The sequence below is a fragment of the Ursus arctos genome, unplaced genomic scaffold, assembly GCF_023065955.2.
Source record: "Ursus arctos isolate Adak ecotype North America unplaced genomic scaffold, UrsArc2.0 scaffold_12, whole genome shotgun sequence".
NCBI classification, from domain to species: Eukaryota; Metazoa; Chordata; class Mammalia; order Carnivora; family Ursidae; genus Ursus; species Ursus arctos.
This window is the reverse complement of record NW_026622786.1, coordinates 52,474,324-52,762,681: the sequence shown is the minus strand read 5'-3', so window position 1 is coordinate 52,762,681 and position 288,358 is coordinate 52,474,324. Positions and strand designations below refer to the sequence as shown.

The following is a 288,358-nucleotide window of genomic DNA, read 5'->3' as shown; positions in this document are numbered from 1 at the left end:
AAAGTGGGATGGGCAGGTTGGTTCAAGGTACAAAAGAAATTGATGTAAAAATTTAGTAGAAGAGTTTGTTCATATAATTTTCTTTTTTTTTGTTGTTTTTTTTTTGTTGTTGTTCATGTAATTTTCAAGAATGATGGTGGTTATTGATTTGCTATAGTATTTAAATTCCAGTGTGTTTCAAAGAGTGATATGTTTTATTTTAAAATTTCAGTCTTATAATATGGCTGGATATAACACCCCTCACCACTTTTGCATTTATGATGTACAATTTTAACTGTCGATGTAAAAATGTGTTAGGATTACACATTTCAAATTTATTTTAGGAGATACTGGGGCACAAAGGTTCAAAGGCCCTTGCTGTGATGTATGTGAAAAGAATCCCTCACCCCTCACCCCTTCCTCCTCCTCCTCCTCCTGTGTTTCCTGGCCTGGTGAGGGGGTGCCACTTTCCCTTTAGTCATAAAGCCAGGAACCTGAGTAACATCCTTACTTTTCTCCCCTCCCCTATTCTGAACAATTTATGCTATTTCTTGGATAATTCTCAGAGTCCTCTCTTCTCTCTCCCTTGCCACTGTCTCCCCTAGAATATTGTTAACATCTTCTTAATTAGTTTGCCTGACATTAGACTCAATCCATTCTACTGGGGTGTCTGCAAGCAGGACAAATTTATCTTACTAAAATTCAAAATCAGTTATGTCACTCTTGTATAACTCAGTGGTTTTCCATTCCCTTAAAATAAAATCTAACTCCTTAGGACTGTATAGAAATCTTCTGTGACCTGACTCCTGCCACCTCTCTTGCCTTTTCTATCCTTCCTCTTTTTTCCCCTAACCTCTAGCAATTCTGGGTCTTCTTCTCCCTCTGTATCTCATATCCTTGATGTCATTCCCGTTGCCTGGGATACACTTTTGTGCTTTTGTCCCCTTAGCTGATGCATCTTCCAAACCTAACCTCAAAAATTATTAGCCTCAGGGCACCTGGGTGGCTCAGTTGGCTAAGCATCTGACTTCGCTCAGGTCATGATCTCAGGGTCCTGGGGTCAAGCCCCACCTCAGTCTCCTTGCTCAGTCAGTGGGGAGTCTGCTTGTCCCTCTGCCCCCCCCATGCTCTCTCTCTCTCAAATACATAAATAAAAATCTTTAATAAAAAAAAAGGAATGATTAATCTTTCTGGATAGCTTCCCTTGTCTCTCTTAGACAGACTTAATGATTTCCCCTTTTCTTTTCTTTTATGAATTTGGCCCGTGTTTACCACACGCCTGGCAGAGCTGTTGGTTCCTCCCCCATAGCCCCGTAACCCTTCCATGAGTTCACTTGCAGACAATTTCTATGTGTGCAGGTGGCTTCCTGGGTCTTTCTGCTTGAGGGATGCCTCCAGAGCAACCTTCTACCAATGAAAAACAAGTTGGGGGACTCATGTTCCAGGACAATTCTGAGGTGTGTTCCACGTAGTCATTCAGAATGAGCTCCATTTGCCCACAGAGGTGACCCGCTCATCCATATATACTCTGTTGGCTTTCCATCCTTTCCTTTTTCACTTTTCCTCTCCCTCACCATGCTCTCGAGGATCACCTCTCAAAGAAATGACTTGCATCCAATTCCTTTTCTCAGGATCAGGGAGAATCCCAAGCTTAGAAAGCCAGATTCCAGGAATACAATGGTGAGCTTTCATGCACTCCTTCATTCACTATTTTGCATGAAAATTATGTAAGCTGTACAAGGACAGAGATTTTTATCCCTGATGTATCACAGATTTTATTCACTGATGTATCACAAACATCGAGAATAGTGCTTAAATTATAGTGTTGAATGAATAGTAGTGATAACTAGTATTTATTGAGTGCTTACTATGTGCTCGATAAATGATTTTTTTCAGAAACCAGTCACCAACGAACCTTATGAAATAGGTAGGCATTATTATTATTATTATTATTATTATTATTATTATTATTATATTATTCCCTCTTGTAGCTATGAGAGAATTAAAGTTAACCAATGGATGCAAATCAATCAGCTTGTAAATGGTGGACCCCAGTTCCTAATTAAGGTCCCTTTGACACTAGAGCTCATTGTTTCAAATTTTTTTGTTTTGTTTTGTTTTGTTTTTGTTGTTATGTGTCCAACTTCTTCATTAAGCTTAAAGTTTTTTAAAAGCAGGGACCCTATTCAGTTCTGTATCCCTAACATATAGCTTAGAACGTGGAATATAGTAGGAACTCAGTAATGTTTGTTGAATGAATAAAACGAAATCTGGCTTATTTATAAATACTTATGTTAAGGATGAAAAGACAATGATGTTTTCTGGAGGCAGTTAAAGACAAGCCTTGACTATAGCATGAGACAAGTCGTTCTTAGGATGCTTCCAATTAAAATTCCTTTGAGATTTTGGCTCTACAACCAACTCAACTTGGACTCCATTGGACTAGTTTTTGGAGATGCCAAAACTTTAATAAAAAAAATTCTCCTGTTGAATTCTTCATCCGAGAATAAAACCCATGTCTCTTTCTTTCATTTAAATGGTTCCTGACAGGGCACCCAGGTGGCTCAGTCTGTTAAGCGTCTACCTTTGGCTCAGGTCATGATCCCGGGGTTCTGGGATTGAGTCCCGCATGGGGCTCCTTGCTCAGCGGGGAGCCTGCTTCTCCCTCTGCCTGCCGCTCCCCCTGCTTGTGCTCTTTCTCTGACAAATAAATAAATAAAATCTTAAAAAAAAATAATGAATTCTCCTCTGACTCTCCCCTCTCTCCAGCCTAGGAGACTTTTCTTTTTTAAGATTTTATTTATTTATTTATTAGAGAGAGAGAGAGAGAGAGAGCATGACAGCGTGAGCACAGGAGTGGGGCTGGGGAGGAGGGGAAAATAGGGAGGGAGAGAAAGAGGGAACGAATTCCAAGCAGACTCTGCTCTGAGCATGGGGCTCAATCCCATGACCCTGAGATCGTGACCGGAGCTGAAACCAAGAGTCAGACCCTTAACTGACTGAGCCACCCAGGTGCACCCCTGGGAGATTTTTCCTAGTCCAGGGTAGAGGGAGTAGGAAATCTTCAACCATTTGCAGACTCCCAAATCAATTGTATTATACAAGCATAAGCATTTTTTCCACTTCTGGGGGCTCAGCCCGAAACTCAAAGCCAAGAAAAGACTCTTGGTTTCTCTCTTCTGCTGCATTATTTCTTTCTAAGTTGATGGGCATAAAATTCCTCACCTATTATGTGAAGAGGGAGAGGGATCATGGGTTGAAATGCAGGAAAATATTATCTTGCTCTATTAACTAACACTGCCGTGTATTATATTTGAAAGTTGTCAAGCCAATAGATTCTAAAAGTTCTTGTCACAAGGAAAAATACTTTTTTTGCACCTATATGAAATGATAGATGTTAATTAAACTTATTGTGGTAATCATTTTACAATATATGCAAGTCAATTCACTATGCTCTATACCTTACACTTACATAGTGCTGTATGTCTGTTATGTCTCAATAAAGCTGAAAGAAAAAAAAATAAAAGTATACTATCCTGTTACAGAAGAAATAGTGTCCAGAACAAGAGACTACTTATCAGACTACATCCAGAATGCTTTATGCGTTGTTGTGTATGTCCCCTTAGAAGAAACACATTCATCCAAAGTATACCCAGTGTGTGAAGGGATTCTGAATCATATTATATGAACATAATCAGTAAGACTTCGTACAACATTCAGCATCCAAGGCTGAGGACGTAAGAATCAAGGTAGGCCAACTTATGCTGGGATAATAACTGACCTCAAAAATCTTGGTGGCTTACAACAATGAAAATTTATTTTTTGCTTATGTTACATGTCCATCATGATTTAGTCTTTTGTAGAGAGGTGAGGTCATCTTTACCGTGGGACCTAAGCCATTTGCTGGCCATTGTGCAAAGGAAAAAGGGACAATGGGAACCCTAGCTCTTAAAGTTTCTGCTTTCATTTGCCAAAGTAAGTCATGGGACCACTCCTGAGATAACGGGATGGAGGGGGGGGCTGTTTCATGAAGGGAAATCACAATATTTCACAGACAGAAATATAATCTACTATGTGGAAAGTCCCATGTCATCCTGTTTGGGGATCCTCTGTGGATGGTCTGAACTCCCAGAAATTTGCATAGTGCAAAATGAGATCTAATGGATGGCATAGTAATATTCAATACATATTAGCTATTATTATTATTATATTCCATTAAGAAGGGAAAATTCTTTCCATATGTTACCTATCTGTAAATCTTTTGAGGCTGAACAGGAGAACTTTCCAGTATTTCTTACTTAAGCAGCAAAAGACACACTAGTGTGCTAGTTTCTAGCAGGATACCATATTAGTTAAGGAATGGCCAAGTAATTCAGAATATTTAGCATAAAGAAGAAAAGCTTTATGGTACCTGGCTGGCTCAGCCGGTAGAGCGTGTGGTTCTTGAACTCAGGATCATGAGTTTGAGTCCCACGTTGAGTGTAGAGATTGCTTAAATGAATAAACTTTAAAAAATTCTTTAAAAAAAGAGAGAAGCTTCAGATGGGACAAGACAGCTGTTTTTTATTTTTATTTTTAAAAAATATTTTATTTACTCATTTGAGAGAGAAAAAGAGAGAGAGTGTGCGAGCAGGGGGGAGGGGCAGAGGGAGAAGCAGACTCCCTGCCGAGCTGGGAGCCCAAAATGGGGCTGGATCCCAGGACCCGAAGATCATGACCTGAGCTGAAGGCAGATGCTTAACCATCTGGGCCACCCAGGTGCCCCAAGACAGCTGTTTTTTAATATATAAAAGTCTATGTGAAAACAAGCAACATGAGGGTAGCCCTGGTAGTAGAATAAATTTGTCTGGCAAGGCTTAATTCTTCCAAGAACCTGTCTCTAATGCCATGAAGCACATTGCACTTCGTGGGCGTTGAAGAACCAGTAAGAACGAAACTTACACTTACATAATGTTTACCACATGCCAAGCGCTGTTCCGAGCCTTTGCATATACTAACTCATGTAGACACAACAACCCTATGAGACTGCAACTGCTCCTATTCCTGTTTTTCAGGTGGAAAAAACGAAACACAGATCAAGGAACTGCTACAGTCGTGTATCGGATAAGCGGTTGAGCAAAAGACTGAACTTGTCAATCTGCCTCTAGAGGCCACCCTCTTGACCTTTGTGCTAAGTTGCCTTTCCATGCTTAGAATTCACTGGGAAACCCTTATTGAATCAGTCTATCTTACAATTGGTAAGTGCACTTCTGACCTTTGTTTCTCCTCTGGGTCTTCTGTGCAGCTCTCCAACAAGACACACCTTTTTTAAAAAAAAAATTTTTTTAAAGATTTTATTTATTTATTCGACAGAGATAGAGACAGCCAGCGAGAGAGGGAACACAGGCAGGGGGAGTGGGAGAGGAAGAAGCAGGCTCATAGCAGAGGAGCCTGATGTGGGGCTCGATACCATAACGCCGGGATCACGCCCTGAGCCGAAGGCAGACACTTAACCGCTGTGCCACCTAGGCACCCCAAGACACACCTTTTAAATGATAGTTTCTTTCTACCTTTTTGGTTTGTCTCTCAGAATGACTTGCCCCTAGTGACCTCTCAGACAAGTGGGGTCTATGATCTGGGTTGGGGATCTGGGAGCCACGTTTGGGACTGGTATGGTAGAGAGGTGGTAGTGGTGGCAGGCGAGGACAGTTGGAACTTGACCCTAGAGTTGGCAGGCTGGCCTGTGGCCATGGTGAAGAACAGAGTGGAATGCCATTTGAGAGCCAGATCAACAGTGAGCCAAGTGTCAGATCAAACAGGTGTGGCAGCAAGACCCAAACCTGGGACATAGCAATGATTTGGCAATAGGATGGCAGCAGGATGCTGACAGATGAACTGGCAGGTTCAGGAGGGGAAGCTGTAAGTTAAAACCGGTGGAGATTCCTGAGAGGGAAGTCCTAGTGGGAAGAGCCTTTCATAGGTTATCTGGCTGTTGAGGGAACCAACCTGTCTGGACACGAGTGACTCTCTCTTTGTTAGTATTTCTCTATAGACCAGCAATCCGGTGCAGAACCCTCCTGACACTCTTTGGATCCTCTTCACTCAAGTGCTAGGGAGACTGAGTAGGGTCTAGTGGCTATGTGGTTTGACCCAGAGACCTGGGTTCAAATCCCAGCTCTGCCACTTATTGGCTTATGACACTGAGGGATAAATTACCCAACCTTATAGTGTCTTAATTTCTTTATCTATAAAATAAAAAGATAACAATATTACTCCAAAGTAATACTATCTGACTCCAAAGGTCTCTGAATCAGCAAAGCACAGCGATTAATGAGCACTGGCTCTGGAGTCAGGATGCTTGACGTATGCCCTCATCTTCCACTTACGGCTGTAGGACTTCAGGCAAGTTACCAGATGCCTTGCCTCAGTTTTAAGGTCTCTGAAATGGACACACAATTAACAGGCCTCCTATGACATAGGACTGTTGTAAGAATTAGTATTATATATAATGTATAATATATATATTCTTTACTGCCCTTATCAGAAAATCAAACTTAAAAGGCTCCCACAAGTGGCATCCCCTTTGCCCACCCTGCCTTGGCAGAATAAACTCAGTACTCAATTCTAGTCCCCTCATCCAGTTGGAACAGGGAGAACACGCATTCCCTCTGGCAGTTAATTTAGCACAGAGGAAAGACACACCCAAAGGCATTTCATCTCCAGACACACCTACTAACCCCAAGGCAACTTCTAGAAGGAACTCTTCCTATTGATTGTGGTTAGGAAGGTGGAGGGAAGAGAGGAATGACAAAGGCTTATCCATTCATGCCCGTTACCAAATGTATCAGAGAGCAAAGTTCTGAACAAGGCATCATGGCTTTATCATTATATATGGAGAGTAGAGCATAGCTGATTGTTACTTTGATTTCCAGGATTTCACAGTGAAAAGACCAAAGGTGGTAGTTTGACATCTTTATCTCTTGAGAGAGGCCCTCTATGATAGACTGTTATTCCAGCAGCGATTTGTAAATAGTTTGTTGCTCATGAAGAATACGGGGTCCTGCCAGTCAGATAGGAAGGATGTTGATTCCATTCATCCCGGCTCCTTTTGTAACTCCTTGGCCTGGGAACGCGTGCGTCCGAGAGAGCAGGCTTGTCAAACACATGCCGCCTGTTCTCAGCAGCTGGTCAAACACTACAGGTTAATAACCCCATGAGCTCGTAAAATGGGGGTGATTCTCTCACTTGTAAGAATGCACTGTTGTCACAAACAATGCCGTGTTAGTATTTTGTTCACCATTTCTTCTCTCAGTGCAACCTCTGGCTTCTTCAGTCTTGAATGTGTTCCTGCAAGGAGAAGGCAGCAGGCACACGGGGCTGGATATCTTCTCCCTTCTTCCCATCATTCTCCAGCTTTCTTTTCTGAATCTTGATGTGTCCAAGTAACCAGCCTTCCTTCTGTCCGTTCAGAGAAGCTTCACAGAAGGCAAAGAGAAGTCACTTTGTCCATTCATTCATTCATTCAGCGGTGAGTGAGCTGAGCAGTAATATTTGCTCTTCATGTCTGGTCTCTATACCTAGCTGTGGCGAGGCCACAAGGAAAGGACGAAGCCGCTATGTTCAAGGAGCCTAGAGTCTCCAACAAATATAATGGAAGCCAGCCTGAAATGATTTTAGAAAGATAGTGATGAAGAATTGATAACTGGAAGAACAGCAGGGGAGTGGGGTGCTTAATTTTTGAAGTGGGATCAGTATCCTATCTGTGAACTGTGGTTGGGGTGATGGCATCCTTTAAAAAATCCTGGTGAGTTATATTTCAAAGGTACACTTATAAGTACATTAGAGTATGTGACATGCATCCTTGATGATGCAAAAGATAATTTCATGTGGGACTAGAGATGATTCTGGGTGGCACATGGATCTGGCTTTAGATACTATTAAATTGAATATTAAGAAAGTATTCCCTTTCTATTTTGAGCTATGTGATTACAGATAAACAGCACAGTTCATTTAGAGTCTGTATGTCTTAAATACCTCTCTATGACTTGGTAAACACCCAGTCCTCCCCCCCCCCCCGCTTTTTTAAAATAAAGATTAAGTTCAGAAACTCAACAGGCAGATACTTAGTAGATTCCAGCTAGAATTTGGTAGCTTTATTTTATTTTTCTCATATTTATTTTAGTGTATCCTTTTATTTATGGTTAGTGAGTTACATTCAGTTTTTTAAAATAAATTATTTAAACAAATTGAGTCGATATTTAAAGAAACATGATAAGTGGTAAGAATCAAGGTGGTACAAGGTTATGGCAAAATTGTGAAAGTAATATGGAAATGAAAATATTTACCAAACAGGAACACTGCAGTCCAGATAAGAGAACCTGATGAAGGGATGTGTAAAGTGAGAGCAAACGTGGACTTCGTATTATCATCCAGTGAAGCCGCAGAGAGGTGCCAGGGCTTGATGTCCAGTGTGTTAGGAGGGGGAGGGAGATTTGCCGACATTAACAGAGCACTTATTACCAGCAAAGTGCTGTGTATTTTTTTTTTAAAGATTTTATTTATTTGGCAGAGCGAGACAGCCAGCGAGAGAGGGAACACAAGCAGGGGGAGTGGGAGAGGAAGAAGCAGGCTCCCAGTGGAGGAGCCTGATGTGGGGCTCGATCCCAGAACACCGGGATCACGCCCTGAGCCCAAGGCAGACGCTTAACGACTGCGCCACCCAGGCGCCCCAAAGTGCTGTGTATTTTTGAGAATAGAAAGATGAATGAAATTTGGCCCCTCTTCTCGGAGTGAGTGTACAGTTTGTCTCTAGGGGAGACAAGCATGTAGATGTATACTACTTTGTACACTGTGATAAATATTATAAACAGATTTAAAACCCCAGGCAAAGGAAATAGGAAGAAGTTGACAGTGTATGTGTGATAAAATTAGCTACCATTTATGGAGTAGCTTCCAAGGGCCAGGGAGTCTGCTAAATACTTTGTCACATTCACTCATTTATTCCTCATAATTAGGGAACTGAGATCCGAGAAGCTAACTAATGGTCCCATGGTTGATGATAGTGGTGATGTTCACCACTAAGCACTTATTATATGCCCAGCACTGTGTTACGTCCTGTAGGTACCTTAGCTCACTGAAGCCTCCCTACTAGCCTACAAAATAAGTATTCTCTCTTTTACAGATCAGCAAACCGAGGCTCCCAGAGATCGAAAGACTTGCAGAGTTAGTGAATGGTGCTGTTGCAATTTCATCCCAGGGGTGTTTGACTCCAAAATCCATTTCTTCCAGTTCTACCACTTCCAATCAGCCGCTGGACTGTAGGAGCCTGGTTTGGCCGTGCGTGGGGAAGGTTCATGGAGGGCTCTAGTTTCCAATCTTGGCTGGGTTTCTTCATTGAGTTTACCTATGTCACAACTGTTTGTTTCATAATATAAGCTCCTAAACTCCTAAAGCACTAAGTCCTAGGACGGCGTGAGTGGCTAATGCTGCTCCATGAAATTATAAGGTGATATTGGCAAACACATTTCAAAAGTAGGCAAAAGAACTGGGTGATAGGGAAGGTGGGATATCGTTCATCTGGTTTGCGAGGGCTAGAAACTACCCTCCGCGGGAGCTCACAGAACCAATGCTTGATAGATACAGAGGGACCTTTGGGAGTACTAAATCCAATGTTCTCATTTTAGAGAAAGAAGAGGTTAAGGGCCAGAGTTCCCACAGCAGGTGGAGGAAGCACAGGCCACACATCTCCATGTCTCAACGCTCGTGCAGAACAGTTTCAAGTGCTGATTTCCAGATTGGCATCCTCAGCGTTACCTGGAAACGTCTTAGAAATGCCCACCTCAGACTCAAAGATTGAGAAACTGTTCCGGAGGGGCTCAGCAGATCTGTTTTAACAAGCCCTCTGAGTGATTCTGACGCATGCTCAGGTCTGAGGAGGACTGCGAAGTATCTACTATACATTATACAGCACATGGAGGGAAAGGGAGGGGAGATTTAAGTCATCCCCACATCCCCGGAAGGTCTTCTCTTTGTTCCCAGGCGAAGAGCTGAAGGGGCTCAGTGTAACAACCTCCTGATGTCTACAGCAAACTCGGAGATATTTTAGACAAGGGGATGAGCCTATTGAACAAATGCTGGGCTGAGGCTGGTGGCCTGGGTGTGCTCTCAGGTAGATGGAGACTAGGTGTACTCTGGCCGGCTGTCTATGGAGGAGGTACTGGAGGAGAGGGGCTGGGGGTGCCAAGGGACAGAGAGAAAGAAACACTCTGCCAGGCTCTTACTTACTCAGCTGCCCCCCCCCCCCACAGTGCAGCCAGGACTCTGGGGGAGGCTCTTCTCCATGCTATCCTCCCCATTTGTGGTTGCACTAGAAATCCGGCAATGCATTTCCCCAAAGGTAGGAGCCCTGCAGGAGGGGATGGGGGAGGTCGCAAAGATGTATGGGAAGCTGAAGATTTTTTATCCTGAAGGGACTATTATCTGAGGTGGGGAAATAATAGAAATTGATTTGCACTTCAGCAATGTCTCTGGCTGCTGCGCCGAGGATGGCCCAGTGAAAGCTAGAGACTTATGGGCTGGCAGTTATTACACTAGCGAGGGGGAAATGAAGGCTGTGGGGAGTGGCTGGGGTAGGAACAGATTTAAGAGAATATGGAGTGGGATACGCAAGGTAGGGGAGGGCGGAGATAGCACCCTTTGGACTTGGTGAGTTTTAACTGCAGTGCCAACATCCCAGACCCGGAAGTCCTGGAATTAAGAACCTGAGCAGAGGTGAGCGATCATCCCATCCTTCCTTCTTCTCTAAGGATCCTGGGCCTTGGAGTCAGGCAGGTGAGGGTTCAAATCTCCCTCCGCACTTTATGTTCCACAAGGGCAAGACTCCACCTCTTTGGTTCACAGCTATATACCAAGCGCCTAAAACAGTGTCTGGGACGTGGTGGGAGCTCAATAAACATTTGTTGAATGAATGGCGATACGCCAAGCCTCCTTTCCTCATCTGTGAATACTCTATCTGGAACGGCTGCCGCATAAGGAAATCACCTAGCCCTGAACTTGACGCACAGGAGGCGATCAACAAGTTGTATTTTTCCTTCCCCTCAACAGCAGACGGGGTCCCCAGGCTACTGCAACATAAGGGTCTGGGTCCCTGCGCCCACGCAGCCCCGCTGGGTGGTGGGGAGCACGTGGGCCGGGAGGGCGGGGTGGGAGCGGAGCAGCGCGAGGGGAGGGGGCGCCGGCCGGCGACTCGCGCGGAGCCGGTCTCCCCGGCTTACGTAAGGCGCGAGTCCCGCGCGGCCGGCTGGGGCTCGGAGTGGGGGCGGGCGGAGGCGGCGCCGCCCAGCGGGATCCGGGCTGGAAGCCTCGCGGAGCGCCGCGTCCCAGCCGAGGTGTGTGTTTATCTCCTTGGGGTGGAGAGGCTCAGGACTCGGGCTCCTCGCGGCGGGGAACGCAACGGTCCACTCTCGGCGGAGGTGGGCGCTGGGCGGTCCGCGCGGGCAGCGGCCGCGGCGGCTACTCCGGGGGATTGACAGCCGCTGGGGAGGGGCCGCGGCGCAGACGCAGCGCTGCCCACGTGCGAGGGCCGGGGCCGGGGCTGAGCCCCCAGGCCGCCCGGTGCGTGGGGCGACGGGGCGCGCGCGTGGAGTCACCGCCCCTCCCGGCTTCCCCCTCGGTGGAGCCGGCGCGGGGATGCCAGGCCGCCTGGCCCCTTCCTCGGACGCCGCGTGGGGAGCGAAAGAGGAAGGGATCGAGGTGGGCCTGGCCGGGCGGCCCTCTGAGCCCCCGAGGTCGACCCCGCTGGGGGCGGGGACTCGGGACTTGTACTGAATCGCGGCGTGGGGGCGAGGAGGGCGGGGATGGGTAGCGTGGCGCCTTTCTCCGCCTTCGAGCCGGCCCCGGAGCGGCGCTGAAGGGAGGGGTTGTCTCAAAAGTCACTCCTTTCCCTGCAGGGGCGCCCGGAGAGTCCCCGCGCGAGCGGAGAGTGTCAGAGGCTGAAGCAGCAGCAACAAAGTTCCCGGGGCTTCTCCGAGGCTGCTGTCCGGGTTGCCTGTTTGGCCGCCCCCTCCCTGCCTGGCGAAGGCAATGGCTTCCAAACTCCTGCGCGCGGTCATCCTTGGGCCGCCGGGCTCGGGCAAGGGCACCGTGTGCCAGAGGATCGCTCAGAGCTTTGGCCTCCAGCATCTCTCCAGCGGCCACTTCTTGCGGGAGAACATCAAAGCCAACACCGGTGAGGGGTGCAGGGGTGCGGGGGCGAGGGGCGGGGGTGAGCCGTAGCGGGATCGGGTTGGGTCGGGTCTCCTCGGTCCCCGACCGCCCTTCCCCCGCCCGCGTGCGGTCGTGCAGGCTCCTACGTGCCTGGGAGCATGCAAACGGTGGCCCGCGGCCGTGCGGCTTAACCGCGCCCCTGGAGGAGGCCGAGGCTTGCAGGGAGGAGGGTGGGAGGTGCACGGGGCTCCTCACTCCTACCGGGCTCCTCCTGTCTTGGGGGAGAGCTGGTAACTACCCAGATGAGGGTAACCACCCAGACAGCCCCGAAAGCCCCGAGCGTCCCTCTCGCCCTATTTCTTTAAGGCAAAGCCCTCTCTGCCCACACCTCCCCCGCGGCCCGGAACTGAGGCGCCCTCTGCTCTCGCCGCCCACCTGTGGGAGTCGGGTCCGGCTGCGCGCTGGGGAACCTGTGGCGCCGCGGGGCTCGCAGCCGCGCGCTGTTACTGCCCCTCCGCGCCGCCCGGGGCCTCCGAGCAGATCTCTGGTGGCTTTGAAAGGCCTGTCTGTCGGTGTCCGCCTTCTAAGGTAAACTCTCACCACGAACTCCCCGTTCTTCCCAAGCCCTCCTTCCCGAGCCGGGGCCTGGGCGTTAGGAGACTACGTAGTAGGAGACTCGATCTGATAAATTATATTTTAAATCCAGCTTCCCTGGAAATGGCTCCTTGAGAAAGCCTCCCTTGGCTGGCGTCGTGGATTTGGGGATGTAGATCGCCTGATCGCTTAGGGTTTCAGTAGGGCCCTTCACCCCTCTCCGTCCACCTCACGTCCAGCCCAGTTCTGATGAATTGGCGTTGAAAGGTGCGAGGTGGCTGTTGCGCTGCTGGTACGTAACCCTTCTGGGATGCATATGCTCATAATTAGCAACTGCTTTATGCAAACTTGTTACTGCAAACGGCGTGCTGTACCTTCGCTGCTGTCCTCAGCGGTGCCCCGGGTGGTTATTGCCCATCGGTGGGCTGATTGATCCAGAGATCTTCATTACAGAAGCACAGATTAGTTTGAAGAGGTGGGCGGAGGACTGTGCTGGAAAACAGCGTAAAAGCTAGGAATTAAGAAATATCTACAAGGCAGAGTTTTATTCATTATCTCTTAAGCTGTTGCAAAAGCAAGCTTTTACTTGGATTCTCAGAAAGACTCGACCTCCCCCCTCCCCCCCAGTCTCTCAGAAGGAAAAGTTCTGTGTACCAGGCTGCACCTAGAATCTTCTGTTAGCTCACTTGGGTCTGTTTTAATTTTAATACCACATTTAGCTGCGTTTTATTCTTTTTGTTTTGGAATGCAGTTTGGGGGAAGAGTAGTGTGAGAGGGAAGGCTGGCTCTCAGCCGGAGGGTTTTGTGATTGGCTCCGGTTTCTCGGTGGTAGGGAGCCAGAGGCACGGCGAGGGGAGGAAACGGTGCAATGGCCTTGAGCCCATTTCTTCGCATTCTCCATACCTGACTTGGGTCTGGTTTTCTTCTGGCACGAGGGACGGCACCCTGTCCATCCCACACTGGATTAGTGCCCTTTCCATTTTTAAAGAGAATGTAATGGGAAGTGACTTACTTCTGAACTTTTCGTAGAGGTTTTGAAAACTTTCCGGTTGCTGTTTTCCTTTATTCTCACTTTTTTTTTTTAATTTTAAACTTTTCTTGATTTTTGGATTTTAGTTTCTGTTGTTTCACATGCCTTCATTTTCTCCCCCTGCTGTACGACTGTGACTATGAAATGTTTGTTTTTTTTTTTTCTCTTGGGAATCAAGTAGTTTTTACATAAGCCATTTTAAAAACCGTTTGTCAGCGAAAGAGAAGAAAAACGGAGGGCCGAAATTTGTTCTCAAAGTGGCTTGTTTCTGGTGGACTTGTTCTCATTATTTTTCTCACAGAAGGCTTTAAGAGTCTTACAGACTCAGGGCCTGGTAAATAAGAAAACATTCCACAGTATTTATTTTTCTGTTACCTGCTGTTGGCTTTTAGCTAATTTTCTGGTAGAGAAACACAACAGCCCCTCTGTATATGTACCCCTTTATTAAAGTTGAAGGTTTGAAGGAGTTGATGAAGCACGACAGAACCCCAGGAGATAAAACGTTGGTGGGAATTTGAGTTGGAAAGTATCTCAGGCCATCTGCTCCAGCCTCGTTTCCAGCATACTCCTGTCCATACGGCTTTCCTGCAGCCTCTGCCTGCTGAAAAGCTGCTCGTCCAGGGAAGGGCTACTCACTGCTTCTAGGAAGCCTTCCCTCATCTGCCCTAGCAGAATTCATTTTGTACTCTGCACGTAGCTTGTTGATGCTGTCACATGCAGTGCAGCAAATGTCTGTCCGATTCATCCAGTAGGTATTTACCGAGTACCTGTTATGTGTCGGACAGTGTTCAAGGTATTGGGGGCTGTAGCCCCATGTGCCCCTTGTCCCTTCTACCTTCACCGTGTTCCAGTTCCCACTGAAGAGATTTCAAGGTCAGGGATATGGATGGCTATGTACCTCGTGCTTAAAAAGGATTCAAGCCTATGTTGAAGGCGTGGGTCCCAAATTCTGTCTGCTACTCAAAAGTCAGATAACCTCCAGTAACTGAGTCCATTCTGTTTAATTAGCCTCGATTTATGGTAAAAGTCTGTGTTTACTATGGATCTAAGATAACCTCAAGATAGCTGTCACCCATTGGCTCTGCCTCATCTGGCTGGAGCAGTGCAGGCTGAGACTTGATCAGAGACTTTATACGCCTGGGTGGTTTAGTGGGTTAATTAAGCCTCTGCCTTTGGCTCAGGGCATGATCCTGGGATGGAGCCCCACATCGGGCTCCCTGCTCAGCGGGGAGTCTGCTTCTCCCTCTCACACTCCATCCGTGCGGTGGTCTCCCAAATAAATAAATAAAATCCCCCGCCCCCCCCAAAATGAAGACCCACACCCAGATCTTTGGTTCTCTTTGGTTTTCTTCAGTATTTTGCATGCGTAAGTGGAAGGGAGAGTTCTCATAGATTGCCAGGAGGGGGTCCTGCACTCTGCCATAAGGAATATTAGCTTTTCTGTGTGTGTGTGCGCGCGCGTGCGCACGGCTGGCACTTAGTAGTGAGTCCTATTAAAACTCCTGTCTCTTCTGATAAGTGATGGTGACTGAAACCTCGCTCTGAAAGGATGTGAGAATCCTGCTTTAAGGGTTGGACAAACAGTGGCATTTAAAAAATATCACATTATTCTGTACTGGATCTCCTATCTCAAGTGCAGGAAGATTGGCAGATTTCCATTTGGAAGCATCCTGGACTTGATTGGGAGAAACGATGTTCGAGAACAAACCTGTTTCTCCTCTTAATTAATATTAACTGCAGCTCTTGCTGGGGTTTGCTGATGGGACCAGCATTTCAAATTAAGACTACGGCCTGAGCCTCTTTTCTCTGAAAAGATGACCTAGTTCAGAGGGCTCAGGTTTTTGTTTTTGGGTTTTTTGTGGTTTTTTTTTGTATTCATTAAGTATAAATGTGTCTTTTCTTACATAAGGGTGAAAACTTCTGAATGTTGGAGGATAGAACGGTTGTATTCAGGAGACTTGACGGAGTTGAACAAGGTATCTAAAACAACTTTAAATAGTTAACCTTTGCGTAGATCATAGAGTGTCTTGGCTTATTATAAGATTTCTAGAATATTCTGTGTTCCATTTTTTTCCCCCTAGCTTGGTATAGCCCAGGTCAAGGCATTGAGGGAGCAGAAGACTAGCTGAAGACAAAGCATAAGCTGACACCCTGCAACCTCCTCCCCCCACTCCTGGGTGGGACATGTGTGATATTCTTTCAGGAAGCTCCCAGCTGTCATAATGTTAATACCTTGCTAGAGGGGAAAACAACCTTAACTTGACAATGGCAAGGCCTGTGGTATCTTGTAGGTGGGTCCTCTTTAGCATGCGAGAGTTCTTTTGAAACCTCCCATTTCCTTACTCCCCCGACTCCCAGTATATAATCACCACTCTTCAAAATCCTGGTGCAGGCGCACCTTCTGCCTGTACGTGCTGTCCCTGTGCTTTAATAAAACCACCATTTGGCACCAAAGACGTCTCAAGAATTCTTTCTTGGTCGTTGTCTCTGGACCTCACCCCACTGAACCTCACCTATATTCCAAAACCACATCAAAGGGTCTGACCAGTTTGGGGTGTCTCTCGATTCCACAGGCCACTCTACAACATCTTATTTTTTTCTGATCTCTTTGAGGGTTTTCATGGGTGTTGGAAGAGAACTATTTGTGACTTTTTTTTTTAAAAGATTTTATGTGTTTGAGAGAGGGCGTGAACAGGTGGTAAGGGCAGAGGAAGAAGCAGACTCCCCACTGAGCGGGGAGCCGTACTGGCCTGGGGGGGGGGCTCCATCCCAGGACCCTGGGATCAGGACCTGAGCTGAAGGCAGCCGCTTAACTTGACTGAGCCATCCAGGCGCCCTAAGAATTATTTGTGACTTGAATAAGGTGGCCCCTGGCAGTACGTCTGTGTTGGCCATGTGCACAGCTGCATCTGAGCATCTTCCAGTGTGGTCATTTTTTTTTTTTTTAAGATTATTTATTTATTAGAGACAAGGTGAGCACAAGCAGGGGAGGGGGCAGAGGGAGAGGGAGAAGCAGACTCCCTGTTGAGCAGGGAGCCGGGGCTTGATCCCAGGACCCTGAGATCATGACCTCAGCTGAAGGCAGACCGGCTTAACCAGCTGAGCCACCCAGGTTCCCCCGCCCCCGTGTGGTCATTTTTTAAAAGGAGCTTTTTCTAGCCTAGATTGAAGTCCTGCCTTGTAGAAAATGTGAATTGGATTGGATTTTATCCTAAGGGTACACTGGAAAGCTATTGAAGATTTTAAATAGGATACTAACATGAATGGATTACTTTCCAGAAGTTGACCTTTGGGATGTCCTGTGCAGTGCTTTTGTTAAGCAAGCGTGGTAGCACTAAGACGGTATAGGTGAGAGAGGACCATGGCTTGGGTTGGGCAGTAGTGGCGACGGCGGAGAGAAACGAAGGGCTTTAGGATGCGTGTGAAGGCTGAGCCGACTGGACAGAATGAGTTGGTTGTGAGGGGTGATGGAGAGAAAGCAGTCCACAGTCAGTCCTAGGATTTTGGCCTGAGCCAAAATGTGCCTTAGGGTTGGAGTTACTTGCTGTTTACTAATGCTCTTGTGAACGTCACTGTATGTGAATCATTGGGCAAATATACTTTCCATGGCATAGGTTACTAGAAGGAAAATGACGGGAGCAGAGTCGTTGTTAAACTGTAGAAGAAGGGAATTTTAAACTTAGCTTACGAATATCCAGTCAAGGTCTTGGTATAAAAGTTGATAATAGATTCTAATTTGTTTATGTACTTTTTTGCTTAATATTTTATGTAAGTATAGGCTTAGATAGGCATACAGAGTATTTAAAACTCTTCCTTGTTTTTCTGATTATAAAAATAGTATATGTAAGTTATCAAAGAATTAGAAAACCAAGAAAGGTAAGACAAACACTTGTAATCCCACTAACTGAAAGGAAAGAATACTGTTAATGCTTGTAAATACAGTATGTCCTCCCAGGCTGATTTTCAGGTCATGATCTCAGGGTCATGAGATTGAGCCCCACATTGGGTGTGCAGCCATCTTAAGATTTTCTCTCTTCCTCTCCCCCTCTATACCCTCCCCCTCTCTACCCTCTCCCTCTCTATCCTCTCCCTCTCTCTCAAAGAAAAAGAATACACTATGCATTAATGTTTTGAAAATTGCTTGCTTTACTTTACAACATACCATTTAATATTTTCCAGTGCTGTTACAGTCTGTTCTTTAATGTGAGTTTAATGCCCGTGTGCTATTTCAGTATAATTTTTAGCCCATTTTTGATTTTTCAAGAAGGTAATACGTGCAGATGGTAAAATTTTCTTTTTTTTAAAGATTCATGTATTTATTTATTTGAGAGTGCGTGAACACAGGCTGGGTGGGGGAAGGAGTAGAGGGGGAGGGAGAGAATCCTCAAGCAGACACCCTGCTGAGCCTCGAGCCCCGCTTGGGGCTGAATGCTAGGACCCTGAGAACATAACCTGAGCTGAGATCAAAAGTAGGATGCTTAAGGAACTGAGCCATCCAGGCGCCCTGAGGGTAAAATTCTCAAATTAATACACTAGGAATGGTGTGGAAAATCTCTTTCCCGTCCTTGACCCTTCCTTCCCCAGTTACTCTCTGCAGGGTTACCTACTAGTTGCTTTCCTTGGATGTTCGTCCGGAGAATTTGCATACATATGTAGAGCATATATTGTATAGCAGTAGCGTCTTTTTTTAAAAGGTACAAATTTAGGGGCGCCTGGGTGGCACAGCGGTTAAGCGTCTGTCTTCGGCTCAGGGCGTGATCCCGGCGTTCTGGGATCGAGCCCCACATCAGGCTCCTCCGCTGTGAGCCTGCTGCTTCCTCTCCCACTCCCCCTGCTTGTGTTCCTTCTCTTGCTGGCTGTCTCTTTCTATCAAATAAAGAAATAAAATCTTTAAAAAAATAAAAATAAAAGGTACAAATTTATGCTTTGTTTTTCATGTCTTTGTTTAAACTTCGCAGTATAGCTTAGATGTTGGTTTCTGCTAGCAGGTATCAGTTTTACCTCATTCGTTTTGAAAAATGGCCACATAGTCTTACTGTACGCTGTACATAGTTTTTCTAACGAGCTATTCTCAGACATTTTCATCTCACATTTAAAATTTACTGAGAACTCCATAGAGCCTTTGATATGGGTTATACTTATAGATACTAACTGTATGAGAAGTTAAAACAGAAATTTAAAAAATATTTATAGATTCATTAACAAGAATACACCCATCACATATTAACATATTTCTGTGAAAAGTAGCTATTTTCTAAAACAAAATCTGAGAGGAGTAGTGTTTTCCCGTATTCACAAATCTTTTTAATGTCTTGCTTTGTAAAAGAAAGCTGGATTCTTTTTTTTTTCTTTAAGCTTTGAGAACAAGAGAGCATGAGGGAGAAGGAGAGAATGTCAAGCAGACTCCCCGTTGAGCATGAGCCCCACATGGGGCTCGATCTCACAACCCTGAGATCATGACCCGAGCTGAAACCAGAGTTAGACGCTCAAGTAACTGAGCCACCCAGGTGTTCCAAAAGCTGGATTCTTAATCTGCTTCTTAATTCAGTTCGTATGCTGTGTTCTTTTGGTTAAAGTACTGAAAGAATACTTGGCTTCACACAGATGTGTAGTTAGAGAAAGAGGGAGCTCACCCCTGAAAGGGTGTTCGTGGACCCTTGGGGTCCTTGGACCACACTTGGAGAACTGCTGATTTAACTAGTCTTCTGTTGATAGAATTTACATTATGTACAGCTTTTGGTATACAAAGCATGCTTCCCTGAATGTCCTAGTAGATAGGTCTTTTCAACAAATGTGTAAGTTCCAAGCAGCGTTGGCTTGTGGGATACAAAGAAGTGAGACAAGGTCTGTTTCCTGAAGGAGCTTTTGAGTTGATAGGTAGAAGCAGGCAAACCAGGAGAAAGTAACAGAAGCTGAAAGATGTACATGTGTAGGTCCCGGAGTGCATTGGGCAGTGTGGCTGACCCAGCACTGAAGAGGTGGTGGGATAAGGGAAGGCTTCCTAGAGCTGACTCCTGAACTGAGTTTTGACAGATGAGTCTCGCTACCAGGCCAAGAGATGGGATGGTCTTTGCTGCCGTATAACTGAACTCCTTCTAGAGTGAGTTTATGGTCCACGAGAGATCATTGCTTTTGTGGCTTGATCACATCTTGTATGTTACCATTTTAGTCCGTACTCACCTCTGCTTATGCTATCAGAGGAAAGGGTTGTTACACCTGCTCCGTATCACCTTTTCCAGCTTTTATTACTTGGGCTTACCTTTAAGATAGACATGCGTATAGCCACGTCATGGCTTATGACGCTTTTAAACTTCTGGTTCAAACTTCCTAGAGCTCAAGTGATGGCACCTGATCATGAAACTAGTAAATTGGGTACCCCACTATTAGCTACAAATCTGCCCATTATTAGGACATACCGAATTGCCTAGTTCCCTTAAAATCTACCAAGTAAATTATTGGACAGTGTTACATTAGGCTAGTGTGTGCTTTAACACTCTGTGTAATCCATGTATAAGAAGATTTAAGGACTTGGAAATTGTTTTTCTTAGCATTCTTTTACAATGGGTCAGGTGGCTCGAGCATGTATTGTCTTTCAGCAAACTAGATTGTTTTTTAAAGCCTGAGCAGGTAGTAGAGGCTTTGAATTACTCTCTGCCCCCCCCCCCCCAACTTTAGTGTTTAGTTCTCAAGTTGGCCTTTAAGACCTGGTACAAAAGGTCTCATCTTACAGTTTCACGAAGTGCAGTTAGGTGGCTGATGTTATATTTTAACAGTCTTATGTCCAAGTTCCAGGAGTTCTTGTACTAGTTAAACGACAGGCCTGGCAGCAAGCATCCCCTATTTAGCCAGAGAGGCTGATAGTATTGAAATAATGCAAAGTCACACCTGCTCATCAAATTCCCAAAGTGCAAGGAATCAGTTATTTTCTGTTCCTCAGCACTTTCTTATTGACCAGCAACCTGTGACTTTGGCACTTTGTAATTCTTGTGACTTGGTCATCGTAGCTAACGTTTGCAGAGGGTCAGGCATGCGCTAGGCCCCGCACTGGCTAATGTGTGTATATTGTCCTCTAGTTCATGCACAGATCAACAGAGAGGTTGTTACTCCATCATTTAACAAATGAAGATGGCTTCAGAGAGGTGGTGATACTTGCCATAGGTCGAATAGCTAGTTAAATAGAGAAGTAGTATTCAAACTTGGGACTCCATAGGTAGGGTTAAACTTCCCATTAGGTTCTGCGGGTACTCCAGTACCTAGTGAAACAACCCCTTCCTGCCTTATAAACAGCACACTGGGACAGCGGATTGCGGCTCAGCTGCCCGCAACACACTGAGATTCAGAAGGTTCTTTAAGGGTAGGCTAGAGGTATGTGGTTTGTTGTTCCGTTCCTAAAACATTTTTATTTAAAATCTAAATAAGGAAACACTGACTTCCTCCCTCCCCCAAAAAGAACTCCAAAAGGTCTAAAATAGCAACTTGACGCAGTTGTGAGGAGGTAGAAATTGCCTTTCCTTGTAATTGTTAAGACTTCTGGAATAATACCTGAACCTGCTATTTCCTTAGTCATTTGGCCAATGTTTCTATGCCTGCATTAGCTATGAGGAGGCAGGCAGAAGTACCCCTGAGGCTCTTACTGACTCGGGTTCAAGTTCTAGGTTTCACATGATGTTGCCATGAGTCATGGTGGGATGTGTGTGTGGGTGAAGTGTTGAGGTCATGGACAAGGTGGGGAGGGCATCATTGTTCAGGTGTGCCTTTCTCCTGGAATTCCCTTCACACTCTGTTAATCTTTCAGTTTTCAATCTCATCGTTTCCATGAAGATTTTCCACAGCTCTTGCTGCTACACACCGTTTTCTTCCCTGGAATTTCTCTTATACCCACCTGTATCTCTAACACGGCATTCATTATCACCTCCCTGTCAGGTGATCTGTTTTGTAACATCAGTTATAGTCGCTCAGCACCTAAAGAGTAAACTCTTCATGTCAGTTCAGCTCAACCAATGTTTTGATAGCCCATTAAGGCGGGAGGGGGGATGTGCTATAAACAAGGGGAAAATAATCAAGATAACCTTGTGTATGTTATGCATTACATCCTGTCTAAGTACTACCAAAAAAATATGATAGTACAGTGATGGAGAGTGACTGGGAAGACCACGTTAGCCTGTGAGGTTGGAGAAGGCCCCTCTGAGGAGATGGTGTTTAAGCCGAGCCCTGAGAACGGGTAGGAGCCAGGTGTGTGAAGATTCGGGGGCATGTGGAGAGACCTCATGGAGGAGAGGAGACAGGTGTTTCTGGAGCACCGTGAGGGAGGAGATGGTGGAAGGGAGGCTGAGAGGGTTGGCATAGGGCCTTGAGGCACGATCAGGAGCTTGGGCTTCCGGGGCAACTGGATGAGAAGTGACTGGGGTTTGGTTATTGTTACTAGTGTTGATGTGTAACGGCTCTACTGAGATAACTTGTGTACGGGAATATTCGTCCCTATAAAGCGTATAAACCATTGGTTTTTAGCAACCATCACATCACCACTGTCTAGTTGGAGAACATTTTCATTACCCCAGGAAGAAACCCCACACCCATTAGTAGTCGTTCCCCATTTCCCTCTCCCTCCAGCCCCTGGTAATCACTAACGTGCTTTCTCTTTGTATGAATTCGCCTACTCTGGGTATTTCATGTAAATGGACTCATACAAGCGGTGACTTTGTGTCTGGCTTCTTTCACTAAACGTGTTTTCAGGGTTCAGCTGTGTTCAGTGGTGTAGTTACGTATCAGTACTTCATTCCTTTCTATCACCAGGTAGTATCCTGTTACATGGATATGCCGCGTTTTGTTTCTTCATTCGTTAGTTGATGGACACTTGGGTTGTTAACTGCTCCGAACATTAGTAAACAGGGTTTTGTGTGCATACGTGTTGTCATCTCTCTCGAGTATATATACCTAGGAGTGGAGTTGCTGAATCGTATGGTAACACCGTGTTTAACATCTTGAGGAACTGCCCCTGTTTTCCAAAGCCGCTCAACCATGTTGTATTCCCACCAACAATGAATGAGGGTTCCTACAGTCTTGCCAACACTTGTTAATGTATGTCTTTTTGACTTTCACCACCCCAGTGGGTGTGAAGTGGTATCTTATTGTGATTTTGATTTACATTTCCCTAAGGACTAATGATACTGAACTTCGTCTCATGTGCTGTTGGCCATTTGTATTTCTTCTTTGGAGACGGCCTCTTCAGATCTTTTGCCCATTTGCAGATAGGCTCATTTGTTCCTTCAGTGTTGAGTTCTTTATATATTCTGGATACAGGTCCTTTAATTAGATATATGATTTGCAGATATTTTCTTCCATTCTCTGGGTTGTCTTTTTACCTTTCTTGATGTTGTCCTTAGAAACACACAAGTTTTTAAATCTGATGAAGTTGAGTTTATCCGTTTTTGTTTTTGTTTTCCTTTGTTGCTTGGGGTTTTGGTGTCATTGCCTAATCCCAGATAAAGCCCTTGTTTGTAAAATATGGGACTGATAATCTGATTCACATTTAAATAGATCACTCAGGCTAGCTGGAAACTGGATTGGAAGGTTCTAGAGAGAAAGTAGGGAGAACAGTTAGACTTTTAACATCAGTTAACTACTTGTTAAATCAGTGTATTCCAGTAGCATCCTGTTTGTTAATAGGAATGAAAAGTGGTCTCAAACCTTTAAGGAATTGATAAGGTAAAACATACACCCAATTAATTGTTGTATAAGGCAGATTATACTGAGTGCTATTTAAAAAAAGAATGAAGGGATACCTGGTTAAGCGTCTGCCTTTGGCTCAGGCCATGATGCCAGGATCCTGGGATGGAGTCCCCCATCGGGCTCCTTGCTCAGTTGGGAGCCTGCTTCTCCCTCTGCCTGCTGTTCCCCCTGCTTATGCTCTCTCTCTGTGACAAATAAATAAATAATATCTTTTAAAAAAAGTGAATTTTTAAAAAATAGGAACACTGAGGTTACTTGCATAAACTTACTGAGTTCTTTTTGTATCTCCAATGTCTAACATACAGTTAGTGCTTAATAGTTGTTTGATATACTTCTGGACAAGCAAGTTCGTGAAAACTGAGGGAGAGATGGCATTAGAACTGAGCCTTGAAGGATGGGGAAGGTACTGGCAAGTAGAAAAGTGGGAGCAGGGTGTTATTCTTGGAGGGATCCTATCTGAGAGGACGTGATTAAAATTAAGGGTATTTCAACTGAAACCTAGAGGTGGAAGAATTATATAGGCGTGGGAATTAGGATTGTCCTTTGGGGTTACATATTATTCCAGATTGAGTTTATAAACAAATAGGAAGGTGGTGGGGAGTCATTGCCTTCCTCAAACTCCTTTAGTGGCACAATTGTTTTTCTTAGTGAAGTATGGTGTGAACTGTAGTGGAGAGAAAGTGGAGCATACCTAAGATGGTGTCACAGCAGTTTAGATCAGGTATAGGGTAAAAGTAATGGAAACAAGGGGATTTGGGAGAAGCTGAGGTAGTGACAGTAGCACCCAATAGGATTGACTGTACGTGGGAATGGTGGGAAGGGCAAAGCCAAATGCAGCCCTTGGAAGGGTTGAGTTTCAGTGATGGTGGGGAAAAGTGGTCCCATTTAATGAAGGGGGGCAGTCCAGGGTTGGGGATGATGGCAAGTGGAGCATACCTGCAGGAAATTCCAGGTGGAAGTTCTCTAGTGGCTTTTGGCATAGCAAGTAATGGGCACAGGCAGTTGGCTGTGAGGCGTAGAGGAAATAAGGTTGGGCTTTGGTCAGTCATACCTCTGGCTCAGCCTCTTACTGGCTTGGTAAACTTTGGGGGAAGTTAATTAACTTGATTTCCTCCTTTGTAAGAACCCCCACTTCACAGGGCTCTTGGGAGGATCAGATGGGTTCATCTGTATAATTTTATACATATGCATACATATACATATACATACATACATATAATTTTATACTTCCTGGCAAGTAGGAAGGTTCTCTCTGTGGTTTGTTTCCTTCTTCATTGGAGTCCTAATACTTTAATTTCGTTGAAAATCTTCCTCAGTAAATATGGTGCTTTGAATGGAATCCTTGGCATAATCCAGTGGGATTTAGGCAACATGCAGGGTGTGTGTGTGTGTGTGTGTGTGTGTGTGTGTGTGTGTGTACTATGTGTGCCTGCACGTACCCACCACTTAACCACACAGCAGAAGCTACAAGCACTCACTGTTTTTAAACTATTACTTGTGTCGTCTTATTTATTTATTTATTTATTTATTTATTTATTTATTTATTTATTTTTAATTTGTCATGTTTCCATTCTTGTCCAGACAGAAATACTTATCCTAAAGTTATGTGTGTACCTCTTTTGGGAGACTTTGTGGACCCAAAGTTGCTTTTTAAAAATTATGTCATCATTAAGATGAGCATTTCTCTACCTTTACCTGTTTGTCTGATTGGATAGATTTTTCTCAAGGTCTTTTAATGTTCTGGGTTGCTGATATATCTTATTCAACTTTTGGTTTGCCTTGTTTTCCTAAATTCTTAACGGCTTCTGTATTGTTTCTTCTGCAGGACTTTTGTAGGTCTTGGTAAGAATAGCCAATGTAGTTTGTGGGAGAACTATAAAAACTGATTGCATGTGTGAGTACAGCTTCCTAATTTTCTTAAATGGTAACTATAGATACTGTCTCAGGGCACAATTTAGTTTTTCCATGAGGGAGACTGATTTTTTAACTTGCATTATTTCGGTGGCTTAGTTTAAAAAAAAAAATCAATCTAGCTTGGAATACAATGAAAGTGCAAGACCTCCTTCCTCTTGAGCTCAGAGTTTTGTTTTAGTTTTCTAGGGTTTTAGGAACTAAACACGATGCATAACAATGTGTTAAGTTTAATTATTTGTTCCATTTCTTAATGTTTTAGAATTGGAAGGGATTTGAGTCCTTCTGTCCAAGTGGCCATTCTGTGCTGGGTCCCTTCGGTAGCAGCTGACAGCCAACTCTCCCCCTCTGGAGGCAGGCTTTTTCACTGCTGGACAGGTCTAATTGTTGGAAGATTGTTGTCTTTATACTGAGATGAAAGCCAGTCCTTGAAACTGTCATCCATAAACTGTTGTCCACTTGTCCAACTTCAGCCCTTTGATGTCACACATTCAGTCCACCAACTCTGCAGATAATTGAAAATAGTTGCTAGGCGCCACTTCCCTGATTTAAGTTGTCTTTTTCACCACCCCCAGAAGAGTAGCCCTCGTTCCCTCAATCATTCCAATAACTTTTCTGGATTCTTTTCAGCCTGGTTTCACTGTGACCCTCTTAAACTGTGATGGCCACCATCACTAACAACTAGCCAGATATGGTAGGACCATTGTAGCTGTCATGGCTTTACTTCTAAATTCTACTCTCTTACTAAATGAACACATTATTTGGGGGTATTACTGAACATCGTCCTACGATGTGCGCTGAGCCTCAGTTAGCCTCGTAGAGCCCACAGTATGTGAGGCTATCTCCAAACCTAAGCACAGACACCAGCTCCTCTAAGCTCCTCAAATCTGTAGTCCTGTCCTTTGAAGGGTCCTTTCTTCCGTCTCCCCCTTGGTTCATTCAGAGGATTAGGATGGCTTCAAGTATGAGGGACAAATTAGAAACATTCTGGGAGCTTGGTGGAATGACCAGTTAGCCTAAATATTGTAGGACATTGAGCAATGTGATGAACAAATCATGACTAAGTTTGCCCAGGTTGTCATTAATTACAGTTTATTTGAATAATTTTCACATATTATTTATTTCCTAAAATCCAGGACTGTATGATTTTATGCCAGATGCCTTTGTTGATGCAAAACCCTGAGAGGTGGCGTTTGTCTTTAAGAGTGTGGGCTCTGAGCTGCCGAGCTGCCTGGGTTGGAATCTGGCTCGGCGACCCTTGCTCCACAGTCTTGGGCAAAGTAGCTAACTTTTTGTGTTTACTCATTTATAAATGAGAGTAATGGTGGGGCTGCCTCACAGGATTTCCTCGTGAATATTGAGTTAATACGTGTTGGCAGGGCTGAGGCTATGGGGAGGTGAGTGAAGCACTGTGCTTGAGTGAAAAATTTAAGGGGCTGCCCAAAATCTCAGTAAGTAAGAGAAGTGGTAGTTTAATTCAGTAAAAGGAACAAAATACAAAATTTTTAAATAAAGACCAGACCTGATTGAGGCAGGATCGAAATGGGTGAGTGTGAGTTGTATAAATGAGTTGGATTGATTTTCATTGTGGATTTTTTTGCACTAATTTTGATACTTTAAAATATGGCACTAAAAATTAGTTATATTCATTACTGGAGTTTGGTTTTTTTTGCCCTCCTCAGTGGTTTTCCCGAAGGTTAGTGCCTCACCCGTCTGATCCTAGTTGCAGGCCAGTGTGTGGTGTTTGTTGTTAGTGTTGATTGCAGTGGCGGTAGTTTTGTAGAGGAAATGCATTTAAGAGCCTTATGGAAGGACCCCCCCCCCCCCAGATATTCTGTGAGGTTGTTTCAGAATGCCAGTCCAAATCTCCTAGTCAAGGTCAGTTTTAGGTTTTGAATGTCATGTTACAAACACTGCTGGAGCTCAAAACCTGGAGAATAAAAAATGCGTGCACTTAGCTTATGTCTAGAGGAATCTAGCCAAGCCAAACAGCACTGAAACATTGCATTTCCTTAATGGCCAGGATTGTGAAAGACAGCCACAGATGGTTGGCTGAGCCGTAGCTGGAACTACTGTTAGGTGGCGTGAGATGTTCTAAGTGGCAGAAGCCAGGAACCCATTGTGGGGTGGGAAGTGGTGTTTCTAGAAGTTAGATTAAGGTGATAGAATCTTTCTGTAATTCTGGTTCTGCTCTAATTTGCCTTTGGTTAGAGAGACCTGATTATAAACATGTTTTGGAAATCTGTTTCATAGTTACTGGCCAGTGAAAGGCAAAAAAAAAAAAAAAAAAAAAAAAAAAAAGTTGCAGGATCAATTTTTAAAGCTTTGTTCTTGACAGTTGAAGTGTTACACAAGGCAAGGCAGCTGTTAGGACATGATCCCTATTAAAGTGCCTGCCTGCTTGCTTGCTTTTCTGCTTCCTGCCTTCCTTCCTTCCTTCCTTCCTTCCTTCCATCCTTTTGCCTTTTTTCTTTTTGATACAGATTCATCCAGTGTTGCTTTCTACACAAAGAATTAGTTGCTCTTAACAGGTCACATAAACTGGATCTTGTTGATATTTTGCATAAAATATGTGGAGCTAGATAAGCTAATAATCACTGTAGCTTTGATTAGGTTTAAATTGGCTTTGCTCAGGTTTAAATTTGCCTGAAGATTTTATCACTTTGTTTTGAGATTGCAAAGAAGTAGAAACCAATGATATACTTGAGAAGTGGAATGAGTTTAAAACATCACTATTTTGTTGGCTGCTGCCGGACCTTGCTGCGGCGAAGACACTCTGCCGCGTGAGTTAAAAAAAAAAAAAAAAAAAAAAAAGACTAGGAAAATCCTTGTCTCAAAAGAATGTATGTCACCTTTGTACCAATTTTCAGAGAACAGCTGTGGCAGCTGCTTTGTTGTCCTCCTTTCATTTGGCAGGTGGAGAAAGTGGGAAAGTTTTAAAGTGAGTTCTAAAATTAGTGTGTCTGGTGGAGCATTCAGTTTCCTGCATATGCTGCTCTGAATGCCGTTGTGTAGCAGAAGAAGCTGTAGAGACTTGACAGTAAACTTAGGGGTTGAAACTGAGCGGCCAGTACATTGGTGGCCGTTTGATTTATGAGGCGAACGTCCTCCGATGTCTAGGAACTTAAACTTGGAATAGAGGCAACCGTGGGAGTCAGTCATCCTATGCTGACAGTGATCCTTGGTTGAACGGGCAGAGTTTAATGTTTCCTGTTGGGTAATTGACTGATGCAGGCTGGCAGGGTCTGAGGGTCCTTGGCTTTGCGCAGGATGGAAATCTAAAAGAGCCAAGAGGAAGTGAGAACAGAGTTTATCGAAGATAGAGAGGGCAGATACAGACAGAGCGTCTGGGAGACTCGGAAAGGAGAGTCGGTCTTATCTTTGGTAGGCTGGGGGTTTTATTGAGGACAGAGATCTGGGGTAGGTGCCCTCTCAGGCATGCAGGAACTGGTCTCCATAAGTCACTTATGCCCTGGAGCTAGGGGTCTTGGTGTCAAAGTGTCTGGAGTCAGTGGTCTTAGAGAACCTTCATGACAGCCCCTTCGATGTTATCTGTTGTGCTGGAAGATTCCAAAGAAATCATTAACTTCTTGACCTTTACAAAGAGGACATACATTATCAGTACCATAAGCCATGTGTGGGGAGCGGGTGCAGGGCCTAGCAAGAAGAGAAGCAGGAAAATGAGCAGATTTTTTCATGAGGTCCCTTCAGGTTCTGTGTCTCATTAGCAGCTCATATTGGGATTAGTTAGGGCCAGATGAAATGCAATGCTTTCTTCTCTTCCTCCTCACTGTTTCTTTTCTGCTTCTGGGCCAGCTTGCCCTGAGTTTTAAAGTGATTTGTCAACCACAAATCTTGGTTGTTGGTGTTGAGTCATGATGTGCGGCTTGAGAGTGACTGTGCACATGGGCCAGGCGTTCTCTCACTGTGGGGGTGATCAGTAACATCGGGGAGTAGTCTGTGGCGCTTGGCTGGTCCTCCAGCATTATCCATTGAATGGGAAAGACCTGGGCCCTCACCACCTACTTGGTGGGCACACAGCTGTACTCCACCATTTACAGTGCCCTGCATTCCCTAATTATCTCTTAGGTTTCATGCTTCTCTAGGGGCCTACATGTCTGCTTTTCAGTCTTGGAAGGGCCGCCCTTTTCTGCATTCCTTCGTCCCCTGTTGGGCACTACCTGTATTTTCCTCTCCCAAAGGACCCCTAATATGAGGTGGTTGTGTTGAAGTTTTGGGCATGATGATTGGAGTTGGGCACAAGCAACATGTTGACAGGCAAGGCGTGTTAGACGCCACCGTCCTGAAACCCGTCAGCCATGCTTCGCACACCCTCTGCTCTGCCTGCCCATCCCCTAGTTTACAGTTAATTTGTTACTTTCTTGCTCTTTTCCTTTCGGGAGAATTTGCTCTGTCTCTATCTATCTATCTATCTACCTATCTACCTATCTATCTACCTATCTATCTATCTCCCAGCTTTCAGTCCTCCAGTACCTGTTTCTTTCTTACCCAGAACAGTGTACCTCTTCATCAACTCCCAAAATCAATCCTAGTCCCACCTTTGTTGAGCTAAAAACTCATTAAATTGTTTTCCCTGAACAGAGAACCTGGAACAAAGCATGCTTTAAAACTTTAGTGTTATGTTTTTAAAAATCTGATTTAAGTTTTAGATAACGTTTCTTACTCCTCCTGTAGTAGCTCTAAGAAGGCGAGTAGTGTTACCAGGACTTTAGTTTCCCTTTGCCTGGGTCAGGCCCCCAAGAGTCAGGGTTTATTATTTTTTCTTGCTACATTTTATTTTGCTTTTTTTTTCCTCCTTTTTAAAAAAAAAATCCCATCTTTATGTATTTATTCAACTTAAAACTGTTGAAGGAATCCTTTGCTCCCTGAGGCTTAGTTGAAGTCATTCAGCTGAATAAGACCTGTTCTTGAGGTGTTCTCCTTCAGAAGGGGAGGGTAGATGGTTGAACAGAGGATTCTAGGGTGGGAGGGATTGGAATAGACCAGTTGCTTGAGGAAGTGGAAGTAGGCTTTGGAGGCGGGCATGGGAAGCTGTGCATTTATTGGACCTGGGTTGAGTGTGGGCTCTGATCCCACTTCCTGGGAAGCCAGCCCGCAAGTGGCTCAGTTACTTTGTAGCTCCATTTCTTCAGCTGCAAAGCAAGAATAATACTTGTACCGCCTCCGCGTATTTTAAGAATTAAACGAGATAATGCATATATGGGATTAGAATAAGGGTTGGTCCAATATTTAATTTTTTAAAAATGTGCCACTTAGGGGCCTGGGTGGCTCAGTCAGTTAAGCATCTGCCTTTGGCTCAGGTCATGATTGGGATGGAATCCTGTTCGGGCTCTCTGCTCAGCGGGGTGCCTGCTTCTCCCTCTCCCTCTCCCTGCCTCTCCCCCCTGCTTGTGCACTCTCTCTGTCAAATAAAATCTTAAAAAAAAAAAAATGTGCCCCATAATAGTGTTGACGTAAGTTTTGAGGCCCAAGATGGAACCGTTCTTGCCCAGTGTGCTATGTCAGCAAACTGAAACTTAGACAACTTTTGTGCCCCTTTGATGCTCCATGTGACCGGAAAAGCAGTGTATCCAGTAAGCCAGTCCCCAGAAAGGCCAGGCCAGCAGCTCTGGGCCTTCTCACCGGAAAGAAGGTTGACTCTGTGGCCCCACCCACTCAGATATTTTCCATGTTTTCTTGTCCTTTGTCCTTTATTCTATAAAACCTTCCTACCTTCTGCCTCATTTTGTGGATCTCTGAAAGGAGACTGTCCACTTCGCGTAGTGTTAAATAAAGTTTGTTTGTATAACCTAACTTGTCTTGATTATTTTTTTTAACAGTAGGAATTCATTTAAGCTTGCATTTGAGTATATACATACAAATACATAAAATGACACCCATCCGAAAATTTACAATATTCTCCTTTTTTGTGTACAGAACACTTTTGTGCACAAAGTACTTTTTTAGTTTCAAGAAAACAAAACAGTGATCCTGACAGCAGTTCGGCAGCCACTGTTCCGGCACTTCATAGGTGTTTAACGACTGATGCTTCTGGTATTATTTTCCTGTTACACTGTATTTATTCAGTCAGTCATTGGTTTTATTCAAATTCCAGTTAGCTAACATACAGTGGTTTCAGGTGTACAATATAGTGATTCAGCACTTCCATACACGTGCACTCCTTAATCCCCGTCACCTATTTCTCGCATCCTCTGCCTGCCTCCCCTCTGGCAACCATCAGTTTGTTCTCTGTAGTGAAGAGTCTGTTTCTCGGGTTGTCGCTCTTTTTTCCCTTTTGCTTGTTTGTTTTTTAAATTCCATATATGAGTGAAATCATACGGTGTTTGTTTTTCTCTGACTGACTTATTTCACTTAGCATAATACTAGCTCCATCCAAGTTGTTGTAAATGGCAAGATTTCATTCTTTTTTTATGGCTGAGTAACATTCCATTGTGTGTAGACCATTGTGTGTGTGTGTGTGTGTGTGTATAGACACCATATATTTTTTTTTATTTTAATACGATATGTTCTTTATCCCTTCATCCATTGCTGGACTCTTAGATTGTTTCCATATTTTGACTATCGTAGATAATGCTGCAATGAACGTGGGGGTGCAGATATCTTCTTAAGTGTTTCCATTTTCTTCGGATGAATACCCAGAAGCGACATTGCTGGATTATGTGGTAATTCTACTTTTATTGAGGCCCCTGCATGCTGTCTTCTGTAGCAGCTTCCCTCTGGTATTACCGGTGCTATTCGTCCTGCTGGGTGTCAAAGGATGATTGCCAGTCTGCCTGCTCAGTGGACCTTAGGACCCCTCCGGGAGCCCGGTCATAATAGAGTGTTAGCATCAGTTGTTCCCCCACTCCCCGTTCTCTTGGTAGGGCTGTCTGCTGTCAGCCTTAGGAGGCTGGTGAGCATGGCACATCTTTGGGATTTTGCAGTAGTTCTCCACCAGAGCATTGCCAGAAAGCTATGAGGTTGGGGGGGAGGTGGAGGATGGAGGGTGGGGGAGAGGGAAGGAGGGAAGAACCCTCACGGGCAGCAATAGCCACGCACCCTGTTGGAGCAGATGGCGCTGGAGGAAACGGCAGCTTCCCTTAGCTGATCTGCACAGAGAGGCCCCGACAAGGGGCCTGGCACGGGCAGATCCACACCCCGGGCCTTCTGCAAGATGAAGGAATTCCTTTGTATGTTGCTTTAAAAGTGAAATTCCTCCCTGTCCTCTGAATGCGCTAGTGATGGAGTTGTGGTAAGGTCCTAGGGGAGGCAGGGAAAACCTAGCGGGCTCCTGAGATTTGAAGTGCGGTCCCGCTCCGCGGGGCTGCGGGTGCCTGGTTTGCTGGCGCCCGAGGCCCACCTGCGGAACGTGAGCTTGACGAGGTGCTGAAACGCTGTGGGTCTAAAACTCATTTATGATTTTGGCAAACCTTTCAGATTACTTGCCTTTTCCCATTTGTTCCATTGCCCAGCTTCTGTTGCTTCCAGCCCAGTCTGCTTTGTCTGCTCTGCTGCTTATATCAGGCAGCATGTGGTACTGGGCCAGATGTTCATGGTATGTTTATAATGCATGTGTTCCCATTCGGGGCCAAAAAAATGCTCCTGACGTAGGACATCCAAAATTTTTTGGCTTCTAAGACTCCAATATCTTTTTCTTTCATGATCTATTTAAATTCTTAAAATGAGGTTACTGCACTGTTTCATTCTTTGAATCCGTATGGAGTGTCAAATAATAATTGATCGGCTGGTGTGGGCAGAAAGCTTAAGGATAAAGAATCTGCTGGATTTCCCTTGTACTTAGATATTGGATCACCTTCTCTCTCGGTAATGCGAGCCCCTCTCCTACCCAGAGTCATGGCTTTTGTCCATACGTATTTGTAATCTTGGCCATTATAGAAACACACCCCCTGGACCCAGGGTACAAAATTAGACTAAGGGAGTGTACATATGCAGCCGCCTGGTTAGAGAGAGAAGAGCAGAGAGGCCAAACAGAGCACTGGCCCTCATCTGCAGGAGGGCTTGCAGGCAAGGTGTGCCGGAGCACTGAGACGGTGCAGGCCTGCGGTCTGGTCGGGATCGCGCTCCTCATATCGGGAGTGGGTGTGAGGGCCCATACCGGGGCTGCCCCTCAAAGCAGGGAGATGCTCCTTAGTCTCAGAGGTCCGTCTCCTCAGCTCCCCTGGAATCTTGGTGATTGGAAGCACACTGGTGTGGTTCGACACATACTGGGGAAGCTGGTCCTCCTGCCCGCACACGGGGCCACAAAACCAGGTAAAGGAAATCGCACCTTCGTATCCAAGGTGGTAACTGTGTCTGGTGACAGATGTTCATTAGACATATTGTGGTCATGATTCTGTAATACCTACAGATACCAAGTTATTATGTTGTACTTCTGAAACTAATATGTTATATGTCAATTTTACCTCAGTAAAAAAAATCACATTAGAGATCTTTTCATTTCTAATCTCACAATTAGTGGTAGAGAGGTGCCCATTTGTACTTTACCTAAATTTGAGTTCAAATCTAGGTTAAAAGAAAGATCTTTTTACTAGTAACCTTCTTTTGACTTAGGGAATGATTGTTATATAGATCACAGATTCAAATAATTTTAGCTATAATTCGTTATGGTTAAAACACCAATAATAATTGTCCTTGCAATGAGCTAGACATTGTACCCTAAGATTAAATGACAGAGGGCAGGTTTTGAACATCTGTGCTCCATGTAAAGTCACTCAGAAGAGACATGTCATCTTGGTCCAAAGGAACAAAGTGCAAATAGGATGAAAGTCTTACTTTATAGTTTCAAAGTTTTCTATTATATTATATAAAATGGAGCTATCTTTTGTTACCTTCTTTAGAAATAGTTTACAATCCTTAATGTCTTGTGATTTATCAAGAAGCTTTTTAAATAAAACTTATCTTTGTCACACAGACGCCCAGAAGAAGATTCAGCTCAAAAAGAGGTAGCAGATTTTTGGAAGTGTAGCCTAGTATAACCTCTCACTTTGGGGGGATTTCCATGTACATACCTGTTAGTGTGAAAATAAGTTGTTTTTTTCATGTCAAACTTTCTGCCTCTTCTGTTAGCGAATATTTTGGAGTCTTAATCTCAGAAATCTGTAAGAGTTGACTCATACACATTTTGTGGGTGTTTAAGAATGTCAGATAGCTTTAGGAGGAGCAAACATTCACTTGTAGGGACAGATCCTTTCTTGTTGAGAGGTCAGGCTTGGGATCCAAGTGCAGCCTGTGGTAAGGATCTTTCTTCACCAGCTTGAAGAGACTGAAGCAATAGGTGTGAGAACCACTGACAAAAGGGATGAAATGTCCATTTATGCAGTTAAATCAGATAACAGTGTTTTGCTTAATTTAGTAATTTATTTTATGCAGTTATTCAGTGCCAAAGAATTAAGATAACATTTAAAGGAAACATTGCTGCCTGTAATTCTCACTTTGTGATTGAGAAGGTTTTTCTGAGTCTTAATGCCTTGAAGTCATGACTATGGTTGCTGGGATTGTTGTACAATATAATACATAACAAGATAAGGCAGGGGGTGTAGTGAGATGGAAGTTCATCTAGTAATCTGTAGACCTTGGAGACAGGAGGATGCAGAGTTTAAAGATAGGATAGTTTTTCATCTCAAGTAAAGCGGTACTTACTGATTGTTACAATGAGGTGGTCTCTAGCCTCAAAGGCTTACTGATCGGGTGTGGAGGATTTGTAAACAACCCCACTTAACCAGAAGAGTGAAATGTAGATAGAAGTAGCAACCACATCTGGTCGTGCAGACTGTGAGGTGCGTGGGGCGTGGAGCACGGACACACAATGTGACCGGTCTTAGAGCCTGAAAGTGGCCGTGCCAGGATTTGAACCTAGGCAGTCTGGCTCAGAAGTGTAAGCTCTTGACCATTACACGAGGTTCAGACGTTTCTTCATAGCTACCAATAACAAGTGTCAGAGAGTGATTAAAAACCATGTCTTTTTGTTGTGAAAGAAAAGAAAGCCTGGCTTTGAACAAGGCCAGTTGAAGGGTGGATACCGGACTTCTGAAATGAGTCATTTGAGTGAGGTGCCAAAATGCCTTTCTTCCATAATTTCTGCCTTTAAAGGAATTTGATATCTGTTAACAATGATTTTTTGTAAAGCTTATTGTTTTACCAAAAGATTCATCAAAGTGATATCGACGATAAACAGTTCATAGAATGAAGATTTTCTTCATTTTGTAACAACTTTAGTGCCAAAATGTTCTTATGAGTGGGTGGGTGGGTGGGTGGGGGGATAAAGAACTTGTAGTTTGCAGTCACAGAACTGCAGTTCCTTTCTGACCGTGCCTTTGGGTGTGTTGTGTTGTGTGTGTGTGTGTGTGTGTGTGTGTGGTCATTCTCAGTGACAGAAGGTTTGGAGACGGGATGATACTGGAAGTGGGCAGTGGAAATCAAGCTCTTTTACAGGGGCCTTTCACTCCGCATTTTCTAGCTTGAACAATGAGAAGGCATTTTGGGAATTTGCTGCTTTGTGGACATTTGTCCAGCTCTGTCTTCTGTATCCAGTTTGCCCTCACTTTATAGGCAATCAGAACAGAAAGAGGGTATGTAGGGTCTATGTGTTTCAAAGGATAGCTATCGTGTATCTGCCACTCAGCCTGAGGGATAAGAACACCCCCCATAGGCCCTTTATCCATTATTCCCAACTGCTCTCCTGCATCTTAAGGTTGTTATTCTCTTGCTTTACCATATATATTTTGCCATATATGCGTGTATCCCTCAGCAGTACTTTGAGGAATATACAAGTTTAATTTTGCGAGTCTTAGATTTTTGTAAAAATGGGCAGATTCTTTAGGCAAGAAAACATAAAATTAAACTTTATTTCTGGTTGTGCCGGTAAAAGATAGGACACCGTATATTCCTAGAGCTTGACTTTGTTTTGAAGTAAGCCAGTTTGCCAACTATCTGATGCCTGGCCAAGCCATCGGAAGCATACAAGAGAAACTTCTGATGGTCCATTGTTTCCCTGACATGTAGGGAAACGTGCTATAACATGGCCCAGAGTATAGTTGCCTCGTAAGTATTTTTGAGTGAATGGCGGACTTAGAATAGCAAGATCAGTGAACTTCACTTATGATAACTTCCATGTAGTTGTTTTTGATACCTCTTTGTGCAACTGAACTGAACGTGTAAGTCCTCACTAGAAAAGAGGTATTCCAGTGTAAATTCTTAATCTCGAGTGCGGATAGGTAGTTTAAGTATTTGTATCTAGATCTGATTGTTCGGTCATGAGTAGCTTCCTCTGTTCTAAGAGATTCAGTTAGCCCTGGCCCTCTGGGGGATGAATGGAGTCGGAAGGACGAGTCAGTCTTCAAGTGCATATTGAATGTCTGCTTTGAATCAGTGCGTCAGAGACAGTGGTATACCAGACAGACACGATCCCCTGTTGTATGGTGGGGAAGACTGGCATGAGAAATGAAATGCAAACCTGATGAGTGCTGCGGAGTGGGAGGACAGGAGATATATATATATGTATGATGAGGGGGGGTACCTAACCTTTTTTTGGGAAGTTGAAGAGGGAAGAGAGACCTGGGCTGGAGAGTAGAGATGGAGAGGGGTGGAGCACGTGGGTGAAGGGAGAAAAGCCACCAGGCTACAGAGGTGGGCACGGGCCAGGTCTTGGGAGGACTTAGAAGCCGCTGAATGGGCAGTAGCTAGAACCCCACTGATGCCTGTTGAGAAGGGATGCACCATGATCAGATGTGCAGGTTGGTCCGCTCTGGCTGCAGGGTGGAAAACGCTGGCATGAGGTCTTGGGATACGGGGGGAAAGTGCTCTTAGAAGGAAGCTACTGATTATTAAATCCTATCTTTTGATCAAAGCCTAGCCTTAAAGGGGAGGTAAGATCAGTTTGAGATTTATACCAGAGGCACAGTGACATTTTAGAATTTCAGTGGCCTAATTATGAGCCCTCTCTTTGCAGCTGTTTATTTTCCAAAGTTAAATACGGAGTCCTTTAACTTCTTCCTTCCCTCTCCAGATCCATCAGGAATTGCTAAGAACTGAGCACTCTGGCTGTTGCAGAATGGTTCCTTTCCCCCTCCCGCTGTGGACACTTGAGGGGATTTTTCTCCAGTATTTATTACTGTGGGAACCTGGTCGAGCTCCTGGAAGTAAATCTCACAGTATTGTGGGGCTCCCCCTATGCCTGGGTCCCCTGAAGTAATGACAGTTCAGCTTTTCCCGCCTGGCCCTGGTTCCTGGGGTGGTTTCCACTTGTGCGTCTCTGCTCAGGGAATGTGGGACTCCTGTATTTGCCTGTCTGTCCCTCTCTTCTGGGGGCAGTGCTTTGCCCTGTGTCCTCCCCTTTCCACATCGAGCCAAGAAGAGTGGTTTTTCAGTCTGGTCAACTTTTCTGCCTCTGAGGACAGAGTGGCTGTTTCCCAGTTGCTTACATGCACACCAGAGCTCACACTTTTTAAATAAAAAAGACTTGTCCATGACTCTGTTCCACTTCTCTCCTAATCCTAAGCTTCTTGAGGTTATTCTTAGGTCTGTATCTGTCGTGGCTCACATGGTGCCTGGTGTGTAGTAGATGCACAGATAATTTTGGTTGGTAGGTGGTGTGTTCCCGAGGAAGAGAATCTTGCTTGTGGTTCTGAGTGAGGGGCGTGACTGGGGCGGACGTGGGGTAACATGGGAGGTCTCTCATAGGATGCCGGCAGGCTCATTGCACAACTGATTGGATGTCTTTGCCACCAAACATGTGACATAGTTGTCCTTATGCTGGCACTTTCGAGGTTGGTTATTGGAAAAAGTATATGCTAAAGAGAGAGAAGACATAGTCAAATGAAATAAAAAAACCTTGTTTGTTTTTGCTTAAAGTATTAATAGTAATGGAGGTTTGGTCCCATACAACTTCCATCCAGGCTGGTGGTGGATTTTATTGGACTAAAGTTGATTATCTTGCAATTTTAATCCTTGCCTTTGTTAAAACAAATCTTTTTGTCTCCAGTGTCCAGAACTAGGGGAATCTGGTTGGCTTTCTGCAGTTCTGGACTAGTATTTTCAGGGATAACTTTTCAGTGGTCAGCGGTGAATTAGCTGGCAGATTCAGTGTTTGAACAGATTCATTAGTTTGTGACCAATCACCTATTTCTGTTTCATAATATATTTATATGGAAGTTTACTGGCAACATAAGAGGCTGTATAACTTAATTGTGGTAACTGTTGTTTAATTTTTCTACCCGACAGAGTTCGCACTCAATCCCAGTGTTCAGGCTCAAGGCTCTAAGCTCCTATCAGGTTGGTACGGGGCCTCCCACGTAGTAGACACTTAATCAGCATCAGCTGAATGAATGTATGGTGGATTCAGAGAGTATGTGAACTGCAAAACCAACCAGACCTCATGTTCTCCAGTTAACCCCCTCAGTGGACAGTGGGCCATTTTTCCTCCTCTTTCATGATAGTGATCTGTTTTCCCCATGTTGAATTTGCGTTTGGAGGTCATTCAGTTTCCGGAATGTTTAAGCTGGCTGTACTGAGTATTTAAGGGGTTAATGAATGGATCGCATACAATCTAAATATCCGTGTGTTCTTGTGGATTTTCTGAAGAAATGTCATTTGCCAAACTGGCTCTCTTAGTTATTTAGAAAAAAGATAATTTCTTTTTAACCAGTCTTAATTCATAATATGAGTCTAACATCCTCCCCATTGAGCAGCTGACAGTGTTTTGTCGTGTTTACTGCCCTGAATACAATAATCTGTGTCAGTCAATTAATACGAAAGTGGTAAACTTTAATGTGAAAGAAATGAGGCCAATAAAAATAACTTCTCTGTATCCTGGAAGCATTAATTTTAGAGAGATGGCCAGCTTAACAGGTAGTCTTAAGTTCTGTATTATCATAAACTTTTAAGCTTTGGTATTATCTTAAATACACAACTTACCAGTTGGCCTTAAATTCTGACGATTTGTATATTATCTGATATAGTTAGAAATTGAAAATATAGGGGCACCCGGGAGGCTCAGTCAGTTAAGCATCTGCCTTCTGCTCAGGTCCTGATCTCCAGCTCCTGGGAGTGAGCCCCGCATCAGGCTTCCCACGCAACAGAGAGTCTGCTTGTCCCGCTGCCTCTGGCCCTGCCCGTGCTGTCTCTCTTTCTCAATACAGAAATAAAAATCTTAAAAAAAAAAAAAAAGAAATTGAAAGTATGTATTTCTCAAGGTTACCAAGATTATCTTAATTTATATTTAGTAGTAATTGAATGAAACAGGTTAAGATGCGCAGAATTTGTATTGTTGTAAAATAGATGGAATATTGGTTTTTTTCTAATATATTTAACGTAGAAGATGATAATATATATCTGTACATATATACACATAATTTTGTAATATATATCATTTTGTAATCTAACACTTCGTCTTTTCCTTTTGAGGAAAGTTTTTCCAAATGTGGCCTTAATTATTCGTGTTCTGTTCAGTCTTATAAACACATGATGGATTTTCTTTTTCATTGTTATGAAGCTTAAAAAATGCAAAGCTGTTGGCCTATTTTTGGCACTCCAAATGTATTGTTTATTTTTGAAAACTTTCTGGTGGTTTATGACTTACTCGTGTGTGTGCGCGTGTGCACACGCATGTGTGTGTACACACTAAGGATTCAGAAGCTCTGTATGGCTCTGTGTGTCCACAGCCTTTCTTTGGGGTGTGTTTTCCAAGCATGCTAGCATTAGCATTTAATGGTACTACTTTCTCTTCCAAGCAAACTGACAAGGGCAGATGAAGGTCCTGGTGTTTGGACCGGGAGGGTCTTCTGAGAGTGTTTTATCTCAGTTTGTTGTTATAGCAAGGTCTTCCTTCAGATGCAGATACACCATTAAGTCTGTTTTGCTCTGGCTTTTGACCTTTCCAGGTTTTCATTCAGATGGGGATTAAAAGGTGCAGTAGGTAGCAATTTGATTTTGTATCAGATTAGATGAAGTGTTGTCTGTCCTGCTCCAGAGAAGATGCAAGGTTGCCAAAAATAGTTGGAAAAGTATTTTGCAGTTAGATCTTTCTCTTAGTAAATTGGATAACATGATTAACAGAGTTATTTTAAACTTGTCTGTGTGGGTTAACTCAAGGTAATGTAGGTAGGCTGGGTCTGAGGACCCAGAAGGGTCCTGCAGGAAGAGCCAAGAGGTCTTTGGCTTTGTGCAGGATAGAAATCAAAGGAGAGCTGGTAGGAAGTGAGAGCAGAGTTCATGGAGGATACAGAGAGTGCAGATACAGGCAGAGTGTCTGGGAGACCCAGAAAGGAAAAGGAGAGTGAGTCTCATCGTTGCTTGGGGTCTAGGGTTTTTATTGAGGATTGTGGTCTTATGTACATGTCCTCTCACGCATCCAGGAACTGGATAAAACAAGTGCTTAGCTGTCCTCTAGAAGTCACTTAACACCCTGGAGTCAGTGATCTTGGAAAACCTTCATGACAGTCCTGCCCGGTCACTCCTTGGATGTTACGTTAACTGTTGTGCTGGACGACTCCACAGAAATAATTAACTCCTTGACCTTTACAAGGAGGACATACCTTAAGACATGTGTAAGGCAGGGGTCTCTGGAGGTCCTAGGAAGAATAGAGGTAGCAAAAATGCCCTTTTTTCTGGGGTTCCTTCAGTTTCCCCATCTCAGAGGTGCTCTCTCAAGGGGCAGAATGACTCCGAACACCACTTCTGCTTTAGTGCAGTCCCTTGTCTCCTATTTGGATTATTGTCACAGGCTCCTTTGCTTTCCCCATGCCAACCCAATCCAAACGTCACACCGCCATGGGCATGTGACCTGTGTACTGACATAAGGACTCGCACTTAGTTTAATGCTCTGCTGTTGCCATTTACAGATTTTAAATGCTTTAACAGGGAGGCTCCGTATTTTCGTTTTGCACTGGGCCCTGTAAATGAAGTAGCTGGTATTGGCTGTGGGAATGGCATTCCTAAAACTATGTACTAAAAAGATCTTTCAAAGTCCATACTCCTTATCCTACCTGTCTAGCTCTCTTTCTCATGGTACGTTTCAGTTCCTCTAGGTATGCCAAGCAGCTTCTACATCATTGGCTCATGGTGTTTCCTTCTCCTCATTTCCCCTACTCGACCTGGTTCACCTCTGTACATGGTTTAAAATAACTTGATGAAATAAGACTGAACTGTGAAACCTGACAGGGCCATCTCAAGTAGTACTGAATCATACTGTGTCTCCTAACTCCCTTGAAAAAGTTGATAACCTGGCAAGGCAGAGCCTATTGGATCTTGGGATCATGGTTCCATAATAGATACACAGAAAGATAAGATTGATTGTGTGTGTGTGTGTGTGTGTGTGTGTGTGTGTGTGTGTGTGTAGGGGGGTATCCATCGTCTTCAAAGTGTTCATTTGTTCGTTCGTTCATTCATTCATTCATTCATACAAATTGTTATGAAGTATCTCACATATGCCAGATTACTAAGTATTGAGGATAATGGCATTGAACAAAGTATTTCATTTTTTTTTCTGAATGAGCTAATAATATTCTGGTTGGGGGAGATAGAAAGTGAATTAAAAAATACATCAATATATAATATGTAAGATCTGAAGTTCTAGAAAACGGTGCGAAGTAGGATAAGAGACTAGAGGATGATGTGTTTGTCCTTGTGCTATTTAGATGGGGTCCAGGACTGTTTGAGATGATACTTAATCAGAGATCTGAATGAAGTGAGGGCTTGATTGATGATTCGGGGGGAAAGAGTGCTCTTGGCAGAGGGAGCAAGAAATGAAAAGTCCCCGAAGCGAGCACCTGCTTGTGATCATCTGAAAGCTACAAGGAGGCTGGTGTGGCTGGAGTAGAGTGGGCAATGGAGAGGAAAGTAGGAGGTGGGGTCAGAGAAGGAGGGCCTGATTACACAGGGCCTTGCAGACCAAGGCGAGGACTTTGGCTTGTACTCTGAGAGGGGAGGCCCCTGGAGGATTGCAGCTGGCTTGCATTTTAAAAGGCGCACTCGAGGGGGTACCTGGCTGACTCAGTCGGTGGGGCATCCAGGTCTTGATCTCGGAATTGTGAGTTCCAGCCCCATATTGGGTGTAGCGATTACTATAAAGTAATAATTTTAAAAAATGTTTACAGGATCACTCTAGCTGTCATATTTATGCAGAGGAGCCATTTCAGATGCTACTGAGAAGTGAAGTAAGCTAAGAATTGAGAATTGACTGTTTAAGTAATATAATGATTCTTTTGTTAGACCTACATGCAAAAGACCACAAAAGCAATCTTTTGATTTTGTAGCAGGTGGAGCATTGCTATAAGCAAAGGACCTACTTTGATCTTAGCTGTGAGATCCTTTGTCTATTGATTCTTTGGCCAGTTGTCTGTTCTTCACTATGTAAAGATTTGTAACTGGTTTTGGAGTGTAACTCACTGCTTCATTCTTTGAGCTCTGATTTTTATTTTTATTTTTTAATTTAAAAAATTTATTTATTTATTTATTTTTAGATTTTATGTATTTATTTGACGGAGAGAGAGAGTACAAGTAGAGGGAAGAGGAGAAGCAGACCTTCCCCTGAACAGGGAGCCTGACGTGGGGCTCGATCCCAGGACTCTGGGAACATGACCTGAGCTGAAGGCAGATGCTTAACCAACTGAGCCACCCAGGTGCCCCTTTGTTATTTTATTTTGTTTTGTTTTGTTTTGTTTTATTTTATTTTATTTATTTATTTATTTATCTATCTATCTATTTATTTATTTATTTTTAAGATTTTATTTATTTATTTATTTGAAAGAGAGAGACAGCCAGCGAGAGCGGGAACACAAGCAGGGGGCGTGGGAGAGGAAGAAGCAGGCTCCCAGCGGAGGAGCCTGATGTGGGGCTCTATCCCAGACGCCGGGATCACGCCCTGAGCTGAAGGCAGACGCTTAACGACTGCACCACCCAGGCGCCCCAATTTTATTTTATTTTTTAAAGATTTTATTTATTTACTTGAGAGAGTGAGTAAGAGGGAGAGAGAATCTGAAGCAGATTCTGCACCGAGCACAGAGATCGATGCAGGGCTTGATCCCACAGCCGTGAGATCATGACCTGAGCCGAAACCAAGAGTCAGACACTTAACCAACTGAGCCACCCAGACGCCCCTGAGCTCTGATTTTTAATAAGCTGTGCTCTCCTGTCAACTACCATGGTCATCTGGGGCATTATTGTGCTTTCTCTCCTCACGGGGACCTCACCCTGCAGCCATCCTCAGAGTTTACTCATTTGTTCACGACAGTGACTGTTGCACTTGTGTGTTTTGATCATTTGTCTTGGATCTGACAGATGCTGTAGAACTGTAATGGCGGGAACTTCCCGTTCAGTTAGAAGGGAGAAGTCAAGAAAACCAAGACAACTGGTGCTTGCTCTGAGGTGACATCTGAGGAGAGTAATGTTACTGACTGAGGCAAGAAACACCAGGGCAAGAGCATGGTGGGAAGGCAAAGTATGATTTTGGCCATGATAAGTTTGAGGTGTCCGAGGGAGTACGTATGGAATCATCTAGCAGGTGCTTAGAGGCACCGTTGGGATACTGTTCTGCATTAGACTCCTGAGTCCAAATGTATCCCAGTATCATAAATCTTCATCTGAAGGGATCTTAAACAATGGAGCCTAATCCCCAACCAGTTTTCAGAATCCCTCCACAATATCCCCTCCTAGGCAGTCTCTGAATCTCCATTCAGACATTTCTTAGGCAACTTTTTCTATCCATTTGTAATTCCCATAACTAGGCCTAATCTTAAACCCTGGGGATTGAGTAAAGTAATGCCTTTTCCATGTGTCAAGTGTCAGGATATGGTCAAATTATTACATCCTTCTGAGTCTTCTCTTTTCCAAATAAGATGTTTCCTACTCTTTCATGGTCTGCTCATGGGATGTTTGGAGCCAGTTCACATCTTGGTCTCTCACCTTGGAAGATGTATGTTTTTTGTTTCAATCTATCTTAAAGTTTGGCAGATAGGAGTAAGAGGAGGGCTCTGGGGCTGGCCTGCCCATTGCAGAGTAGGACAGCACCAAACTTGCCAGCTTCTCCAGGCCTACTGTCTGACAGTGGCTTTTTTCAGATGTACAATATACATACCACACAGGTATAACCAAGAGAGCTGAAAGCATACGTTCGCACAAAAACCTGCATGTGAACATTCGTGGTAGCGTTATTCCTATTAGCCAAAAAGTGGGAATAGTGCAAATGCCCATTCAACAAAATATGGTATTATCCACACAACGGAAGAATAATATCCTAGAAAACATTATGTTAAGTGAAGAAAACCAGACACAAAATAACCACATATTATTTGATTCCATTTATGTGAAATGTGCAGAACCGGCAAATCAGTAAAGGCAGAAAGGGGATTAGTAGCTGCCAGGGGCTAGACAGAGGGAGCGGGGTGGGGAGTGACTGCTCATGGGTACAGGGTTTCTTTCTGGGGTGATAAAAATGTTCTGAAATTGGGTAGTGGTGATGGTTGCACACTGAGAATGTATTACAAATCGTTGAGTTGTACACTTTAAGATGGTGAGTGTTATGGTGTGTGACTCGTATCTCAGTAAAGCTGTCGTAAAAAATATGGGTGTTACTTCCTGTCTGAAGGTGAGGATCTTATGAGGATTCAGGGCAATAACACGTATAAAGTGCTTAAAGCACAGTGCCCGTATAGCACATTATATAGTACGCTAACACAGCACGTTACTTTGTTAACGGTTGTTACTGTTACCCTTCATGAAAGTAACCCTGCCTAAATATCGGTAAGCTGCAACTTTTGTTCACTCCTTTTGTGCCTTATTACCTGTTACCTAGTACAGAGTCAGTAAATACTTGCCGAATGGATGTATTTTGTTCATATGCCCGTTTAGCCACATTTGCCCACATGGTGTCTCTTGCTGTGGATTCCTTCAGCATGTTAGTGAATCAGCCTCATCAGATCTGACTTTGAGCTTCTTGTCCAGTAGTCATCGTCAAGTGCTGGAGCTCTTCACAGCCCATGTTTCAGCATCGAGGTCGAGTTAGGAGTGTAGACTCAGCCTGGGGAGGGAAAGATTCTATCGTAAATTCAAGGTGAAGGTGGGGACAAAGTAATTCTGGGCTTTTTTCTGGTAACACAATTCCGTTTAGTGTTTTTATAAGAATGTAATTGGCCTGTCAAGAATGTGGTTCTTAGTGGTTCGTTCTCCTCTTCAGTTCTCTGAAGAGGAGAGGACTTCATCTTGTTTAAAAAAAAAAAAAAAATTAAGTTCCTAGAAATTTCACAGATTTAAACTGATAGTTTGTTCTGCTGAACCAACTCACGATTTCCACATATAAGAAATGGTTATTTTAAAATAAGATAGAAACATTTTTTTCTCTAACTTTAAAAATTCATATCCTTTTATGAACTTGGCATTCCACTAATAACACTGAGTTGCTTTTACAACCATGTCAGCAGGTGCCATTTACTTACATTGAGGTGCATGAAAAGAAGTAAACCTGTTGGTGTTTTCCAGCATTCTTTCTAGAAGACCAGCAGAAATGTTTTCCTTTGGTCCCTAAGGAATGGTTGTGTTTCCCATCTTCCTTTAGTCTTCTGTAAACATGAACCATGACACTGATCGCATTTCCTTCTTGTCAGAAACTGTTGGGAGGCTCAGTGTCCGCTTTGCGGCTCTCCTAGGAAGTTCCAGGACTTCTCTCCCAGCCCTTTCGTGCTCCCCCCCCCTTGCTGGACTCCAACTTTGTTTTTGTTTTTATCTTCTCTGCCTCATTTATACGCTTTTTATTTCTGTGTATCTTCAAAAGCTGCTTTTATAATTCCTTAGGAGACAAATGGGAGACGGGGCCACTATTATTGAAACCAGTGTTTTAAAAATTACCCCCCGAACATCTACCTATAACTTTCCCCGCATTCCAACAGGGAGGAATGAGAGAGAAGACAAAACCATCAGAAAGGAGTTTGTAAGCTTTTTTTTTTTTTTCTTTTTTTTTTTTTTTTTTGAAGATATTTGAGTGTTTCTTTTTCCTGTTTGTTTTTTTACTAGAAGTTGGTGATATGGCAAAGCAGTACATAGAGAAAGGTCTTTTGGTTCCGGATCATGTCATCACACGCGTCATGATGTCGGAGCTGGAGAATAGGCGCGGCCAGCACTGGCTACTAGATGGTGAGTTGAACCCACGGGTAAGCTGAACTTCTCTGAATAGCTGGTTATGCACACTCCCTTAATTTCTTACACGTTGCAAAATACTTTTTCTTCTCAACTTTCAGTCATTGACTTAAGCATATTCCAATTTGGCAACATGATAGAAACCCACCGTGGCGAAGCCATTTCATTTCCCTGTCTCCAAACTGCCATCCCTAGAGCCAATGACTTGAAGCCAACCTTACTGAATTCCCATTACTGTTTCAGTTTCGATGGTGCTGATTGTTTCCATGACTAAGTTGTCATAAATATAACTCATCTTAAATCTGAGGTTCCTTCATTCATAATAAGCCACATAAATTAAAACCACGAGTTACCATTTTCACTCATCAGGTGAACAAAGATAGAAAATTTGAAAGTCTTTTGTTGAGGTGTGTAGGAAATAAATACTGTTGAGAGTATAAAATGGGCAACCTTGGAGGGCAGTTGAGCAATCTTTGTACTTCTTGACTCAGCAGTTCCCCGCCGGCTTTCTTCCTAAAGAGGTATCATCAGGGTTGTCTGTTTTCAGCATTATTTGTAAATAGCAAGACACTGATAACAACCTACATATCTATCATAGTGATGGCTTAAATATTGGTATGTCTGTTAACCAGATAATGTGTTTCTCTGTGTTGGCATGGATAGAGCTCTAAGATACTCTGTCACAGGAAGAAAGCTAGCTGCAGGAGAGTATGTACCATATACTCTTGCTTACATAAACACGGAAGGATGGTATGGTGTTACTGTACACACGTAGAAGGACGTGCATAAGCTACCTATGAAAGGATATAAAAAAACCTGATATACCCTTTGATATGGTTTTATTTTAATTTAATTTTTATTTTTTTAAAAGATTTTACTTATTTATTTGACAGAGACAGCCAGCGAGAGAGGGAACACAAGCAGGGGGAGTGGGAGAGGAAGAAGCAGGCTCCCAGCGGAGGAGCCTGATGTGGGGCTCGATCCCAGAACACCGGGATCACGCCCTGAGCTGAAGGCAGACGCTTAACGACTGTGCCACCCAGGCGCCCCATGATTTTTTAAATACGTATTTAAGTAATACCTGGACCTGATTTAAAGACTCAGTTAGTGGTTCCTAATTGGGTGTGGGCTCCTTGATGGCGCTGTGGTATTTCACCTAGGAAATTCATGCAGGTGCTCACAGATAACATACTGCACAGTGTTATTCTCCATGAAGCCAAAATTAAGAATCTTCTACTGAAGTTTGCCCAGTATTAAAGAGGGAAAAATGGACTGGGTGGATTATTTGTCTTATTCTTAAATAGCAAGATTCCTTAATGTAATGAAAATAGAAACTTGACAAACATGCTACTTTCTAGGAACACAAAATGGCAGCTAATGAGATTTATCTGTAAGAACCTTCTTTCCATTGCAGAGCAGTTGTTTTCAGTTCACACAAGGCACTCAATCCTGTCTTAATTTGGTGAAACTGAAGCTTCAGCAAGTTGTGACAGGTGAAACCTTGATGTGTGCCAGCCACGGAGAAGCTAGAGGCATTGTCCTACATGTAAACTGTCTGATCGCCTCTAGTTCTCTTAAAGTCTGGGGCCATGAATGTCCAAAATGACTGGTATGGTGGGGTCTTTCTTCTGTATCGGTGTTTCTCAAAGTATGTAGTGTGCAGTGTTAGTAATTGCTGGACAAGAAAACAGACCTTGTGTTAAGTTAAATATTAAAAACGGCTAGCATTTATTGTGTACTTCAAGTGTACAGGCATTGTTCCAAACACCTGATAGTTACTGTTTCAGTCAGTTCCTGCAATAACCATATGGAGTATATACATTATCCCCATTTCATAGATGGGAAAACAGAGGCTTTAGGTAAGTGCCCGCAGGTAGTAAGTGTCAAAGTTAAACAAGTTTTCTTTACTTAGTTTTAATAGGAGAACGCAGTTTAGCTCTTGACAGTACAGTTTAAGTCTTTACAGAAGGAGATGTCATGAGACGTCTTCTGCATTTACTGGATCTTAGAATCCCCCACCTTATTCCCAACACCCACCGAGACCCTGCAGGATTTGTTCTGTGGAACATTCTTCATGAACTATTCTTTAACATCTGTTCCTGACTTTGTAGGTATTCTGAAAAGTTAACTATAAAGTGGGTCATATCTTTCTAGAATTTGGAGTTAGAAATTTGGAACTTTGTTCTCATGGGACTAGAGGGAACTGGAAGAGAAAGGCTATCATGGCCTGTGGAGGGCATGCTCTTAGTCATTAGGCAATAATGAATAAAGCTCCTGTGATGTGTCGGAAGCTGTTAGGTGTTGTTGATAAAATGCTGGGACGCTGTCTCTATTCCTTAAGGGGTTATATCAGGTGTGTAAAATATTAGATACGGATAGCATAATAGAAGTGTATATATGGACCCTGTAGACACAGAGAAGAAAATTATATTCTGGCAGTGGGGGGAGGGATTGGAACAACTTTATGGAAGAGAATGAATAGAGGTTCTGCAGGCTGATGAATGGGGGTTGGAATGCAGATATTCTCCGCCGAGGGGCAGATGGACTGGGTAAGAGAAGGGTGACATAGCTTAGTATTTTCCTGGGCCTGCAAGCGGAGACCCGCAGGGGAAGTGGTGGAGTGGATGGTGTTTGATTCGGTACAAAGATGGTAGAATTGCAAACTGTTGGCTAAAGGGACCATTGAAAAGTTGTTGAGGGTTGATGAGATTCGTGTTTCAGGTTCTTTTAGCAGCAGAGGAGGGAGTAGGTGCTGGGGCCGGGAGGAGCTGGAGGCTAGAAGCCAAAATAAGAGACTGTTGGAATATTTGGACCACGGGAGGTTGAAAGCCTGAATTTGAGCAATGGCAGGGGGATGGAAAGGAGAGAATGGATTGAAAGAGAACTGACAGGAGTTCTAATGACTGAGGTTAGCTGCTGCAGCCCTGGTGTTTTCTTTACTGCCTTCCCAGCTTTGAGCTTTTTGTGTCTTGGCTGTCATCACCTCCCCTGCACTTTTCTAGGCCACATTAATTTCTCTAGGCGCTACACACCTACTCACACAAGGTAGTCCTGTAGTACTCGTTGTGTTGGCATTTGCCATGATCGGTAAGCTTTGACGTTGCCTCCACTTGACTGGTTTAAATTCTTTCATTGTAAAGCTTGTCACCTTGTAAAGCAAACTTTGTGTAGTTTTAGTAAACTTAAAAATCTGTTTTAAAAAAGGATCATTTAGGTTAAACTCCTTTTGAAAGGCGGTTAGTGTAGTAGCCACGAAGCTCGGTTGGGTGCCAGACTTGAATCCCAGCTTGAATCCCAGCTCTGCTGTTTACTGCCAGTCTGTGACCTTGGGCAAATTATCTTAACCTCTGTGGGCATTTCTTTCCTCATTTTCTAATGGGGGTTAGAAAAGGGTTTGTAAAGATGAAGTAAGTGAATATAATGTAATGTCCTTAGAAGAAGGCTTGCCATGTGGTAAGAGCTATGTGGATAGGATATTTTGTTATTATTATTTGTTTTATATGATATACAGGACCCGAATATTTTTTTTGGTGACTACATGAAGTGTTAAGTTCAGAAATAGTTTTAAAAATATTTAGCCATGTGAAGTTGGAAGTCAGTTTCGGTTATGGAACACTTCCTGTGCTGTGCTTTGGCCATAACTTTCTCTCTCGGGGGGAATGAGCGAAGTTCCTTTACATCACGGTCCTGTTTTTAGTGAAGTGCGTCAGTATCCTTGCTGATTTCGTTTGTATCTTTCTCCTTGAAGACCCATCTGGTCACTTTTTCAGTTGTGATTTTCCTTTAAAGCTCTGGAATAAATCCACTTGGCAAAGTGAGGAGTGTTAGGAATGCCTCGTTCTGTGTTCAGCCTTAAACTCCTTATGTTACAGGCCACATGCTCTGCGGAGGACGTGCCTGTTGAGTGTGCTAAAGGTGATTGAATGTGAAAAGGTCAAGAAAAGAATTCTGGATGACAGATGACTCATCATCTTGGTCCATATGTCGGTAGAGAGGCATCTGCACATGGTGGGTGGGAACAAATAGAGGAGATGCAAGCCAAGTGAAGGCCAAGGGGGGCTGGCGGGTGGGGTGGCTGAGTGCTCTGTGGCCCGGTCAGCTATGTCCTTGCTCAGAACAGTTCCGCACCACCGTACCTTTGCAGTGTACTTTCCAGGTGGGTAAGAAACACTGTTTTATGTGTCCATACGTGTGTGTGTGTATGTACATAATATGATTTTTTTCTCCTTTCTTCCCTCTTTCTGTCCCTGTTTCTTTAATTTCCTTGGAAGTTTAATGTGTGAGAACAGTTTTAAAAAATAGTTTTCTTTAATTTTAAAGACAAATATTCTACCAGAGGAATGGAATGTGCTGTAAGCCTTCTAATTTTATTATACCATGGTTTTTTGGGTTTTTCTTTCTTTTTTTTTAGTTTCATATAAAGGGAGTATTTACTGCTTACTAGGTGATCTTGAGGTGAAATTGTAAGTAGAGAACAGTAACCATCTCTTTAAAACAAATATTCACTTTTTAAAAAAAGGGCTGGCGGCTGTGTGGGGCCAGTGGCGAGAGGTGTTAGTAATAGAGCTTTTCATTTCTAAATTTGACTGCCAACCTGTGTATTTAAATAATAAACCTGCAAGTTCTCAAGCTCAGTCCTAATTTATCTCCAGGTAACAAGATGTAACAGAGTTGTCTACCATATGATTTTAGGTGAGGTATCAAAATATTTCGAATTTGCTGTCCCAGTTTGGTTTCATTAAAAGAAGCATTCAATGTTGGCATTGAGAGCGGACTATAATTTAAACCTTTCATTGGAATAAAGGTCCCTTTGCAACGAGAGTCATCCTTTGATGTGTGGTAGTGTGTTCCATTTGTGGCTCGGCGCAGCGTTGAGCACTGACTGCTGCTTTCTGTAGATAATTCCGGGATTTTTAAATGTTATTTATTTATTTATCTATCTATCTATCTATATATAGAGAGAGGTATATAGCAGAAGTCAGAGCTGCTTGAATACGTGTAGTGCGTGCGTGTGTGTGTGTTGTGTGTTGTGTGTGTGTGTGTGTGTGTGTGTGTGTTTTCCCTGAGAGTTAAATGATCTCAGGCCTGCGCTATTTCCAAGGTCCGTCCTTACTCAGAGCCTGGGGTAAGCCTGTAAAAGGTGGCTGCTAGGAAACCGAACCGCGTGTGGTAGCCACGTAGCTGTAATAATCTCCAAAATGGGCATCCGTATGGTTCCGTTTTAAAACAAACTTGACTTTTTTTTTTTTTATCATCTTCTTGGAAGAAGGAATACCTGAGACCTATGTTTGCTGATACTTTCTAACATGCTTATTAAATATTCAGATATTCTTAAATGAAAGGATTTGTAGTCCTACCATTAATTTCAGGTTGAATCATGTACCAGGGGAGAGCCCAGGACTTCATCAGGGGAAGGTGGGCAAAAAGAAGAAACGGTGTCCGTATCTACTTTAAATAAAATTAAACAGAGTAATAACATTGGTTGAGTTACACAGGAACAGACCATTACCCAGCAGGGTTAGGTGATGAAGAGTCACGTTGGTGGCCCCTGACTTGACACTGAGCGCGCCGTCACCTCGCGGTATGCCTCATCCAGAGTGCAGAGCCGGTTCAGACTAGATGTCTAGCTATTGATTCCATTAAAGCTACTGCAGCCTCTTTGTTAATGGTCCCGGGCGATTGTGCAAATTGCTTTTGGTTCTAAGTATTCGTAATTTTTCTGCAGCTGAGCATTTGTTGAGCACCATCTCTGTGCTGGGCACTCCCAGACACCACAGCAGAGCAGCACAGTGGGCGGGACCTGGCCCTCGTGGCATTGAGGATCTAGTGGTGATTCAGCTTCTCGGCTTCCCTAGGCAGCAAGGATTGTCTTTGATTTCTGTGATTTAAACCCAGACTGTAAGAACTTCGTTTTTAATCCCATGACTGCCCCACATCCCGTGTGCTTTGGTGTCTGTATGAGCTCAGAGGATCTGGCTGAAGAACACGGTGTAAAGCCTTGGGTTTCTTCTCTTGTTCACTTGGTTGGATTCTTTCTGAGACCCTGTCCCCATGTCCATTTCTGGCAGCTTTCTTCTGATTGATCTGACAGCTGCTTTGGGATGAGGAACAATTTTAATATAGTAGGCAACCCTATCTTTGTTTATTCGCTCTGTGATTTTGGAGAATGACTAGATTTTAACAAGCAAAGCATTAAGGGCCATATGGAAAACATATGTATACAGATATTTGAACGTACCCTGGGAAAACTTGGTTCAGAGATCAAAACACAAATTGAGTATACATTTTTTGTGTGTCCCAAGGAGCTTGGCGTTGGTCTGTCTGAGGCAGGAATAACATACTTTCTGAGCTCAGTTCAGGAGAAGCAAATGCTGCATAAACACTTGGAGTCTAGGACCCTGGGAGCCCCAGTAGAGGGGGTGAAAGGTGAGAGGTAGCACCGAGGAGAAAGGAACTGACCCAGTCTTAGGGGTGAGGGAGGCAGCTGTTAGGAAGACTTCCTGGAGAAGGTGACAACCAAGAGCAACATTTTGAAAATGAGAATAAAAGTACCTTCTAGATGGAGGGAACATCATATGCAAAAGATATAGAGGCTTTAAACAATGCGGTGTGTTCTGGAAACCACGGGTAATTGGATAGTTCTAGAGCTTGAAAATGTGAGCATACAAGGTCAGAAAAGTGGGTGAGGGGAAAAGTTAAACACTTCACGAAATTCAAAAGCAGGGAGGGCATTGAATAAACATCAAAGTTAATATTAGAGATGAGTTAGAAGGAAGTTTAAAATTTAAAACTTTGAGTTTGAAAAAATAACTTATTTTTTTAACTTTCTAACCAACTTTTTAAAATTAACTAGATTTTTGTGTGTTTTTTGTTTGTTTTGCTTTGTTTTGAAGTGGACTCTACGCCCAGTGCGGGGCTTGAACTCGTGACCCTGAAATCAGGAGTCAATGCTCTACTGACTGAGCCACCCAGGCATCCATAAAATTAACTCAATTTTTAACATCTTAAATTTAGATCTACTTTAGATATTAAACTAGGATTTCTCTCTACTTGGGCATGTCTCATACACTCTGAGATATACTTAGCCCATTTGCTATTGCCACTTAATTAGAAGTCTATAAAGTAAGGCACAGGGATGAAACAGTCTCCTAATTTTAAATGGTAGGTGGTAGGATGTTTGCTTCCCTAATTTATGAAACAGGTATCTCGAGAATTGGATGAATTGCGAATATTCATTGCAAAGCTTCAACCAAAGCGTCTGAGGCATACTTTGCTAGTTTAATAGTGAAGCAGTTACCGGGCGTTTACTATACACAAAGCACCATACTGAGAAAACAATGTGGTGGAAAAAGCATGGACTGAAACTCCTACCTGAATATCATTATGTAATTTATTTACTGTGCAGTCTTGAGCAAGCAAACTTACCTTTTTTGGATTCTTTCTCCTCATCCATAAAATAGTAGGAGTACGGATGGGTAGGTTTGGGAGGTTTGGCCAACGAATGTAAAACTCTTAGTTGGATCCTGAAACATAGTAGGTAGTCACATGGTAGTCGTGTGTTATTTGCGATGTTGTATACGTACAAACAGATAACTGACACTGACATACATGTTAGAACTTAGAATTTCAGTAATAAATGGCTGAGGAACTTAAAAATGTGATTTTAATAATATCATCCTATTCATCCCTCATTAAGTGCACCTGGGGAAAGTATATCTAAACAAAATTCCTCATCCTCCATTAAACCTTACCTAATAATAGAAAACAAAACCATCTAAAACTCTGTGAATTGTCTTATCACTAATGAGAGAAATCCAGATTTTGGAAAGATGAAAAAGTTGAATAGGGTAAAAAGGAGAATAAGATGTGGAAAAAATGCAGGGAATTTTATCTTTTTACACTGTCTTTGTAAAATGATACATGATTACTGTACAGCATTCAAGCCATATGGAAAAACACAAGGAGCAGCAGCTGGTCACCCAAAGCCCCTCTGGCCGGAAGTAATGAGGGTTAGCAGTCAGAAACTGCCACTCCGGACACCACCTCATGCACATACGCACCTAGACGTGTGTCAGAGTGGCACCAGACTTTACGTACTTTTCAAAAGTATTTAATTTTACTCAAAATTGAACAATAGCAAAGCTGAAGTGAACCTGAAGGAACTATTACTGAATTTCAGATAAATCTTCTTGCATCACCAGGGATATTAATTCTTGCCGGGGCTCTTTAAGATTGTGAAAGCCATTAAAAGATTGACATATTTGTTTTTTTTTTTATTTCACATTTCAGATTGAGACAGAGAGATATTGTCTTTCTGCAGTGAACAGTAAGAGGATTAATGTACTTACCCTTCCTCCCACCTCTTCTCCCCTCCCTCCGTCTCAATTTTCATCGGTTTTTGTTGCGAAAATCTTATTATAAATTTTCTTCTGTACCTTGAATTTCCTAGGTCCTTTTTTTTTTTTTTTTTTGGTCATACATCTTAAAGATATAAATGGACTCTGGGCTCTGATTTTCTTACCCATTGCCACGTCTCTGTTCCTTTTATTTTGATTAGTCTTTTGGTTATATCTCTGAATAGACTAGAGACCCTCAAATTATACACCTTAAATGAGTGAATTGTTCCGCATGCGAATTTTATCTGAATAAAACTGCGCCACTTTTAACCACGGTGTTTCCCTTCATCATTCCCTCGGCTGGATTTTGTTGGATATTTTCCTCCCTCTTTTCTCTCCCTCCTGCCTTCCCTCCCTCATAGCAGAGCGCGCACGAGGTGCTGTGTTCCCTGAGTTGTCACGTTTGAGAAGGTCTCCCCAGCGGTCAGCAGGTCAACGGGCCGTGGTACTCCCGGGCCATCCTCGTGTCCTTCGGAACTTTGTACCATTGTTCCATCTTCTCCCGGCCGGGTACTGCTCTGGAAAGCCCTAGGCCAGTCTGGCTTCTCACCTTTTTTGAAGATGATTTCTTTTCCCCCTGCTTAGACTTCCTGAGAAATTGTTCCTTCATACTTGAAGTAAATAGAGCACCTCCTCCGTGTTGTCCGGCCCCCCTCCTGTCTGTACTGTGTCCTTTTGATCTCCTGTCTCACCTTCGAGGGAGGTGCTCCCCTACTACATCCTTGTTGTCCTTTCGTTCCATTTTTCTATTTCAAGAATGCCGCTTATTATCGGATATTATATTGAATATTCCTTGTCTTTGTCATATGTTGTTTAAAATTTTCGTGCCTTTATGTCTCCTTTTGTCTTCATATACGTTCAGACCTCTTTTCTTGAGGGCAGGGAGAGCAAAACTGGGATTCTGTTCCATAACCACTTCAGAATCTTTACAGGTGCTGTGTGTGCTAATGATGCCGGGCCTTTGCGCTTACCTGTTTCCTCCTCCTGCAGTGCTACGCCTCTGGATTGTCATGGGATTGCTTCATTCAGATCTCTACTGAGATCTGATCCCTTGCTGAGTCCATGCTGGACCGTCCTCTCTACCCATTTCTTTCATTCTTCTTACCTTATAATCATGTGACTTAGGGATTTCTCTGCATATTTGATATTTTGTACCTTCCTGTACCTATAATTGTGTTTGACACATAGAAAAAGCTTATAAATACATGTCTGAGGCTAGAGAGGTCTCACGTGCAGCCAGTAGCTGAGCCATGTAGGGGAGACGGCCTCTGGTGCAATCATTTACAAATTCCTTTTGTCTCGGCTGAGATACAGTGGGACCTGTTTTCCCCTAATTTGTTTATATAGAGACTTCAGTTCAAAGAACAAGTAAACAGAATTCTTAAATAGAAGGGCCTTTAAGGAAAGAATTTACAGTGAACTGCTCCTTCCTCGATGTAGTAGGCATCTTCCTTTACTGGAAAAAGGGCTCCATGGTTCTAGTATAACTTGTTTAAGAACAAAGGTTGTAAGCTGTGAGTTTCATCTGTATCCTTAAACAGGAACAATCATTACACTGACGCAGCACCATTTGGCGATTTCCCCAAGAATCCCTGCCTAATAGGAATTCATCTTTTATTTCACTAAGCCGCTTTGAAGATCCCAGTTTATGGTCTAAAACCCAGACTTTTCTGTAGTATCTATCTTCTATCAGCGGATCCCTGAGTAGTGATTATAGCATATTTAGGTTTTTGAATCATTTACTCCTCCTTGAGAGCAGGAACGACTTCCTACAAATCTAGGATAGACTCTAGGATATATAATAGAAGAGTTCCAAGTGCCCCTGGAAGATTCCGGTGAGCAGGAAGTAGGTCCTGAGCTCTCAGCTCAGTGGGAAATGTGGAACTCACAGAGTGATACGGTGTAGCTGAAGCTCTGTTGGCAACATCTGGAGCACAGCTGTGTCTTATTCTTTTCACCATCTGTTAATAAAAACTGGATGAAGCAGAATATGGAGGTCTTGGATACACGTACAAATAAATATTGTGCAAACAGATAAGGGAATTAGAAGATAGAAGGCAGAAAAGGCCTTCATAAAACAGGTATTGACGGTGATTGATTTTAAGTTGCTGCTGGGGCTTCTGGTTGGTGGTGTGAATAGTTCGAATGCCCCTGGGTTAGGGAAGACTATGGAAGAATAACTGCCTGTTTTCAACTTTAATCATTCAGTGATTAATTGGGATGGACAATAGCTTGCATAGTTGCAGCTTGGTTCTTGCTTTCCCAACAACGAGGAAGAGATGGGTGAGCAGAAGCAACCATGTTGGCCCTCGATCTTAATGGACATAGGAGGGGGGCCTGGTGTTCTGTGGCCTTTTCACAAGCTGCCAGTCCCTGGCGGATGTTGGAAGTTGCCCTTCAAAACTGCTGTTTTATTTTCATCACGCGGAGAGGGCTTGCTTTTCTGCCTGAGAATGTGGTGGTGGACTCTGGCTCTGCGCCCTTCCTTTGGAGTAAAGGCACTCTGAATTAGAAAAACAGAAGTGTCCTAGTTCCCTCTTCCCTTGTTGCTGGGGCACCTCCTGCTTCGGCTGCCCTCCCTCAGGCTCTTGGCATGGCTCAGAGGAGCAGGTGCCAAGGCCCAGTGGCCAGCTCTGCTGGGAACATACCATGTCAGGGATTTAGTGACATCTTGCTGCACATGGTGAATCTTTTTTTGGGGGGAGGGTGTCTAAAAAATAACGTGTAGGCACCAAAATTAGTGATACATAACATGATGAATTTGGGGAGAAATTTACATAGAATTTCAGCTTTCACCATGGATTGGTTCTTTGATTCAATAGGACATAGCAGCTTTTCTAGGCTGGGTTAAGGCTGAGGGAGAGGGGTAGCTTAGTATGGTAGCATGAGGTAGGTTTTCTGTACTCCTGGTGAGAAGCGTGTGATGAGCAGTCTCGTGTAGTTAAAGGGGGGAAGGAAAACTGTGCTTAAGGGGGTTCTTTATTTTACTTTACTGATTGGGTTTTCTGGTTTCCTCAGCAAGTAGTGGGATCTCGTCACTTGGATTGGGTTATCTAAGGGAGCTGGAATTCTGCTTTAGTCATTTAGAAAACATGTCTTTGAGGATTAATTTTAGTAAAAATAAAAGCATACCAAAAATTTATTGCAGCTCTCTCTCAGTTGAAGAATTATTCTTGCTGCCACCTGTTGACAGAATTGGAGTGTGCAGCTGGTCCTCTCGTTCAGTGATCCCTGCCCACCAGGAATACCACATCCACATGGAATCTGACTGTTTCCGGGGCACTTCAGGAATAAACACAGCTCCAGCCCTCAGAAGGCTCGTAATTTTTAATAGGGGCCACAAGCAAGCACATTCAAAGATGAACACGGACCCACAGCTAGAGGGGCAAATTCTCTTGGGCCCACCAATTGTAACCGTAGCTTGCCCAGTCTAACTCACTTAGAAGGAATGTACCCAAATACGTTATATATGCCGTCTAAGTGTATCATGGTGAGAATGGCTAGTCTTACTTACATGCAGATTTTCGGGGCGCCTGGGTGGCTCAGTTGGTTAAGCATCTGACTCTTGATTTCTGCTCAGGTCGTGACCTCAGGGTTGTGAAATTGAGCCCCGCATTCAATCTCTCTCTCCTCTATCTGCTCCCTACCCCCTGCCCACGTGCTTTTTCTCTTAAAAAAAAAAAAAAAAAAGATGCAGATTTTTCCATTACAAGATTTCCATGGATCATGCTTTAAGTTCCATACATCTGCTGGTTGTTTCCTTTCAGATCCCAGTATCCTCGCAATTTGAGGTATCACGGAGTTGAATCTCATATCATGAGTAGATCTTTAGAAGAGAGGGCGAATCAGTGGGTATCAGATGTTAACTAAATGTATTACAGAGCAAAATACCCACATTTTCCCTCACCAAAGTCAAAATGAACATCTCATGCCCTGGTACATTTTTGGTTGATAATCAGTTTCCACTAGTCTTCATATTGTGCTCCTCTGACAATGTGTTCATTTAAAAACTATGTGTGGCTGGATAATGACACTCTGCTGAAAATGGTTTAATGTGCTGGTCAGACTGCACCTTATCTGACAGTCTATTCTTGGCAGCTGATGGATGTGAGAATTACATCTGAATTACTTTGATTTGCTCGGCCTAACTTGAGACACTGATGTAAATCACTTTGAAGGATGCTGCCGTTTAGGACGCCATTTCATACTGTGTGCCCCGAAGCCCTAAGTTAGGATCTGTAGGCGGAAGCGTACTTGTATTTTGAGAGTCTTGTGGACAGATCACCACTGCTCCTCTCTTCCTGGAGCCGTTGCCTTATGCCTGACCAGGGTGACAGAGCCCCTCTCCAAGACCTGTGAACCCCCAGGCCTGTGACTCTGCACCCCAAACTTCAGTGAGGGCCCCAGCCCATGGCCAGGGACTTCGTGTGGCCTTTGTGACACCTTCAGAGACGAAGACAGCACACCTGCCCTGGAAATTACACTATTTGAAGCTTGTCACTTCCAACCGTACCTTTCAGTCTGTGATGCTTGGTTATTAAGGGAAAGGTAAGTCATCCCTCAGTGTCCTTTTTTTCTTCTTTATCCTCTTTTCTTTCTCTCTCACTGAATTTCCCTCTTCCTTCCCCCTAGTTCTTCACTTTTCCACGGCACCCTCCGGGATCCTTTTTGCTTATAATCCTCCCCACCTTCCTCTGTATACTTTCTCTGACTCCTTGCAGAATACTCTCTGTACCTTATGCCTTGAAGAAAACCTGGGTCTCCCCTTGGGATGCGACCTTCTTGTCTCTCCTTTTATGGAGGAGACTTGTTCTCCCATGGGAACGGAGTGTGTTGGGTGATGGTGGTGGTACCAGTCTGTCTCCCCACTGCTACTTCCATCCTTGTATAAAAGCTCAAACTTGTCTTTATCCTTTGTGTCTTTCTTGTTATCAAACTTGCTCTCTGTCCTTTCACCTCCAGTCCCACATCACATTTTCCCCCAGTGTTGGCTTTTGGCCCCCTTTGCCACTCCTCCCCCCAGCTGTTTATACCGCGTGCCAGCCACTGTGCTGGGATTTACATACACTAATTGCTTATTCCTACAACTTTCTGAGTTGGACATTACCATGCTCATTTTATAGGTGCAGAGAGGTGGGTCACCAGGGTGAGTAGGTGGCGTAACTGCAGGGCAGACCCAGGTTGTTTGTCTCTGGAGCTTATATTCCTCTCTGCTAAGCTGTTTTTTCCCTAGTGGGCTTCAAGTCATGTGCAGCTTAGATGCCCAGCAGTGGGCAGTCGCTTACATGATGGTGCATCCAAACCCTGGAGTAGTCTGCAGTCCTCAGGGAGAGTGCGAGAGCGGTATGTACTGTATGGGAAGAAACCTCCCAGATACAGTAAAAGAAAAAAGCCAGGAGCCACACATTTGTTTCGTGTATGTGTGGTGAGAATCCGGTGTGGCCGCGCCCTCGGCACCGGGCCAAGCCGTGCCCCTGACGCCGCGCAGGGTTTTGATTTCTCGAGCCGTCTCGTACACGACCTGCTGCAGTCATCACGAGCAGGCATTTCTCCTAGACTGCGGTGTTCTGCGTGGAAGGAAGACAGCATCGAGGGGCACGTGGAGTGCGATTCTGGGAGTCGGCACATGGCTCCAGTCCAGGTTCCTTGGTTCTTCCAGGTGTGGTTTTGGGCAAGTCACTTCACTTCTCTGAACCTCAGTTTTTATAACTTTAAAATGGGAATGATACCCACCTGGTGGGATTCTTGGGACGTTTCAGGTGATATTTATTTACTCGTTCAACAGGTATTTATTCAGCATCTCTAAGTGGCAGGCACTGTTCAAGGCACTAAGGATATAGCAGGAAACGACTATAAAGGGTCTGCCCTCATTTAGCTAACGTTCTGGTGGGAATAGAAACACAAAGAAAATCATGTACAGGAAATGACGTTGACATCTACGAAGAGGAAAAGAACAGAAGGCAGGGTAAGGAGGGGTGCCCGGGTGGGCTGGAGGGAAGGCGCGTTTGAACAGGACGGTTAGAGAAGCGCTCACCGACGGGGCGCACTGTGAGCCAGACTTGGAGGAGCCGCGGGCACAGACATCCCGGAGGCAAGAGTGGGTCAGGCCGAGGGACCGTGAACTAAGTGTTCAAGGTGGGAACGGACCCGCCGGTACGAGAACAGCGAGGACGTCAGCGTGGCCGGCGCACAGCGATGGACAGGGACGTGCGGCGAGCGAGGTGACAGGAGCAAGAGTGGGTCTTTCAGGTCCCTGCGGAGTTTGGCTTTCCTTCGGAGTAAATGGACCTGGCCCACCGGGCTGTGGTGTTGAGGGTGCTGCCAGGACGCGCCGCTCTTTTGGTTGAAGCGAGGTGGATGGAGTGACGTTGAGGATTCTTGTGTAATGCTCTTTTGTACCCGTGGAAGGCCGCAGGGTGGAGTGAGCCCTTGGAGACCGGACGCCCGAGTCCTGTGCCCGCTCCCCGTCTGTTACGCCGCGCGTGCTTCTCCCTGCGCCGCACACCTCGCGGGGTGGGTGGAAGAGTAAGAGATCCAGAAGTGTCTGTAATGCGTTGTAAACAGTAGACGAACGGTAGCTGTGTTTGGGGAGTGACCGTTGGGACGTGGACTGAGAAGCCGTCGCGTCCAGCTTCTCCCCAGGCACAGTTGCCTCGTCTGGGACCGTTTCCCAGAAGGAGGTGCCCGCCTGATGGGAAAGACTGCACGGCTGTCCCCTCTCTTGCCTTAGGTTCTGTGGTACAGGTAGCAGCCTGTGTGCGGGTAGGTGCTCAGACCTTACCTCTGGCTGCTGCCTCCAGCTGCACCTGCACCGTCAGCGGCCTAAGGCTGAGCCTCCGTGCTGAATTGACCAGTCCGTGTAACTCCGAGTAAAGCTCATCGTGGTAAGCGTTGAACTGGATCAGGAAAGTCGACTTCCGGAGCTTTGCTGTTGAACACGAGGCAGGCGATGACGGGGGCAAACGGGGGCAAAGAGGAGAGTGGGAGGCTTGTGGCAGAAGCTTGCCTGGGTCGAGCTTCCTTTTGAGTGGTGGGGACCAGAATGTGCAGTCTGTGTGGCTAATCCCTGGAAGGGCTGAGCTGCTGCCGTTGTGGCAGAGAGCAGAGCACCAGGGACTCCCCAAACAAGCAAATCTCAGAAAGGAATTAAACGGAGGCAAGTTGGGGGGTGGGGACCTTTCCTTCATGCTGCCTTGTGACTGCGTGGGGAACCAGCTGGGCTCCGAGGAGAGCTCTACGAAGAGCAGCAGCTGCCATTTACAGAGTGCTCACTGCGTGCCTAACGCTTCACATCTTAAACATTTTACAAAGATTGCCTCTTAATCCTCAAAATGGTCCCATGCAGTAGGCATTACCTTTCATTATGGGCTGAGTTGTGTCCCCCTTAAATTCCTCTCTTCCAGTCCTAGCCCCTAGTACACCTCACAGTTTGGCTCTTTTTTGGAGATAAGGTCACTGAAGAGGTAATTAAGTTAAATGAGGTCTTGAGGGTGGGCCCTAATGTAATGTGGGTACTGTAGTGTCTTTACAAGAAGAGAATTTGCATACAGACACCACAGGGGAAGAGCCTGTGGAAGACACAGGGAAGAGGCAGCCATCTGCAAGCCAAGGAGAGAGGCCTCAGAAGAGACCAGCCGTCCTGACACCTCGATCTCAGACTTCCAGCCTCCGGGACTATGAGAAACTCAATTTCTGTTGTTTAAGCCCCCTGTTCTGTGGTACCTTGTTGTGGCAGCCCTAGCAGATCAGTTCACTCTCGTTTTATGTCTGGGAAAGCTAAGGGCCAGAGAGATTACAAAGCTAGTGGAAGTTCTTGCATTTAAGGCTGGGTAGAGCAGGGATTGAAATCCGGTTGTGTCTGGTTCCAGAGCCTGTGCCCATAACTAACATGTTCCCCTGAGCCCTGAGGTTCCCGGCTTGCCGCTGCTTCTCCTCACTTTTGAAAACACCCGATTTTTTGACTGGGCCACTCTTCTCCCTGTCCTCCTGCACCTTCTCACCTGCCACAGCACCTTCTGTAGGTAAGACCCTGGCCAGGATGGCAGAAACAGGTGGCTTGAGACAGGGGCTTAGTGAATCTGGAAAGATGAGCCTCTGTTTGGGAATTCCCTTCCCAGTTCTCTTGCCGTGAAACTGAGGTAAAGAAGACTCTCTTCAAAGTGGTTTGTACCTGCTTGGAAGTGGGTTAAACCTTCCCCCAGTGGAATAGATACATAGTTCATACTGCACTTGCAGGATTGCTGTCGCTGAGAAGTTTGGTGGTTCTTAACCAGCCAGAGTCACCTGGATAGCTTTAAAAACCTAAGCCCTTCTCCTGCTCCTAGATGTTCCCTTCTAGGAAGAATGGTATGGAATCTGGGCAGCAGTGAGCTCTTTTCTCCCTCCCCGCCCCTTTCAAGTCTTCCCTGACAATGTTGATACGTCTCATCAGGTGGAGAACCTTGAAGTTGTGGAATGACTTATTTCTCTTGTTGGTACTTCTTCTAAACCATTAAAATGGTTGCATTCCAACAACATTAATATCTTAAAACATAACTCTTCCATTTTAGTTTTCATTGTAGGCTTCTGTATTTTCCTTGGTTCTTTTAACTTTAACCTGTTTTGAGGATGGGAGGATATGACGAGAGCCACTGTCTTAACAGACGACCTCTAAGCCACCAGAATTAATGATTCTCTGGTCATTAGCCGGTCTGAATGTGAGAGCCCCAAAGGTAGACACTACCCAACACTTGTGAAATCTGTTCCGGAGTTCAGCTGTTTTTGTACACAGTTGCATTTCCACCCATTCCTCCAGAGGGCTCCAGAGTTCAGAAACATTCGTGGGGTTGTCGAGTAGACTGGCTTTTACCCGTTGGACTAGAAAACGAGCCAGTAAGATTTGAGCATTTATTTGTTGGAGGAACTGTTACATTCTCGTTCAGAGCTTCCTGTTCTTTCCTAGTGCTTTATTCACCTTTCAGCCTCTATCCAAAGGATCAAGAATGTGTTTTCTTGTCAGGGCAGTGGCTAGTGATGCTAGAACCCAAGGCCATGGCCTGAGGCTGGGAACTTGGGCCTTTGGAAGAGCGAACCCTTAAATTCTTTGCGCACACTTACTAGTAAAAGTGTTGACTACATCTTCAAAATATGGATATGTGTGAATTATGTGCACATACGATTTTGTTACTATATACCTTATAAAATGTACCCTCCAAAATAGAAGCTAAAAAGAATGAACAAAACAATGCAACAGAGGTTCTGTTTTCTTTCTGTACTCCAGTGAGGGTTTCTTTGGAAGCCACTGCTTTAGAAAATGGTTTCTCTTTAGAATAGCTTTTCTTTAGAAAGGGATTTAGGGGAAGAGCATAGAGATTGATCTTGGGGTTGTTTTGGCTGCAGGCATCTAACTCCAGTTGTCAATTTGAAGCCTTCGAGAAGAGTAGGTTATAGAGGCAAAAGGCAGGAGCTGGCAGTCTGAGAGAGTGCCTTTCTGTGGAAGGCTCACTGCCCTCACTTTGTTGGAATGTCAGCGTAGAATGTGCCAGGCACGGTATCGGAGGATAACAGAGGGAGTAAGGTGTGTTTTACTGTTTCAGGGAGCTCGTCTTCTAAAGCGGACTGTGGTGCACAGTGTAAGGGAAGTTAGGCTGAAGTTGATAATAGACTTAGCATAGGTCCCGGACTTGCCACCAACCTTCTCCACAGCGTCCCCAGTCTGACCTACAGTGAGCTGTTGGTGGGGAGGCGGGGGGAGGTGGAGAAAAGGACCTGGTTGAGGGTGTGTCTAGTATTCAATAAGGAATTTGGTGGAAAAAATAAAGGAGGCATGGTTTTATCTGGACTCTTTGAAAACTCCTTGCCCATCGCCCAGCCTGTGCTGCGGTAGATTGAATTGAGTCTTCACCTGGGGCCAAATCTTGCTCCTTGGTGACCCAGGTAGTCACTTTATTATCTACCTGGTAGTTACCGTGTATTTGAAGCTCCAGGATACACCCAGCAGCTGTGAAGCCCCAATTCTAAAATTAAGTTTGTTTTTGAACTTAATCAAAAAAGAAGTTGCTTAATAAATTAATATGCAGGCAGTCAAGCCATTCCATAGTAGAAAGAAAAGGTGACATACTGAGTTTACAGGGCTTGACAGAGTCCTATAATTTCACAGAATTAGATTTGGAGTTTAAAGTAAGGCAACTGGTCAAATAAGTATGGCCACTGAATGGAAGACGGAAGACGATTACCCTAGTATTACACGTAAATGTTTGCTCACCGTGTGCCAGGCATTGCTGTCTTCCAAAGCTAAGGTCAGGTGTCCATAGTGTACTTGATCTTAGGCAGATAAAGTTTGACCTTTCACTTCCCTAAATGTCAAATAGTCGGAACTTGATCTAACAAATTATGTTGAGATTTGAAAAACATCTAGTTAGTCAGAGTTCTTTGTTGAAGGGCAGTATTTTTTTTTCTTCATTCTGAAAGTACTATATGCTCAGTTTAAAAAAAAAAATGAGGAATTAGAAGAGTATAAAGGAATCACGCATCTTCCCACCACAAAGAAAACCACCATGAATATACTTCCTGCGTAATTTCCCAGCATGTGGGGGCCTTTTTTGTGAAGAGGGTGCTTAGCCAGAGAGTCACTATGGGAGGAAGGGGACAGTACAAATGGGTGACTGGGTACAAGAGGCAGCACCTGGGCTGCGAGATTAGAAGTACCTCTTTTTCTGTTGAAGCCAGTCCCAGTGTGATGACCCCTAGCTGAAGACAGAGCATAAGCTGACCTGTAGCCTCCTAACCTGCAGCCTCTCCCATCCCCCCACTCCTGGGTGCGACACGGGTGACATTCTTCCAGGGGTCTCCCAACTGTCTTAGTGTTAATACCTTGCTAGAGGGGAAACAACCTGAACTTGACAACGGCAAGGCCTGTGGTATCTTGTAGGTGGGTCCTCTTCAGCATATGAGAGTTCTTTTGAAACCTCCCATTTCCTTACTCCCCCAACTCCCAGTGTATAATCACCACTCGCCCAGTGCAGCAGTTCTGCCTGCCCACGGGTCTGGTTCCCGTGCTTTAATAAACCACCATTTTGCACGAAAGACGTCTCAAGAATTCTTTCTTGGTCGTCGGCTCTGGACCTCACTCCACTGAATGTCACCTATATTCCAAAACCACATCAAATGCATGATGGGTCACGAGAGGACAGCATATAAGAATGTGAAAGCAGTTTTGTAGAGAGCAAAATGGAGTCTCTCACGTCAAGCAGAGGCCTGTGTCAAGTTAATGACGCAAGCAGGTAAGGTCCTGCAGCTAGGAGATGTCATGGAACCAATGTCAGCTGACGCCCCAGAACTGATAATAAGTAGAAGCAGAGGAGGTCTGCAGAGACCCCAAACCAACTAAATCCCTTTAAAGAGGGAAGGATTTGGGCAGCAAACTGTCAGACTCTGCAGACCTGAGCCCTCTGTCTGACCACTTACACTTAACAAAGGCAACTGCTGCGGAAGGCTCTGCCTGATGGATCTCCGAACAGAACTGAGATCCTTCCCTGCTTGAACATAAGCAGCAGTCAGTGCTGAGAGCTGACCCAGACCAGACTGAGGCCTTGTCTCAACTGCGCGCCCCCAGGCTGACTGTGTGTGTGGTCCCGTTAACTTTCTACACCCTTCTGTTAGCTTGTTTGTTGTATGGCTCGTCTTCTGTCCTGCTTTGTGCTGTGGAAGAAGCCAGGCTTCAGCACAGGGTGAATTGTCGTTGAGTTTGGGATCCTGAACCTGCTTCATTGTGATGTCATTTTGCTCTGTGACTGAATAAAGCTGGCATCATGGAAAGACACAGCTCGTGTGTGCGCCCTCATAGCGTGCTCGTGACCAGTTTCTTCTGGTGTTACCTGTAATGTTGGAGTGACCCTTTTGCCCATTGGGAACATGTGAGTACCTTGGGTTAAGCACATGGTAGCCACTGAACCGAGGTCTACCCTGCAAGATAAGCTTTTCTTCCTCTGCTTAAACTTGCGTTTTCTTTTCCTGTCATAACAGTAGCATTGAAACATGCCCCAGGTTTGATTCTCTCCATTCTTGGGTCTTCTTGGAAATAGATGTAACTTAATCTATATCCTTTCTGTAATAAACAGCATCACAAGTTAGATACTGTGGGGGCCATTGGATAATTTCCCTTCTTGGAGAAATTAGAAAATAAACTCCAAGGGAAACCTAGAACAAACTATGCTGAAAGCTGAGTCCCCTCCCCAATCCACTGCAGAGCAGTCCTTTTATCAAATACAATAAGAGCAAATTACTAGAAAAATTAAAAGAAAAACACAAATTCAAGCATAAATTTTAGATTCACTAGGCTTAAAATTACTGTGAAATTGCTATAAAATTCCTAAATGCATTTCCTCATTTCTGTAGTTACTGTGCTAGATTGCAGACCACATGTTGAGTTTTGTAAGATGTAGGGAATGGATAAAAATATAATCTGGGGGGTAGCCTAAGAATAATATACTCATCAGCTGTTAGCGCTATAAAAGAACACAAATGTGATTTTATCCCTTTGCTTCTTTAACAGAAGAGGAAATGAGGGTGGTATAGCTTGCCTAAGGTTGCCTGAGTAGTTAAGAGCAAAGCGAGGACTAGTCTAGTGATTTTTAGTTGAGCGCATGCTCTGCTTGGGTTATATGACTCCTTAATCTTTGAGTATCCTAGATGTTAAAGCTGGGTTATAAAGTAGCCTATTTTCTTCTAATTATAAATTTTTGGAGGTAGGCATAAATTCCTGATAAAAGCTGCTTTCTGGGTAGTAGATGTATAGATTTGATTATTCTGTCGATTGAAAATATTTCATTGACTTGTGGGAACTGGAAAGTGCTTGCATTTGATATGTTTTGTTTTTGGCATTTAGGTTTTCCTAGGACATTAGTTCAAGCTGAAGCCCTGGACAAAATCTGTGAGCTGGATCTAGTGATCACTTTGAATATCCCATTTGAAACACTCAAAGATCGTCTCAGCCGACGTTGGATTCACCCTCCTAGTGGAAGAGTATATAACCTGGACTTCAACCCACCTCATGTACATGTAAGAATATACCGAAGCATTTTTACAGGCTGATTCCAAGAAAGAGGCTAAACATTCAGTTGTAAAGTGTTGGAAGGATATGAATAGACTATTTAAAAAAGAGCAAATCTACATGGCCAAAGGTATTTGGAATTCACTGGTGGTCAAGGAATGCAAATTAAAGTTTATCTGTTGCTGGTGGGGATCTGGAAAAAATGGTACTCTCATCTTTATTAGGCATATAAAGTATTAATAGTGTTTTTAAAAAGCAACATAGCAATGTACATTAACATTTTTAAATATGTGTATTTTATTCAACCCACCACTGGGAGTATAAGTTACGGAAATGAAAGCACTAGCAGGTAAGGTCATGTACCCGATGATGCTTATTTCAGTGTTGATTTTAGAGAAAAACAAAACAAAATCCGAAAACAAACGAGTGTTCATTTACAGGGGATGACTAAATGAGCTAGAGCAATATTATGTACTCAGTAGAAAGAATGACTTCGTGCTATCCCCTTTGGCCTGAAGCAGTATTTCCTCTAGGTATTGTTGAATATCAAAAGCAAATAGCACAATGATTCCATTTTTGTAAAACAGTGACCCTCCTCCTTTACATATTATCTGTTTGTGTGTATATGTGCTCTCCAGCTTCCTAAGAGCAGGGATAACTAACTGGTTAGGGCTGGGACTGAATAAAGACCTGGGGTCACAGTGGGTGGGGTCATGGGAGTGAAGGCAGTGCCGGTGTAAAGGGACTGGGAGGACTAGAGGAATAAACAGGTCCAAAAATAACATGTGTCTACATGAAGTAAACATATGTAAAGGTATATGTTTAAAGAACATTTTTGAATTAACAAATTCATTTAAAGAATTATTGTTCTTTCTGGTAAAGACAGGAATTAGTTCAATGTGATTCTTTTTTTTTTTTTTTTTAAGATTTATTTATTCATTTGACAGAAGATAGAGACAGCCAGCGAGAGAGGGAACACAAGCAGGGGGAGTGGGAGAGGAAGAAGCAGGCTTCCAGCGGAGGAGCCTGATGGTGGGGCTCGATCCCAGAACGCGGGGATCACGCCCTGAGCCGAAGGCAGACGCTTAACGACTGAGCCACCCAGGCGCCCCTAGTTCAATGTGATTCTTATCTCCAGTTATTGGGTGTTAGATAGAATTACTTGTAATCATCCGAATGTGGAAGGGGTGACAGTTGCATCTTACTGATTAATGTGCATGGAGTAGGTAGATCTGACTGTAGACAGAGTCAATGATGACTACAGAAAACCAATTTCAAGAGGGTAAGGATGCCTTTCCAGCTCCTGAGTGCCATAGATTCGGTAAAGTTCCAGTGAGTCTTTTTCACTTGGGCAAAGCCGTAGTCACCTGTTGAAGTCTCCTTTTTCAAATGTAATAAATACTTCTGGAATTCCTTTATTAGGTCCCTTCCTCCTTTCCCTCTCAAGAAGCTGGTATAGGGGAAAAAAACGGATGGAGAGGAAAAGAGGTTTCTGAATATGCACTAAAGTTCAACACAGACACTTCACATTTCAGCTGTGCCCAGACCTGCTGAAGCAAAGATTCTCATAAAGTTTGAGAACCTTTAACACTCAACTGCCTTCCAAAGACTGGGTATCCTAAAAGAACACCCACAGTTACAGTGCTGCCTCCAGAGACAGCAGCGAGAGTGCCACTGTGGCCAGGCTCTCCCCGAAGGAGGGATGCTGTCACCCTGGCATCATTCTGCTCTTTGTAGAAGCAGTTGTTGTATTTCCTGGTGCTCTGAGGTCCTGGAAATGACTTCTGAGTGGTGCAGCTCTAAGTAAAAGAAAGACGCGAGTAAAGGTGATGTACAGCCCTCTCCCACCCCCATCTCACCTGTTGTGTCAGGGTAACAACCATGGAATACACATGTGATGATTATGGGGCTTACCAATAAATCATAAGTGCAGATTATGTACCCAAGGCCCTGAGCTGTAATGGAATTTTAGTGTGTTTCAGATTTATAGCTGGTTTCCGATTATCCAGTTGAATTGCCTGAGCCTTTTGGTTCTGCTGTAGCCTGCCTTTTGACAGATTTACTCCTTGCGACTATCTCCCCTGGTGGGTAATAGCTGTGGACATGGGACGCAAGATCCTCCTGTGTCCATGTTGCTATTTGTAAGTAGGTATGTTTCCCAAGCAGGTTAAAAAAATCAGGTTTTCTAAATTGCGGGTTTTTTTAGTTCTCAGAATGTTTGTTCTGATTGTCATAGGTATATAATCCACGCCTATTTTAATCTACCTTTAAGTAAGTCATACGATCTAATAAAATAACCTGAGTAAGATTAATCTCAGGAAAGAATGTGCAGGCTAGCAGAGGCAGGACTGAGGTACCTTCTCCTAGATCAGTGTCCTCCTAAGTAAACCAGTTGGTTCTTTGAGACATTTTCTTTTCTTTCTTTCTCTTTTCTTTTTTTTAAAAAGATTTTGTTTATTTTAGAGAAAGAGAGAAAACATGCAAGCGGGGGGAGGGGCAGAGGGAGAGAGAGGATCTCAAGCAGACTCCCTGTCCAGCACAGACAGTGACCTGGGGCTTGATCTCAGGACCCTAAGACCATGACCTGAGCCGAAATCAGGAGTCTGATGCTTGACCGACTGAGCCACTCAGGCGCCCCTAGACATTTTATTTTCCATATTAACTATTCAAACTTCAGAAAGCAAGGCAGTTTTAAAAATGTTTAGCGGGCCAGAGTGACATTGTCTAGAGGTAGGTTGTTTTTGGGGGAGGCAGCATGGAGTTCTAAACTGTAAATTGAAAGTATCATTTCTCAATAGCACTGAAACATGTATGGAAAGGTCTGAGAAGTTAATAAAGATTCCATGTCGGCTCTCACGAAATAAGGTTAACATGACTGTTAAAGAGTGTTATTTCTTTTTCATTTACTTTCACTGTTACCATTGTCACTCAGGCCTAATTCATCATGCGATGGGAGTCCAAGGTGAATACACGGATTTTGCACAGGAAAGTTTTTAATCTTTGGAATGGCCCAGGTGTTGGCCCTATTCACTGGTTTCTCTGGTATTTGTAGGGGTTTGATGACATCACGGGTGAACCATTAGTCCAGCAGGAGGATGATAAACCCGAAGCCGTGGCTGCCAGGCTAAGACAGTACAAGGATGTGGCAAAGCCCGTCATTGAATTATACAAGTGAGTGTGCGTCAACATTTTCATGGCAGACGGTCAGTTAGCACTGTGTGGTGCCCAGCGGGAAGGACACTGGGCTGAGGTGGGGTTTCTTTAAGCTAGACAAACCCTCAAGGCCCAGGACCTCCCTGGGAGTCAGGTGAAATGCTGGGGCTGTTACGTGGGAGATACGGTTCAGTTCTTTTACGTTGAAATTCTTGTAATACAAGGACCGAAACCCGATCATCTCTTTCTGGTTGTAAAATTATGTCTAGGATCATTTTCATCTTTCTTTTCAAGGAGCTGAAATAATGGTTTATATTTTGACACTCCAGAAATGTCTCATTTGGATAGAAGATTAGAAGGGACCTCTTGCTTAGATAGGTGTAGAGGGAATTTAACCAAAAAAAGCGAAAACTGTAAGCTGCAGATGGCAAACTCACATGGCTGCGGGGTCCAGGCAGGTACTGGGCATGAGTGTCACACCTGGAGGGGATGTGTTCATCTGGGCAGTGGAGGGACAGCTCCTGTGCTTCTCCAGCCAGTTATCCCCCCAGGGACAGTCGGGCCCAAAGTGGCCAGTAACCCCTGTTTTTCAAGAGAAGCAGATATCTGGCTGGCTGTGTGGGGGGGGAAGAATCACAGTTTTTATGTTGGCAACAAATAACGTTCTTAACAGTATGCACACTGGACAAGACCCATTTGCAAACTGCATTCAGGACAGCTGTCTACAGCCACTGCTGGAATCAGTTTCTGACCTTATAGCTCCCAAATAACTTAGCAAGCCTTGAGATCCGAAGTTCCTGATCATGTCGTCATGATACATTCTGTGTTTCATGATCTGTCATAAGTTATAAGGGTTTTTACAGTACCAAAGTGTGTCAGTGATTTGTTTTTTGAAAGTATATACTGAGGCAGATTTGGGATTGTCCAGATAGTGTTATTCTTTGATATGTTTTATTTTTTTAAAGATTTTTATTTGAGACAGCATAAGCAGAGGGAGCAGCACAGAGAGAGGGAGAAGCAGGCTCCTCGCTGAGCAGGGAGCCCAATGCGGGGCTTGATCCCAGGACCCTGGATCATGACCTGAGCCAAAGGCAGACGCTTAACCAACCGAGCCACCCAGGCGCCCCTCTTTGATACGTTTTAAATAGGAGAAGAAGAGGTGGCATCACGGCAAGCATGCCGGAATTGTAAAAGCTGTGGTCTTACGTAGGTACGCCCAGTGCGGGTGTTGATAGATTGGAGGGGCTGCTTGGGCAGTTAGTGTGTGTGATAGGCCGTAAGCCGTGCTTGCTTTATACCCAGGATCTTCACCTGCCCTCGTAGCATGTTAAAAGGAAGCCTAAAATGCCTTCGCGTGTTGGATTTTGTTTTTCAGGAGCCGAGGAGTGCTTCACCAGTTTTCTGGGACGGAGACTAACAAAATCTGGCCCTATGTTTACACGCTTTTCTCGAACAAGATCACGCCTATTCAGTCCAAAGAAGCATACTGAGCCCGCCCAGTGGAAGAACCAGGAAAATGTTGTTCATTCAGTTGTATGTGTAGTATTTGGGTGCCGTGTCCAAGTTAGAAGCTAGTGGGGATAGCTTGCAGCATCTTTTCTAGTTTAAGTGGTGAACCGAAATGAAAACGAATGAGTAGAAAGCATCCCTGAAGAGGCTCCTCTCTGTCTTTCACGAGAAGGGTCACCTACACACGTCTAAGATGCCTGTGCACGTCTCAAGCCCTTCACGAGAAAGCAAGTACCGGCTGCACTTCCAGCGGCGTCTAACCTAAACTCTAGCTGATTTCTGACCGTCCTGTTTTTGCCGTAGTAGCCTTTTCACACATGATGGTGTTGGCCTCGGGTTCCCTCCGTCCCCCGAAGGCTGTTGAACCACAGCACCAGGAGGCCTTGTCCCAAGTTCTCTGGTATGTGCCCTTCCTGGTGACCATGCAATGAAGCCAGTTGCTCTTTGTGGTTGCTTCCCTGGGCTTGAGTAACTGTCCACAATTTATTTTTTCTGTTTTTCTGCATCCATGCTCCATAGAATCTCTCCTTTGCAGACATCCTGGAATGAACGGATTTGGCTTCTACTATTTTTATTAGACTGTATTTTTTTACATCTGTTTTCTCCCTGCCGTAGGCTATGAAGTAATACAGATAGTTACTGCTTTGATCCCTCTCAGATCCCTTTCTAAGAGCTGAGAGCAAGGGGAGGGTGTCCATTCGCTTCCTGCACTGGGAACTGAGCTCTGCAGAGGGTCTCCTTAATGCTGCTGGGCTGCTGGGCTGACTCTCGTGGGTTGACACTGCCCTTTTCTTTTGTGAAAAAATAAAATCCTCAAAGTCTTTGGGAGTCTTCAAAAAAATGGGAGATACCTACATAAAATGTTAAAGGATCATATCTTGTGTATAGCAGTCATACAGCCATATGAAAGTACTGCACTAAAAGAATAGTTTAGCTTTTTATTCAAGACAAAAAAATGTATTTTGAAATGCTGCTAAATGTTGATGCTGACAGTGTTGTTCTCCTGTGAGTGACCCAAGCATATTATAAATAGTTGGTAAAGGGAATGGAGCCTGTGGGTTGAGGAAAATGTTGCACTTGTTGTGCCCAGGCTGTCTGGCAGCTTTATGATTATGGGAAAACAGATTCTTAAAACTTTTTTTCTATTCCAAAGATGCTTTCTGTGGGGTGGCCACTAAGTCTAGAAATATAGACAATACAATTTTGTCATTCTTTGTAATGTAATATCAATAAACCATTTATTAAAAGATTTTCCTGGTTTCCAGACTTGGTGGCCACCTAATGTCATTTTTGATCTCCTCTGGGAAGGACAATGAAATTTATTCCTGTTGCCTTAAAAATAATACCCCTCTTCATGCATCGTGATTGTCCCTAAAGAAGGTCCTTTGCTATTCCTGGGAGTGACGTCTGTCTAACTCTTCATACTGGAGAAGGGGGGGGGAGCCTTTTTCAGCATGCCACTTGTGTTGCAACGTGTTAATTTATTTTCTGAAGATGTCCCAGCCAATCTCCAGTCAGTTCCCTGGCACGCGTGTTCTGTATGGTAATGATTGCATCTTCCTTACAAATACTGCCCCACTCTTGCCAGTTCCTCTCCCTCTGTTCCTTCATGTGAATGTTCTTGGACTCTCTTAGTGGAAACATAGACTGGTCTCCTCATTCTCTGAATCACCTCACTGTGTTACTTTTTAGGTTTATGCAATGGAAACGCCCAGTTCAGGTCTGTGAAACAGCAGTGCGTGATACAGACTTCTGAGTGCTTCAGAAGAGCTGTGTGTGCATGCCAGGTGGTGGGATCGGGGTGAAAAGACGTGTGGGTAAGGCTCGGTTACCCTTGGGAACCAGGTATAGAGAAAACAAGTCTGAAATGAGGAAAATGGCACAGTTTAGACTAGTACTGCCATGGAGACCATTTCCACAGATTAGGAAGAGTAGAGAGTTAAGGGTGTTAACGTGGATTGTCCAAGTAAGGAAAGTAAGTGTGTGCCCTTCGAGAGGCAGACAGATCTTCACAGCTCTTCCTTTAGTTCCCTTTTGTTTAACAGACTCCCTTTGGAGTTTTCCAGAGAGGTATGGGCAGTGGGTGGTCCCCGATGCCATGCTCTAGTCCTCCATCCTTCCCTCCTCTCTTCCAGCAGAATAGACAGTTCTAGTCAGCGTTGGAGCCTCTCGGTGTCTCAGTGGCATTTGCTGTTTCTGAGGCAGCCCAGCAAGCGAGGGTCCCGTGCTTGGTGAGACCAAAAAAAGATAAACACCTTTTCCGTGGTCTTTGAAAGGTGATCCTGATTTCATGCTTAGTGGCCTAAAAAGTCTATTTCTGATTTTCTTCAACAAGCCTCTCTAGTTTTTCCTCCAGTAATTTTGTAAAAAATCTCTTGCAAATATTTTGACAAAAGTGAAAGGGACATCTTTTCTTGTTTTTCCTTTTACTGCCGCACATACGGTTCCTTCAGAGTTATGTAAGGAAAGTAGTTTGGGTGTCGGTAAGATTCCTACCTGGCCTCATATCCTGTGATTCTAGTCAGCTGTGAATTCATTTTGCTGTCCCTTATCTGAACAGGCTGCGCACTTACTTAGAACTTGGAAACGTTGCCGTGTGCAATATTCTCTTAACACTAAAGGCAGACGTAAAGTAAGTACCATTCATTGACGGCCTTTTGGGTGATAGATGCAGTTTAGGACCTTTGCAAACATCTCATTTCATCTTTCAAGCATCCTTTGAGGTAGGTGTGATGCCATGTTCATAAACAAAGAAGGCGGGGGTCAGAGATGTGAAGCATCTTGCGCAGGGGCTTGCCGAGAACCAGGGCAGCCGGGACTCACACGCAGGCGTCCCTGACTCTGCAGCCCGAGTTGGCTCCTGGATGTTTACTGTAGCCTATCCCAGCCAACCCAGGGTGTTAAACCTGCTTGATTTTGCTAGTATTTCCAAGTGGCCTCACATCAAAAGTAACAAAAGTGACATTCAGCTCTGTATGGGACTGTTCCTTTTTTTCCCCTTTGCTGAAGCAAGGGGAGCTGCTAGAGGAAGGTCTGAGCCCCTGATCTGTTATAACTACTTGTTTATAAAATGAACGGCTGTTGAAGTAGGCTGGGCTTGGGTCCAGGCTAATCTGTGGAGGAGTCAGGTTCATGTTCCTCGCCTACCCTTTTGGTGTCTGTGGTGTTGTAACCCAGAAGGGACCTTTACCCTTGAGCCACCCCCAGCTGTCATGCTCACTGTAGACCTGGGCTGCTGGGAGCGCTGCCGACGCTCCTCATTTTCTTCCCTGATACCAGAACAAATCACTCCCTCACTCTCACCCCCAAATAAGGCCCTCATAATAAACTGATCCTTCCTGAAGTGCTGGCAGGTCAGCAGAAGGTGATCGAGCCCCTGACATAGGGGAACCCTCGATTTTTGTACCATCTTCCCTGTATCACATTCCACGTCGACCTGATGCTGAATGCCAGATCACACCTTTGCCTGCCGGTCTGCTGTGGTGGCTCTGCTCGGCGTGCACGATTCTGACGGTAACCAGGGGAGAGTGGCTTCCTGGCTTCCCCAGGGGCCCTCCCTGCCACCCTCCAGCAGCCACGCTCACATGAGCTCCAGCTTTACCCAGGCTCTACCCTCTCTTTGGTAGGGAAGGAAAAAGAAGAGCCATGGCTGAGGGGGATTCTGGGAAAGAGGTACTGTCGTGGCTTCTCCCACCACTTAAAATGTAGTTGAGACAAGCTAGTTGGAGATAGAAGGGTCCCTGTGCGCGATCATAAATAGGACTTTTATAAAATTCAGTTCACTGTCCACTGATTTCAGTATTTGACTTCAGCTGTTTAAGTGAACAGCTTACCAGCCTCTGCTGGAGGTCTGGTTTAAGTCATACAGACCACAGATGTCCAGATGTGTGAAGACATAGGCATTCTTAGTAATTACTGTCGACTGGTACTTCATGCTAAGCACATTGTATGCATTGTCTAATTAAATCCTCGACACTTAACTGTACATAACAGATATTTCAGTTACCCTGCCTCTTTGTGTGAAAATGGAAGTCATCCTGTTTAAAGTTGCGTTTTCAAGTACCTGTAGGGATGAATCCGGAAATTCAAAAGGGCCTTCTGTGTACCTTTTTCTCCTTTGAGCTCTCCATTCTCATTAATAGGTAAAACAGTGTTATTTGTACCTGGAGTCTTTGCTTTTGGCACCCTGGTGCTGAGGCAAGAAGGGCACTCAGTGGGTCCTGGTGGTAGTTGCACACTGTATATGCAGAGGGCATGCATCTCACCCGCACTCTGCTGGGTTGCAGGATCTCGGGAGACGTTCATATCTACCTGATGAATTTCATTTATTACCTTTTATTTAAAAGACAGTATCTTTTCTTGCCGCAGTGAATTTTGCCAGAGATGCAATTTGGAAGGCCAAGTCGTGTTCTTAGTATGAATTGCTTTCTTTTCAATTCCCCTGCATTTTTAGTAACTTCCTTGTCTTATTTAGTGTCTCAAAAGAAGAACCTAGCAATGGACACTTTTTTTTTTTTTTAAACGGGAGTGTGGTTTGGTCATAAGTTATCATTCCTTTCCACCTATAACTGATCCAGTCTGGTTTCTAGATGAAAAATGTGCAAGACCCAGATGTCGGGAAACCATGAAGCCGTATTTCAACCATGAAGAAAAATCTGCTTCCTGCATCTGTTGAAACATACTCTAATTACAGTTGTTCATACATGCCATACCTTAGCTTTCTTTTAACAAATTGCACAAATCTTGCCAAAATAAATGCCATTATCTGTGTGCTTCAGGGAATCCCCCCAATTTGATCAGTGTGTGTGTGTATGTGTGGGTCTGTTTGGGGGGGTGGGGGAGGTAGGGAGAGAGGGAGATGGAGAGATGGTAAACCCCTCCCAAAGGATGAGAACCCTTGGATGGTGTGGGTATGCATTCCTTCCTGGTAATCATTAGGCTATTCCAGGAAACAGCATCATTCTGGAAATAAAAGGTTTCCTGTTTAAAACTTTGCCAAGGAGCAGTGCACCTTGAGATTCTCCCTGGGGTTGGTGTGTCTCATTCCATTTCATAAAACCTTTCTTTGTTTTGAAGCTTTGGCTGTAAAGTCAGAAATGTACTAAATAAAAACAAACTGTTTTGTGTTTAATTTAGAGAAGAGTAAAGGGGAGAAAAAACCTCAGTGTTGATGTAAGCTTCAAGGTGTTAGGGCTCAGAGGGCTTTTCTAGTTTTATGAGAATTTGTACTACTGATTTTTATATATTCCTGTTTTTGAGATGAACAGATCTCTGGGGAAATTGTTGCATTACAATGGCGTTTCACTGTGACTCCTCTCGAGCTCAAATCTGTTCTCCAAGCCAATGACAATTTGTTGCTTCGGTTTACTGTCCTGTGAAAAGTCAGCTCCAGTTTCCCAGAAGTTGTGTGTTTACGATGAGTCATTGCTTCTCCTCAGTGCGAAAGTTGTCAGCCCTCTTGATTTGGGTGTCTGTGCTTAATTCAAAGTATCTAGACCTGTAGTCTAATCTGTACATACGCTCCTCACTGTTAATTGTGTTATTGACTATTTTGATTATCTTGCTTGAAGATTGATTCCTACTTTTTAATTTGATAGAAATAAAGGTTTTTTTTCTGCTTATAACTAGTGAATTACTTTAACACTTGTATAGCTTTTTACACTTGATCTTCATAGATCTTCTCATTTATGCCATCCGGCAACCACTTCATTATCAACAGTGTTATCTCCAGTTTGCAGATGAGGAGAACAGAGAACACTATGGCCTGGCTGAGGTGACAGTTGGTGGCAGAGCAAGATCATGAATGTAAGCGTTATGATCCCCAGTCTTGTTTTCTTTTCTGCAACACCGTGTTGCCTCATTTTGTATACACTCAGGCACCTTATTTGTCTAGCACTTGATTCTTTACGTACTTTCATAAACATCCTTTAGTTTTGTTCTTGAAATGACTGAATGGTGTCCGTCGATAACTCCCCCTGTTTTTGCAGATCAGGAGACCAGAGTGTGAGAGTCCAAGGTCATAGTGTCCAGAGCCACTGAGCAGAAACAGAAAAGTCAGCAGGCCTGGCTAGTGGAAGCTGGAGTCATGGAGGAAATAGAGCCTCTGCAGAATCCACCCTGCAGTTGGGGGAGGGGGTGTGGAGGACGCCCTGGCTTCTCCCCACCTCACATTCTCCTGTGTCCTGCAGAGGCTTCCCATTAGCTGGGTTCAAAAACCGCCTGACATAGCCTGAGGAACGTGTTCCACAGGCTTCCATCCTCCTGGAAGGTGCGCTGGATATGATGGCAGTGTGGTAGCTTGTATTAATTAAAGCCATTCACCCTTTAGGAGAATTGTACATTTCTGCCCCATTGGCTTTAATGCTTGGCCATACTGTTTGCTTTAGCCGATGGAATGTGAGCAAAGCTGAAGTGTGCCGCTTCTGAGCAGAAGCCTTAGGAGCCGAAGCACAGTCCAGTCTTTCCCTCTTCAGTGAGACTGTCAGCCTCCTAGGGCTCTTTCAACTGGAATCCTACAATGGATGTGGAGCAGAATTAATCCATGATGGATTAGTAGTGTGCATGAAAAATAAACCTTTGTTTTTATCATCCGCTGGGATTTGGGTGGAGTTTGGTACACCATAACAGCATAACTTAGTCCAAGCTGATTGACAGAAAATGGGCCTAAGGCTAGTACATCATGTCATCTAGTTATACCTTTGATTCTCTTATCAAGCACTATTAGGCTCTGGGGATGCAAAGATGAGTAAGACCCAGTTTTTCCCCTTGACTTCCTCAGTCTCCTGGAGGAGATGAAATACATTTAGATAACTACACATTAAGTGTTGGAATTAATCACTGGATTATAATTGAGAGAATACAGAGGTAGTGACTTTCCTGGCTGGCCAACTAGACCAAGAGCTAATATTTGAGCTGAATGATGCAGGAGAGAGGAAACCCAAGCTGAGGGAATGGTATGTGGGCAGAAGGATGAGCCCCTATGCCAAGTGGAGGCCAGAAAGGTATGAGGCAGCACTGGGGAGATAAAGATAAGATTGAGTCGTATTGGGAAGTTGTACTGACCTGGTCTTAACTTTGTTTGCAGTAGTCAGTAGACTATGCCAGAAAGTGACTCATCACATTTACATGATAAAATTACACTACAGGTCTGAACTAAGATGCGGTAGAGCTCAACAAAAAGGGAAGCTAGATTATAACAGGAGTAAAGAGTTAAATGTCTCCAGGGGAGGGGTTGGGCCTACCTAGGGGAATGGAGGGGAGTATAAGGCAGTGGGGAGTGGCAGAGCCGTGAAGACTGCAGTGCACTGCTTTTTCTCAAAGGGGAGTCTGCTGCTGCTCAGCTCTGACCTATTGTCACCACCTTGGGCTTGCTGACCCAACGCTGCCCAATCATTCAGTTTGTTAAGAAAAGCCAGAAACGATGCTTTCATGTGAAATCTTTTAATTGTTTACAATTTAAAAAGTATATTCCACAAACAAAAAAAATATTTACAATTAAAAAATTAAGTCAATTTGGGACTTCTGGTTTAGAGAGAGAGACATAGGAGGTTAGGAATGATGATCTTAGTGGTTGGAGAGCTGACTATGAAGTAAGGAGGTACGATATGTAAAGGCAAAAGAGTGTGAAGGTGAGGATTTTCTACCCCTGATTAACAAATTGTGTAGATTTACAGAATTCTGCTTTGTCAGAGGACACCTATTCCAATGAATCACTTGAGTTTTTATACCCCTAGAGTTCCACTGAATGTGATTTTTCCCTTATTCTTTTCAGCCAGTGAATATGTAAGCATCCAGTAATCAAATGTGTATGTGTGTGTGTATGTATACATATAATACATGTGTGTAATAGAATCATATATGTGTATATATATGCTTATGTAATAGAAGGTGCTAAAATTTGTTGAGGGTTTGCTCTGTGGTGCCAGGCAATAGGCCACGCATTGTATAATGAAGCTGAGGTTCAGAGAAATGAAGTTATTTGCTCAAGACCACTCACCCAGTAAGGGGTAGGATGAAGACTTCCAACTCCACTTTACTTACAATTATTCAGCTGTTCTTCCTCATTCTGACTTGCACTGCCCAAAGACAGTGAGGGACCACAGTGAAGGGATCTGCAACCAAGGCACATTTGGCTTCGGGCAGGAATTCCAGGAGCTGGGTTGGAGAGCCCTGCCACTTGGAGGCACTAGGACTTGAGCTGTGTTGAGTCACCAGCAGCCAGCTTTTCTCCTAGCCAGAATCCTATGGCCACTCCCTTTAACAAGCCTAGAAGGCCTCCCATGGAAAAATAGATCTCATAGTCTATCAGGAGCTGACACTTTGCATTCCGCCATCTCAGAGCCATGCGCCCTAAGAAAAGAAAAAGATTTCCCGACAAGGAAAAATCAGTGATACGAAAATGAATGGTCCATCTCTTAAATCAGGACAGATCAGCCACTCTTGTCACAGGAATAGCCCACAAACACTGACCACTCTTGATCCGCTGTGTCATAAACACCAACCATCCTGGGTGCACTAACCATATCAGACTACTCTGGACATATTGGCCACCAGACATACCAACAACCCTGGACACTGATCATATGCACCCACCACACTATGGAAACCTTTTATCAGTGTGACAGCGTCAGAAAGAAGGAGGTGCAGGCTAAAGTTGCTTGAATGAACCAGCTTCTATGTGTTACCTGTATAAAAACTTCGTTGCATTTCTCCCATTTGAAGCCAAAAAAAACCCCTAGCCCAATTATCTAATGTGCTCATATAAAAGTCTCACCTAAAAAACTATAAACGTTGGCATTTATCAATTGAGGTTAGATAGCTAAACTCTTTGGATATAAATGGCAGATGTCTAAACTTTAATCTTTCTACACATCTTACAAAAACCACAGAGACCAAGGACAGCAAATTAAATCACAATTAACTCACCACACAACACAATTAAATCTGCCACATAGCCAGGAAATAGAAGACTGCAAACTCCTATTTCATTTGAGTGGGAAAATACTTATCTGAAATCAGTAGCCCCGGCTGTGGAACCCATCTGGAAGTGGAGAGGTAGGCAGGAAATATTTGGGAAAAGTATTGAGAGGGCACAGCTTCTGGGAGACAAAAAAGGAACTTGAAAGGAGGAGGCACCTCTTAGAGATCTGGTGCTGAAGAGGGAAGAATAAAGAAGTTGGTGGAAATTCAGGGTTCTACAGAAATAAGAGTTTCAAGAAAGCCGACATACTAAACTCGTTCTTAACACTCCTCCCCCACCCCCAAAAGATGCTCATTAAAGAAATTGCATTTCACTGTAGCAACTGAAGAGGGCACTCCTGAACTAAGAACACTCGTAAGCCACTCAAATCCTTCAACCCCTTCTGTGGAAACGCCTGATGCAGGAAAATCTGAAGTCTAAAAATGAAAAGGCAAACAACATCCACACAAAGTTACTTTTAAAAGGAATAAGTTAAAATCAAAATTCTTCAGTTGATGAAAATACTCAAGACCCAAACTTGAGGCAGAAGAAACTGTATCACAACTCACCAATATGAGTCAAATATGGTTAGACGATAACATGGGAAAAAAACACCACAAATCAGAAATTCACAAATGCAGGGGCACCTGGGTGCCTCAGTCAGTTAAGCGTCTGCCTTCGGCTCAGGTCATGATCCTGGGGTCCTGGGATCGAGTCCCACATAGGGCTCCCTGCTCCACAGGCACCCTGCTTCTCCCTCTCCCTCTGCCTACCACTCCCCCTGTTTGTGGTCACGTACTCTCTCTCTGTGTCAAATAAATAAGTAAAATCTTAAAAAAAAAAAAAAAAAAAAGGAAATTCACAAATGCAGAAGAAAGTGGGCACCAAACAAAAACTTGTGAAATAAGAATTGCCTGAACACAGAAGAGTGAAGGAAAAGACAATGACCTCCCCCCCCCCAAATTAAGACTAGACTACAAGGTACACAAAGAAGAAAAGATTCAACAAAACATAAAAGGAGACATAGGAACATGAACATTTCCAAGAGAATTAAAATAAGAAAAAGTGAAAGCTCAGAAAGAAAAGAATAGCTATAGAAGACAAGAAGATACAACACACCTATAATTAAATTATCTAAGAAAAACAGACCAATGTTTAAAATTATAATCTAATGTAAACTTACCAAAAGATAAGGAAATGAAAGAAAGCCTAAATCTGCATATTAAAAAGGTACATTGTGGAACTGTAAGAACTGATTTGGATTAGTGAACTTTAAGACATTTTCCTATATTTAGGAAAATACCTCTGGGCAAAAAGACCAAGCGATTCAAATACAAAGCAAAACAACAATGGAGTCACATCGCCCAAGGAAAGAAAGTGTGAACTAAGAATATTATATCCAGCCAATCTTACTTTCAATTTATCAATCAAATTATCAAAAAATGTTTGTAGTCGCTGACTCTGGGTGAAGGGGACCAAGGGTAGTATTCTTTTATGTAGGTAGAAACTTTTTTTTCTTTTAAAGACTTCATTTATTTATTTGTCAGAGAGAGAGAGACAGCCAGCAAGAGAGGGAACACAAGCAGGGGGAGTGGGAGAGGAAGAAGCTGGCGCTCAACGGACCAGGGAGCCCGATGTGGGGCTTGATCCCAGGACCCTGGGATCACACCCTGAGCTGAAGGCAGATGCTTAACAACTGAGCCACCCAGGTGCCCCATGTAGAAACTTTTCTAAATACAAAGTTGGGGGAAATTTCTCAAGTTCAAGAAAAGTATTGGCTATTTATTGATCTCTTAATTCCTTTCCCCAGTGTCTGGCAACCACTAATATACATTCTATCCATGGATTTGCCAATTCTGGACATTTCGTATAAATGGAATCATGTAAGTGGCTTTTTGTGATTGGCTTTTCCACTTAGTATCATTTCAAGGCTCATCCATTCTGTAGCATAGATCAATACTTCATTCCTTTTTATAGCTGAGTAATATTCTGTTGTGTGGTTATACAACATTTTGTTTTTTCATTCACCAACTGATGAACACTTGGTGTGTTTTCCACTTTTTGGCCATTATGAATAATGCTGCTATGAACATTTGTGTACAAGTTTTTGTGTGCATATATGTTCTTAATTCTCTTGAGTATATAGCTAAGAGTCAACTTACTGGGTCATATGGTAACCCTATATTTAACTTTTTGAGGAACAGCCAAACCATTTTCCAAAGTGGTTGCACTATTTTACATTCCCACCAGCAATGAATGTGAGTTCCAGTTTTTTCACGTCCTTGTCAACACTTGCTTTTGGGTCCTTTTGATTATAGCCATCCTTGTGGATGTGAAGTGGTATCCCATTGTGATTTTGATATATATTTTCCTAGTGATGTCAAGCATCTTTTCATATTTCATTATTGACCATTTGTGTATCTTTTTTTGAAAAATATCTATTTAAATCCTTTGTCCATTTTTAAACTGGATTATCTTTTTATTGTTGTGTTTTAAGAGTTCTTTATACTGTATACTAGACTCTTTTCAGATCTAAGATTTGCAATATTTTCCCCATTATGTGGTTTGTCACTGCTGTGATAGTGTCCTTTGAAACGCAAAAGTTTTTAATTTCTTTAAAAGATTTTACTTATTTGAGAGAGAGAGAGAATAAGCAGGGGGAGGGGCAGAGGGAGAGGAAAAGCAGACTTCCTGCTGAGCAGGGAGCCCAACACAGAGTTCAATCCCAGGACCCCAAGACCATTACCTGAGCTGAAATCAGGCGCTTAACTGACTGATCCATCCAAGTACCCCCAAATTTTTTGATTTTGATGAAGTCCAATTTACCTACTTTTTTTGTTTGTTGTATTTCTGGTGTCATATTTAAGAAATTACTTAATCCATAGTCACAAAGATTTACATCTATACTGTCTTACAAGTATTTTATAGTTCTTACATTTAGGTCTTTAACCTAATTTGAGTTAATTTTCGTATATGGTGTGAGGCAGGAGGTCCAATAATTCTTTTGCATGATATACAGATGTCCCAGCACCATTAGTTGGAATGACTATTCTTATTCTATTGAATTGTCTTCATAATATGGTTGAAAATCAACTGGCCATACATATATGGTTTTATTTCTGGATTCTTAATTCTATACCATTGATCTGTACATCTATCCTAATACTAGTACTACACAGTCTTGATTATTGTAGCTTTGTCGTAACTTTTGAAATAGAAAATGTGAGTTCTCCAAATTTGTTCTCTTTCAAGAATGTTTTCGCTCTTCTGGGTCCCTTGCATTTCGGTATGTATTTTGTATTATATTTTATTTTATTATTTTATTTTTAAAGATTTATTTGAGAGAGACAGAGCGGGGTGCTGGTGGGGGGGAAAGACAATCTCAAGCAGGCTCCACGCCCAGCATGGAGCCTGACCTAGGGCTCTATCCCAGGACTCTGAGATCATGACCTGAGCCAAAATCAAGAGTCAGAAGCTCAACCGACTGAGCCACCCAGGCACCCCTCCATATGTATTTTAGAATCAGCTTGTCCTTGTCAATTTCTGCAAAAAATACAGGTGGGATTTTGATAGGGTTTGTGGTTTAATGTGTAGATACATTTGGGGAATATTGCCATCTTATCAATATATATTCTTCCAATCCATGAACAGGTGATATGTTTCTATTTATTTAATTCTTCTTCAATTTCTTTTAGTGATATTTTGTGATTTTTAAAAAAGATTATTTATTTATTTTGAGAGAGAAGCCAGAGAGAGAGCATGAGTGGGGGAGGGGTAGAGGGAGAGAGAGAATCTCTAGCAGACTGTGCTGAGTGAGGAGCCTGATGCAGGGCTCAATCTCGTGACCCTGAGATCATGACCTGAGCTGAAATCAAGAGTGGGATGCTCAACCGACCAAGACACCCAGGCACCCTGATATTTTGTGATTTTTACTGTGTAAGTCTTGTACACTTTTAACATTTTTATTCCTCAGTATTTTGTTCTTTTGATGCAATTGTAAATGGAATTATTTCCTTAATATTTTCAGATTGTTCATTGCTAGTGTATAGACATACAGTTGGTTTTTGTATATTGATTTTGTACCCTGACACCTTGCTGAAATTATTTTTTAGCCCTAATAGTTATTCTTTCTCATTCTCAAATTGTCCCAGATTTGGCAAGTAGGATCATCTTCAAGTTGTCCTTGTTTCTTTTTGATATGGCTCCATCAGCGTTTGAACACTTACTTGATTTTTAGCATAAGATCTCAGAGACATCTTGAAATTTCCCTTCTAAGACCTGGTATTAGCCATTTCTCTGCAGAGCTCTAGTTTCTTTTGGCAGGGTATGATGAAACCACAGAGATCTTGGTACCAGGTGTGCTCATTGTTATTTTAGTGACATTAGACAGAATCAAGAAGTATATATATTTTTTTCTGCTTTTTATTTTTTGTTTTTTTATATTGAAGTATAATTAATATACAGACTTTATTAGTGTAGGTGTACAATGATTCAACAGTTCTGTACATTACTCAGTGCTCATAATAATAAGTGTACTCTTAATCCCCTTTATCAACTTCACCCATGCCTCCAGCCACCTCCCCTCTGGCAACCGCCAGTTCGTTCTCTGTATTTAAGAGTGTGGGGTTGTGTTTTTTGTTTTTTGTTTTTTGTCTCTTTTTTCTTTGTTCATTTGTTTGTTTCTTAAGTTCCACATATGAGTGAAATCATACGGTATCAGTCTCTCTCTGTCTGACTTATTTCACTTAGCATTATACCCTCTAGGAAATGGTAAGATCTATTCTTTTTTATGGCTGAGTAATATTCCTGTGTGTGTGTGTGTGTGTGTGTGTGTGTGTGTGTGTGTGTGTATCAATAATCTACCGATGGACATTTCCATATCTTGGCTAATATAAATAATGCTGCAATAAACATAGGGGTTCACATATCTTTTCAAATTAACATTTTTGTTTTCTTCAGGTAAATATCCAGTAGTGGAATTACTGGATCATATGGTAATTTCATTTTTAATTTTTTGAGGAACCTCCGTTTCCACAGTGGCTGCACCAATTTGCATTCCCACCATCAGTGCATGAGGATTCCTTTTTCTCCACATCCTCTCCAACACTTGTTACTTCTTGTGTTTTTTTTTTTTTTAATATTTTATTTATTTATTTGACAGAGAGAGACAGCCAGCGAGAGAGGGAACACAAGCAGGGGGAGTGGGAGAGGAAGAAGCAGGCTCCCAGCGGAGGAGCCTGATGTGGGGCTTGATCCCAGAACGCCAGGATCACGCCCTGAGCCGAAGGCAGACGCTTAACAACTGAGCCACCCAGACGCCCCTTGTGTTTTTGATTTTAGCCTTTCTGACAGGTGTGAGGTGATACCTCACTGTGGTTTTGATTTGCATTTCCCTGATGATGAGTGATGTTGAGCATCTTTTCATGTGTGTGCTGGCCAAATCTGTTTTCTTTGGAAAAATGTCTATCCAGGACCTCTGCCTCTTTTTAATTGGATTATTTGGGGTTTTTTGGTGTTAATTTGTGTAAGTTCTTTATATATTTTGGATATTAACTCCTCATTAGATATATCATTTGCAAATAATCTTCTCCCATTCGGCCTTTTTGTTTTGTTGATGGGTTTCTTCACTGTTCAAAAGATTTTTACTTTGATGTAGTCCCAAGAGTTTGATTTTGCTTTTGTTTCCCTCACCTCAGGAGACCTATCTAGAAAAATGTTTCTTCTTCTTCTTCTTTTTTTTTTTAAATATTTTTTATTTACTTATTTGACAGAGAGAGCACAAGCAGGGGGAGTGGCAGAGGGAGAGGGAGAAGCAAGTTCCCTAAAGGGAGCCTGATGAGGGGCTTGATCCCAAGACTCTGAGATCATGACCTGAGCCAAAGGCAGATGCTTAACTGACTGAGCCACCCAGGTGCCCTAGAAAATGTTTCTATAGAAAAAAAAAAAAAAGAAAAATGTTTCTATGGCCAATGAAAAGAAATTACTGCCTGTGTTTTCTTCTAGGAGTTTTATGGTTTTAGGTCTCACTTTAGATCTTTAATCCATTATGAGTGTATTTATTGTTTATGGTACTAAAAAGTCCATAATCCATTATGAGTGTATTTATTGTTTATGGTACTAAAAAGTCATTCAGTTTCATTCTTTTGCAAAAATTACTAAGATAGCACCAGGTGTGCTCCTTGTTATTGTGATGACATGTTAAGAAACATATATGTTTAAATTATGTTTTAACATTTAACATTTATTACATTTTATATCTATTTATATAACATTTATTATATATAACATTTAACATATATTAAAATGTTTAAATTAATATAAATTACATATATATTAAGTATATATTTAAGTTATAAGTTCATACTGCTAGTTCTAATTCAAACTTGAGCATTACAAAATTTTTCCATACTCTTTTTTATTTTATATCTTTCTTCTTACACTGAAAATCTGGGTGTTTATTAATAATATATTTACTTATTTGCTTTATCCAGGTGCTACTCCTAATGTCTTGTAAATCAACTCATTGTGTTCTTCAGAAGCTAGGACATTTTTCTTTTTAAACAACTGCCAGTTAAATAGTGTGTTTGGTGATCTAGTTGATTTACATTCTAGTGCTAGCTCCTTATTTTCTTGACCATGGGTACCAGTTGGCTGACTGGCAGTTGGCTATTAATTTTTGTATGCCAGTTTTATATTCTATGTTAAGGAATTTTTTTTTACTTGTGTTATAGAGCTATTTATTTATTTATTAATAGTGTAGTATTTTTATTGCCACTTTTTCCCCTTTTTTTAAATATAATTTTTATTTTGTTATATTAGTCACCATACAGTACATCCCCAGTTTTTGGTGCAATGTTCCATGTTTCATTATTTGCATATAACACCCAGCACCATGCAGTATGTGCCCTCCTTAATACCTATCCAGCCTATCCCATGTTAAGGAATTTTTAAATTATTTCTTTGTTATAGCATTGATTCTCATGGGCCTTATGCATATAATATCTGCACATAGTTTTACTCATTTTCCACTTCTTAATTCTAATTGTTTTCTCTTGCCTGACCGAATTGGCTAATATTTTCAACACACTGTTGAATAGTAGTGGAGACAGTGGCACCCTTACCTTGTTCCTGACCTTAGAAGGAATGCCTCTCATGTTTCTCCATTAAATAGAAATTCTTAAATTCCCTGTTTCAGAAGTTCAGTACGTCTCTTCCATTGATTTTTTCCTAAGACGTTTTAATTACATGACTATATTATATTCCATTGATTTCTGTTTTTATCTTTATTATTTGCTTCCTTGTGCTTTCTTTTGGGTCAGCTTGGCTTTTTCTAGCCTTTTCATTTATATTCATTGTATCATTTTTATGTGAATTAAAGGCTCTGAATTTTCATGCGATTATTGTATATCACAAATTCTCAAATGTAACATTTTTCTTTATAACAGCCTTAGAAATTCTTCAGTTTCATTTTGTGTAGTTCTTTTACACAAAGGCTGTTTCATAGTTCTTCTTTTAGTTATTTATTTATTTATTTATTTATTTATTTTTAAGATTTTATTTATTTATGTGACAGAGAGACAGCCAGCGAGAGAGGGAACACAGCAGGCGAGAGAGGAAGAAGCAGGCTCCCAGCGGAGGAGCCCAATGTGGGACTCGATCCTGGAACGCCGGAATCACGCCCTGGGCCGAAGGCAGACGCTTTAACGACTGCGCTACCCAGGCGCCCCCATAGTTCTTCTTTTAAATTTCTATGTGAAAGCACTTTTGATTTAAAAATTTTTGATATTTCTGGCATTTCACTGTGGTAAAAATGTTTTTTTGTATTCTACTTTTTGGAACTTTTGAACTTTTTTGTCAAGTTTTGGGACTCTCCATGAATACGTGAAAAGGAGGTGTGTTTTCTGCTATTGCACATCTGCATTTAAGTTATGGACAACTATAAAAGAGTTCAATTATATTTATTAAGTATTATGTCTGAGAAAAATGAGACTGTTAATCAGGATTACATTGTAATATATTAACATAAGATTATCTAATAACTTTTTAGATTTGTCTGTTAGAAGTCTGTACTTCTCAAATGCCTAAAAGGGGATATGCCAGTTAGCCAAAACTGGAAAAAGGAAGAAAATTTCTTATTTTACAGTTATCCTGAAGTGTTTTTCTTTTTTAATGCTCTGCCGCTTATTCCTTGGTTACATTTTTTCTGGAGCCAAAAAGACAGTTCAAAGAGCGATGTGAGGTTTTGTTTTTGCTTTTGATTTTACATTTTAAAAAATTATAGAAGAGATATGTGCTTAGTAAAGAAAAATGGGGTGGGGTATAAACTAATAATAGTCCCATTGCCCAAGTATAGCCATTGTTGATAGTTTGGTAATGTCATTCGAATTTCTTTTCACCTGTGTATGCATTTTCCTTACATAGAGTTGTAATGATAATTATTATGGATTTATATCCCTTTTTCTTGTTGGCGTTATAGGGAAAGAATTTCCATATATTAACATATTTTCTTCCTAAATACTGTTTTTAGTAGCTTCACACGTGGACATATCTATTCTTCTATAATTGGATGTTTAACTTTTTTGCTAAGTGGAAATCTGTTCTTCTAATTTATGAACAAGACAAATTGATATATAACATTCACATAATATGGAAAAATAAAAAATAGTGCCCATAATTCTTTAACCTAGAGGGTGAACTCTACTAATATCTTGGTTCCCAGTTTTCTGAGTATCTCTCTACTTACCATAAATGCAATCATAGTTTACTAATCTATAACCTTGGTTTTTTTTTAAACTCAGCAATGCTGTTAACAATGACAATGACAACAAAAACCCTCCAATCTTATTTTACACCAAATAATGATCTTGTGTAAGATGACAATTTTTTTTGTTTCAAATTTGTATTATGAAAATTTCCAAACATATGTATTGGTAGAGAGAGAGAATGGTTCAATGCATCCCATGTAACCACCATCCATCTTCAACACTTATCAACTCTTGGCCAATCTTATTTCATTATATCCTCACCCATTCCCAACTCTCAGATTATCCGTGGTAGTTCATTGAACCCCGGGCTCAATGATGACTCAGAACTTCATGAAGTAGTGCACATTTTTCAAGGCCCTTTGCAATCTGGTCCTAACTTTCCAGCTACATCTCTTGCCACATCCCAATGAGCCCTATACTCAAGCTATTGTAAACTAAGATATGGCCGCATCATTCTTCAAACATGCCTTGCTCTTTTGGGCCTCTGTGTCTTTGTGTATGCTATTCCATTTTCCTGAAGTGTTTCTTCTTCTCTTCTCTGCGTGTCAAACCTTCCTTTACCTTTCGTCCAGCTCACATCACCTTGTCCATGCAGGCTTCTCTAAACTCCTCCTCTGAATATTCCCGTACTGCTTTGTACTGCTTCTACTTTTGCCCTTATCACACTGCACATTCTGAGCAAGCACTCAAGCAGGGTGGGGGCCAGCCTGCCACAGGGCCTGATATGAGGGAAAAACTTGGTAAACAGAGTCCATTGGAAATTTTGAAAAGTATGGTTTAAGTTGACCTAACTATTAAAATCTATAATAGTATTAAAAGAAAATATAAAGTTTAGTTTTATAATACTGAAGTGTAAAGGCATTCATAAAATAAGATTAAGAGCCTTGGCTATAATAAAGACTTAAATTTTATGTACAGGAAGATACTCTAAAGAATTAAAAGAAGGGACTCCGGGTGGCACAGTCACTTAAGCATCTGACTCTTGGTTTTGGCTCAGGTCGTGATCTCAGAGCCGTGAGACTGAGCCCCATGTTGGGCTCCACACTCAGCGTGAAGTCTGCTTAGGATTCTCTCTCTTTCTCCCTCTGCCCCTCCCACTCATGTGCTCTCTCTCTCTAAAGTAAGTTAAAAAAATCTGAAAGAATTAAAAGAAAAGTGACTAATGTGGAGGAAAATTTTACAGTATATATAATAGGGAGAATATTGATATCCTAATGGATAAAGGATCCTATAAATCAGTAAGAGAGAAACTCAATAGAAAAATGGGTGAAAGATATGAACAGATAATACACAAAAGAAACACAAATGGTAAATAAACATGTGAAAGCTGTTTAAACCTCTCATTTAGAGAAATAAAGAGAACAATGTAAACCATTTTTAACTATCAAACTCTCAAAATTAAAAATACTAATAAAATTCAGGATTGTGAGGTTGTAACGTAAAGGTAAACTCATATGCTGTCACAAGATATATAAATTGATAGAGTTATTTTGTAAGGCAAATTGCCAGGATGTATCAAATTAAAAATTCATATTCCTTTGACCCTCTTATCTCATTTCAAGGAATAAGGAATCTATTCTATAGAAATACATATGTGCACATGTTATATATATGAAGGATAGCCACTGAAGTCTTGATTGGAAGAGCAAAAACTGGAAACAACCTACATATCTTATAGTAAGGATATGGTTAAGTAATAAATAATAGATCATAATCTATACTTTTATGGATTACTAGGCATTGGAAAATCTTTCATATATATTGTTAATGAAAAATATGAACAATATGTAAATTATGATGCCATTTATGTAAAAAATACTGTGTGTGCATGTGGTGGATAGTAAGTCCATAACTCAGGTGTATAAGAAATAGAAGTTCTCGGGGTGCCTGGGTGGCTCCGTCTGTTAAGCTTCTGTCTGCCTTTGGCTCAGGTCAGGATCCTGGAATCCTGGGCTTGAGCCCTGAGCCAGGCTCCTCCTGGGATCAAGCCCTGTGTCAGGCTCCTCGCTCAGCGGGGAACCTGCTTCTCCCTCTCCCTCTGCCCTCCCCCTTCCTCCCCCACTCATGCTCTCTCTCTCTAGAATAAATAAATAAAATCTTAAAAAAAGAGAGAGAGAACTTTTATTATTATTATATAGTTTAGTCTAATTTCTGTTTTGAATCCCCACCTTATCAACTTTGTAGATACATTGTCAGTGAATTTGGAGTTTTCTGCAGGTCTGCATCTGAATTCCAAGGATACAGTCAAGGAGACAGCAGTCAGTCCACATCTAGTACTTCAGGTCATATGTCAACACAGGCATCTGATGAGATATTCATCTTCCTGTCTGATGCTTGGTCATCCAGTTTGCACAGGTGTTCCTGTCCTGTCAGTGCCAGAGGTTCTCCCTTCTACTTCACCCTGCCCATGGGCACAGAAATCATTCTTCAGGCCCAGGACTCATTTTGCTGCTTTTGCTCCCTACCAGAGCACTAGAGTGTCTGAGAAACTGTCTAAAGGCAACTTCTCAGGATATTGCCTCAGAGACAGGTCACTGAGCCCTTCATTTCACAACCCTCCAATACCTATAGTCACCATTTTCTTTCAGTCTCCCAGAGGAATAATACCCAAGGTGGGAGAGTGACTCGTGGGACATTCCTCTGTCCTCAAATCTACTTTTCTTATTATGTTTTTCCAAAGGCTTTGTATATGCTGGGATTCATCCTCATTCCAAGGGTTCAAGACTTTTGAAAAGCAAAGCCAGGGAAAGACCCTCACAATCCATATACTTGTTTTTTGTCTTCCTTCTCTCACCATGGCAGTGAGCACAAAGAGCCAAGATGTTGGAATTGGAGAGTTATGGCAAGGCAGGAATTTGGCTAATATTTCTAGATATTTTCTTGTGATATTTTTTACTTGTATTTATTCATATGTGGAAATGTAGAAGAAAGGTCTGGAAAGGTATATGTTAAATAGTTAACAGTGGCTGCCTCTGGAAAAGTCTGTGGAATGTGGGGAGCTTCAACCCTGCCCCGTGCCTGGAAGGAGACAGAGCTTGACCTTTGTGAACCCCATTAATGATTCTACACACCTCCAAACTAGAGGTTTGGAAAAGTGGCATGTACAAGACAGACTCCTCCTGGGGTGCCTGGGTGGCTCAGTTGGTTGAGCATCCAACTCTTGATTTTAGCTCAGGTCTTGGTCTCGGGGTCATGAGCTTAAGCCGTGTGTTGGGCTCCACTCTGGGTGTAGAGCCTACTTAAAAAACAAACCAACCTAAAAATCCAACAGAGACTGTTCCTTTTCTTCCTTCAGCAAGCACTGATTCTTTATAAAGAGTGGGTGTCACTTCTCTTTCATCTCCAGACCAGGGATATGATTAATAAGTGATATATTCATCAAATGAGTTTCTGATCTAGATTTAATTTTCAATTGGATTCTTCAGTGGACCCAAGCCCTATTTTACCTCTATCATTTCAGACTCCTCCTGTATTGAATTTTGTTTTGTCACCAAAGCTGTTAGGGAGTAAAGTACACTGATACATTCTCTCTTACCGTGCTTGACTGTCTTTTGGTTCCAGCCTAAATGGGGAGACCTAAAATGAAAGAAGAGGGAAAGCAAAGAAAGGGTCGGATCCCATAGAACATGTGGTTCCAGAACAAGACTCTTGGCAAAAATCAGTGGAAGGGGAAACAGATTCATGTATGTGGAGCAAGGTCACACTTTTTTCATCATAGACAGGCCTGTCTTCTTGGCCTTGGATGCTTCTGTGACTTAGATGGAAGTAAAATCATATTTACTTTACAGCTGGGAGTGATCACTGTCTGGATAAAAGAATCAAGATTTCAAAAGACCTTGAGTCTAGATCAAAACAATAAATGCAATTTAATGGAAATGAATGCCAAGTCCCACATTTAAGTTTTAAAAAAAATCATTTGCAGAAGTATAGAATGGGAGGAACTTGGCTCAGTCACAATTGTTATGGAAAAAAATTTGAGATTTTAGATGACTCTACTCTAGACTCTACCCTAGCCTAATGTTAAAAAATCTCCCACTCCCTCAAAAACAACTGAAATAATCTTAGCTCCTATAATAGAAATGTAGTATTTATTGTGTTCAGATTAATGGAGGTCATTATATCATTGTACTCAGCCCTGGAAATATTTCCAGATACAACATTAGTGAAAAATATGAACATATGTAGATTATAATGGCATTTATGTTAAAAATGTGCATATGTGTAGTAGATATGAACTTAGTCTTACATTTACATTTCAAAATTTAGCTGAGGAAGTAAAACCTTTGTAAGTTTTTTAATGCACTTTTTAATATTTTTAAAAATGTTTAATGAATCCCTTCTTATAGCCATGTATCTTTGTAGACATTGAATATCCAGTATTTGGGCAGTATCTGAAATACTTGGGAAAATTCTGGGCTCTGCTTTTTATAAAGATGTTGTGAAAGAAGAAAATATTTAGAGAGTGAAAAGGGCATAGAAGGAGAAGGAGGGTGTGAAGGTGAAGGACCTGGTGAAGGGTGTGAAGGGCTGGGTGTGGGGAAGGGACAAGAGTGCAGATTTTTCAGATATCAAAGAGCTGTGATGAACGGCCCAAGGCAGAATTAAGGCATGTGACCAAATGCTATAAAAGAAGAGAAATCTAAACAAGGAAGGCCTATAACAGTTACAAGTATCCCATTATGGGTAGAGCTGAGTTCCCACTGTGTTCCCTGCCAACTGGGATGATGATGATGATAATGTGAACAATAATGGTTACTATTTGTTATTTACTAAGTGTTTTTCACACATGATCTCATTTAATCTTCACAACAGTGGGATGAGGCTCAGAGAGGTTAGGTAAATTGCCTGGGGTTTTCGTGACCACCCACGAGTCCACAAAAGAAGGGATAGTCCAGTATGTTTATATTTCAAACACTTTTTGCTCTCATCATTAAAATTTCTTAGCAAAATAATAGTTCTGCTTATTTGAATATCCAGCATAGAGTTTAACAACAGTAAATGTTCAGTGTACATTAGTTGAATGAGAAAGAATCATCATAAATGGGCATGAAACACAGTGTGATAGGAATAGGTACTGAAAAGAAAAGGAAAAAAAAAATAGGCTTCAGAATAAAACACACGCAGCGTCCGTCATGGTTAGAGATCTTGAGATGAGCCCAATGGGCATGAAGCATGTTTCTGGAGTAGTGCTATCCAATAGAACTTTCTTCAATGACAGAAACATTCTGTAACTCTGCTGTCCAATACAGTAGCCACTAGCCACATGTGGCTATTGAGCCCTTGAAATATGGCCAGTTCAACAGAGAAGTGGATTTTTAAGTTATTTAATTGCATTAATTAAATGTAAATAGTCACACATATCTAGTGGATACGTGATTGGACAGTGTAGCTCAAGAAGCTTTGATTTCCCTTGCATCTCCGCCCATGCCTGCAAGACAGGTGCAAGCCTTGTCAACTGTGAGGGGACACACAAGGGTACAGTTGTGCTGGCAGATGCAGGCTGCTCACCCTGGACTCACCTGGGGGGTGTATCAGGCTCTTTGAGGGATCAGAGGCAGCATCAGCAAAACTTACTTCTCAGAGCAGCAGGAACTTCGATCACATTGGTAGGATGCCCAGGTGTCCCCAAGCAGATCAGCCAGAGGGCAGCTCCTTAGGGAAGAAGTCATGGCTGGAAGGCTGTGTGAGCTGCTAACGAGACGGGACTGCCTCCCCAGTCACTCAGTTATGATGACTCCCAAAGTTCACGGTCACCAAGTTCCTGTGGAAAAAACAAAGACCAGGAAGGCTTATGGAATTTTAGGATACTTTAATGACCCTTTAGTGCATGCCATAGCTTCCCCCAACCCGGTCCATAAAAGGAGTCCCAAATCCATACCCCTCCTACTTCACCTTGTGCCACCCTCCGCATCTCTCACCAAGCTTTAGGCATCCAGGTCTTCTCTGTTCCCACCTACAATGCACGAAGTCCCAGTAACCACTGTGATTAAGAGTACAAACTCTATGGCCAGATCGCTGGAGTTCAGAGTCTTCCTTTGCCACTCATTAGCAAGGAATTAACATTTCTGTGTCCCAGTTTCTTCATTTGTAAAGTGAAAATAATAATTGTACTTACCTCATAAGGTTGCCAGAAGAATTAAATGCACGAATATGCAAAGTGTTTAGCTCACTACCTGACACATAAAATGATGCAGTGTTGGTTCTTATGAGTAGTAACTGTCCCCTTCCTACGTTAGTGTTTGTTTCCTATATCTTGAATATTTTCCCCTGGGACAACTGGTCATTCTGTGGGTCCCAAAGTTAATGTCATTTTCTTAGGGAGACTTTACCTCTTGTTGAGTTTTAATTATCACTCTCCCCACCCCAATTATATGTTCTAGCAGTGCTAGTATGCTGGGCTTTTCTTTCCCAGCACGTGTTCCACTCACATGATTATCTGTTTGGGTGATGGAGTGTTAAATGTCTTTCTCCTCTTTTGGACTGCAAGGTCCTTCAGTAAAAGAACCATACTTGTTCAGTTGTTTAGAGTTGTGTCCAGGGGGCTAGTGCAGTATGTGTTCAAGGTAGTTGTTTAAAGAAAGGAAGAATTTATGGAGGCGTGTCAGTATCGTAGAAGGCAACCCAACATTTTAAGTCAAGCTCATAGAATAAGCTCTCTCGAATATTCATATTGTCAAGACCCTTCTCCACTTTGCAAGACCTTTCACTCTATTCGCCCAGTTCAGTTTCTCTATTATCATTAACAACCCACAGGTGATAATAAGAAGCAGAGGTAGTTATTCATAAAAGAGGGAAACATTAACCACGAATGTATATCAGGGTAATTTGTTCTTAGAGGTTACATCAAATAATCTTATTTGTTTTTCTGTGGCCCCTTGGGAGATGTTGATATACAGCTCCAGCTCATCTTCCCTTGGAGTGTCCATCTGGCATCATGTTGCCAGGGATAGCCCTTGGAGTCCAATATTTCTCTGTGTGCAGCCTCTGTAGGTGCATTAATAAGGATTCTAACTGCTCTAACAAACATCTGCAGGTCTCAGTGGCTGGACATGGCAAAGGTGCTTCTTGCTCACATTGCAGGCCAATGTGATGGATGGAGAAGGGGAGTGATTGGTTTCATGCACTCATTCAGGAGTCCAGACTGCCTCCAAATGGAAGCTCTACCATCATGCAGGACTTCAAAGTCAGCTACGGGATCCTCTGACTCCAGCCAGCCTATGCTTGAAGGAAGAGAGCTTGAAAAGGTTTCAGAGGCCAGGCCTCAACGTGGTGGATATCATTTCTCCCCCATTCCCTTGGCCAGACTCTTCACATGGCCACAATCAACTGCAAGTTAGGCTGGGAAAGTAGTTTACCTGCTTGCCCAGGAAGGAGCGAAGTGTGGGCATTGGTGAGCACCAGCTATCTCTGTCACAAAAGTGATTTAATATGATAACAACAACACACAGCCAATAGAGTGGTGTTAAGAACTCTGATTTTAACTTTAACCAAACAAGGGGAGCATGTACACATTTTAAGCTTCAAAAGCATACAGGCTTTTCCTGAAGGAATCACACCAAGATCCTAACTTGCAAAGGCACGCTCCAGCAGAAGAGGTGAGGATTGTAAACCCACCGGATGAGGCTGCTATCCCATGAGTGGCAGCTGAGTCCTTAGTGAAGCCCACCTTATTCCCATTCACCTTTCACCACCCATTTTTAAAAACATATCTATTTTAGAGAAAGAGAGAGAGCAAGTGAGTGCCTGAGCAAGGTGAGGAGCAGAAGGGGGAGGAGAGGGACAAGCAGACTCTGTGCTGAGGGTGGGACTTGGCGTGGGTCTCTGCATGGTGCTCAGCCCCACAACCCCAAGATCATGACCTGAGTTGAAGTCAAGATTCGGATGCTCAATCGACTGAGCCACCCAGGCGCCCCTATCACCACCCATTTTAAAGCTGCCCTAACAAAGTCTTCTTTTTGCAATGGGCCCAACACTTGATACTATTTTTTTCTTCCTTATTATACAAGTTAAGATTCATCCAAAGAAAGCTTGAAAAAAAATAAAAAGAAATAGACATGAAGAAAAAAATCATTTATAATCACACAACTGGGTTGTCATTTTCAAAAAGGCTTCTGACAAGGAAATTGAAGAAAGAAGGGAGGAACCCCCAAATCACCCTCCCTCAGGCCCTGTCCATGATTCCCATGGCCCTGTCCTTTCTCTACCTTGAAAGCTTCCCAACTACAAGTCTATAGGTAACCACTCACCCCATACTTCATTTCCCGTCCACTAAGGTATACATTTAAACTCTGAGCTATGGAGCAAAAATTTTCAGAACGTTCCTTTGCCCTTTGATAGATTTTCCAGTCTCCACACAAAAGCTCTTCTCTAACAGAAAAGAGTTGAGTACAAAAACCTTTTGTTACAGCATGTTTGTGTCCCTCAAAAGAGGAAGGTGAGGATTAGTATAGTCTGAGACATGCTTTATGTCAGACAAGTCTAGATGCTTTATAAAGGTGATTTCATATTTTATCTTCAAAGTATCCCCCTGAGACAGATATTATTTTCCCAATTTTACAGAAGAGAAAACCAAGGCACAGAGAAGCTAGTAAATCACCCGGGGTTACTCAGAAGTGATCCGTTCTGTTCCTTTGATCACTCTTCTCCACTGCCCTTAAGTTCCAGACATGATGGAAAAGATAGGGAAGGAGGATTTCTGGAAAAGCTCCTTGGAAATGGGGGGTTTTCTGGATGGAAATGGGGGGTTTTCTGGACTAGGTTGGGCTGCATATTAAGTTATAGGTTAAAAACATTTCTTGAGGGGCGCCTGGGTAGCGCAGTCGTTAAAGCGTCTGCCTTCGGCTCAGGGCGTGATCCCGGCGTACCGGGATCGAGTCCCACATCGGGCTCCTCCGCTATGAGCCTGCTTCTTCCTCTCCCACTCCCCCTGCTGTGTTCCCTCTTTCGCTGGCTGTCTCTCTGTCACATAAATAAATAAAAATCTTTAAAAAAAAAAAAACATTTCTTGATCATCTCTGGCAGAGGATGTTTCTTCTCCAAGGCATCACCTCAATTCTGGCTTCTGCCTGGTAAGCCCAGCCCCTGGATACGTGTAATGTCTGTCCTGCCCTTCCAGCCTTGAGTGGTAGTGACTTTGTACGGCTGCTATTCTCAGCACTACGTCATGTTCACCACTCTCCTGTAGTAACATCCCTTTGTTCTGATGTAAAATTAAACCAGAATTAATATATCTTTATTGAGAACCACCTCCTTTCCAAGTCTGGTGCTGAGGGCAGAGAATCCCATGAATAATAAGCTGTGTGTCAGATGCAAAAATGGGGAGCTTAGTCTACGGAGGAAAGACAGATCTTCAAGCACATTTTTTCAATACAATACGGAAAGAGCCATGACAGAGCTATGCGTGAGGTCTTGTGGGTACACAAGATTAGGGTCAATTGGCCAAGCAAGAATAATGGCTGTCACACCTATGTCTCCTGTGACTTTTAGTCCATCTGTTCTCTGGAGGCCAATGAAAAATAAACCATTGTGTTTAGACTTTCAAGATCATTGATTCAATCCCTTCATTTTACAGAGAAGGATATGCAAGCCATGATTTCCTCAGTGTTTAATTTCCCTGCCCCATTTGTATCATCCTTCTATGCCCCAGAGAAAGAATAAGAATCTGTAGGATAAGAATCCCAACTATTCATTTCCTAGTTGCATAACTGTGTGGTTAGTTAAGCTTTCTCTGCCCCAGTTTCTTCATTAATGAACACAATAGTAATCATTCCCGTCATTGGCCATTGACTCCATTTTACTCAAGAGGAAAAGTGATAGCCTAGTAGCAACCAGACTCTACCTGATTCCTCACCCCTGCCAGCTCCCAACCTCCTCTTCTCCAACAGCAGCCTTCCTTGCTCTCTCCACTCCATCCGCTCTTGTCTCCTGCTGTTCCTCAAACCTACCAGACTCAGACCCAATGCAAGGCCTTTACTCCTCTGTTCCTTCTACCTGGAATGCTCTTCCTCAGGTACCTGCTTAGTTGACTTCTTTCTCTTCCTTCACGTCTTTGCTCAAACTTTCTCTCTCAATCAGGTCTACTGTGATTACCCTATTTAAAACAGCAACCTGGGGTGCCTGGGTGGCTCAAGTCAGAATTTTGATTTCAGCTCAGGTCTTGATCTCAGAATCGTGAGTTCAGACCCCACTTTGGGCTCCATGCTGGGTGTGGTGCCTATTTAAAAAAGAAACAAAACTCCCCCAAACCGCAACCTACTCCTGCTCCTCCTTCCTGGACCAACATTCCTAGTCCCCCCATCCTGATCTATTTTTTCTTTTACCCATACACTTATATCTTTGGTCAAACTTCAGAGCTTACCTACTTATTTTGCCTATTGTTTATTATCTGTCTCTCCCATCCCCCAATAGAATGTAAGCTCCATAGAACAGGAATCATTATCTGATTCATTCCTCATGAATCCTAGGAGCATTGAATAGTATCTGACATACAGTAGGTGATTAGCTGATGCTTATAGAGTGCTATAAATAGATAAGTCACGTTTGTAAAGCCCTTAGCACTGTGCCCAGCATGGAGTATTAACAAAAATAATAGCTCACACGTATTTATTGCTAGGTGCAGTTCTGAGTCTTTATATATAATGACTCGTTCAGTCCTCACAACAGACCTAGGAGGTGAGCCCTATTATCTCCATTTACAGATGAGAAAATGATGTGCAGAGATGTTAATGCAACTTGCTAACATTACTCTTCAGTAAACTGTAGAGGCAGGACAGGGTGGCACCAGAGTCATTGCTTTTAATAGCCATGCCATATACCTCTCTCAACAGACATCATTTATATTTTTAGGTCAATTTAAAAATGAATCAGCATTTTTGAGGGGCTGAATTAGTACTCTAACAAGGCACATTATAGTAACATTCTATTGCATGAGGTAGGCACACAAACTCCACTCTGGACTTTCTACTTCTTTTCAATTTCCCACCTCACCCCATCTTTGCGCCCGCCATTTGCCGTGACAAGTCTGCATCTTAGGCAATGGATTCAATCCACCCTCATCCAGGCACAGATTTTGCAGAAAGTGAAGTCCAGAGGTTTTTTTCCCTTTAAAGTTCTGAGATATTGAAAGTCAGTGCACCGTTTGTTAATAAAACACTTGCTAAGTAACTTATTAGATTTTTATAGACAGAGTACATTCACACGTGCTTTCATGGAATCTCTACGTTCCAGGATAATTGGAATTACCCTATTGTGAACAGGGTAAAGCAAATATTATCCTCAATTTACAGATGAGGAAAGTGAGGCTCAGAGGAATTATGTGACTTTTTCAAGAGCACTAAAATGACAAGTAAACTAGATTCAGCCCAGGTCTTTGAGGCCAAGCCTGGTGCTCTTTTACTCAGTGGGAGAGAAAATCAGAAGATTTAGTTTGAGCACCGAAGGTGCTCAAAAAAGGTTTCTTATGGTTTTAATCTATGATATTATAGTTTTGCCCTTGAATGATTACCCCTATCTGTGCCCATTTCCCCATTTCATGGGCCTCTTGCAAAACCCCAATTTCCTGAGGGTAAGCTGATCGCTAATTAGGAGACCCTGGGCATTCACCTGCTGGTTGGGGTTATTCTTTGGCAGGTGGGGGCCCAGGCTAGCTTGTCCCTGAAGATGACCTCAAATAATTCTGCCCTCCTTGTACAGGCCTGCCAGGTCCTCCCATTAAGAGGTAGAGCTTATGACTTCTCTCTAGAACAGTTGAGCCTGTGACTGATTTGACTAATAGAATGTGCAGGAAGCACTTTTTGGGAACATTTGTGCCAAGGCATCTGGGAACTTTTCTCACAAGTCTTTGTGAGAAGCCCAGCAGTTTCAGCTTCCTCCCTTTTGGAACTCAGCCACTGTCTTGTGAGGAAGTCCAAGCAACCATGTGGAGAAGAATTGAGACTCTTGGCTGAGCACTCAGCTGACAGCCAGCACCATCTTGGTAGCTATGTAGGTGAGCCACCTGAGAAGCTGACCTTCAAGCCCTGAACAACCCCAGATGACATCCTGTCGAGCAGAAATGAGCTGTCGCCTTTGAGCTCTGCCCAAATGGCAAAATAAATGATTCTTGTTGTTTTAAGCCATTAAGTTTTGGGGTGATTTGTTATGCAGCAAAAGATAATTGAAACTAATTTCTTGGAAGCCCTGAAAACATTTCACACAAGCAGTTTCTCCTCCTCTTACACAAGGTCCCACTGCTGAAAATGTCATGGCTGGGATCCTTTAGGTATCACTCCTTAAATCTTGACTATACCATAATGCTGTACACTTGGAGAACTTTAGATTGAAAAATAAGTTTAAGTGGAGACTGCCCTTAATTGTTTCCTACACTAATAATAGCACTGCCACTAGGGTAATGAGAAACACCACCATTAATTCTAATGGTTCCAAAGACAACCCGAGATGTCTTTAGGGTAGACAGTTTCATTCATATTCTGGAGCTTTCTGTAAGGGAGGATGGGCAACAAGACCTTTTTATTTCTTTCTCCATAGATACATACACACACATTTATTCATTGCAAAAAAAAAAAAGATGCCATTCTTTTAAAATCCATCATTGACTCTCTAAATGGACACAGTATTATAATAAACTACCACTTATTTTGCCTGTTGGGTCCATCATGTAATAATAAAACATTGCAACCCTCTGAGGTAGGAGCTGTTTACTGTCTCCATCTTACAGAAGGGGAAACTGAGACTTAGATAAGCTGGGCAAGTTGGTAAGTGGCAGAGCTAGGATTCACACAGCTCTGCCTATCTGGAGAACCTAGGTTCTTTCTACCAGCCCCTTCTCCCCTTCACACACACACACACACACACACACACACACACACACGAGAATCTTGCATCCCATTGACTTTGAGGACTGTCATTCATATTTCTGGACTTAGCTCTGTAAACACAATGACAGGAATGGAATTCAAGGTTTCTTTCCTTTTTGTTTTTTGTTTTGTTTTGTTTTTTTTCCTATGCCCAGTGATCCAGATGTACAAATAAGTGGGCTTGTTTTACATTTTTGACATTTGAAAAAAAATTCCATGTTGCTAGTGCTCATGAATGTGCCTTAGGGCACTTGGGGGTTTCTACTCAGAAGATCTTCTTTCAGGCTGCATTCTTTTCCCATGGACCCCAGGGACTGTGGAGAAGGCTCCCCACTGGATCTGCCTGGAGCAAGCTGTGACTGTGGGAGCCAGAGGCTTTTGGACTGATTTCAGCTCTGAGCTGGAGGAGTGCCATGAAATCACATGATGTTTGGACTAAAAGGGCAAGCCAAAGAATGTCTCTCTCATCCTGCCCTGGCCTGTGAAATCCAAGTAGTGAGCAAGTAGGCCCCTCCAAGTTGCTGCTTCAGTCCACTGGACATGCGAGGGCAATGGAAGAAAAAGACGAGTCTCTAAGCCAGGCCTACTGGGGCTGCTATCACTTAGCAAAATCCCAAAACCAGTTAGTGAGAGTCAGGACATACAGGGAAAGGTGGTGGCAGATCCCAGAAGGAAAGTTTTAGATCCTCTGGTTAGATCCCCTACACTAAAGAGAATGAGGGTGGTGGTGGTGATGAAAATAGTAAGCTAAGAGGAGAAGGGACATAACAAATATTTTATAGACCATTTGGGTAACCAGGACTAGATTCCAGGTGTCCTAACCCCAAGGCCAGGTAGGAAGACCCAGGAGCAGAGGGCAACCCTAGTCTAGGGTATTAGTTGGTGGCACGTGGCCACTATTTCTGAGCAGTGTTATTAATTACATCACTTGTTCTAGGGCCTATGTCTTCAGACTTTAGTCTGGATGCCATGGAGAATAAAGGTTGGTAGAGAAGAAAAGTCAGCTTATTGCTGATAGAGAGAGAGAGGATACTCTCAATTTCTACTCTCTTCCCAGTCTCTTCCACTTTCCTTCCTTATTTCATATCTTACGATTCTTCTGGATTAGAGAAAGAATAAAATAGGGCTTCCCTATAATTAGAGTGTCATTTATCTAGACCACTAAGGGCCTCATACCAAACATTTAGCCTTCACTGACCTACCTGGGTCTCTGTGCTTCTGTCACCTTTGAAGTCCTCCCCAACACCTACAGATGATCCTTGGCTTCCTATTGTGATCCAGGAGTCATGACATGGTTGAGTGTAGCCATGAAGGCATGGATCTATATTGAATCCTGGCCCAACTTTCTTTTAGATATTGGAACGAATGATATCAAATTGTAGATATGGAACTTTTTTTAAAAATTAAACTTATTAAAAAAATGATTATAGGTTTACATGCAGTTGTAAAAAATAAAACAGATCCCACAATCACTTTTACCCATTTTTACATAATGGGAACATTGTGTGAAACTATAGTCTAATATCAAAACCAGTATGTTGACATCAGTACAGTCAAGGTACAGAACAGTTCCATCACCACAGCGTTCTTTGTGTTGCTCTTTTATAGGCACAACTTTCTCCCTCTTTCCTGGCAACCTGTTCTCAATTTCTATAACTTTGCCATTTCAAGGAAGTTATATAAATGGAATCATACAGTATGAAACCTTTTGGGATTGGCTTTTTTTAGTCAACACAATTCCGTGGAGATTTCTGTAGTTGCCTATATCGATAGTTTGTTACTTTTCATTGCTCAGTATTATTGTGTGGTGTGGAGGTACCACAGCTTGTTCAATCATTCACCCATTAAAGGACATCTGGGTTGTTTCCATTTTTGGCCATTAGGAATAGAACTGTTATGAACATTCGTGTATACAGTTTTGTGTGAACATAAGTTTTCCTTATTTCTGGGATATTTACCCAAGAGTGCAATTCCTGGTCTTATAGTAGTTGTTTGTTGAGTTTAATAAGAAACTGCTAACCTGTTTTCCAGAGTATCTGTACCATTTTGCATTCCTACTAGCAATGTATGACTGATCTAGTTTCTTCTTGTACATCCTTTCCAGCATTTGGTGTTGCCACTATATTTCATTTTAGCCTTCTGATAAGGTGTGTAGTGATATCTCATTGTGGTTTGAATCTGTATTTTCTTAATGGTTAATGATGCTGCATATCTTTTCATGTGCTTATTTGACATCTGTATATCCTCCTTAGTAAAACATCTGTTCATGCCTTTTGCATATTTTCTAATTGGATTTTTTAAATGTTGAATTTTGAGAATTCTTTATTTATGATAAATACTAGTCCTTTGTTAGATATGTGGTTTGCAAGTAGTTTTGCCCAGTCTGTATGTAGCCTATCTTTTCATCCTCTTAACAAGGTCTTTCACAGACCAAAAGTACTTAATTTTGATAAGGTTCGATTTACCAATTTTTCCTCTTATAGATCATGCTTTTAGCAACATGTCTAAGAACTCTTTGCATAGCTGCAGATTCTAGAAGATTTTATCCTATTTTTCTAAAACTTTTATAGTTTTATATTTTATACTTAAGTTTGCAATCTATTTGACTTGATTTTTGTATAAAGTATGAGGTTTAGGTTAAGGTTCAATTTTTGGCCAATGGACATCCAATTGTTCTCATATCACTTGTTGAAAAAGCTATCTTTCCTCCATTGGATTGCTTTCACACCATTGTCAGAAATCACTTGGGCACATTTATGTGGGTCTATTTCTGGGTTCTTTATTCTGTTTCATTGACCTATGTGTCTATCCCTCTGTCAACATCACACTGTTTTGATAACTATAGAGTAATATCAAGTAGAGTGATTCTTGCCATTTTATTTTCTTTTTCTATGGACTTAGAACTTACGTTTTTTACCATTTTACTTGGGAATAAATTTCAAACTTATAGAAAGTTGCAAAAATAACAATAGTACGAAATATACCCATGTACTCATTATCCAGATTCACCAATTATTTACATTTTGCTGCATTTGCTTTATCACTTGCCCCACCCCAATACTTTTATCAACCATTTAAAGCTAAGTTGAATGCATCATGGCCCTTTATTCCTAAATACCTTAATGTGTATTTCCTTAAAATAGGGTTATTTTCTTACATAACCACAGTACAAGCAGGGGAGGGGGAGAGGCAGGCAGAGGGAGAAGCAGGCTCCCCACTGAGCAGGGAGCCTGATGGGGAATGGAGGGCCTCTATGGGTGGGTGGGTGGGGAGGCGGCTGGACTCATGCTCTATCCCAGGACTCTGGAATCACGACCTGAGCTGAATGCAGATGCTTAACCGACTGAGCCACCCAGGTGCCCCTCTTTAGCCTTCTTTAATCTAGAATATCTCCACAGCCTTTCTTCATCTTTATGACATTGACACTTTTGAAGAATACTGAACCAGCCCCACTTTTAAAGTGCAGTCCTTACTTGGGGTTTATCTTAGATTTCCTTATGATTAGATTCAGGTTGTTGTGCATTTGTGGCTAAACTATTACAAAGCTGATGTGTCTTTCTCTAGTGTAACACGTCTGGAGGCACTCACATTTCATCTGCCTCCATTTTAATTTTGATCACCAAGTGAAGCTCTTGTGTGATATTTGTTTGGGCCTTAAAAAATGGCAATTTCATGATCCCACTCGACATATAACCTTTATTAAGGTTTTATATGTATAACCTGCCCTCCCTGGTTTTTTTTTACCTGTCAAGTGTGGATTAATAATTTCTCTCCCATGAGTATCATTGGGAGGGTTAAATAAGGTAATGTATGTACAATCTGACACATAAAAAGCACCCCATAAATACTGGCTACACTTATTGCAGCCAGCAAGTGTTAAAGGATCTTGGTTTGGATCTTCCTCTCAGACACTCCAAATTACAAGCAAAATCACGACAGAGACAACATGGTGGGGGCAGCGGCAGCCTCAGCTCTGCCATTTCGGGTTCCTCAACGAGAAGCCGGGAAAATGCCTCCCACCCCACGGGTGGGTGCTGTGAGGTTTAATGGCACGTAGGTAAAAGTGCCTGGACATAGACTGGGTTCTCAAATAATTATTAGTGATTCATAAGCTGTTGTATGAGCAAGGTAGGAATATCTGTCAGACTTAACAATTTAAAAATATATATATAATGTGGGATTCTGAGGCAATAGCAAGGTATTAAAAAATATGGTTAGCCCAGAACTTGGGAACTGTCACCATTTAGCCCCTATGGGCAGATGACTTCACCTCTCGGAGCTTCAATTTTACCATTTGTAATTTGGGGCGCCTCCCCGGGGATCCCGGTGTTAATTACTGATGCTCAGCAGTACCTGGCACTCCACCGCCGTCTTCTGAATGAAGGACGGGGACGGAAGCGTTCACCTGCACAGCTGCCTGGCGCTCGCGAGCTTCCTTGAGGGGCGCCTCACGGCAGCGTCCACGCCTCGGCCGCCCGCACCCGCGCGCTGGGCGCGAGCAGACGCCCCCCCCCCGCCCCGCGCCAGCCCCCGGCCGCAAGCTCCTCCCCCGGCGGCCGCGTCCACCCCGGCGACCGCCCGGCACCTGCAGACGCGCGGCGGCCGGGGAAGCGCGAGGCCACCCTCGGGCGGCGGCGGCGGCAGCGGGGGAGGGGCGCGGGCGCACAGATGGGAGCAACTGAGAAGGGCGGCAAGAAGAGCCGGAGGCTGTTTTCTTCTCTGCGGCCGTGGAAGGCGACCCGGCGGCTGTGGAGGACGCGCTCGGCTCCCAAGGCGGCGCAGGGTGAGTGTGGTCGCGGCCGGGGGACCTGTTACCGCGCGCGGCGGGCGCGGACCCGACTGCAGGGGTCCGCGGTGGCTCCCGCAGCCAGAGGCGGCATCTGGAGCCCACCTCTCGGCCCCGGGGACCTGAGGGCGGGGGCGGCGCGGCCTGGATGTCCAGCCTGGCCCGGGCGACCCTCCATCCTGACCCTCGGCCCCTGTGACAAGACCAGTCCCTCAAGCTCTCGCGCGGCTGCTCACCAAACTACGGGGGCCGGTCTCGGTGGCACTGTCCCCTTTCTCCTAATACCCCTTGGCCCCTTAAGCATCTCTCGTTGGGCCAGGTGGTTGCAGCTTGTTTTCTGCAAAAGCCCCTGTCTGTACGTTTGACTCTGGGCACAAGGAATTCAGGCTGCCTCCGGGACACAGTCTACTCAGGTTTGCGTCCCGCCCAACACCTGGCCGGTTGCCTGCAATGCAGTAGCCATTGGGGGGAATGAATCTGGACCCAAGTCTACCTTCAGGGTCTTCCCCATGTGGACCCATCCCCTTTCCAACCTGTTTGCGGTGATTCCCTGTTATCTCTTAAGGTCTAGTCACAATAAACTACTTCCCAAACACAGTACACCCTGTCCCTGCCATGGCCTTAACTCACGTTTATTCAACCACTGATTCACTCCATTCACTCCTTCCACAATTTGTATTGAGCTCTTCCCGTGTGCCAGGGCCTGGAGTGAACAAGATAGGCAAGGCCCAGCTCATGGCACTTCTTCTAGAGGGGGAAATAGACATTACACACATAAGACAGGTAAACATCCCTGTTACAGATTGTTGTGTGTGCTGGGAAGGAATCACAGTGTGCTGGGAGAGGAAAAAAGGCAGAGGCACCCTGGCTTACACGGCAGATGGGCAGGGAAGACTTCTCTGAGGCAATGTGGTTTAAAGCAAGACCGGAAGACTGAGTAGGAGTTACTCCAGCATGGAGTCTGGGGAGGGCATTCCTGCCAGAGACAGAAACAAGTGGAAAAGGCTCCCCGTGTGCCTGAGCTTAGCAAGGGGAAAGTGAGGGAGGCAGGGCCTGGATCAAGGTCCGGGTAGGACATGACGAGGGGGAGTTTGGATTTTATTTCTCAAGTGAGCTGGAAAGCTACTGAAGTGTTCTCAGCAAGGATGTGACATGATCTGCGAGCTCACTGCCTTGTGTGTATTTGCAATGGCCATGCTTTCGTCTCTTAGCTTACCCCTCCATCAGAGATGCACGAATGCCATTTCCTCGGTGAAGGCTTTCCTGGGGTTTCTGCCACCTGTAACCTCTTTTTCTGTAGGGCGTCTGTCACTGCTCATCTGGTATTATAGATTCCATGTGGGCAGGTTCTCATCTATTTCATCTTTGCATCCCCTACTAGGCTATGTCCAGGCTTGGTACTTTCTAGATACCTGTTTGCTAGAAAGAGAGAGAGAGAGAGAGAGAGCATGTGTGTGTGTGTGTGTGTGTGTGTGTGTGTGTTTCCTGTCTTGTCCTTTCCATCTGTTTCTATCATCTGAGGATTCTTTTTCTGAGAAGCTGACATGCCTTGATTTCTAAAATGGCCGACCTGATCCGGGGCAGAAGCTACACTGCACCAGGCAGGGCCCTGTCACCGATATAGTCCTCACCGACCACCCCCCCCAACCTCCGCCACAGGATTGTTTTGAAGATTAAATGAATTGATGAGTTAAATGAGTTAATAATTGTAAAGTGCTGTCACATAGTAAACATTCTAAAACTAAATTTGACCAAAAGCAAGAATGATCTTTTAAATATTTATTTATTGAGTTAGAAACAAGCTTTTCTATTGTTGGTAGTTAGACGAAGGCTTGGTATTGTCATCTCGCTGGCTTTCAAAGAATGTGTTATTACTTTTAGTCAATGAACAATTAAATTCCTTCCCCACTGCCGTTGAACTGTTGCTGAACCTTAGTAGGTCCGAAAGCTAACCACCCTCTTACTTTAGCTTGCCTGGGGAGTTGACTAGAAGGCTCACTGCAACAAGTATTCCTTGAGTGATAATTACATGCAGAATGTAATTCCAGGTATTGTGTGAATGTTTACAAAAGAGGACTAAGTAGATATTTCTACTGTAATAAAATGGGTTAGAATAAGTCTCTAGTTCTATAGTTTTTAAAGGAGTTCTCTATTCTGTATACAGTTGTCCTCTCTTCTCTTTTTCTGTCCTAGAGGTCACCCATGGTTTCTTGGAACCCACTGCCACACCACACCTCTTTCTTTTTATTTTTTAAGATTTTATTTATTTATTTGTCAGAGAGAGAGAGACAAGCAGGGGGAATAGCAGGCAGAGGGAGAAGCAGGCTCCTGCTGAGCAAGGAGCCCGAGGCAGGACTTGATCCCAGGACCCTGGGATCATGACCTGAACCAAAGACCCACGCTTAACCAACTGAGCCACCCAGGCATCCCCACACCTCTTTTTTCTTTTTTCTTTTCTTTTTTTTTTTTTATAAAGATTTTATTTTTTGACAGAGAGAGAGACAGCCAGCGAGAGAGGGAACACAAGCAGGGGGAGTGGGAGAGGAAGAAGCAGGCCCATAGCGGAGGAGCCTGATGTGGGGCTTGATCGCATAACACCAGGATCACGCCCTGAGCCGAAGGCAGATACCTAACGACTGTGCCACCCAGGCACCCCTCACACCTCTTTTTTCTTAAGTAGAGTCATGGTTGCTCACTATTTCTGTACTTCTTCTCTCGTACAACCTGGGAATAAGGCCATTACAATGTCTTATGTAAATGGTACCTTACAGTTTGTAGAATAGGTCAACTACAAGATCTTGTTTCAATCATGACAGCACCCTGGAAGGAAGGAGGGCAGATGGTGTTTATTTCTCCCATTTTATAGATGAGGAAGGTGAATTAAGAGACAGAGTAACTTGCAGGAGGTCATATGACTGGTGAGTGGCAGACTCAGGCCTGATTGCCCATACAGCATTCTTTCTGCCACATCTCCCTGCACAAAATAAACATGTTCCAAAATCTATACTCATGGAAAGAAGTAAAATTAATAAATATTATACAATGAAAGAAATCCATATCCCTATTTTGTTTTTCTTTTTAAAGGTGGCCTGATTTTCACATAATGATGGGACATCATCTTGTAAGTGATAGACACCAATTTGGGCATCTAGAATCATGTGCTTTGGTGCCAGACTCTGATTTGAATCTGCCTTTAGTAAGTGGCACAGTAATAAGCTGTGTGATCTTGGGCAAGGTGCTAAATCTTTTTAAAACTCAGTTATATGTCATATATAAAATAGAGATGATAATTCCTATGTCACAATGTTACCATGATGATTAAGTGAGTTAATGTATATAAAGTGCCTGGTACACAGTAGCTTACAAGGTGGTAGTTATTATTTTTTTAATATTAGTCCAGATAGTGTACCATATGATCACATCCCAACAGTGGTTAGTCCCAGGGCTGGAAGGCTCAGTAACCTATGGGAATTAAACATGGTTGGGAAGCTCCTTAGGGGCAGCTGTTCCTTCTGTACTAACCAGAAGGTTTTTCACATCATCCTTTTTGTTCCCACCTTTTTTTTTCCCACCAGGAGTCTGCAAGTAAGAAATAATTTAGCTTTTGGGGACTCTTGGCATCCTTTCAGCCTAACACTGTGTCCTGAATACAGCAGACGCTCAATAACTATGTTTGTAATGAAAAGATCCTTTAGGAAATCCTATCTATCTACCTATCTATCTATCTATCTATCTATCTAGAGCCAAAAGATATATATATTTCAGAATGTATCTGAAATTTACTATATGATCACTTGTGACTGTAGGTAGGATAAATACTTAGAAGGACAATTACTGGGTTAAAAGGAAATGCTTTTTTATTATTTATTTATTTTTAAAGATTTTATTTATTTATTCGACAGAGATAGAGACAGCCAGCGAGAGAGGGAACACAAGCAGGGGGAGTGGGAGAGGAAGAAGCAGGCTCATAGTGGATCCCGCAACGCCGGGATCACGCCCTGAGCCGAAGGCAGACGCTTAACCGCTGTGCCACCCAGGCGCCCCAGGAAATGCTTTTTTAATCTGGAAAAATAGCTGACCTCCATACATTTGTGCTAATCTAGTTCCTACCTGTCGTGTGTGCGATTCTTGATTCCTTACATCCTTGCCAATACTGAGTACTGTCAGACTTTGTAATGCTTGCCAATTTCATGGGTGTGAAATGGTACTGCATGGTTGTTTTATATTGACTTTCCTTAACGCATAATGAAGTGAAGATCTTTGTACATGAATATTGGCCATGTGTGGATAAGGCCTATGCATGTCTTTCCCCATTTTTTGTTTTAACTTGATGGTTTGTCTTTTTCTTATCCACTTACAGTTCTTTCAATACTCTGGATACTAATAATTTGTTGGCTTATATGTCCAAACAACTTTAAAAATATACCTGAGCATGTCAGCTCTTCCAAATGGGAATGTGAATAAGCTGAGCCCAGTGGAAATTAATGCCCTCAAAACTTCCAACCTTTCTAGATAACTATATTTTAGACAAATATCAAAGCTTTTAGGTTATGGAGAAGGGAGTGAACAGTTGGTGGAAGTATTTTGGAAGAAGTAGATCTTGAAACAACAGTAGAAACCTGGCCCCAAGTTTCTCCCACCAGAAATTACCTCCCCCAAATCCTGGTGGGCAACAAGCCCTTTCCCGAGCTGCAGTATTCCCTGGAAAGACAGAGATTGGAACTTGATCCAGTCTCCATCGGCAGATGGTGCTTTCCAGGACAAGTTACTTGGAGAGGAGGACAGGTGATCTGTGGTTTAATCTTTCACTGCCAGTTTCTAACCGTATACCCCTAAAAATAAATTACATTGAGTGGAAATAATGATTACTAATGAGGGATATTGAAAAGATCAAATGAGATCATAAATATGAAAGACCTTTGTATATACAAGGATATTTGCTAGGCTCTGTGAAGTGACCAACACTGTGCCAGAGTGGGAAGAACTCATCTTTAGGGCCTATTCCTTATTATTATTCCCATCTGTTCTGCGTACAGGTGCATGATTGTTAAACAGTAGTTCTCCAAGTGTGGTCTCCAGACTAGCAGCATCGACCTCTCCTGGAACTTGTTAGAAATGCAAAGTTTGGCCCCCACCTCAGAGCTACCAAATCAGAAACTCTGGAGTTAGGGTCCAGCAATCTGTCCTCAAAAGCCTTGCAGTAATTCTGTTGTATGCTAACGTTTGAGAACCACTGGCCTAGTGGGACGTGCAAAGGCTTTAAAGTCAGCAAATGTGGGTTCTAAAAGTTTAACTCTCTCATTTGCCAGCTTATGGCATGAGCAACTTACTAGGCCCCCTTGGGCTTACAAGCTCTCATCTATAAAAGGAAGATGGTATCACCTCCCTCACAATGTTGTTTTGAGAACAAAGTATCCTAGCTCTGCTACTTTTTAGCTGTGTATCCTTTGGCAAGTCACTTCTCCTTTCTGCCTCATTTTTCTCATCTAAAAAAGATGGAACGGCAAGAGTTATCTCATATGCACTGTTTACTCTGTGCCAGCCATTGTCCAAAACCTATGCATATTTTTATTTTATTCTGACAGTAACCTTGTTTTGCCATCTGTTTTACCAATGACAAAATTGAAGCACAGAGAGGTTAAGTAACATTTCCAAAGTTATACAACTGGTAAACTGGGATTCAAACCCAGGGAGGGTGCTGTGAAAGTCTTTGCTTTCAACAGAATGCTTGGCAAATAAGTTCTCAATAAACATCTGAAGATGATGATAAGAAGAGTGCCTGGCACAGAGTACGTACTCCATGTATCAGTTCCCTTCCCTTTGCCTTGTAGCGCGGCTTCATGGGAGCCTCTGCAGCTTTTCTTATACTCATGCTGCCCTGCTGTGTGGTGACCCGCCTCACAAAACTTCCTCCACCCCCAGGCAGCAATTTTTCTGTATTCATCTCCTTTATGGCCCCTCGGATGCTCTGAGCAAACCATACAGAAGCTCGGTGGGATGGAGGAAGATGAAGAGAAGCCACCCTGCTGTCACTACCTCAGCATGTTTTGGGAATAACCAGCTCAGCTAGAAGAGGGTCAAGGCCAGTCACTGAAAGGTCATTAGGTCTGCCTAATTTGGGACATAGCCTTCAAACCTCTTTTGCTCTCAAATTTCCAAGAGAATGTGAAAGCTCTTTTTTGCTCGGTTCTTCTTCAGTGTAAAATTTACAGCTGGGAAGTTGAACCCACAATATTAACAGCAGCATTTTTTCTTTCGTTTTTGTTTTACAAGGACAATACAAAGACTTATTCTTTTTCAGTTCAGGGTTTCACTCATTGTTCTTGAAAATTCTGTTTGGTTTTGCTCTCAAGATGGCCTCCTTTCTGGGCATGACTCACTGGTCTAGTGACTCAGAAGTGGCATCAAACAAGACAAGGACTGTGCAGAGCTATGAAAGGACTTGGTGGCCAGTGGAGCCTGTTTGAGCTTTCGCTAAACCCAGCTATTGACATAGGGCATCATTTCCCTTAATGGGTGTTTACAGAGGTCCTTGATACCAGTTTCTTTGAAGTGTGGGGTCTGTCGGAGACACTGCTTAATTTCGGAACACTCCAAGGCTTGAGCCCATTGTGGTCCCTTGACTGGGTGGGGCCTTGAGGTTTACTGTGGGGCAAGACAAGGCTTCCGAGAATCCACCTGACCCTGCTTGGAATGGCCCCAGAAGCAGAGGTCTAAGGCTTTTGTAAATATTGTAGCAGGAGGGAAAGAAAAGGCTCTTTTTTTTGAAGACGACTTCAGACTTCTTTCCACTTAATTAAAAACAACAACAGCCAGTCAATTAAGGATGAATAGAGATGAATAGATATGTGATAACACAAATATATCAAAACATGGTCAAAGATGTTCGCCGTGCAATGCTTCCAACTTTCTGTATGTGTGAAACTTTTCACAGTACAATGTTGGGTAAAATGTAGGTACCCCTAGAAATGACCACACTCTTGAAAACAATTGGCTTCCTTTTTAACATAAATGGCAGCCCATTTCCCACTTCCTCTCTCCTCCCAGACTTAGTCTTTTTTCCTGGGAAGCCTACTTGATTAAAGCTCACCTCCTGGAGTGAGGCTGGCAGGGGGGGGAGCTACTCCTAATGCCAAGGCCTGTACATTCTTTCTAATGTGTTAACTCTCACAGCAGCCCTACAAGCTAGTTATTATTTTCTGTAGAAGGTGCAGAGGGGTAAATTTGACCCAGGTCACAAGGTAGCAATATTAGTCTTAGAGCATTTATGGAGCCCTCACTTTATGTGTCAGGCTTTGTGCCATGTACTTTACATGTATTAACTCATTTGAGCCTCACCCAACCCTAGGAGGTAGGTTCCATTATTGTCTTCATCTTACAGATCAGGAAATATAGACATAGAGAGGTGTAGAACAGGGTCCCAGATTACTTTAGGGGCCAGGACATAGCAGAGCCCATACTTGAATCATCTCTCCTACTATATGGCCCCTGCCCTACTATTCAAACCTAGGCCTTGGCATTCCTCCAGCTAATCTGTAAATCAGCATCCCTTGTAGGAACCTCTTGCCCTGAAGCCACAGACTTCTTGAAGACAGAATGCTTACTTCAGCGCTGTGTCATTCTTGGAGTCCAGAGCCGTGCCTGGCACAATGAATATTTATTGAATGAAAGAGTGCACAAATGGTGGCTTCTTACCACCTACTTCTTCTCTGCGCTCTCTACACCCAAAGGTGCTCCTAACTGGGCACATTTTGGCCGTCCTGGACTTGCTCCTTGGAGATGGAGATGCCTGTTTCTTTGATGTGGTCTATGAACCAACATGGTGGTGCATTTGGTGGCCAGCAAGGAGTTCCAACAAAGGCAGATTTTTCTCACCAGTCTTAAGTTGTCAAAGAGAAGCATAAAGGTATTACCCACTGGCAAGGAAAGATGGGAACAAAAAACAAATACTTGAAATTTCCCAAAACTTTCAGGGAGTCTTTGAATTGTGGAAGCTAGAAATCAACTCTAGGACCCATAGTGGCCACGGCAAGCTTTTGCTCTACAGCTATATTTGACTCTTGGGCATAGTAATGACCAGGTGAACACTAGCTATTAGTTCTCGTAAATGTGCCCAAGTATGTTGATAATTATACCTTACATTTATATAGGGCTTAGTTTGCCAAGTACCACATCTATTCTCCCTTTTGATCTTCTGAAAGGCCTGACACATACACAGGGCAGATATGATTAACCCCACTTTATAGATGAGGGAACTGGTGCCAGAGAGGTTGTCACCTACCCTACACTACTTAGTTAATAGTGATAGAGATAGGTCTTCGACCCTCTTATCTCAACTCCTACTCCAGCAGATTTTCCATGTCAGTTTTGCATTTAACCCAGCAATTTCTGGGGATGAGAGCCACAGGTAGGTGTATTTTGTGTTGTTGCTCTTCTTACAACTTAGTGAGGTCCTGAATTGGGTCAGTTAATCTTTTTGGATATCAGTTTACCCACATATAATGGGGAATAAACACCCCCCATCACCTAGAGTGCACCTAGAGCAGAGGAGGTCGCGAGGAGTCAGCACTTAAAAAAAACAACATCTGAGTGAAGATATTTGGAAGGGACTATGATGACCCTGACCCATTTTTCATAAAATAAATTAAATGTCACTTCCTCTGGCCACCCTGTCTAAAATGGCACATCTGTTACTTCATTCCCATGCTTCATTTTTCCTCGTGGCATGTATTGCCATTTACTATATGTTTACATTTGATTGTTTATTGTCTGTATGAATACTCTCACCAAAATGTAATAGCCACAAAACCAGGATGCGGTCTGTTTTCTGCACTCTGAATCCCTAACAGATGGAATTCTACCTGGCATAAATAAACATTTGCTCAATGAAGGAATGAAGGAATGAATCTGAGCTATGTAGTGATTGAAAGTAAGCTGGAATTGGATGATTGAAAGATTTGCTTGAATTTTCCTTGCCCTCTAAGAGAGGGCTCTCGTGGTCTGGCTTCCTTGTGCCCATTTCCGGCTCAGCCTTGAGAATTAACTTATGCCTGGATGAAATGGGTTCAATAATCCGTGTCCATGCAGCAGACATGGGTCACTATATGCCTCTGTGTTGTAACAGCCTGTGAGCAGCTTGAGGAGTGGGACTGGTCCTCTTCGCTGTTGTATCCCCACTACTTAGCATGGAGCCTGGGCCACAGAGAGGTAAAAGAAATATTTATTGAATGGATGAATATGAAAAAGAAAACAAAGCACAGATCTCTTAATTCCCTCCAAAATTAAGGTCTCCATTTGAGAATAAGCTTGGCACATGGCACAGACATTCCCCTTTCAACCTGAACCAAGTCTCTACAGAGACGAGGAGGTACTAAACAGTTGGTTCCCTAATCTAAGAAAAGGAAAGGCAAGCCTAGACTCCAGATCCAGTTCCATGCCATGTTTTGGGATTTGTGTTTACGTCGGCCTTCATCCCCATCCTTTCTGCTCCAGCATAAGCAAAATTATCACCCCGCACACTGACTTGCATGCAATTATCAGAGCTCGGGTGCTCCTCCGTTGAGGGACTTCGCCCCTGAGACCGCTGACTTTCTGTGAATGACAAATCAAAAGTCAGGTTTGCAGAATCAGCCGGACTTTCCTGCTCATTTGCAGCAGAGGGAGGAAAGGGAGAATGAAAGATTCTGAAAATAAAGGTAAGGAGCCAACTGCAGAGGGGAGGCTAAAAGATGCTAGGGATGAAATGTCACTCCACAGATATGGTTAGTTTGAATTAATGGCTGATTTTAAATTACTGTGTATATATATATTTAAAATTCTAGTTATGTAATAAACATGACTCTTTTTTTTAATGACTAGCTTCTGGTTTCCAAACATTGTGTCATTCAATTTTCCATATCTGTGCTACCAAATAGAACAATATTTTTGTATTCTTCCTTTAGTGTTGGCAGAATAACACATATTTCCATTTCACAGATATTCTTATAAGAGCTCCCAGGATTTTGATAATTTTATTTTGGGAGAGTTCACGATAGTTAATTAATACATAGGTTTTCAGTGCATTATTACAATTAGAATATCTGAAATACTTCGGACTTTTACAGTTTGGGTTCACAAGAAAAATGTTGAGGGAGAATTCCTTAATGAATGTTAATCCTTCCAGGAGGACCCAATGGAGAGCCATCACTGACCTTCAGAACTGTTTATCTTGCAGAGATGTTCGCATGCAAACTACCTTCACCCCTCCAGCCTCCAGACCCTCGATCCCTGGTACATTATCACCACCCCCCACCCCATTACTCGATTTCTGTTTGAGGCAAGGGGGAAGAGAAAAATGGATTTAAATGAAAACTCAGGAAAGCACAGGGCTCACTAAAATGAGCCAACCAAATTCTTAGTTCAGCAACAGGGATTCTGAAGGATTCTGGTGTTTTAAATTCCGAGGCTCCTTAAATTTTCTGCCGCAGTTGGGGGAGGAGCGATAGACCCCAAGGTTTCAGGAGGCTACACGTGTTCCCCGACCCTGTTACCGGAAGGAGCCCTTCCTGCTGGGTTGCTCTTGCTCCTGGTCGGAGTGGCGGCGGAAGGCGCATAGGGACCAGGCTCCCGGGGAAGCCCCCCTACCCGCCTCCAGGATTGCTCCAGGGCAGCCGCCGCAGCAGAAGACGCCATCTCCGCGCCGCCGTGCCCAGTCCCCTGCTTCCCGAGCGCTAATTTTAGGGTTTGCCCTCCCCCTTTACCCCTCGGGCTTTCTCTGTTCTCGCACCCGTGCCGCTGCGCAGCAGTTTGCACCCCACCCTTTCCTCCCTGTGAGCTCTGCGTTAAGGAAGCCCCAGCGCTTTGCCCTTGGACACCGGGGCTGGGGGGCGCAGGTGGAGGCTGGCACGCAGTGCCCCGGGTAGGTTAATTTGCGCCCACCGAGCCTCTCCCCCACCGAGTTAAGTTGTTTGGGTGACCGGGGAGACGACACAGGCCCCAAGCTTTTTCCTCCCTGTCCGCCCTGGGGCCCCCAGGCTTGGCCTTCCCCAGACCAGTACCCAGCCACTCTCGGGCTTGTTATAAGATTCTCACCTTGTGATGGTCAGTGATGTTTATTCCACATTAAAAAAGGAAAACCACCCTCCCCTGACCAGACAACAACAACAACAACAACAACAACAACAACAAAACACCCAAAAAACCAAAACACAAAAATCAAAACCCCAAAGCCACAAACAGCCTGATGCCAGTGAGGAGGCTGGTATTTTAATCTACTAAACTGTTTGTAATGAAGTCTCCCAAACAATGCCACTTTCTGTAAGTGAGGCTTTAAAAGGGGCAGGGGTAGTTGGTATTGGTAGTATTAACATCTAATAGGCTCTGAAGCATTCACATCCACGTATTGATCTGTGTGGTTTTGATGTTTAAATTTTAATTAAGCAGCCTTAGGTGGGGGGGAAAGAGCTTTGTATGCATGGGCCTGGCAAGTCGAAAGAGGGCCTCTCCACTGCTAAGCCAGCCTCTGGTGAACAATTAAAGCCCGTGCCTGTGTAATCCAAAGTATTTAAACGAAGTTGAGAGTGTTGGCTTTCCCCCTGTTGTTTTCAGTGGCCAGAGAAAGGGTTTTTGGAAAGAAAAAAAAAAAAATTGCTTATGTGCCATGTCATGCTAGGCCAAGCTCCTGTTTTAGAAAAAGCTAGGACTGCCTCCATGGGAGGCTCAGGATGAGGCTAATATTCACTCTTGTTTGGAACGTCAAAACTCAGTTTCTCAGTGTGTCAGCGTGTTTTAAGCTTCAAATCCCTAGCTGCTTTTCGAGGGGAGCTGGTATTTAGAATTTTTGTTTCACTTTGCTTTGGAAAGAGCCTTTGGTTGGGAGTCAGGTTAGGTTCTGGCTCGTTTCACCTAATTTATTAGTGACTAAGGACAAGACCCTTTATTCCTTTGGATCTTAGTTTACTTATTTGTTTTTTTGTTTTTGTTTTTGTTTTTTTAATTTTTTTTAAGATTTTTTATTTATTCGACAGAGATAGAGACAGCCAGCGAGAGAGGGAACACAAGCAGGGGGAGTGGGAGAGGAAGAAGCAGGCTCCTAGCGGAAGAGCCTGATGTGGGGCTCGATCCCAGAATGCTGGGATCACGCCCTGAGCCGAAGGCAGACGCTTAACCGCTGTGCCACCCAGGCGCCCCTAGTTTACTTATTTGTAAAATGAAGAGATGTTAGACTAGATCACTGCCCTGCAGACTGTGGGTGGTAAGAAAGTAATGTGGTGAGTCTTGAGCAACGTTCTAGAAAGATGACATAGAATCAAAAATGCCAGACACCACTGCACCTGGTAAGGGTAAACATTGTTTACTGAAACTTCCGCTTTGAGTATTTATGCTTGTTTATGCCTGTAGGTATAGGCTGTCTTGATGTCAGATCTGTTTCTTACTGTGAACCCCAGTCAGGAGTTTGAGAAACACTGAAATACAGCACGGCTTCCTAATTTGGTTTTCACGGAGTCTGTGAAGTGCAGTTTTATATGCATGTCCATTTTGTTTATGTATGAGGAGAACATCAAGAGTTTTTCTTGGATTTTCAGAAAGGTCTAAGATCCCCAAAATGTTCTGAATGGTTGTTTTTCTAAGGTCTCCCAAGACCCTTCCAAGCTGATTTATTAGTGATCAAAGAATCTTTTCAGGGCCAGGAGATGTATATGTGTTGACAGAGAGTAGCTTAGTATACAATGGGAGGTGGTGTGTGTGTGTGTGTGTGTGTGTGTGTGTTTAACCTGTGCCCAGTACTGAAGAGAAGGTGTGACCATGGTAACCAGACCATGAGAGCTATTTGTAGGTTCCAGAGTACCAGTTGGTGACCTGAATATGAAACATAAATATCTAAAAATTTGATTCTTTATGCTGAAAACTACCACAGAAAAACTGTTAAAATGTTGTAAATTGTCCGGAAGTCAACTCTCCTTGCAAAGACTGAAAATGAGAATCAGATAAAATATGAGGAGGTTGACAGGGGCAAATAAATCATCAGGATATTGGTAGGCAGAAACCGAATTTTTATAAGCTACCATCACATGACTAATGTTAGTAAATGTTGAGTTGTGGTTTAACAAATGCCTTTCTTTTTCTTCCTTCTGGTACCTCTTGTCTTAACAGTTCAGTGAAGATTTTATTTATTTTTGATTTTTAATTTTTAAAGATTTTATTTATTTATTAGAGAGAGAGAGAGACAGCACAAGCAGGGGGAGGGGCAGAGGGAGAGGAAGAGGGAGAAGCAAGCTCCCGCTGAGCAGGGAGCCTGTCCTGGGGCTCCACTCAACTCCGGGCTTGATCCCAGGACCCTGGGATCATGACCTGACACCAAGGCAGACGTTTAACTGACTGAGCCACCCAGGCACCCCTCAGCGAAGCTTTTAAATACAAAAGCTTTTAAATACAAAATGCTTTGCGAGCCAGAAAAAAAAATTATATACGAGGCAACTAAGAAGAAAATCATTGAATGAATGAATAAATAAGTAGATATTGGCAAACATGACAGCTAATTATTATAATAATAACCATAACTTCTATTTAATGAGCAACTAGTATGTGAAAAGCTCTCTGTGAGGTGCTGTATTGTCACAACATTGTAGGGTAGGGGGTATTGTGCATATAAAGAAAAGACTTTTGTTTAGGTACACATGGCTAGTCAGTAGCAGAGTCAGGATTCAAACCCACGTCATTTTACCTCCAAAACTATTCACATGGTAGGCAAGGGTTTGAGAATAAGTAGCATGGTGAAATTGCATAGTTATTAATAAAATTTTCAACATCATTTATTATTAGAAATGATTTACTTAGTGTAAAAAGGGAAATGAGAACCATAGAAATGATGGCTTTTGACTAATTCTCTGGATTGTATTTGGAAAATAGGCGTTCCAACTCAACTTAAAATTTTCCTTTTATTTAGAAAGTTTTCTGAGTATTTTGTGCAGCAAGGTTTTAAAAGCAGTGATATGGGGGTGCCTGGGTGGCACAGCGGTTAAGCATCTGCCTTCAGCTCAGGGTGTGATCCCGGCGTTACGGGATCGAGCCCCACATCAGGCTCCTCCGCTATGAGCCTGCTTCTTCCTCTCACAGTCCGCCTGCTTGTGTTCCCTCTCTCGCTGGCTGTCTCTATCTCTGTCGAATAAATAAAATCTTTAAAAAAAAAAAAAGCAGTGATATGAAAGAATTGGAGTGGAGAATTTGAAAATTTGGTTGGAAATTTTTTTCCTACTAGAGTGTAGGGCAAAAAGTTCTCTTTTAAACGTTGTTATTTTTCTATATCTCTGAAAAACAAGCATGGCCTTTTTTGAACACATGGAGGTTATATATAACATTTTAATATGGTAAAACTAGGTGTGGAACATTGTCTATGTCAGCAGTTCTCGAAAGAATTTCATTTTTCACTGAAAGTTATTACAAAATCTGATTGGGGGTTTGAATATGGACAGATCCAGGCTTTTAGGTAATAAATATTAAAAAGATTATGGTGTACATCCCCCAATCTATAACCCAAATACAGTAAGTAGAAGGAAATTAAAAGATTTTGTGATTTTTCTTAACCACTATGACTGTGTTGATACTTTTAGAGAAGACGCAAATTCTTTCAAGGATTTTTGTCATTTGCTGCTTGTGACTGGGTAGGTTGGAGAAATGATATGTTGACTGGGGTGATCTGTAAATGGCTGACTGATTTCTCAGTTTTCAGGGCTAGCATGTGATAAAACTGGGTTTTTAGTCTGGCCTATTCCAGTGGTTCTCAAATGGGCAAGGTACTGCTTTTGGGCTGGGGGAGGGGGGCCACTGGAAGTATGTAAAGGGCTCTAGAAGCATTCACTGGGCAGGAACCAGAAATGCTGTAGATACCCTGCAATGTTCTGGACTGTTACATTCAGTGACAAATTATCTCGTGTCCAGTGCAACTTTCAAATGTTTTGCTGAAGAGGTAAGTGAAAACCCTCTATACTTTTCTGAGCCTAGAACATAGATTGGTTTTACACTGAAATATATATAGACTGAAATTTCCAGGATTAAAAATGCTGTGCAAATTGAGGAGAGATCATACTTAATTTTGTTCAAAAAAACCACTTACCCAAAGCAACGGTGCTTGAATTTGAGAAACCAATAAAACACACCTGTCTCATTCACTCTACATAGAGGTACATGTACCTGACTACTTTATTACGTTCTCTAATATAGTATTGCTTGAGCGTTTGCATATTGCGTATTTTTAATATGACTTTTTTTTACTTCTTTTACATTATAGTTGGTATATTATATGTATTTTTGTTTAATTTTGTGTGAAGTAGGCCATTTTACCTTTCAGTTTCATTTTGAGATACTAAACAGGGAAATACAAAGTATTTTTACATTATATATGTTTGTGATACTCAGAGTATACAAAATGACCTCCTTAATGATTTTTAAAGAATTTGAGCCAACATTACAACTTTTGGAGATTGTATACTCAATTCTATATTTCAGGTTCATTTAAAAAATTAGAACGATTTACAAACAATGAAATTGAGCTGAGCATAAACTGCCCTCTTTCAGGCAGAAATACTTGGATATAGGTGTTACAAATCTTCTAAAAAATGATGTCACTGGTAATTGATTTTTATTTATGCCACTGTAACTGGCAACTTGAAATTTCACTTTCTAATTGCTTGTTGTTAAGATATATAGAAATATAGCTGATTTTTATTTGCCGACCTTATTTCAGGGGCGTTGCCTAATTCACTTATTAATTTTAATAGTTTTAGATTTTTATAGGTGGTTAGATTTCTGTGAATAATGACAGCTTTATTTCTTCCTTTCCAATCCTTAGACTTTTTATCTCTTGCATTATTGCAGTAGCTAGGATCTCTCTCACAATGTTGACTGGAAGTCGTGATGGTGAGTATCCTTATCTTGTTCCTTATCTCAAAGGAAAAGCTATCAGTCTTTGACCATTAAGTACAATATTTGATGTAGGATTTACATAGGTGCTTTTAAAAATCAGATTAAGAAAGTTACCTTCTATTCTTAGTGTGCTGATAAGTTTTTATCATGAATTTTATCAAAAGTTTTTTTGGATCATGATATCATGATTGTACTGTTTTATTTTGTTAATATAAATTACCTTGATTTTTTTTTCAGTGTTAACTTTGCTCAACTTAGTTGTGATATGTTATCCTTTGTATATGTTACTAGATTTGATTTGCTAATATTTTGTTGAGGAATATTTTTGTTCACAAGAGAGATTAACCTATAATTTTCTATTGCTGTGGTCCCCTTGCTAGGTTTGCACATCAGGGTTTTGCTGACCTTATAAAACAAGTTAGGAGATATTTCCTCTTTATTCTGTTCTTTGGAATGGTTTTGTAAGATTGGAATTATTCTTTAAATGTCTGGAAGATTTACTGGTGAAACCGTTTGGGCCTGGAAATTTTGTTGTAGGAAGGTTTTAAAAGGTGGATTCATTTATTTTATTAGGTACAGGTTTATTCAGATTTTCTATTTCTTTTGGTGTTAGTAAGTTGTGTTTTCTAGGAATTTATCCATTTTATCTGAATTTTCAAATTATTACTAAAAGGTTTTCTTTTTATCCTTTTAAGATCTTAATATTTGTAGGTTGTATGGTCTTGTCCCCATTTTTTTTGTTAATATCGATATTTCTTTCTATTTTTTATACTGGTAATTCTCATTTTTTTGATGCATATTGCCAAAGTTTTATGAATTTTATTAATCTTTGCAATGAGCTAATAGTTTTGATTTGGTTGTTTTTTATATTATAAATTTGTTTTCTATCTCGTGAGTTCTTCTATCATTATTATTTACTTTACATTCTTTGATTCCAGTTTTCTGAAATTTTTTCTAGTTTCTTAAAATAGAAGCTTATATCTCTGATTATCAGTTTTCTTCCAAAAATTATTTTCATTTAAGGGTATCAGTTTTCCTCTAAGCATAGCTTTAGCTGCATCTTGTTCGTTTTGTTATGTCATATTTTTATTGTCATTTGTGTTCAAACTATTTTATAATTTCCATTGTGATTTTTTTTTTTTGGACACATAGGGTCATGTAGAAAAGTACTTCTTTTTAAAAAAATGTATTTATTTTCATTCCAGTTAGTTAACATACAGCGTTACCTTAGTTTCAAGAGTATAATATAGTGCTTCAGCAGTTCCATACATCACCTGGTGCTCATCACAAGTGCCCACCTTACTCCCTACCACCTATTTCACCCATGCCCCACCCACCTAGAAATGTACTTCTTCATTACTAAGCAGTTGGGAGTTTCTAGTTTTTTGGGTTTTTTCCCCCTGCTGTTTGTTTCTACCTTACTTTTTCTGTGGTCAGAGAACATACTTTGGATGATTTAGTTCTTTTAAATTTGTTGCAACTTGCTTTGAGGTCCTGCATATTGTCAGTTTTTATGTATGTATCTTACGTGTCTATTTTTTTTTTTTTTTGAGACTGATTGGGCCTTTATTTTTATGTATTTATTTTTTTTAAGTACGTCCCACACCCAATGTGGGGCTTGAACTCACAACCCTGAGATCAAGAGTTCCATGCTCTACCAACTGAGCCAGCCAGATGCCTGCCCCTTACATGTCTACTTTAAAAGAATGTGCATACTGAGGTCATTTGGTTCCATGTTCTATATATGTCAATTATATCACTTTTTAAAATCTTGTAGCACAGATCTTATATATCCTTACTGTCCCAGTATGATTTTGGATTTGCCTCTTTCTCTTTTTATATTTGCTAACTTTTGCTTTATTTCACTTTGAGGCTATGATTTTAGGTGCATACCATATACATTTAGAATCGTTATGTCTTTATTGTGAAATGTCTCTCATATCTAGTAATGCTTCCTATCTTAAAGTCTGCCTTTCTAGTATTAATGGAGCCATGCCAGCTTTCTTTGGGCTAATACAATACATGGTATATCTTTTTCCATCTTTGTACTTCAAATTAATTTTGCTTTTATGTTTAATCTGTATCCTTTGCAAGTAGCATGTAAAAGAATTTTAAAAAATCCAGTCTAACAGTTTAGTCTTTAGTTCAAGTATGTAAAGCATTTGATGTAATTATTGATATATTAAGGTCTACAGCTACCATGTTACTATTTGTTTCCTATTTGTGTTCCACCTGTTCTATGTACCATTTTTTTTTCTTCTTTGGTTTTTTTTTTTGGATTAATCAAGCATTATTTTTAACTTTCCCTTTTTCCTCTTGACTAGCATGTTACACATTTGTTTCCATTTTACTTTTTGGGTGTATGTGATTGATCCAATGCTACTTTTAATTAATCACATTCCAGACAAAGTTAGGCTCTGAGAATATGTTAATTCTATTTACCCTGCCTTCCCTTTGCAATTCCCCCTCCCCTTCTCCCTTTTGTGTCATTATAATTCATTTTAATTATATATTTAATTCCCCATGAGACACTGATATTATTGTTTTTTTACAATCAATCTCCACTTAGATTTACTCACATATTTCCCCTAGCCATTGCTTTTCATTACTTCCATGCGTTCCTTCTGGGATCTTTTCCTACTGCATAAAAAACAAAATGACAACAACAACAACAGCAAAAGAACTTCTTTTAGTATTTCTTGTAATGCATATCTGGTATAAAAGAAATTCTTAGTATTTTGGTATGGAAATGATTAGTTTTGCCTTTGTTTTTGAAGATAATTTCATTGGATTTATAGAATTCTGGGGAAGAAGATCCCCTCCCTCACCCCCAGCACTTTAAGGATGCCATTCCATTGTTGCTGGCTTTCTTCCTTTCTTGGAACGTTGGCTCTTAGTTTTATTGTTGCTGTTTGATGTTGCATCTTTTTTCTTTGGCAATTTTTAATGACTTTTCTTGGGGCGCCTAGGTGGCTCACTCAGTTAAGCATCTGCCATCCACTCAAGTCATGATCCCAGGGTGCTGGGATCAAGCCCATGTGGGGTTCCCTGCTCAGTGGGGAGTCTGCTTCTCCCCCTGCCCATGCTCACTCCCTCGCTCTCTCTCAAATAAATAAAATAAAAAAAAAAAAAGACTTTTCTTTATATATTTGGTTTTTAGCAGTTTTTCTACGTGTGATTTTCCTTGTGTTTATCCTGCTTGGGGCTTTCAGACCTTCTTAAATCTGTATAACTTAATGTTTTTTGTAGTTCTCATAATTCTTTGCCATTATTTTTTCAAATATTGTTTTTGCTTTGTTCTCTTCTCTCTTTTTGGGATTCTAATTACTTTTATGTTAGAATTTTTTCTCTGTTCCATGCATGTCCGATTTTATTATCTATATTCTTAGTCTTCATTTCTCTTTTCCATTTTGATTATATTTTGCTATCTTAGGGCTTACTAGCTCTTTGCTGTGTCTAATTTATCATTACACAATCTGTTAACTTATTTTGTATTCAGCTTTCAAATTTTTATTAGATTATTTTAAATAATAGATTCTCCAAAAATAAAGAGAAAAACCCAGGGATGCCTGGGTGGCTCAGTTGGTTGAGTGACCGGCTTTTGGTTGTGATCTCAGGGTCATGGGATCGAGCCCCGTGTTGGGCTCCGTGCTTTAGCATGGAATCTGCTTGGGACTCTCTCTTCCTCTAACTCTGCCCCTCCCCCCTGCTCTCTCTCTCTCTCAAATAAGTAAATAAATCTTTAAAACAATATATTTTCCATTTTACCTATTTCTTCAAATATATTAATCACAGTCATTTTAAAGACCATACTTGTTAATTCCTATGTATGGATTGTTTGTGAATCTGTTTATATTTTCTGTTTTTTCTCCTTGGTTCTCTTCATATGCCTGGCAGTTTTTATTAAATGTCCAATATCGTGTATGAAGATGCTCTGGATGATGTCATCTCCTTTATGAGAGTATTTACCCTATTCTTTGCCCACAGTAGAAAGGAGATAACCTCAATCTAATCAGGCTCTCAGTCTAATTAAGTGTGTTTTGTAGACGTCTAAGATTTGTCTGTTTCTGGGTTTTCCCAATCCTAGGTTTCCAGGAGTACTGACTGAGAGCCTTAGATGTTTCCCTCAGCAGGTCCTAAACCTCAAATTTTTGTCTTCCTAATACTGTGAGTCCACAGAATACTCTGAAAAAATGCTCGTTCTGCCTTTCATCTCCTTGGCTTCTGAGCCTCTTACCCTGTGCAGTTCACTTAGCCATACTTCAAGGAGAAAGCTCAGGTCAGGTTCACTTCTTTGAGCCTCTTGACGATATGACTTTCAGTCCTAAACTTCATTTTTGTCACTGCAGCCCCAGAAGGATGTCTAAAGTTCTGCAGGCTTCCCTGCCTCTTAGCAGCTGCCCTCTGCCTGGCTGCTCAACTTCTTGTCCCATGCCAGGAACTGGCAAATACCCTACTGAGAAAAATGGGCTTTCAGAAAGCTGGGCTTACCTCAGTGAGTCTCATGTCTCCCCAGGATCTGGATCCTCAAATCTTGACTGATCAGTAGCTTTGCTGTTGCTTCAAACAGGTGTTTTTGGATTTTATCTGGCTTTCTGATTGCCCGCAGGAGAGCTGTTGGTCTGCTACATTCCACTCTGTTACAGCTGAAAGTTGAAGCAGACCATGTTTGTTTTGTTTCATTTTAATATGGGCTCTGTTAAAAAAATGAGAACAACAGAGCAAAAAAACCCTGCAAAATATCAATGACATTATAAACATCTTACATAAATAATAAAGGGTGTGTGCAGTTGATTTCTAGTTATTGTTTCTTGTGTTTAAAAAACATGTATCTTCTTTCCCTATATGTTCTCTGAAATATGTACACATTTGTGTTGCCTTGTTCCAGAGAATATGTATACTAAAAGACGTTTTCATTTTCCTGAATCTGGTGCTCCATCCACATGTTTAATAATTTTGTGATTTTATGATTTGGAATTTTCAACTCTCACCTCCCAAGTTTCCTATGATTCTAAAATTCACAAAATAATTTGAGTGATTGCATTATCATAAGTTTTACAAAACTTGATTCAAAACTTTTACTGTAGCTGAGCAGGTGTTTTTTTCAATGTCCTTGTCAGGATGCAGGGTTACGTATTGTGCTGGTTGCACCCATGAGCTTCATCTCACTACCTGTGTCCTTGGTTTCTCAAATTCAAGTTCAGTTCGTTCATGTGTTCATCTCATATTTTTTGAGCACTTGTGCCCTAGACTCTCCTTTCTTCTCAAATACACATTTTTATAGTTCTAGGAATTAGGTCAGGGCAATAAATAGCTCTCCTTAAATGTGGCATAAAACTGAAGGGTGACTGAGTGATTGGTGCATTACCCATTTTTTGAAGTGTTTTTCATGTTTCCCCAAATTTCCTATCAAAATCAGACTAGTCAGGGCTCCTGGGTGGCTCAGTTGGTTAAGCGTCCGACTTTTGATTTTGGCTCAGGTCATGATCTCAGGGTTGTGAGATTGAGTCCTGCTTTGGGCTCTGTGCTGGGTGTGGAGCCTGTTTAAGATTCTCTCTCTCCCTCTGCCCCTTCCCCTGCCTTAAAAAAATCAAACAAGCTAGCATTCATTTTTCAGTCTTCAGAATTGTTTTGCTACTCCAGTGCTGGTAATGTTCTATTACTTGATTTAGCTGCTGTATTTTTAGGTCCATTCAGTTTGTGAAAATTCATTAAGTTGAACATATGATGGGATCACTTTTCAGTATGTCTGCTACACTCACATAAAATTTTTTCATAGAACTAACATTTTCATGTTAAATTTAAAAAAAGCATCAAGGACAAAAGAGCTTAAGAATCACTGATCAAGGTCAGCTGCCAATCCCTAAAATGATTTAGGAAGGAGGAGGCTGAAGCTTGGAAAGGAGAAATTGCTTGGGGGTGGGCAGTGACTGGCAGCCAGGCTTCTCATTCCCGGTCTGTCTTGCTTTTCTAACCAGATTCGTGTATGTATATATATATTTTAAGAAATCTCTGCACCCAACGTGGGGCTCAAACTCACGATCCAGAGATCAAGAGTCACGTGCTCTACTGGCTGAACCAATCAGGCACCCCTCTAACCAGTTGATTCAGACAGGGGACGAGGAAAGATCCAGCATGCACTAACACTGGAGCTGGATGTCATTCTCAGAACCCCACATGGGTCTTATACGACTCTGCACTTAACTCCCCACTCTGTTTCTGCCCTCTTCAACCTCTTCCCTGGTCATTAAAAAACAAACACTTTTACCTCTTGCGAACTTGGAGATGGTTATTTTATTACCTAAGAATCATTTGACTACATCTGCTTAGAAAAAAGGGTAATTTGTGCCTGTGAAATCTAACAAGAGCCTAGCACAAGGTACTTTGTTCCCCTTTTAAGCCATTTTTAGTTTGGTGCTGTGTAGTTTAAATTTAGAATACTTCTTCCAAACTGGGGATGGGGGTGGGGGGTGCAGAGATTGAACCCAGCTGTGACTCCTGCTGCTGTGAAATAAATTGGGAAATCTGGGAACCAGTGTTAGAAGAGGCCCTCAAGAGAGGGGCCTGCAGGGGAGGGGACTTGCCCTTACTGGGGTAGGGGAGCAGAAAGGAGAAAGAAACAGTGGTTGGTATGTCCTCTTTTCCTCATGCTCTTGCAAGATGTGGCCTACTGAGAATGTGGTGAGGGCATTCTATTTACGCACACGTAAGTACATGACCAGGCACACGCACAGACACAGACATATACCCCCTGGGATTGGCAGTGAGTACTATATCATCTTGGATTCATTTTACTTTCTCAAAGGCTAGATTTTGAGTTCCCAGCATGCTGTTCCTTGTACCTAGAATGTACTTACCGTCCTCTTCCCTGGCTTAGCTGGACTCCTCTTTCAAAGAGTAGCTTCCTCTGGGAGGCTTTCTCTGACTCCACATCCCCTCCCCACGCCCTGCCTTATAACATATTCCCAGAGCATCCTGCATTTCCCCTTTCATGTCATTTCTCATACTTTTAGTTACTAGATTAAGTTCTGACACACCACAGGCCCTCAATACATACTGTAAAATGGGGGGAGGGGGAGGGGGGAAAAAGGGAAAGAAGAAAAGGGGGAGGGAGAGAGGAAAAAAAAAAAAAGAAAAAAGAAAGCCATGTTTCGATCCCTGCTCTTAGACTAACAAGGTGGACAAGTTCCTTAACGTCTGAGCCTCAGTTTCTTCATTTTCAAAACTGAAATAGTAATACCCAACTTATAGGGTTGTTGTGAGATTAGAAATAATATATATGAAAAGGACCTAGGACTGCGCCTGGTATGTACTGTGACACAGGCCTGACTCAGTTCGACGTCATTAAGAAGTGCATATGTTCTTGGGCGGCTGGGTGGCTCAGTCGTTAAGGGTCTGCCTTCGGCTCAGGGCGTGATCCTGGCATTATGGAATTGAGCCCCACATCAGGCTCCTCCACTGGAAGCCTGCTTCTTCCTCTCCCACTCCCCCTGCTTGTGTTCCCTCTCTCACTGGCTGTCTCTCTCTGTCAAATAAATAAATAAAATCTTTAAAAAAAAAAAAAAAGAAGTGCATATGTTCTTAGGCGGCTCGGCGGCTGGGTGGCTGGGTGGCTTAAGCGTCTGCCTTCAGCTTGGTCATGATCCCACCGGGAAGCCTGCTTCTCCCTCTGCTCCCCATTTGTGCTCTCTCTCGCTATCTCTGTCTCTCTCTCTCAAATAAATAAATAAAATCTTAAAAAAAAAGAAGTACATATGTTCTCAAAAGAAAGTATGAAAATTCAGAAAAGCTCAGAGATAAGCTGTAAAACCATCTATTAATCCATACCTTTGAGATCACTGTTAAAATTTGAATGCCTCCCCTTTCTGTGTATATCTTTGTATTTTCATATAAAATGGGAAAATTATGAAAAATTTTCATATATTTTCATTTACAGGGCACCTGGGTGGCTCAGTTGATTAAGTGCCTGACTCCTGGTTTTGGCTCAGGTCATGATCTCAGGGTGGGGAGACTGAGCCCCATGTCAGGCTCTGTGCTCAGTGCAGAGTCTGCTTGAGAATCTCTCTCCCTCTGCCCCTCCCCTGCTCTGACGTGCGCACTCACGCTCTCTCTCTCAAATAAATAAATAAATAAATAAATAAATAAATAAATCTTAAAAAAATATATATGTGCTTTACCTTGTTGAGAGCATATTTTGTTTTTTTTTCCGCATGATGGTCCAAATACCTCCAACTTCCTAGTATTGCAAAATACTGCTATATTCAAAATATTGCATAATAGTACATAGGCCTTCAGTTACTAAAAGAAGATTTAGAAACTGGCACTTTAACTGTTCAGACTCTCTTTTCAACAGAACCGTGTTTTATGATTTAGGAGACTAATCCCAACTGCAGGGTAAACAAATAATACAGAAGATAGGGTACAAATTGATGTTTTGTTTTTGTTTTTTTGTTTATATGAACTTTATTTTGATAAATTGGAGGATTATTTGAGATGTTTAAGGAAATGGGGAGGCCAGGGGGAATGAAAACTCCATTAGCCTGGAGGTTCAGAGGCCTGAAATTTTCTTACTTACAGTCCAGTCCCCAGTGCAGCTTGACTCAGTGACTTCACATTTGGGTCTCGTTTTCCCGACCTATGTAAATAAGAGAGTGGGTTTTGTTATAGAGATTTTCAAACTGGGCTTTCCCGAGTGCTAGAGTCCTGTGGAGATGTTTTCTTTTTTCATATGGGGTAAGATTTCCTCTGAGGAAAGAATTACAAGGCTTAAAACAAACCAACAAACACCAAAAAAATTAAGTGGAACATTTCTAATAAAATTCCAATGTGCTTCTTTCTTTTTTTTTTCTTCCTGAGATAGAATTCACATACCATAAAACTAGCCCTTTTAAAGTAGTTTACAATAAAGAGGTTTTTAGTGTATTCACAAGATTGTGCAACCAATTGCTGCTATCTAATTCTGTAACATTTTCATTGCCCAGAAAGAAACCTGGTACTCATTAATGCTCTCCTCTTTCCCCCTTTTCCCCAGACCCTGGCCACTACAAGTCCACTTACTGTCTCAATGGATTTGCCTTTTTTTGACTTCTCATGTAAATGGAATAATACAATACGTGGTCTTTTGTGTCTGGCTTCTTTCACTTAACAGTATTTTCAAGGTTTCTCCATATGGTAGCATGGGTAAGTGCTTCATTCCTTTCTGTTCAAGCTTTTCAGGAATTTTCTTTTTTTTCCCAGGCTTGGAAAAAAAGTTGATCAGACTATTACAGGAAGTCGCATCACAGTAGAATGCTTTATCAGCACTCTTCACTGAGAGGCAAAACAATTTCAGTATTTCAGGCTTTTAAATAAAAGGCTCTATGTAGTGCATGTGAAAAACCATTTAATCTCCCTGCACTCTCCCCTCTCCCTTAAAGCCAGGAGATGGATATACTGATTGGCCAATTTTGTTTTTCTCCTTCGTGTTTGGGGGAGTCTTTCATTGCTTTCATTGCTGGGAGTATATGAAGTGTCTCTTCCCAATTCAGTTGGTCAATTAAGAATACTCTTTTTGAAAACCCTTTTCAAAGAATCTATTCCCTGCAGCCTTTCCTGTGTTATCACCTGAATGAGAGGCTCCATCCTACCCATATGAAGTATACACTATTCCAAGCTCTGTTCTGATTCACAGTGATAGGAGGCGATCAGGAGACAACCCTTGTCTCCCCCTGGTGTTCCCAACCATTTCCCTTCTATAAATCCCCATAGCTTCCCCACCCCCTCCTTTTATGATGTCTGCCTTATTCTGTGCTGTATTTTAGGTCTGGGGAGGTATCTAATCCAGGGCCCAGCACTATGCCTATCACAAAGTTGATGCTTATGACACATTCGTGGAGTAATTTAATGTCTCCCCTTCCCCCAGCAGCTTGGGAGATCAAAGAACATATGCTGAATGACACTGACTCTTACTGTGTGTATATTCTTCTCTCACACAATCAGAGCCTAATTTTCATTTTGTTAATCAGCACTCTGCATTAGCCATTTGCATAGCAGAATTCCAAGTGGTCATCTGTTTTTGTCTTTTCCGATCGCCTTGAGATCACTTCTTAGGATTGGAAAGCCATGGACAGTCTCTTTCATCTTGTTTGATAAATGTAGAAAATCATAACAGCAATGATGAGAGCAATGTGTTGGTCTTGATATAACTCAGATGAGGTAGTGCTTATAATTTAAAATCTTAGATATAGAAAGGAGGTTATTAATATTCAAAAAATAATAAAATTGCTGTTTACTTACCTTTTACTATGTGTGGATATTATGTTAAGTGCTGAGCATATATTGTCTCACTTAAAACTAGCAATATTAATGGTATTAATATGTCCATTTTACTGAAGAAGGCATTGAGGATCAGAATCATGAAATAATCTAAGAGTCGAACAACTAGTAAGCAATAGATCTAGAATTCCAACATAGATTTCTTTGACCCCCAATTTATGTTCTCTACGCTGTTTCGTCTCTGTAGATAAAAACAAAAATTGTCCCATTGTGAGAGTTAATGCCACCTGAAAATTATGCTCTGAATGCTATATCATTATTATTTATAATAATATTTATTATATTATTATTATTTAAGTTGTTTCTGGCCCACATAAAAATGCATAAATCAGTGAGTGAATGACTGAATCAAAGAAAGAGTGAGTGAAAGGTTGGGGTGGGTAGGTTGGAGATACCATATGTATTACTTTGCCAGATAAATTAGTGCACTTAAAATATTTATAATATGTTGAAATATTTATGATGGTAGATTTGCTGGAAAATAATCTTAAAAGAAATTAAAAGTCCATTCAAAAATGGCAGGCAAATGAGGAAATGCAATGTAAAAAGATGGAGGGGGAGATGAGTTTATAAGTAAATATTAAAAAACTTGTATTAGAGGTCCATGAATCAGTGGAATAATGAGATTCTATTGTAGTTCATTTTGGCCTCACTCTCCTGTCTCCTTCTTTAAAGGTACTTCCTCAATGACCCTCGAGTAGTATTTACTCCTGATTGCCATGTATTTCGTTTCATTCATCTTATCTTTTTAGTCTTCAGGGAACAGACTCATTGTAAAGCTTCATAGATTGAATGAAGAATAAGCACTTCCCCATTTACCTTCCTCCTTTTGCTGTGCCATTCAATTTAAGAGGTTGCCAGTAGATCTGCTGAGGTGCTAGGAAGCATGGTAGAGATCTTAGCATTCAGGATGTCAAAATGTGTGCCCGGTGTTCTCTTATCCAGTGAACAAGAGATGCTCTCTCCAGAGAAAACCTCTTGTCTTCTGCTGGGGTTGGGGAATGGCACCTGCCCAGCTGCATGAGCCAAGGGAAGGGGTCTACTGGGGATCTCACTGCCTCTACCCCTCAGTACCTTGCTCAGAGGTAGGTGTGGTATTACATCCCAAGTCCTTAGGGGATTCAATATTATAATTCAGCTTAATATCTTAGTTTCAGCTTTCTTGATTGTTTTTTCCTTCTAAACTTTGTTGCTAGTTTCCTCCGAATTCATTAGAAAGGGTTAAAAGGTTGAAGGGAAAGCAAGATCAAGAAGCTTAATCTAACATGAGAAATTTATAACAAACGAAAGCACTGGGTAAGGCCAAGTTGGCAGTAAGCAAAAGTAAGTAAGAGCATTACACAAATAGTCGTATCAGAGTCTTCTCAGGAGATAAAATGGTAAACTTTGGCCTCAGAATGCTTCATATTGATTTGTGGATATGCTAATGCCCTGAAAATATTGAATTTTTAAGCAAACTTTTAAATTAAGTAGATGGAAAAGTGCACACAACTTCTAAGGGTTCTTCAGGTTGATGGTTTTTTATAAAGTTAATACGCTTGTGAAACTAGCATCCAAATCCAGTAACAGGAGATTACCAGCAACCCAGAGCCCTCTTCTGGTGGCCACGCATCCTCCTACCACTGCCGAGTAACTACTCATCTGAGCTCTACCATAGGTTAATTTTACTTGTTTTTGAATTTTACGTGAATGGAATCATTCAGTATATAATGTTTTTTTTTTTTAAAGATTTTATTTATTTATTTGACAGAGGTAGAGACAGCCAGTGAGAGAGGGAACACAAGCAGGGGGAGTGGGAGAGGAAGAAGCAGGCTCATAGCGGAGGAGCCTGATGTGGGGCTCGATCCCGTAACGCCGGGATCACGCCCTGAGCCGAAGGCAAACGCTTAACCGCTGTGCCACCCAGGCGCCCCAGTATATAATGTTTTGTTCTAGCTTCTTTTGCCCCAGTGCTGTATTTGTGAGGTCCACCCATGCTGTGTGGTAACTGTCGTACATTTTCATTGCTATAGCGTATTCCAGAGAGTAAATATACCACTTTCTTCATTTTAATTTTGACAGGCAGAAATGTCTGTAATTTCTGGTTTGGGTGTAGTACAAAAAGTACTGCTATGAACATTCTCAGTGTCTCTTTTGATGCACTCAATTCTGTTGGCTGTACACTAAGAGGGAAATTACTAGGTCCTAGCGTATATGTCCATCAAGCTTTGGTAGATACTGCCAAACAGTTTTACAAAGTGATTATACCAAGTTTTACTTCCATCAGCAGTGTATGAGATTTCTGGTTGCTCTATGTCTTTACCAACATTTGATCTGGTCTGTCTTTTTAAACTGTAGCAATTCTGGTTGGTGTATAGTGGTCTATCACTGTGGCTTTAATTTGAATTTCCATGCTGAATCTGAGGTTAAACGTTTTTCCAGTCATTTATTAGCAATTTATATATAGTTTTTTTGTGAAAGGCCTGATTATGACGTTTGCCAAATTTTCTGTTGGGTCGTCTGCCCTTTTCTTATTGATCTGAAAATTTCTTATTGATTTATATATTCTGGAAGTGAAGCCTCTGGATATATGTATTGCAAAAATCTTCTTGCACTTGTGGCTTGCCTTATCACTCTCTTACTGATGTCTTTTGACAAACAGGAATTCTTTACTGTGGTACACTTTATTAATTTTTGCTTTATAGTTACTACTTTCAGGGTCCTGTTTAAGAAATCTTTGCTTGCCTTAACACCATGAAGATATTGTTTTGTGTTCTCTTCTAGAAGCTTTATTATTTTAGAGTGTATTTATGTAAAATTATTTATTTATTTATTTATTTATTTATTTATTTATTTAAAGATTTTATTAATTTGAGAGAGAGAGCACAAGCAGGGGAAGCAGCAGAGGGAGAGGGAGAAGCAGGCTCCCTGCTGAGCAGGGAGCCCAGTGTGGGGCTCTATCCCAGGACCCTGGGACCATGGCCTGAGCTGAAGGCAGACACTTAAATCAACTGAGCCAACCAGGCGCCCCTATGCAAAAAAATTTTAAATGCATTTGTTCATAAGTCAGCCTGATCTGTTGAAGCCAGTTAAACATTAAATAAATTTGGGATGCCTGGGTGGCTCAGTTGGTTAAGTGTCTGCCTTCAGCTCAGGTCAAGGTTCCAGGGTCCTGGGATCAAATCCCACATTGGGCTCCTTGCTTGGTGGTGAGCCTGCTTCTCCCTCTGCCTGCTGCTCCCCCTGCTTGTGCTCTCTCTCTCTGACAAATAAATAAATAAATAAAATCTTCAAAAAAACCACCATTAAATAAATTTAAATAATGACTTTGCCATAAACTCCCTCCCTGCATGATCTTTGGCAATGCATATTAGCATTCTGAACTTAGCCTTAACTATAAATGGGAATAATGATATCTACTTAAAACTATTGTTGTGAACATCACATCTATCTACATGTAATCTATTAATAAAAAACCAGCTATTATAAAAGACATTTTGGGGACAATTAAGGATATTTGAATAAAGACTGGATATTAGATACATTAGGGAATTCTTATTAGTTTGGTGGTTCTGTAGGAGAATATCCTTATTAGGAGATGCATGATGAAGAATTGAAAGGTAAAGTAATATGATGTCTCAATTGATTTGTGGTGAGTTCAGCAAAAAGAAAAAACCCTCAAATATCTAGATAAAGCAAACTGGTAAAATGTTTTCTGTTGTTGAATCTAGGTATTAGATATGTGGGTATTATGAAATTCTTTCAACTTTGTGGTATGTGTGAAATTTTCATAATAAAACGATCAGGGAAAAGTTGGCTATTAATTAAGTTATAGCATTCTATTATTTCACATTTTTTCCAAAGCTAAAAGTACATAAGGACATAGTCAAGTGGATTTTGAGTAAATGAGCTTTTTCTGTCTGGAGAAGAAAATGCATTAAGAATAAAAAGTGAATTCAAGCATTGCCAGCTTGAGTGGGATAGCGCTGAGCTATTTCCATAAAATGAAGGCATTGCTGGGAATATAAGGAAGGGGAAAGTAAGGATGGGATCTACGATGTACTGAGTGCCCATTAAACTACTCTGCTAGATGCTGTAACCATTGTTACCTTTAATTTAAAAAAAGCAACTCTTTGACGTAGGTAATATTAAAAAAGTTTAGCAGTTTTGAATAACTTGGCTAACACAGCTGCTGGATAGTGGAGTCAGGATTTGTTTTTGTTGTTGTTGTTGTTTGTTTTTTATAATAATTTTTATTATGTTAATTTAGTCACCATACAGTATATCCTTAGTTTTTGATGTAATATTCCATGATTCATTACTTGCGTATAACACCCAGTGCACCATGCAATATGTGCCCTCCTTAATACCCATCACCGGCCTATCCCAATCCCCCACCCTCCTCCCCTCTGAAGCCCTCAGTTTGTTTCCCAGAGTCCATGGTCTCTCATGGTTCATTCCCCCTTCTGTTTACCCCCCCCTTCATTCTTCCCTTCCTTCTCCTACCGATCTCCCTGCTATTTCTTATGTTCCATAAATGAGTGAAACCATATGATAATTGTCTTTCTCTGCTTGACTTAATTTCACTTAGCATAATCTCCTCCAGTCCTGTCCATGTTGCTGCAAATGTTGGGTAATAGTTCTTTCTGATGGCTGAGTAATATTCCATTGTATATTTGGACCACATCTTCTTAATCCAGTCGTCTGTTGAAGGGCATCTCAGCTCCTTCCACAATTTAGCTATTGTGGACAATGCTGCTCTGAACATTGGTGCATATGGCCCTTCTCTTCACTACGTCTGTATCTTTGGGGTAAATACCCAGTAGTGCAATTGCTGGATCATAGGGTAGCTCAATTTTTAGCTTTTTGAGGGACCTGCACACTGTTTTCCAAAGTGGCTGTACCAACTTGAATTCCCCTCAACAGTGTAAGAGGGATCCCCTTTTCCACATCCTCTCCAACATTTGTTTCTTGTCTGGTCAATTTTTGCCATTCTAACTGGTGTAAGGTGGTATCTCAATGTGGTTTTGATTTGTATTTCCCTGATGGCTAATGATTTTGAACATTTTTTCATGTGTCTGTTAGCCATTTGTATGTCTTCATTGGAAAAGTGTCTGTTCATATCTTCTGCCCATTTTTTGATTTGATTATTTGTTTCTCGTGTATTGAGTTTGAGAAGTTCTTTGTAGATCTTGGATACCAGTCTTTTATCTGTAGTGTCATTTGCAAATATCTTCTCCCATTCCGTGGGCTGCCTCTTAGTTTTTTTGACTGTTTCCTTGGCTGTGCAGAAGCTTTTTATCTTGACGAAGTCCCACAAGTTCATTTTTTCTTTTGTTTCTCTTGCCTTTGGAGATGTGTCATGAAAAAAGTTGCTGTGGCCGATGTCAAAGAGGTTCCAGCCTATGTTCTCCTCTATGATTTTGATGGATTCCTGTCTCACATCGAGGTGTTTCGTCCATTTGGAGTTTATCTTTGTGTATGGTGTGAGAGTGGAGTCAGGATTTGAACCCAGATCTGTTTTCTGTTTTCCTTTCTTCTCTCCCTCCCTTTCTTCTTTATGATGAAGGTTAGGCTTTTTTGTTTTGTTTTTTATTTTTATTTATTTTTAAAAAGATTTTTATTTATTTATTTGACACAGAGAGAGCGCACAAGCAGGGGGAGCAGCAGGGAGAGGGAGAAGGAGGCTCCCCACTGAGCAAGGAGCCTGATGCTGGACTTGATCCCAGGACCCTGAGATCATGACCTGGGCTGAAGGCAGATGCTTAACCAGCTGAGCCACCCAGGTGTCCCTTGTTTTGATTTTTAAATGAACGGTATTCTTTTCTTTGTAGAAACTCTGGACAAACATATTTACCAATTACACTTGCTGCATAACAAACCACCCAAAACTTAGTGGCTTAAGACAATATATATTTATTCAGCTCAGGAGTTGGGCTCAGCCGGGCAGTTCTGATCTGGGCCAACCTTGGCTGTTGTCAGTGAGGCTTGCTCTCATGTTGGGGGTGACTGGGCCAGCATCTCCATGAAGTCTCCAACCTATGGCAGACTACCTTGGGATCATTCTCCCAGGGGAGGAGAGGAGCATCCAAGAGAGCAAGCAGTCCACCACGCCTGTTGGGGCTAGGCTTGGAACTGGTATAATGCTACTTCCCCTCTTAGTCCATTCCAATAGATTGCGTGGCCTAAACAACAGACATTTATTTCTCACAGTTTTAGAGGCTGTGAGGAGATAGGATTGGTGGTGAGAGCCCTCTTCCTAGCTTGCAGAAGGCTACCTTCTTGCTGGGTCCTCACATGATGGAGAGAGAAAGCTCTGGTCATCACTGGGGCCCCACCTTCATGACTCACCTATCACTAATTACCTCTTAAAGCCCCTACCTCCACATACCATCCCATTAGGGTTTGGGGCTACAACACATGAATTTGTGGGGACACCAACATTTAGTCCATAACACCCTCTGTTGTTTAGATTCAAGGAGTGAGGAAGTAAACTACCTCTTGGTGAAAGGAAATATGAAGTAATGTTGTAAAGTGCTATGGATGGCAAGGACTGGGGGAAGGAGATAGGGGCCAATTACAGCCACTTTTGCAAACAATCTTCCAGAACGTACAAAAATAAGCATCCTTTAAATCATTCTTAATGCTATCATCAAAAGATAATTATTGTTAATATATTGGTGTATTTCCTTCCATTGTTTTGTCTATGCCCATATAGAGACAGATTTTCTTTTTTTAAAAAGAATATGATTCATATCTAGAATCTGATTTATGTTCTGATAATTTCCCTTAACATTGTATTGTAGGCATTTCCCAGGCATTAAATATTTCTTGACAGTGTGATTTAATCTATGATGCATAGGAAACCAACAGTAAATTGCTGTGTTCCAGACATTATGCTAAATACTTTCACAGTTATCTTGATTAGAAAGCAAGTTTCTTGTTAATTTGCAGGATTTATAGTCGCCGCTGCAAATAAAAAACAGTGCATTTTATGTGCTGAAAAGATCCAGAGAAAATTATAATGGTTAAGATATATCAGCAATGCCCGTTTTTCTCTTGAAAGCTTAACCTGTCAACTATAACTGCTTAGGAAAGGGTGGTCTCTCTCTTGTAAATGGTGGGACACTGACAATAGACAAGACTATTTGCTCTCCATTTCTGCCTGTTGCTTCAAGAAACCATTTTGCTAGACTAGTTCAGGTGTTAAAGTTACATTGTTGACAATTGCAGACTGTTTCAGGGAACAATTTTATTTGCAAAGATTTTTATTTTGATCCTGTGAACAAAGTAATAGCTAGTTAGAAAAGAAGGTGTAGTGGAGGGAACTCTGCCATTTGTGATAGTAAGAGATTAAGAGATTGATTACACTTGTGAATCAATAGATATAGAGAAGTTGGGATTGTTCCCATTTGAGCTCCTCTGTCCCATTGGCTGGCTCTATGTCCTGAGTGATCAATCAATAAATATAGCACCTGTGCCTAAAGGCCACCTGTCCAGCCTTTCATTTTATAGGTGAAGCCACATCGTTATTAATTTATTTGATCTGGCTGTATTTCAGGATCATGCTGAACATCAGTTCTTACTGTACAGTTAGCATAATGTGATCACGAGCATAAAATTTGGAGGTCAAAGACCAGGGTTTAAGCCTGGGCTTGTTGAGTATTAACAAATGACTTAATGTCTCTGAGTTTCAGTTTTTTCATCTATAATTACAAAAGCTTCGGTCTTCTTAGAGTTATTGTGGAGATTGAGACAATTTATATCTATCTGTACTAATACAGTAGCCACTAGCACTCAGTGACCTTTGAGTACTTGAAATGTGACTGGTGTAAATTGAGATGTGCATTAAGTGTAAAACACACACTGGATTTTGAAGACTTACTATGAAAAAAATAAAAGTAACTTACCGATTACTTTTTTCTGTAGACTGAATGTTGAAATGGCAATGTTTTGTGCTCATTGAAGTAAATAAAATATATTAAAATTAATGCACTTGCTTCTTGTTTTTTAAAAATGTGGCTACTAGAGATTTAAAAGTTACATGTATGAGTCATATTTGTGGTTTGCATTATGTTTCTACTGGACAAATGCTACACTACATGGAAGTTCTCTGTAGAAGGTAGTGCACAGAATAAATGTTAGCTCTAGCTCCAAGAAGTATAGAAGGTTTGAGTGGGTGGGAATTCTAAGTGACAGCATGAAGCTTATTATTTTACTAAATTTCTAATGCGAGCTTTATCTAGGCATCTGAATTTTTCCTCTTTAAGTGTAGCAGGGAAATAGAGGAGTGATGATCCAATCGTGTGAGCAAACAATAACTTCAGTTCACTGAGCTAAGATGATGCAGGTGCTGTGCTAAGTACTGTCTTAGGTGGGATTTGTTTGGTGCATCTGGACCTCCTGACTTCTTAGGCTATAACCACCGTGTTCCCTGTCTTTGTCTGTCTCTCTCTCTTCCTCTCTCAATTTACTTCTCTCTCCTTGACCACATTGTTCTCTCAGATCACTTATCTCCCTTCACATTTCAGAAACCATGGCTCCCACTACTCCTGCCTGTCATCCTCGCTCTAAGGGAGGACTCAGACCTATTCCCTCTGATTTTAAGTTGAAAAGTCCTGTGGAAAGGCCACGTTGACTTAGCTTGGATTCAAATAGGCACCCTTGGGCCATGGCTCTAATTCCAACGCCAGAGGAGGAAGATTTCCCAGAAGAAGGGAGTGTTACTCTTGGTTAATAAGAGAATAAGTGTACACTGTATCTATCCTAGTTAATTTAATAAGTACAGCCATTCTGTGGGAATAATGCCCCAACTTAGAAATGAGGAAACTAAGGCTCAAAGAAGTTATATATTTTCTCTAAGTTTAACCATCCAGGCTGGAAGCCCAGATCTGTCTGTCACCAAAGCCCATGTTCTTAATGACTACACTGACAGCATTTGAGAAAATTGGGTTGTGTTGAATGAGGTTTTACTGAATTAGCTATTTGCTATTTTCTCTCCTACCAAATTGCTTTCCACTGAAATGTGTAATAGGAATAACGATAAGGAAACTGGCCCCACAGTAACATGTAAATCTTTGCTGAATTGAAAACCAATACTACTATGCTCTCCAATCTTGTATCCAAAGCTTTAAAGGTCATAAAAAAGCTCTACTATAATAATCTCTGTAGTAATGAGTTTAAAACATATTTACCACCACTTGGGCATTTTGCTTTTGTAATTTCTTTTTTTTTTTTTAAAGATTTTATTTATTTATTTATTTATTTATTTATTTATTTATTTATTATTTGGGAGAGAGCAAGAGAGCGAGCATGAGAGAGCAACAGAGGGAGAGGGAGAAACAGGCTCCTGCTGAGCAGGGAGCCTGATGTGGGGCTTGATCCCAGGATGCTGGGATCATGACCTGGGCTGAAGGCAGATGCTTAACCAACTGAGCCACCCAGACTCCCTGTGCTTTTGTAATTTCTGATTATATACTTTTTTTTTTTTTGGTACCTATCACATATTGGTACTCAATAAATATTAGCTACTGTATTTACCATACTAACAAATGTTACCTATTATATTTATATTAATATGTTAACTGTTATGTTGATTATATTAATACATATTAATGATTATACTATTATATTAATAAAAATCATATCCTATTAATAACATAACATCTCTCATATTAATTTTTTTTGGAACAGCTTTATTGAGACTTAATTTATGCACCATACAATTCCACCCATTTGAAGTGTATCATTCAGTGGTGTTCGGTACATTTAGATTGTGCAAATGATCATATACTTTCTTTTGAGAACTTTCCCCTCTCTTTTTCATCAACACATGATTTCCTATAGTCTATACAATATGGGCATAGTGATTCCAGAGGCAAAGATGAAAGAGCCATCTTCTGTTATTCATAAACAATATCTGGCCCAAAGGAAATATTCTTTAAAAATGATGATCCATAAGTCATTCAGAAAGGTGATCTGGAGTTTGTGAATCTCCTAGTCAGGCCAAAAAGTAAATTTCAAACAAATTGATTTCAGAATGCTATAAATCTGTGTTTTCCACAACCCATTAGAAATGATTTTATTTACATAGGAAACTAGCAGTAAGGGATAGTTTTATTGGCCGAATTCATATGCTAAGAGTTCTGACTGGTCAGAATGCCATCCAGTCCCTTATGTGTAGTTCTGAGGCCTGATGTAGTAAGAAATGCAATAACTAACCTTACTTGGATGCTAGGCAGTATATAGAGCAACTTTCCCTTATGTCTTTCATGGACTCTTTCCTAGTGACAGTGGTCATTCATCTATTTAACAAGTATATATCCAGTATCTGCATTGGGTCAGGCATGGAGTTAGACCAAACATGGCCACACCATCATGAAGCTTATAATCTGATGTGGGAAGTCACACATCTAACAGGAAATTTCAATGTAGTGTGTTATAAGTGCTATGTTAGAAGATACAATGTGCTGTGGGACACATGGAATCATATCTAAGTTGGTTTTGAGAACTTTGATGGTTTCCTTGGGAAAGTGCTGTCTATGTAGGGATCTGAAGGGCAAGCAGGAGTTGACCAGATGAAGGTTCATAAAGAAGCTTTATGTCTAGACTTAGAAAGAGGATGGGGAAAGGGAAAGTGGTGAGGGAAGTAGCTTATCTTAGAATGTGAAGGGTTCGTTATGTTAAAAACCTTGGACTGAGGGCAATGGGAAGCCCTGAAATGGTTTTAAGTACCTGAGTCACATAATTGGATTTGCATTTTAGAAAGCTCAGAAGTGAATCAATTTGCTCACTTTCCTGTCTCAATATTCTTATCTTTAAATTGAAAAGGGATAGCCTAGCCTGTATAGCTTCTTCCAACTTTAATAGTCTATAAATTTCTGCTATCCTGGAAAAACTGAATTCCGTGCTGATTTCCAGATCTCTCAGGTAGCAAGCCCTCGCTAAGATTATGACCAGTACTTGAAGAGGTGGGTTTTGTGGGGATGGGGGTGAGTGAGAGTGGGGACAGGAAGCTGAATGGATGATACAGTATTTCTACTGGGAAATAAGGAAACAGAAAGGTTTTGCAGGTTCCTCTGACAGTCTCCTGAAAGGAAACTGGTGGATGAATTTAATTTCTCAGCATCCAGTGGAATGGCACCTTGCCCCCTTCCAATATAATGAAACCTGATGTTATGTTCCAAAAATTAAAGTGCTATACTAAGATATTTGCTGATGAAATGATACAAAGTCTGGAATTTGCTAAAAAGGTAGTTAGAGATTTATACATATAAAACATGGTTGGCCATGACTTGGTAATTTCTGATGCCGAATGATGGGTACAAAGAGATCCATTATATAATGGATTGTATAATTTTCATAATTTGTGTATGTTTGAAATTTTCCATAATAGGAAGTAAAAACAATAATAAAGTAAAGATGCTCTGACTTATTACCCAAGTTCCTTATTACTTTTAGTACAAATGGAGAAAGAATCAGACTCTCTCACCTGGTCATACTGAAATAAATAGACTCAGAACTACTGTGTCATAAGCACTGACACTTTGCTTTAAGTTCTTTTTAAAAAATTGTTTATTTTTATTTTTATTTTTTAGAGAAAGAGAGCGATTAGAGAGAGAGTGTGTGTGTGAGCTGGGAGGGGGGGAATGAGAATCTCAAGCAGGCTTTCCACTCAGCACAGAGCCCAACACAAGGGCTCAATCCCATTACCCTGAGATCATGACCTGAGTGGAAATCAAGAGTCAGATGCTCAACCAACTGAGCCACCCAGGGGCTCCTGCTTTGAGTTCTGTATCGACTTTAAGGGCTTAAAATGTTCCACACTGCACTGAGATTATGTTGGCAGATCAAAGAAAGAGAATTACACTCCAAGGAAGGGGCAGTTCTTCTAGGGATTTCACTGGTGAAGTAGGCAGAGCTCTGTATTTCTAGCCTGGGTCAGCCCAAGAAAGCAGTCCCTGAATAGCAGGGTCGTTGGAGAAATCACTGGCTTTGGAGTCATAATAGGCATAATAGACTGAGTTATGTGTCGGGTGAAAGATAGTGACAAGAAATAACAAAATAGGTAACATTCATTGAATTCTCACTGTATGCCAGGTACTGTGCTAAACTCTTTATGCACTTTATATCATTTGATTCTAATAGCTTTCCTATTAGTTTGATGCTACTATTTTATAGATGAGGAAACTGAGGCATAAAGAACTTATATAATTTACCCATGATCACATAGACTTTATATAATTGCCAGTAAATGTTGTGATAAATAAATAACTGAAATCCAGTGGTTAGGCTGCAGTTTGATTCTAGTGAAGATTAGGTTTGGATGCACATAACAGAAAAAAGTAGAATAACAGTGGCTTAAAACAAAATAGTTTCTCTCTCATCTTTATGAAGTCTAGAGAAAAGCAGTCCAGGGTTGCCATGATTCTCTGGAATCAGGTTCCTTCTTTTGCTTCATTGTGAAAGTCTTCCATCCTCAAGTTCACTTCATGGTCCAAGATACCTGCTGAAGCTTCATATTCCAACCAGAAGAAAGGGAAAAGGAGTGGAAGAAGAAAATACTACCTATCCTCTCTTTCGAGGATGAATACTAAAAATTGCACATATCATTTATGCTTATATTACAGAATCATTATTATACCACAACTTACTCTCAGGTGCATACCTAGCAGGTTATAGAGCACTTGCTTGTGGCAGGTCCAAGACATGAAAGATGACTGAGAAGTAGATTTGTTATACTATATGGCCATGTGCCAGCTAAAGATGAAGGGTTCTATTAGCACAGCAGATGGGAAGGAATAGTGGGGATCACTGGCAATCACTTCGTCCACATCCAGTGTTCGCTTTGACCTCTGGAACTGCCCTCTCAGGCTGGTGCAGTGGCCAAAGCATAATCAGAAAGATGGGATTTTTTAAGAAAGAATTTTTATTTATTCATTAAAGAGAGATGCAGACACCCATGAAACGGAGAGAGAGAGTGCAGGAGCAAGAGGGAGGGGCTGAGGGGAGAGGGAGAAGCAGACTCCCCGCAGAGCAAGGAGCCCACCGCTGCTCTCCATCCCAGGACCCTGAGATCCCGACTTGAGCCTAAGGTAGATGGTTAATGAACTGACCCACTAGGCGCCCCATAAAGATGGGATTTTGAATATTATGAGAGCTGGCTGTATGAGCTTGGACAAGTCTTAACCTCTCCAAGTGTGCCTCAAAAAAAGGGTCACACCTTTGCAGGGTTGTTGGGAAGATGACAGTTAAGGTAGGTAGGGTACCTGGCAAATGGAAAGTAACTAATGGCAGTTGTTTTTATTACTGTTAGAAATTCAAGGAGGCACAGGTTTGGGGGTATTGAGTTACCTTAAAAAGTGTACCCGGCCTGGAAAATTTGTCCTGTCTTGTAGGAGACCAAACACTCCATCAGGCACCAGGAACAGACAAGCTCATTTCTAAGGAAATATTGTAGGAATAGTTGAGGTTTTCTTCTGCTAAATATTGTCAGCTCCCTAAGCTTTTCCAGCATATTCCCTCATGTCTCTTGTGTATTGCTCTATGAGCAACTCTTGACAACTACCGCTATTTAAGCCTGTGTTCTATAGTAAAACCTTGATTAACTGGGACTTAGAACTGGAATGCTTAAATGATCATGGTTTTTCCCTCTGAGCTTCCTTTGGAGAAGGAGGGAAGTGACAACTAAAGTTTTGAGAAGGATAGGAAAATTTGAGAACTAGAGAGGATGCTGTAATTCAGCACCTTCAATTTTACTGCTAAGAGGAGAATGATTATCAAGGCCACTCTGCTGATTAATAATAGAGCCAGGAGAGGATTGCAGCCCATTGCTCTTTCCTCTGGACTGTGGCCTAAAGATGCGGCTTTTGGCATCTGTCTTGGTGTTGTTACTCCTCCAGTTTTGGCCACTACACTAGAGGTCTCAATTTTAAATGCCTGCAAGGGCTGACTGACAAGGAACGAGTGGAGCAGGCTGGGTATTTCATATGGGGAAGTGGTGGTGAACTTGGCACTCAAGCTGGAGCCTGTGTACCTTCTGTAGAGACATTTAAGCTTACAATTAAAAAAAAAAGTACAGGACAGAAAAAACATGTTTGGGGACTAGATATGGCTTGTTGGTCCCCGGTTTGAGCACTTTGCATTGTCTGTATCTACAGACTTTTATTCAATAAGGACATAATCTGAATTAGGTACCTGAGGCATGTTGCCAAAGAAAGTTTCAGTGCTATTCATTGATTCATAAAATCGAAGAAGTGCATTTTAGAAACCTGATCATACATAATAATTTTTGCATTTTGCAACAGAGCGAACAGAGCAATTCTGTTCTCATTTACTGTCAGGTTAGCCAGAACTCTTTGTTGTCCAGTTATGTATTCAAGTGAGTTCAGTTGTCACATTCACAATGGGAACCTCTTAGTACTGGAGGTTCTGTTATATATAGACATTCAAACATTTATAATTGGCCACCCGTAGTGAGAAATACATTTATATCATTATTGAGGAGGAACACATACATACTTTCACCACACAAACTCAAAACACTAGTTCAGGGAACAGTATCTTACTGTATGCTAAAAACTGATGTTTTCTGACCTATTTCATTTTTATTAAAATAATGGTCATGAATTGCTAAGTTTATTTTGTAATCTAATAGTAGACCATAACATATAGTTTTTAAAAAATCACTAGACTAGGTGATACTAATACATTTTATTTATTTATTCAGTAGATATTTATTCAATCTCTAATGAGTGTGAGGTGCTCTTTTGGGTATCATGAGGGATATGACAAAACATGGATTTTTGTTCTCAAGGAGTCTAAAATCTAATAGGAAAGAGATGCATGAAAATATCTAAAACCTCAAGGCAGAATAATCACTCTAGATTATACATAATGTGTTATATTATTATACATCATCATAATAAATTTCTTAAGTAGGCAGGGAGGATTTTAGCCTAATTTACAGATAGGAAATTACATTTTTGGAAAAAGTTGCTTATCCTTATAAAAATAATAGAACAACAGTGATAACAGATAATATTTGTTAAGCACTTACTATATGTTAGGTACTGATTTAATTCTCACTACAGCCTTATTCCAGTGGTACTATTTTTATGCTCATTTTACAAAGGAGAAAAGTGAGGCAGAGAGGTTAAGTAACTTGCCTAAGGTCATAGAGCTAGAAGAGTCTGTGGCAATAAGGTTCAATCCTAGGAAATATGGTTCCAGAACCTCAGTTTTAACCAATGTGTTATAATTCCTGGAAATTAAAAAGCACAGATCATAATCCCAGATGGGTCATGGCATATATTCATCTTCTCAGATGCCCCACCACAAAAATAGTGTGACATCTGTTGTGATGGGAGAGTATTTTGGGGGTGGAGGGGATGAGTAGGAATAGAGCCTGAACATTCCTCAGTGTGAATAACCTTCACCAAGTTAATAAAAGTGACTGAAGTCAGCAATAGAAAAGGCAAAGGGAAAGAATACTCTCCCCCAAAGACAGCATCTAATCCTTTGGCTCTGCTCTGTTTGTGATATAGTATTCTTGAGATAAAGTAAATTATGGAGCAGTCTTGCTCTTGGAAAAGCAGGAGAGTTTAGCTCTGAATGTTCGCCTTGGATTTTACCAGTGCCTTCCTGAAGTACAGGTGTTCATTCAGAATCATACAGACAAATTTCTGTTCGTTTGGTACTGGGAAAGATAATACTTATCCTTTATTGAGCATCTCCCATGGGAAGGACTAGGGCTGTTGGGCACTGAGGATAGAGCTGTGCCCAAGCCAGCCCAATAATAGTAATAATAGTGAGTATTTGTTAAGTACTTACTTTATATGTGTTAGTACTAATTTAATTCTTTAACTATATAATGATGGTATTTTTATTATGCTCTATTTTATAGAATAGAAAAGTAAGATCTTCATGGATAAGTGAACTTTTTATGAATTTGATCTTTAGGATAATAAAAACAGTTTGAGTGTCAAAATTGGTATATATTCCAGTTTAAGCCCCAACCTAGTTTTTAGACTGTTGTATATTAATTTAGCTGTTGCATTTTCCTGCCTTTCTGTGTTCTTTATATCCTTAATTTTATAGGGTCATTAATGGTTATTCTGATTAATTTTACTTATATTAAAGTAAGTGTAAAGAAAAAAATTAAATGGTCCCTGTAGCCCATTCATGTTTTTCTCTACATTTGCAAGCTGGGGAGATAGATATCCAAAAATACCAAGGCATATGTTTCATCTTAATTTCTTCAAGCAGTATGCTTGCAACTCTGAGAAGAGTAGAACAAAAATAACTGAAAGTACACTTTTTGAAAATAATAATTTTCACTTTTGAAAAATGGTCGTCTCTAAATTCTCTTAATCCAGTGATTATAAATCCAGAATTTGCCAAGGTACGTGATGGACACTAGGTATTTACTCTCCCTGTGCCTCAATAATGAATTAAAAGAGAAGGAAAAGTACAGAAAAGGATTATTTAAAATGTTTCTGGAAAATATTTACTAGACTTTACAGAGTACTATTTCAGTCAAGTACATAAAATCACTCAATCTGACAGATTTGGAAAATTGAAAGTATAAAATTTGTGTTTAAAATTTTATTACAATTTGAACTATCACTCAAGTTGTTTGATCTTGTTGTAAATGAGAATTAACTGCTATTTGTGATTTGGGTCAGACTACACCTTCTTCAGTTAATGCAGTTGGGAAAGCAACTGGTCAGGGAATTGAGGTCCTCCCAAAGGGACTGCAGGGACGTACAGCATTCTCGGCCTCTGCTGATTCATCCTCTTCCTACAAGAATTTGTGTTTGAGTGATCCTTGAACAGGCATATGTCTCTCAATACAATTAATTTATTTTACGTAGACCTGTGTAGAGCTAGAGCTTCCTGAAAACTCTTTGGGTCTCAAATGATTGGGACTCAACCCTCTTACATACTGTTGTTTAATTTTGTGTCTTTAGTGATCGAAATAACATCAAGAGAAAGCCATGAAAGGTGAGAAGATGGCAAAGCTGGCCTTGTGTATGGGCTTAAGCGAATTTTACATATGTGCACTTTTTTCTTGCTGATGGGTGATAAAACTCTGCGAAATGACTTTTGAAAAACTCCTCACTTAATCATTCCAAATCCTAATAGGGAAAAGGATCATTTCAAAACCAGAATTTCACTTGAAATGATAAAAAGAGGGATACTTATGTAGTCTTATTATTCCAAGTGAAAATGAACATTTGGTAATTGCATTTTGAGACTTAGAGTTATGTCCAGGTTTTGCAAATCTTGAAATATATAATGTGGGGTTTCTCTTTAAGAATAAGAATGCAAAATCATGAATATAAAATTAGGTACACAGCCTTGATTAGGTACACAGAGCAAGAAAGGGGCTCTGACCCTTCTGCTTGATTAACTTAGTGATTAATTCTCTTCTGATAATGAGTGACTGTTTCCTTTGTTTTCTCAAAATTATGAAAGAAAAAAGGGGGAGGGGCTAGAGAATGGAAAGAAAATCCTTGTTTTTCTAACCATCCCCTCAAGCCAACTGAGTGGTATAGTCCTTTCTCCAGGTCCCAAGGTAAATGATGTCAGAACTGAAATCACACCTGATTCGACCTCTTCCCCGCTCCCCCCACCCCTCCAGTTATTCGTTCAACAAATAGTTACTGAAACAGTCACATCTAATCCCTAGGTGGAATGGACCTCTCCTACTTAGGATAGCCAGCTCTTTGATATCCCACTTAGGGATCATTCCCATTCTGGGCTGAAAGAAACTGCTGTTCCTTTCTGTCCTAGCATACATGCAGCCTGGTATTTAACATGCGTTCTTTTTTGTTCAATTAAGTTACAAGCCAGTCCTCCAGGACAGTAACCGTCGGGGTGGCTTTGACCTGCCGAATCTTCCAGCAAATATAGGCTAAGTTATACAAAATGGGCGTGTCCGGATTTTACCAAGAGACCACCCTCGTCCCCAAAGCTTACCAAGCAGAGACACCCAGCCTCTTTCTTCTTTACCTCACGCGCGAAAACACCTTCCACCCGGGTCTTAGTAGTCCCCTCCCCCTCCCACCACGCCCCATTTACCGCCCTTAGCGCCGCTCCTTGAGAATCTCCCCTCCCTCACTCCCTCTCTTTTCTTCCCTCCCCGTGGGCCAGCCGCGCTTGGAGCTGCCCTGCTGCGCGGCAGGGCGACGCGGCGACACCTATAGGATTGCTTCCGGGCACTCCCCAGCCAGAGGGTGGCTGGCCCGGGGCCCGGAGCTCCGCAGGGCCGGAGGCTCCGCGGCGGCGGCACCGAGGACGCGCGCACCCGCTCGCCCTCCCGCCCGCGCCCTCTTTTTCTCCCTCGGTCGCGCGGGGCGCCCAGAGCCGCTCTCTGCCCAGGGCGGTGGCTTTGCCGCCCGCCTCGCAAAGCTCCTCTCTGGTGGCCGTTCCCTCTTTCCCTCCTCTTTGCGTCATGTCGGACACTTGATGTTTTTTTTTTTTTCTTTTCCTCTTTTTTTTTTTTTTTTCTATTTTTTTCATTTCTTCCTTTAGCCCTTTCCACCTTCCACCTCCCCCTTCGTTTCCCAGGTTGATATTTTCCCCCTGTTCTCTGGGCTTGCCCATGAGTCTCCTCGGGAGCTACCGGAAAAAGACCAGCAACGATGGTTATGAATCCTTGCAGCTGGTGGACAGTAACCGGGACTTAAGTGCGGGGAGCGGCGCGGGTGGCGGCAAGCAGAGAGTGAACGCCTGGGTGGCGGCAGCCGCGCGGAGTCCCGCCCAGCAGTCTCAGGACCGCGCCAGCACCATGGACAGCTCAGGTAGCGCTGGCGACGGGTGCGCCCAGCTGAACTCTGCTGGGTTCTCCAGAAGCTGCCCACAACACTAGCCCGAGGGTCCCACCCCACCTTGGCCTGGGAGGGGCCGGGATGGAACGAAAGCATCTAATACCACTAGGGTGTCTCGTCTCTAATTTCTCTAGTTCAAGGAGCTAGGAAACGTTAGATCAGTCCTGAGGCCCAGTGACTGACTGTAGGAGCGCCTCTTAATCTGGCTAGGCTGCTGAGTACACCAGCTGGGGGCGGGGAGAGGAGGGGAAAGGGGAGGGAAGGGGTGGACGCGAGAAGGGAGAGGGTGGCGCGAGGAGCCACTGGGAAGGAGGGCCGGGAGAGGCAGCTGCTTTCACTACCCAGCTGGATGAGGGGGAGAGGTGAAGGAGCAAGTGCGTTGATTGTTTTTGCAGCCTGTGGACGGACGGTATTTATTCCAATTATTATTCTCCTAATGCTGATGTTATTTGCAATTCTGTAAAACTGTGCCTCTTCTCAACTCGGCTGTCTGCTAGGGTTAATGCTGTTACCTTTCTTCAGCAAATTTACCTTGAGCAAATTTTTATCTAAAGCTCTTTTACACAGCTTTTATGATTTGTACAATGAAGTTTATTTCATCTGCTATTGGCTTGGATCTTGTTTATCTTGATCTTTTTGCATTAAGTGTACCAATATTTCATAAATGTTACATGTAAGGAAAATGAAAATGCTTTTAAACTTTGTATCTGGGCTTGCAACCTTTCCTCCTCCTCTTTCTTCTCCTTCTTCTTCTTCTTCTTCCTCTTCTTCTTCTTCTTCTTCTTCTTCTTCTTCTTCTTCTTCTTCTCCTCCTCCTCCTCCTCCTCCTCCTCCTCCTCCTCCTCCTCCTCCTCCTCCTATAAAGCGTTTTAACAAGGTGGATTTCTCTCTGTCAGAAATGCTCTTTTAGCAATATCCATAGCAAAACAGTCATTTAATATATGTATGTTGGACCAAGGGTATTATTATAGCTGTTTGCTCATCTTTTCAAGGAATCAGGATCAGAGGATTGTTTACATAAAGATAATTTATAATTGAAGTGCTCAATGGTTTGTTCTACTCTGTTAACTTTAATATACTGGACAACTGAGGACTCCAGAGGAAAGACTTCGTGTTGCATTGTTTGGGAAGTAATGAAAACAAACTGGATTTAATTCCTGCACTTTGCAAAGAAATGCTTGTTTCTTTTAATTGTGTAATGGCTCTCCCTGGACTACCGTTTTCTATTTTCCTTATCCCATAAGTGGTGTAAAATGTTGTCTACAGATGTTCAGGTGTCCTGGCCTGAAAACATATTTTACCCATACAAGCTCTTATTGAAGTTAAATAAGGTGTTGGTAGAGTGTTTTCTCAGGACCATTTTAAATTAAAGCTAAAATTACCTGAAGGACTGATGGTTCTAACAGCTCTGATATTGATGTTGTACATGGGTATTTGATTTATGATTTTCTAAGTCTGTGATAAAGTCCAAAGTATCTTTTGACTGGATGTGATCTCCTTTAAGTCTTAAAGGAAACGATTCATGCGTTCCAAACGATGCCACCATAATCCTTTCTGGAACATAGTGGACATGTACACAAATAACTGAAATGGAATGAACAATTTCCAAATGAGTGAGGAGGAGCCCCACTTTTAGGAAATGAAAGAAATATGAAATTTTGTATATATTCACTTCTCATGGGGATTCTTATTTTATGAATTGGAATTTGTTTTTAAAGTATGCTACATCCTAGAATATTTTCAGCACCTATTTCCTGAGTCATTATATGCCAGGCACTGTGCTAACTGTGTGGGAATAATAATAGTGAATGAGACGCTTCTGGCCTTTAGGGGGCTGTTATTTAACAGGAACAGTAACTCAAACACAGAGTAGCCTATAGTGAGTCGCGGATTTTGGAGGACTGTCTTTCTCCCCAAATCAGACTTTTTCAGTAGGTTTAGAGAAGAAGAATGAAATGAATTGGTAAACCATTAGTAATGGGAAAACATTTTTTATTAAAAATATTGTTATTTCTAAAGCACTATTGCCAAGAGTTGATTCTTCAACTTGATCAAACTAGCTCTGTATGATGAGGTTTGCAGGAATTCTTCCTGTCCCCATTCCTCTTTCTGGTTAGGGAAATGTTGTGGATTTGTTATGGCAGAACTATGTATGTTATGAGTATTTTGATGCATATTTGCAATTGAGAACACAGTCAGGGAGGATGCTTTTGTTTGGTCTGGATGAGCAATGGGGCCCTGAGAGTGGGGTTTCTTTTAGTGGGTAGTAAGTTTCATTGATTAGTGCAACTATATCTATCTTGTCTAATTATAGTTCTTTCTTCTAAGATCCTCAAAGAGTGGCCTTGTGCAGTGTAAATGTATCCATTTGTTTAAGATATTTAATTAAGCTCATGGATCATTTCTAAAGCAGCAGTGATCTGCCCATTTATTCAACTCATTGTACTGTGACCTGCTGGATAGGAGAGGTGGTTCATGGGGCTTTTGATCTAACAGAAATGTTTATGAATGGAAAAAATATGTCTAGAGGATTTAAAAATAAATCTAGAGGATTTAAGGCTTAGTTCCAACAATACCTTACACTTGTATAGCTATTTATAATAGGTGGTACACTTGGACACTTACCTTATTTCATTTCCCCATAAGTCTATTATGCAGAATAAGTGGCATGTCTGTGCCTAGAGACTTGATATCAAACACCTGCACTACTACTAGTTGTAAACCTAGAAAATTTTTAAGCCTGTTCCCCATTTATATTAGGAGAATCATAATAGTTATTCTTACAATAGAGCTTCTAGTTTGAGACAAAACAACATGAGAATACGTTTGCAGTTTTCTTTTATTTTGCTGTGTCCTTATAATTAGATGAGGAAACTTATTCTTAGAGATGGTAGGAGACTTGTTCAAGATAAAATAGCTACTTAGTGACAGCCAGATTCAGGTTTTCTGATTCTAAGGTCTAAGTTTTCTCCACTGAAATGAACTGTCTTTCTGTGTAGGTATAATATCAACTGATTGGATATCAACAATATTGGATTTCCCCTCTGTTTTTAGATGAAAGAGTGACAGGTGTTCAGAGAAGTTTAATGACTTTCTAAGTCAACAGACTCTCAAGTTGTAGGTTCCAGAGCAGCCCCCAAGCCAGAGATGTGTCTTCCAGAACTCTCTGCCTGCCCTGGCTCACTTTCTCTTCATTTGAATTATTCTCTATAAATGATTGTCATTCAAAGGTCATCCTTTCATCTCCCGATGGCACTGTAGCTATCCCAATTTATTAGCTCAGAAACCCCGTATTTATCTTGTGTTCATTTCACCTACCATGAAAAGTAGAATCCACAAACGAATTCCCAGTCTTGAGTCACTAAAGTGTTCCAACATTAGGCTTTACTTACCAAATTCATAATGACAAGCCATAAAACGTAGTCCAATTAAAATCTGTTTCCAGATTTTAATGGGATTTAAAAGTGTAAGGATAATGAAGAATGCTAATATACTTTCTTGTTTAGTATAAATCTGATAGAAAGCAGAAATTACCTTTAACAAATGCTATTCTAGGTGGTGTTTAAACACAGCATCTACATTTTGAATCAGGCTTTATCATTATGAAGTACTTATTTGGGTAGCTTCATACTTCATTGAAGTATTATGAACATATATATGCTAATATTCCTTTCTTAGGAATATCTGCCCATTTAAGGGTTTTGTAGGTTGAAGACAGAGTTGATTTACTAACAATGTGTAGCTAAAGTTTGAATGTTTCTAGTCACTTAAGGATACATCTCTGTCAAAGTTCAAATGCTTGGAGACTGCGAGGTTACATAAACTTAGAAGGGGAATCTTTTTTTTTTAAGATTTATTTTTTTTAGACAGAGAAGAGAGAGTTTGAGAGTATGGGGTGGGGGGGGGGCAGAGGGAGAGGGAGAGAGAGTCTCAAGCAGACTCCATGCTGAGTGCAGCTTGGAGCTCCATCTCCCGACACTTAGATCAGGACCCTGAGATCACGACTGGAACCAAAACTGAGAGTCGGAGGCTTAACCGAACGTGACACCCAGGCACCCCAGAAGGGGAATGTTTTGAACCAAGTCTCAGAAAGATGACTATGTAGCCTATGATATATACCTTCTGTGATGGAGGATCACTGCCTTCTAAGCCTGTACCTTTAGACTGCTCTCATCAGGACCAACTTCCTTCTTTTTATTTAGGCCTTTGGGCTCTTCAGGTACAAAATAAATCTAATCCTTTGTCCACATGGCCACCCTTTTTTTTTTTTAAAGATTTTATTTATTTATTTATTCGACAGAGATAGAGACAGCCAGCGAGAGAGGGAACACAAGCAGGGGGAGTGGGAGAGAAAGAAGCCGGCTCATAGCAGAAGAGCCTGATGTGGGGCTCGATCCCATAACGCCTGGATCACGCCCTGAGCCGAAGGCAGACGCTTAACCGCTGTGCCACCCAGGCGCCCCACATGGCCACCCTTTTAAAATTAGAGAATGGATCCTGTTTCTCCTCTTAGCTCAGTTGCCTTCTTTTCTAGGCTAATCATATATATATATATATATATATATATATATATATATATATATATATACCTAAATATATATCATATATATAAATCATATATAAAAATGTATATACATTTATTTAGGTATGTATCTAGGTATATTTAGATATATAGCTATCTTAGATTTATAGATATCTATTATAAATATATAGATATTTATAATAATATATAATATTTAGATATATTACTTTATTTAACAAGGTTTTTAAATTAAGTTTTATTATAAAAGTTTTTATCATTAAAGTTTTCCATGCTCTTGTTAAAAAAAATTAAAGATTACAGAAAAGAGGGGCACCTGGGTGGCTCAGTCGTTAAGCGTCTGCCTTCAGCTCAGGTCATGATCCCAGGGTCCTGGGATCAAGCCCTGCCTCAGGATCCCTGCTTAGAGAGAAGCCTGCTTCTCCCTCTCCCTCTCTCTCTACTTTTGTTCCCTCTCTCTCTGTGTCTCTCTCTGTCAAATAAATAAAATCTTAAAAAAAAAAAGATTACAGAATACAGTGGAATATATAATATACCCTTCCCCTTCCCTGATTCTTTGTCTCAGAGATAACCCCTATTGAAACTGTGTGTCTATATATCTATATCTATATCTATATCTATATCTATATCTATATCTATATCTATATATCTATACCTATATATCATATGTGTGTATGCATAAGATTAAAATTATAGTAAAATATAAAGTGGTAACCGTGTATGTTTATATACATTTTTCAGTAATGCTTAAACATAAAAATTGTTACAATTTTTTGATTGTAGCAATGATTACAATCCAAGCCATTTTGCTAAATACTGTTCCTATGGTATCTTATTTAACCCTCATAAGAATTCTTTAAGGTAGGTGATAGTTAATTTTTTCTTAGAGTTGAATAAACTAGGCACAGAGAGGTTAAGCAAGTTGTCTGAGGTTACCCAGGTTCTACTTATTCTACATTGAGTAAAATGTCATAGAGAAACGTCCATAAAGTTGCAAGTGAAGAATTTCACGGTGAATGTTTCTATTTGCTGCTTTCCCTGTGGCAAGGAGAAATAGGAGTGTGTGAGGGAACTGGAATGAATGTAGTTGTTTTCATTTTGAATATTGTAAATAAGATCTCTCTCTCTTTTTAAAAGATTGTATTTATTTATTTGACACAGAGAGAGAGAGAGAAAGAGAGCACAAGCAAGCACAGCGGCAGGCAGAGAGAGAAGGAGAAGCAGGCTCCCCGCTAAGCAGGGAGCCTCACGTGGAATTTCATCCCAGGACCCCGGGATCATGACCTGAGCTGAAGGCACATGCTTAACCAATTGAACTACCCAGGAGCTCCAAGATATCTCTCTTGACTTAAATATAACCTGAAGAATTTTAAAATGCTGGAAATGAAGAAGGCAGAAAAAAAGCAGTATAGAATAAGACTGATTAAATCCTTATATGATACTGAGAGAACAATATAATTGGTACTGCTTTATAACTTTATGGAGCAATATCTTGCCAATGAAAATTACTCCCCACTTTTCTCAGGATAAAGTCACTTTATCTTAACTGGACATCAGAAGTCTATCATGCAAGCCAGCCCAGTAGAACTTCTTATCCTGTCACCACTGGTTGGTCCCCTTCCCCCCACCTCCATTTCTATGCTTTTGCACACATTGTTCTCTCAGATTAGGGCAACTTCTCCCGTAGCCATCTAGATGTCCACTTTTCCAGGTTATCTCCTACTCATTCTTCAGCTCCTTAACCCCCGTAGACTGCATGAGGTGGCCATTCTCCATGCTCCTCCCCCAGCCTGTATATCCCTGCCTTAGCTTTTACTGCATTAGGTTGTGATACGTTGCCTGGCCTATCGCTCCCTTTAGACTCTAAGTAAAGTTCAGAGCAGGGCTGTGTGTTCCTCACCTTTGTATTCTTGTTACTGCTTGGCATTTATTAGGAGCTTGATAGATACTCGTTGAATGAATAAAAGCATGCACTGATTTTGAATTTTTAAAAAGGGCATTTATAATGAAATGTACCCCTCCAAACCATAAAATAAACATACAACTAGATTTTAATAGAAATGAGGCCAGACTTGATAGAAATGAAACTGTTGGCAGAAAGCTAGACCAACTAAAAAATGAGCATTTTTCATATGCAAGGACAGTAGAGGGGAGAGAAAGATAGTTAATACACAGTCCCAGACCCCCAAGAGTTTTCTAATGTGGAAATGTAAAGAAATAATAAGCTTACCAAAACATTGCTTTCTGACCCCCCAAAAATGCAATATATTGTACGATCCATTATCAAGATAATTTTTCTAGCAGAAAAAAAAAAACACTAAATGTATACATTTTTCTTTTTAGCAAACTAACAATAGAATACTTTTATCTGTAGATTTGTGTGTTTCTTCATGGGTATTGCAAGATTGGAATCTTAGCTATTTTCAGGTTTAATATTAAAAATTATTTGTATCACCTTTGGCCATCTGCAATTTATGTAAGCATTATGGTGTCCTTTTATAACCTGTACTCACCATTTTGAACTCCTTTTGGAAAGAGTCTATAATTTTGAGGTGGATTAAAGAATCCTGGAGTTTAAATTGTACATTTCCTCATTGGCAAAACTTGTAACTCGGGAGAAAGCTAAATTATAGTTATTGTCTATTTAAACAACATCTCTTAAAATTTGCTTAGAAGCTTTTGACAGAGCAGCTCAATGTCTGAGTAATAAGCCCTTCATGGTCTGGGGAATTAGGAAATTTTCATGACAGGTGCCAAGAGATCTGGCAATTTCTAGTTCTTAAAATTGCTTTACCTGACATGTCACAGGCCATAGCCTGGATCCAAAATATTTTTTTCCTTCAATAATGCATCAAAGCCTAATTTCAGAAGGCACTAGGGATGAAAATTAAAATTCCACTGTGTGTGATGTTAACAAAGCAAATGACCGGACCAAGGAAGGAATCAGATGGTCCAGTACTTGTTACGCATGTTGGGTTTGCGCATGCAGAAAATAATTGTTGGCACGTTGCAGTGTCGTACTCTACCTGGTGGCTGGTGAATTTGTTTGGCATGTGTTGTAAGCCACTTCCTGATTTTAGAAATGTTATGCTGTGAAAGAAGTGCACCTCAGAATTGGGTATATTTGGCACAAGGCAGGGCGAATAAGTGGTATTACACTAGACTCATGAAGTGCCATGGAGCGCAGAAGCAGGACGCATAATTTCAACCAGGGGCTGAGGGAAGGCCACAGTGGAAAGTGCTGTTTGAGCAGGAAGTCAGTAGGTGGAGAAGGAAAGGAAAATTGTTTTGGGCTGAGAGCTAAGGCACAGTGGCATCATCATACATGTATGGTGTGCTGAGAGATTTGCATTTAGGCCTGGAAGCCAGAGCCCATGTGGGTTGGAAGTGCTATAGTGGATAGCACTGGGAAGACAGATTGAACCCAGATCAGGGTAGGTCTGTTGAGAAGGTTGGACTTTATTCTGTATGCAGTGGGAAGGTCCTGAAGATTTGGGAGGGGTGCCGAGGCAGGGCTGACTTATCCATAGGCATAGTGCCTAGGAGTCACAACAATTTTAGGGCCGACAAAAATGTTTTAATTTTAATTTCTTTTAAAAACCAGAATAAAATAAATGAGTAGAACCATAAGGAATTAAGGACTATATCTTCATATCAATGCAGTAAAAAATAGTTTTTTAAAATGGGGGAATGAACACATGAAGGCAAAACTACCTAGGGCCCCCAAAAGTCCTACTGCAGTTCCAGAGAGAAGAATGAAATGTGCGAATACTGGAGATACTGGCAGCTGCATAAAAGGTGGGTCCCATCTGTGGTTTCCAATTGTGTCCTGGCTGTATCAGATTTACCTGAGATGCTGGTTGAAAACATAGGTTCCTGGGCCCCAGGGATTTATGATTTAGTGAGGGAGGGGGCGGACTGACAGGGAGAGAGCATGTGCCTGGTGGACAGGGAGAACAAACAAATGTCCATTAAGTTGATGACCTAAGAAGTAATGACAGCCCAAACCAGGGTAGTTCCAGTGAACTGTGGAAGAAAGAGGAAAGCATTGCACAAAAGAACAGACAGACTGACAGCTGACTGGATGTGGGATGGGAGGTATAGGGGAAGCTAGAGGTTTCTAGCCTGGCGGCAGGAGAGGAGGTAGTATTTTCATTCTTGGCCAGAAATGGAAAATGTGACCAATTGGTTTTCAATGCTACAAATACATCATGAGGATACCAGCAAAAGGACTGAATATGCTGTCAGGTTGTTGCAAGGTGTCACCAGGCTTTCAGCTTTTTGGTGGGCTGCCCATTAGGTTGTACAGATCTCGAGGGGGTGCTGTGAAGGAGGTGGGAGGCAGGAGCAGGGTCTGTGTTTGCCTAGGGGAGGAGTAAGGTAGTCAGTGGAAATGCTAGAACTGAAATTCTACGGCACTGGGCTGAGTCCAGGGCTGTGGCTGAGGGCCAGGATGGTGTAGAGTAGCCAGCCTGCCCCTAGGCCCATTCTCACAGGGCAAGCCCTAGGCTCTGTGTCCCTCCTTGCCTGCTGATGGGGAAATAGGAAGAAAGCTCAAACACCAGAGAAACCTGGAAGATGACTGTTGAAGCAGGAGTTCTCAGTCTCTATGATAACAGAAAAGTGCCTGAAAAAATACCCTGACCCCAGAAATTCTCAAGGGCTGCCTTGTGCCAGCATTTGGCCACTTGAGCAACACAGCAGAAATCAGCAGAGTGACATTTCTTTTCGCTGCTTATTCTTCCTTCTCTTTCTCCCTCTTCTGCAGTCTTCCTTCCCAATATTCTCTTCCTACTGCCACCTCTTCTTCCTTCCCCTCCATCTTCAGCTTCCTTGTCCCCCTCTCTCCTCTTTGCCTGTGCTGCTCTTCTTTTCTCTTCTTCCCCTGTCCTACCTGCATCTTCTCCCCTTTTCCCTAGTTAGTGAGTCAGCATATTTGGGAGACTTGGAACCCCATGCCGTAGGAAGGTGTGTGGATGACTGTAGTTTGGGAGTATGTACGTGGGGGTGTATGTGTGTGACTTAAATCCCAGGCTGCTGCGTGTGGCCCAATGGGTGTGAACACTGGTGTCACTTTCCAATTTGGGTAATTGCATCTGACCTACCTAAAATTTCACTTGCTGTTTCAATTAGCCAAGTGTTCCGCACTGTGACTTCGTGATGAGAGGTTTCATAAGCCTCCATCCCAGAGGTAACTGCATTTCATTCAGATGAAGGAAAGAATTTCACTTACTAATTTGCAGCTAGGGAGTGCAAGATAATAGCACACCATTTCCCCCTCCCTGTCTTTCCTACCTCCTCCCTGCAGGGAAGCAGATCTTTCTCTTCCCTCCCCTATTGCTAAAGCCTAGAAAAATGGCTCTATTTTCAACCCTTCCAAGTCCAAATTTGCAGATGCTGTTGAGCAGTGGGGATATTAGGGAATCATGAGTCAGAAACCCCAGATGTAAGCTTTGGCTTTGTCATTTACAAGGTTTGACCTTGAGCAGGTAATTCAAATGAGAAAAATCATACTGACTTTGCCTGTTTCACAGGGAAGGAGAAATGTGGGAATGTAGATGAAAGCACTTTGTAGTGGATAAATTCTGCATTCATTCATTTCATGAATGTCTCCTGACTGCCTGTTATGTGCTCGTACGGTTCTAGTCACAGTGATACATTTGGAGGACAAGACAGGTAAGACTTGGGCACTTTTGAGTTTACATTGTAGCACACAAGATATACCATAAGCAAAGATAAAGGATTATATGGTATGCTAAATGCCATGGACGGACTAGAGTGAGGGAGAGAATAGCTCAAGGTGGGGGTGGGGAGGAGGGAAGCCTACCTTACAGAGCACAATCAGGAAGGGCCCTTCTGAGGAGGTAACATTTGAGCTGACACCTGAAGAAACAGAAGCAAACCAGAAAAAAAAAAAAAAAAAAGAAAGAGAGAGAGTGCGCTGTGTGTAGCGTATATCAAGGACTAGGTTCAGCAAATGCAAAGACCTGGAAGAGGGGCCAAGCTCTGTGAAAAGATATGTCATTGTTACAACCAGCACTTAGTGAGCCAGGAGGGAAGGGGGACAAATGAAGTCTGAGTTGTGTTAAGAGACCATTTTAGCTGCTTGCGTCAAGTAAGAATTTGAGGTGGCTTCGTAGCTTCATAGGTATTCGAGACTGTAGACAGGATTTATATACCAGAGATGACATCAGTAATTATACTGTTCAACATTAGGGGTCAGCCTTTTTTTTTTAAGTTCAAGTGATAATATTCTCATAGCATCTTTGTGTTGGCAACATGCTTTTCTATACCCAATCATACTTAGTTTTTAGAATGTCCCAGTGAAATTGATGACTCCAGGTCTTCTAACATATTGGGAAATGACACATTTGCAGAGGAGGAGAGTTGAGGTCTTGGGCACCCTGTGGCCAAGATGTATCAGCTACTCTAAAAGGAGACAAGCTGGAGGGATAGAACAGTAAAAATTGGATTTTAACTGCTAAGGAAATTGGCTCAGGTTGCCTTGAAATGTATAGCAGCATTTCACTTTAATTATTGGTCTTAAAATCCAGCCACTAAATTGCCTAACATGGTGGGAGCCTGGCTTTGTCTCTCAGTGTGCCAGGAGAGAACTGTCTCCATTATGCCTCATTGGCACCCGGAGCCTGGGAGGCTTTCACACACTGTCTTGTTTTGTGAGGATTTGCAGTTGTAACAGAAGACAGTTCTATTTCATATGTTGCTTTGTTTTCAAGCCATCGCATGAGAGCTCGGCTTCTTGTCTCTTAAAAAGCAAAACCAAACCAAAACAAGAACCCTGTTTTTGTTTATAGCAGGATACATATTTATGAAGAGAAAATATAAAACAATTTAGTAAGTGGCATAAAAATGAAAATAAAAGTTCATTTCATTCCTCCCCAACTTTTAGTTTTACCCTCCAGATATAATTAATATTGTTTCTTGTATGTACTTATAGAATTTTTTATGCATTACAAGCTTATACAAAGCCACATAGACACATGCAGATTCCTGCACACGAACACATGTGCACATACACATTCATATATAATAAATACCTGTATATCCTGGGATCCTTCTATACATGCTATTATAGAACTTGATTTTTACTTGACACTATGACTTGGGTAATTTTATACATTTTTACCTAGCGATGTACCACATTTTCTCTAATGACCACTTTGAAGTCCACTGTTCCAATTCTTCTACTGATAGGCAGCAAATATCTTTGAGTATATATTTATGTATTGTATAAGTGGTACACCCATTGGATAAATTCTTAGAAGTGGAATTGCTAGGAGAAAGAGCACACTCATGTCACGTTATGATAGATCTTGCCAGATTGCTGTCTAAAGAGCCTTGTTCCAACTTAAATTTCTGCTAACAGTATATGTGACTACTTGTTTTCCCAGACCCTTGTTAAAGCTGAGTGTTATTATCAAACTTCTTAATTTTGAGAAATAGTGCTAATGGTTCTCATAAGTGAGAAATAGTGGTAATGGTTCACTTGAAACTGGCATTACATTTTGATACTTCCATGAGTTATTTTTGTTGTTGGAAATGTTTTTTTTTTTAAGATTTTATTTACTTGAGATAAAGAGAGAGGGAGAGAGCATGGGGGGAGAAGGGGTAGTGGCAGAGGGAGAAGCAGAATTCCTGCTGAGGAGGGAGCCTGATGCGGGACTCAATGCCGGGACCCTGGGATCATGACCTGAGCCCAAGGCAGACACTTAACTGACTGAGCCACCCAGGCACTGCGGAAATGGGTTTTAATTACTTTTTATTACAGAGGTAATACATATTTAAGGCAAAACAATTTAGGAAATGCAGAAAAGCGCAAAAGAAAAAATAACTGATAAGCTTGTTTTCTGTAGATGACTTATGTTAACGTTTTGAAATACATCCTTCTGCCTCTTATCTGTGCATAAAGTATGAATGAAACAATTGTGTTACCTTCTTCGCTCTTTGCTGATTGTGGCCGCTGGTTTTCTTGTGAAATACTGCAGTACGGAAGTGGGGAGTACACTGGAGTTGGAGCCAGTGGCTGTTCGGATTCAAGTTTTGACATCACTAACTAACTTTGTGAACTTGGGCAAGACATTCTACTCCTCTGAGCCCCTCTGCAAAACAGATAATGTCTTTCTCATCAGATTTTAGGAAAATCAAATGGGTTAAGGTACAGAAAAGTACCCTAGTGCATTCCCTGCCCTCTAGTAGTACTTAATAAGTGTTGGCTGTATCAAGAAGTGGACATGAAGTAAGACCATGTTGGCAATATTTTATTATCCTGAGGTTTCTTTAAGGTGGATGATGTTTCTCTCTTCATTTTACAAGGTTCTGAGCATTTTCTTCATTATATCCATACTGGGATTATTCATAAGCTTTAAGGCAATTTGTGGTCACCATGTAGTCCTCATAAATGTGTGGGATATCTATTACTACAGCTCTTGGTTGAGGCAGTCAGCAAGCTTGATACATGGTGGGGTGTTCAGAAGAGCCCAGTTGAAGGAGAATTTTTTTTTAAACATTTTATTTATTTACTTGACAGAGAGAGAGACAGCCAGCGAGAGAGGGGATACAAGCAGGGGGAGTGGGAGAAGAAGAAGCAGGCTCTTAGTGGAGGAGCCTGATGTGGGGCTCGAACCCAGAACACTGGGATCACGCCCTGAGCCAAAGGCAGATGCTTAACCACTGCGCTACCCAGGCGCCCCTGAAGGAGAATTTTGAAGGTGGAGGATGAAGTGAGGAGCTTCCTAAGGTTGAAAGGAAATTACCATTTATATTCTAAGTGTAACTAGGCATTGCTTATTTTTTTCTTTCTTCTTTTCTTCTCTTTCTTTCGTCCTCCCCCCGCCGGTGTTTCCACAAAAGCTAATACATGTAAAGCAGTGGTTTCCTACTTTATACCCCTCCTCCCTCCATGGGACATTTGGCAATGTCTAGAGACATTTTTAGTTGTTGCAGTGCAAGGGTGGGTGATGGGTTGTTATTGGCATTTAGTGGGTAGAGGCCAGGGTGCTACTAAACACCCTGTAATGCACAGGACAGCTCCCCACAACAAAGAATTGTCTGGCTCAAAATGTCAGTAGTGCAAAGGTTGAGAAACCCTTATACAAAAGGAATGAATATATTGATTATGAGCTAAAGATGGTGAACTTGGTGAAGTATGTGTCCATTGACCATCAGGTCCTGGTCAGTACTACAAATTAAACTATATCTGAAAGGAATTCTTCCTGACTGCAGGAGGGTCCTTTGCTTTTCAGAGAGAGATGGTATAAGCTGTGCAATAGTTCTCTTTGCCCAGGGCTATTCTCTAAAGGTAGCTGGCGTCCTAGAGAGTTCGAGTTCCTGTCTCTGTTTTCTCAGAATCCAAGATAGATTTCCTTTGTTCATTCCAGTATTTATTCATTTAGCAGACACCATTAAAAGTGACTATTAGCCCAAGTACTGTGCTCTGAGATAAAAAGAAAAAGAAACAAAAACTGCGGTATCTGCCTTCAAGGAGCTTAGAAGACAGTATTGTGGTGAAGGACTCAGATCTGGTCTGTGTTTCCTCAGTTCCTGCCTCTGCTATTTGTAATGTATGTGATCCAGGTCCTCATTTTAGGATGAGGTTAAGAATAGTCTAGCTCATGTGATTGTTATGATAATTAAAATGTTGACAAGCCAAGTATTTAGAACAGTAGCTAGTTCAATAAAATTTTAGTTCGTTTTATTATTTTTATTTCACTACTACTACAGGAATCCTGGAGCTTTATGAATTATCTAGTTTAGGATTTTCAGATTTGATTAGTACTAGATTCCTTTTCTCCATAAAGCCTTACTTAGACTATCAATATATGAATTACATGAAAACAGAGCAACTCTTATAAAGTAAGGTTGGGAGACTGGGATACTGCTTTCCACCTCTCTCTCATAACTGCTGAACATGGGGCTGTGGAGAATCCACTTTGACAACTACCAGTCTCAAACTGTTCATTCATTTTAAGAGCAAGGAAACCGAAGCCTGGGGAGAGGAAGTGATTTAAATGGGGCATGTGGCAAGTACACAAATAACTCTAATGTACATGTGTCAAGCACAGAAAGAATGTTCTAAGGGGGATTTCAGAGAGGGCAGAGACAGTCTCCTTGGTTAGGTTGTATTTAGGATCAGTCTGAAGAATGGGTAGGATTTTAAAGTTTTAGATAGAATGGGAAAGAATATTTCAGAGGAAGAAATAGTATGATAAAGGGATGGAAGAAAAAACATTAGAGATCTTACCCATGTTCTAGTAAATTATCTTTGGTTGCAAGTAATAAAAGCTTATTTCAAAACATTTTAACTGAAAACCAAAGGAAGAGAATTGCAAAATCACAGGGTACTTTCTGCATCCCAAGGTCAAGGAGTAGAGCTCAGCTTCATTTGGGCCTGGAACTCCAGAGCTGAGAGCTTTCTGGCAGCCTCTCTCTTTCTTGTGTTTCATGGTTCTTGTTTTTTTTTTCTTCATAAAACATTTTTATTGGCTGCATATTGTTTTATTGGATATAATCTTAAAGAAAAAATAACACTTCCATTTTTTTTTTAGATTTTTTGTTTGTTTATTTTGTTTTGTATTTTTTTTAATGTTTTTTATTATATTATGTTAGTCACCATACAGTACACCCCTGGTTTTAGATGTAAAGTTCGATGATTCATTAGTTGTTTTACGCTCTCCTGTGCATTTGCTACACCCTTTATTCTCTCTCTGTGGACCAGCTTTCCTGACTTCTTTGTGTGCATGGCTTCCCCAAATGTGACTCATTCAAGCCACTCATACATGCCACTCATTCAAGCAACCAGTCTCCATGGATCATCTATCTCTAAATCCCAAACTCTAAATTCTAAGAGGAGAGAATCCAATGGGCTTGAGAGGCATTATTTGTGTACCTCTCATCCAATAGTTGTAGCCAGAGTGGAGGATGTGAGAAACCTGTCTTGTCATGTCAACATAGTTGGTGAAGCCCTACTCAAGGATGAAGAAGAGACAGAACCAACCCGCAAGTTGTTTCTTCAATGTAAGTACAGACAGGCATCTATGTAGCTGTACATAAGGATGGGGTAGTTAATACGGGCAAGAAGTAAGTGAGTGGATTGACAGACTTCTCTGAAGAGGGACACAAGTGCTGTCTCTGATGTGTAGGGAGGATGTCCTCAGGTGGAGAAGGGTAAGGGAGGACATTCTAAGGAGGAGCTGACTGGGAACAAAGAGGAACATTGGATGTTTGAGCAGCAGAGCAGCTGAGTACCTAATGTGCCAGTGACTTCAGTCATTCATACAACAAACATTTATTGAGGGCTTGCTAGGAAGTCGGTATGTTTGTGGATGAAGAAATAAAAATTAAAGTAAACTGCTTCCCTAATGTCATAGAGAATGGGAATATAAACCATATCTAGCATGTACCAAAGTCTTAAAAACTTTTTCCTCTACATTTTTTCATTTATGCTTTTTCTACTTGATTCTACAAGGTTAAAAATGACTTAGAGCAAGGTTAGTGGCTCATGTTTTTTTTTTTTTTAACAGCTTTTGAGATTATGCCTTGTCCTTACTTCCTAAAGTAAGAATAGGCAAATAGTTTTCATAACTATAAAATGATTGATGTATGAGTATTTGTTTTAGAGGGATTGTTTGGGCAGATGATTTTTTAAATGTTTGATAATTCTAACATTTTAGTATTTAGGGACTTGTTCTCTTTCATCTCAGCGAAGTTGGCAACCAGTTGGATTTAATTCATTGTAGGATTACTTATAATAGGAGAAATTTTAAAACAGCCTATAATGTTCCAAATAAGGGAATTGGTTCAGATAAGTATGATATGCCTATATAGTGTTACTAAGTAGCCATCAAAATGTTGAAGGAGTTTTTACTGTTAATGGAAAGATCTTTGAAACAGAAAATTTGTGGAATAAACAAGGAATAAACTATGCTAAATTAAACTATATAAACATGTGTATATTTATATATACATAGAGGAAAATCATTGTAAGAGCATATACTAGTCCAAAAATGAAAGAACTAGATCAAAATATTACAAAAGGATATTTCAGTCATAGGGTACCAGTAATTCTGACATTTTATTTTTTAGGTGTTTTGCTAAAGTTTCAATAATAAATTCATATTTCATAACTACAATTTTATGTAAGTATGTTCTTTTTTGTTGCTACTTTTATAACTGCAATTTGTATGGAAATAATTATAGATTCACATGCAGTTGTAAGAAACAATACAAAGAGATCCTTGTAAATGTTGCCCCTCTCTCCCAGTGCCAATATTTTATAAAACTACAGTGTAGTATCACAGCTGAGATACGGACATGACACATGTCACATACATGACACACCTCATATTTCCCTGGGCTGTGTAAGTGTGTGTGCACATTCTGCGCTATTTATCAGCTGTGTGGATTCATGAATCCAGCACCACAGTTCCTTCAGTAGCACAGGGAGCCCTCACGCTGCCTTTTTATAATCACGTCATGCCCACCCACCACTATTCTCTTAGAAATGTAACGAAATCACATGTGTAGGGCATTTATTTTATTTTGCTTTTTCATCTGAAACCATAATTGTAGAACTTTAGAGTAGAACAACTAGCAGAATATGGGAATTTTAGAGGGGAAGTGGGAAAGGTTTTATGATTTTCGAACACATCATCGGCTTGAGCTCTCTTCTCCTTGCCCCAAACACCTTTTTCTCAGTAATGTCTGTCTTGAGTTAGCTATCATTTTCTGTGGAAACCCTTATCTGGCCCTCTAAATCTGGGTCAGATGGTTCTCCTCTGTGCCTTGATTATACTCTGTGTTTAACTCCTTGTGACAATTTTACCTTGTTATAATTGCTTGTAGATAACCAATAAATATTGGATGGGTGGATGAGGTCTGGATAAGAGTCCTTTCTCAGTTTCCGATGAGCCTCCAACTGCCAGCTTCCCTTCCAGGACCTACTACTCTTTGAGTTGCTGTTGATCCTGCTTGCATGTCACAGCATTTATGTAGCAAGCCCTGGTTAGTTTTGGCTATGCAGCTATGTGCCCAGTCCACGAATTCCAGCCCTCTACCTACTGGTGCTTTCACCAGAATGACTACTCCCATCTTCTCAGCTCCTCACATCTTTTTCTTTTCCTCCTCCATTTCTAAAGCTAATGCGATGTTGATGATGACTGCTATCAACAGCTATGGGCCTAACACTGTGCCATGTGCTTGGCATGCATTATCTCTTTTAATACAATACACTTTAAGTTACGTCTTGCTGTACCCGTTTTTAAAATGAGGAAACTGAGACTCAAAAAAAGGTGAATAACTTGTCCAGAATCATGTATCCAAGCAAGTGGTAGAAGTGGATTGAAATCTAGGACTGTCTACTATAAAGCCCGCTTCTCCGACCAGCCTGTAAAGAAGGGGCTGAGTCCGTTTGAACTGCATGGTCCTCCCCCAACTCAGCACTTCCTCTAGAAACCTGTCTACTCTCTGACTGAACCCTTCTAGTCATGTAGCTTTGGACTTTGGATGACAGCCATTCTATTGCTGGACAAGAAGCATTGCTCAGAAGTTGTCTTTTGATATTCAGTGGAAATCTGTTCTTCACTGTCACAGTGCTATATCTAGGTGGGTTGTAGTTCTGTCCTGTGGTGCAACATAAATTACTCTGAATCTGTAGACCCCTCGTGGTATAGTTAGAAGGGATTTTAATGATTTTCTGGTGTTATCTGTTACAGATGAGGAAACTAGAGTGCAAAGAAAGGAGCCCTGTTCAACTTACTACACTTGAGTTACTTGAAACCTAATTCTGTTGCTCTGGCTTACCTTTCTCCTTCTCGATCTTACAGTCTTTCCTCCTGAGATGGGTTTTTCTGACCTTTCATTGCCCTAGTCATTGTCCTGTGGACACTCTCCAGCTGACCACTGTCCTCTTGTTTCTGGAGCTGACCTTGATATTCCAAATTTGGGTTGATTGCCTAGAACCCTGAAGATTAATTCTGCAAGTCATTATGAGAACCTACTATGTGGGTTACTTTTGCGGTAAATATCTTTGCTGCTGAGATCTCTGTGGTAAACATTTTTGCCACATAATTAATGGCTGTAACACAATTTTGCCATAAAAGATAACAAAAATAACTGGTTGGCATTTTGGTTTGACAGTTTGGTTTTATCATCAAACTGGTTGACAGTTTGGATTCATTCTCCATTGACACAGCACTCCCATTTTTATGTAAGTCTTCGCTCTCATGATGATCCATACAGTGGCATAGAATTTTGGTCCTACATTTCCCATAGAGTTTTGGAATGTCTATAAACAGACTTGTGACAGTACACCAAGAGCAAAGAACAGCATAGAAGACTTTCAGAATGCAATAAAAATCTTGGTTACAAATATGCATCCTAATATTTGGAAACGGATACATCTCTTAATGAAGGAAGAAATTTTAGCAAAAAAAGAAAAAAGTGTGATGCCAAATGAGGAGATAAATGAATCAACAAGCAAAAAAATGTATAATATGATGAATGAAAGACTTCAAAGACAAGTGCTTAGGTATTATCCACAAAATAAAATCAGTTATTTGCACAGGATTGCTGTGAATCTACACACATCTTAAATGCATTCAATATTTTGTATTTTGTAATAAAGTCTTTTTGTTTTTCATATTTCATTACATCTTTTTAAATGGATGTCTTTTATTTTTCATGATTTTATTTTTTACAGCAGAATTGCCTTCTGACCAATTAGTTATACGATGAAAATGTTTGCAGCAAAAATGCTGGGGCAAAGCAGTCTATGGCAAAAATGCCTATGGTGAAAATGTCATAACCCTCCCCCACATTTTGCCTTTCTTCTAACTCTACGATATTTGTGAAGCTACAGTTCGGCTGCATGTAATAAAGGCCATAATAACTGTGGCTTAAACTGATGGAAGCTTATTTCTTGCTCTTATAAAGCCCTGATCTGGAATGGCAGCTCTACTCTATGAAATAATGAGGATCCCAGGCTCTTCTGTCTTGTAGCTTTATGTTCCTTAGGATTACTCTCTTCCTCCTTATCCAAGGTGGCAACCAACACATTTGTTTTCCAGCATACTTCGTCCCTCTAAGAAACACCCTGGAAGTTATAGTCTCACTTCCACTCACTTCCTGTTGGTTGAAACTTAATGACATGGTCACACCTTGCTGAAGGGAAGCATGGGAAATATAGTCTTATTTTGGGAGGCCCCATGATCAGCTAACACATATTATTAAGGAAGGAGAGGGGGGAAATGGATATTGGTTGAACAATTGCAGTCTTTGCCACAGCCTTCCTCATGTTTCAGCTCCAGGAAAACAAGCCCCAGGTTGATGCTCTATAGTTACTAGCCTCCCAGGCTTATGAAGTTCCATTTCTAAGGAAGATGGCAAAGCAGGACCCCCTCCCCCATCCCAAGGGCAGTTAAGAGAAATTCTCAGGATTTCATGAAAGACTGAAATTCAGAATCTTTGTGAGGAGGTCACAATGGTAGAAGTAGCTGTCATTATTTGAGCTTAACATGCTTAACATGCATTATCTTACTTGATTCTCAGAGGAATTTTGTGAGGCAGATACTTTTGTTAATCCCTAGCTTAAAGGTCACGTTTTCAGAGAGATGAAGTAACTTCCCCAAGGTCACATGGCAAATATGCAGGAAAACTGCTACCTATCACAGTGTGCTGGTGGCCCGAGGTCATTGCCCTCTACACTTTGATGCCAGGCAAAGCAGAGTTGCTCATTAACACTTCATAAAGCCCTCTCATGTTCTTCATAATCATCAGATACTTCTAATTATAACCTGAGCAGGAAGTGTTGTTTTAAGTAGGTTATGAGCCCCAAGTTGAAGGGATGGGTCTTAACATCCTGTTTGCTGAGTCTGAACTCAGGAAAGAAAAAAAACTTGGTGACCAAACTGGGAAAGGCTGTTGTTTCTGTGTTCCATCTAGCCATCAGCAGCACTCCTTGGGATGTTTTCTTTTGTGTGAGGTAACTGAGATGCAGAGATTATAGGATTTATTACCTATGGTAGAGCTAGGATTTGACTCCACGTTGGTCTGAGAGAACCAAGGAGAAGGAATCAATCATGCAAAGAGCCAGGAAGAGGTTCCTAAAGCAAAAACAAATGCCTTGAGTAGGGAAAATGGAGAAGAGGCAAGAAATAAACTAAAATCATGTTTGGGCCTTATATATTTTAGAGCTTGTTTGTTATAGAAGGAGAGATAGAGGGGCACCTGGGTAGCACAGCGGTTAAGCGCCTGCCTTCGGCTCAGGGCGTGATCCCGGCGTTCTGGGATCGAGCCCCACATCAGGCTCCTCCGCTATGAGCCTGCTTCTTCCTCTCCTACTCCCCCTGCTTGTGTTCCCTCTCTCGCTGGCTGTCTCTATCTCTGTCAAATAAATAAATAAAATCTTAAAAAAAAAAAAAAAAAAAGGAGAGATAGAAGCTCATTGTTAGTGGTACCCCCACCCCCAGTGGAGATTCAGTGGCTATTTTGGGGCAAACCTCAGTGATGTCGGGGTAAGTGCCATCATGCTTGTCAAATTTTACTTTGCCTGGGTATCTTTGGAAGAGTGATCAACAACTCCCTTGATGAAGTGTTGTTCTTTTTTGTGTCATTAAACACACCTTTGGAAGTAGTTATATGGGCAATACTCCTTTCTGAATTCTTTAGATCTTCCAGGGTCTTTGAACATAGAAAGAAAGCAGTGATGTTTTGATATTAGCAGTGGTGTCTAAAGATATTTAGATCTCCCTTTCCTCTTAAAATCCATTTACGCAGTAAAGGGTTGAAAATCAGATGATTACCCAGTTTCTCAAACCTGGGATTTATAGAAAAGTGGAGGGTACTGAAAGGGTGTTCTGTTGGTAGAGGTGCTGAGCTGCTCTGAAAACAATGGCAGATTCTTGTATTTACAGTGACTAGAGCCTCACAGATGTGCACTAGCTGGCAGTAGTCCATCCATTGCTAGGATATTTGCACACGGTTCCAGTTTGAGCACTTAGGTTCTTAATCTAATGTTAATTCAGCTATTCATATTAAGGTTTGTAAAATACCAAAAGGTTCTTAAAAAAAAAAAAAAAGCAAGCACAAAGAATGCAAGCCCAGTAATTAATTGTGGGAATTTGATAGTACATTCTGGACTTATTATTTGCCCAGGCTCAGCAGAAATCCTTTTGATGTACTTCCAATAACAATAAAAATAACAGCTTGGTGAAATAAATGGACTCTTAGGTGGAGAACTGAAGTTCTGGAAAGAGCTCTATCTTCTAATCGCATTGCTCTTTGGCATTGGCCGTGAGTACAAACCATCAAAGTCTTATTTTTAGTTTATGAAGGGCTTCCTCGGACATCATTTTATTTTATTTTTACAACTGCTTGTAGCTGAGTATAATTATCTTCATTTTGTGGCCGAGGAGAGTGAGGCTCAAAGTGGTAAGTGACTTGCCCAAAGTCACAACATAGCTAACAGGTCACAGAATCAGGACTACAACCCAGATGTTGTACTTAGAGGCACACTTCTGAAAAAAATAGTAGCTTTAAAATCTTAAAAAAATATATATATATAGTGCCACCTTTAGGACAATGTCTTAGGGATTTTTTTTTTCTCCATGAATGTTGTTTCAAATATTTTAAGGAAATAACTGAAAATTCTATTCTGTACTAACCTTAATAACACTTTCTATAATGTCCCTGAGTCCATAATTCCTCAGGACTATCTGATTAATCTTTAATATTGCCTTGCGTTTGATGATACCACATTAAAGGCAAGATCCTGGAGAATCACTTACTAAGGATTTGTCAATCATTTGCATGACCTTTTTTATTTTGTTATTTTATTTTTATTTTTTGGTAGTTTTATGGTTTTATGAACACAAGTACAACATGCACGTAAGCTGTCTATTCATTTTCTTCTCTGCACAGCCCAGTGTTGGGATTGGTGACTGTAATGGCCAGCTGGCTACTCTTTCCACAATGGCTTTGTAGTTCTTGGAGGAGACATTATGAGCAATCTCTGCATAGTGAGATTTCTTGCACATCAGCAGCACTTCAAGCTCCTTGACGTTGTGGACCAGGAGCTTCCGGAAGCCACTGGGCAGCGCATGCTTTGTTATCTTGTTGTTCCTGTAACCAGCGTTGGGCATCAAGATCTGGCCCTTGAATCTTCTGTGCACCCTACTGTCAGTGTCTCTGGGTTTCCGCCAGTTACGGTTAATATCGGTCTGGTTGGTGCCTGCTGAACTTCTTGCTCCTCTTTTGAATGATCTTGGGCTTCACTGGAGGTCTGAGGGCGGCCAAGATGCTGAGTTGGAGATGGCTGTGAGACAGAGAGGGAACTGCGTGACCTTTTTTAGAAGCATAGATATGAATAGAAATAAAACTATTTCACAAAGTAACCAAGGCTTTAGCCATGTCCATATCTGATTCACTCATTATAAGAAATCCTTTTGAAGATATGTTTTGAACTTCTTGAACTAGATCATTGAGAAAGAGATGGCAGTTTTGTTGTTAGGTTAATTTATCCCTGCTTTGAGAGAGGGCCGTAATAAAACTGTATCCAGAGAAAAAGAAGACTCCAAGATGAGATTATACTTGCAGAATTTTCTAGGCAGACATGAAGATTCCAAGTGTAAGATGTAATTGTGTTTGACAAAGAACTAGGAGAATATAGACTACAAAACTCCTTAAGCCTGACAGCGTCTGGCAAGGTGATAAATGATGTGAGGTCTCTTAGAATGGCTTTTCTTGGGATAAAACACAAAATGTAACATATGCAGAATTGTTGCTGGAGAGAACACAGCAAAAATACTGTTGAGCAGCACAAGAAACCTAGAAAAGCATGTACACAGTTCAGAAGAAAGCCAGAGCGTGGGCTATTGGGAGAACCCTTGTGGTTTCCCGGGACTGGAGCAGGGAGCTGGCAAATTGGGGAGGAACACAGGAGGTGAGACTGTCGAGGTAAGCAGCATCCAGGTCATTTGAGGTTTTGTAGACCCTGTTACCTGGAGCACCTACAAGTTTCTATGAAGGGCTTGATAAGATTAAGTTTGTATTTTAATGACATCTTTCTGGAGAGGACTGAAAGGGTTCCAGGCTGGCCATAGGGAGACTTAGTGGGACACTTAGGCTGCAGATGAAATTGGCCTGACCTAAGGCACTAGCTAGCTGTGGGTTTGTAGAAGGTGTGATGGTTTTGGTGTTTGCCTGTAGGAACAGGAGGAGGAGATAAGGGGCCTCTCAGATCTCTTTGTATTCACCCATTTTTGCCATAAAACCTTTGGGCTTTTGTGGTCAATCCACAAAAGAGATTTGTTGATTCTTGAACAGATCCTCTCCAAATGACCACTCCCTCCCCAAGCTGCTACTGCCCTTGGTTGGGGCTTTTTTATTCCAAGAACCTTATGGGCAAATGATTACCTTATTTGTGTGTGGCCATATCTCTTTATGCAGGGACATTTTATTCTAGTGCAGGAGGAAACATATGTCTTTAAGTGACTAACCAGAAGTACAGCGATTCAGCTCTTTTAGAAGGTGATAGACCTTCTAATGTATATACCATATAAACACCAAAACGCATGTGTTTCCTTTAAGATAATAACAAAGGTGGTAAGAATGACTATCACTAAGATTTGAAGGGTATTGTATATAATTTGAGGCTCCCCATCACCTGCAAGACAAAATTCAAGTGTCTTAAAGGGGATATAAGCATTCCATAAAGTGTTTCCTGCCTACCCCACCACGCTTTGCTCAACAGTCTGTCAAGTATTGCTGGCTAGTTTATAGTTCAAAATTTAAAAACAAAATTAACAATGTTTATGGAGCCAGACACTTTGGGAAATAACAGTGCCCCAAACAAACTATGTCTATCCTTTTCTATGCAGCTCCTTTTCTAGTAGGTGGAGACAAAAGGAAAAAAAAAGATAAAAATATACCATGAAGAAAAATAAACTAGAATAGGGAGCCTGGGGGTGCTGCTTTATATAGGGCAATCTGGAAAGCCTCTCTGAGAAAGGAACATTTAAGTAGACCTGTAGGAAGTGAGGAAGCAAGCCATGCGCATATCTGGGGGAAGAGTGGGAAAGTGCGTGCCAAGGCCCTGAGACAGCTAAGGATATGTTGAATAGAGGCACAGTGTGGCTGCAGCAAAGACACAGGGAAGGAGCAGTTGGAGAGAAGTCAGAGAGGTATGCAGAGCTTGACTCCTACAGAGCCTTGTAGGACATTGCAAGAGCTTTGATTTTTTACTCTAAGTGGGGCAGGAAACCAATTGAAGATTTTAAGCAGAAGAGTAACATAATTTGCCTTATTTCTTAGAAGAATGCTTTTGTTGCTCTTCGTTTAACAGACTGCAGCGAGGCAAGGGTGGAGGTAAAGACACCAGTTAAGAGGCCGCTGTGATAATTCAGGGGAGAAATGATGGTGACTTACATCTCTGGTTGGTGGCACCACGGGTCATTAGTAAGGAGAGGTGGATTATATCTATACGTATGTGCATATATAAAATATTGCATTATAATTATGGCATATAATGTGTATAATATGTAAATACATAAACCTTCCTACTTTCAAATATATATGAAAGTAGGAAGGGGAAACAACACAAGTAGAAAGCAGAAACACATGTTTCTATCACGTAGCTACAACAGTTTTCAACTTGTGATCAGTCTTACTTCTTCTGTACCTGTACCTGCCCTCTGGATTATTGTGATGCAAATCCCAGCCATAGTATCATTTCATCTTTTACATTTCCACATGTCTCTAAAATATAAGATCTTCCTTTAAAAACATTATCACAATATTCTCCTTCCATCTAGAATATTAATAACAATTCCTTAATATCATCAACTATCCACTGTGTTCAAAATTTCCCAATTCTTTTAAGTAGGAGTTTTATTTTTTCCTTTTTATAGTTTGTTAGAACAAGGATCCAATAGTGTTCATGCATTGAAGTTGGTTGACAGGTCTCTTAATTTTCTTTATCTTCTGAAACCTCCTCTCCATCTCTTTTTTGTCCCTTTGTAATATCTTTGTAGAAAAAATCGGGTGACCTGCACTGTAGATTTTTCCTAATAACTGTGTTTTGCTGGCTGACCGCATTGCTGTGGTACACAACCTATTCCTCAGTACCCTGTGTTCCCCGGTAGTTAGATCTAAATGCTTGATCAGATTGAGATTCAGACTAGATCCTTGCAAGACTGTCTCATACATTGTGTTTTGTATTTCCACTGGGGGTACATAATGCATGGTTGTTTCTGTTTTTCTGATCACTGCCTAGTTCCATTATTTTATTGGGAGTTGTGAAGGGTACATTCTATCATAATTCTTTATCTGTTAGCTGGAATACTTCTATGAAATAGATATTCCCCTTCATCAGATATTTGGTTACCCTGAAATACAGTTCATAAAAGGCAGGAATGGCTCATTTTTCTTTCTTTTTATTTATTTTTCAAAAATGAAGGATTGGTTCCCTAGTCTTCTGCAAGGGTGACTAATGAAGTTTCTCTCTCTCCTTCTCTCTTTATCTTATTGTTATGAACTCATGTTTGTTTTTTTTTCCTTTTATTATTATGTTATGTTAGTCACCATACAGTACATCATTAGTTCTTGATGTAGTGTTCCATGATTCATTGTTTGTGTATAACACCCAGTGCTCCATGCAATATGTGCCCTCCTTAATACCCATCACCGGGCTCATGTTTGTAAACGTGTATTTGTTTCAATCTGGTGCAGTTATTATTCTTACTCAAATGGACCCATCTTTGGCCAGAGCCAACCTCTTCCCTTGGTGTCTGAGTCTTTTTGACATATCACAGTGGTCATTGATCTTCCCTTGCTTTCTGATATCACGCATCAGTCTCATTGTGTACATTTTCTGCTCCAGTCTCTAATCAGATATTTTTCAAAGGTTCCTAGTTTTTTTTAGAGGGAAATGATGTTTCAGGACTACACTCTTGGATTAGATGCTCACTGCTGCTGAATTGGTCTTTGTGTCTAGCCCTGTTCAGTGGACAGAGTTAGAAACACATTTTTTAAAAGATAAAACACATCATGGATTCATTATGATACTTCCAACTCAAAGTCAGGAATGTGGGATTTTTACTTAATTCCATCCATCTTTCACATTGCTATCTCTCACATCTGTATCTCTTTTCTCCCATTCCAAAAATCCTGGTCCTCAATTATACCAATATAATTACTTATTTGCCTTTTGCCATAATACACAGTCGCAGAATAACAATACCAACACTACCACCTAACCAGTTTAAGTTTGTAACGTTGTTTGGTTGTTTTGTTTTGTGTTGTGTTTTGGTCTGGATATATTTCACTTTAAGACTGTTATTTTGTATCTTAAAGTCACTTGAGGTAGTTTCTCTCTGTGTGGTTTATATCATCAACTTGAAACCTAGTTGGGTTCATTTACTTCCTTTTGCTCTCCCTTTTTAGGGGTTGCTTTTAAATGGATGTTTTTATAGATTTATATAGTTCCAAATTCAAATCTATCAAACAAGTTGTATTCAAAGAACTCCAGCTTCTGTCCCTGCTCCCTAGACCCTGTCTCCTGCTGCTTAGGTATTTTTGAGTTTATCTTTTCACTTTGCAAATATGAGGGTGTGTGTGTGTGTGCACATGTGCATGTGTATTCATTATATACAGATGTTTCCCCCACGTGTCCCTCCACTCTGTGTTAGGTAAGTAAGAGTTCTACATACATTTTGGATTCTGAATAAAATTTGAAGGTTGCAGAGACAGTATTTTCTGAAAGATGGAATATGAAATATGAGAATAGGGTCAAGGCCAATACCCTGGAGATATTGCTTAATCAATGGATAGAATGGAATAACCCAGCCCTAAGAGCCCTTAGGCCATCTGTCCAGGTGGGTCTGGTTAGCCTCACTCATCCTTTTTTTTTTTTTTAAGATTTTATTTATTTATTTGATAGAGAGACAGCCAGCGAGAGAGGGAACACAAGTAGGGGGAGTGGGAGAGGAAGGAGCAGGCTCATAGTGGAGGAGCCTGATGTGGGGCTCAATCCCAGAACGTTGGGATCACGCCCTGAGCCAAAGGCAGATGCTTAACGACTGAGCCACCCAGGCGCCCCTAGCCTCACTCATCCTTGCAGACTCTATTCAGCTTTCCTTGCCCTGAGGTACACTTCTCTGTGTTCTGCTGATACCCAGTGCATAATACTGTCCTTCGCATGTGGCATGGTCTCTCTCTTTTTTAATGTTTACCTGATCAATAAACTGGGAGCAGCTTGAGGGCAGGGATCCTGCTTTCTTCTGTTATCCTAGCACCCAGCATGAAGCCTTTTAGCAACTCAATAAATACATGAGTAGATGAGTAAGCCAGGCACAACACTAGGTTCTTTCACAGGTATTTATCCCTGATTTTTGGAATAACTCCACAAGGTAGATGTTATCCCATTTTACAGATGAAGAAACTGAGGCACAGAAAGGCTCAAGTGCTTATCTAAAGGAATAGCTAGTAAATTGCTAAGCCGGAGTTTGGACCCAGGTCTGTCTAATGCCAAAGGCACACACCCTCACCTGTTGTTTCGATCTGGATCTAGGTGTATTCATTCAAGAAATAGGAGAGATGGCCAGCACTTTGCCTTTATTAACTGTGTGAACTCATCAGGTAACGTAGCCTCTCTATCTGTTTCCATATCTGCAAAACACAAGATGATAATATTCTATACCTCTTAGGGTTGTAAAGTATTTAGAATAATCTCTGGCACACAGTAGGCGCTCAAATGTTGGCTGATTTTGTTACCGTTTATTTTTCCTAGCAGAATGCTAGAATACTCTTACTACCACTGCATCCACAGTTCCCTGCTCTGTGCTGAGTATGCAGTCTATCTAACCCACCTGGCTGGACTTCTAGGAGCTCACAGTCAGTTAAAAAGGCAAGATGCAGCTGTTTAAAGGTTACAAAAAAGGGCACCAAGGGAGTGGTCAGTCAGTTCGAGATTAGTGCCAAGTGCAGGGGAAGAGGACAGAAGGAGCTCGCAGCTGGCCGATCTGTTACATAACAGCCCCACCAGGGCCTCCCAGACAGAAATAGAAAACAGGAGCTATGACGGAGATCTGAATGTCTTTGTTTGACCAGTGCCGCCTATGGTGGCAGTTAAACTTCAACTCCATGTCCAATTTGGTAGGGCCCTACCTGTCCCTTGCCCTGTGGCAAATGGCATACATTACAATTACACACCCACATTCTATAGTGTCTGTGAATTACCAAGTCACCAGTGTTACAGGGCCTTAGGGAGCAGTTAATTCCACCTCCTCATTTTATAGAGGGAGAGACTTTGCCCAGAAAGAGGGTATGCTGTCCACTTCAGGGCATACTGGTATTTGGAACTTGAACTCCTTTGGTTCTCCCCCAGAGCCAGATAATACAAATTCCCAAATGCCTGGGTTCATATTGGTGAGGGAGTGGACCTCAGTATGGATGTGGGTCCTCAGTATGAATGTGTGTGAGGAGGAGAGTGTTGGCTCCACTCCCGTGCTGCTCCCATCGTCCTTGGCCAGTCCAGGCTTCCCGCCTGGGCAGGGCCCAGTGACAGTGGCTGCTGAGGGAACAGTTGGGAGGCCCCAGGACATGCCATCTCTGCTGCCTGATTTACGTTGGACAGGGTCTTCTCGGGGCCCTTTCAGACGTACCTCACTCCGGCACTGCTGGCGATTGCACTGAGACCTCTACTCTTCAGCCGAAAGGGGAAATGAAGACTGTGGTGGGAAAAGGATATGGGATTGAGAGCCAGGGAGACCTGATGCATGTTCTTAGGCTGCTGTTTGTTAGATATGTGACTTTTATCCAATTATTTAAATTTTTAAAAAGATTTTTCAAAATATTTTTTTAAGATTTTATTTATTTAAGAGAGAGAGAAAGTGAGAGAGAGAGAGAGAGAGCATGAGTAGGGGGAGGGGCAGAGGGAGAAGGAGAAGTGGACTCCCCACTGAGCAGGGAGCCCAACGTGGGGCTCAATCCCAGGACCCTAAGATCATAACCTGAACCAAAAGCAGATGCTTAACCGAGCCACCCAGGTGCCCCCCCACTATTTAACTTGAATGAGCCTCAATTTCCTCCTCTGTGAAATGGGTATAATAATATCCCATTCAGCAGGTTGTTGTAAGGTTTCACACATGGTAGCACATGTGAAGCACCTGGCAGATAAAAAATGCTCAGTAAATGATAGCTCCCTCATCTCTCCCCCTCTCCTTCTCCCGTTCTCCCTCCCTTCCCTCCTTCTCTCCCCCTCTCTCTCCCTCCTTTACCCTCCTTCTCTCTCTCTCCCTCTCTCTCTCTCTCTCTCACTTTCTCTCCCCCTCCCTTCCTCCTTCCCTCTCCCCCCACCCCACCTTCATTTAAAGCTGCTTATCTTCAATGAGGAAGTGTGGCATAGGGCGTGGCTGTGTTCTTACACTTGCTTGTTTATCAGAAGCTCCTGGGGGGTGTTGAAAGATGTACACTTTAGGCCCCACCTTCAGAGATTCCCGTTCAGAAAAAATATGGAGATCTGGATTTTCAACCGGCACCCCAGGCTGTTTTAATGCAGTAGGCTGGCATCTACGATTTCTCGAGGGAGAAACCTGACATTTAATCCTGGGAACCCCTTGTATCACTGCTTACAAGGTTTCTTAGGCTCTGTAACTTCTCTGAGCCTTATCTCAGTACCTGTAAAGTGGGGCCATCTTTGCCTTTTTTGTGGAGTCTTTGTAAGGGTGAAATGAATCGGTGTGTGTGAAGCATATGGCTTACACCTGGCACATGGGGGAGCCCAGTGAAGATCAGCCCCCCCAGGGCTGCTACATTTGCATGTACAATTACAGTATACATTGACAGACTTTTTCGAGGGGTCAGGTGGGGACCGAGATCATTAACAAAAAGCTGTATCACCCTTTTCCAACATGTTTAACAGTTCTGTGTAGGCTGGCTGTAATCCTCTTGCCTCCTTTTAGAGAAGGGCACCAAACCTTTAAAATGCATCCACTAACCCACACTTGGACCATTCTTTGGGTTTTGTAAAGACACATTATTCATGATGGAAGGCCACCTGCTTTCAGGCTCTCATGTTGTCCCTCTTTTACCAAGACTCTTTTTTGTGGTTGCTAGTGCCCATCTTTGAAATCTCAGAGCCTGTGAGCTCTGATCATTTTAGCTGGGATCTGACAGGCACCAAGGGAGACCAGGTACCGCTAATGATTTATCGTCTCTCTCAGCCATAGCCTTCTCAAAGAAGGCTGTGACCCTGGGTTTATTAGTGCTAATGTGCTTTTATACCTCAAAGGGCCTTGACAATGGGCAGGTCTGCACAGTCCACAGAATGGTTCTCTGGGGAGGATGGAGAGCGTGTCCGCAAGTTGGTTCTTTGAGCTCTTGCTCTTTCCGGTCTTGGGCGCTCTGGTCGCCATTCCTGCAATACTTGTGCGTGTGGCTGGTAAACACAAGAATCAGAGTCTGAGCAGCTGTGGACCCGGAAGACTGTGTGTGCCTGTAGGGTGAGTACCGTTAGGCAGCAAGAAGAGGCTAATTTAGGAAAGTGCATCTTTTTTTAATTGAAATATATTTGACATATAACATTATGTAAATTTAAAGTATACAGTGCCTTGATTCGATACATTTATATATTGTAGCATGATTGCCATTAGAGCGATTACACCTCCATCATGTCACATAATTATCATTTCTTTTTTTGTGGTTGAAATAATTAAGTTCTAGTCTCTTAGCAAGTTGGATGATTATAATACAATATTATTGTCTGTATTTACTATGCTGTGCATTAGATCTCTAAGACTTATTTACTACTTGTTGCAAGTTTGTACCCTGTAAACAACATCTCTTCTATCCCCCTACCTTCCAGCCCTTGGTAATACCATTTTATTTTCTGTTTTTATGAGTATGGCTTTTTAAATTATTTATTTATTTATTTGAGAGAGGAAAAGAGAGCAGGGGGGAGGGGCAGAGGGAGAGGGAGAGAGAGTCTTAAGCAGACTCTATGTTGAGTGAGGAGCCTGACTTGGGTCTCCATCTCATGACCCTGAGATCACAACCTAAGCTGAAACCAAGAGTCCGGTGCTTAACCGATTGTGCCGCCCAGGTGCTCCTGGCTTTTTTAGATTCCACATATGAGGAAAGAACATCTTAAGCCAACATCCCTTTATATAACCACCAAGGCCTTATGAGGGACCATAAGCACAGCTAGGCTTTGGCCTCCCTCCGATGTCAAAGTCTCAGAAGGCAGTTTTCCTTTATTTGTGCCTTCCCAGTGCCTGATTTTTCTCAGTTTTTCCCTTCTGAATGTCTGATCTTAAAAGATATCCATAGATCATACCAGAGTAGACATCGGGCCAGGAGCTGGCTTCTCTATTCTCCAGTGGTGCTCTCTGGTTTGACCATTTTCCTTTGTGTCTTAAGCTTTTAACAAAGACATATGGGACAGCACTTCTCCTATGTGCTGAGAAGATCATGGGCTTTCGAGGAAGACAGACCTTGGGAAGAGCCTTGGCTGTGTGTCTGTATTTGTGTGTTGGGTCCTCAGTTTGCTCATGTGTAAAAGGGGGATAGTAAAGCTTATTTGGAATCCTAATTGTGAGGATTAAATGAGATAATGGGTATAACGCTTGGAGTACCAGTTCCCAGCAGTCAGAAGGTGATTAATAAGTGATCGCTACAGCCATTACCTTGCGGCACTTCAAGGCAATTGCAGGAAGTTTAAGAGTGAAGTGGGGCTCTTGATTTCTTGACAGATTTAATTCAGCTCGATTCAGTGTCCTATTTTGCACTGTTTATCTTGGTAGGTGTCCTCCTGGGTGCGTGGTATAGATATAAATTAAGCACCGTCTCTGTTCTCACTAAGCATTTCTTTCTGATTCTCAGTTAATTTGTCTTGTTGCAGCTTCAATAAAACATTCCTCCACCCCTCCCAGTAATTCTAAATAAATGTCCGCTCCTTTGAAGGAGTGGTTAATTTGACCTTCGAGCCTCTGGGGACTTGCAGATCACTCACCTTCCTAGTCTCACCTCCCACCCTCTTAACACACCCTCTACATCCTCCCAATTCCCTGAGGAAACAGTGCATGTTGGTTTCAGCACATATCACAGTTGGTGCCTTAGACACATTAGTCACCATCTCAGAGTCCTCTCCTTCTCTTCTATAGAGGAGACTAATTCCCATCTCTCAGCATTGGGTGAGGATTCATGCCTGTCAGTCTTTGGATTAAGAGCAGATGGACTCACACAGACCAGACTGCAGGAAATGGAAGAGACATACAAGTATCTGCATCTGCCAGATGCCAAGCAGAGACAGAGCTACCTTGAACTCAGGAAGGCCCTGGGCGTACAGTGACCTGTCTGTGCTCTTTGTGGTGCCATTTCTGCAGCCTGCAGAAGAGAAGCCACATGGCTCTTTCCTGTCCCCCTTCCCCCTCCAGGCTCCTTGTAGTAGTGGATGGTGGCAAAGATGGCATGATGATAATGGGACCTATTGAGCACTTCTTATATACATATGTTCGTGTGTGTGTGTCTGTGTGTGTGTTTGTATTGCAGTTACAATTTTTATCTCAAAATTGAGGTCCAAAGAGTTACATAGCACCCTTAAGCATGTAGAAAACAGGGAAGGTGGTAGAAATGATGGCTATGGTTCCTCCCAACCTGACTTCAGACTTTTGATGGTTGGTTAACTAGCATGCCAGGGAGATAATCAATTATCTATGTGTCTCATAAGCAACACCCAATGTTTGGCTTATTTGTCACTGGTATATTTTGTTATCTTTCTGTGGGTGAAGAAACAGTTCTCAGAAAATTTAATCCAGCTGCCAGTGCTATGCTCAGAATTCAATTAAATCCATAATTTCCAATTAATGGGCCATCATGCCAATATTGAGGTCATGTCGTTAATCTTCCTTTTATTTTAGGATTTCCACTGTCATGACTTATAGCGAAGCTCAGCCCGTCTTGTCAGAATTATTGGAGCATAATTAAGCCAGGAAGACAGCCAGAACAGCTATTTAATGGTTAACATGGGAGCCAGGGAGGAACCCCCTTCCTTTGCTTGGTAAGCCTGCCTCAGGCAGCATGGGGCCACATGTAAGGATTTCCAATTGACGACCCTTTCCTGGATGTCTGATCTCTGTTTAGTTTAAATTCCCATTTGGTAAAATCTCCAGGTAAGGAAAAGCTTTCACTGTCTCGGTTGGTGATCCATTGTGAGCAGTGTTACAGTTAATTCAGTGCCACCACGTGTATCTCCACCTTAAGTTACCATTTGCTAAGTTCTGACTTCGTGGACAGTAGGCTTTTGCGGATGGTGGATTTAACCTCTGTGATGATTCTATGAGGAAGATATCAGAGGCTTTTCCTTTGCCTAAAGTTTATACAGGTAGTAAGTGGCCTTTCCACTGAATTGATGGAAGACCTTGGCAGTTCTAGATGCAGATCATTCCCAAATGCCTGTTTCTCTTTCTCAAGGTCATTTGCCCAATAGGATCTCCTCCACTTTCCCCTAGAGGAGTAAGAAGATAGGCATGCCTGGGCAGACACTACCTATGATGGCCTTCCAGGTGACAGATGCCTTTCTACCATTATCCCATTTAAACCTCATAACATATATTGAAGGAAGATATTATCTGCCCCCATTTTACAGTTGAGGAAACCAGGGCTTAGAGAGATTCATTAACCTGCCCATTGTTGCTCAGGAAATAAGGAAGATCAATGTCATGAATCCAGATCTGCTTATTTGCAAAGCTTAGGTCCTTTCCATCACATCATTTGTACCAAATGCTTCTTCCCTTTTCCTGGTTCTCCAGAAGTGCTTATTGTTGAGTTGACACTCTTCGGGATAAGTAGTGCATGGAGGGCCATTTTTTTTTTTTTTTTTTTTAAAGCAGGGGATCCACAGAGAGGTTAGGAACCAACCCACTGTCCAATAGGTAAGGGTGTGCCTGGAGAGTTGGCCCATGTCTGCTGTGTGCCAAGCCCACACCCATGCCATCTCTTAAGTCTGGCCAAGCACTGAAGCCAACCCCTGTCACAGCCTTTGACCGAATTGGCACAGTGTTGGGTTTTCCAGCATGAGAGGGTAGTAGTCAGACCTTTATGAGAATGTCTCCACAAGCCAACTCCATGCCAGAAGCTTTGTCCTTGAGAGCAGTCAAACAGAGGACTTGCAGTTTTTCTTTGCATTTCAGTAGCAGATGTTCCTCCCAATGCTTGCTGTGGTTTGGTTTTGTTGCCTTTTTTTTTTTTTGGTTTGGTCTTTTGTTTGTCCCAGGTTCACCTTCAGAATGTGTCTGCATTCCCTGTTGAGTTAGCATTTAAATGTGTCCTTACTCGGAGGTCACTTAACGTCCTTGAGCATCTTTATGCTTGGCACGACCTAACTACAGAGGTTCCCGCTAACATGTTTATTTAAGAATTAGCTACCGAAGGTACTGCTTTGAAATTTTCCTCAGGTGCCCTCAGATGGAATACTGGCTTTTGAAATATGTCCTAAAGGATGTGCAGTCCCTGGGGAATTCCACTTGTCTGAGGCAATATTAATCTGCTCTGGGAACAGCTTCTTGGCAATCTGCTGATAACCATTGTTTTATCATTTGTTATGTAAGTGTGAGGAGCAGTTTCCACAAGCAGGTGTATAGAGAGCAAGTAAAAGTTCTTGCTCTTTAGCTTGACCTTCAATCCTCCTGGGATTTGAGGACCCCCATATTCCCAGTCTCGCCTCCCTCCCCTCTATACACTTTCCACATGTTCCCAGTTTCCCTGCAGGATCTCCTTGTCCCCGGACTTGCCTCAGACACATTTCTCACCATCTCACAGTGCACCTTGTTCCTCCTCTGGCTGGTGGAGACTGGAATACCCGTGTCTCGGCGCTCTTAGGAAGGTCCCCAGGACTGTTACAACTGGTGCCCAGTTATGCTCCTTTTCCTTTTTTTTTTTTTTTTTTAATTAGAGGGAACATGAGTGGGGGAGGGGCAAGGGAGAGGAAGAGAGAGAATCCTCAAGCAGACTCTCCACTGAGTGTGGAGCCCAGGACCCTGAGATCATGACCTGAGCCAAAATCCAGGGTCAGCCACTTAACTGACTGAGCCACCCATAGTGCCCAGTCCTTTTGTTTTTCATCTATGTCCCTTCAACCCATTTCCACCCAAACTGCTAATCAAATACCACCTCTTCCTTAAAGCCTTCCTCCTTCCTTCTTCCACCGACCTATATCCCTCTCTTCAAACTGGACATAAGCACTTCTGAACCCCTGTCCGTTATATATATATATATATATATATATATATATATATATATAGTAAGTCTGAACAAGAGAAAAGTAGATAACAATTATGGTGCAGCTCTAGGAGAGAGACTACTTTTCAGTGTTAAGTGGAAAAAATGGCAGGTTCCAAACTGCATGTAGAGTGATCTTGTGTCTGTGTACATGCACACGGAACATACAATGTGTATGTGTGCATGTACATAAAGATACGGAACTAAAAAGGCAAGGACACATGGTTCTTCAAAATGTTACCAGGGTTACTCTTGTTTATTTGTTTATTTTTAAAAAATTTTTATTTATTTATTTATTTATTTATTTATTTATGAGAGAGAGAGAGAGAGAGAGAGCATGAGCAGGGGAGGAGCAGAGGGAGAGGAGCAAGCGGACTCCAAGCTGAGCATGGAGCCTGACGCAGGGCTCGATTCCACGACCCTGAGAGATCATGACCTGAAACCAGGAGTTGAATGCTTAACCAGCTGAGCCACCCGGCATCCCTGTCTCTTGTTTGTTATCTTATTTTCTTCTGTACTTTAACTCTGTTTTCTTTCGTTTTAGTGGACCTCAGGTACAGGGAAGTGAATTAATAATACTGCTTTGTGGTCTTTAAACTGCACAGACCCCTCTCTGGTTTGATTCTAGACTTCTTTTTTTTCTCCCTTCCTCCCCAATCCCATCCTCATTTCTCAGCCATTTGTTCTCTTTCTAATGCTCTGGATCTTTATGTACCCAAATTTTCCATAGTGATATGACCGACCTCTGTATTACATGCATCATATTATTATGTAATTATATACATATATATATATATACTTTTATGCTATATAACAAGGTATAACAAAGTTATATATATAATATATGTATGATATATATATGTAAATGTGAATGAAAACCTTAGAAACTGGAATTCACATGTCTGTCTCATACCATTTTCCCCCTTCCCTCCCTTCCTTGCAGCCTCACCATCACATACATATATGCAAATGAAAATTTCTTGAACAGTTGTCCTTCCAGCTCTAAAATCCCAGGATTCTTTTTTTTTTTTTAAGACTTTATTTGTTATTTGTCAGAGAGAGATAGCACAAGCAGGAGTAGCAGCCGGCAGAGGGAGAAGCAGGCTCCCCGCTGAGGAAGGAGCCAGATGCAGGACTCAGTCCAGGACCCTGGGTTCTTGACCTGAGCCAAAGGCAGATACTTAACCAATGCTCTCTCTCTCACTCTCTTTCTCTCTCAAATAAATAAATAAATAAATAAAATCTTTAAAAAATGAACAAATAAACAAGAGTAATTCCTGGTAACATTTTGGAGAACCATGTGTCCTTGTCTTTTTAGTTCTGCATTTTTATGTACATGCACACATACACATTGTATGTTCCGTATGCACGTACACGTGAGCCACCCAGGTGTCCCTAAAATCCCAGGATTCTTTATTGCTCATATTATATTAGTTGATCCCTGCCTTGAGCTCTGTGATTCATGGTTGTGCGTAGAGTTCTTATTCTGACTTGTCCTGAGTGATTGAGCATGGTCCCTGCTCCTTAGCACAGCACTGTACTTTAGCAGAGAATGGCCATGGCAAGGGAGACAGTCCCATGGGACCAAGGGTAGTATTTTGTGGTGATTCCTGTGTTTGTCTTATCTTTCCCCAAATGGTCTGGACTCTATTCAAGTGTATGGCAATAAGGATATAAGCTTTGGAGTTAAAGGTGCGTGTATGCGTGTGTGTATGTGTGTACGTACACATCCACACACATATACATCAAGACTTATCCAGTGTTTACATTTTAAATATGTGAAGTTTATTGTGTTTCAGTTTTATAAGTGTCAATAAAGCTGTTTTTTTTTAAGTTAATCATAACTGTGTTTGGAGAAAATCATTTTATCTTTCTGGTACATTTATTTGAGGCATGGGTTTCTAACATCCCGTTGAGTACTGAATGTTATGAGTCCGAGTTGCTTCCTCTCATGGCCCAAGCAGGACTTCTACCTCTGTGACTGTGTATCTGACCATGCCTGTTGAAATGAAAAGACCATGGGTCTTCTCATCAGATAGACATTTGTATGTCCTAGCTAAGTAACCCTGTGTGAATGAATCTGCCTCTTTGAGACACAGTTTCCTTTTCTGAAAAATAAGAGCAAAAATATCTTTCCATACTGTGTGGGATAGCGTCTGTTTGGAGTGCAGGGCTTAGCATTGTAGGAAGGCTCCCTTGGCTCTGTGTGGCATCCGTGTTTGTGTGGTATGTAGTTATCTACACATCGATCCTGATTTTGTAGATAACACGTAATATCCATCCACGATAGTGGCTGCTCCTCTTGAGAGCAATGATTAGATCTTTCTCTAAGAAATCTGCTTACCGTAGCAGCCCCAGAATCTCTGGCTAGGAGGAGCTAAGAGGAGACAGTCTCATGGGAAGGAAAGGGGTAGAACAGCTCCTCTTAGGGCTGCCTTTGAACAACAAACACAATGCTTTTATAAGATTCTACATGTATCTGGGGCTTATTAGGGAAGACTGTTAGAGTTTTCTCAGCCACATTTTGAGGTTTCTGTTGTCTTCCCTTGCCAATAAAAAGAGCTGAAATGTTGTAAAGAAGACTTTTGCTTGATTTTTTCTTTGCGATATTTTATGCAGGTCCTTTGTTATCTCTGTCCTCCATCACGGACAAGGTCAGATAATAGTGAGGATGTTTTCTCTGTTTCAGGCAAGAGGGCTAGTCATTAAGAGAAATGTCATAGTCCATTTAATGCAATTTAAGCCCTGACCTTTTGGTTAGAGAAGGGAGAAAATAAATTGATAACCCCTTACTTCCTGGAGTTGAGAGGCCATGTGGTGGACAGAGTACTTTCTATTTCTTCAGAGTTCTCTTGGTTGTTCTGATTTTGCTAAATCGATTTGATCATTGCTATTTCGTAATGGTGAAGCTCTTTATCTGGCTCAAGTGTTGGAGAGTAAAGACTTTTCACATAAAAAAAAAAAATCTTTCACATAGATCTGTGTTTCTGGCACACCGTAATTACTTGAAATATTTGTTGAATCAAATTAAGCAATATCCATGTATCCGTTGTTTCATATGAGAGTTTACAGAATAGAATTTGGACTGGCAACTATAGCCTGACTCCAGGGACCCATGAAGAAACAAAGTGTGTCACATCCATCCGGCTGGAATTTCCCTGGCACCAACCCTGTGCCTTGCTTTTATTCTACACAGAGTCAGTTTTGATCTCACTGCAGTCTTCGCTTGGGTTGCATTTCTCATTCTTTCTCCTCTCGTCATTCTGTTCTTTATATCTTGGATTTTTTTCAGGCAAGAGTAGCTAGTGATGGTTACTTCTTTAGCCCCTCTTTACTATCTGAAGATGAAAATTTCTCCTTTGCCTTTTTGTTAAGTATTAGTCTTCCATACAATAAAGCTCTTGTTGAGTTTCATGAAATCCCCATCTCTCAAGCAAGAATGTTCAGTGGGTGTTAGAAGATACAGTGCTACAATTCGAAATCCAGAAAGGTGCGAGGAGACAGTGAAAGGATCTGGTTCTATTTGCTGCCCACATTAGGCAAAGACCAAGTCTCTGCCAAGTTGATCTGCTTGATCTTCCTTGCCATCCCTTCCTTCTTCTCCCTGATTCCTGTGTTCTACAGCAGCCCAGTTTCACATACATTTATTGAGTGCTTTCTGTATAAAGGTATTTTGGTAAGATTTTAGGGGGCTATGAAGAAGTGAAATGTTATCCCTGTTATTGAAGACCCAGAATCACTGGAATTGAGTGTGGTGGGTCAGACCCACTTATAAATAATTCTGATATAAGTCAGACTGCTCCAAATCCTAGGATGGGGGTGCAAAGTGAGGTGGGAGAATGGGGCCAGGAGAGACAGAGTTCTTATAAAAGAAGGCAGGGTGACCAGTGGGTAGGGGCAGAGGCTTTGGATCCAGCCAAATTGGGGTCCCATCTCATTCTGCTATGACTGTCACTACACTTCACCAAAGCTTCCATTTCCTCAGTGGGACTCCCACTTACTACTATGCATAATGTGAGGGTCTAACTCAGTAGTTTATGGAAACTGCTCAGTAAAGTGCCTAGTGTAGAGTGTGTGTTTAATAGATAGCCTTCAAAAAATTCCAGTATAGTTAACATACAGTGTTATATTAGTTTCAGGTGTACATTATAGTGATTCAGTAATTCTATACATTACTCAGTGCTCATCACAGTAAATGTACTCTTAATCCCCTTCACCTATTTTGCCCATCCCCCTCCCCTTACCGTCCCTCTGGTAACCATCAGCTTGCTCTCTATAGTTAAGAGTCTTTTTTTTTTTTTTTTGGTTTGTCTCTTTTGTTCTCTTTCATTTGTTTTATTTCTTAAATCCACATATGAGTGAAATCATACGGTATTTGTCTTTCTCTGACATGTTTCATTTATTTTTTTTTAAGATTTTATCTATTTATTTGACAGAGAGAGAGAGACAGCCAGCGAGAGAGGGAACACAAGCAGGGAGAGTGGGAGAGGAAGAAGCAGACTTCCAGGGTAGGAGCCTGATGCGGGGCTCAATCCCAGGACTCTGGGATCACGCCCTGAGCCAAAGGCAGATGCTTAACGACTGAGCCACCCAGGCGCCCCTGACGTGTTTCATTTAGTATTATACCCTCTAGATCCATGCATGTTGTTGCAAGTGACAAGATTTCATTCTTTTTTAAGGCTGAGTAAGATTCCATTGTATGTATACACTACATCTTCTTTATCCATTCATCTATTGATGGACACTTGGACTGCTTCCATAATTTGTTGTAAATAATGCTGCAATAAACATAGGGGCACATATATATTTTTGAATTCATGTTTTCATATTCTTTGGGCAAACATTAGTGGAATTACTGATCATATGGTATTTCTGTTTTTAATATTTTGGGGACTCTCCATACTGTTTTCCATAGTGGCTGCACCAGTTTGCATTCCCACCAACAGTGGATGAGGGTTCCTTTTTCTAATAGATGGCTCTTTAAAAATTATGATAGTGGGGTGCCTGGGTGGCTCAGTGGGTTAAGTGTCTGCCTTTAGCTCAGTTCATGATCCTGGGGTCCTGGGATAGAGTCCTGCTTTGGGCTCTCTGCTCAGTAGAGAGCCTGCTTCTGTCTCCGTCTGCCCTTCCCCCTGGCTTGTACTTTCTCTCTTGCTCTCTCCCTCTCTCAAATAAATAAAATCTTAAAACAAAATAGTAATAAAAATGATGATAGTGTCAAAGAGTTTTAGAACGGGAGGGGGGACAACTTAGGGAATCATCTAATTAATTCCCAGGTTTTATATTCTCTGAGACCATAAGTCTGTGATTCTCCCATGGCCACATGGCTCAAGAAGTTGTTGGGGCTGCTTATCACATTAAAGTCCTGAAGAATGGGTGCAGAAATACTGCACATACTGATTTTATGGTATCTGGAGGGATAATAAAATATTTAATAACTGGTATGATAAATTAGCATATAAGCATATATATCAAATGTAAAGTATTGCCCCCTTTAATTCTTTAAACAAATATACACATGCACATATAACTGCTTAGCAGGTGATAATATTTGTAGCACAAATTATCATTCTAATATTTACTTTTCTGTTGTTGATTTTGGACATTCTCTAGAGTGTGTTTGTCACTAGCTAAATTGTCACCATTTCTGAGCCCTGATTTGACGTAGGGAATGGCACCAGATCCTTCCAGCAACTTCCCAGTTAAATTCGTTGTAATGTGCCCTAGGACCTTATTCCAGCCAGAGAAGGGCTGAGCATGCTGTTGATTTGTCAGGGCTGTGTTGCAGGCAGATATCAGTGCTTCCTACATGGTTTGGGTCCTCAAAGCATGAGTCATTGGCACCACCTGTCTGTGGCCTGTGCCTGCCAGTGCTGAGCTCCTCTGGAACTGCTGGTGGGTGTTGCACACACCCAGGCCTCTACCCCCGTGGTCTGTTGAGCAGCTAGCAGATCTGCCCTTGTCTAGGAAGGCTGCGGTGCAATGGCTTATAGTTTTACAAGTGACTGATAGTTTTAATAGCTCATACTATGTGCCAAACAGTACACAAGTATTTCAGTATTTCAAAAACCAGGACCACTGAATCTGTGTGAACCTGGTTATTAGTCATGCGAAGAACACATAATGGTTTCCCATACCAGGCACCAGATCACTTCAAAATGAGAAGAAGAAACACCAGAACTAGGAAGAAGTTCACCTCTGTTCAACATTCAGGATTCTGAACTCCTGAAAGGGAAGAGTTTATAGGTGCTGGAGTGGAAGCTCTGAAAAGAGGTTCTGTCCTTGTTGTCCCGTCTGGCTTCATCAACCCTGGAACTGAACAGTGTGACCTGTTTTTACTGGGCTGTGTAACTTTGCTAGAGATAGCCTTTTTCCGAGCTTCATTTTATCCAGTCCCCAGAGCCAGCTGGTAGCTATCATTTATTAAGTGCATGCAACACACCAGGTGTTAAGCTAAGGGCTTACAGAGTATTCTTGCATGATCCTCACCACAATCCCACACGATAGTCTATTAATGCTTCCATTTTACAGGTAAGGGGGTCAAGACTTGGATTAGTTACTTAACTTCTGGCTGCTCATCCAGCTGTAGCAGAAGCTGAATCCAACCAGTTCTAGCAGCTCAAAGCCTATATAGGACTGTGATGGCTATGTCCCGTTCCTAGCTTCTTGTTGGCATAGGGAATGTTGTGTTTGTTTTGTTTTTAATGTTATTTATTTATTTCTTCTGTGAAATTGTTATTTCTACTTGGATTCTTGGGTATTTTGTGGCAGACAGTCCAATGACTCATTTATATGAGAGCTAAATTTCTAAGAAAATAAAAATTCCTGATTGTTTTAGAAAATCTCACTACTTAAAAATCACATTGAGGGCACCTGGTTGGCTCAGTCGGAAGAGCATAAGGCTCTTGATTTCAGGGTCATGAGTTCAAGCCCCATGGTGAATGTAGAGATTACTTAAATAAATAAACTTTAAAAAAAATCATGTTGACATGCATGATCTCACTTGATCCTTTTGACACCAAGAGACATGTAGGAAAGTTTTTGTTCTCAGTTTGTTCCCATTTACAGAGGGAGAAGAGGTCTGAGAGGAGAACAATATCATGCTTAAGGCCACAGAGTTTTTAGGTAGAAAAATGAAGTCTCCAGTCAAGACCTCTCTCCCCAGTGTCCTGCTTTTTTTCAAGCTGTTTTGAGCCAGGGTGTACAAGGAATGAGGTGTAAGCAGCCTTTGATTCTGGAAGCCAAGGCAGTGGGCTTTTCCATGGTAGATCTAGTTATTATCCCCATGTGATCCATTTCTCTACTTGTGGGAAGCCAAGAGCTGAAAAGTCTGCTATAAACAAGAAGGGTGAATCTTTCTGTAGCGATGGCACTGGTTCTCTGCTTCTTGCTGAGTGTTGTGGAGAAGGAATAACATTTTTAGGATAGGAGCTAATAGTGTATCTCTACAAGGTCCCAACTTTGTAGAAGCCAGGAAAGGACATTTATAGCATTATGGCACTTAAATAACTACAGAAAAATGTGTTCCATTGGTGAAGAGGAGCACGATTATGAACAGATCATCATGCCAACATTGAAGTGATCAGTAACTCCTCAAACAGGCTGATTCTGAACACTACAAAATAATACCTCACAGTGAGGAGACCTGGGTGAGCGATGTTCCAGAAATGGGAAAGAGGATGCTCTGTAGAAGAATCTCTGTGGAGGCTCAGAGGACCCACTGAGGAAAGCTCACGTCCCAAGAACTTCAATTTTGCCAAGGGTCCTTTGCCATCCATTTCCTGCCCTAATGTACTGGGTTGGCTTGAGTATTCACAGCAGAGCGGAGACAGTCACTACCACGATGAAGCAGGTCTCAGGTCTCAGAAAAAGAGTCAGGTACTGAAGGACTTTCCCATCCCACTTGGAGTTAAGGCTACACATGGGGCTACTCCAGCACTTGTGGGCAGCGTTTGCCTCTATCTCACAGGCTGGGCCGAGAAACTGTTGTGTGGCCATGAACTGCAATGAATTGGAGGTCTCTCCAGCCTCTGCGAACCGACATATTGAACCAACAGCATTTGGCTGTTGTCGATATTTTATATAACTTGTTTTTTGTTGTAAAATATATTAACGTAAATTATAGAAAATTTAGAAATTATAGTTCAACAACAAAAAGATCACTTACCATTCTCTTACTTAGATGTAATTGCTGTAGCTATTTTTGAAAATGTAGCAGCTAAGAGCCTAGACTGTGGAGCAGCCTGTCTGGGTACAAGTTCTGCCTCACTAACTTTGGGACCTGGGGTGGGTCACTGATGTGTCTTTGCTTCAATTTCCTCATGTGGAAAACGGGGACAGCAAGGGTATCTCCTTCACAGGGTGGTTGTGAAGATTAAATACTACATGTAAAGAATTTAGATTAGTGTCTGGTACATAGTAGGCATTCAGTAAGTTTGACTTGTTATTTTTATTTTGTGTGTATTAAATCATCTGAGTTCTTTCTCTAAACTCAAATAATTTTCTTTTGCAGAAATGAGATTGTAGCATCTGTGTGTGTGTGTGTAGTTTTTTTAAAGATTTTATTTATTTATTCGACAGAGATAGAGACAGCCAGCGAGAGAGGGAACACAAGCAGGGGGAGTGGGAGAGGAAGAAGCAGACTCACAGCAGAAGAGCCTGATGTGGGGCTCGATCCCATCACGCCGGGATCACGCCCTGAGCCGAAGGCAGACGCCCAACCGCTGTGCCACCCAGGCGCCCCGTGCGTCTGTGTGTTTTATATCCTGCTTATTTTCCACTTAATTCTTTGTCATGAGCATCTGTACTCTTCTAAGAACTGGTTTTAATAGCTAATTTTGAAGCATTGTTAGAGGTACTCAACCACTTCTCTTACTGTGGAGAAATACATTTATCGTCTCTTGCCATTATTAACAGTACCTCAGTGAACATGTGGTTTGCTAAATCTTTGCATGCCGTCCTTTTCTTTTGATGACAGTACTTTATGGGGGAGCATCCTTTTTTAGGGGTTACCAAGTGAAATTATCTGCAGCCTAGGGTGTCATGGACACACAGATTGTGTGAGCAGTAAGAGCATACATGGAGAATGACCGCAGTGCATGTCAGGCCTTTGTCAACATTTTCTTTCCTTTTTCATAGTGCTTCTCTAGCGTTTTGCTTATGGCTGACAAATCAGTAAGATGTCAATGAAAAGTAGCCACACCTACTTTTCCTATTACATTAAGGCAGATAAGACCGGCCTTAACATTTGTGCTAGTCTTCTTAAAAACATATTCTATTCCAAATAACTATCAAATCACCTCAAATCTTTTATGGAATGAAGTGTGATATAAATACAGAGGAAATAGCTAACTCGTAGTCCAGTGGGAAGCAGAGATTCTCTCCCAGGAGATTCAAACTTTGTGTCGCTCTGCAAGTGAGAACTAGTCGGCTTCTACATGTGGTGAGTTCCCATGACTTGGGAAGGATGGGAGGCTGTGTCTTGTCTAAATTAGGAATCCCAGGAAAAACTTGTATATTACAGTCTTAGAAATGACACAGGGACAGGGCGCAGTTCTCTAGTGCTTGTCTTTGGTGGGCTTAGATTTTAAAATGACAAGACAGGGGTGCCTGGGTGGTTCAGTTGGTTTAGCGTCTGCCTTCAGCTCAGGTCAAGATCCCAGGGTCCTGGGTTTGAGCCCTGGATCAGGCTCCCTGCTCAGTGGGGAGTCTGCTTCTTACTCTCCCTCTGCTTCTCCCCCCAACATGTGCCCTGTCTCCCTTAAATAAATAAATAAAATCTTGAAAAAAATAAAATGACAAGACATCATAGAACAAGAATCTATTTGGAGCCTTTGAGGCACAGAGGTGGGTCTTTCTCTTTGGATGACACTCTTATGTTCCATCAGCTCTGACCTCCCCCCTCCCAAACTTCTAAGACCCACAAGTCCCTGAGGACCCTTTGGTAAACTCAGGGTGTGTTCTCACTAGTTGCCGTGTAGTCAAAGCATTTAGAAATACGTCAGAGGTGGCAGGGTTTAGATTCCTAAGAATGCAAGTCTTTGCAATCCCAGCTAGTGCAAGGATTAGAAAACTTCTGTAAAGGGCCAGATATGAAATACTTTAGACTTTGTGGGTAGTCACGTCTCTGCCACAACTACTCAACTTTGCTGTCATAGCATGAAAATACCCACAGACAATGTGTAAAGGAATAAGTGTGGTTGTATTCTAATAAACTTATAGACATTGAAATTTGACCTTTGAATCATATTCACCTTATTAAACATTTTCTTCGTTTGACTTTTTTCAGTCATTTAAAAATGTAGAGGCCACCTTTATTTCACAGACTGTACAAAAATAGGGCAGCAGACTGGATTTGGCCCGTGAACTATGGTTTGGCAGCCCCCGACCTACAACAGCCATTATTTTTCTCCTACATATTACTTTCTGACTGCACCATTTCCCTCTGTGCTGTGTCATGGTTTTGAAGCCTCTCTGCCCGTTCTCTCAGCTGAGACTCACATATCCTTTGGAGAATCTATGCTTCTGGCTCTCATGTAGCTCATTAGGGAAAGCCAGAATACATTCTTTTTTTTTTTTTTTTTTTTTTTTTTTTTTTAATTTACTCTTTTCGACATAGCAGTTTATTTTTTTTTTTTTTTTTTTTTTTATTAATAATGATTTTTTATTATATTATGTTAGTCACCATACAGTACATCCCCGGTTTTCGATGTAAGGCTCGATGATTCATTAGTTGTGTATAACACCCAGTGCACCATGCAATATGTGCCCTCCTTACTACCCATCACCGGTCTATCCCATTCCCCCCAGAATACATTCTACCTAAAAGAACTGTTAGGGCAAATTCAGATAACGTCCCTCCTCTCCTTTTTGTGTCCTGGCTAGTTTGACGTATAATATGGGCATATGAAGAGTATAGACAGATTCTGACAAATGGTTCTGGTTTCTGCAGGGCTCCAAAATTCTAATGAACAGTGCAAGCAGCCTGAGAGATGGCGAGAGACTGATTTTTAGATAATCACGGATATTTATATCCTTTTAATAGGCTGAGACCATGGAGTTCTGTTCCAGCACAAAATCAAGAGTCACAGAGAGGCCTGAATAATCAATTTGATGTCATCTCTTAGAAGAGTGGTATATAAAAAGGGTATTGAGGCTGAAGTGGAAACTCAGGATGGAAATGGGGGAAGTATAAACATTTTATACCATCCTATCCTCAAGATATTTAAAATGAAAACATGATACAGATTTTATGTGTTTAAAGAGGAATGATATGCCCTACATTATAGGGAACCAGAACCTGAGAGAACATTCTCAGATCTGTGGTTCTGGCCCTAATCTGTGGGACTGCCCTTCAGACCAATTCTTGGCATTTTATTTAGGGCTGTGAAGCAGTAGGGGTGACACAGGCTGTCTGCCTACATAATGAGATTGGTTTGGTTGGTCTGACAGATGCAGTGATTTATGGGAGTGTTTATTGTGGGGACATCTGCTGCCGAGAGCAGCCAGATGAAAGGCATACAGGTGGGAGGTAGAGAAGAGCCAGGAGTAGGAGAACGGTGGTTGCGCATCAGGCAGGTGAAGACCGTCCTGAGGACAACTGTTAGAACGGAGCTGATTCAGAGCCATAGAATAGTGGGAAATGGTACAAGTAGCTTAGGCTTTGGATTGTGCAGATCTGGGCTTGAACCTCCAGCTCTGCCACTAGTTAGCTGAGAGTTTAGGAGAGTTCTTCCCTTCTTTGAGCCTCCGTTTCTTCATCTATAAAATGGAGATAATAAACACCCTCCTTCCTTCCAACTAGGTGAAATTGTGCTAACATAAACATTCAAATGGAGTTCCTGGTACATAAGGGAACTCAGTCAGTGGTAGACTTTATTCATGTTTGTCCATGTGTCCATTCATTTGTTTATTCACCAGCATTGATTGTGTTTTGCAACTTCTAATAGAGCCGTCTTTTCAAATAGATGCCTAATGGTGAGCTAGGCATTAATGCCCCTTGTGATCAGGATGAGAGTACATAATAGTCAACATGTATTTATAGGCATACGTGTGAGCATCCACATGCCACATAGGAATTTAGTGGGAACCTGAAGTATGATTTAAAGAACAGCTGCCCGGCCAATAAACACAATAAAAGATACACAACTCACTAATTGGAGAAAGCACAAAACAAGACCAAAATGAGGTATTGCTTCACATTCACCAGGTTGGTACAAATTTTAAAGTCTGACAATACCAAATGTTGTATTGCACTGCTAGTAGGAGTTTAGACTGATATGACTGCTTTGAGAAATGAGTTGTCAATATCTGGAAAGCTGAAAATGTACACATCCCTCTTACTAGCAAATTCTACTCTTAAGTATAACCTAGAGAGAATTTCCCATTTATGATCAAGGCAATGTGTTCATAACCACATTGTTATAGTAAATGACCTTAGTGTCCCTCATTGGGTAATGGCTCATACTTTAAGTGAGCTAACGTTACAGATGGCACCATAATAGATGAATTTTAAACCATGCTGAGTGAATAAAATAGACTGCAGACAGAAAACCATTTATATACATCTTCAAAACACAGAAAACAATGTATTGCTTATGGATACCTACATATGTAATAAATGTTTAAAGAAAGTATCTGGAATGATACATATGAAAACCAGAGCAGTATTAGGGAAAGAAAGAGGGATGTGATTGGAAGGGTTGCCTAAGGCTCAAATCCCAACCCTGCCATTTACTTACTAGCTGTGTAGCCTTAGACAAGTTCCTTAAGCTCTGTGCCTCAGTTTTCGGATCTATGAAAGAAAATAATAATAGTATCTGCTTCGCAGGTATGCTTTTAGGATTAAATGAGTAAATACAGGCAAAATGCTTAGAATAATATCCAGCAGATAGTAAGTGCTAGATAAGTTAGTAATTGTAGTTTTTATTACACAAATCTTTTATCTTTTATTTATTTTAAAAAATCTTTAATATTGCAATTTTTCATTTATAAATGTTTCAGTATTTATTCCGATAGGTGAGGACTGTTGTTGAACATAACTACAACATCATTATTAGTCCTAAAAAAGTAACAATAAATCCTTAATATCAAATACTTAGTGAGTGTTCAAATTCCAGTTGTCCCATAAATGTGATTAATTTTTTATAGTTTGGATTAAGTTCCAAACAAGATCCACACATTCTGCTTGGTTGACTTGTCTTTAAGACATTTCGATCTACAGATTCCTCCTCCAACTTTCCTTTTTCTTGCAATTTATTTTTTTTAGCTTTATTGAGGTATAATTGATATGCAAAAATTACACACATTTAATGTATATGTTCTGATGACTTTAAATATATGCAAATACTTGTGATACTATTACCACAACCTCCAAAAACCTCCTCGTGCTCTTTTGTAGGTTTTTTTTGAGAAGAACACTTAACATGAGATCTATCTTCTTAACATATTTTAAAGTGCATCATAAATATTACAATTTTTAAAAAAGAAGAGATGCCATCATATAGTTGAGAAGTGAACAAAGATGAAAAATGCAACACAGAAATTTCAGGATGTGGCATAATAATAGTTAGTTACAATCTATTGGCCCCTAGATATATTAGGTACTATACTAATTATTTTATATGCACTCACTTAACCTTTCCCTATGAAGAAGGAACTATTTTTATCCCAAATTTACAGTTAGGAAGAAAGAGGCTTACGAAGACTGTTACTTCCCAAGGTCACACAGTTAGGAGTACCAAGGCTGGGCCAGAACCCAGGTGAGAATGACCCATGCTCTTGACTGCTAGGCTGAATAGACTCCCTAGTCATTGTTCACTCTAGCCTCCTCTACACAGATTTCTACTTTCTTCCTGTATCGACCTTTGTGCTGCAGTAAGGAACATTCCCACAATGGGAATGGGAGCACTTCTAATAATAAAGGGCTATTGGTCACTCAGGCTCTATATTCATCAAAAGTCAGCTGGGAGCTCTGCCACACAGCTTCTTACTCCAGGACCCAGGAGTACAGCCATGATCTCAAACCCTGCCAGTTGATGGAGCAAAGAAAGAGACAGAAAGACACCGCGAGGCAATGAGAACTCTGGAGAGTTTCATACTCACAGTTCAAAGCTCTGTCCTGAAAGGGACACACAATACCTCCACACACATATCCTCACATATCGTAGACTAAAGCAGTCATTTTCAACTGGGAGTAATGTTGCCCCTCCCCCCAGGGGATATGTGCCAACGTCTGGAGACAATTTGGGTTGTTACAGCCGGCAGCAGTGGGGGGCTACTGGTGCTCTCTAGTGGCTAGGGGCCGGGGATGCTGCCAAACACCCTCCAGGGCATGGGGCAGTGCTCCCCGCCCCCCAACACAGCAAGGAAGTATTTGACCCTAAATGTCAGCAGTGCCAAGATTGAGAAACTTGGCTAGAGCTAACCACAAGAGACCAGAAAATACGATTTTGTGAGTCTATAAGGAAGGAAAAACTGGAATACTTGACAAATAACACTGATGATCACCATGCATCCTAAAAACTGTTACAAAGGCCCTGGAGAAGCTATTTTCCATGATGGAAGTGAAGAATGAGTTGGAGGGATAGCCATGGAATGAGTCTGCTAACACAGTCAGCTCCATCTAAGGGCAGAGGAGACCTCTGGACCCACTTCTAAGCTGCTCTTCCTCTGATGCGGCACTGTCCGAAAGACAGGCCACGTGTACAATTAAAATTTTTCTAGTATTCACATTAAAAAGTAAAAAGGAGCAGCTGAAATTAATTTAATAATATCATCTACTTAATTCAGTATATTCAAAATACTGTCATTGCAACATGTAATCAATGAAAGAAGTATTAACAAGATCTTTTATATTCTTTTTTTTTTTTTTGCACCATCTTTGAGATTTGTTGTGTATTTTGTACTTGCAACACATCTCAATTCGGACTAGCCACATTTCGGGGGCTCAGTGGGCACCTGTGGCTAATGGCTACAGCACTGTGAGCTTTCTGCGCCTGGGACAGCGAAGCGCTTCCCTGGGTCTCTGAGGCTTGGTCGCACTGCTAGGACCCAGAGTCAGTAAGTTCTGAGAGTGGGCATCACTTCCAGGAGTGTCTGCGCCGGTCTGCATAGGTTTCAGGGATGAAGGGAGACTGCGTAGATCACCTCTACTTCTGTTTCGCATTGGCAGGTGCCTCATCTCCAGACATGGAGCCCAGCTACGGGGGAGGTCTCTTTGACATGGTGAAAGGAGGTGCAGGGCGGCTCTTCAGTAACCTGAAGGACAACCTGAAAGACACCCTCAAAGACACATCTTCCAGAGTCATACAGTCTGTTACCAGGTATGCGCATTCTTCCCAGCTGAGTTAATGGACCTCCATGCCCCCCAAGGATCTGGTTACCTGCCAACTGCTTTTCTGGCTAGAGGACTGACAGTTGTGTGATGTAACTGCATGGAGTCTCATCAACCAAGCAATGTTATTGAAGCCATAACGTTGAGGCCTTCAGAAGCAACAAGCACAGGCTCAGAGGACTCACTGAGCACATTGTTACGTTAAAATATAGTGGTTGCCATCCCTCCCTTGTTTTTTTTTTGTTTGTTTGTTTTGTTTTTTTTTTAAGATTTTATTTATTTATTAGAGACAGCCAGCGAGAGAGGGAACACAAGCAGGGGGAGTGGGAGAGGAAGAAGCAGGCTCATAGCGGAGGAGCCTGATGTGGGGCTCGATCCCAGAACGCCGGGATCATGCCCTGAGCCGAAGGCAGACGCTTAACCGCTGTGCCACCCAGGTGCCCCGAAGATATTCCCTCTCTTGTGAATCCAGCATCCTGGGTTCTCGTACATTATCTGCCCTTGTTAACCATGTGACCTAGGCAACTTAATTGGCCTCTCTGAGCTTGACTTTTATACTCTGATAGAATTCATATCCCTGGTTGGTCTGAGAATTAAATAAGATAGTAATGCACATGCAAGCTGAAAAAGCGATACTCATGGATTATAACTGAAACAATTGTTTTTTGTATTTTAATAGCCCTTTGAACCTTGTTTAGCGGAGGAAATTTTCTATCCTTCTACTGTATGAAAATTCTTATAAGCAAGCCATATGAATTCTTTTTTATTTGTACGTATTAGAAAATTCTAGGGTCACTTTAAGTTACAGTATGCAGTTTTGAGTCATAAATTCACATGTCAAGTCCAAAATATTAATCAACATTTTAATCTTTGTTTAAAGAAAAAACTTATCCCTTACCTGCAATCCCCAGCTAGGGCCTGGCGGGCAGAGAGAAAGGGTGTCCCTTGTTTCTCCATCACTTCCTTTCTTACCCCCTAGCTGCTCACACTTAGAGGAGATATTCACACGTAGGCAAAGAGGCTAGAATAATCCGTGTTAATGACTGAGAGGTGTTTTCTATTCTGAGATTGATTCTGTTCGTGAAGTGTCATCTACAGAGGGTATTGGGGTACATGAGAGGGGTAGATTTACACTCCTGTGCGTGTGGGTTGCTTCTCTCAATGATTATTCTTTGTTAGAGAGAAGGCCTTGAGGGAAGTCTAAATGCCTACTGGATGGAAGTGTCCAAGTCAATGGGCAAGTGATTGAGAGAGGGGAAACCTGGCATATTTGGATTATTTTAATGAGCACCTTTTCCTGTCTTGCTTTTAGCTACACGAAGGGAGATTTAGACTTCACTTATGTTACCTCCAGAATTATTGGTAAGTTTCTCATGGTCAGTAACTGCTCAGTAGCTCAGCTTGCAGTGGCTGCCCGTGGCAACAGCAAACCTGTTTAACCTGTCTCTCTCTCTGTCTGTGTTCCCTCCCAGTGATGTCCTTTCCTCTGGACAGTGTTGACATAGGATTCAGGAATCAGGTTGATGACATCCGAAGCTTTTTGGATTCCAGACATCTTGACCACTACACGGTGTACAATCTGTCACCCAAGTCGTATCGAACTGCCAAGTTTCACAGCAGGGTAAGGAATTTTAGCACTGGGATCACATGGTTTGAAGATATAACAGGGTATTTTTCCCTTTAAGAGCGATTCCCAAAGCCTTGTTGCTCAGACACACAAAGCTGATTAACTATATACTCTGGACACTTCTAGCCGCAACGTATTTATTAGGCTGCTATGAAATATTTTGAAGATTTTCCTTGGGTGAGGACATTTGCAGGAAAGTTTATCTGTCAATGAGATACCATATATATAATTTGGGGTCTCAAATCATTTATGGCTGGTTGCTCAGTTGTTAGGGCACATTCCTATGGGGCTCAGTTGGAGACTGAACTGCTATGTAGGACGGTTGACGATCCTTATACTGTAGCACTAATTATGCCTTTAACCATTCCTTATTGCCGCTTGGGTATCATGATGAAGCCTGGCGCTAGACCAGTACAGACACCAGTGTTCTTGGAAATAACTCTCTGACATTCAGTAAAGGTGTTTGTTTCATGGGTAGAGGATAGCACACAGACAGTCCACACTGTCGGTGTGGTGATACTGTTACTACTATTTGGATTTTTTACACTGTCTTCTGAGGTGGGTGGAGACCTGGGACACAGAGAAGTAAGGTGACTTGTCCAAGACCATACCACTAGTAGGTGGTCTCAGGCTTGTGTTCTTAACTATTACTCTGGGCTGACGATATTACTGGGAAAAGCTGGCTTGTCCTCCTAAGGAGCATTTTGAACAAGGCAGAGAAATATTCCTTTTCTGGCTGGTGAAGCCAGGAGTGCTGGCTTAGGTTTGAATCTGATGCAGAGTTTGATATTTCTGGCCAAGGAATTCTTGATTGACTCACTAAATGAAGGCCTTTTCTCTCTCAAGAACATCTTGAAATAGTTTGATTTAGCCTTAGATATGATTGGTTTTGCAACTACATCTGAGTCTATTGATAAATAGAAAGGATTTTCTTTTCTTTTTTTTAATAATATTTTTTATTATATTATGCTATACAATGGACACTTTAAAAGTGAAAATTGATTTCAGATTAGCAGCAGGATAGCTGGTTGTCCATGCTGTGTATCCAGGACCTCAGCTTAGATGCTGGAACACATGTTGCTCCAAATTTCAGTTGCCATTGATAATCTCTGGGTTTTGACTTCTGGATCTGTAAAAACACAAGAAGTGTGGTCTCTGTGTTCTCTAAGACCCCTACCTGCCTTAATGTTCAGTAAGATAAGGGAGAGTTTTGCTAAGGACTTTCTTTTCTCTAAGTGTTCCTGGAATAGGCAAGAGGAAACCCAGTGGTTCTCAAATTTAGTGGGCAACAAAACCACCTGGAGTGCTAGTCAAACACCCAGGCCCCGAATTTCTGATTCAGCAGGACAGGAGAGTGGTGGGAGTCTGCACTGCTAACAGCTTCTTGGGTGTGACTCCTGCGGTTTCCCTGGGGACCACTCTTGAGACACACTGATAAAACCATTCTGAAGCATTTGGGTCTAAATTGCCATTCTGTAATGGAGATTTTAAATGCAGCTCTTTTAAATTCCCTATAATTAACTGCCTTTCCAACTCTCCTTCCATCTATTACCTAATTCAGAGCAACTGAATTAACATCAAACAAAAATGTGGGTAGATATTCTGTTTCTAACTCAGATGCAAATCTTTTGATTTTTCTTGTTTGGAGACTCGGTCAGTGTCCTCATTTTCATAACTGAAGGACGATGGAACATGCTCCACAACATTTCATAGAAATTTTATTTGATCTTGAAAGATCTGTAATAGTCTGGAAAAATTTCACTCTGAAAGTGAATAAAGAGATATCATTATAGAAGCATTCATACAGATGAGGATGTCTCTTTGTGTAGTATTTGTGAAAGCAATCTCTATAAAGGTATTTAAAGAAAAGCATCTATTAGTATAACTACATTTTTTGTGACCGGTCTTAACAGTCTTACCACAAGACCAGGACTTACATATTGAACATCTGTCCTGGGCTGCTCTCGTTTGCCCTAAAAGAGCAGAAGGTATGTTTATTTGCCACCTAGAACAGTGCCTGTCATGGCTAATACATGTTTCTCAGAAGAATGAACATGCCAAGAATTGTTAAACACATAGATATAAAATAAATATTTGGTTCTTTTTCTGAAGACACTTAAGCCTGGCTGGAAAGAGAAGCCAAGGGATGCTTGGGTGGCTCAGCCGGTCAAGTGTCTTCAGCTCAGGTCACGATCCCATGGTGCTGGGATCAAGTCCCATAATGGGCTCCTTGCTCAGCAGGGAGCCTGCTTCTCCTTCTGCCTCCTGCTCCCCCTGCTTGTTCTCTCTCTCCCTGACAAATAAATAAAATCTAAGAAAGAAAGAAAAAGAAAGAAAGAAAGAAAGAAAAGGAAAGAAAAGAAAGGGAGAAAGGAAGAAAGAAAAGAAAAGGAAGGGAGAAAGAAAGAAAGAAAAAGAAAGAAAGAAAGAAAGAAAAAGAAAGAGAGAAAGAAAGAAAAGAAAAGGAGGAAGGGAGAAAGAAAGAAAAGAAAAGAAGGAAGGGAGGAAGGGAGAAAGGAAGAAAGAAAGAGAGAGAGAAGCCAAAACATGCTGTAAAGACAAATGCAAATAATATTTACAATCCCTACTGAGGGAGGTTAGGGAAAGGAGACAGCAGCGAGAGCTGGGCTTTGAAGCATGAGTAAATCTTGCTTACTTATGAGTGTAAGTGAAAGGAATGGGGTTATTTCATCTCTGTGCAAGTTGTAGAATGTATCTTACAGAGGTCCTCATGATCTGGCCTCTGCCTGCGTCTCCAGCTTCATTTTTCACTGTTCTCCACTGCCTAAAAAAATGCCATGCTAGAACCAGGGGAGACACACACTGTCTCTTTGCGAGCTGCTCCCTCTCAGTAGGAGCCCCTCATGCCACACCTCCCCATCCCTTCTAATAGCCTAACTTTGCTAAGGGGAGGATTTCAGTATGTTACCCATGAGGCTTTTCCAATTCTTTTCTCTAAAACACAGGCTTGCACTGTATCTTTAGCCCCTCCCAGACATTCCCTAGAACTTGGCAGAATGCAAATGGACCCTCTGACCTAACTAGTTTTCTGCCCTTGGTTGCATCTCAGGAAGACAGCGCCCAAACCTTAGTATTTTCATCTTAGTTCTGTTTTGGATTTGGCTACATCTTTTTTCAAGCCCCCAGTCCTTTCTTTGCCCAGCACTAATGCCACAAATTGATTTGTATCTCATTGTTGCATTACTTAGGGAAGTTTTTTGGTTCTTATTTTCCAAATCAGGAGAACTAGAACTATTTCTTCCTCCTTCCAGGACTGTGGAGTGCTAGGTCTGCAGTTAAATCTTATTTTAATAAATATAGATGGCATGGGGTGCCTGGCTGGCTCAGTCAGTAGAGCATGTGACTCTTGATCTCAGGAATGTAAGTTTAAGCCCCACATTGGGTGTAGAGATCATTAAAAATAAAATCTTTAAAAAATTTTTTTTAAATTAATATAGATGACAGTGCCTTCCATAAATTCCAGGGCTGGAAAAGACCAAACATGAGACTGGTTTTATTTATAAATTCACAGGAGTCCAGCTCTATGTATATCTGAACTCAGTCACTTTACATTTTTATTATGGGAGGTGTGTTTGGGGATATGGGTGGTGGTGGCAGAGACAGGTTGTTTCCAGGAAGATTTCACTTTGCTGAGGGGAGTCATTTTGTATTGTAATTAGCGTTTATGCTTAGAAGCCACATGGTTTGATAGGAATGATAAAATAATCAACTAGAAGTTTTCTTAGTCTTTGCATGTATAACAGAGTATTAGAATAAGACTCATATTTAGTCTCCATTTTAAAAGAGGCCCCAACTCAAAAAAATACTTGGCAGATTGCCCCGCTTTCAAGGTGAGGTGCTAGAATACCTATTCAGAACTGCACAAGAGGTATTGAACAGCAGTTTTCTTACTCGTCTTAGCCAGTTTCCACCTTGAGGAAATAAAAATGACCAATGTTGACTGTAACGTCCTGGAGACCAATGAGATGCATTATCTAAACCAGGTGTTCCTAATCTGAGTTAAAGAAATGCAGGTCCATTGTGTATGTAGACCCATGGATGGGCTTCGGAGAGTTTAACCATCTCTTCCATTCCTTTCTTTCTTCCTTTTTCTTCTTTTTTTGACGGTAAACTATACGTGACATAAACATACACAGTTTTAACCATCGGTAAGAATACAGTTTGGTGACACTGAATACATTCACAGTGCTGTGTAACCATCACCACCGTCTATCCCACACCTTTTCCAGCATCTCCCAAATAAACACCTTACCCATCCACTTGTGGGTGTGTGCACACTGGCTCACTTCTGCACACGTTACAGTCTGCTCAGAATATCAGGAACCACTGCTTTACACATTGCTCTTGGCAAGAGGTGGGAAACTGGATGAATGGCCACTAAGCTGAGCCTGGCCCTAAAGTTCTTACATGCTGATAGTGCGCCACGGCCACTCTGAGTGTCCTTCTTGCTCTGTTCAGCCAGAAGAAAAGTATGCTGGAGGAGCTCTGTGAGGGGCATAAAACAAAAACAAAAACCCAGCTGGTTCCTTTAGAATCTTTCTTCATTTTGACTATTTCTAAACTGCATGATCCTGTAGGATTTCTTCCCTTTTGAGAACAAATTGATTTGGGGGAAATATGCTATCAGCTTGAACTTCTTAAAGGTCAGTCTTTTGTTTGTTTCTTTATTTGTTTTTCTTTTCCTTCCCAGAGCTCACCAAAGAAGTCACCGTAGCTCCCAGGCGTTTTGACTTTGGTTCACTGCTTGGTGAGGAGGGTTGGCCATAAAGGAGTGACCCTGAAGCTTATACTTCACCTCTCCCTCTGCCACCAGGCTTTAGTGAAAGGATAGGAAATAATGGGTAGGGGGAAAAAAAAAACACCTGGCCTGGAAGCCAGAGGGCTGGGGATCCCCACGCTCTAGTTCTGCAGGCATCAGTGAATTGAATATCTTTACCTTTGAAAATATAGCCATCACTTGAAGCCATAACCACCCCACAAATGTAGGATGAAATTGCAGTTAATCATCAACCATTGGACAGTGTGATAGCGTAGAAAGTACACGACTCTTATTTTTTTATTGAGATGAAATTAATAGCATATACACAAATTCTAAACTTTAAAAATTACCCTACGTTCACATCTCAGTGTTCCTCTTCCTGGTTAAATCACCATTTTCTCCTGCATAAATTAGGGATGACAATACCAGTATCTACCTTGCAAATACTCAGAAACTTTTTCTGTAGGTTTGCTCTAAGGAATAAACTTGATAGCAGTACCTGCCCTATAGTGAGCATTCAGTAAGTGATAGTTACGATTAATGTTAGTAATAATAAAATGCCACAAGAAATGATTGACTGAAATACCCCTGTTTCCCAAGAATGGTGCAGTAGATTCTTAAAACACTGGGTATGGCTCTTGAGTCTAATTCTCTGTAGTACCTTTTGCTCTTATGCTCAGCAAGTGGGATGCTCCGGCTATCTTATCTCATGCTTGGGGTGATGGAGAGATGAAAATGGAGTGGCATCCAGCCCTGGTGCTGTTTTGGCTTCTTTCCCCACTGGGTGGTATCATGGCAGCCTGTAATCCATATGGCATTTTCTGACGCTTATGGCTCTGGGAGGTGTTTAGAGAGACTGGAGATTGCATCTCGAAGTGTCACATGCCCAAGGACTATGCTTATTGCATGAACCTGTGAACCCCAGGGAGCTACAAAAATAGCTTGCAGTTATTGAATTCCTTAAAACGTTTTTGTTTTGTTTATGCCTTAATGTTATTTTTTTCCCTTTTAGATGGAGTACATGCTTTAAAAAAAATTCTAATTGTATGTTTGCTTAATGGTGTATAATTATATATCAAGTAAATATGTAATTATGGAGTACTTTAAATTAATATTATTTACTTGATGGATTTAATGATTCTGGAGCTTTTAGCCTATTGTGCTAAGAACAATTTAGCCAACTTTTAGCTGAGACTCATTACAGATATTGACATTTAAAGTGTTTGTATGGTTGACAGACAGCTTCTAAGAGGTTTAAAAATATTGCCTTGAAAAGCAGTTTTTTTCATACTTTTACATGATTGCAACCTTAAAACAACAAAATTGATTCGCCTATTCCTTCCCTGAGAGATTGTACATGTAGACAAATCTTAGTAGAAGAAGTGATTGCCAAATGGGGTTCATTCCTTTGTTCTTTCATTCATTCAATCACTCAGCAAATATCCGCTGAGCACCTGCCATTCAACTAACACATGGACACGACTCTGGGGTTACAAAATGAATAATAACTTAGGGTGTCTCCTCTCATGGGGCTTAGTGTCTAGAGGGGGAGACAGATATAGGCAGTTGATTTGAGTACAATTGGACAATAAGCTGGCACTCGCCATGCTTATGTTGTGCTACTTAATTCTAACAGTCTTGTAATGCCCATTTTCATTTTACACAGGAGAGATTTTAGGCTAGGAGAGATCAGTAACATGACTAACATTTATCAGGTCCTAAGTGGTGAAGCAAAGGTGAAAACCCAGCCGGTGGGTTCAACCATGTTGCTCTACTGATAAAAACTTTAATAGATGAAAATGGACAAGGGTATGGTACAAAGACCTAAGTTAACTAAGATTTCTGCCTGTGGGTGTTAGGGAAACTGTCAGAGACAAAAGAGCACTTGAACTTGGGTTTTGAAGGATGAATACAAATTTACTAAGGGAAGAAAAGCATTATAGACAAGAACCAGCTTGTACAAATGTATACTTTCCAGTTTCTCTGATGGCAAAATTTGTCTTCCCAACTATTCTTTTTTTTTTTTTTTTTAAATCAGTGTATCATTTCCGTTCCTTGAGAACACATTGGTGGGGAATCCATTTGGGGGTAAAGAATGGCCAGAAACAGCCCTAATTCGTGTTGGGTAGAAGGGGCAAGCTGATACAGAGTTTAAACTGACAGAAGCCCAGTAGTGGGTCACCCTGGATTGCTTTGTAGCTGTGTCAAGCATTTCAACTACTTTGTTTAGTAAACCACACCTGTCATTGCCGAAAGGTATAGGGAAGTAAGTACCTGAAAGGTCCCGGGCCATTACCCTACAATCATCTTATAGAAAAATGTCACAAATTAAACTAAAGGCATAGGCTTTCTTGGCAACCCCAGAATGAGAAACTCCAGGTGTTTGCTTTTGGATGTCAGCTCTAGAGAGACCACACATCATTTCTCATTTATATTTTGATTAGCGATTATCTAGTTACCAGAAAATGGCAACCAAATAGATTGCCCGTGCCTCCCTCTCCCCACTGTTAAACTTTAGGAATTTGAGGCATTTGGGTTTTCTTAGGCCAGTGGTGGTAGTGTTTCAGAGTATTTTCTGGTGACACCATCCATATAAAGCTTAGTCTTTCTCCAGAATTCCCTACCTCAGCAAATGGCACCTGTCATCCTTTTATCCAGCCATTCAGGCTGGAAATCTGGGAGTCATCTTTGACCCTTTCTCCCTCATCTCTTAAGTACGCCCCTCCACACTCACTCACTGCCCCCATATGCTCAATCTCCAAGTCATATATACAAAGGTATTCCACTTTGTCTCTAATTCTTGAATCCCTCAAGTCTTTTTTTTACCCCACTGCCACTCTCTGGCCTTAGCCACCATCATCCCTAACTTGGACTCCTCAGCGGCCTCCTGACTGCTCTCCCTGGCTACTCTCATGGCATCCACATCCATTGTCCACACTGGATCTTAAGAGATCTTTGGAAAATGCAGATGAGAGTCACTCTCCTTCTTAAATATTCTCCTAGCTCCTAACAAGATCTTGTATTATCTGGCCCTTCAGTCTACATTCTTGCTAAACAGGATTTCTTTCATTTATTCAAACATAGCTGGCTTTATCTGAACTCAGAGCTTTGCACTGGCAGTTATTTAATACAGTAATGATCACAATAGCTAACATTCCTTAATCACTTTGTGTGTGTCAGATACTGAGCTGAGCCCTTGAAATACATCCTCATGTACTAACCAAACCCTGTGAGGTAGGTAGGTACCACTCACCACATTTTATGAAGGAAGAAAGGCTTTATAAAAGAGGTCACAAAGTTTGCCCAAGTCTAAACTTCTTATTTTTATTACCTAACTTAGGAAATGTCTAATCAGTTGGGGTTCACGCCTAATATTTTGAGCAACTGATAATCTCTAGCAGTATACTGTTGTTGCCCAGTGATTTATATTCAGAACACCTGGGTGTTCTGGGTGAATATAACACTGCTGGTACTGGCCGGCAGTATGACTTTAGACAAGACAACCTCTAAGAGTCAGTATTCTCATCTGTAGAACGGGGATCACATTAATACCTGAGTATGATTGTGGTTCAGCTCAGAGCCAAACAATTCCAGGAACATAGTCGATGCTCTGCAATGGGTTAAATGAACATGTGTGTTAGATGAATGAAAATACCGAGGATTGCCCCCATGGAGTTGTGAGTTCTCTCCTTAAGACAGAAAGAAATAAGAGCTCTGAACAACGGTACCTTTGGCTCACTCTGTGGCTCTTTTTATGTTCTCATGAGAACTGGGGTAAAATTAGGGATAATGCAGGATTTATAAGGTAATACTATAATTAAGTATCTAATAGGCAGGTCAAAACATTTTATACTTAATAGAAATTAAATGCAACCTCACAGAATTAAAAAAATCCAAATATATAGTTTAAATGGTCTATTTTATTTTTTTAGAGAGAGACGATGCATGTGCGCATGGGGATAGGGGAGTGGGTGGGGGAGAGGGCAGACGGAGAGGAGAAGAGAGGATCTCAAGAAGACTCTGTGCTGAGTGCAGAGCCCAATGCAGAGCTTGATCTCATGACCCTGAGATCATGACCTGAGCTGAAATCAAGAGTTTGTTGCTTAACTGACTGAGCCACTCAGGTACCCCTAAATGGTCTATTTTTATTTAAAACGTACTTCAAAATGTGTTTTTATACCTTTACTGGAGTGGAATTTTTTATTAAGAAATTGTTATATTAAACAACTCTTCTTTCTGCGTTTGGACCCTGTTCCCATCTCTTCTTGTCTCTATTAAAAGAGAATGTGGCATCATATTCCAGAAGTTGTTTGATGTGATAGCTCCTTATGCAGAGGAGTTGCTTGGGAAATCATTTCCTTTTGCTCTGTTCCCTTAGGTCTCAGAGTGCAGTTGGCCCATCAGGCAGGCCCCCAGTCTGCACAATCTTTTTGCTGTGTGTCGGAATATGTATAATTGGCTACTACAGAATCCCAAAAATGTCTGTGTTGTCCACTGCTTGGTGAGTAACCTTTATTGTTGTTGTTGTTGTCATTTGTGGTAGGTGGGTTTGGTTTGGCCAAATACAGCTGGCTCTATACAGACCGGTGCACAGGTAACATTTAAGCTGAATAAGTATTTGTTGAATCCCTACTTAGGAATTAGGTAATATGAGGGATATAAAAATGAGGGAGGAATTTATTATTCTTGCCTTAAAGCTTGAGTATTCTTGAGAGAGGCAGATACATACACATAATACAGAGCCTGTAGAATGTGCTAAGTATTATAAAAAAGGTAGAAACAAGGACTGTGGGTACACAGGCAAAAATACGATTGAGTTGTGTGTGAATAGAGTTGATAAACACTTTGGAATATTTATCGTTTCTTTTTGTGTTTGAATAAAAATGAAATAAGAAGACCTCCATGCCCTCGTAAGTAGTCACATAGATTGATTGTAGGATTCCTAGTGGGACTGATGACTTTTCTGGCCACTGACTTCTTAGAGTCCCTTTCCCCAACTCTCCTCTAGTGGCCTCTTACCTATCGTTTAAAACTCAACTCTGGTAAAATCTTTCTGACTCGTTAGTATTTTCACAGTACGGACATTCCCATTGTATATATAAATGTCTTCTGTGGCATCCTTGTAATCTGGTGATCTGCCTGTTTTCCCACTAGACTGTAAGCATCTCACAGGCAAGAACTGTGTCTTCTTTACCTTTGTATGCTGGGTATGAAAGGTTTGAATAAGTGATTGCATACATAAAGGAATGGACACACAAGTGGAATCTGAGCATAAATACTGGAATATTCATTGGTTCTATAAATGTCAAGGTGTATTTTTTGCTCTAGGGTTACCTGATGATTTTCTCCTTCCTTCTTGAGAGCCATTAGGCTAATAGAGGGAAGAATGCTAAAGAACATATTTTCTTCTTTCCAACTCACATTCTCAACCTCTTAAAAAGCGCTTGGATTAAGAAGTTGTGGTCCATATATACAATGGAATATTACTCAGCTATCAAAAAGAACGAGTTCTCAACATTTGCTGCAACATGGACGGCACTGGAGGAGATAATGCTAAGTGAAATAAGTCAAGCAGAGAAAGGCAATTATCATATGGTTTCTCTCATCTATGGAACATAAGAACTAGGAAGATTGGTAGGGGAAGAAAGGGATAAAGAAAGGGGGGGTAATCAGAAGGGGGAATGAAGCATGAGAGACTATGGACTCTGAGAAACAAACTGAGGGCTTCGGAGAGGGGGGGGTGGGGGAATGGGATAGGCTGGTGATGGGTAGTAAGGAGGGCACGCATTGCATGGTGCCCTGGGTGTTATACACAACTAATGAATCATCGAACTTTACATCAAAAAAAAAAAAAAGCACTTGGTGTTCGTAGGAGTTTAATGCAAAAGGCCAAAGCATTTTCCTTTGGAGGCACAACAGATTGTGCAACAGAACAGATTACTTTCAGGAACTAAGCAGCCTTTAGGCACCTTAGTGATTTTCTCTTCATGCGAGAACTTTCTAAAAGTTCAGAGAGCCAAAGCCTGACAGCTTTGTAAGGGAAGATGGCTTGAGAGAGACCAGAGGCTTCCCGTGCTTATGATACAATCATGAATACCCAAAAGCCAAGAAAGAAGAAAAAAAGAAGCAAAGGATTATGACATCGTCGGCTGCTCTCTAGCTCACTGAAAAAAGATATGCGTGAGTCGGACATCTGCAGCAAGTCTTTGGGAAATGGAATTGAAGCTGGAAGTGGGAGATTTTATTTTTATCATGTATATTTCTGTTTTATTAAGACTAATGAGCATATACTCATATTTCCATAAAAAACTGGTTAAACTTTTAAAAAGACTTTCGCGGTAGACAAAAGGAGGGGACACATATCCAAGAGCCATGAATCAGGTAAGATTATCAGGAAGGCTAAATCTAAAAGGAATGAAAATTAAGAAAAATATCTTTAAAAAAAACTGTCCTTGGAATAAGGATAATAAGAAATGCTTGAGGCATTTGTATATAATCTTAACTCCTTCTGTTTTCTCTATCAGGGGAACAGATGTCAGGCTAGGAAGGGAGTAACAGTGATCATTAAGACATAGCCGATAGGTAGTGAGATATGAAAAGAGCCTCACAGTACTTAAAAACAATCCACTCTCTAGACCTAAATTCCATGACAGAATGCTGAGAGCGCTTGGAAAAGCAATCATGGACTCCTTATGTAATATGAGGAAACAGAAAATAGAGGTGCCAGGCAAACAAAGACAGGAGAGGTTTTCCAAAAGATGGAGAAGGTTGATCCTGGAAAGTTACAGGCTGGTGAACCTGATGGCAATTCAAGGCAAAATTCTAATGTAAATCTTTGCACAGATGATTTTAAACTCTTAAGAAAAAGAAGTCCTCATTGCTTCATTATGAACACATGTATCAGGACGACTGAACTTTCGCAACAAAACCAATAGATTAGTAGGGACAGTTTATTGGATTCCTGCAAGACATCTCCCAATTTCTTATAATCAAGATAGGGAAATTTGAGCTAGGTTGTTATACATTTAGTTGGATTGTGTCTCAGTGTCTGCTTCCAAAGGTAGGTGATTAATGGATCAGCATCCTCCCAGGAGAAGGTTGCATTTGGTTGCTCTTTTAATTAAAAATGTTGATGATGATATGAAGATCAAGCTTACCAATTTTCTCAGAACTGGGAAGGTCATATAATGAATCTGGATTTTAAAAGCCATTGCAGGTTGGTTGTTTAACAGAAGCTAACAATGTGAAATTAAACACAGGATAAATGTAAAGTCCCGAATTTTGTTGTAAAAGATTAAATATATTTGTCTCTTAGCTTAACACATCATTTGAAAAAGAACTAGGGGTTTTAGTGGCTAAGAAGATCAATAAGAGCTTATGGTATGACTTAGCCTGCATATAAACTAGTTTGGCCTGGGGTTATGTTAATAAAAGCATAGTGTCCAGAATAAGGAAGATGATATTTCTTTTCCTCTCTAGTGTGGTTGGAGTGCATCTCATATCTTGTATTTCACATCTGGGTAGCACATTTAAGGTTGTTGTTTTAAAATGAGTCTGTTCAGAAAAAGTTCACCAAATGATGTCTCTGAAAATGGAATATCAAATGGGGAAGAATCAAAGGAACTGTTTATTAGTTGGGGTTCTTTAGAGAAACCGAACCAACATACAATGTATTTATTATAGGAATTGGCTCATGCAGTTACAGAGGCTGAGAAGTCCCACAATTTGTTTGCTCTCTGCAAGCTAGAGAACCAGAAAATTTGGTGATGTAATTCAGTCTGAGTCCAACACCGGCTAACCAGGGGCTCTGATGTCCCAGGGCAGAAGAAGGTAGACATTTCCAGTTCAACAAGATAGAAAATTTGCCCTTCCTTTACTTTTTGGTTCTATTCAGGTCCTCAACAGATTAGATGATGCCCACTCACGTTCATGAGGGTGTATCTTTTTTTTACTCACTCTACTGAATCAAATGCCGATCACTTTTAGAAACACCCCCATAGACACACCCAGAAGTAATATTTTACCAGCTATCTGAGCATCCCTTAATCCAGTCAAGTTGACACACAAAATTAGCTATCACAGATTGGGTGTGTTTTTAACCTGGAAAATAGAAGAGTTGGTGGAAAGGGAGGGTATTTCAGACATGTGAAATGTTTTCCCAGGGAGAAAGAGGTAGGTTTACTCTTTCCTGACTGAAAGAAGAATGAAGATCACTGAGTGGAATAAGACTTCAAGTCCACTTATTCAGGATAAAGAAGAACTCTGTAAGCTGGACGGGCTTTTTCAAGTAGCAGCAAGCTCCTTGTCACTTAAAGTATTCTAGAAGAACCTGGGTCACCATCTGTTAGGAATGTTACTGCGTATATTTCTCCATTGAATGTGGTTAAATCCTGTGTAGCTGCTTTATTTTCCATGACTCTGGTAACATACCTTGGGTGAAGCATATACATAGCATATTCCAAAAAGCAGTATTTACCTAATCTGTAAACTCTCCCTCTGGCATGCAACCAAGAGATCTTAACTACCAGTTCTGATCCTACAAGATTGAAGATTAGATTATTTTTCAGTAAATATGCAAATCAAATTTACATTGCTTGGTTTCTTAGGTTAGTAGAGAGTTAATTTTACCCTAAGAATAAGTCTTCTTTGCTGCTTCGTGATTTGAAGAGCTGGGACAGTGTTTGGTTTTCAAGTGCACAATTTTGAACTGAAAATCATTTGTTAAGAGGAATTCTCCCCTCTCTCCCCCCTTTTAACTGCAAGTACAGTCATTCTCGGTGGTGAGTGGCTGATTGGACAATGTTTGTGACAGGTTTGTGTATCTTCCTTGGCAGGATGGACGGGCAGCATCGTCAATTCTGGTTGGTGCTATGTTCATTTTCTGTAATCTCTACTCTACTCCTGGCCCAGCCGTACGATTGTTATATGCAAAGCGACCTGGAATTGGACTGTCACCATCCCACAGGAGGTAAAGTACGCTAGAGGCAGGGTAGGCCCAGATGTTTCCAACTGGTATCATGCACTTAAAAAAAGGAAAACCCTTTTCAGGTAATTGACTTATTACATTCCCATTAGTCATAGCTTCTTTTTTTCTCTTATTTAAATTGCCTCTCCTTACTTTTTTTTGGATTAAAAGTGGTTCTGATGACAAGTCCTAAAATTTTTCCAGAGCCAGCCTTTAGCTGATAAATTGAATATGGTAGGTCAAAAAGGAACAGATGTGCAAATATCGAGCTAGTATAAGGCTCATTTAATAAATACCCCTTTATCAGTTCTTAGGGGGAAGTATAGTAATGTCATTATATGAAAGCGTTCCTAAATTTTTGGCTACATCCTTTTTTGGTAGTTAATGTTTAAGAAATTAACACAGTAAATGGTTATTACAAGTTAGTCATTTAAAAGAACAGACTTCATAGCAAAGATTGATTGCTTCTTTCTTCTGCTGGACGCCAACAGAATGTCAATCTTCTGTTTCAGATACCTGGGCTATATGTGTGACCTCCTAGCAGACAAACCCTATCGCCCTCACTTCAAGCCTCTCACCATTAAGTCCATCACTGTCAGTCCAGTTCCTTTTTTTAACAAACAGAGAAACGGATGTCGTCCTTACTGTGATGTATTGATTGGAGAAACCAAAATATATACGACCTGTGCAGATTTTGAACGAATGAAGTAAGTCATTATACTTTTCCTTCTTTTTTTTTTAAGATTTTATTTATTTGAGAGAGAGAGTGAGAGAGCACATGAGAGTGCGAGTACAAGTGGGGGGAAAAGTAGAAGGAAAGGAAGAAGCAGACTCTCCACTGAGCAGGGAGCCTGACTTGGGGCTTGATCCTAGGACTCCGAGATTATGACCTGAGCTGAGGGCAGATGCTTAACCGACTGAGCCACCCAGGCGTCCCAGTCATGATACTTTTCTTCACTTCTTGTGAATTGCTCAATTCTTGTGTAAGCTGGATCATATTCTTCCTGTGAGGACTGCATTACTGTGACATGGCTGATATTAAAAAACAAAGTTCTATGTAGGTTCTAATTATAGAAAAACACAAGTAAGTCAAGGGACACTATGGCTCCCTCTCAAATGGAGATACAAGCTAAGGGACTAACGTGAGCTATAATGAGGGTTAAGGACAGTGATGGGGACAGAGGACCTGCACATTTAAGAAAGAGATGACCTTGATGAGATTTGGTGAGGATGAGGGAAGAAACAGGGATGAACGAAATTTCTTGGTGAGCAACTAGGTAGGTGGTGATGTAATTAAAGGAGTTATAGAATCCAAAATAAAGAGCAGGTGCCAGTGGGAAGTGGTAGGGGGTGTGGAGAGAAGGGAGTGGATGGTAACATAAAATGAAATTATATTTGGGATGCTTGGGTGGCTCAGTCTGTTAAGCACCTGCCTTTGGCTCAGGTCATGATCCCAGGGTCCTGGAATCGAGTTTCACATCATGTTCCTTGCTCAGCAGGGAGCCTGCTTCTCCCTCTGCCTGCTGCTGCCCCTGCTTATACGCTCTCTCTCTCTGATAAATAAATAAAATCTTTTAAAAAATTGATGAAGTCAATTTGGAATAGGTTGAATTTGGGGATTGGTATCCAAGACCCTCATAGAGCATGGCATTGCAGTTTCTATACTGATCTTGGTTGGACATTTTTGTTCCCTCTGTCCCTGCTTTTACTATTAATTTAAAGTTAGGAAATGACAAATATGTCCAGGCTAGATGTATTTGAGGATTATGAGATCTGCAGAGTAGGGATGGGCAGTCAATTTATCTGGAAGTCCAGATGGGGTGGAGAAAGAGAGGGCCTAGCGTTGGACCAACAACATCCCACGACAGAACCAGTTTGCACCCATGGCTGTGCTCCCGACTCTGCTCAAGATAGGAAACGATTCTTGGGTCTAGGCTTGGGCAACACGTCCCTTGGCCAGAGCCATAGAGGACTCTACCTATGTGATTATACAAGATTGGACTCTTTCAATGTATATTTTTGTCTCTGTTTAAAGAGAATACCGTGTCCAAGATGGAAAAATCTTCATTCCCTTGAGCATCACTGTGCAAGGAGATGTGGTTGTTTCCATGTATCACTTGAGGTCAACCATTGGGAGCCGGCTACAGGCTAAGGTATGGTTTCAGGAAGAATCATAGCATAAACTCTTCTGAGCCTTTAATAGGAGTATTTTATTTCATCTTACTATTTAAAGTAAGCTCTACAACCAGTGTGGAGCTTGGATTCATGATCCCGAGATCAAGAGTGGCATGCTCTACCAGCTGAGCCAGCCAGGCATCCCTTAATATAAGGCGTATTTTAGAATCTTTTCTCTGCATCAGTTGGGTTTGAGTGACTTGTAGTTTTAGAATTAGAAAGAGTCTTTAAAAATAACTTATGCCTATTTCCCTCATTTTATAGGGAATGAGACTCAGAGAGGTTGTGATTTGCCCCGTCCTTGGCTTGATGACTTTGCCAGAAGCTGACAGCCCTAGAACTTCTAGCAAACCTTGCTCTTTAGAACCTTGTGCCCTTTTTTAATAGTGTCCCATTTGGATCGATGTGAGAGGAGATATTTCTATGAAGGGTGTGGGATTAAGTAATTATATTTTTTCAATTTTTTTATTACCATGAAATTCATATAACATAAAATTCACTCTTTTAATGTGTACAGTGCAATTATGTTTAGTATGTTCAAAAGGTTATGCAGCACCAGTATATAATTCCAGAACATCTTTGTCATGCCCAAAAGAAACCCTATACTTACTAGCGGCTTCTGCCCGTTTGCCTCTTCCATCTCCTGGGCAACCACTAATCTACTTTCTGTTTCTATAGACTTACCTATTTGGGACATTTCATATGAATGGAATCATACACTATGTGGTCCTTTGTGACTGGCTTCTTTCACTTAGCATGTTTCTGAAAATCATCCATGTTGTACCATGTATCAGTACTTCATTCCTTTATATGACTGAATAATATTCCATTATGATGCTATCACTGTTCATTAATCTCTTCATCAGTTGATGGACATTTGGGTCTTGCCTCTTCTCAGATATTATGAATAATGTAATAAGTACTTGTATTTTAATTCATCAAATATTTCCTAAGTGCATGCTCTGTGCCAGTCATCACCTTAGGGGTTTAGGACAGACAGGAATAAGACTATGTCCCTGCCCTTTGGGAGCTCAGCCTGGTAAGAGAAATTCACCACATGTCGGAATATCCACTATCAGAGTAGAAGTAGAATGAGATGCTATAATGAGAGTGGTTTGTTTTAGCCAGTGGTGACTAGAGAAAGGCTACAGAGAGGATATGACCTTGTAAGGTGGCCCCTGAAGGATGAGTTCATCAGGTTGAAACAGGGGCATCCTGGGTAGAAGGAATGGAATGAAACAAAGTAAGGCGGTATGCAAGAACCTGAGACATTAATGGAAGAAGAAAATGGTTTGCCCAAGCAGAGTTCATGGGGAGGAGAGGCTGGAAATGACGCTGGGCCATTTCCAAATGGGAAGGTCATTAACATTCATAGTAAACAAAGGCTCAGATGTTGAAACAGTTGAAGATGCATGGCTCCCCAAAATATAATGTTTTGATCCGATTCCTTTTTCACTGGTTGATTGTCATGTGCTTCTCTCATGTATTTTTAGGTGACCAACACCCAGATATTTCAGCTTCAGTTTCATACTGGATTCATACCACTGGAAACCACAGTTTTAAAGTTCACCAAGTGAGTGCTTCTTGGACCGAGCAACACTTTCAATACAAAATGCTGGGAGCCAAGTGCCCACAGCTCATTGGCTCTGTTCCTGCAGCATTGCCTGGAATCCTGTGCTGCAGGACTGTTAGAGTATGGCTTAATAACACAGAGAGCCCAGTTGCATTTTACAACTTGCAATTGGGTGTAATTTGTCTTGAACAGGACAGGATCAAAGACTTCAAACAGAAAGGTCTAAAAATTCTGTGTGAGAGAACAAAACTGAACAAAGTAGAAACAAAGTATCAATACCACGACCCTTTGCATCTGTGTATCCCTTTGTGTTTTTCAATAGGGATGGCAGTTTAATCTGTGGTATGATGATATGAGCGATGACCCTTCAGACAGGATGCCAGGCCATAGCACTGAAGCAGGGTACCCCTCTGTAGGAACCTTAGTTGCTTTATTATGGTGTGGCCTTGGGAACTCAGAGGGGTGGCTGAAGCCGGGGGGATATGATCAGCGTAGAGTGGACATTCAAGGGCTCAGGGTGGGCGGGTGAGGGCTGTTTCATTATGTTAACAACTGACTTGGCCTTGCCCAGACATACTGGCTGGATCTATCAGCTGTCCTTCTAGAATGTTTTCACATGCAGTAGTATCCAAATTCTCTGAGTAGGCGTTTTTCTCCTCTTTTCTCTAGATGAGGAAAACAGGCCCGGAACAGTAGTGTAACTTAACTGTTGAACGATTGCTTTTTCCCTCGGAATGAGTCTCAGAGTTGACCTGAGTCAACCTACAACGGTTTTTGTGAACATCATTCTGATCCCATTGTTTTTCACTGATCTTCTTTTAAATTCCTATGTAGACCTGAGTTGGATGCATGCGATGTACCAGAAAAATATCCTCAGCTGTTTCAGGTGACTCTGGACGTAGAACTACAGCCCCACGACAAAGTGATCGACTTAACCCCACCTTGGGAACATTACTGCACGAAAGATGTCAATCCCAGCATCCTCTTCTCTTCCCACCAGGAGCATCAAGATACTCTGGTATTGGGAGGTATGAGTCCCCTGGTGGTTTTGCTTTCAGGACAAAGCCTCTGTGTTAGTTATCACTTTGACTTCTTTCCTGTGTTTCATTGATGCTGCATGGCCTTTTGTCTTGCAGGACAGGCTCCAATAGACATCCCTCCGGACAACCCCAGGCATTTTGGGCAAGGTGGCTTCTTCTCCTCTCTCTGTTGGCAAGGTACTTCCAAGCATTTCTCTGAGTTACGTGGTTAGATACTTAAGTTACGTGGTTCTTCTGTAAACATGGTTCGTCCTTGGAGCAGCCTCAAAGAAAACAGCACTTAGAAGTCAACCTTGTTCCTCCTTATTTCACACCCTCCCTGCTCATTCCTTTTTTCAAGTCAGGCAATTTGAAATTACTTCCCTACTTTCAACTCCATGGATACTCTTAGACTGATGTAGAAAACCAGTTTCAGCCGAATTCTACCTTTTCTCTCTATGCTGCATTTTGGATCACATCTTTCCTGGATTTACAAATAAGCGTGGTATTTTCTAGGATTTCCCTTTATGCTGCTGACACACGAATTAATAAAGGACTGTATCTCCTGTCCTTGAGTGCACGTTCTGAAAATATAAAATCTGTCATTTCCCCCAGAGGTCTCTCACCACTAGCAGGACAGATCTAAGCTTCCCCTGGTGCAGAAAAGGCGAACACTTGGCCCATATGTCTCTGCTATGTGCTTTAACAGCCATGGCAGAAATTGGGCTCAATCACAGTATCCTTTTCTGCCAAACCTGGAGATGTTTTTAGAATCTTTCCAACATAACACTTCAGACCGCTGCCATCGGTAGACTGGCATTGGCATTCTGTCCATACACATTTGCCTCCTTGCTGTAGAGTTTGCTGAGGTTAACTGCAAGATTCAATGCAGAATTGAATTGCAAGGACTTTCTCTAAGAAAGGGGTGGGAGAACAGCTTTGGCAATGCTCTGGATAAAATTCTCTTGATTGACCTTTCTTCACGGTGTGAACATAAGATGGTATTCCCATTGCCTATGGAGTTTTCCATGTTTGGTGACAAAAAAAGTATTCACAGAATTCCTTTAAGTTAAAAGCCTTACTTTCAGAATTTCCTGCTGAGAAATGGGACCAATAACATAAAAAAAATTGGAAAGCCCAGTGAAATCTAGACAGCAGGTAGACTTCCCAGTCCCCCCCCCCCCCCCGCCCCAGAAACAAGTCCCCTACATCTTACCTTTCTCACACAAGGGCTTTTAATAAAACTTCACTTTTCCCTCTCCACTGACTTTACAGTAAGTAATTTAGAAATCATTCCTATTGGGCTCTGAAATAGGTTTCAGCACAAATGCACAATTTCTTATCTGAACCTTGCAGAACCAGAAGGATTTAGGAATTGCAAAAGTTTTCGAATTTCAGAAAGGTGATATGGTACATAAATTGTGTATCTCTTAGCATCCCCAGCGGCATCTCAGACAACTTGTAATGGAACGTTTTCATGTTTCTGCAGTGAAACATATAAAAAGAATCACACTGGGTGAGATAAATGAAGATTATAAATACTTTCACATCAGTTCTGGTCAGACTTTTCCACCAGCTGAATTTGCTCTAAACTTAGGGAAACCTTTCCCATTTCATAGCCTTTTGCATTTCAGAATCGGGATTAGGGATGTGGATCTGTACTTGATTTGGAATGTGGGTCTCGCTGACATTAAATAACAGAGTTTCCTTGGAGGATCTGTTTCAGGGAGGGCCTGGAAAGTCCCTTAGCAACCTCTCCGTCCCTTCCCCAGAACAGGCCTCTTCCCTGCTACCCATCCTGAGGAGAGCCTCTCCATCTATTCAGTTGTTAGGTGTGTGGTTCGCTTCCACTCTGGACTGTGGGAGGAAAGACTTGCTTTTGACCACAGGCCTGGAAAAGAAAAGACAGTGAGAGGAGTCAGCAAAGGATTAGAAAATAACAGGTTTTTTGTCCAAAGCACCTAGCATAGCATCTGGAGGATAATAATCATAGTCATAATCATGAACACTTAAGTACTACTTAATCTCGGTCTGAATACTTTCTATCATCTCTTGTAATTCTTACAGCAGCCAACTGAGTTAGGTACTCTTTGTTACCCCCATTTTGCTGAGGAAGAAACCAAGGCACAAAGGAAAAGTAAAGTAACTTTCTCAATGTCACAGAACCAGTAAGTAGTAGAGGTGGGATTCAAACCCAGGATGTCTGGCTCTGAAGTTCCCACTCTTCCCCATTGTGCTATCCTGCCTCTCAGATGCTCAGCAAAGGGCTATTGAATGTCATGGGAAATACATCAAGTTTTCCATCGGTAAGGGTCTGAAAGCGTTGTTTGCCCTGGGCTGCTCCTTCCTCTTGCTGGAGTTAGGGACTGATACTCACAAGAATGAATAATGCTGTGGCCAGTAACTAACTGATTATGGGCATCCTTGCCTTCCTTAGATCAGAAATCAGAAAAGTCGTTCTGTGAGGAGGACCATGCTGCACTAGTGAATCCAGAAAGTGAGCAGTCAGACGATGAACTTCTGACCCTTTCCAGTCCACACGGCAATGCCAGTGGTGACAAACATCATGGAGCTAAAAAGCCCAGCAAAAAGCAGCAGGAGCCAGCTGCCCCTCCACCCCCTGAGGACGTGGACCTTCTGGGCCTGGAAGGGTCTGCAGTGAGTAAGAACTTCTCTCCACCAGTGGCGCCTCCCACCAATTCTGAACTGCTGAGTGACCTGTTTGGGGGCGGAGGGGCGGCCGGGCCTGCCCAGGCTGGCCAGTCAGGGGTGGAAGACATGTTTCATCCGAGTGGACCTGCGTCCACCCAGTCGACACCACGCCGATCTGCCACCTCTGCCTCTGCGTCTCCAACCCTCAGAGTGGGAGAAGGTAATGTTTTCCATGTCACGCTGTACCTCTCAGTTTCGAATTGTAACGTTGGGGCCAAGCAGGCAGAATGGAACTGTCCTAGTAAGCGAGATTTTTCTGGTCTCCCTGAAAGGCTCTTAGGGGGCTCTATCTTCAGTTAAATGGAGAACACGAGAGGAAATAGAACTGTTGTCCATTTTGGAAGGACAGGGTAAGAGTGAATGTTTGAGCTCTTCATCCTTTCTTTGTTTTTTTCCACACCGTCAATCCCTGAGCTGCTTTAGTGACTGACTTCTGCTTGGAGATATAGATTGATGAGTCATTACTAACAATAACAGCTCATATGCATGGGGTACTTCCTATTTGCCTAACATGAAATTTAACATTAAACATGGGTTCAATTATTATAGAAACTGGTAATTGGGTGCTATTATTGTCCCTATTTTTAGAGTTAAGGAAATGGAGGCTTAGGGTCAAATCAGTAGCGTACATTTATGCAGCTAGTAATTGGCAGGGCCAGGGTCCAAAACTGGGCCATTTAACTTGAGAGCTCTCTCTTAGTTTTCTTGTAATGTCTTCCTGGAATTGTGATTTTCTGAATGCACTTTGGTTATGCAGAGAAGTACTCAGTTACCTCAAGATACATTTAAGGGACTTATGCCAGCAGCACTGCTGACTGTAGCCGAGCAGTTGTTGCCCATGTGGTTTGGCTTTGCTCTGCTCACTGCTAGAGACTCGACCTATGACCTGTGACTGGTCATCCACAATGCTTTGAAATTTCCAAGACACTGTAGCTAGGTCAGCATTCCAGCTGCCCCTTCTTATCATCACCATCAATGAAGATGACATCACGTTAGGAAGAGTAAAGAGAAATGTCTCAACTCTCCACTCCTATGATAACCTGTGGGAACTTACTTTCCCAAGCGAATCCTTCCATTCTCAGAAGGCTCTGGGGGTGGTGTTGATTTATAGTCGTTCACCTGGAGGCGTTCAGTGTGAGAGCAAGCCTTAAAATCATAGAATGTGGGTGTCGAGGCTCAAGCTCCTACATTAGTTATCAACGGAGACACAGTGGTACCCAGGTGCCCTGAATCCCAGGCACTTGGCTTCCTTTTATCTAGTTCTTACTCACCAAAGTGAATAAAAGATCTGTCAGGAAAACAAATCTGCAAGATCCAAAATACCACAGCACTCAGGTTTGAAGGTCTCGCACCTTGAGTGACTTTCAGTGATTTAATTCATCACAGTCACATGCAGATAGTTATATTCTAGGGTCAGAGCCACAAGGGATCTTTGAGACATGAGTTAAATCCGTGCCTCAGGTTATAGATAATGAAATTGAGGCTAAATATATTGATTGACTTGGCTTTCTGAAACCTCCCTTTCTCTGTCTGTGGCATGAAAATACTACTACTATCTGACAGGGAGAGACTGAGAATCAGCTGAAGTATTTTTTTGAAAGGCAGTGTAAGCCCTGAGAACGGAGACAAGATTTGTTTTACTGTGTTGTTGTTGGAGGCTTCGGCTGCTCGCTTTGTTCTAGTCTCAGTACATTCACGGACTTTTCCTCACTTCATTAAATCTGCATCTGGTTTCTAGCAAGTTATTGAGAGGTGGTGTTTTGAGAAAGGATTTGAGTGATATAGCAACACTCGTTTTCTCCTCTTTCTAGCTTTGAAGTGAGCCAGAGACCACGAAAAACACAAAACAAACTAAGCAAAACCTGATCAGTGAGGTTTTCTACTGTTCCCCGTGATAGCAGAGCTCCCCTGCCTGCCATGTGTCCACTAACATATTCAGTACGAGCATATGTTGTTTGTGGGGCATCTGCTTTGGTCCAAGCCTGGTTTTGCTGGTCATTTCTAGAAGGCCCAAGAGGCCCTCATGGATGGTGTTTACCGGTCATCCAGAGGATAGATCTCCAGTCCTCCTTTGCCCATCAAGATGGGATTGTTCCTGTGCAGTCAGAAATCCTCAGGTTCCATTGTGGGCTCTGGGGGAAGTTTTAAGGATAGGATGGGCCTGTGCAGCAGCCCAGGAGGCAGGCTTTATCCCAGTGTTTCAAATATTTGGCCTAAGGCCTGGCCATAGTGACAACTCTCCAATATTAATGTAATGAATGAACTCACACGACAAAGAAACATGTTTTTCCTGCTGTTGTCTAGGTGCCGCCTTTGACCCATTTGGAGCACCTTCTAAACCATCAGGTCAGGATTTGCTGGGTTCTTTTCTGACCACGTCCAGTGCTTCCAGTGACCCCTTTCTTCAGCCTACAAGAAGTCCTTCACCTACAGTGCATGGTAAAAATGTATTTGAATTAATTTCTTAAAGATTTTATTTATTTATTTAGGGAGAGAGAGAATGTGTGAGCGGGGAGAGGGGCAGAGGGAGAGGGTGAGAGTCATCGAAATGGCGTATGTGGCCCTATGTGCTCTCGCTGCACCCCAATGCTGTGACCTCATGTCTTCTCCCTCTTGCTCTCTCCATTCTAGCCATAATGGAGTTGTACTGGCTGTCCCCTCTTCCCCAGGCATTGGCATGACTAAATCATTCACCTCTTTTGATCTTTGCTCACCTGGCACCTTCTCAGTGGGGTCTACTCCAACTGCCCCATTGCATATCACAACTCATCTCCGTGCCCCTGTTCTAGATTTTTCTTTCCATCTTATATATCAACTTACAATATACTCAGTAATTTATGTGTTATGTTTCTATTTTATCTCCATCTCTCCCCACTAGAATATGAGCTCACAAAAGCAGGGAGTTTTGTTTGTTTTGTTCATTAATGCTTCCCTAGGGCCTAGAAAAATTATGGGCACATAGTAGGTGTTATCTATCTTCCCATACAATATGTAAATAAAAAATGAATTAACTCATTTTTTCCTAAGTCTCTTTGATGCATAGTGATAGCATTAATAAGGTTATATATTTTTCCAGTTTTAATACTTTGAACTTATAGTTTTCTTAAGAATACCATCTGTTGTGTCCCATGGGTACAGATGTTCATAGTTCAGCATGGCAATTCTGGACTCAGTTCTCTGGTTCTTGTGAATTGGTGAGAAGATGCTTATCACCCACTCTCAGCCAGTTAACCCCCCTTTGTTTTGTTGCGATACTTCTTTTGACCGGTGTCATGCCAGTGACTAAAAAGAATTTTCCACTGTCCTTGCTGGAAAAACAATTAGTCTATGTTAGTGGGTTAGTTGCATCATCTTCATACAGGATAACATATAGGTCAGACTGAGCTGTCAGGTTGCCCGCTTCTGACTTCTACAAGGCATCCCCTTGATTTCTTGAAATATTGCCTTTGAGTTCTACAGATATTTATTGAACATCTACTCTGAAGACAACAATCACTTGGGGCATAGTGTTGGAAGAAAAAGTAAATAACCATAATAAAAGGCAAAACAGAGATTTAAAATAGTAGGTGATTACCTTTTCATCTGTATGTTCCTATATCTTTAACAGATTTTAAATTTCTTGAGGCTAGACAATGTCTTTTATTTTTTATTATTTATTTATTTATTAAAGATTTTATTTATTTATTTGACAGAGATAGAGACAGCCAGCGAGAGAGGGAACACAAGCAGGGGGAGTGGGAGAGGAAGAAGCAGGCTCATAGCGGAAGAGCCTGATGTGGGGCTCGATCCCATAACGCCGGGATCACGCCCTGAGCCAAAGGCAGACGCTTAACCGCTGTGCCACCCAGGCGCCCCTAGACAATGTCTTTTAGTTCTCTGTTCTCTAGTACGGTGCCTTAATATGGTGGGTGGTCATAAGGATTTGTGGGCTTGATTAGTAAAAAAGTTGAAGTTTGCCTTTCACAAAGATGGTGCCTAAGGCTAAGAAGAAAGCCCCTGCCCCTCCCAAAGCCCAGGCCCAAGCAAAGGCTTTGAAGGCCAAGAAAGCACTGCTGAAAGGCGTCCACCGTCACACGAAAAAAGATCTGCATGTCACTTGCGTTCCAATGACCCAAGACACTGCGTCTCTGAAGGCAGCCCAAATATCCTTGAAAGAGCACCCCAGGAGAAACAAGCTTGATCACTATGCCATCCTGAAGCTCCCCCTGACTACTGAGTTAGCCATGAAGAAAATAGAAGACAACACACTTGTGTTCACTGTGGATGTCAAGACCAACAAGCAGCAGATCAAACAGGCTGTGAAGAAGCTCTATGACACTGACGTGGCCAAGGTCAACACCTTTATCAGACCTGATGGGGAGAAAAAGGCCTATGTTCGATGGCTCCTGACTATGATGCTTAGGATGTTGCCAACAGAATTGGGGTCATCTTAACTGAGTCCAGCTGGCTAAATCTAAATATAAATTTTTTCACCATAGGAAAAAAACCCCAAAGTTGAAGTTCTAACACCTATTTCTATATCCTAGTTGTATAAAAGACTAAGATCAGAGTTTAAAGGAAATCAAATAGCAAATGTTAGCAAAATTGTCTAATTTCCACCGTGGTTGTCATGGGTTACTGTGGTAGAAGAGAAATAGAAAGGAAAGAACTATTATGACTGATAAGGGCATGTTCTTTTTAACTTAATGATGGGAAGGTACAAGATGTCTTGGTTGGTACTAAGCAAACAAAACAGGCAAATGCTAATTTTGGTGCTTTGATGTTTCTTTTGGTGGTGGGGGTGGGGGGGTGGTGTGTGTGTGTGTGTGTATGTGTGTGTGTGTATGTGTGTGTGTGTGTGTTTAATACTATTTGCCATGTAAGTTTAATGTTTTCATTTTACTCACTGATTTTATGGACAGAACCTACAGGTACCTTAAAAAGAAATTCTTTCTTATGGTCTCTTGTTTCTTATTTGGATTTTATAGATTCAGAAAAATCTTACTCTACCAATGTGTATTCCTCGAATGTACCTGATTCTCTGTAGCTGAACATTTCTTTTAAATTTTACATTTGGAATTTTGAGAGGGTCAGAATGATGTCTCTTGAAACTGCAGGAAGTTAGTTTTGAGTGACAATGAACTGTGACACCGGCATGGTAGATGATGTATATAGATAGTGCTCAATACATGCTCTGATTGACATCATTCTCCATTCAGTCACAGCAGAGGAGAAAACAAAATTTCAGTTCTAAGCCGGTCATGGCTCTAATACACTTATTAATACCAACGTAAGGCAAATGGAGTTCAAGTTTCTTTTTTACCTTTTCTTATTGGCCCCTGACTTTGTGTTAAATGTAGAGGTAGGACACACAAAGATGAATAAGATAGTTCTTGCCTTTAAGGAACTGACAATTTAATGGAGACAGACATATGCACAGTTACAACTCAAAGTGTGGATGGAAGTAGAATATAGGTAAGCCAAAGAAGGAAGAGAAACAAACAGTATCTGGGTTCTACCAACTGTCATGTAAGTAACCATAGACGAAGGCACAAAATACCAGTGTTGCAGAATGTTGGGAGTGCTCAGAAGCAGAGATGAATCACTTGGGACCTTGGCAGGTCAGGCAGGCTTCATGGAAGGGGCAGCGTTTTTCCGTGTGAACTCAGGAATGGAGGTTCGCGGCTATTTTCTTACGATTCTTTTTCTTCTTCCCACTTGCAGCTTCTAGCACACCTGCTGTGAACATTCAGCCAGATGTTTCAGGAGGTTGGGATTGGCATACCAAACCAGGTAAAAGTCAACAGGTTATTTTTGTGCACATTTAGCCAATTGCTAGAGCATAATCCTCCGCCCGAGCGGTCATGAGTACCTGCAGAGTCTTATAGCCCCGCCTATGGAACTTCCTAAAGACTCACCTTCTGGTGGGGCTTTTCACATTGCCTTTGACGACATGATAGCAGTGTGTTGTTTTTTTTTTTATTTTTTTTTATTTTTTTTAATGATTTTTTATTATATTATGTTAGTCACCATACAGTACATCCCCGGTTTCCGATGTAAGGCTCGATGATTCATTAGTTGTGTATAACACCCAGTGCACCATGCAATACGTGCCCTCCTTACTACCCATCACCGGTCTATCCCATTCCCCCACCCCCCTCCCCTCTGAAGTCCTCAGTTTGTTTCTCATAGTCCATAGTCTCTCATGTTTCACTCCCCCTTCTGATTACCCCCCCCTTCTTTATCCCTTTCTTTCCCTACTGATCATCCTAGTTCTTATGTTCCATAGATGAGAGAAATCATATGATAGTTGTCTTTCTCTGCTTGACTTATTTCACTTAGCATTATCTCCTCCAGTGCTGTCCATGTTGTAGCAAATGTTGAGAACTCGTTCTTTCTGATAGCTGAGTAATATTCCATTGTATATATGGACCACAACTTCTTAATCCAGTCATCTGTTGAAGGGCATCTCGGCTCCTTCCACGATTTAGCTATTGTGGACATTGCTGCTATGAACATTGGGGTGCATATGGCCCTTCTCTTCACTACGTCTGTATCTTTGGGGTAAATACCCAGTAGTGCAATGGCTGGATCATAGGGTAGCTCAATTTTTAACTTTTTAAGGGACCTCCACACTGTTTTCCAGAGTGGCTGTACCAACTTGCATTCCCACCAACAATGTAGGAGGGATCCCCTTTCTCCACATCCTCTCCAACAATTGTTGTTTCTTGCCTTGTCTATTTTTGCCATTCTAACTGGCGTAAGGTGGTATCTCAGTGTGGTTTTGATTTGAATTTCCTTGATGGCTAATGATTTTGAACATTTTTTCATGTGTCTGTTAGCCATTTGTATGTCTTCATTGGAAAAGTGTCTGTTCATATCTTCTGCCCATTTTTTGATTTGTTTATTTGTTTCTCGTGTATTGAGTTTGAGAAGTTCTTTGTAGATCTTGGATACCAGTCCTTTATCTGTAGTGTCATTTGCAAATATATTCTCCCATTCCGTGGGCTGCCTCTTAGTTTTTCTGACTGTTTCCTTGGCTGTGCAGAAACTTTTAATCTTGATGAAGTCCGATAAATTCATTTTATCTTTTGTTTCTCTTGCCTTTGGGGATGTGTCATGAAAAAGGTTGCTTTGGCCGATGTCGTAGAGGTTGTTGCCTATGTTCTCCTCTAGAATTTTGATAGATTCCTGTCTCACATTGAGGTCTTTCATCCATTTGGAGTTTATTTTTGTGTATGGTGTGAGATAGTGGTCAAGTTTCATTCTTTTGCATGTAGCTGTCCAATTTTCCCAGCACCATTTATTGAAGAGATTGTCTTTTTCCCACCGGATGTTTTTTCCTGCTTTATCAAAGATTAGTTGCCCAAAGAGCCGAGGATCCATTTCTGGGCTCTCTATTCTGTTCCATTGGTCTATGTGTCTGTTTTTGTGCCAGTACCATGCTGTCTTTGTGATCACAGCTTTGTAGTACAGCTCGAAATCCGGCATTGTGATGCCCCCAGCTTTGTTTTTCCTTTTCAACAGTTCCTTGGAGATTCGGGGCCTTTTCTGTTTCCATACAAATTTAAGGACTGTTTGTTCCATTTCTTTGAAAAATGTCCTTGGTATTTTGATCGGGATAGCATTGAAAGTGTAGATTGCTCTGGGTAGCATGGACATTTTAACTATGTTAATTCTTCCGATCCATGAGCATGGAATATCTTTCCATCTTTTTATGTCTTCCTCAATGTCTTTCAAGAGTGATTTATAGTTTCTAGAATATAGGTCCTTTACGTCTCTGGTTAAGTTAATTCCAAGGTAACGTATGGTTTTTGGTGCTATTGTAAATGGGATGGATTCCCTAATTTCTCTTTCTTCGGTCTCGTTATTCGTGTATAGAAATGCAACTGATTTCTGAGCATTTATTTTGTATCCTGCCACGTTACTGAATTGCTCTATAACTTCTAATAATTTGGGAGTGGCTTCTTTTGGGTTTTCCATATAGAGTATCATGTCATCTGCAAAGAGAGACATTTTGACTTCTTCTTTGCCAATTTGAATACCTTTGATCCCTTTTTGTCGTCTGATTGCTGTTGCAAGGACTTCTAGTACTATGTTGAATAATAGTGGCGAGAGTGGGCATCCTTGTCGAGTTCCTGATCTTAAGGGAAAGGCTTCCAGCTTTTCTCCATTGAGAATAATATTTGCAGTAGGCTTTTCATAGATGGCTTTTATGAGATTGAGAAATGTACCTTCTATTCCTACACTCTGAAGGGTTTTAATCAGGAAAGGATGCTGTATTTTGTCAAATGCTTTTTCGGCATCGATTGAGAGGATCATATGGTTCTTGAGTCTTTTCTTGTTGATATGATGTATCACGCTGATTGATTTGCGAATATTGAACCACGCTTGCATCCCAGGTATGAATCCCACTTGATCGTGATGGATAATCCTTTTAATGAACTGTTGGATTCTATTAGCAAGTATCTTGTTGAGGATTTTGGCGTCCATATTCATTAGGGAAATCGGTCTGTAATTCTCCTTTTTGAGGGGGTCTTTGCCTGGTTTGGGGATCAAGGTAATATTGGCCTCATAGAATGAGTTTGGTAGCTTTCCTTCTGTTTCTATTTTTTGAAATAGCTTTAGGAGAATAGGTATTATTTCTTCTTTGAATGTTTGGTAGAATTCCCCAGGAAAACCATCCGGGCCTGGAGTTTTGTTATTTGGAAGGTTGTTTATCACTGACTCAATTTCTTCATAATTAATTGGCCTGTTTAAGGAATCAATTTCTTCCGGTTTCAATCTTGGTAGTTTATAGGTTTCCAGGAAGGATTCCATCTCTTCCAGATTGCTTAGTTTATTGGCATATAGCTGTTGATAAAAATTTCTAATAATCCTTCCAATTTCAATGGTGCTCGTCGTGACCTCTCCTTTTTCATTCATAATTTTAATAATCTGGGTCCTTTCTCTTTTCTTTTGGATAAGTCTTGCCAGTGGTCTGTCAATTTTATTGATTCTCTCAAAGAACCAGCTTCTAGTCCTGTTGATCTGCTCTACTGTACTTCTGGTTTCTGCTTGATTGATTTCAGCTCTAATTTTGGTCAACTGCTTCCTCGTGCATGGATTAGGCCTGTCCCTCTGTTGCTGTTCCAGCTTCTTGAGGTGAGAATATAAAAACTGCATTTTAGATTTTTCTATTCTTTTGAGTGAGGCTTGGATGGCTATGTATTTCCCCCTTAGGACTGCCTTTGCAGTATCCCATAGGTTTTGGACTGTTGTATTTTCATTCTCATTGGTCTCCATAAATTGTTTAATTTGATTTTTGATTTCCTGGTTTATCGAGTCATTCCTGAGCATTATGGCTCTTAGTCTCCAAGTGTTTGAGTTTCTTCCAAATTTTTCCTTGTGGTTGAGTTCCAATTTCAGAGCGTTGTGGTCTGAGAATATGCAGGGGATAATTTCAATCTTTTGGTATCGGTTGAGACCTGTTTTGTGTCCCAGAACATGGTCTATTCTTGAGAATGTTCCATGGGCATTAGAATAGAATGAGTATTCTTTGGTTCTGGGGTGTAGTGTTCTATATATATCTATGAGGTCCAACTCGTCGAGTATGGCATTCAAAGCCTTTGATTCTTTGCTTAGTTTTTGCCAGGGTGTTCTGTCTATTTCTGATAGTGGAGTGTTGAGGTCCCCTACTATTAATGTATTTTCATTTATATGTCTCTTTATTCTGGATAAGAGTTGGCTTGTGTATCTTGCTGCTCCCCTGTTGGGGGCATATATATTTATAATTGTCATATCCGCTTGTTGAATACTTCCCTTAAGAATAATATAGTGCCCTTCTGCATCTCTAACTATAGTCTGTAGTTTAAAATCCAATTTATCTGATATGAGAATTGCTACCCCAGCTTTCTTTTGAGGTCCATTTGCGTGAAAGATGGTACTCCATCCCCTTACTCTCAGTCTGAATGCATCTTTGGGTTTGAAATGAGTCTCTTGTAGACAGCAAATGGATGGGTCATTTCTTTTTATCCAATCTGCAACCCTGTGGCGTCTTATGGGATGGTTCAAACCATTTACATTAAGACTGATTACTGAGAGATATGATTTTAATGTTGCCATGTTGCCAGTACAGTCTTTTTTTGTATTGGCTGTGACTTTCTGTTCTGTATCACTCTTGGGGCCTTTTTACTTTTATAGAACCCCCCGTAATATCTCCTGTAGGGCTGGTTTCGTAGTTACAAAATTGGTTAGTGACTGGCGATTCTGAAATGTCTTTATTTCTCCATCAATTCTGAATGACAGCCTTGCTGGATAAAGGATCCTTGGCTGCATGTTTTTCTCTGAAAGAGCTTTAAATATGCTCCCCCAACCCTTTCTCTCATTCCAGGTCTGTGTAGAGAGGTCTGACGTAATTCTGATGCTTTTGCCTTGGTACGTGAGAAATTTCTTTGCCCTGGCCGCTTTCAATACTGTATCCTTGCATCTAATATTTGCGAATTGCACTATGACGTGACGTGGCGTAGGTTTGTCGTGGTTGAGCTTGGGAGGGGTCCTCTCTGCCTCTTGGACACGAATGTTTGTTTCCCTTGCTAGATTAGGGAAGTTTTCAGCTATAATTTGTTCAAATATCTCTTCTAGACCTCTGTTTTTCTCCACCCCCTCGGGGATGCCGATGATTCTAACATTGGATCGTTTCATTGAGTCAGTAATCTCCCGTAACCTACATTCGTGGGCGTGGATTTTTTTAAGACCATCTTCTATTTTCATTTTTTCCTCTATTAACCCATCCTCCAATTCACTAACCCTTTCCTCTGCTTCTGCGACCCTGGCTGTCAGAGCTTCTAGTTTTGCCTGCATTTGGCTCATAGAATTTTTAATTTCTGTCAGATTCGCTCTCATTTCTGTCCTTAGGGATTCTATATTCTCAGTAACCTTTTCGTTTATACTTTTTTCAATTCTACTCATCATTTTGACCATCGTTACTCTGAATTCCATTTCTGATAATTTGGTTACATCCATATCCATTATTTCTGTGGCAGAGGCCACAGTCTCACTGTCTTTTCTTTGCTGGGGGGGGCTTCTCCTTCTTGTCATTCTGATGAAGAGAGGTTGCGGGGTTTCCAGAGCCCAAATTATTGACTGGGTCCCAGGCCGTGCCCCTTGTTTTATAGGGATCTTAGGGATGTGGGCTTCTTCTTTAAAGATTTTATTTATTTATTTATTTATGTGGCAGCCAACCAGCGAGAGAGGGAACAGAAGCAGGGGAGTGAGAGAGGAAGAAGCAGGCTCCCAGCGGAGGAGCCCGATGAGGGACTCCTTTCCGGAACGCCGGGATCACGCCCTAAGCCGAAGGCAGGCGCTCAATGACTGCACCACCCAGGCGCCTCGGGTTGTGGGCTTCTTGATTTTTCAGCCTGCCTTCTGGGGGAGGGGCCTGCCACACCGATACTCAGGCAGCCCGGTTTGGGTAGAGTCTCGGCGTCCCCTGCGAGGGGGGATGGGGATGGGCACTCTCTGAGCCGGTATTTCCAGGCTTTTGTTCTCTGGCGGCTTTCCCTGGCGGTTTGCTGTGCCTCTTCTGAGAGTCAGAGCAGCAGCGGCCAAATTTCAGCCTCTGTCACAGAACAGAGGGATTGCGGCCCGTTCTCTACTAATGTTCTGGCCACTTTAACTCTGTTTCTGTTGGTGCTGCTCAACCCTGCAGCATCCCGGGATGTGCGCCCCACACCCGGCGTCCCAGCCCTCACTTCCAGGGCCGGCGCGTCTCTGTCCTTTGTGTTTCTAATGCCGCCAGCCGCCAGCCGCCCCGCGCACGCTCCCGGATCTCCCGGTCTTAGTCTGGATCCAGTGAGCGCACCGGGATTCCGGAGTTCCGCGAGATGCCTGGTGGCGCGCGCACCCGGCTCACGGTCTCAGTCTGCTGTTTTGCGGGTGCCGTCCGCGAGCCCGCCCGCTCCCCCGTGCAAGTGGCTACCGCTTCCCGGCGCCCGAACACGGCGGCTCCCTCCCCCTTCCGTTTATCTTCCGATATCTGTGCACAGTTTCATGGCTCCCCACTTCGTACCTCAATACTCAGCGCTGGAAATGTTCATTTGTAGAGATCCAGATGCGTCTTCCTGCGTCTCAGGGTGGTTCCGTGGTTGTTTAGGCTGGTTCCGTGGTTGTTTAGGCTGGTCTGGTACCTATCCAGCTCGACTCGGAGGACCGGCTGAAAACGGTGTCTCCTACTCCTCCGCCATCTTAACTCCTCGCTCAGCAGTGTGTTTTATACATTCTTTCACTCTTCTCGGTTTCATTTGCTGTATCTTGACAATAGAATTGGACAAATCTGGGTATAGAGCTAACTCAACCACTTAGAAGCACTCAGATTTTTTATAAGACGGAAACTCCACTTTTTAGTGTGTAAAATAGGGTTCATAATTCTTGTCCCACACAGTTGTATAAGTTTAAGTGACATAGCTTATATGAAATTTTCTGGCCTCGAGTAGATACTGAATAATCTGAATAGTCTTCTTTCTTAACAAAGGATTTGTTTTAGTGTTGAATTTGCAATAAATAAATTATCTTTCTCATCGCTAATATGGCATTTCTTGAGAGCCATCTTGAATGATTGCGTTTCCAGTGCTGTGCAAGTTAACACACACACACACACACACACACACACACACACACACACACACACTATAATAGCAACTTTTTGAAGCAGTTGCTATTTCCTTATTTAACCATTGAGAAAATGTTGAAGCTCAGAGAAGTTAAGCAACATGCCAAGTTGCTCAGCTAGGAAGTAGCAGAGCTAGAATCCACATCCAGGCCTGACTCCAAACCCCACGGGAAAGAATGCAGTCAGGTGACATAAGAGGTAGACCCTGGACATACTAGTTCCAACGGATGGCCAGGAAATGACATATGCCTTCTCTGTTCCTTGTCTCCGCTCCAGGCCACTATTCACTTAGGTCAGAGGAATAAGGTCTAGCAACTTCTAACATATTTGCAAACCCTGTCCTAATTTGCCCTCAGAACAAGATGAGCAGTAGCTGTAGATTTCTGAATTTCAGAATTCAGTCTCAGACAACTAACTCATTTTCAATGATTTTATTTCCTTTTCAGGAAGCTTTGGAGTGGGAAGCAAGTCCGCTGCCACCAGCCCCACGGGATCCTCGCATGGCACACCCACGCATCAAAACAAACCACAGACTCTGGATCCTTTTGCTGACCTTGGGACACTAGGTACGAACTCAGCAGATTAAGATATAAGTAGCATTTACTTTGGCCACAAAGCCTTACATCTAAATCTTTGGTGTTAACAACAAGCTGGAACCTAAAATAGTATGTGTTCTTAAGCAATACTCTAAAACCTGAGATGGGCTTTTTAAAAAAGAAAACAGGCTTCAAATACTGGGTTGGAATGAACTCCTAGTAAACCATTTCTCCAATGCCTAACTTTGGATTAGTAACAGGAGTGCAGTCAGAACCTTCAGGAGCACCTGATAACGGAGGTTGGCTGCAGCAAAGGTAACGAACGCGTAGGGAAATGCTGAAAAATGAGGCTGGTCAGATAAATTTGTGCCGTATGGGGCCCACGATGCACAGGCCTTCCTGTGATGGTACCCCTGAGATCCTCATGTCCGCATCCCTCTTCTCTCCGCTGACTACGGTGCTCTCGGGTCAGTTTGTAAAATTCCATACAGAAAATAGACTCCGTATAGTATTTTCAAAGTGTTTCTCATCATATGCTAATCATTGTTGCAGGATAAGTGTTCCATGAGCAAGTAATTTTGGAAGCACTGAGTTTAGTGGACTTTGATTACTGCAGAAACTTCTGAGCATAACTGTTCATGGTGATGTTCCCCAAAAGGATACAGTTTGCAGGGTTCTCAGACCATCTCACTAAGGAACCATTTTTTCAAGGAACAGTTCGTTGGACTAGTATGTCATGAAACCTTTTCTTCCTCCTTTTTCCTTCTTCCTCTGGGCAGTGTGGAATTAAATAAGGATAGGGTATCCCTGACACAAAGCTTTGAATTGACCATGCTGATAGTTTAGGTTCTCAAGAGAGCCCTTCTGAAGCTTCGGAAGCTTTAGAGCCAAATCGTCTGCAGGGAATGAGAGCATGACTCCATTTTTGCCAGGAATTGTGTCAGAATCTCGACCTTCCATCATACACTCTTTAGAATGTTTTTTTCTTTTAAAAACTCTCCAAGTCATTTTCATTTCTTTCCTTTTCCTTTCTTTTCCTTCTTAACGTACATTTCAAATTTTAAAATAATAACATCAGGTGAGGGGCGCCTGGGTGGCACAGCGGTTGGGCGCCTGCCTTTGGCTCAGGGCGTGATCCCGGCGTTATGGGATCGAGCCCCACATCAGGCTCCTCTGCTGGGAGCCTGCTCTTCCTCTCCCACTCCCCCTGCTTGTGTTCCCTCTCTCGCTGGCTGTCTCTATCTCTGTCAAATAAATAAATAAATAAATAAATAAATAAATAAATAAATAAAAATTAAAATTAAAATAATAACATCAGGTGAAATTCTACTTCAAATAAAATCTTATTCACCGTTCATTTTTTATCCATCCCACAACTATTTACTGAGCGCTGTCTGTGTGCTAACATTGTCTTAATATAAACCAACGAAACAAACAAAGCCAAACCAAAATTCACACCTTCCTAAACCCTATCTTCTAGAAGGGGAAGGAAACAGCAAATGAATAAATATATAATATGGTGTCAAATAATAAAAAAATAACAATGCTATTTTAAGGGTTTTACATCTACCATTTCATTTAATCTCCTCAGTAATCTTTTGAAGTACTGGGACTGGTATCCTCATTTTGCAGATGAGTTCACTAGGGCACAAACGATGAAGTAACACACCCAAGTCCCATGGTTTCAGCATGGGACCCCTGAAGCTCTGGAGCTCACACTCAAAGCCCCACTGTAAGCGCTATGAAAAAAAAGCAGAAAGTGTGTGAGTGGTGGTTGGCCTGTGGTGTTATTTTAGGTATCAAGTGGTTAGGAAAGGCCTTCTGAAGAGGTGATCTTTATAGAAAGTTCTTCTTAAAAATCCAGCATCACATTCTGCATTTAGTTGTCATGTCCTTTTAGAACATTTAATCTGGAATCATCCCTTTGCCTTTTTTTTTTGGCTTTTCATGACAGGGATCCTTGAAGGATGTAGGCCAGTTGAGAAAGCCTCAATTTGGATTTGATACTGACTGTGGTCACTTGCTTTAGAGGGTGTCTGCCAGGTTTCTTCATTACAAAGTCATCATTTTTTCCCTTTGTAATTGGTGAATAATCTGGAGATCATTTGAGACTATCCTATCTGAGAATATCCTATTCTCCATCTGATTTAGCTACTGGTTTTAGCAGTCATTAATGATTCTTGCCTGAAGCAGTTATTACTATGATGGTTGCAAAATTGTGATTTTCTGATTTTGCCCTTCTTTTTGTGTATATTAATTGGCATTCAACTGTAAAAAAAATCTCTTTTTCTTTCTCTGTCTCTCATCAGAATGGACCAATGGATTCTTTTTCGATTCATTACTGTCATTATTTTCTGTAATGTTCACGTCTCTGATTTGGTTTGGTTTGTGAAAACCCCTTTTTTTCTGGCTCCTATGTCCTTTGAACTTGTGTCCATCAGTTTTTGAGAAACTCCTTTCTTTTTGGCACAACAAGATGTTCCAGGCTTGTCTTGAAATATTTGTTCCCCAGTCCTAAAATCCGTCATTCTCCAAGGAATCCTTATTCCTTTTTGTAGAGAATGGCATTTGGAAACCAAGGTCTGTGTGCCAAGTGTGTTCATTGGTACTGGGATGGGTGTCATTGCTCTGCCTTTCAGGAGCTAGAGAGAGGAGATGAGCGGGTATAACTATATATAAAATCCCTTCCAGTACCACAGGGATCTTCCATGCCTTGCCCTATGCTACCTATGTGTCTTCCGTTGCCCTGGATCTCAACAACACTAAGTGTCCCACAATAAAAATAATTTCAGAATAGCTACACCCATATCACTATAACAACAAACCTGTTGGGAGAAGTTCAGGAGTTCTTTGTCAGTTTTGAAAGGTAGTAATTCTTACAACTGCTGGGAAAACTGGTTTCCTAAATTTCTTCACTTTTCAAGTCACATAATTTAGGAAAGTTAAGTGACTTTCCTAAAGCCACGCAGTGAAGAGGCGTGTAAGCAAGGGATACAAGCCAGAATTTTTGACACCTTGGCAATTGCTTTGAGGATTAAAATGCAACTTTCAAATTACTTAGCTGCAATTCAGGAAAGACAAAAGACAGTGTCCTTCCCCTAAGGGTATTTTCACATTCAGCAATTCTGATGCGAACACCAATGCCTTAGTGCCTCCCATAGACATTCTGATCTAATTGGTCTTGGCCTGAGTGTAGGGAGTTTTAAAAGCTCCCCAGGTGATTAAAATGCATGACCAAGGCTGATAACCACTGCCTTAGCTTTTAATGAGGATAGCAGGGGCCTCTGGGTTTAGCTGTTGCTTTGCATTTTTGTCAGTTCTCTGCTTCGGTAGCATTAAAAATTAAATTTCTGAACCTGGGTAGAGAATATTCTGGAAGAGTAGGCATCAGAAAGACCTACAATGTTGATGAGCCCCTTGAGAGCAGGATCAGCATTTGCCTTTTCACCACTGTGTCTGCAGCCTAGCATGTGAAAGGTGCTCGATAGTGTTTTATAAATAAATGAATAAATGGCAGCGTAATGGGAATATGGAAGTTTTTCTTTTTTTTTAGTTTTTAGGCTTTTCCATATTTATTGAATTTTAAAATTATATATATATGCGTGTGTGTATGTGTGTGTGTGTGTGTATTCAGAAGGAAGATAGTAAGCCTCCTGAAACTGTAAAATGAAATCCCAGTGCAGAATGAATACCCAGCCTAAGATGTATGTTGATGTGCTGTTGGCAGGTGGGCCCAGGGGCTCACGAAAGAGGCTTCATGCTCTGAGTTACACACTGACGGGGGCAATGCCAAGCCTCAGAGCTTCCATCATTACCTTTTCCTATTACCAAGTATTTATTGAGCCCTTACGATGTACCAGTGTACACTGGGCATATGAACTTGCATCATATTATAATATAATGCCTCTTAATTTGCTTAATTCAGGGTTTGTGAAATATTTTCATATAGCCTTTGTGTCTTTAGGTATACCTGTGGTATAGATGGAGTTCTGGTTTTACAAATGAGGAAACTGAGGCTCAGTGAGGTGAAGTTTTTCACTGAGCTTCAGGAAAGCAAGGATTCTCTATAGATCATATTCCCAGTGCTGCATTCCCAGCGCCCAGCACAGTAGATGGCACATAGATGGCCTATAAATACTGATGAATGAATGGATGGATGGATGAACGAATGCATGCAGGAATGGTTGATAAAGCTGAGACTCAAACTCAGATTGACTCCAAGTCTCAGTGTCCATAATGCAGCATTCCCAGTGGGGAAGGAAGAAGGAGTCCTAGATGAGAATAAAGGGAAAGATCTATAGAGAGAAGAGACAGTAAGGGACAAATTGTGGCGACAGGCTCAGAGATTTGGGTAAGAATTAGGGATTATGGGTGCAGCAAATGAGCATGGTATTTGGAGGTAGGTTGCCTGTAGTCAGATCCCAGCACCATTAACTAGCTGTGTGATCATGAGCACATCAGGAAACTTCTCTGAGTTTTGGATTTCCTCATTTTTAAAGTGGGGTCAACATGAAAAAACACTCAACAACGCTTGGCATCAGAGAAATACAAATCAAAACCATGGTGAGATACCGGTTGGAATGGCTAAAATTGACAATTCAGGAAACAACAGATGTTGGCAAGGATGTGGAGAAAGGGGAATCCTCTTACACTGTTGGTGGGAATGCAAACTGGTACAGTCACTCTGGAAGACAGTATGGAGGTTCCTCAAAAAGTTAAAAATAGAACTATCAGCAATTGTACTATTAGATATTTATCCAAAGGTTACAAACAGTGATTTGAAGGGGCACATGCACCCCAATGTTTATAGCAGCAATGTCCACAATAGCCAAACTATAGAAAGAGTCTAGATGTCCATCGACAGATGAATGGATAAAGAAGATGTGGTGTGTATACAGCGGAATATTACTCAGCCATCAAAAAGAATGAAATCTTGCCATTTGCAATGATGTGGATGGAACTAGAGGGTATTATGCTAAGTGAAATAAGTCAGTCAGGGAAAGACAAATATCATATGATTTCACTCATATGTGGAATTTAAGAAACAAATCAGATGAGCACAGAGGAAGAAAAGGACGAAATCAGAGAGGGAGACAAACCATGAGAGACTTTAAACTATCAGAAACAAACTGAAGGTTGCTAGAGGGGAGGTAGGTGGGGGGATGGGTACCTGGGTGATGGGCATTAAGGAGGGCACTTGATAGAATGAGCACTGGGTGTTATATGCAACTGATGAATCACTAAATTCTACCTATGAAACTAATCATACACTGTATGTTAATTAAATTAAATTTAAAATAAAAATAAATTAAAAATAAATACTTATGGATTTAAAAATATATTAAAAAAATAAGGTGGGATTAATAGTACTGCCTACCTCCTTAAGAGTGTTGCATAGATTGAAAGCAGTAATATACACAAACGTATTTTGTACATAAATGTTAGTTATTTTATTAGCACCGTTACTTTGGGTTTGGTGCATGAAAGGGTTCCTAGGGATCGCCACATTCCAGTTTCTCATTTTACCTCTTTAAACACAAGCTATACCTGGTCTTTGTGTTTTGGAAACAACCCAGCATGTATGCAGTGAGTATTTTAAAGTTAGATGATTGTGGAATCAGAATTCTACTTGAATTCCCAGCACAAACTAATAATCATTTCTGTAAAGCTTGAGTAAGATCCTTTGCCTGGTTCAAAGTTGTCATAGTGTTGGCTGTGTTTACTCTCCTGCAATGAAATGCAAGAAGTGTGAAATTGAAACCTAGTTGTGAAATTTCAAAACATCTTTGTTTACTCCTGGGCACTCACCACATTTGTACTTATAACAAACAATGATTAATCTTGATCGTTGACATGTAAGTTGTACCTTAGTGAGTGAATGTATTTTGCTTTATTCTCTGTTCTTGTCATTTGGTAGTTTTTCTTCCAGTGAAAAAGGAGAATGTGCTTAGAAGGTGGGAAGGAGAGAAGCGATGGCACAGTGAAAAGCCAGGGCTCTTCAGGCTTGGAGTCAAAGACTTGGATTCAAGTTCCAGTTCTGCCATTTGTTGGCTGTGTGACTTGGAGAAAATCACTTAATTGCTCTGAACTGCAGTTTGTTTATCTGAAGAAAATGATGGGGCTATTAATACATACCTAAAAATGTTACTGTAGAGATTAAAGGAAATATATACCTGCAATTTCTTTAACTATTAGGAAGGTGAATTGTGCTATCAGTCAAGGTAATTTCCACTAAAGTCACTGAAAACAGTAACTTGGCACAACGGAATTAGAGGCTACTCAAAAGAGCATTCCTCTCTCTCTCTCTTTTTGTTTCTGTAGGTAGTTCTTCATTTGCCAGCAAACCCACCACACCAACTGGATTGGGTGGAGGATTTCCACCTCTCAGCTCACCGCAGAAAGCATCTCCCCAGCCCATGGGGGGAGGGTGGCAGCAGGGAGGTGGCTACGGCTGGCAGCAGACACAGTCTAAGCCACAGACCAGCATCCCCCACTCGTCTCCCCAGAACCGACCCAACTACAATGTGAGCTTCTCAGCCATGCCTGGGGGGCAGAACGAACGTGGGAAAGGATCAGCTAATTTGGGTAAGAATGATGGTGTGTAGCCTGACCAGAGGGTAGCCTGTATTGTCATACTACCTGTATGTTTGTGTGTCTGAAGAAGGAGACAGAGAAGAATTCCAGTGCCTTCTGAGTGAATATTATAGTTGTAGAGACACACCATGATCCCTCCCTCCCACTCTGTGCCTGAAGCACCGGGGTTTACCATGCTCTTAACACTTAGGTCATTTTGTGACTGCTAGTTCACTTGTCGGTCTCTCTCCACATGGAGACCGGATGGAGAGCAGGGACTGTGTCATGTTATCATTAGCACCTGGCTTAGTAGGCACTAACTGAATACTGAGTGCGTATGGATGGAGGGGTGGCTGTTTCTTGAAGGTGTTATTCCTTTGGAAGGGGGGTAGAAGAGAAAGGTTGGGAACCTTGCAAGCACTGTTCATATTTGCCCTTGGATCCTAATTAGAGGAGTGTATGTCTTGGACATTTGGTCTTGCTTATACTCTGGTTGGTGGATGTTTCTGAGATCATTAAGTTTTCTGTGATGGTTTTTTCCCTCTCTTCTGGGAAGGAAGTTAAAAGAACACAAAATGGGCCAACAGCTAAGGCTAGAGGATACTCTGAATAGATTCTTTTCTTTTCTTTTCTTTTCTTTTTTTGAATGGGATTCTTGATAACAAGGAAAAAATAATGTATTTTGCCTAACAGGGATGGTTAAATTTGGTTTTGTTAAATGGCTGTTATAATGTATTTTACATTTCAATTGATTTGATCACACTCAAGAACTAAATGTATAAGGACATGGTGAGGAAACAGGCCTTTCTCTCTATGGAACGTGGAAAAGGAAATTCTACTTTTTCTAGTAACAGTAGCTAACATTGAGGGCTTACTAGATGTAAGGTGCCATTTCAAGGAGTTTCATGTATTATTTCATACAATCTTCAAAACCAACCCCATGTCGTAGATTAAAAAAAATCTGTGGCAGAGATAAATAATTTCTTAAGTCCGTACAGCTTGTAAGTGACAAAGGCAAGATTGGAACCCAGACAATGTGGCTCCAGAACCCCTTCTCTTAACCGTCACACTCTACTGGATATGACACAAGTGCCTTCTCAAAATAATAACGTGATGGATTTTTTTTTTGGGAATATGTAACATCATGTTTGTTCTTGGGTTAGCAGTGGACATTGCTTGGACAATTCCATAGAGTCTTGTTGCTTTCCCTCCATTTTTATTTTGAGTAGATGTAAGGTGATTGGCTTTAGTCAGCAGATATTTATGGACCATCTTCAGTGTAGAAAACATTGGGGATTATGGCAGTGAACAAGACAGACAAATTCCCTCATCTCAGAGCACTTACATTTTAGCATGTGCATGCGCGAGTGTGTATCCAGAATGTCGTGCAGTATTGAGATGGCAATGGGTTTCAATTCACATGCCAACTTTGGTCAATGGGCATTGACAGCATGGATTTCTGTGTTTTGGTTCTGTTTTAATTTAATAAACACTTAAATAGGCACTATTCTAAAACCTTTAAAATGTTAACTTATCAATTTTCACAACAACCCTATGAGGTAAGTAGTATTGTTAATACCATCCCTGTTTTACAGATGAGGAAATTGAGGCATGCAGATGATAAGTGACTTGCCCCAAGGTTACATTCCGAGTAAGTGGCAGAGCTATAATGCAAGCCTGGAGAGTCCAGCTCCAGAGACTTGGCTCTTTGCCACCATGCTAGGCTGCCTCTCCAAACATTAAGAAAGATTGTGAAGCCACAAGCAGACTTGGTGAAAAAGACCTTAAGTGTTAGGAGGATATGGGATTTTATGTTGATTTTATGTTGAAGAGTAAAAATTATAATGATTTTTTCAAAAATTCTATTGCAGAAGGGAAACAAAAAGCAGCTGACTTTGAAGACCTACTTTCTGGTCAAGGTTTCAACGCACACAAAGACAAAAAGGGGCCTCGAACAATAGCTGAGATGAGAAAGGAGGAAATGGCAAAGGAAATGGATCCTGAGAAATTAAAGGTGAGTGAGCCCCTGGCTCAGTGTGATTATTTGGTGTGACAGTCATGTGACAAGGTCACGGGTGTGAAACCTTCACTGTTCCTGGTTCCAGCTTTACTCACTGCTTCCCTCCACTTTCAATCAGAGCTGTTCTACTTTTATCTGTTTTGATTCTAGAAGTCTAGGTAACATTGGATTTGGGGAAAAAGAATATTTCCCCATTAAAAAAAAAAATTGTAAACCAGGTACTCCCAGTTTAGCTTGGAAACAAAAGGGTGGTTATGTGGATGAATTGTGTGAGGTAGTAGAGAACGGATTTGTAAAAGATCAAGAGAATTGGAATGTCCTTCACAAATGGAGAGGTTAAATTCCTACATGACAAAATACTAAATATGCTGACACTAGAACTAAGTAGGAGATGGTTCTCTCATCTGTCACTGCATGAAAGGATCTCCAGAACCAGGATTAGCACAGCAAGTCCATCTTACATATTTTGAAGAAAAAAAAAAGTACCATATTTCCAGACAGATCTGAACATTTGTTAAAGATACATAGATTCTCTTTTGAGGGCAATATAGGATCCTTTGTTTGCATGTGTCTTTTACTTCATGTAACCCCACAGAGGTTTCATATTCCTTTTAAAACTCTGTACTCCATCTCGATAACATTTGTGCATTAGGCAAACTCTGACAGTTTTCTCTGAAAGAAAGTGGTTTATGTCTTTTAAACTGTGCTTGGTTATTTAGCTGGTATAGGGTATTTAGTTACTTGGGAGAGTAGCCATCATTCACCTTGGCTAAACATCATTCACCAATAAATACCCGCTAAGCATCTATTACGTGCTAAATGCTGGTGCATTCTTACAAAGCCTTCAACTTAATCACCTCATTTGTTCAAACTGAGAAGATTCAAATTATGATCAACATAACTACTTCATTCATTTAACAATTTTTGAGCTGTATTTTGAACCAGACATGTTATTTGGCTCCTGAGTTACACTGATGTGTAAGAAACAGTACCTTTTCTCAAACAACTCTGCCTAGTGGCAAAAAGACAAACACATGGGTGATTTCGATAAAATATTGCACATATCGTGATAGAAACATGTTCAAGGGATTAGCTTGGAGAAATCTGTTCTTTTTTTCAAGGGGTATTTCTTTAGTGTCTTTTTGCCAGACACTACAGTAGACAGAGGCAGATAGCAGAGACCAAAGTAGACATGCGTGTGCCCCCATGGAGTTCATGCTTTAGAAGTGAGATTAACTCTGGGTTGGGGCCAAGAGGAAGGAATTCAAGGGGTCAAAGGCAAACAGTACGAAATTCCTGAGCAGGCTTTAAAAGGATGATGAAGAGTCAACCAGAAAGACAAGTTAGGAGCTGGAGATGGAAAAGGATCCCAGGTTGAGGGAACAGCTTGGAGAATGCACAGAGCCCCAAGTAGTTGATGTTGCTGGGGCAGAAGGGGTTTCCAGAGTCTTGGTGGAGACCTTGGGGACTTGAAAACATTTGAATTTCCAAATTCCCTCTGTGTTGACAGATTCTGGAATGGATTGAAGGCAAAGAGAGAAATATCAGAGCACTTCTGTCCACGATGCATACTGTGCTGTGGGCTGGGGAGACCAAGTGGAAACCAGTTGGTATGGCAGACCTGGTAACACCTGAGCAGGTGAAAAAGGTGTACAGGAAGGCTGTGCTGGTGGTGCACCCAGATAAAGTGAGTATAACCTGCCCTTTATGAAGCAAGGGAAATTAAACTATCTAATACAATAATGGAACGAGGGGGCTTTACTTAGGTGTCTGATTTACCACGGACAGATTTTTAGGAATCAGATATAAATTGTGTCCTGGCCTATAATAGTAAGGGTGGGCTAAGAGCTGGACAGAGGGAGATTTTTCTCTTGTAGAGATATAGCAGTATGTTCAGCCACAACTATAGGGAAGAAGCTTTGGAATGTAGTTGGCAAAATTGGTCAAATCAACCAACTATTCAAAATGGACCTAAATTTGTTATTCTATCGGTGCCAGTTTATGTTTTCTTGGAAGTATATCCACATATAGGTGCTCTACAATGTCAGAAACTACCACATGGCCCCGGTTGAAATCATCATAATATGTAGAAACCTCTTAGACAGAAGTGAGTCACCTTGTTGTCATATAGACAGACTTGGTGTTATTTCTACCAGTCCTGTTATGTGAGGCTATGGTTGAAATGCCACTTGGGAACACATGCTTGAATGTGATATATTTGATTTTCATTTCTCCATACTTTTGGTAACTTGTCTGAAGAGAAGAATTAGTGAGAAACAATGCGTTTCAATGAATCAAAAGAGAAAGAGAAACAGGAGTCTAGAAAAATACACAAACTCTACGCCCATGTTACGGGTCTCCAAGAACTTAATTTTTTTTTAGAAATGGGAAAATAGGAGTTTAGAAATACAATCAATTATAGATAGGCTGTCACGAGCTTTTGTCATTGGTTGGTACTTCTGGAGAATGCGTGTGTCTTTCTCTACTCAGTAAGTGCTCTGTGTCTACTCATTCAGAGACTGCTGTTACCATATGTGAATTCCTAACGGGAGGGAGTTCTGGGACGGTCATATTAGGGCCCCATAGATTGAGCTATAAAAAAAGAAATGGCCTATTAGAAAAACATTTCAATTACTTGGAGCCCACATATTAGCAGTGAAAATTGTAATACGAATAAAATTTTGGTCTGTAGTTATCTAATGTGTTTTTATGTTTTTGTTTTTGTTTTTTCTGCAGGCTACCGGGCAGCCCTATGAACAATATGCAAAGATGATTTTCATGGAGCTCAATGATGCCTGGTCTGAATTTGAAAATCAAGGTCAAAAGCCCTTGTATTAACTTATGAGCTTTCCCATCTCTGCTGCAGACCTGTGCTAATGCTTAGTGTGCGTCACAATTTCGAAGTTTTCACAGGTGAACCCAAAACTCCAGTAACATGTATCCAGTACTAAACTGTTAAATTACTCGTGAATTACTTCCTCATTGATAAAGAATGTGGATGTTTGTTTCCTCAAGTCCCTACCATTAAAAAGTCCAAAGCAGGGGAGGAACTTTTAGTCAGACGACCTTGTGGAGTTACAACATTCCAGCCTGTCCTCTGGGGAGCTGACTCAGCATTTTGTGGGGAAATGGAAAACAGAGGCCACCAAAGGCATAACACCCATCTCATTGTCTGAGAACAGGATTAATGAGCAAAAGCTACGATAACTGGATTACATGATGGATTTTAACTAATGGTTTTAAGATTTTCTTGGAAAGATGTAATTTGAGCCATGGCTTTACATAGATTCTAGGAACACAACCACCGAGTATTTTATTTTTATGGAAATTTACAATGGTCTTTAGCATAATACTGTATACTTGTTTTGGTCAAGAGAACTAACTGATGTGAAAGAACTTGAACTGTGGGAAGTGATTGTATTACAATCCAGTGATTGCCAGTTCTTCCTGGATAAGCTAAAACTTCATGGAAATGCTGACTAAAGAAAACAGGGAACTCTATGGAGATAGAAATCTTTGTTCCTGGTCAGAAAGTTGGGCTGCTACCTTCCTCTCCCTTTAGAAAACTGTGGTTGCTTAAAGAAAATGTCCTAATGATGTAATTCAACTCTAAACCTGATTTGAAAGAAACTTAACAATTTTGCCATAAGGCTTCACGCTCTTCCTTTTGCTTAGTCAAGAAAACGTTCTTAGCTGGAAACGGGTTGCGAGGCAGTCTGGCATAGTCACAGTGTATCAGGACCATCATCCAGTAAAGAGTCTCTGTCCTCTAGGTGTGTGAGCAGTTGTGGTGAGAGCGTAGAAAACCCACAATGAACACGAGTAATGCGGTAGGCGCAGTTGTGGCGGGAGTGCTGTATTCACCTTCCCACCGAGTCAGATGGCTTGTCAGGCTTTGCCTGGAGGAACTGTGTTCCCCTCCCGCCTGTTGTTGAAACTGGATCCCTTGGATTATCACAGTGGGATTTATTGTTTCAAAGTAGCTGGGGGTCCACAGGAATAGCATTCCCACAGGGACATCTGTGAAAGCAAAGCGAGAAGGAGACCTTTGCAGAATTCACACTGGTCGGATTTCAGTCCAGTGTTTTGGCTGTGTCTCAGTTTGAGGGGTCAGCGGTTGCTATCCCGTGACTTCAGGAAGTCTCTCTGGGTGTGCACATTCACGATGTGCGTAGTATATATATGCAAAGCGGATGGGCAAAAAGATTTCCATGCTGATCTTAAAAGGTTCATGCTCAATATTGTGAAAAGCTTTCAAAAGTTGTTTTTAAAAGACAATCATTTTTTTGTTTCTATTTTAATTTTCTTGTGGCAAACTGTACCAGAAAAGCAGCATGTCAAAAATACTTTATGTTCTGTATAGAACTAACTCTTTCTTTCTTGCTTGCTCACTTTCTTGCTTTCTTTCTCTTCCTTCCTTTTTTTGTTATGTTTGTTATTTATTTTACCCTTTACTGACAATGTGAAACTCGCAGAAAATGTTCTCTTTTTAAATATACAGCTGTAAACTGTTCAAGGTAACCATAACGAACTAGGTGTTATTTATTAACGTATTATGAAATAATGTTTGATCCAGTATGTGCTTGTCTTATTTAAAATTGGAATGTGAGACATGTTGCTGTGACCTGGTTTTTTTTTTTTTTCTCATTCACATTTGTAGATATTGTGTGAACTACAGTATATAATAATAATTAAAAGGATATTATGTGAATGTCACGTACATTTTGAAATGATAGAACTATATTAGCTTTGTATCATGTTTGGGTAATTCATCAATGTTCACAGTATAAAACATCATTAAACATTATATAATTAGCAATGAGAAAGAATCTTAGCTAACTTATTAAATTTGGGATTTCCTTCATCTCTTTTCCAGATACATTATAATTCTGGACCCCTATTTATCTCAAAACTCTTAACATATGCAGACCAACAGGGTTTTGCATTCCTTTTAAATATCTGGTTGTGACAAAGCCTGTTGTTAATCAGATTCACTGTTTCATTCATGTTTATTGTAATATATTTTCTGTTTTGTAAATATGTTACACACAACAAAATGTGATTGGTCTAAAATATTTGTAATGTATATTAAAAGGCTCAAAAATATTTGTAGAAACCTAAGTTATTTTTGCGCTTATAGGAATTTAATGACAAGTTTGAGTTATATCTTCTGACGTGATTCACTTTTAAGAAAAGTTATGAGACAAGAGTATGAAAAGCATTTAATACACTTGCAAATGTAATCTGAGAGGATTTCTGGATTTATACCTTAACCACTCCGTACTGCCCTTTCCCCTACACACACAAACACACACACACATTTACTTTGGATCATGCTACATAAACACTATGTTTCAAAAAGAATCAGCATAGAAATCCTGGTCTCCTAGATAGAATATTAATGTATTTTCAAAGATATATTTGCATGCTGAGACAAAAGGATTGATCCTGGGAGTCTGGGACTTTGTCAAAAACAGACACAGCTGACCCCTGAAAAGTGCGGGGATTAGGGTTTCTGACCTTCCACGCAGTCAGAAATCCATGTATAACTTTTGCCTCCGCAAAAACTTAACTACTAACAGCCTACTGTTGACCAGGAGCCTTACTGATAACATAAAGTCGATTGATAGATATTTTGTATGTATATGTATATAATACAGTATAACGTATAATGTTCTGTATTACAGAATACTGTATTCATACAATAAACTAAGCTAGAGAAGAGAAAATGTTAAGAAAATCACAAGGAAGAGAAAATATATTTACAGTACTGTGCTGTATTTATTGAAAAAATCCATGTATAATTGAACCTGTACAGGTCAAACCTGTATTGTTCGAGGGTCAACTATATTTTAGTGTTTAAGGATAGAAGCATCATGTTCATTTGGAAGCACATTTTGCCAATCAAAAGCATTTGATTGGCAATTTGAGTCATCCCTGTACTGTCTGGAAGAACGTCCAAGTTGGATTCTAATACTGCTGATGAAACACCATTGTGTAAGGAGTGAACACAAACGTTGACTACCAGAAACAGTTATCACAGCAACAGGACAGTTTCCCTGCTGGAAACATCTATGGGGGAATTTAGGTCAAGTAAATAGATTTTGGTTATTCTAAAAACAAACCACAGTGTTTGGCATAATGGTACAGTGTTGGTTTGAGACCAGAAGACTGTGTTTAAATCCTGGTTTTTCTACTTAAGGGCTGTCATAGTCAACAAGTTTCTTAAACTAAGGCTTAATTTTTTTTTTTTTTTTAAGATTTTAATTTATTTATTGGACAGAGGGAGACACAGCGAGAGAGGAAACACCAGCATGGGGAGTGGGAAAGGGAGAAGCAGGCTTCTCGTTGAGCGGGACGCCTGCTGCGGGGCTTGATGTGGGGCTCGATGTGGGGCTTGATGTGGGGCTCAATGGGGGGCTCGATGGGGGGCTCGATGCAGAGCTCGATCCCAGGACCCTGGGATCATGACCTGAGTCGAAGGCAGACGCTTAACGGCTGAGCCACCCAGGCGCCCCTAAACTAAGGCTTAATTTTATGACCTGCACAATAGAGATAATTGCGGCAACCCTGCAATGGAGGAATTAGGGACCGTATATAAACTGCTATCAAGTGAGTTCTCACGAAATAGGAGCTGTTGTCTTTGTCGCTGATAGTCTATAGGACAAAGTAGATCACTGCAGGCCAGTATTGGGGCTGGAATTACACTGAAACCTTGGGTTGTGGGGAGTGAATCACACACATAGAAAAAAGCTTCAAAAGAAATTTGTGCCTTGGCCCTTATTTCTAAATCCTTCAAATGGCAGAGATCTGCCTGCGTAAAATGGCAGAGATTTGAATTGTAGTTTCTATAAAGGGAATGGCTGTGTGAAAAGCAGTGGTTGAGAGTTAGGGAGGGAAACTAACATTGACTGATTTCAGTGGTTGTATCACCCTTGGATTTCACTTAAGCAGTGATTTGAGAGCCTACCCCAGTGCGGATGGATCCAGGGCATCTATCTTGCATGTGTGACCATACGATGGTACTGTGAATGGTGAACTTACTAATTTTTGTTAATCCAGCCAATATTTTGTGTAAACTGAATGCCAGATACTAATAGATATGTAAGGGCAAATAAAAATGAACAAATGGACTTGATTGCCCTGTAAACATAGGAGGTTGCTGTTTTTCTAATTACTGCAACAGATTTAGAGGGAGTAGTACAAGTGCTGACTGACTGTAGAGTTGAATGGTTTTGGGTTTTATCTCAGCTTCTCTACTCACTAGTTACTATTTGAGCCTCGGTCTTCCCATCTGCAAGATAGAGATAATATAACCCAGTTCACAGTATGAGGGAATTCAATGCCAGGAGAGAATATGACAGTTTATCTAAAGTGATTCACTGAAGTCCTAGGCAGCATGTCGGAGGACATGGATCTTAAACATCCAAGTTGGGGGTAGGTTTCAGCTCCTAAGGTTTTACTTTCTTTTTTGGTGACTCTTTTATTCTTGAGGAAACATGGAATGGGTAAGTGGAAGAACAATTTTTCAGTGCAACATCTCACAAAAGCAGATTTTCTCAGGGGATGGTTGAGTTTCTTTAATCAAACAGGAGGAGGTCCTGGGAGCCTCTGATTTATAGCCAGTCCATCAGAAGAACAGGTAGCAACCTGGGCTTACAAATGGTGTCTCAAGTCTGAGGTAGGTCAGAAGCATAGGTAACAACCTGGCTTGTGACTGGCGTCGGAAAGTGAGAGGTGCAGAGTCCTGTAGGACTAAACCCTTAACCTGTGGAATTTGATGCTATCTCCAGGTAGATAGTGTCAAAATTGAACTAAATTGTAGGACACCCTGTTGGTGTCCAAGAATTGCTTGGTGTTGTGTGGGAAGTCTTCCCTACCCCACCCCCACCACCTCCCACACATACTTAGAAATTAGTTCCAGAAGCCTAATTTAGAGATGAATACTGTCTCTGCATTTTTCTGATTCCCTGAGCAAACACCTCATCTTTTTGCTTCTCACCATCTTTCAATTTCTTACTGCTAAGCTTAAGGCACTCCAACCAAGCTGTACCTCTGAGGTAATGTCACTTTTCTCCAAAATCACTTCCCTTCTGTGGGACTGTCCTCAGGCTGACTTGGAAGGCTCCAGCAAACCTTTGTTTATGGCTTTTCAGACACTTGCTGGGTGCCCAGGAATAGAAAGGGAAATGGGAAGATTTGACTCCAAAGAAAACCCTAATCAATTAAGGGGCAAAAAGTCTGAACTTTCTCATGAGAGCAGCTTGGCATTATAGTAAAGGAGCTAAAAAGGACAGGCTTCCAGCGAATGGCTGGCAGATAGACAGTTTCCCCTGAATGCTTTAACAGGTATTAGAAAGAATATGATACTCAAAAGAGGGAAAAAGACATTCTCAACAATCTTGAGTAGATTGCAGGCTACAAAGCACAGCAGTGTAATTCTGATCTGCAAGAGTCTGCAGTGAGCCAGGTATTAGCAACACAATGTTTTTAATGAGCGTAGCTTACATCTATGAGGAGAAATGGGAGGGGCTAGAAAAACAAATTCACAAATAAGCATGTGTTGAGACAATAATACATTCATAGTACAGTTTTGAAAAGGTAAACTGAATGGGGATCCGGAAAGGTCGTGGTGGTGAGAATTGGTATTTCTCAGGCAGCCAGGGGAACTCCTTTATCTTTCAGTCTCTTTGAAAATTAAGAAAAAGCAATAGAAAAGGGGCAGTAGTTCTCAGCTACAATGAGGCTAAGTGGCCTGTAATCCAACCTCCAAAAAGCTGGCAAGTCCTACCTTTTCTGAGCCTCTTTCCATAAAGGTAAAATAAAGCACTGGGTCAAATGGCTCTTAAGGTCTCTTTCAGATTGGCCCCACCAAGACAAAGCTCTCCATTCCTGTGAGGAATAGTAAGTACAAAATGGCCCCATGCGGTTTAAACTGGCCTTGGTTACCCGCAGACTTGGGGTCCTAAGGTGTAAGAATCATAGTTATTTAAAGGTTCATGAAAGTTTCAGGTGCAAAAGAGGTTATTGGTCTTTGTCTCTCTAAATAAGCCAGGGTGGAAGGGAGAAAACGAGTGTTTGAAAAGTGTTGAAGTTAGTATTAAGCCGGGCAAGTCCATGTAACTGCCAAGATCTTCAGAAGGGATGTGTCCTCTGGGCCTTTTCCCTGGTGCTCCCATGTCCCACTCAGCAGCAGTCACAGCGAGGTAAACGCAGACCCGCCCACACACAAGCACGCCTGGGCTCAAGAGAATAATGCTGCCCGGTAAGCGGGTGTCCCTTCCTTCCCTCTCCCCTCTTTCTCATTCTCCACCGTCGGGCAGAGATTCCTTGCAGCCAGGAACCGCAATTGTGGATCTTGGTTGCGCTGGACCTGTGCTGGGTTGGCTGCGCTGGAGTGTCTTGGCATGCGCGCGGATTCAGCGGTGCGGGAGGAGCCGAGGCCCCAGCCGACGGATTGGATTGAACGTGTGGCAGGTTAGGGGATTACGCGTAGGGCTCAGGATCTAGGAGGAGGGCTCCAGGCGCAAGGTCGGGTTTACACGCTGAGAGTGGCTTTCCAGGGTGGGATCCAGGACCTGGATCACGGGATGGGGCGGAACTCTGCGCGCTGGAGGCGGGGTTATGGACGAGCTGGGCGGGGCTTCGCGTGGCGCGGGCGGGGCTCTGCGTGGCGGGAGTGAGCTTGGGACCAGCAGGGATCCGGCTCTGAGTGGACGGGGAGAGGCGATCGGGACCGGCGGGGGCGGGGCTCTGAGTGGCGAGGCGGGGAGAGATCGAGACCCCAGCGGTTGGGCTGTGCGTGTTTGGAGTGAACTTGGAACCCACAGGAGACTGGCATGGGCGGGACTCTGCGTGGCGGATCCGGGACAAACAGAGGCGGGGCTGTGCGTGTCCGGGAGGGGAGGATCAGGACTGGCAAGGGCGGGGCTCAGCGTGGCGGATCTTGGATCAGCAGGGGCGGGGTTCTGGGTGGCGGGGCGGGGAGGATCGGGATCGGCGGGGGCGGGGCTCTGCGTGGCGGATCTTGGATAAGCAGGGGCGGGGCTCTGCGTGGCGGGGCGGGGCGGATCGGGACAGGCACGGGCAGGGCTCCGCGTGAAGGGGCGGGTTCAGGGCCTGCTGTGCGGTGCGGGGCCGGGTCTGGGAGGCAGCCGGGCTGTGGCAGGAAGCCGGAAGCAGCCGCGGCCCCAGCTCAGGAGACATGGCGGGTGTTAAAGGTATATCCGTGGCCCCCCCCCCAACTCGCTCCCTGGTCCTGCGGTGGGGTGTCGCCTCCGTCCCGGGCTAAGCCTGGAGCTGCTCCTTCAGCGCGTGGGCGAGGGACGGCATCCTTTGGCCCACCGCCCTCCCCGCCTCTCCGGGGCGGTAGGCGTTCGCCCTCTCCCTTCGCCCCGCGGGGTGCGGGTGGAATCTCACTGCTCTTCACGCTCTTGCCCCGCTCTCCGGGGCCTTCCAGGTGGAGTCCGGAGCAGTGCCTTCCTGGGACACCCGGGCTAGCCCAGGAGCATCACCTCCCGGCTCCTCAGTTCCTCGGAGCGGCCCCCCCGCCCCCACCTCTGCCGAGTTTTAAACAGACTGGGTTTCCACTTCCTGACATGTCCACCCCGACGCGTCTCCTCCCTCTTCCTGCAGCTCCGCAGTTTCCCATTTCCTCCAGAGCAGCCATTGTCTCTAGTCTTCTCGGCTCTTAAAGTACCGGGGCTCTTAATCTTCTCGGTACTGATGATTTTTCGAGTTGAACAGAGTTGACTGCAGGCAACGGAAAGCCCCCAGAAATTCTGTATTTCTCGCAGTTGTGGAGAATAGATTAGGTGGAATGTTATCGCTACTTTCTTTAGTGTATATGGACAGACAAGAAAGTAGTGTTTGCGAAATGTGTGTTTTTGAATGGGGCAGTTCAAAAAGGGGGTACCAAGAACACCGCTTCCCCTATCTGTATGCCTTTAGAGAAATGGGAGATAGCTGCGGTGGGAGAGGCTATTGGAAGCCTTCTTGTTATTTTGGTGGGAAACCATTCGATTTCTAATGTTTGAATAGAGTAGTGTAACTTGTTTCTATGTTGGAATTACTGTCCTCTTTGGAATTTGTACCCAAGGATCTTCCCAGTTAATCAACATCTCCTGTAAACATGTATAGAGTATATTTGCACGCATGTCGCATGTGTGGGCAATCTGAAATGTATGTGAGTATGTGAGCTGTTAGCGGCAGATACATTTTATCATTCTTTCTGAATGACTTTTATATCAGCTTAGTAAATACGATTTACGTGGATGGTGTCCAGTGTGTAACATGTCCATTTGAAGCCAATGCAGAAAACAGGTGACAAGTAGTATCTCAGTACTGCACTGTGCTGTTTAGTCATGCCCCCAAACTATCAAATAATAAAAATGGTTATGTGTGAATGTGTTAGAAATTGTGATGTAGTGAAAAGGAAGATAGACTATGAAATGGAAAAGGACTAAGGGAAAGAAGCATTTTACAGGTAGTTCACCTTTTATTGAGGGACTACTGTATGCCTATGACTTGGGATAAAAAGATAAAAGTAATTTTGGGGTGACAGAACTGGAAATAATTATATTACTATTGAAGTGTCCAAGATGTGCTTGGATGACAGGAGGAGCACAGAGATGATGTTGTGGATTGAATTGTATCCCTCAAAAGATATGGTCAAGTTCTAACTCCTCAGTACCTGTGAATCTGACCTTATTTGGGAATAGGGTCTTGGCAGATGTTACCAAATTAAGATGGTATTGGATTAGAATGTGCCCTAATCCAATGACTGGTGTCCTTATAAAAAAGGAAATTTGCGTGTAGAGACATAGGGAGAACACCACATGGAAACAGAAGCGAAAACGGGAATGATGCAGGTAGATGCCAAGAAGCACCAAAGATTGCCAGCGACCACCAGGAGTTAGGAAAAAGCAAGGGAAGATCTTGCCTTAGAACCTTCAGAGGAAGCATGAGCCTGTCAGCATCTTGATTAGAGACACCAAGCCTCCAGAACTGTGAGAAAATAAACTTCCATGGTTCTAAAGGGTTCACTTTGTAGTACATTGTTAATAGCAGCCCCAGGAAAGGAATGCAGATGGGATTACTGGACCCTGCTCCTGGGAGAAAGAGGACTGCTTTCACAAAAGAGGCAATTTTGCATTGAGTCTAAAAAGGTCAGTAAGGTAAAGGCTTACTAAGGATGGAGCAAGGACGGAGTTTTTTCCAAGTGGAGAGAACATGTGCCAGACAACTCGTAGGCTGTGAGAGCAGCTGTGAAGGGGTGACACCATCTCTGTTTATTTGAGAGATCACTGTCTGCTACGTGGAGGATGGATTGGAAGAGTCACAGTTGGAGGCAGGTGTGAGATGATGAGGGCCTGCACAGGGCAGTAGCGGAGGGTTCAGTTGAAGAGGGTGGACATCTCAATCCTTTCGGGCTGCTCTAACCAAAATGCCAGAAACTGGATAGCTTAAATAGCAAACGTTTATTTCTCAGTCCTGGATCCTGAGAAGTCCAAGATCAAGGTGCGAACAGATTCAGGGTCTGGTGAATGTCTGCTTCATGATTCATAGACAGTCGTCTTCTCACGGTGTCCTCATGTGAGGTGAAGGCACTAATCCCATCCATGAGGGCTCCTCCTTCATGACCTAATCACCTCCCAGAAGCTTCAAATACCATCACATTGGCTCTAGGATTTAACATGAATTTGGGGAGGGCACCCACTCATTCAGTCTATAGCAGTAGGTTTGAGTGACATCTGGGAGATTGAGTCACCTTGACTTGCTGATTTTCTCTAAGAGTGTGATAATAGTGTTGGGTGGTCTTTCAAGATAGAACTTAAAGAGATGCCTGGGTGGCTCAGTTTGTTAAGCGTCTGCCTTTGGCTCAGGTCATGATCCCAGGGATCAAGCCTCACATTGGGCTCTCTGCTCAGTGGGGAGCCTGTTTCTCCCTCTCCCTCTGCCTGTTGCTCCCCCTGCTTGTGCTCTTTCTGTCTCTCTGTCAAATAAATAGATAAAATCTTTTTTTTTTTTCAAGATTTTATTTATTTGACAGAGAGAGACACAGCGAGAGAGGGAACACAAGCAGAGGGAGAGGGAGAAGCAGGCTTTCCGCTGAGCAGGGAGCCCGACGTGGGGCTCGATCCCAGGACCCTGGGATCATGACCTGAGCCAAAGGCAGATGCTTGATGACTGAGCCACCCAGGCACCCCTAAAATCTTAAAAAAAGAAGAACAAGATAGAACTTAAAGGGAAGAAGTGCGTTTGGAAGGAGAGGGTGGGATGTTTCAGTTTTCGTATGTTGAATTTGTGGTCCTTGTTGGCTACTCAGGCAGTGAAGTCCAGAGTGGAGTACGAGGTGCAGGCCTAGTTTTTAGGACCCATTCTGGGCTGCAGCATCAGATGTGGCTGAGCCCTTGTGATACCAGGGAGCTTTGGGCTGAATGCAATGTCAGCAGAAGTGTACAGTGGAAAGAAATGGACTTGGATTCCTGGTTAGGTCCAACTTTAAAAGATGGCAGATGATGTAATTCCCAATGGGAAAAAAAAAAGAATCCACTGGAGGTACATTCGTGAGCCTTGAGAGATCAGTGTCACCGAACAGAAGGAAGACGTCTATGGTTCCTAGCTTTGAACCCTCTACAGCAGGGACTGATGCAGATCGTCAGGCACAGGGAAGGGACAGTGCCAGCGGGGAAAAGATCATCTGTAATGAAACAATATGTGAAAAGTTAATTTTGTAAGTTTTTCTTTAAAAAGTGACATGTGCTACATGGAAAAATATAAAAATTAAAATTGACAGTCTTTCCTTGTCCACTAATGTCTGTATACTTGCAGATGTTTTTAAAAAGCACCTTGGCATCTTCTTATAAAACAGTCTCCCCAAATCTCTTAAAAGGAAGCAACCAAAATGTTAAGTTATTGAATAATTTTGAGCATTATGAATTTTTTAGAAGAAAATTTGGCTAAATTGTGTCCTGTGCTTTGGGGTTGTACCTTTAGCAAAGAACGTTGCTAAAATGAGCAGATGCCTTCATCAGGCAACATTTATTTATGGAGCACCTCCTTTTGCCAAACACTTCACCTGGATTATTTCCTTTACTTCCCCATAAGCTTCATGATAAGGTGGCACCATTATTCCCATTTCACAGGTGAGAAATCAGATTGAAAGAGGTTCAGCTTCTCTCCAAGGTCACACAACCAGTTGGTGGCAGTGTTAAGATATGAACCCCTGTTGGTGACTGAGAGTTCAAGACTTTTTAACAGCCCTGATACTCTGTCTCCCACTCGGCAACGTGACAAGGACAAATATGTTCCTACCCCCTCAGAGATTAGTGTTAAACAGATGCAGGGAATAAATATTTTATTCCATGGATACTGGTTGGGAATCATTTTCTATGAAAACATGAAAGCAGTCTTCAAATACTTGAAGTACTGTGGTTGGGGGAGGCAGAATGATCCAAGGGTATATATATTACAGCGAGGCAGTTTTGGATATAATTTAAAAGATTTTCAGCATTTGGATACTGTCAGGAGATGATCTGCCTCAGGCGGTATTGAGTTCCCTTCTCTGGAGCTGTGCAGACAGGCTGACTGGCCTCTTGTGACGAATAGAGGGAATTTATATATTAGATAGGAGTTGGGAAATACTTGAGACCTTTCTCACCTAATGATTTTAAAGTGGTGGACATAGGCAGTCATTTGCCAGTCAAATGTGACATCTGCTCATGAAATAAGTAAATTACTATCTTTGCTTAAATTAGGAGCCTTTTAATTCTTTCCTTAATTGAATGTTTTTATTGAGATATAAATCACATACCATAAAATTAACCCTTTTAAAGTGTAAAATTCGGGGTGCCCGGGTGGCTCAGTTGGTTAAGCATCTGCCTTCAGCTCAGGTCATAATCCCAAGGTCCTGGGATCTAACCCCATGTTGGGCTCTCCGCTCAGCAGGGAGCCTGCTTCTCCTTCTCCCTCTGCCTGCCCCTCCCCCTGCTTGTACGCTCTTTCTCTCTGTCAAATAAGTAAAATCTTTAAAAAAGTGTAAAATTCTGTGGTTTTTAGTGTATTCACACGGTTGTGCAACCATCACTATAGTTAATTCCAGAACATTTCATCACCTGCAGAAGAAACTCCATACCCATTAATAGGCACTCCCCATTCCTCCCCTCCTCCCCTAGCTCCTGGCAACCACTGATGTGGGACCTTTAATTCTTGGTTTTATTTTTCACAGCTCTCGTGGCATTATCCTTCAGTGGAGCTATTGGGCTGACTTTTCTCATGCTGGGATGTGCCTTAGAGGATTATGGGTAAGTTATCATCTCAAAAAGAACTATTCTTGTTTTTATGCCTTCGTCACCATTAGTATGAGTGTTGGTAAGTTTCGTCGGCCTAGCACCAAGCTCTCACCAATGAATTAGTGAAGTCCAGGTCCCTTTATGGGGCAGTTGTATTTGTACAGAGAAAAGCTCTTTTTAAACTTGCTGTTTTCATTTAGTAAGCATTGACGGAGCACCTACTCTGGACCAGCTGGGGCTACAAGAATGAAGAGACACAGTCCTGTTGTCGAGGAGCTTACAGTTCTAGTTGCGCCTGCGAGGCAGGCAGCCTGCGATCCAGCTGATCTGTAGTGGAGTTGAGTGCAAAGTACACTGAGCGCTTTGAGAAGGCCTATTTGAGTCTCCCTGGGAGAGTCAGGGAGGGCTGTAGAGAAGCAGTGCTCTTAAAGCCGAGACGTGGTGCCTGAGTAAGACTTTGTGGGGCTGATGAGTTAGGGGAGGGCATTCCAGGTAGAGGGAGCATTCAACAAAATTTCTTTATGCAGCAGCTATTGCTCGAGTACTTACCATGTACCAGCCGCCATTATGGGAACGGAGGATTAAGAAATAAGAGAACCAAGGGCATGCTTTCTTAGAGTGTATATTTCAGCGGGGGAGACAGACAATAAACAGATTCAAAAATGTCCATTCTATCCGTGGTAGAAGTGTTAGGAAGAATAAAGGATAAAGGGCACAGATACCCAGGAGAGAGTGGTCAGGGCAGGCCCTCTCAGAGGGTGCATGTGAACAGAAACGTAAAGGAAATAAGGAAGCAGGCCATGGAGATAACTGAGGAAAGAGGACTTCGGGCAGTAGGAAAGTCCTATGCTGAGGCCCACAGACATGAGAGCCTGTAGACTGTGGAGGAAACTGCATGTTGTTCAATATGGTAGAGCATAGAGTGTAGCTGGGATGGGCAGAAGAAAGGTTGGTCAAGGATGTAGAGTCAAGTCAGTCTTTGGGGCACTGTATGCCATGTAAAGGAAGTGCGACTGTGTGCTTCAGGCAATAGGAGCTGGAGAAATACCTCAAGAATAGGTTCGGAGGTTGAGGGAGTTTATCTTTTAAGAAGGTCAGTCTGGCCCAAATGTGAGCGTGGGTAGCAAAGTGCTGAGAGTGCAGTCAGGACGAGTAGCAGTGCACTGCTCTCATAAATCAAGCAAAACGTAGGGCCATGGCAGTAGCAATGGAAAGAAAGGAAGGAGAGAGATCCAAGTGGCAGAACTAACAGGTTTTGTTAACTGATGTTAGGGTTCAGCAAGGGGAAAGGGTTTGGGGATGCCTCCCAGGTGATTGGCTTGAGCAACTAACTGCACAGAAGATGATGGAACTAACTTAAACCAACTAGAGTGAGTCGGTAGGACATTGATGAGTTCAAATCTCTCACCCCAGGGCCTCAATGGCTCAGTCATTTGGGCATCTGCCTTCGGCTCAGGTCATGATCCCAGGGTCCTGGGATCGAGCCCCACGTCGGGCTTCCTGCTCAGTAGGGAGTCTGCTTCTCCCTCTCCTGCTCCTCCCCCCACTTGTGCTCTCTTGCTTGCTCTCTCTATAATAAATAAATAAAATCTTAAAGAACAAAACAAAACAAAATCTCTCACCCCAGTTCTGGCCAACTATCACAGAAATTGTCTGCACACAAGAGGGAGCCAGTTATAAGCAGAGCATTTGCAGCTATTACCTGAGTCTAGCTTTAAGGATATAAGTTATCCTCATTTCTAGCTGGGGAACCAAAGTCCAGAGTGGTTAAAGACTTAACCCAAATCACGCAGCCTTAAGTGACTCATGTTCAGATTGGACTCATGTTCTGAATCTCTTGACCATTATTCTGTAACCAACTCTAAATTCAAGTGTTTTAATTCTCTGTGATCTCTGTAAGGTTAAAAAAAATGAGCCATTACTGCTACGACAAAGAAATCAGTTTTTTTAAAAAATATTTATTTATTTATTTATTTAATTTTTTTAAATGATTTTTTTAATCATATTATGTTAGTCACCATACAGTACATCCCTGGTTTCTGATGTAAAGTTCGATGATTCATTAGTTGCGTATAACACCCAGTGCACCATGCAATACATGCCCTCCTTACTACCCATCACCAGCGTATCCCATTCCCCCACCCCCCTCCCCTCTGAGGCCCTCAGTTTGTTTCTCATAGTCCATAGTCTCTCATGTTTCATTCCGCCTTCTGATTACCCCCCCTTTCTTTATCCCTTTCTTCCCCTACCGATCTTCCTAGTTCTTATGTTCCATAGATGAGAGAAATCATATTTGTCTTTCTCTGCTTGACTTATTTCACTCAGCATTATCTCCTCCAGTGCCGTCCATGTTGCAGCAAATGTTGAGAATTCGTTCTTTCTGATAGCTGAGTAATATTCCATTGTATATATGGACCACGACTTCTTAATCCAGTCATCTGTTGAAGGGCATCTCGGCTCCTTCCACGATTTAGCTATTGTGGACAATGCTGCTAAGAAGTCAGTTTTATATCTTAACGATGGTGACCCAGGATTATCGTCTACATTAGGAGTCAGCAAACTGGTGCACAGGCCAGACAAGGACTGATGCCTATTTTTGTAATTAACATTTTATTGGAACTCAGCGACACTCGTTTATGTACTGTCTTTGGGTACTTTTATACTACAGGGGCAGAGTAGTTGAGAGAGAGCGCTTGCGGCTTGCAAAGTCTAAAATATTTACTGTTTGGTCGTTGCAGAAAAAGTTGGCCAATGTCTGACCTACATGTTTTCTGAATAGTTAACATTTAATATTTAAAGTTTGTGTATAAACAAGGTTGCTTCTGTATTAACGGTTCTTGGAGTAGAATATTGATGGCTTACTGCGAATGGGAACGTGGTCTCCTACATTGTTTTACAGAAAACTCTCACTGTGTGCTTGGAAGAATTAAGAGCTCCTGGCTGTGGGCGTGTCAGGTCACAGCTGGATCTATTGCAGACTGTATCTCCGTTTCCTCACTGGTAAAATAAGGGCTTTGAACTAGAGAATCTCTAAAGGCCCCTTCACGCATACTGTTTAGGACACACACAAATTCCTATAGTTTGTGAAATTAGGACTTAGAATTCACTGTTTATATCCTGAGTCCTCTTGATGAAGGGCCCTTTCCCTTCTTGCTTTCTGGTTACCGTCCTGCACTCCTAGATCTGTGGCCGAAATAAGCTTTCTTCACTGTATAGCTTTGCCACAACTTCTGCTTAGAGGTGCTGGCTATCAGGGTGGCTCTGTGTTGTGGTGATACGTCCTTCTGTGATGTGAATATATAAACGTGAGTAGAGACTGTGCTTTTTTTCCCCTCAAGAAATGAAGCGTAATAAACATCTACGTGATGGAGAAACACATTTTTGAAGTAGTTACAGAGAAAATATAATTGAAAAACAGAGGGCAATTTGTAATAAATGCAGAACATTAAAATTTGCGTACAGTATTATTGTCACCTCTTATAATAAAGGCTATCTAAAATTTTTGCTAGTAAGCGTATTTATTTTTAGAACTTTCATACTTAAAATTCATTTTATTTCTTCAATAAGTATTAATGGAATACCTCATTCTAGGCCGTGGGGATAAACGGTGATTGATTAAGACAAATTAGATTGTTGTTCTCATAACAAGGAAATATCACATAGGAGTAAGTGCTGTACAAAAAGTTAAGAGGGTGATTTGCTTAAGGATAACTTGAAGTATTTAAAATGGGTGGTCAGTTTTATTTCACTTAGTATGATGTCCTCTATGTCCATCCATGTCATCACAAATGCAAGAGCTCATTCTTTTTTATGGCTGAGTAATACTCCACTGTGTTTATGTGTTTGTGTGTGTGTGTCTATCTCCCGTATCTTCTTTATCTCTTCATCTGTTGATGGACTTTTGGGTTACTTCTGTATCCTTGCTATTGTAAATAATGATGCAGTGAACATTGATATGCATGTATCTTTTTCAAATTAGTGTTTTTTTGTTTTCTTTGGGTAAATACCAAGTAGTGGAATTACTGGATCATATGGTAACTCTAATTTTTTTTTTAAGGACCCTCCATACTGTTTTCCACAGTGGTTGCACCAATTTGCATTCCTACCAACAGTGCACGAGGGTTCCCTTTTCTCCACATTTTTGCCAATACTTGTTATATCTTGTCTTTTTGATACTAGCCTTTCTGACAGGTGTGAGGTGATATCTCACCGTGGTTTTGATTTGTATTTCCCTGATGTTGGGTGATGCTGAGCATCTTTTCATGTGTGTCTTGTCCATCTGTATTTCTTCTTTGGAAAAATATCTGTTCAGGTCCTCTGCCTGTTTTAAATTGGATTATTTGGAGGTTTTTTGGTGTTGAGTTGTGTAAGTTCTTTATATAGTTAAGATATTAACATCTTACCAGATATATCATTTGCAAATATCTTCTCCCATTCAGTAGGTTGCCTTTTTATTTTATTAATGGTTTCCTTCGCAGTGCAAAAGCTTTTTATTTTAGCGTCGTCCCAGTAGTTTAATTTTGCTTTTGTTTGCCTTGCCTGAGGAGATATAGCTAGGAAAATGTTACTAAGGCTGATGTCAGAGTTATTGCTTGTGTTTTCTTCCAGGAGTTTTATGCTTTCAGGTCTCACTTTTAGGTCTTTTTTTTTTTTTTTAATTTTTTTTTTTTTAAAGATTTTATTTATTTATTTGACAGAGACAGCCAGCGAGAGTGGGAACACATGCAGGGGGAGCGGGAGAGGAAGAAGCAGGCTCCCAGCAGAGGAGCCTGCTGTGGGGCTCGATCCCATAACGCTGGGATCACGCCCTGAGCCGAAGGCAGACGCTTAATGACTGCGCCACCCAGGCGCCCCCACTTTTAGGTCTTTAATCCATTTTGAGTTTATTTTTATATATGATTTAAGAAAGTGATCCAGTTTCATTCATATGCTTGTTGCTATTCAGTTTTCCTACCACCATTTATTGAAGAGAACAAATTGATGGTTGGGTTGGGAGGAGGAGGAATGGGCAAAATGGGTGAAGGGGAGTGGGAGATGCAGGCTTCCAGTTATGGAATGAATTTGTCACGGGGTTAAAAGGCACAGCATAGGGAATATAGTCAGTGGTATCATAATAGTGATGTATGGAGACAGGTGGTAGCTACACTTGTGAACATAACATAATGTACAGACTTGTAGAATCACTGTGTTGTGCACCTGAAAACTAATGTAGCATTGTGTGTCAACTACACTTCAATAAAAGATAATAAGTAAGTAAGTAAAATTGAATGGTCAGGGAAAGCCACTTTGAGGAGGAGACGTCTCAGTTTAGATTACATAAGAAGGAGCAAGCCAATGAGAAGAGGGGTGGGGGAGCATTCCAAGCCGAGAGCCTGGCTAGTGCAGAAGCCTTAAGATAGGGATGAGCTCAGAGTGTTTAAGGAATAGAAAAAAGGCTGGTGTGGCTCCTGGCTGAGTGAATGAAGAGAAGATGGCATGAAATGAATGGATCATGTAAAGCTTTGTAGGCCAGGGCAAGGAATCTGGGTTTTTCTAAACCACTGAAGGGTTTCTAACATGCATATGCTCAAAAGATCTCTATTGAATTAGCGTGTTCAGGGCACTGCACTGTGTTCTGTAGGGAAAGCAGAGATGATTAGGTGAAGTCATCTTCACTAAATGAAGATTCTGTCTTTGATTCTGTCTTTAAGAAATTACATCTCGGGGCGCCTGGGTGGCTCAGTCCTGGGATCAAGCCCCGCATGGGGCTCCCTGCTCACCGGGGAGCCTGCTTCTCCCTCTGCCTGCAGCTCCCCCTGCTTGTGCTCTCTCTCTCTGTCAGATAAATAAATAAAATCTTTAAAAAAAATTACATCTTAGTAATAACAAAAAATAAAGATTCTAGATTACACATTGTGTAGTTTTTTTTTAACATGATGTAAACTATCTGCATATTAATGGACTAGTAATTTTTAATCATTACATCTTACCTGTTCCTGGTAGAAATCATCTCATGGGCGAGTATTGACAATTAAATGAATGATTATTTGACCTGGGCATTGAAGATAATTCTGACTTTGAAATGGCAGCGTGTCTTCAAAATGTAACCGTAACTTTTCTTTTTGCGTTTCTTCTGGGTCCACCTGACAGCGTTTACTGGCCCTTGTTTGTCCTGATATTTCACGTCATCTCTCCCATCCCCCATTTCATTGCCAAAAGAGCAACTTATGACTCGGACGCAACAAGTAGTGCCTGCCGGGAGCTGGCATATTTTTTCACTACTGGAATTGTTGTCTCTGCCTTTGGATTTCCTGTTATTCTTGCCCGTGTGTCTGTGGTAAGTTTTGTTTTCTATTGTTTTGCCTGGTGGTTGCTGAGTTTACTTCAAAGGCCTGTGTCCAAAACATTAATTTCATTTCCAGTGCTTAGGCTTAATACTCAAATCCAGACGTGTTTTTAGTTTCTTTTCCATTGTAGATCTCCCTGTCAGTGTCTTGGCCATGTTTTCAGAATGCTTTCTTTGTTTCTCATCACAGCTTTTAGCCAGACCATGTGATTTCGTGCTTTTTCGACTTTAAGCTATTTTCTGGACCTGTGCTTACGTCCTTATTACCTCTTAGGGCGATCCACGGAGACAATGATAGCAGTGCTTTTCTGGTTCCGAAGTGAACATCACATCACACTCTTCTTCTGCAGATAGGATCGTGGACATGATTTTCAGCCCAATACAGTAGGCATATTTTGAGGGACAACTACATGGCCTCTAGAAGATACAGTGAATAGATGCTATCTAATATAAATATAATATAATATAATATAAAATTTTTCTTTTTGTCTCCAAAACACACATTGTGGGTATAATTTATTCACTTCTTTGACATTCACAGTCTTTCATCCTACTTGCTTTTATTCCCCCTAACTACATACTGTTTCAATTTCATGAAACTCTTATTTGGGGCATTGGATATCTTACTTGGGGCACTGAATCTTTGGAACATCTGCTATTTGTAAGATACCAGGAATAGGAGCCAGATACTCTCTGTGTTCCAGAGAGCACAGAAACTAGCCTGATGGGTAAGTACACTAGAAATGCATTATGTGTGATCATTGAAACATGATCACAACACCATAGGAGCACTGGGAAGAGAGAAGTTCCAACTGGCATTTGATGTAGGCCTCTAAGGATAAATAAGGTTTTGATTAAAGTAGGAAAGGCTGTTATATGGAATGGCACCCAAGAGTGAAAAGGCAGTATGTGGTATAAAGAACAGTTCAGTATGATGGAGCCAAAAGGATGTGAGAAGGCTAGAAAGGCCGGTGAAGCCCAGTTGGGCAGGCTCTTGAATGCCATGCCAGTTTGAACTCTATCTAGATAATAGAGAGGCGTTGAAGGTTTTTGAATGCAAAATCATCACAACCTTATTCTTCTTGTGCCTTAGACTAGTGCTGCTTATGTTTGGCCCTGTGGATTTCTGTTTTATGCATCATGTTTTATGAAGAACCTTTCACTGAGGTTTTCTTTCTACTGGTTAGAGTAAAACAAAAAATGCCCACTAGAGGGTACTCTCATCCCCTGCTGTGCCTCTGTAGAACCATCTGCCAAGCTGGAAAGCTCTTTTCATTTGTATGCAGATTATTATTTAAAGCTTAAAAAAGAAACAGACCAATCCATAACTCTCCAGTTCCTATTTTCCTGAAAGAAGGCAATGGGTATAGAACTTTCAGTACCCAATATTATAATTGGACCTTTTATATTCTGGCTGCTTGTATTTTACTTAAGGCAATCATCGTCTACTGAAAACAAGTCGAGAAATATGTCTAATGGGGAAGATGATAAGGATGATACAGACTTAATTATCAAGGCTCACGAAGTAATTAGGCTAATTACTGAATTGTTCACTGTCTCCCGCCTGTTACATTATTAAGCCTTTTAGCAGTTTTATGTAATATTTCATTGGATGATTCTAATGCAGAAAATAACAGAGACTTTCAAAGAGTGCAATATGAAGAAAGTAAAGATTTAATCCTCTTTTCTTGTGTTTCAGATCAAGTGGGGAGCCTGTGGCCTTGTGCTGGCAGGCAACGCAGTCATTTTCCTTACAATTCAAGGTTTTTTCCTTGTATTTGGAAGAGGAGATGATTTTAGCTGGGAGCAGTGGTAGCACTTTATTCTGATAAAATGCATTTTATTTCTTTGAAGTCATACTATATGTATTTGTGTGCACATGTGGCCTTTTACTATGAAATTTCATATGCTATTTTTTTTATACCTTTATATCATGTTCATTGTAAGAAGGACTACATGAGAAAAAGATTAGTTTTCTTTCCAGCAAGCAGACCTCTCCATTTACTCAAGTTGAATTATGTTATTTGTTTGGCTGTTCATATAGTCATGGTGCTCTCAGAAAATACATTAGCACGGTCTTGTAGATAGCTGCTCACTCGTGCAATGCACCTTTTGCCTGGGGATGCGCTTGGGTAGGCAGATAACACTGGAGCGAGTCTACGTTCTGCCCTGGACTTCCGAGATGTGCTTGTGGCCCAGAAAGACGGAGGTGGCTCCCTCTTTGTGTTGTAGATTCTTGCGTCTCAAAGTGTGGTCCGTCCAGCACTAGCCTGTCCTAGGAGCCAGTAGGTACAGAATCAGAGGCCCCACCATGGACCCATTGCATTTTGGATGAGATCCCAAGTGATTTATATGCACGTGAAAGTGTGATAAGTGCTGTCTAGAGGAATAAGCATCACATCTAGCTTCCTAGTCTTCCCTTTGGCTGAGATACTTAACCTCTCTGGGCGTGAGCGGCTCATTTGTAAAAATCGTCTCCCCTGTCTTCATGTTGAGGCCTAGTTCAGTCTCTGGTATCTGTGAAATGTCCAAACCTATAATCTCGTTCCTCACGTTTGTGGACTTATTCTCAGTAGGGTGCGGCGATGTCTTCACACTGAAAAGCGGTGGCTGTTTGCACAGTGCTGGGGGAACACAGTCACCCCAGAGCCCCACTGGGGTGCACCGAGGAAGTCCAGGCTGGACCCAGTTCCTGCTTTAGCAGGGTGGGCAAGAGCAGATAGGTAATACTGTTTCATTTCCCTTTATAATCACACACTTCTCCCCAGCTGGTTCTCTGTGATGCTCTCCACCTCCAGGCCCCAGACACACACACTCCCAGCAGTTCTGATGTGCCCTTACTTCCTCACGGCTCTGCCTCTTCCGATCTGTAGATCATGGAGCCCAATAAGCAGGCAGAGGGTGAGCTGCTTCCTTTTATTCACATATTGATGTACTCACTGTCTCTCATGCCTTGTAGGTCTTTTTATATATATACATAAAACACCTTTATGTCACTTTTAAATGAATCATTGGGAATATGTGTCACACTGGCTCCTCTAATCAGTTTTTCTAGCTCAACTTTTTGTCCAAGATCTATTGAGAAAGGGACATATGGGAACTAGAACCACTTGGCGAGAATATAATGATTTCAAAGCATTGTTAATGTGTAATAACTGATATACATTTAAAACACTGAAAATTTGAAGTTTGTAATCTGAGGAATTAGTATGTATTTTCATATTCTGGAATGATCTGGGACCAGGAGAAGAGAACGGTGATACCTAAAAGGACAATGTGCAGTTATATTTCAGCCTTGTGCATGATTTTATGTTTTTAAAGTTTTATGTACATACAGAATTGTTGATGTTACTTCCAATATTTATACTAGAAAAATTATATAGACACTTTATAATTTTAACCAGCATCTTTAATAACACTTGCACTTGTTTTATTGTAATAAATTTCTCTTTTAACACAAAAGAAGGTTAAATTTCAAAAGTCTTTATTCTGATGTAGCCTTGCTTAAAAGAAAAAAAGTGAGACTCTGCTGGTGTTCGGAAATGGGCAGTTTGAGCAATACTCTATCCTGCCATATAGTAATAGCAATACATTTTAAGATACTATTTTGAATGTCTTGTTGGCTTGTAATAGTATTTCTTTTCCTACAATGGAAGTAGTTTTTAATTTATACTCCCTCTTTGCTGAAGTATCTTTGTTAACTTATACATATTTCAGACAACCAAGGTAGCCTTAATATGTAGCCTTAAAGCTTTGCCTCTTGATTGTTTTCCGGAATGATATAAAGTACTTGCGTAGAGAATATTTGTAACTATTTCCTAATAATGGAATGGTTTATTGAAGTGATAGATTGTTGAATTTGCTCTGTGTCTGAAAACGAACATTTATTCTTAGTGCTTAAGTGTCGATTAAGTAATAAATGTTGATAGGAAGTATTGTGTATGAACGTACAATACAAAAGTGTCCTTTTGATGACACAAATGTTGGGCATTTTTTTCCTTATGAAAGGTTCGTTTTTTTTCTGTATTTCTTAGAAGATATTTTGGAGATTCAGAGCACATTGATTACATTCTAAAACTGAGAATACACAAAGAATTGCTCACAAGTAAGTAATCTTGTGAAGGGATTCTCTATCATGTTCCAGACAGCTGGCTTACAGGCGGACTTTGAAACACTTTGCCACGGAAAGTGGGAGATTGGCGATTGAGTTCCCAGGCCAAGCCTTCTGAGGCAGGTTAACCCCTCGTGTTGTTGACTTATAATGCTCAGGGTACCTGCCTGAGTTTCGGGGCTCAGAAACAGGGTAGCATGAACAGGGTGGAGAAAGGAAGTGTAAATTTCCACCTCTTTTCCTAAGAACAAAGGTCTTTCTACCGTTTTTGCAGCACTTCCCATCCCCTAGTGCCCTTGGGGTCCAGGTACTTTCCTCTGAGTTTTGCTAGCCTCCTCTCCTGATGCGGGGCCTTCCTCCCAGCCTGCGCCACCTGCTGGCTTCCTCCCATGTCCAGATCACCCACCTCTCTGCTCCTTCCCCGGTCAGTTGTCTTAGTCTGGCTGATCCGGTGCAGTGCTGGTCAGACTCCTTCCCAGAAAGAAAGGATGACTTGTGATCATCTCCCCCTCCCCTGGAACTCTTACCAATGCCCGCAGCAACCCCAGCACCATGCACTTCCCAAGCTGGGCTGCAGCTGCATTTTTACAAGGGAGTGCCTTGGAACCCAGTGGCTCATTCACAGAAAATGGCAGAGTTTCAAAGTAAAGTGGAAAAAGCCTGCCAGCAGTTTATAGGAGGAGAATAATATTTGGGTTAGGGGCAACCCTCTCATCTCTCATCCCTTCTTCCGGGTGAGTTCTCAGCTGGTTGTACTTTTCATGGTGGTTTCTTTTCCTCCGCTTAGGACCCACAGATTTTTCTTACAGTCCTCAAGAAATCTTTGCCTCTGAGGTATTCCCTTGATGAAGACCCTTCTAGAGGCTGAAATGTTTCATTAAATTAATAACATTCCTTATGCTCTTAGGGAAATGCTTGGGAGACATCACAAAAATGTGCCCTTTTCCAAGTTGGCAAAAAATTCAGATTTTGCACCATAATTTAACCAGATTTTTATGAGGATGCTAGCATTTTCCAAGCATAGTAATTAGTTCACAGCTGGGAACTGTTATTTCTGTAAATGGATATAAGTTGTGTGTTTTAAATTTTTTTCCCCATACTGCCTCACGAAGTACCTTATTTGCAAAAATCCCAATGTATAATAGCTCATGAATTACAATCTGCTTTGTAGTGGCCGTGCTTCTGGAATAGAGCCAATGATAACCCCGAACACCATGTGAAAGAGCTGCAAGACTGCCTTAGAAGGAATTATATATGTATGATGAGGATGATTACTTTTTAAATAAAACATGTCATTTATACTTTAACAAAGACTTTTATGTACATTATTAAACTAAAATGTTTAATTTTAGCAGATTATTTTTCCCAGTGTTTTTGTTGGGATAATCTTCACGTGACTGTGATCAGTATTGAGCCTATATGGTTGAAGAGGAGCAGTCCAGGGATATGTGCAGACTGGAAAGAATCCAGTTCCTAATTACAGCTTTGCTGTGCCTCACACTCCCGTGGGTGGACGTGGGTGTCGGGCCATGGTTCATCAATAATGGCTGTATTGGAAAAGGGAGAAAACTTGACACTTTAAAAAACTGCTGGACATACTCTAAAGAGTCTTTTTGTGCACTACAGAAAAGAATGCACTGATGTAAAATACTACTTAACTAATACTGTGTCCTCCTTATGCATGAAACTTTTGTGGAAGATCTGATGTCTTACGGGTGGATATAGGCAACTAGATTACAAAGAAACTGAGCTAGTTACGTCTTTGTGTTGCCCAACTAAGTATAAAGTTAAAGTTTAGTAGAAATTTAATGTCAACGTAACCATAAAATGCCCATAAGAAAAAAAGAGTTCCCAGGGAAACTTCTCTGGTCCAAGGGTTTGTACCTGTGCATTTTCATTTAGAAAGCACACTAGATGTGTTCAGATTTGTCCTCTGGGGCTGAGAATGGATGCGCCTAGAAATCCTACGCCTGATATTTAAACAACATCTCCTGTTTTGAGATTTAAAACAACAACAACAAACTTTCCTATATGTTTTTTGTTAGCTAAATGTGAATAAAAAAAGTCTTGTCCAGTCATTATAGTTGGGAGGTTATTTTCTCCTTTGTGTTTCCTAAAGTGGCTCTTAACAAATTTCCACTGCAGTTACCCGTTTCTTGCTTTTGCAGAAAGAAGTAGAAAACAAATGTCGGTTTTGTTGTTGTTGTTTGTTTGTTTTTAAGAACTAAAGTTGGTGAAGAATTTAAATTTTGGACTTTCCCTACATTTTTTAAAAGTGTAACTTTGTAGAAAATGAATTCCAGTTCCGTTTAACTTCTTTGTTCACCAGGCATAGTACAAAATTTCTAGATGACCATTTTGAAATAGTTATTCATGTTCAGTATTAGGCATGTAGACAAAGTGGTCCTAATCTTGAGATCACACATTTGAAGAAGAACACACTTGAATTCTGCACAGTGTCTCTTTACTGTTGATGATCTTGTAATCACAGCTGGATAACTATAGCTGTTTCACACACTTTCTAATTAATTATTAGAGATTATGAAATCAAAAGTTCTGCCTTCATTTTTTAATCCTCAGTGTAACTCTAAACCATCAATTCAACCTTAGATGGATAATTACTTAATAATTTAAAGCATAATTGCACCTATGTTTCTCCAGTTGAGAACCACATCTTATCATATTCTATATCAGCATTTATCTCCTCTTTTTCTATAGCTTATTAGTAAGGGGAAGTTGAAGGTTGCGGGGCAGATACACGGGCTATTTGAAGATGGGACCCTAAGACACATCAGTGAGAGATGAATGCACGGTGTCACATAAAACATTTTTGAGGACTAATTAGTGGCATGAGAAGCTGCAGGATTAATACACTTCCTCACAAATTTAATTTGAGTTATAGTTAATAGAAAAAAAATATATATGTATCTCATACGTTAAGGAGTAAACTTCATTTATTCAATGAAAACCTATCCTCTGTATCTATCCTCACTGACTTGGTGATCTCATGCTGCGTCGTGGCTTTAAATACCTTTTGTAGGCAGTGGACATACATTTTTATCTCCAGCCCAGACTTCTCTAAACCCCGGAGTTGTATATCCAACAGCTGACATAATCTCTCCGCTTGGATGCCTAATAGGCATCTCAAACTCAGCATGTCCAAAGTCAGACTACTGACGCTCTGGTTCCCGTTTCTCAGAACAAAGGACTTGGAAGTGTTTCAGAACTTATTACTGCACACCCATCACGCAATCCATCAGGAAATCTTGTCACTTCTGGCCTCAAAATGTATCCGGAATCGAAACCTTTTCATACTACCACTACTAGCGCTGCGGTTCGAGGACACTGGCCTGTCTTGCCTGGGTTATTACACTCGCCTCCTCACTGCTAGTTTCCCTGCTTTTGCCAGTTTTCCCCTTCAGAGGAGTCTCAGCACAGCGGTCAGTGTGAGCCTGTGAAGTGTCAGTCAGATCCTGTCACTCCTGCCCCAGTGGCTTCCCATCTCACTTTAGTAATAAAAAGATACAATCCAGTTTTAAAAAGTGAACAAAGGATCTGAATAGGCATTTCTCCAAAGATATGCAAGTGGCTATTGGATACATGAAAAAATTGCTCAACATCATGAGACAACAGAAAATTGCAGATCAAAACCACTATGAGATATCAATCACGTCCTGTTTCCCTAGGATGGCTAAAATAAAAAAGACACACAATAACAAGTATTGGCAAAGAGAGGGGAAAATTGGGAGACTGCATAAATGGCTGGTGAGAATGTAAAACTGGAATGAATGTAGATTTTAGCAGTTCTTCAAAATGTTAAATATTGAGTTACCATATGACAGCAATTCCATTTTCCTAGGCATATAGCCAAGAGATGAAAACGTACATCACACAAAAACTTGTACGGAACTGTTCATAGCAGCACTATTCGTAATAGTCAAAAAAGTGGGAACAATCCAAATGTCCATCAACTGAGGCTTGGATAAAGTGGTATAAACATACAATGGAATATTTTTCAACCATAAAAAGAGGTTACTGATACATGGATGGATGAAGCTCGAAAACGTGTTAAGTGAAAAAAAAAGCTGGTCACAAAAGCCTACATACTGGATAATTCCATTTATCTGAAATGTCCAGAATGAACAAATCCATAGAAATAAAGTTTATGTATGTGGCTGCCAGTGGCTGAGGGAAGGGGAAATAAGGAATGACTCGAATGGGCACAGAGATTTTGGGGGGTAATGAAAATGTCCTGGGATTAGTGGTACTCTTTGAATATACTGAAAGCCATTGGGCTATATACTTTAAAAAGATGAATTGTATAGTATGTGAATTCCATCTCAATAAAGAAATCATAAAAAAACAAAGTAAAAAAAAAGTAGGAACAACGTAAATGTCTCATCAGCTGATAAGTGTGGTATAAACTTTGGCATGGGTGATAAAGTGCTTCTAAGTTGATTGTGGTGTTTGCACAACTCTGTGACTACTAAAGTCCACTGAATTGTATACTTGAAATGAGTGGATTTTATGGTATGTGAATTATATCACAACATTTGCAAAATATAATGAATGAATGAATGAATGAATGAATGAATGAATGAATGAATTCTCTGAACTACAAAAAATTATATCAGTTACTCCCTGGCTTTGTGGGGGAAATATCTTTAGGAATCCAGCCAATAATGAAATAATTCAACTTATGAGGGGATTTTAATTAAACTTGTGTTGTCATTTTTCTAGATTTTGTAGATTTTGTAAAAAAGATTTTATTTTACTTATTTTAGACAGAAAGAAAGAGAGAGAGAGCACAAGCCGGGGGAGGAGCAAAAGGAGAGGGAGAGAACCCCAAGCAGTCTCCTTCTTGAGCACGGAGCCTGATGCAGGGCTCCATCCCAGGACCCGGAGATCACGACCTGAGCAGAAATCAAAAGTCAGATGTTTAACTGACTGCCACCAAGGTGCCCCTAGATTTTGTAGATTTGTCTTCTCAGGTTTTTTAAATTTGAAATTTAAAAATTTATTTTAAGGACACTCTTTTAAGGAAGACCCAAAATTGTATAAATGTCAGACCCCACGAATCTTAGGACTGTGCCTGGTCATATTAGTGATCAAAACACAAAAAACTTGTCTTACAGAGCTTATATTTTGGTGGGAGAAGAAAAATAAAAACTAGATAAATAAATAAAATATATGATAAGTGCTTTTGGGGAACTTAATCAAAAAAGATGTGACTGCAATTGACCTATGAGCTGGACCTGGGCACTCGGAGGCTCCTTACCTCTTCCCCTGTCCTCGGGATGTAGGTTCCACTTGCCTTTCCTGCTCCCGGAAGCTGCTCCCAGGACACAGCCTTGAGATGGTGATGTGATGTAGAAAACACCTGCATGGCATTTGTGACTGAGCCCAATTAAGGTCTCCTTATAAGCTTTCAAAATCTGGAGGGCGGGTGCAGGGATCCATTTCTCTGGCTGCTGCCCAAGACAAGCCTGCGTGTAAGTTCCCTTTGCTATTATTAAAATCGCCACCTACCTGAGTGGCCCGACTCTCTGTGGTCTCTCCCTGCCCTCTGCATAGGGGGGCTGGTTTCAGATTACACCAGGAAATCTGAGAGGATCATGAACCTACAGGTGCCATGCTGGGGAAAATATAGTGTGTGGGGGGGTAAATATAGTGTGGGGCCTTGCGACTTTCGATAGGGTAGCATGTCGTGTAGGCTTCCTCGTGCAGAAGCCATTTGAGTTCAGGCCCAAAAGAGGTGAGAAAGAGCGCGATGTAGATTTCAGAGGACAAGTCAATCTTTGTACACGTCCTTAATTAGCTCTTTCAGATGCTTTTCCAGAAGAGCAAATGTGTGTTGAAGACTATGCATTTTTTGTGGTATCAAATCATCTCAACTAGTAGTTCTTGAGAATACTGTCCCCCCACCCAAATATGTGTTTTCATGTTTTAAAAGTATTACTAATTTATTCAGAAAAAACCCAACCTCAATGTTATTTTAAATGGAACATATATTTAAAAACTCTTGATACTGAGTTATTTTTCATACTCCCCCCCCTTTTGTGAATTACTTACATTTTCAGGGCATTTCTCTTTTTTACTGATATGTAAGAATTTTGTACATATTAAGAATTCAAGTATTGTTCTTATATTCTGCAAATATATTTTTTTAAAATCACGTAATTGTCTAGCAAGAGGTAGTCCTGTGATTTTAAACTTTATGTAATTTTCCTGCCTATAGATCTTTTTGGGTTTTGTGTAGCCAAATACCTTAATTTTTTCCCTAAAAATCCGAATTTGTATGTATTCTTAGAAAGTTCTTTGTTTCAAGAGAAGAAAAATGTATTCCCCTAAAGAATTTATAGTTTCATTAAAAATACATTTATCTTTAATTCACCTGGAATTTACTTTGATAGGTTGCAGTAATATTTCTCTGGATATCTTTACCAGGTATCAGCTGCTTAATAAGTTGGCTAAATAATTCATTTAATTTCAAATATCACCTTTAACATATAGTAAAAATTTATATTCACCTAGTTTATTTCTAGATTTTTCTCTTCTGTTCTTTTTTGACTTATATGTGTTCCTGAATTGAAATGGTACCACATTTTAAAAAAAAGTATGGCTTTGTAATATGCTTTTAAATTTGGTAGAATAATTCTGCAGTGATTTTTCTTTTCCTTAAAACAAAATTCCAAGTACTTTTGGCATTTATAGCTTGAGAAATAAAAAGTATAAATAAAAGAGCTCTTGATCGAGGAAGTGAAGCTATGTGTTAGTTGATACTCTGCCCAGGTCATGGTCATTGATAAAGAAGAGAGTAAGTCAAGTGTCCTTTGTAGATGGCTGAGGAAACTGCAGCTGCTGCCTGAATTGTAGTGACCATTAATTTTTTTAAAGATTTTATTTATTTATTTGACACACAGAGAGAGAGAGAGACAGCCAGCGAGAGAGGGAACACAAGCAGGGGGAGTGGGAGAGGAAGAAGCAGGCTTCCAGTGGAGGAGCCTGATGCGGGGCTCGATCCCAGAACGACAGGATCAAGCCCTGAGCCGAAGGCAGAGGCTTAATGACTGAGCCACCCAGGTGCCCCCATTAATTTTTGAAGACTAATGAAGGCAATGTCAGGAAGACTTTTCTGTGCTCTCTTTTCTTTATTTTTCTGCTCTTAATACATTTTTTCATTATCGGAAATTATCCTCATACAGGTTGGAATTCTTATGGGCTTTTTTATTCTAAACCAAGTCAGTCTGATGACAGACCCCATTGTACCTAGATAACCCAGGTGAATCTCCAGGTGTTCAAACAACTTTTAGGGACCTGCCAAATCAACTGAATTTCTGGGTAGCATTAGCAATTAGAGGAGCTTAAATTCACGTGTTTTATCAGCTGAAATTGATTTTGGTTTGGATTTATTTGGACTGTGAACTGCTTTAATCAGGACAGCTAGCACATAGTAGGAACTCTGAACATGAAATGGCAATTTAATTGATAGGGAGTTTCTTAGAGAAGGGGTAGTGTAGTAAGATTAAATAGCTTCAGCTAAAAATAGGTTTATTTTAAGAGATTCAGTTATGACCTATATTTTAGCATCTGCTTTTCAGTCCTTGGCAATTTAGGACTACATGGTGTCTTATTAAAGCTGTCTTTCGTTGATTTTCAAGTATGCCTCTTTCAAACCAGTGGGAAATTCTTAAGTTCGTCCTTTGCAGTGTGTTTGGGTTTGACATGACTCATACAAACATGAGAGTAGTGTCTGCACTGATAACTGAGTTAAATTAACTCACAGGTGGACCTAATTCACATACCACACAATTTACCCATTTGAAGTGTGTAGCACAATAGTTTTTAGTGTATACACAGAGTTGTGCGATTGACGACACAATCAATTTTAGAACATTTTTATCACTGCAGATGAAATCCAGACTGCTGTATTTGACAGCAGTCACTCATTCCCCACCTCCTAACTGTCTCATCCCTAAAAAACCACTAATCTGCCACTTTCTGCCTCTCTGGATTTGCCTATTCTGGACTTCTCATGTAAATGGAATCATATAGGATCTTCTGTGACTGGCTGCTAACACTTAGCATGTTTTCTTTCTTCTCATCCTATTCTATTTTATTATTAAAATATAGTCGGCATTTTCTTTTTTAAAATATTTTTTATTCATTTATTTTTGACAAATTATTGTCAAATATTTAAGGAGAACAACATGATGTTTTGAGAGACATATACATTGTGAAGTGATTACCACATTTGAATTAATTAACACATCCACCCACCTCCCATAGTTACAATTTTTTTGTGTGCATGGGGTGAGAACACTTGGGATTTATTCCATTTGTGAATTTCAAGTGTACGATACATTATTATTAGGTATAGTCACCAAGGCATACATTAGGTCTCCTGAACTTATTCATCTCATAACAGAAGTCTTGTACATTTTGACCAACCTCTCCCCATTTTGTTCCCCCACCCTGCCACTCCTAGCCCCTGGTAACCAAAATTCTACTCTCTGTTATGATGAGTCTGACTCAAAACATTTTTGTTTTAGATTCCACATGTAAGTGATAACCACACAATATTTGTCTTTCTCTGTCTAGCTTATTTCACTTACATAATGTCTTCCAGGTTCAGCTGTGTTGTTGCAAATGGCAGAATTTCTTTCTTTCTTGTGGCTGAGTAATATTCCGTTGTATATCTATATACTGTATCTTCTTGATCCAGTCATCCTTAGATGGACATTTAAGTTGTTTCCATATCTTGGCTATTCTGAATAATGCTGCAATGAACATGGGAGTCCAGATATCTCTTTGAGATACTGATTTTGTTTCCTTTGGGTATATTCCCAAAAGTGGGATTGCTGGATCATATGGTAGTTCTATTTTTGGTTTTTTAAAAAGTGAGATGTAATTGACATACAACATCATGTCAGTTTAAGGTGTACAATGTATTCGTTTGATTCACTTATATACTGCAATATGATTACCACTGTAGTGTTAGCACCTCTATCACATCACACAATTATTTCTTTCTTGCGGTGAGAACAATTAAGATCTAGTTTTTTTTAGCAACTTTGAAGTTTAATCTACAGTATTGTTGACTGTAATCATTACTTTGTGCATTAGATCTCTAGAAATATTTATCCACTAGTTGCAAGGTTGTAACCTTAAACATTTCTCCAATTCTCCTGCTCCTTAGCCCCTGGTAACTACCATCTACTGTCTGTTTTTATGAGCTCAGATTTTTTAGAGTCCACATATAAGTGATATCAAAACAGTATTTGCATTTCTCTGTCTGACTTATCTCAGCATAATGCTTTCAAAGTCCATCCATGTTGGGGCACCTGGGTGGCTCAGTCGTTAAGCGTCTGCCTTCGGCTCAGGGCGTGATCCCAGCATTCTGGGATCGAGCCCCACATCAGGCTCCTCCGCTGGGAGCCTGCTTCTTCCTCTCCCACTCCCCCTGCTTGTGTTCCCTCTCTTGCTGGCTGTCTCTGTCAAATAAATAAATAAAATCTTAAAAAAAAAAAAAAGTCCATCCATGTTGTGGCAAGTGGCAGAATTTCCTTCTTTCTCATAGCTGAATAATGTTCCATTGTATTGTGTGTACACCACATCTTCTTTATCCTTTCATCCATTGATGAACACTTAGGTTGTTTTCCGTGTCTTGGCTATTCTGAATAGTCCTGCAATGAACACGTTGCACAAATATCCCTTTGAGATACTGATTTCAATTCATGTGGTTATATACCCAGGAGTGGGACTGCTGGATCTTATGGTAGTTCACTTTTTAATTTTTTTCAAAAAATTCCATACTGTTTTCTGTAATGGCTGTACCATTTTACATACCCACCAATAGTGTTCTAAACGTTCTCTTTTCTGCATGTTCTGTCCAACATTTGTTATCTCTTGTCTTTTTGATAAATAGCCATCCTAATAGGTATGAGGTGATATACCCTTGTGGTTTTGATTTGTTTTTCCCAGATGACAAATGATGTTGAGCATCTTTTCATGTATCTGTTGGCCATTCGTAGGTCTTCTTTGGCCAAACGTCTATGCAGGTACTCTGCCCGTTTTTAAATTGGATTATTTACTTTTTGCTAGTGTATTGCATGATTCTTGATATAGTTTGGATATTAACCCCTTATCAGACATATGGTTTGCAAATATCTTCTCCCATTTTGTAGGTTGCTTTTTCCATTTATTGCTGCTCTGCTTTGCAGCAGCTCTTTCGTTTAGTGTAGTTGCACTTTTTTTATCTTAGCGTTTGTTGCCTGGGCTTTTGGTGTCTGATCCAGGAAACTATTGCCAAGGCCCCTGTCAAAGATCTTTTTCTGTATGTTTTCTTTGAGGAGTTTTGTAATTTTAGGTCTTACATTTAAGTTTTTGATCCATTTCAGGTTATTTTATGTGAGTGTGTAAGATAGGGATCTGATTTCTTGTGCTATCTTGGTGATATTCAAAAATACATGCTCCCTTACCTTCAGCACTGTTTTAAAAACAGAATGCTGAGGTCCATTTCTGATGAATTGTGAAAAGCTTCTCCTACAATTTCTATTTTGTCCTCTCCACTTTTCTATTCACGTTAGCCTGTGGATCTATGTCTTCCTGAACAATGAGTCAGAAAGTGATTCTAGTGTCACAAGTATGAATCTCAGTCCAGAAATTTGGGTGCAACAGTGATCTCCTGTGATGGTTACTTTTCTGTGTCAACTTGACTGGCCACGGGGTTCTCAGGTATTTGGTTTTTCTGGGTGTGTCTGTGAGGGTGTTTCTGGATGAGATTAACATCAGAATCAGTATTGCCCTCCCCAGTGTGGGTGGGCCTTATCCAATCAAGCAGAGCAGGACTAGAACAAAAAAGGCTGAGGAAAAGAGAGTTCACTCACTCCGTCTTCAAGTGAGGACACTGACTTTCTCCTCTCTTGAAACTTCGGCTTGGGCTAGAACTTACACATCAGCTCTCTTGGTTCTTGGAATTTCAATTCTCCTGCATCTCCAGTTTGTTGACCACAAATTTGGGGCCTTCTCAGCCTCCATATTCATGTGAGCCAATTCCTTGTAATAGATCACCCCTCCCCACCCCATTCTCAATATTTGGATGGATGCATAGGTAGATGGATGGATGGTCAATGGATAGGTAGGTAGATAGATATATAGATCTGCTGGTTCTGTTCTCTGGAAAACCCAGATTAATCTAATTTTCTTTTTTTTTCTTAATATCAACTTCAATTCTGTGCCTCCCGTCACATTGGACTGATGGGAAATTCAGCTCCAGGTTTTTTGAAATTGAAACTTAGGGCAGCATAGAGAACCCAGGTCTTAATTAAGGCAAGGGTCAAGTTTTCTACCTCTCCAGTCATTGAAGCTTATCCATCATGAGTCACTGTGGAGATACTCATTGCCTCCAATTAATAATGATCTCTTTAGGACCAGGGGTTTCTGCACCTTTGGTGCCACTGTTGGTGCAAGGGCATCTCTGATGAGGCTTTAGAAAGCTCCTTTCCCTTTCTGGTCTTTCCACCATCACAGAGTACTGCCAAGGATTAGGGCATGAGTCCTGTTAAGGGATTGACTTCAGTATTGTTAAGATGTCAGTTCTCCCCAAACTGATCTATAGATTCAGTACAATCCTAATCAAAATCCCAGCAAGATTTTTAGAAGAAATCAATATACACCCTGATTGTGAGACTTACTACAAAGTTAGTTAAGACAACGTGATATTGGAGAAAGGGCGTTGATATGAATCAATGGAATAGCATCAAGGATTCAGAAATAGACCCACACATAGATGGTCAAAATGATTTTTTTAAGTTATAGTTTATTGTACTTAACAAATATAAACCTGTAACCACCAAAATCAAGGTATACAATATTTCTGTTACCCCAGAAAGATATTTTGTGTGTCTTTTATTTTTTGTTTTTTTGTTCTATTTTATTTTTAATGATGCACATTTATTTGACATTCATTTAGCACCTACACAGCACCTACTATGTGCTAGACACTCTTCTTAGCACTTAATAAATATTAGCTCATTTAATATTCATAACAATCCTATGACGTAAGTGCTATTATTTCTTCAGTTTTTAGATGACAAAACTGAGATACATAACCTAGGCTGGGTAACTTGCCCACAGTCACACAGCTGGTAGTGGCAGAGCTGGGGGTCAGCATGATTTTTGATTAAAAAAATTCGAAGCTGAGGAGACACAGCAGTGAACAGATCAAATTCTTTGCCCTCATTGAGCTTACCTTCAAATGGGTAGGACAAATAACTACATTTTTAAAGTTAACAAATATTTGAGTGATAACATTTAATAATGCTAAATACTCTGAAGAAATAAGTTGGGCTAAAGGCATAGAGAATGACTTGCAGGATGGGCTACTTAAAGAGGGTGGGTGGAGAGGATTATTGAGCAGAGATGTGAATAATAAGAAGGAATAAATGTGATATGACCTATTTTTAGGGTACGATTCTGGTTTTGTTATTCACTCATTCTTCTAATAATTTTTTGCTCAGCACCTACTGTGTGCCAGTTGTTATTCTAGGTGCTGGGGGAATATAGTAGTGAATAAAACAGACAAACCTTCACCTCTACGCTGCTTTCTTTTTTGTAGGGAAGCAAAGAATAAACTATACAAATAAGTAAAATGTACGTTAAATGCTAGAGCAAAAGTATAAAGGCAGGGAAAAGACGATGTACGTGAGTGTGCTTGTGGGTGTGGCCCAGTGATGCTCATTTAAGATACAGTGGCCAGGAAAGGCTTCCTTAGAAAATAACATTTGAAGGAAGTGAAAAAGACATATGGTTATGGCAGTGGCAGTGGAGGAAGATGACCCAAGAAGAACAAGCCAGTGCAAAGGTCCTGGGGTGGAGCACTCTTGTTGGCTAGCAAGGAGCATTCAGGGGAAGAATGGAGGGTGCATAGGGGTTAGACAGATCCTAGGGGTCATTGTAATGTCTTTTCAGCCTAGAGATTAAAAGCCAATCGAACTATTTGAACAGGAGTAGCATGATATAACTTAGCTCTTGATGGGATTCCTGTGTTTCAATTAAAACTATTTTATAAAGAAGAGAAAAAAAAAACCCAATTTGCTTTTACAAATTAACTATGTTTGTCTTTGAAAAAGGGGGAAAAGAGAACAACAAACCACAGAAAACATAAATAAATGCTTTTTGTTCAGGGACAGAAGGCTGAAGCAATGACGGTGAATCACAGAGTCCTAGAATCAGTTATGTCCAAAGTACTCAGGAAATGGTTTCGTCCCTAATTAATCATACCACATTGTTAAACTCTGGAGATAAATTTAGCTGGCAGTAGGTGGAATGAGATGAGTTCTCATGAAAATATGTTTCCAGTGAGGTTGACAAAGAATGCTGTGTAAAACCAAAATAACCCAAACTGTGTCCTAATAGTATTGTGTTTAGGGAGCCACATCCCCAGCAGTGACCACTTGGTTGTCTGTCCCCGAGGCACAAAGATTGCGGATGTGAACATTTAATGCAGCCGAAGGGGCAGGGCTGGCGAGCTGGGACAGGGTTGAAAAGCCCTGAAACACACCGACGCTTCGGTGCTACCGCCCTCTTGTGGCAATTCCGGGATTTGACTTCGGTGTAATTTAGTCGTTTGCTGTCAGGACTCACATTTGTTTTAAGTTGGAACTATCAAAAAAAGGAAAGTGATTTCTAAGTATTAGCCCTTGGATAGCATTCACTTAATTAATTAAATGGACGGTGGGGGAAGTTGCTATTTTATTGGCTAGCAGCACAATTCTTCTGAGGAGAAGACCTCTGAAAGGAAAGGGAAGA

General features: G+C 41.6%; 3 protein-coding genes, 1 long non-coding RNA gene and 1 pseudogene across 16 annotated transcripts; 4 read left to right on the top strand and 1 right to left on the bottom strand.

Moving 5' to 3' along the window:
* The first annotated feature begins 10,629 nt into the window (after positions 1-10,629).
* On the top strand, positions 10,630-78,279 carry AK4 (adenylate kinase 4). Of its 11 annotated transcripts, none has more exons than XM_044383776.3 (7): positions 12,123-12,184; positions 12,529-12,750; positions 42,904-43,062; positions 46,448-46,567; positions 67,832-68,004; positions 71,049-71,167; positions 72,525-78,279. In XM_044383776.3, exons 3-7 carry the CDS (start codon positions 43,038-43,040, stop codon positions 72,637-72,639), a joined length of 552 nt encoding a protein of 183 aa, XP_044239711.2. In that variant the 5' UTR covers positions 12,123-12,184; positions 12,529-12,750; positions 42,904-43,037; the 3' UTR covers positions 72,640-78,279. The 11 variants fall into 11 exon arrangements, with proteins under 11 accessions (XP_048076225.1, XP_026353687.1, XP_044239707.1 ...); XM_026497903.4 differs by lacking the exon at positions 42,904-43,062 and adding an exon at positions 15,696-15,762; XM_048220268.2 differs by lacking the exons at positions 12,529-12,750; positions 42,904-43,062 and adding an exon at positions 10,630-10,728 and having other exon boundaries at positions 11,907-12,184.
* Positions 46,574-67,249, top strand: LOC130543448 (uncharacterized). The gene is made up of 2 exons (XR_008958810.1): positions 46,574-60,625; positions 60,752-67,249. It is a non-coding gene; the product is annotated as an uncharacterized LOC130543448 (long non-coding RNA).
* A 29,635-nt stretch (positions 78,280-107,914) lies between the features above and the next one.
* Positions 107,915-253,923, top strand: DNAJC6 (DnaJ heat shock protein family (Hsp40) member C6). Its single transcript, XM_026497900.4, has 19 exons — positions 107,915-108,019; positions 204,048-204,198; positions 205,522-205,571; positions 205,682-205,830; positions 214,995-215,117; positions 219,451-219,584; positions 220,094-220,288; positions 221,617-221,734; positions 223,250-223,329; positions 224,164-224,357; positions 224,466-224,546; positions 226,786-227,220; positions 229,365-229,499; positions 232,764-232,832; positions 240,135-240,254; positions 246,546-246,809; positions 248,669-248,811; positions 250,328-250,504; positions 251,554-253,923. Exons 2-19 carry the CDS (start codon positions 204,065-204,067, stop codon positions 251,653-251,655), a joined length of 2,703 nt encoding a protein of 900 aa, XP_026353685.4. The 5' UTR covers positions 107,915-108,019; positions 204,048-204,064; the 3' UTR covers positions 251,656-253,923.
* Positions 175,499-184,014, bottom strand: LOC113254291 (60S ribosomal protein L32-like; annotated as a pseudogene).
* A 4,666-nt stretch (positions 253,924-258,589) lies between the features above and the next one.
* LEPROT (leptin receptor overlapping transcript) lies at positions 258,590-275,857 on the top strand. Of its 3 annotated transcripts, none has more exons than XM_044383771.3 (4): positions 258,590-258,704; positions 264,047-264,122; positions 270,240-270,426; positions 272,135-275,857. In XM_044383771.3, exons 2-4 carry the CDS (start codon positions 264,094-264,096, stop codon positions 272,249-272,251), a joined length of 333 nt encoding a protein of 110 aa, XP_044239706.1. In that variant the 5' UTR covers positions 258,590-258,704; positions 264,047-264,093; the 3' UTR covers positions 272,252-275,857. The 3 variants fall into 3 exon arrangements, with proteins under 3 accessions (XP_044239706.1, XP_026353683.1, XP_057166580.1); XM_026497898.4 differs by lacking the exon at positions 258,590-258,704 and adding an exon at positions 258,876-259,037; XM_057310597.1 differs by lacking the exon at positions 258,590-258,704 and adding an exon at positions 258,891-259,037 and having other exon boundaries at positions 270,240-275,857.
* The last annotated feature ends 12,501 nt before the right edge of the window (positions 275,858-288,358 follow it).

What these genes read in the sequence shown, in the direction of transcription:
- AK4 (XM_048220268.2), top strand. Translation starts at nt 12,040, where the DNA reads ATGGCTTCCAAACTCCTGCGCGCGGTCATCCTTGGGCCGCCGGGCTCG. An exon ending in GAACATCAAAGCCAACACCG is followed by an intron (nt 12,185 to 46,447) that starts GTGAGGGGTGCA and finishes TTTTTTTACTAG; the next exon opens with AAGTTGGTGATATGGCAAAG. An exon ending in CCAGCACTGGCTACTAGATG is followed by an intron (nt 46,568 to 67,831) that starts GTGAGTTGAACC and finishes TTTGGCATTTAG; the next exon opens with GTTTTCCTAGGACATTAGTT.
- DNAJC6 (XM_026497900.4), top strand. Translation starts at nt 204,065, where the DNA reads ATGGAGCCCAGCTACGGGGGAGGTCTCTTTGACATGGTGAAAGGAGGT. An exon ending in CTGTCACCATCCCACAGGAG is followed by an intron (nt 219,585 to 220,093) that starts GTAAAGTACGCT and finishes CTTCTGTTTCAG; the next exon opens with ATACCTGGGCTATATGTGTG. An exon ending in TGGATCCTGAGAAATTAAAG is followed by an intron (nt 248,812 to 250,327) that starts GTGAGTGAGCCC and finishes CTGTGTTGACAG; the next exon opens with ATTCTGGAATGGATTGAAGG.
- LEPROT (XM_057310597.1), top strand. An exon ending in TGTGCCTTAGAGGATTATGG is followed by an intron (nt 264,123 to 270,239) that starts GTAAGTTATCAT and finishes TCCACCTGACAG; the next exon opens with CGTTTACTGGCCCTTGTTTG.